The sequence below is a fragment of the Melozone crissalis genome, unplaced genomic scaffold (genome assembly GCF_028551555.1).
Source record: "Melozone crissalis strain CALT ecotype California unplaced genomic scaffold, PUWL_Pcris_2 ptg000045l_1, whole genome shotgun sequence".
NCBI classification, from domain to species: domain Eukaryota; kingdom Metazoa; phylum Chordata; class Aves; order Passeriformes; family Passerellidae; genus Melozone; species Melozone crissalis.
Window position 1 is genome coordinate 26,998,688 of NW_026535823.1, and position 288,358 is coordinate 27,287,045.

Consider the following 288,358-nt stretch of genomic DNA (forward strand, 5'->3'; position numbering starts at 1 on the left):
CTGCTGCTAACAATGAGGAAGATGATGTCATTCCCTGGATGTGACAAAGGACTAATATCATATGCAGTAAAAACAATGAGTCAACAGTTTCTATTCCCTTGAGGTCAAACCATTCAGCAGTTTTGAAAGTAGACTGTTCTTTTTTGTGCACAGAGCTTGTTGTCTATTAACACAAAATGTGTAAAATCAAGATATAATTTGAAAAAAAAAATTTGTCCTTTCAGGGGGAATTTTTCAAACCAAAAGGCAAATTGAAATATCTTACAACATAAACATACAGATTTTTTTTTCCCCCACATACACCAATCATAATATTGCAAAAGTCTTTTCTTTTTTAGGTCAAAGATACATTATCCATGTTAAGTAATTATTTGTATGATCCTGAGAGGCACTTTGCAGCTCCCAGTAACAGGAGTATGAACTGTGAGTATTAATGCATAACTAACTAAAATGAAATTTTCTTGAGATATTTTGTAATGGTCTGAAGATAAGAAAGACCTTTAACATGAAAATGTGTTTTGATAGACAACTGAAAGTAAGGAATCTAACAATGAATATTTCCCAGATTTTCTGGAATAGATGAGGAATTCACCAAATCCTGGCCACCTCTAACCACAGCTGCACCTAGCTCAGGCTGGTGCAAGAAATGTTGTGTTCACACAGATCCTTCCTTCAGCAACTCTCAAATCTTTGTGGAGGATTATTATCCTGCTCATACAGACTGTGAAACTGCAGCACAGAGAAGTGACAGCTCAAGGTCATTTAAAAGTCAGGAGAGTTTGGAAGAGAATTCAGATTTCTCAATCCCTGCCCAGCTATCTGCCCACTGGGTTCCAATGCCTGATAAAACTCCTCTTCCCAACTGGACAGAATTTAACAATTTTGAGCAGTTTCAATTCATAATGTTGTTGATTTTAATAATTTTATTTGGTGGGAAAAGAGACTTGCCTAATTATATGAGGTTCAAGTGCCAGGGAATCCTAGGCCAGCTGCAGTCTCCATTCCTGGGATCCTTGCAGACCAAATCTGGAGACAGGAGAGCAAACAGGATTACATCTAGATGGGCTTTTATGTAGGAAGAAATACCATTTTGCCTGCATTGACACTATCTGACCATGTTTTAGATTAAAATGAGCCTTAGAGTGGAATAAATAATATTCATCATTCTGACAATTAATTGAAATGAAATCTTAGACTCTGAATCCCAAGGAATTTCCTCTGGCATGCTGTCAAAGTGCTGGATAAAGTCTTTTGAGCTTATGCTGACCACTTTAGCATGTCACCTAAAATAACTGCAAAAGGCTTCAGGCATAGCCTGTCCAGTAGATCCCAGGCCCAAGTGATTACTTACCCAAAATGTGGAGGAGTACATCTGGCAGCCCAGCTGGTCAGTGTCCTGACAGATTTATTGGAGAAGTAAATGCAGGAGGCATGGCTCAGTCTGATCTCCAAAATCTCTGTCTTCTGATGCTTAAGGAACTCTTACCTTTCCAAGTATTTATTAGAATATTTAAACCAAATATTTTAGAGCTAAAGAAATCTCAGTTGTTTCGGGTGCTCTGTTACACTGCTCAAGTGAGACCAGAAAGCTTGTTAGAGCACTTCAATGGAAACACAGACATTTCCACTAACAATTGCTCTTATAAACTCCACAAAAATCAGACAGATTTCAGAAAAGGCAAAATAAAGAGATTAAAGCAACTTACAGAATTTCCTCTGGATGTATCAAGCTAATTGCAAATCCCGTGGCCTGGTATTTTCATTTCCATAGTCACGATTAAAGGCACAGTGATTTTGATGTCATGTAAAGAGGGATTAAATAAATTTCCCATATGAAATTAGAGTCTTCTTTTCAAGTGGTGTGATATTTTTGCAGGCAACATGTCTTACTGCCTAATGAAAGCCAAAACCTGAATGTACTACAGGAAGAGTTACGCATGCTGCAGAAATGGAGATGTGCTGTTTGACTCCAATGACACACAAAAATATAAATATATTTAAGTTATTATTGTCTATTTAATAGACTTATGAACTACAAATAAAAATAGACTCTCATCCTAGTGCATTCCAAGAAAGGATCTTCACCTTATCTTTGTTTTTACAGGTCTCATCCCAGCAATCAGCTGTGAAAACTTGCATAAGTACTCTCAGTAGGATTAAAGCTGCTCCTTTGTTAAACAGTTAAACAAGTTCAAACTAGAGACAGAGATTCCTATTCAGGAAAATAGTGAAGAACTTAATTAAAATTAAACATATCTTAGCATTTCTTTGTGAATCAAATCTTGCTTAGGCAGATGACACTTCCAATAAAGACTGTAACGAGGCTACCCCAATGCAAAGGCATATTAATATCAGCAGGCATCTGCAGGATGATAATTTCAAAATTTTTTAGGTATGACATCTGGAAAAACTACTTCTGTTCAATGTTAGTTTGATTGCCTGCACAAAAATTTCAGACCAGTAGCATTTAAAATTTATAAAGGAAAATATATTCTTAATGTTAAGTAATAAAGACAAAATACAATAAAAAGGTTTTTCATGAAACAAATAATTAGGTTTTGGATTAGTTTCTGTATGTGCTTGTCACATCTTATTAGATGTTTTTACTAGATCTGTTTTATTATTAGATCTGTTAGTAGGTCAGGCCTTTATTATATGTTGCAGTGCCTGTTTAGAACCTCACCCATAACTGTCATTGCAACAAATCAATGTATACAATATAGCATCAGTGCAGCATTGTATTATTGATCTGCAACACTATCACAAATATGGGTATAGATTTAGCTATAGTCCATGGGTCAATATTTTTGATGTATTAATTTGTTTCACAGTTCTACTGTTAGTTTTCTCATCTATTAAGGCAGGCAAGAATGTTTCATAATATTAAAAAAAAATCAATTGAGCTGGAAGGCCTTTCTAGAGAAAATCTCTGTCTTATTTTCTCTCCCTTGGTAATTTTCTATTATTGGAAGAACAAGAAGGAAACTTAATACCAATTTTAATTTATTTTCCCTGGCAAAACAAAGTAAGAAATAGGCACAGCATGAACAATAAGTTACCTGTGTTCTGTCAGCTTGTGCTGTCTGTGGAGAATAGGCTGGCACACAAAATTTGAAATGGTGACTGCATTCCTCTTCTGAACAAATCCATATCCCCCTCCAGGAGGGAACTTGGGTGAGCCCTGGCTGGGTCAGTATTTTCCCTGGGTGCACAGAAAGTCTGAAGGCTACATTTTCCAAGAGAAATGGGGAGAGAGCCTCTGAGAGGGGCCTCAACACACACTGTCTGCAGCTGCAGAGCGGGGGGTCAACCCACATCCCACATCCTGGGAGCAGCAGCAGGAACAGATTCCTCATTCCACACCAAGGTTGGAGGCAATGTGTTCCTGAACAAGGCTGGTTTGGGCATGCAGCATGGAGAACAGACCTGTTCCTGAATCCTAAAGTTAGACAAAGATGCATAGAGCAGCTTCAGCTGAGTGGGTATGGTGGGTGGGCTTTCTTATTGAGCTGAAGAAATAGGGCAAGATTTTGCCAGGGATTATTTATTTTCCTGCAGAATACATAATCTGCCCTATCAGTTAGATGGAATTATTACCCACTCACAACAACCTTTACAGCTAGAATGGTATTACTCATTCTCCTTAACAGAAACCTAGCACTGTGGTTTTGGTGGCACACTGAAAACTTATTTTGATCTTCGTTGGGTTTCAGATGGCAATGCATTATCTCCTTCCTGATCTTGGATTACAGTCCATACTGAAAAAAATAAAATAAAATAAAGAGATTAAAAGTTTAATTGGATTTATTTGTAAATGCTGGTTGTGGCCTTCCCATAATGAGTCAGCTTTTTCCCTACAAGTCATGCTAAGTTAGCAAATTATCTATTTTCCCTTGCAAACGCTGCATTATATACAAGAATAAAATATTGCCTTTTAAACAGAACTGGATGTTATCACTTCAAATGTGCTTATATGTACTTCCTGTGCTGAGCCCCAGCCCAGCAATAACAATACCACAATGACCAGAATGTATAATCTATAATGTGGCCCTGTGTAAATCAAGCCCCCACTGAGCAGTCACACACATCCTGCAGGATACCACTGCCATCCTCGATTGCTTCCGCCGAGCCTTGCATCTGCAGCAGGATTTCTGAGCCAGCCTCAACTGGCTCCTAACTCACAACAATGCAAGGCACCTCCTCACAGGAAGGTTCACACATAAACCTGAAGCAGGTTTTGGTCATGATTGCTTCAATGGGAAACCAGAAAATCAGGCTTAGGGGAAAAACAGTTTTGATCTTTTGAAAATACTTATGGGATTTCCAATAAAAGCAGAAAATTGTTGCAAATAGTGCAAGGGAGAGTGTTTGGGATTTCAACTCAGTTGTAAATTGCTAAAATAATGCATACCTGGGGTTTCCACACTGTGGAGATTTAGATGTATGATCTTAGATATGTTATTCATTCCCTCCAGAATAGAGCATCATTTTTTCTCTCTGAAAAGTAAGCATTTTGGAAAGAATTATGCAAAGTCAAAGAAAAAGCAAAGTCCAAACCAAACCAGAAATATGTCAATTTAATTGCAAGGCACATTGCAGCCACACACTCAGAACAATCTTTCAGGAATACCCTGACAATGTCAGTGTCATGATTCAGTTAGTTCAAGCTAACTCAACAGACTGACTCAGAAACTAAATCTACTTGACCTGTTCATGACTTTATGTTTTTAGTTAGTTCTCAGGTTAGATACTGACTTTTTCTAACACATGTTGAAACCAATGCAAAGTTTCAAAATCCTGTAAACCACTTTTACATATAATTTATAGATATGATCCTTAAAAACAAAATAGGTGGCCATTGTGTTATTTGACAACTTTTAGAATTGGACTTAATAAGCTCCTAACTCTCATTCTACTTTGTAACTGGGGGACAAACCATCTTTCCTGGGTATACATAATTTCCACTGAGTCCCTTACTAGCCAGAAGAATTTTAATATGTGTTAAAAGAATAATGTAGCAATTTAGAGGAAATATGATGCAAATCTTGTTTTTTTTTTTCCTTTCTGATACAGGCCTAGCAAAGAGAGATTCTAGCTGGAGGCAGGTCCATGCTTGTCTGAACAGTATTTTAAGGTATCCCTTTTTCTTGCTGCTTTGGGTACAAAAATATGTAATGACTAAATGATTCAAACTTCATTTGTCTACTGCAGAAGCTGACAGGGAGTATTTCTGTTGCTAGCACAAACACCTGGATTGCAGAGGCCACTGAGGGGAGCAGGGCAGAGGTGCAAGAAGCACCATGTGGCCAAGGGTAGCTGAAGAACTGACCCACACCTTCTGAGGGCAAATCCTGCTGCACTTCTGGGACATCAAAATCAGTGCAGTCATCCAGACCCCTGCAAACAACTTTTCCCTGGAAGTTTTATTGTCTTTTCTGTACTGGACACATGACATTTTACATTCTCTGTTACTGCCTTCTACCTTCTCTAGTCTGATCTTTTTTAGAAAGATGCTCAGAAACTTGAGCATCTGTGCAGGTCCCTCTGTAAGCACTTCATACCCTTTGGAATTAATAATCAGCTGTAGATTAGCATAGGACAGGGAGCCTGGCTATCCATGGCTCTAGAAAAAACTCAGGAAATTCGGGTCTGATGTGCCATAGCCTGTCCAAGGTAAGTAGAAGCTGTCTTGGGTGAAGTTGTGGATGAACTATTCTGCTTGTCAGGATTCAGGCTGATTCCTGCTGAAATGACCAGATGAAGACATGAGACACATGCCAGTGTTGGCACAGGTAACCCTGCTAGGAAATACACAGCTCTTCATCAGCCTGTCTGCTAAACCCTGAGCTGCCTGTTCATTTCTGGGCAGGATTTGGGACAGTCTCAGGTGTGTGGATGCTGCTCTTGCTCAGCAGACAGACCCACCTTAGTTCTCACAAAAAAAGAGCTGCAAACCTGTGATATTTGGCTTATGAAACGATTATTAATTCTTTCACGATGCAGATACTTTAGTCAGTTACAAAAAGCAGACAGAATTATCAAATCACTTTTGTCTTATTTGTTGCAAACTTCTTAGCTGTGGCACCACCTTGTGGACATTGCTATGTGGAGTGAGAACTCCACTGGGGGCAACAAAAGCAAGCAAACCAGGCATTTTGGAAAAACAGCTGTGGTCACACATGCTTTGCTAAAGGACAGTAAAATAACTGCATTTTAAAAACTATTCCTCAAAATCCACCAACGAAATAAAATATAAAATAAATATCATCATTAAGGTGCTCAGTTGTCTTTGCAGCTTTTACCAACTCTTCTGCCTGCCTGCCAAGAGGAGAGGCAGCCTCCAGAATTACTTTTGTTCCTTCTCAATTAACAAAGTAGCATCACCCACAGCCCAGTTCTGTTCTTGCTGCACATGCAGACATGAATTTTACACCTATCCCAAGCAACAAGACTTGCAAAGTCAAAATCGTAATACTGAATGCTTGGAGAAAACCTTGGGTCCCACTCCATAAATGTAAACTCAACAGTGAGATTGGTGTCCAAGCTAAGCCAAAAGAAAAACAATCTCTGACAAAGATAAACTGGGGGATCTTTTAAATGCTTGCTGGAACACGAGCAAAACAAAAATAAATTTAAATTCTGCTCTCTTGGCCACTAGATTCTCAGAACCATTTGCAGCTGAGGTAACAGGGGGTTCCTGTTATGAACTCTCTTATCAGCTATGGCAAAGCAGGAAAGCACAGGGGAGCCAGGATTTCTAACACAGATCTCCAAGCTGAGTGCAGCACACGTTCTCTCTGGGTGTGTCTGTCTGAGTAAACTTGGGCAGCATGAAATAAAACATTGAATTGCACTTTCTATTTCTCTCTCTTCAATAACTTACAACCTGGTGCTTGCAGTGGCATAAAGTGCAAGAGGAGATGAGGACCTGGAGCAATCTCAGACTTGCTAAAATGAAATACTGAGCACAGCAGCCAGGGAAGCCAACTCATGTCCAGTGGAGCTCACCCCTCACTCTAGAACAGACACCACTTTTGTTGCAGCTGGTGTCCTTCCTCTGCAAACAGCAGCATTGTACCTGTTTTATGAAAGAACAGAGAGTAAAATGTCATCATTTTTTTCTTTATTATAAAATTTAAAAATCCTCTAAAATATGACAATGACAGCACTACTTTTACAATTCAGATATTTAAAAAAATAGTTTTTTAGAAAGGAATTTTTATTTTCTCTGTTGTTCATCTCAAAAAGATGAAAGAGTTTATGCTGGTAATTTTTTTTTCCTTTGGCATATTCGTACAGTAGGCATTAAAGTTATTTTATTTTTTGTGCTTGGAAATTCCTCAGTATAAGTGCAGTGTTTTGAAAAAAATATAGGGCTTTCAAACTCATGGTGATTATTTTCAGAGATCAACTACTGTTTTCAATTCAACTTAAATATTTGTTTTGGAAAAAAAATCAGGCATTGGCTACCCCTTACTCACACTGAGTGCAGAGATTCTCCTTTTCCTTAGGCACCATTATTGTAATTTTGTTCCCTGTTGCAATTAGTTGCATAATGCATCCTCATTAATGTCTCTGGATGTATCTGCATGGAAGTTTTCATCCACAAAATTGCAGAAGCAGTTACTGTAAACACAGGGTGAGTGACACAGAAAAGACTGAACCGAGTTTATTCTTATACAGAACTCAGTTTTTAAAAAGATCATCTTTCTTTTTTTTTTTTTGAGCATGTGAAAATATCGTATTTGTGTCCATCACATTCAGCTTATTTGCTTTCAGAAAAGAAGCTAAGAAACTGTGAGGCAAAAATAGCCTTAAATCTCCAAAATGCCACTTTTTACACAGACTTGGAACTCACTTGAATATTTTAGTTATCTCTTTCCTAAAAGCCAACAAAATAGCATGGCACTAGATTAAAATAATTTTCTTTGCATTTCTGCTAGAACTGATTTCTTGCTGAATTAGCATATCAACTCCAAAACCAATTTCCACATCATCAGTGACCTTATGCCACTTTATGTATTACAGCAGCAAGAGAGAAATGGTTTCAGAGGGCTGTAACAGTTTAAAATTATTCAGTATAAATCCACTTATTGAACTGGTACATGCAGGAGACAAAGCCCTGAAATTATGTTGCTAACCTGTATGGCCTAAAGTCAGATTTCTGCATTTTTAAAGGCTGCAGCAACTGACACAGAGCTGTGGTGGGTATTATCAGAAAATGGGATGGAATAGGCAGGAATCTGTTCAGGCTGGAAAATCCTGGGGGAGAGAGAATGAATGAGGAAGCAGCAGCACCCCCAGGATGAGATCATGGGGGACACAACCCTCTGTGGGAACAAAGGGACAAGTGGAGAAAGGGACCCAAACTTACACATGAACATTTCAGGGGGTCCTTTAATAAGAGGAGAATTTTCCAGGTGAAATTCAGTAATCTGCAAAAAAGGATGGATAAACCCAGACTCTTCAAGCCCAAATGCAGAGCCAGCTTGGTCTGCACAAAAACTAAGTGCACAGCTCCCTAGCAATCAAAAGACAAGGTAATATTATTATGTTATTTAATACTTTTTACAGAGAATGAAGGTTGCATAAGCCTCTACGCTTATTAGACATTAGATTTAATTTCCTGTATTACTGAGAAATGGGTGACTTGGAGCTCAGCCAGTTTGGATAGATATAATAGGTTACACATTTATAAAAGGAAACCAGTACAAGTAGGAACTGCTGCTAGAGGTGTCAATTTAAAGTAATACTCTGCCCCCATCCCACACAGGACAGAGGAGACTGAATCAGAGATTTAATACTTTTACATTTTTTAATGTAAAAGCATTAAATCAGGGGAGAGTGGTGCAGAGACAGCAACCAATGACTAAGAACCTTTGACCTTCATGTGTTATTTTCTTCTAAAGTCTTAATTTTGTGGCTTCACAATGGTCTTATCCCTAGCAAAATCTGATGTCCTGTAATAATTATCACAGGTGTTATTTATACATTTATGCCTTGGTCTCTCAGACCCAATGTGACTTCATATATTGATAATAAAGAAACAGGTTATTTACTTATTGTTTCACTTGCTGAAGTGCAAAACCAAAATGAAGTAAAATGCTTTATGATCTATTTATTTCCTAATTACTTGTGCAATGTTGCTCAATTTCTTGTTTTCCAGTGTGCTTTCCTTTTTCCTTAAGAGGCAATATAAAAGACAAAGAATTTTCAAAAGAAGGAGGATCTGGAAATTCTCAGTACTGCAAGTTAGCTCCTTGGCATTTTCATAAAGAAAAACCACAGGTGAATCTTCCTACCACTATTCAGATAATTAAAATAAAATTATCTTTGCTTTTCAGCATAAGTCTTATTTAGACATAAGTATTTCTAAACTATGAAAGCCCTTTTTGAATTTCATCTTCCTTCTTATTCTGGAGATACTGTAAGAATAGTTACAAACTAAGTGTAACAGAATATGCAATGTAATTATATATTTTGATTTTACCTTGCTCAAATTAGGATATTTTAAACTCCTTGAGACATGGTATGTACATGGTACATACATACCATGAATTTATTCAGTTTGATATATCACTGAAGTAATATATCAAAATAAATTGTAATTTGTTAATATCAGTACTAGAAAGGAAAGAAAGTGTGAAACAAACAAGCAAATAAATTCTGCACTGTAAAGCACCAAGTATTAATTTCTAGAGTAAAATATATGTTAAGATTGTACAGAGCAAGATTAAACTAAAATAAACACATTCAGATAGGGAGAGGTTGTTAGCATCTGCAGTCCAGCTGAAGTGAGAGAATATTATGGGTATTCAGTGTCATTTAGACCCAAGTAATTTCTATTTTGTATTTTCAAGTGAAATATCACTCTGATGAGACATTCAGAGTACACAGCAGCTCCCATTATGCCTTTTCTGGGCCTCAGCCATCTGGATGAATTTCTGGGGTCACAGCCTTTGCTCTCCTTAGGATTCCTCCACAGTTGAGTTGCATCTAAAACACTGACAAGGCACAAGCAAACTGCCTCAAACATTCCCAAATATTCTGGAAGCATCTGCAGGGATCACTCAGCCCAAGCCCAGCCCCAAGCTGGATCACCCAGGGCAGGGTGCTCGGGACCTTGCTCAGCTGAGTTTGGAATTTCTTCAATGATGTCAACTTCAAACCTCCCTGGGAGCACAGGACAGATGCTCCTCTTGCCCACCCTCATGGCCCTTTCCTGCCCTTCTCCATCATGCCCAAGTCCTTCCTGCTGTGGGGAGCCCAGGGCTGGGCACAGCACTCCCACTGAAGCCTCACCAGGGCTGGGCACAGGGGATTGATCACCTCCTTTGACTTTCTAGCAATGCTCTTCCTCATGCAGCCCAGGGTGCTGCTGGGCCTCTCTGCCAATATAGATGTTTACAGATGTAACAGAATTTTAAGGACATGATGAGTTATGTATTTCCAGGGTCTGCTCTATATCAAGGAAATACAAACGATATTATTTTGCTAATACATGTTTTATGTCAGTATCAGGGATTGTATTTATGTTCTCATTACACGATTTCCTAAATAACTGGCCCATTAAAACCATTGTTTGGGATGATTGCACAGTGCTTTGTAAAAACATCTGTGCACAGATTTCTAAAGGTAACTCTGAAAATCTCTAAATGCAGACCAGGGTATGTCCACAGGAATGAAGGAATCTTGGAAACTGCAACTCTAGAAGACAGGAATTCTCAATTTCATTCTGTTGTTAGTGTTAAGATCTAAAGATAGCAGATTAATTAGTATTCTATTTAACTCACAGATAACCTTTTGTAGCAGTAACATCCAGCTTATAAACTTCCACAGTTTCCAAAAGCACTCCACACTGTTTCAGAAGCCAAAAATCCAGTTCTCCCTAATGTATTCCTGAGAACCTTCCACTTCCTCTGCAGCTGCCACAGTGTAACTGTGGACAATACACTTATGTATTGACAACACACAAATTTTCTGTGGAAAAAGGTCCATAGACTTTCCAGTGGGTCCTCAGGCAGCCTAAAGCAATGAGATGGTCTATCAGATTTGTTTGTCTTGGCAAGGAAGACAGCAACCTTGTTCTTGAAAAATCTACATTTAGTTCCCCATCTATAAACAATTTTCATCAGTTCTTCCATCTGCAGTATAAGTCTTTGTTTGGCAAACAATTTGCAATGTTTCTTGTTATACATGTCAAATTGTTTCTGTTCTGCATGAGCTATAATGACTTAAAGGACCAAAGTTCCATGTGGTGGAAGGAGTTTGCTCCCTCTGAATCCAGGGGTACCTTTACTGCCCTGGCTGGTCCATGATTTCTTTGCATTTCTTACAGTCTGTGGCTGCAGAAAACAGGAATAAAATTCCTTCTCATTAGTGACATAGCAGTGCATGAGCCAACACACAGTCTAGCTAATGTCCTTTTACCTTCTGGAATAGTTTAAAGCAGGATGCAAAATATTCTTGCAAAAATATACAAAGTCCTTTCCATCCACTTTCCTGTAAAGCTATGCCAAAAGCCCTGGGAAAGCCTTTTGACTCCAGCCTACATGCTCAAAAGAAATCTGGGAGACTGGCAAAAACCCACAATATAATTAGGACAATGCTGGGACCCAGATTAACATTATGGAAAGCAAACACCTTTCATACCACTCCCAGCTCTCACATTTCCATGCTTAAGGGAGATTAAAATTCAGATGCTCATGAGCAGAGTAACTCTTCCCAAAACAACACTAGATTGGCCCAGGTGGCCACAACCTGCACAATTTTTCATGGACTGACTTTCAAACTGCCTCATGGCAGCCTCAGTCTCAGAGATGTTGAATATCTTTCTCAGCTTTTTCCAATGCAGACCAGATGTTCCATTGTGATAATTCTCTCATGGGCCTTTTCCATTTTGACTCTCCATCAGCTAGGGATCCAAAGAGACATTACTTGAAAAACAGGAACCATAAAAGAGCCAGGAACTTATAAATTAAAACATAAACATTAATTTGTTTTCCAAAATACAGATGTCTTTTGTCAGTTCAAGCCTTGATCTCTCCACCAGTTAAAGGCAGCAGTTGTTCTGTGGAGGCATGCACTGGAAATTAGCCAACGGGCATTAACTTTTGGTTCTGATTGAACTGAGGAAAATTTGAAACAGAAACACAGAATTAAAAGTTGTGATAGCAATTATTGCCTGATAACATTTTAAAAATGCTCATGACAATACCAGAAGAAGTGTCCTGCCATAAGGAACTGTAAATTACAGAACCTTTTGGGATGAGGGTCAGGAGAGATTTGGGCTGTCCTTGGTGACAGCAGGGGTCTGTCCTTCTCCTCTCCTGGCTGACACAGCACAGGGACCAGGATCCACCCCTGGGGAAGAGAATCCTGTGGTGGTGACAGTGGGGTCACAGCAATCACAGCTCTGGACAAAGGACTGGGCTGGAAGAGGAAGGGACACAAGACAGAGACAGCTTTAAAGGAACAATTTTATACATCACAAACACAAGTGCTCAAGGTTCAACTGCTGGGATTTAGTTTTGTATTGGCATAACACATCAAGCCTTGTTTTCAAATGGCCCCACTTGATATATCAGTATTATTACATCTCTTAACATTTTCATCTCAATAAAATTTTGAGCATATTTAAAATAGCAGAAAGGCTACAGGCAACCAAAGAAAACATCTATAAAAATGTGCATAATAAAGAGATAAGGACAAAAAATTACTTTCTTTTTTTAACATGACCTACATGTGAACTAATTTTTTATCTTTAAAAAGTAGCAATTCACAAGTCACACCTCTTCATTCCCTTTGAAATCAATTTTATACACCTACACAATTCTCCTGACAGTGGATTACTGCAGGTTTACACTTAAACTTTGAGTTTCCAGTTCTGCTGTATTCTCTTGAAAAAAATCTATGAGAGATAAATACTACTCTGCAACTTTTAGCAAGGAACCCTCTGCAACTGAACATTTTATTGTAGCTAAGCAGGGAAGGTACAACAAATTTCTCTCCTTGATGAAATCCGTTCCCTTTCTACTCATATGGGCATAAACAAACACCTGTAATTTATAACACAATCCAATCCAAGAAGTATCACTGAATGATACCCTTTTCTTCTACTCCTTCAGACACTTTGCTTTTACCAATAATTACTTTTTCTAGAGCTTTCTGCTCAGAATAAGGCAATAGTCTGTCCTTTACACCAAGACTTGTCTTTCCTCTGTACTACAATGCACTCACCTGGTGGAGCAGGGATTGAGCAGCTCTTATTCCCTCCCTCAACACTGCTGGAATAAATCCTTGCTTTCCAACACCCTTTCATGACAAGCTTTGTATCTTCATTTTCTTTCCCTAGGCTGCAGCTCCTCTAGATTTCCCACCACACTAATATCTGTCTGTACTCCTCCTGCTGGACTGTTCTTGCTTTATTATTTAAGTGCAGGGAATTCTAAGTAGCTGTTCCCACTTCATCTGCTCTTCCCTTGAGGGGTCAACCAGCATCTGCTGTTCTCTGTCTGCCCTGGAAGAAACAACTTCCACAGAAAGGAGCTGCAGAGGTCCTTTCATGGCTTCACTTCACACTGAGAAAGATTTTGATTTTGATTGCACATGCTGGTTCCAGCAGAATTTGCTCTCAGGTAAAAATTGTAGTCCTGTATATTGCTAAAGTTTTAATATTCTCTCCTTTAAGGAGAAGACTTTGGAATATACTTTTTTCTCAAAGGTTTTGCACTGGTTCAGACAATTCATCAAACATGCCTTTCATCAAAAATGTAGAATTCTGTTCCAAAAGACTATGAGAAGCAAAAGGAGTCAGATATTTCTGTGAATTTTTTTAGTAATATACTGATAATGTGCATTTATAGTTGTACCTGTTAGCTTATTAAGGAAGGTGATTTTTTCAGGTTTATATATGTTATATATGAACCATTTATGAAATTCCCAGACTACAGAATGATTCAAATCTAATTATTTCAATATGAAAGAAACAGTTATTTTAAACTTAACTGTGAAATGGCAGATGTACACTCACGTCTAAGGATAATTTTAAATAGAAAAATGTATTGTAATTGGTATGTCTTAAAAGTGCAGATTCATCCAGACTGCTGTTGGTAAGGACTAAGAAATTTTTTCCTGGCTTTGCAATGACCAAATTCTGAACTTCTGCCTCTGTTAATCCCCTTACTCAGTCAGACACCCACGTGTAGGAACAGCAACCCCTGTCCTGCTGCCATCAAAGGGGCTGCAGTGACACCCTGTTCCCACGCCAGAATCTCCTTTACTCTCAGCATCCCTTCCAAATAAACCACTCCAACAGAACTTTCCCTGGATGCATCACCTTCACAGGAAAAGTGGCCACAGTTTCAGTGGGAGGTGTTTTAGTTGGAGGCACTTCTGCCAACCCTTCCCTAGATGTCGCCACAATTTCTGGCTCCTTCATTACAGCCTTAATTACTGCACAGAAAACTATCACGAAGGTTCCTACTTTCTGCATATGAAAGAAACAGAAACTATCATAGAGCAACCCAATTTCTTCAGAGCAACAAAAAGACATTGTAATTATATGTATTATTCTATTTAATAGAATATATCTAATATATCCTACCAAGGTCACACTGAAACCTGAAATTAGCTTTTATCACAGGCTTGTTTTCACACTCTTTTTACTTCCTCCTAAGTGTGTTGACTCACTGAGTCTGAAGCTGCTGACCTCATCCACTACTTTGTGCTGAAACAAACAATCTCCTTAAGGATATTTCCAAAGTTTCCAGATTCAGTTTTCATGCATACTTCGTTATTCTTTCTCTCTTAACAATTTTTTTTCAAAGGATGTCCTTCTGCCCTTATATGATTTTGCCACTTAAAGACTCATTTGTACTATCCAAGTGCTACAGGACTCTATTTGGGGAATTCAAGGCAGGGTTCAGATTTGTGTTTTAGCTGATTTGGACTTAAAACAGGGTTCTGAGGGCACCACCCTAGGTTCCACCCCAGTGTTGATACCTCTCTGCAATTCACAATTTCTTCCTATGGAAATAGTCTTTGGAAAGCACATGCTGATTTCTACACATGAATGAAGCTTCCATATTTTCCAGAAACATGAAGACTCTCCAATTTGTTGCAAAAACTACCAAAATATCTCCATATTTTCTAAGTATTCCAAATTTCAGTTGTGCTGAAGTAGTCATTGATTGGTTGTCCACAAGATGGGGCTTCTACAACAGAGATCTTTATATCCAAATTCAAGATCCTGATGTAAAACCCATGAATGGCACCACAGTTGACAGGAACACACTTTGAAATTTTGGCACAGGAATGGTCCTCACTGCATTCCTCATTTCTCACATAAAAACAACATTTCCTCAGGAAATCAAAACAGCAGCAAGTGATTTTATCTTGTCCTTAACCCTTGCACGGTGCTGGTGTACAGCTTGTAAGCCAGAGGCAAAATGCAGCATTGCAATCACCCTGAGTCTTGCAGAGATTCTGTGCAGTCCCCATGTCCAAAGGAGTGTTTGTGGAACAACACACCAACCAAAACACCAAATGGTGGCTTTTGAGCCATTTTCTAAGTCAATATGCAGCCTCTAGAATTTCTGAAGCAGCCTGCAAGTCCACTGCTAAGATGACAATGCCTCCAAATAAAAGTTGAAGTAGCTCCCCAGAGTGTGCAATTTTTGTAAACTTAACTGAAAGAGGGAACAGTTTGCTGTCACAAAAACTTAACTGTAGGCACGCACTTCACAATAAATGAAAATAAAAATAATTTATTCTTAGACACAAAGATTTCTAAACATTATAAAAAATAAAAAAGGAATGGACTTACAGTACCATTAGCTGTCTTGTTTCACTGTGGTGTTTGTTTAAACAGAATGTTCTGCTAAAAAAAAAAAAAGGCCTTTTTCCTCTTTTGTCATGTAAGTAAACAAGCAAGATTTTCATGTTCTATAGGAATCTCCACACACCCAAAATCAGAACAGACTAAGGAATTGTACAATTACCTTCTGGTATTCCTTCTCATACTGTCAGATGTTTAATTTATGATAGCTTCTGTTTTCTGCATGATACAGTTGTTTTCTAGAATTTTTTTTCAGGAAGCACAGTAGTTTGAGCAGGCAAAAGCAAACACTGGTACAAATTTCCAGCTGTCCCTCCAAGAGGAGGCTGTACAAACACAGACTAATCAAAAAGCAAAACTAAAAGTTAAGAAGCAACATTTCTGGCCAGAGGATAAAGTGAATTTCCCAAGGGCAGTCATTCACAACCATCTGATACTTTTAGTACAAAATCTTCAATGGTTCCTTCTCACATTCCTTCTGTTCAGTCTCCAGTACCTTGTCTGCTGCAATCCAGCTAAGCTGTCACAGAGCAGAGCTTCAGCAGGAAATGCAGAATTGTACCCTTCAGAATAATCATCTGGAGAAGCATAAAATAAGAAAATGTGAGTAGGGAGGAATTACATGGAGAAGGACAGGGAGTGACAGGAGCTACAAACTGCAGGCAATGATGTGTTGGGAAAAGGAAGGACACTAAATTTCATCAATTTGTAAACACTAAATAATATTCCTTTATTAAACACTGAGGTTTTAATTGGATCACTCTGTGCAGCTTGGGGTGCCATGCTCACTGGAAAAGTGGACCAAAGAAGGAGGCTGCAAGACAGTGAAACATCTCAGAGCATTACAAATCATGATCCATATGGAAAAACTGCAACAAAGCACTGTAAGAGTTTCCAGATATCTAAAATTGCTTTAACAACACATACAGAATACATAATAAAGAGTTTGGCCTACAGCAATCTTAGGAAATTCTGTGAAGCAGCAAGGGATTAGAACACAGTACCTGTAGCCATCACTCAGTAGCCAGAAAGAGTTTAAACTGTTTTCAGTCAAGGAATGACAAAGACATAGGTCATCTTGGACTTGGGCAGAGTTGCCAACCAGAGTTGACAGGTCACACTCCCTAGGTTCTCATGAATCTCTGCAAGTGCCATTTTATCACTCTGATATTGCAGAAGACCTACAGTTACCTACAGGAAGAAACCAGAGATTTTAGGCTACAGGAAGAATGGTGAAAATGAGAAAAACAGGAAGAGTATGGAGAAGGTGAACAAGAGGTGTTTTAAATTTTGCAGCAGAATGCATATTTAACTAAAAAAATTAATACCTCAACTCAGTTTCAAAGAATTACAAGCACTTAGGATACTACCTTACTGTTGCAGAGAACTGGAGGAAAAAGAAGTCTGACAAACTGGCTTCTGGTTAACTGTGGATAGAGTTCACTCCTTGCAAATTCAGGAAATGCTCAAATACAGCAAAAGGGGAAGCTCCAATTCAAATTTAAAATTAAAATTTAAAACATTGATTTCTGGGTATTGACTAACCAGTCACTTTCAGCACTTGTTGAAAGCCAGCCCAACACTTGTGTCCCAAAGCCTGTCAGGAGGACAGCTGAATGTCACACATGCTGAATGTGACATGTCAGCATGTCCCACGCTGCTCAAGCACAGCAGCTTTCCTGCAGGAATTGTGATTTCTTAGTGCTCTGCTATTGGCAACGTCCCCACCCATCCTACTTACCCAATTTTTTACCTACTGATATCTTTTCTTCCTGGCATTTTCTGAGGATATAAGGAAGAGTGAGAATCAAAATAACACAGCAGTAAAGCATCTGCTGTAAATCACCTGAGAGAAACAAAACATCATAAACCAGCCAGGAACCTTTTGGGGTTATCTCCATCTAATCTACTGCAACTAAAACCATTCCTGAGACATGTGACCTAATCTGCCTTTCAAAGCCTTCAGCAAACGAGATTCCCAGATAATCATTTTCACTGTCAAACTACATTTTCAGTTTGAAATGATTTCCTAAGATCTACTTTAAATCTCCAAGTCCATCACCTTTTGGCCTAGACACACTGAACATAAAGAAAAACTGATTCCTTCTGTCTGCAGAGAAAAAATTTTATATATTTGAAAGATCATTACCATTTTTCCCAACACCTTCCTTTTCTTCAGACTAAACAACCCCAATTCTTTCAATCTTCCCCCTCAGATCATGTTTTATAGGTCTCTGATCATTCTTGAAGTTGAGACTATGGCAACATGTGGTACAGGGAGAAAAAGAAAAAATTTATTCCTGCACAAAATTCCCCAGGAAGCTGGGTGACAGAGGGTTTGTTTGAAGAGGATACTTTTGTGTGATGACTGTCTGCTTTGTTGCTTGGGTGTTTTAGTCCCAAAATACATGTTTTTTCTGTTCTTTGTGGCTCACAGCGCAGGTGCCCCAGTGCACAGAACAGGCAGGCATTCCACTCCTCAGTGAAAAAAACATTTTGGACCTGGGGAAAACTGTTATTATGGAAGGCAAGTTATTCTTGCCAGTCATGGAATACTTCTTACCAAGATGGTATCTGGGATAAATTGATATAAGTGGCATATTTGTGATACTAGGATAATTCAGGCAGAAGTTTAAGTAATTTTTAGAAACATGAGTAAAATCCTGCATCACAAAGTACATTTCAGGGAAATATATTAGTTCCATAATTGCTTTCTAGTGCTGCATTCACTCTGTCTCAGAAAGCAATATGCAGTTGTAACATACACTGAGAAACGTCTACAGTTCAGCTAAAATCAACAAAACTAAAAATAATCATGTGCATTTTAGAAGATGCCATGTCCTTTATAACCAGATAAATTAATTCCACCATCCTCAAAATCAGATTCACATACATAATGGAAGAATGTAATTTACTTCCATTCTCCAGAGGTATACAAAGCCTTTTTTTTTTTCTTCCTTCCAGAAAAAGGTTTTAAAATTGCATTGTGTTCTATTCACCAACATTACCCAAGCAAACAGAGTTATCTCTGAACCTCTGGGTACCATGGCATGGAAAGATTGCACTCAGAAGTCAACTGGGCTTCTGTGTATGAATTAGGAAAACAATCCTATCCAGAAGAAAGATAAGACCTAATGAGAGATGATAAGTGCTGGGAAAATAAGCTTGATGGAAGAAAAGGAAGTGAAAAAACTTTTCCATGCTGAGGACAGAAAAGGTCTTTCAAAAACTTTTGTTAAGCATGACATATTAAACATATCCAAAATGTCGTCCAACAATAACATGAACCTGGGTCACATAAAATGGTGTTATCAAAGGGTCTTTCATCTAAAAATTAGGCAATTTATGACGTTAATTTTGTAGAGGAACTCCTAACAAGAAGGACTTTTTATGTCCTCAGTGAATTTTAGATTTTTAACTCAAAAGGAAATGGAGCTTTCAGTAAAAGAGTTCATCACCTCTAGCTACCTCATATGAGCCTTAAGAATACATCAATATGCCACTTGCTTCCTCTCATATCAAAAGCCTGTAAAATAAAACATAAACTTTGTCTGCATAGTTTAAAACTCTTTTTCTTGAATTTCCATTCTGCTTTGAAAGAGAGATTTCACTCAGAGGATGCTAGCTGCCAGAGGGTGGTGAGGACAGACCCACGTGTGACATTGTTGTATTGAGGTGTATCAGAACATGAATTCTGTACACTGGCAAACTTCAGAACATAAACATTTCCACTCTGACAACAGCCAACTGTTTAAATGTCTAGAGGTGAGAAAAGGTTTCATTGACTTGTGTTGCCAGTTCTGCATTGATATTAGTCTGACACAAATTTTTGTATTTGCATGATCTTTTCCATCTGTAGTATTTGTGCAGCCCTAAACCACTACATGAATTTTTCTTCCTCTATATGAGCATTTTAAGGCTTTAGAAAACCCATTCTGACTGTTACTTGTTCCCCAAACTAAGTAGAGGAAGTAAAAATCAGAGAGAACTGAAGTAAGCAGTTAAACTGCCCTATGATTGTGCTAAAACAAAGAAACCATACTCATAAATCCCATCCTCTGAGGACCCATCTCTCTGCTTCCTTGTTCCCAACCTGCAAAAAGTGTGGTGGCAAAAGGAGCAGGCTCACAGCTACACCTCAGCATATGCAGGGATATTAAAAGACATTTGTGAACACTAACATTTTTCCATTTTCCATCTCCTGGACCTTTGTACAACTTTGGAGCCAGTGGTGCAAAGCCACTATTAATGACCTATCTGACATAACAGGAGTGAAGAGCCAGGAAAAGCAGTGCCTTCAACCACTTCTACTTCAAAGAACCCAAGCATGACTGGTAGCAGCTCTTCCCCTTCAGATCTCTCACAGGTGCAGTCTGTCTTGTTGCAAGGCCAAACGTGAACCTCTGCTTCCTCTTTGGTCTCTGGGAGTCCACCATGAAAAGCAGGTCTCTTCTGGCACCTGACAAGTCTGCATTTTTTAAAAACATGCCCAGATTTGGAGCATCCTGTACCTACTAAGAGGAAAGTTGTAAGTGGGATTAGCAGCTATTCCTTCTGGAGATTGGCCTCAAGGTAAATGAATGCAACATCTCCACCATGAGATGCAGAGGAAATCCCACCTATGTCCTGACTGCATGTCAGGATGAGACCAGTTTGCACTCTGGTTCCCAAAGAAAGGCTATTCTGGCACATCAGGGAGGCACCACAGGTTCCCATAGGACCTCCTCACTGTGGAGGATCAAACTGTGATCCCAGCCTCACACACAGCACAGTGTGACCTGTGGTTTTCACTGAACTACATCAATGACACGGGCCCGAGCCTCACAGAGAAAACAAAACAGGAGAGAACAGCTCACTCAGCCCATAATCTCCTTCCCAATGGTGCCACTGCACAACTGACAATACCAGTGACAACGCTGGAGTTTCATAACCAGGTTCTCTCAGCAGACAGATCTGACATTGCCTTAACCTTGAAATCACGGCTGGGTGAGGCAGTGGTACACTGGATCCCCTCCAACAATTGCTTGCCTAATTCTATTAAACCAAGCCAACAGACTCAGAGGATAAACACCCAAATGAGCAAGCCACGTACAACAGTCATTATTTACAATGCACCACTGCAAAGCCTCTCTATCTTGAGCAACACTCACAATCCTGCCCCATTTTCAGTTTCAGTTTCCTTGAAAAGCCTGAAACCGTGTTAGAACACCATAAATGGCAGCGATCATAGGCTTTTCACCAGGGCTGTTTAACTTACCCATTGATAAGCAGCAAAACAAACCACACTAAACAGTAATAAAATGAAACCTACGAGAATGAGCTCATAAGAATAATCAGCAAAAACTCTGATCCCAGACTGAGGTCCACCAGCAAAAGTTGTGGAGACAAATATGTCACTGTGAAAACAGGTCTGGAGATACTGTGACCCAAGAGGTGCAAAGCAGGCCCGAGCTGTATCAGCAGAGAACTCGCTGATAAGCAGCAGCCACGCTGTACTGCTTTACAGACTGGACTTTGCAGCTGCTCTCAAATGCACCACATTTGCTTCACCTTAAAAAATACTTCACTTTAAAAATTTCCTTTCAAAGTATTTTCCATGGTGTGAATCTGAAGGCCAAGGACGCATTTTGAGGAACCAAAGGACCATTGTATATTCCACTCCGTCTGGGTCAGTGTGGGCACGCTAACACAGGGACACAGGGGCATTCACTGTCCTCAAATTTGCATTTATCAGTACTTAGCTATACTTACAGCCAAGTATGGATATATTATTGTGAAGGGGAAAAAAAGGAGCTAAATATATGGCTTATTGGAGTATCTGCCCATTGCATAAAAAACCTTTAGAAACGCAAAAGCCAAGTGCCTGCTGCTGGTTTTGCTCCACTCTGGTGTTCACTGCCCTGTGCCTACACTGACCGTGCCCCTCGGGTCACGCCAGCGACCAGCATGGGGAACACTTTCCCTGCCTGGGGAACCCTTTCCCTGCCTGGGGAGCCCCTTCCCTGCCTGGGGAACCCTTTCCCTGCCTGGGGAACCCTTTCCCTGCCTGGGGAGCCGCCCGCGGGGGAGCCCCTGGGAAGGTCCCTGGCCCCACACAAGTCCCTCCGCCGGGCTGGGCCGGGCGCTGCGGGGTCGCCGCTGCCATCCCGCCCCGCCGGGCCCGAGCGGCCGCCGGCTCCGCCATGCCCGGAACACAAACAAACACCGCGCTCGGGGGCGGAGCGAAGCGGCTCCCACCATTTTGGGGCCGGGGGAGCCCGGCAGGCGGCTGGGTCCCCCAGCCCGTCCCATCCCGCCTCGTTCCGTCGGGGGCGGGCAGGGCTGTCCCCGCGGCTGGGCCGGGGGGCGCGGAGCCCGGCGAGGCCCCGCGGCTGCTCCCCGGGCCCGGCGGGGAGGGGTGAGAGGAGGAGCCAGGGCGGCCCGTGCGACAAAGCCCAGTGCGCAGGGAGCTGGTGACCGGGAAGCAGAACCGCGCCGGGCAGCCGCGGGGCGGGCGGACCCACCGGAGCCCGCTGCCCCACGGGGGGTGGGAGGCCCGTCCTGCCGCCCCCCCGGCTCGGGGGTCGGGGCGGCTGCGGAGCGGAGCGGGAGGCGGCCGGGCTGCAGCTGCTAAGCCGCTTAGGGCCGGGGCTGGCATGAGCCTCCCCGGCGGGGCGGCTGCGGGCTGCGCGCTGCGGCGGGGAGGCTGAGGGCGCGGATCCGGAGCGGGAGGAGGCGGAGGGGGGGCCGCGCTCCCCCCGGAAAGATGGGGAACTGCCTCAAGTCCCCCACCTCGGATGACATCTCGCTGCTCCACGAGTCCCAGTCGGACAGAGCTAGCTACGGAGACGGGGCTGAGCCGGATCAGGAGCCGCCGCCGCCATATCAGGTAGGGGAGGGGGCGGCAGCGGGGCCGGGGGCAGCGGGGCCGCGCCGCGGCTGGCGGGGGTCGCGGGGCCGCTCGCTGGGGGCCGGCCCGCACCGCCCCGGGGGCCGCCGCCTCCCCGCCGCCGCCGCTCCGGCGCTGGGCGGCCCGAACCTCTCCCTTTCCGCCCGCACGTAGCGCGGGGGAAGCCGCTTTGTCTCGGCCGGTGCCGGCGCTCCGGGCGGGCGGGAGGCGCGGTGCCGCCGGCGGGGCGGGGGGCGGAGGGCAGGGGCCGCCCGGCCGGTGCCGCGTCCTTTGTTGCCGCCGGCGGTGACATCACCGTCTGGCGCGGGGACGCTCCGGGACGGGGACCGCGGGCCCTGCCCGGGCTCTGCCCGGGCCCGCTCGCTCCGCTCCCGTATTTTTAGCAGCATCTGATCCCCGCTCAGTAACTCCCCCGGCGCAGGGGATCCTGTTTCCCTCCGTCCTATGGGGCACCGGCGGGGAACTGTTTCCCATTGTTCAGTGGGTTTCTTGGGATTTTTTTTCCCTGTCTCTGAGAGAATCTGTTAATTTACATCTTGATGACGAATCAAGGGGGAAAGAAGGAAAAGGCCCGGTATTTGCTTTGGTGGCTTTGCTGACAGCGGAGGATAGCGCCGATGTGGAGGGCGGATAGAGACGGTGTGAATGCCTGAGCTTGGCCGCCTCTGGAAGGGATGGACACGGAAAGGGAACCTGGACTTGGGGTTGCACTTGTCTGCCCCCGGAGATCTCCACCCCCACCCGCAGAAATGTGTACTGACCTAAACAAACGGTCTGCAGCACTCAAAGATGAAAAGGAAAACCATCCAGTGGTAGAGCTGCACATTCTATTCAAGTTTTGAAAGTAGTTTCCTGTCTGGGTTAATAGCATACATACATACCAGAGGCATCTGCAGAAACGGCAGTAGACACACATTCTAGGGGGGTGACTTGAGAGCTGTATGTTTTCTAAGATGGGAGTCATTCCCTAATTGCAGACCCTGATGTATAATTAACAAAATTGCAGGAAGTATTTAACCGGACAGGCGTGTAATCTACAAATGCTTTAGCGAGTTCAAGAATTCCACCCTGGTAGGAGCCCCGAGAGTGCTGAAGAGAAGCCCTGCACGTAGCAGCCCTTGCTGGTGCCCTGAAGCTGCACTGATGTTTCTTGGCAGCGTGTGCCTGATTGTTTTGTTTGGGTGCAAAAGCTGAATGCCAGAATAAATTCCATGATGTGAGGAATTTTTGTGTTCTGATTTCTGAACTATGTCTGCTGAAGTCCAGTCAACAGAAGGTGCCTGGTGGCAGATCAAGCTTTTTAAAGGTTGTGTTGTTCTAATTTAAGCCTGAACGGTCCATGAGGTTTAGAAGTTCATTGTATTTTTGTCAAATCAGCATAAAAAGTTTGACTGTTTGTGCAATTATTGCATTTATATCTGTGACTCTAGGAAGACTTGTAAGGTTTTTGTTTTCTTGTTCTTCCCTTTGAAAGCAACCTGTTAGCTCTTGCAAGAGTCACCAGTCAGGTTTATGCCTTATGCAGGCCTTCTAGTGTGGATGTTGGCATAGATAAGGACTCTTCCTCTGTGGTCAGAGGTTTCTAAAATTTTTTTCTTGATGAAAAAAAAAACTTGTCTGTAAGTGTGGATGGTTGACTGAGAACCCGACAGACAGTGAAATAAATGAACCCACAGGTGTCTATTATGGAGTAAGTGTATTCATAGCAAACCTTCCTGGGCAGCATCAGGTGATGTGCCCACAGGCACTTGGCTGTGTCAGACATCACTGTCTGTCCTGAAAACTCCTCCACTGATCCTGGCAGCTCCTAAAGCTTCACCTTAGGGTAGCCTTTAGCGTCTCATAGTCAAAATCAAAGCTGCTCTTTCCACAGGTTTTGAACCACAATGGATTGTGACTTAAAAAAAAGATAGGCCTTAGCTACAGTATTATGCAGCATTTTGTGCACTTAAGAGGTTGAAGGGATTTATAATTTTAAATTAGTTAATGTTTACAAGCTACACAAAACTCTTAAGTACGAACAATTGCTGGTGCTCCAGTATTACTTTTGTGCTAGAAGTAAGTCACCCATTTTAACTTTCAAGTGGCTGCTCAGAGCCAGAGTTACAAATGGGAAAGTTCTACCCTTGTTCCTGGTAATTACTTCTTTCAGTGTCTTAACCAGAGTTTGTGTATAATGTGTAGACATTAGGAATGAAAGCAAGGAAGGGGATAAAACAAGTTTGAAAACTTGTGGCAACTAGCCTTGAGAAACTGGAAGGTGAACAGTTTTGAAGCTGACTGGTGAAGTTTCAGCTGCATATTTTGGAAGAGAGTTAAATCTGATGTGTCTGTTGCTCTTTGGTTTGCAGCAACAGTGTGTCAACTTCCTGAACAGCTCTTGCAAGGTATGCAAACTAAGGGAAGGAGGTTTGCTGGGGGAAGAGAGACTTCTGGTTATTGCAGAAGATGACTTCTGTGTTATTTTGACATTTAAAGTACTTTTTTGTGTTCTGACATGATTGTGCCGGGGTGTTCATGTGGGACTCTTGTTATGCCTTAGTGTTTATTTACCTATTGAGTTCCCCAGTAAAAACTGCAGTAGAGCATGTCAAATTCCTTTGATCAGTGAGTGCTATTAAACTGGCTGTGTAAAATTCCTACTTCCAAAAATCAGGTTGAGGACTGGATTGAACAGTATGGACACAGAGAATAATGGGGAATAACTTTCATTGAGAGGCTCTATAAATACTTGTCTCTTGGTTCCTGTGGCAGTAGCTGTTACCAGCTGCTGCAGAAAGGCCTCAGAGAGGAAGCATCTTTTTAAACAGGTGTCTGAATTAATAAGAAAGTGGCCCATTAAAGCATCAGATATTTTCCAGTGCATTGAGCTTAACCACTAACACGAGAAAAAAATGAAAACACACAAAAAAAAAGAGTGTGTTTTCATAGCAGGGAGGAAGGAAGTGATTTCAAGAGTGGACCAACATTTTCATAGACAGATGCTAATTTTGAATGCCTCCATTTTAGAACTCAGAAATTACAACTGCTTCCCTAAGTGTTAAGAACATGCAGCTCCATTTTTAACCAGGGAATCTGTGATTAGGAAGGAGTTAGCTTTGGTTTTGGTTTTTTTTCCTCAAGTGCTCAAAATTGAGTATGCTTTCAACTTTGTTTTCCTTTTTGGTGTATGACTTCTTCACCATCTGTTGGCAATATGCCTTCTGCTGTTTTTCCATACAAGTTCACTGGGTTTTTTTCAGTTTCTCTTATTCTTGTAGTTCTCCTCAAAGACTTTTTTTTGCAGAACAGATGTGTCCCTTTTCTTAAGTCTCATATTTCTGTTCCCTAATAGCTGTAGGAAGTAATTTGCCATTTTATTCAATTTTGGAATTTTTACCTGGTAAAGTACAAAATGCTTTGCACCTTTTCTCCCCAAGTTTCTAAAGAGTATTACTGTGGACAAAATACACTGCAGTCTTCTAAAAAAGGTGTTTGCTAAACTACTTAGCTAAAAGCATGAGAAATAAGCACAAGATCTTGGTGTTGATAGTAGCCTCATACAAGCTCGTTTGATATGTTGATGTGGCAGATGGACTGATAAAATATTTTACCTGCAGAGCTCCAGAGCACCCTCTGGTACTTTGTACCACCATGTGTTGTCTTACAGGCCAACATAAAATGTTTCAGTAGATCTACTGGATTTTTTTATTTTTTTATTTGGAGGGATTAATTTAAAACCTTTTGGCCTGGATACTCATTTGATTTGGCTGTAGGCACAAAATGAGACGAGAGATCACAAACAGGAGCTTAACCCAGTGCTGTGCTCCCATAATCCTCCAAAAGCTGTTGGGGACAGCAGGTTTTGAAAGTGTAATTTAGGATGTCTGATGGCTTCTCCTGAGGCTGAGGTTGCTGCAAGAGCCTCCTTGGGCCTGCTCAAGAGAGGAACCAAGCCTTTGTACTCTCTCCTCATGACTTAACTTATATGTTACATTGGTGTTCTGATGCTGTCTTTTCAAAGGCATGGTAATTAATACAATTAAAAATTGCTAGCCAGATGAATTCTGATCTAGGAGTTGCACCTGTTTATAGAAAGAGCTGAACAAAAAATTCCCTTGGGCCCTGATGGGAATGATTTCTCATCTGTGACTGCTGGTGTTGTACAAGAAAGGAGACTGGTAGTGTAACAGGTTATAATCTACCATGGAGTGGCTGTAAAAAATCTGGAACTCTTGATCTGTGTTGGAACAGCATAAAAGGGGGAAAGATGCAATGGGAAAATGTTGCATACAGAAAGCTCTCAGTGAAAAAAAGCAAACCAGCTAATAGGGCTACTTTCATATAAGAGAAAGCAGTATATTTAAAAGTTGCCTATGCATGTCTTGCCCTTTTTTCTGCTTGCCCTCCACATCTTGGTGATGATGTGTATGAATTACAGTTGTACTTGTGGTGTGAGCTGAAATATCACTCCAGTCCACAATTCCTGAGTCTGCTGGAAACTTCAAAGGGCTTCAAACTCTTTGTTTTTGTTGCTGGTTGGTCCCTTCTGGCAGCAGTGCCCGAGGTGAAATTCAGCTGCAATGAGGAGGGAAAGTGACGGAGGAGCTGAAGTTGAGAGTTTGCTGTGTGGATAAGAAGTGGTAGAGTAGCCAGTGATGTTTGGTGCTTCTTCTCAAGGATGAGATTGAATTACATAAGGTCTCTCAAGCAATGTCAGAAATGAAGTGTTGTAATAGTTTTCTGGAATAACATTTTATCTGTGAAAGACTGAGCATTAAGTGATAAAGTCACTCCTGATAAATAGTTATGATGTAATTTAGACCTGCATGCAGAAAAGCTGTAAGTGTTACATGTTTTATGCAGCAGTTCTGGTAAATTATTTGTATGTGCAATGCAATAAACCTTTTTTTAATATCAGTATAGGGCTACACAGTTCACTTTCCATACAGTAATGAAATATATGTATTATTAATGTCATTATAGTAGCATTCAAGATTATTTGGTTAGTGAACAATAGCCATGACACTTCTTATTCTTCCACAGCTGAAGAATTTAGCAAGTTGTCTTGAGAATTGTATTGCTGATAATCAGTTTTAGGTGATAAGTTTCTTGAGGGTGCTAAGTCTAAACTTCCTTTCTAGACAACAGTTAGAGAAAGCCTGCACCTGTATTTCCTGCCTCAGTCTATATTTGTTTCAGCATAGCCTGCCACACTGGCTGATGGAGACCCAATTTTTTTATATTTCATATTTTCATATTTCATTTTGCTAGTGAAAAAAGCTGGTGGGGCAGAGGGAGAAGAGAGGAAGGAAAACAAACCTGAAAGTAAAGGGTACCAGGTGGTATGATGGTATCACAGAGTTAGGTAACTTCAGTGTAGAAAATACCCATTCATAAACAGTTTAAATGAATATTTTAATTAATATTGGTTGAATATTGTAATGCTTTATCTGCTTAAAACAGATTTTAAACTACAGTTGGTTAAAAATGTGTTAGGCATGGCTGGAGGAAGTGGGAAGAGTATGCTGATGTTTGAGTTCTCTGTGTTACCATCTTTGTTATTAAATTAGAGCTGGTTTCCAGATTCACTGTTGTTGAGTTGGCACTTGGTAAGGATCTGTTCCTAACCACTCTGTCCAGAAGATCTTCCAAGGGACATTATGAAAAGAAGATAACATATACATAATCATATTTAACAGAGTATTGCTTTCTGCTTCACGTGGATTTCTGCAAGAAGTGTTTTAAGTTGGCTCAAGGTGGTCATCCTGTGTCCTTGTTCATCACTTCAACAAAGGAAGGAAGCTCAGCTTAAGGAGCACTTCTGCAGACCCTGTTAATGGCTGTAGTCAAACTGGTTGCAGAATGTAAGGCAAAGAAACTAAAAATAACACCTCTTGCTTGTGGCAGACTTGTGTCTTCCAGTCCTTGTGCTTGTCCTTGTTTCTGCCTCCCCATATGCACAGAGAAACATTTGTATTTTGGAGAAGTAATGGTCTGTGGAGGAGACTAAAGCAAATCAGCCATGACTCTTCTATGAGCTACTGAAGCAGCTCCTCAGAGACCAAAGAATTACAAAATAAGCAGATTTTTAGGGATGTCATGGTTGAGTAAGAACGAAACATTTTTGGGGGAAAAAGCTGAAGAGTCACTATTCTCTTGACTCTGAAAGGCAAAGCAAGTTTCAGTCTCAGCTTAGACCACAAGAAAAATTGGCCCTGACATTATGAAGGTCTCAGAAGCAAAGATGTGTCTTGCTCCCCCCTGAAGGTAGGATGTGTTTTTGAAGAAGATGCTGTCATGTTCTGCCTGCCTCTTGGGGAACAGCCATAGCAGTGACCTGTCCCAGCACAGCTAGAGTTGTGTAACTTCTTGCTGGGTAAAACTGCACTTCTACCAAAAAACCTCCCAGCCCCAAGACTAAGCAAAACAAAATCCACCAAAAACCCCACTCTAGCAGCCCTAGGGTAAGCCATCATCATCCTGATTTAATGTCTTCTGTTCTGTTTGTAACTTCAGCAGACCACTTAACTGCTCTGTGCTTTAGTTTCTTCACTGTAAAATGAGGAGTGAAGGAGTAATAAAGTTTATCTTTAGTGCAGGCATGCTTAGTAATTTAATTCAAGTTTGTAAAGTGTTCAATGCTAATTTGATTTTAATAAAATAATGTTCCTCTATTACAAAAGGAACCTCTGTGGAAATTTATGACAAACCTGATGCTGGAGAGAGAGAGAGCTTTATCAGAAGATCTGTTTAAGGCAGTAGATAAGTCTCCTAAAATCTGTTTTGGAATCTGATAGTTCAGCATTTATTTGGCAGCCTGCGTTCCAGATGCTTGATTAGTAGGATGAAGAGTCTGTGGAGATGGTAATAAGAAATCTTGCCTAATCAGGGTGATGAATCTTTGCTGTGCTGGAAGATCATGCATTCTTTTGGACAAGCCAACCCAAACATGCGCTACCACCCTCCCTAAAATCTAAGACCACCATGCCTTGGGAAGCTCTTCCCGTCTGTTTCCCGTATGTACCTTGGGTTCAGTGCTGTGATCAGCTGTTGCTGGCTGTACATCTGCAGTCAGTTTCTGACCCACGGAAAATAAACCACTTTTGTGTTTTGAAGAGATAATGATCTGTAGAATGGACTAAAGCAGATCAGCCGTGACTTTCCTCTGAACTAATGAAACAATCTCCAAAAGAGACCAAACAGTTACAGAGAGCCATTATTTTATTTACCAGCCCCTCCATAGGAATCTGCCTACCACTCTGTTTGTTTCCCATCAGTGAAGGAGAAGGTCAGAATGCTGGTGGCATAAAGGCTGCTGGGCCAGGATCCACACACGGTGACATGGACAAAGAGCAGATGCGTGCGGCGACGGGAGCAGGAGATAAAAGCGCCATCCCTTAACCACGCTTGCGTCAGCCAAATCACAACCAGCTGGGTTACTGGGCTGGGCATTTCTGCTGAGCACCACAACGCTCACACGTGCTCTGTGCACCTTTGCACACCTCTGTCAAAGGCCAGGCTGGTTTTTGAGCCTTCTCCTCCTCCCTCTGTTTTTAGCCATTGGTTTAGTTGAGGGATGGTGTAGAGCTGAGGTGCCCAGGGGAGGACTGAAACTGTTGGAAGGATGAGAGAAACTGTGACTCAGGAAATTCAGTTCCTCCCTTAGTCCCACCATGCAGTGATGAATGTGCAGACTATTATCCTTGCAATACTGAAACCAGTTTCCCTTGGTTGTATTTTTGGACACTGGAGTGGCCTCTGTGTCCTCTCATCTGCTCTTTACTCAGAGGGAGCAATCTGTATTTCTAGAGGCAAGGTTCAGGAGCAGTCCTTGCATGTACCTGGACTCCAAGGCCAAAAGCTCATGCAGGGAACATCTTCATCCTCACTTAAAAACAAGTCTCAGCTGGCTGACGGGGCTGAGTTTCCCAGAGTTTGGGATTGTCGCTAACCCACATGCCAGTGGAGTTTGGACTGCTAAGAGAGGTCCTAGAAGCATCGAGGAAACGCCTGGTTTATGACTAATAAAATTTAATGAAGCTGCTTGACTATCCAGTTGTAAGCAAAAAATGAGTCAGTCTGTGCTGGTTTGGACAAAAGCAGGGAATTGACCATCTTGCAACCATGATTAAAACCATTGCATCTACCACATGCTGCCGGTTTCTAATCTGTGTCATGGCAAAACTGCATTAGAAGAGAAAATCAGACTAGAATATATCCCACAAATATATTATAACATAACTGCTGACCAAGTATAAATAGCTCTGTGGAGACTGTAAAGTGTCCCTGTAGTCCTCACCACTTTCACTCTGTGTGGCTCTCTGGATGATTTGTGTACAATCTCCAGCCAGAAGGAAATGGAGCAATATTTCTCTGTATTTATTCCCATAAGAGGGATCTTGGTAGTGGGGGTACAAGTCTCTTATGACTCAGTGTGTGAACATTGCAGAGTTGGATGAGGTTGGGTGCTCTTGCCCTTTCTGTTTCAGAGCTGTGGGAGGCTTATCTAAGAGATCAAAGTGCATCAGATTCCATTATTTTGGTATCTATGGGACAGTATAATGCATGAATATTCTGGGCCAATGCCTGTGTCTGACTTGTATTCATCACTGTAATTAAAGCCAGATCCAGAGCTTGTTCTGTGCACTGAACGTTAATCACAGTGTTTTATTAACACAGTTGTTGAAATCTTTAATTCAGACATCGTGTAATTTTGCAACATAGATTAAGACTAGTATTTATTTTTCCTGAATGCATTAATTTTTATTTTAAGTTCAGAAAGAGAAGAGATTGCTCTCAGGTTTTGAACAAATGAGTGCAAGCATTGCTTGACTGCAGACATACCAAACTGCTAAACTGGTTTGGTCTGCACTGTTGCTTAACAAAAAGCAGTGAACTGCTGTATTCAGTGGAAAATACATAAAAGGCTCAGCAAACTAATGCTCTAAATTCAGATTTAGTTAAGACACTGAAATTAATATTTTAACATCTGTAGACTTTATTTTATGCTCTGTAGTAGTACTTGCTTAATTGCCATTGCCAGTTTCTGATGTTTTGGGATTTCCCTTGGTTGTTTTCTGTTTAAATATTATGATTTGGATTGCAGTTGCATCCATTTATCTTCAGTTTAGCTTATGAAATATGACTAAGACATTGCTTTAGTTTCTGCTTCACAGAGTTCTTTAATGTTGCATCTATATATTTGGAGACCTTGAGGCAGTGGTGGATTGTCCCATGGAGAATGGTGTCCTTGAAAGTATATAACTCTTCTTGGAAGGGAAGAGAATCGGTTTTAAAATTCAAGCAAATACTTAAGGTTAAATTAACTGTTAATTTTTTTTCTTGGTTAGTGCCTTTTCACCTCTCAGTTCCTGGCTCTCCAAGTGTCTGGGCTATTTTGATTGTGCTCACAAGAGCTAATGAAGTCCCCTCTGTAGTCACTAAACTGAAATACAGGCCCACACCTCTACTTGACACTTTTTAGGGATCTGCTGATGGGAAGCAGGCAAGGAGCACTGCATAGCTGGTGCTGCACTGAGGTCTGTTCTGAACTGAGGAAACTCTTCCTGTCCTGCTCACCTCTTCAGGTAATGGCACCTTCCTGGCTGAGCTGGCCGGGTACCCCAGGGGCTGGGCTGAGTTAATGGTGGCCCTTGGCCCAAACCTGAGTGAGATCCTTAGTTATTCTCCCACCTGCCCTCAGCTGGAAGTGGGAATGTGGTATTTCATCCATCAGATTCATACCAAAGCTAGCCTGGGTTATGTGTAAACATTCCAGCCTCCTGTAGGAGTCACAGATGAGGTGCAGGGAGGGATTTTACATTATGTCTGAATATAGACAAAGTCCCTGAAATTTCTGAGACCTGAAGTTGTGTTTGCTTTACTCTGTGGCTAAACTGCTGAAAGTAAGTTTACTGAAGAATGCCTATTCTTTCTGTAAATGTAGTGAGTTTCTCAGTTTAAAGTGGATGGAGTCAGATATTCAAACAGATAGTGTTTCATGGCGAGTTTTGTTTTTAAAAGTCCTTTAGGAAACAAAAAGATACTATCCACACAAGATTTCATGCTCCAAGTAATCTTTTATTTCTTTTATAAACTGTATTCTTGTTCAATGAGTAACCTGGTTTTTTCTGCCTCCCAGAAGACGCAAGATGACCTAGATCTAGAGGTTCCTGGGGAAAAGTTCACTTCACCCTATATATAGCAGCTCCTGAAGTGTCTTTATGTAGCTGTCATTTACTCTGAGCTGATGAACTGAAAGACAAAAGAGCTGAAGTTTTAGGCTGAGGTAGGAAAGGAGGGTGTTTTATCCCTGCTTTTTGGGGGGAGTCTGTCTTATGCACATATCACTGAATCACTGACTGGATTACAGCCAGGTGAAGGCAGGACTGCCCAACTTCCAGCTGTAACACTGAATTCAGGTCTCTGTGTCTCCTCAATGTGCTGCAGCTGAGAAAAGACCAGCTACCTCTGTTAAAGGAGTGAATTGGATCCTGCCTCTGTGCCAGGAGGAGTTTCTGCCCAGGACTCAGAACGTGATATCCTGGGGTCACGGTGTTCTTTATCTGGTCAGATCACACAGATGGAGACTCCTGCAAACAGCACTGCTGGCACAGTGGTGTTTTTATTGGAAAGCAAAACCTGGGAAAATGGTAGTAGCAACTGCATAACAGATGCTACCAAACAGGCTGTTGGTGTTGAGGGATCAGGCAAGTGTTTCCACCTCAGGGTGGTGAGTCAATGGTGAAGTGTACTGCAGGCTGAGGGAAATCTGCCCGTCCTGTTGTCAGCAGAAGGCTTTTTTTGGTACAGGAGAGTTTATCTGAGTGCATCAGCAACTTGAGCAGTTTGGACCTCTGCAGCCTTTCTGGGGAGAGAAGGGTACTTTCCAAATCCCTACAGAAAGTGCCCGTGCCTAAGGACACCACACATTCCTCTCCTGGGGCCTTCCCACACCAGGGCCAGCGCTGGTGGAACCCTCTGGTGTTCCTGTGGTGGGCTGTGTGCACCTCTGGCACGTGGAGAAAGCAGCATCTGTGTTTGTTTAACTTGATGGCAGGATCCTGCTCCAGCACTTAAAAATAATGACTTCAGCAGGCCCAGCTCAGGAATAAGCACAGCCAAGGCCTGAGGAGGGGCTCAGAGGCTGTCTCAGCGTTCAGCAGACCATTGGCTGAGACCAGGCAAAAATGAGGTGTGCCTTGTGCTCAGTGGTGTGTGTGTAGATGTTTCTGGGACAAGAATCATCCACTGCTGCCAAAAAGGGATTGTTTAGCTTTTCCCTCCTGTTTTCCACGTGGAGCCATGTTCTGTGCAGTCACTCCAACATGGCTCTGCTGCTTGGTGGGTCAGCTCATACCCTTCAAGTGTCTGAAATGGGTTGTCTTCTTCTTCTGGTCAGATTAGTGAAGTGACCTGACTTACTGGTGGATGTTTGATTTATCCCCACTCTTTGCCACCTATAGATTGCATTTTACTTAGTGACATCTGTGGAAAGATCTGGAGGTGTCAGGTATTAGATGTGTGCTATTGCTACCAAGTATTAGAGAAGTTTCGGCTTTTCTGTGTTGAAATTAAAGCTATACTGGAATTCAGCTGTGTACCAGAGCCTGCACAAGATAAGTATCTGATACTGGTTTGGGCAGTGAGTGCATTTGGGAATGGTCTGTGCATGAAATGCAGTAAAGTTGACATTTTTAACTTCGGCAGGGTGGTGATTCCAGTTGAAGGGATTTTACTGCTTCAGGACGAATGTCTGATGTGGACAAAGCCTTAATTCTTTATTTCTTAAATGCGATCTTTCTGCTCAAAAAACCCTCCAAAATCATTAAAAAATAAAAGAAAGAACCTAAGTTTGTCCACCACAACCACCTTTAAAGATTCTTGAGTTGTTGTCCTTGCTATTTTTCGTGTTAAAGAAGTTTCATGAGTGTTACCTAAGAGTTCATGAGTAGACTTGGTCGGTTTGAAGGCTTGGGCAGCCTGTTCACACTGTGCAGCAGCCTGTGCTGTCCCTTGGGACACAGCTGACCACAGTAACATCACTGATCTGCATCGTGGCTCTGCTCTGCCTCCCTCCTCCCACAAACCTTCCAGTTACGATTCCATGGATGCTTTCCAAAGTCTGAATGTTGCTTGGCAAGCTTTGTCACTGCTGTTAGGAGTTTGATTACCTTTGTGCATATGTATGTGAGGACTGCCACTGTCTGTGGCTTTTAATAAAACAATCTTCTTGTAGTGAAAAATGTTTAGAATTAAGGAATTATATAATTGTGCAAGAGCAGGCTGGCTGCCTGAGTTTGACTGTCCTGTTTATATGTTGTGTCTCCTTGTTCTAGTTTGGCATCACTCAGAGGAGGCCACTGGCTTCCTGTTGAAGCCAGTCTGACTTAAGGCAAATAAAGGGACAAAACCCTGTTTCAGAAAATAAATTTGAGACACAAATCTTGCTGATTCTTCATTCATCCACTCATGCAGCAATCCCAGTTCTCCTTGCTGTGCTCTTACATGGCTCAATCCCCCTTGCTCAGACCTTTCTGTTCATCTTTCTGAATTCAGAACCAGGAACACTATACACAAGCAGTAAATACCATCTTTACAGGTTTTTTTGCATCTCATTAACTGTGTTGGGTCAGGCTTAGTTTTTGGCTTGGAGACCTACCAAAAAAAACCACAAAGCCACAGGAGATGGGGCTGCTGGGGCAGAGAGGACACCCTTCCTTGTCAGTCATATTCCACATTGCCAGGGCTGTGGGGCACTGCAAAGCTGCAGAAATTGTTTTCTGAATGAGACCACTGAGGTTCCTTGGATTATTTCACAGAGTATGCTGGCCAGGTTTCAGTTTGAATACAGTTATGCATTTCAGCTCGGCAGAATATAACTACTTAAATTAGAGCAGTAGCTAGTGCCCTTTCTGCCTTAAAATGACTTAAGTAATACAGCAAACTAAAGTAAGACAAATACTATTTTAAATCCTAATTGCAGAGTGGTTACCAGCAGTAAAGTGCCTGCAGATTGACACAGGCTGCAGTAATGCCAGCTACACTTGTTCACTGATGGCCTTACATTTTGCTTGCCATGGGCCAAATCCTCACTAGTGGTGCAGCTGCCTGGTGCTACTCAAGCAACATAAGTGGAACTTCCAGCTAGCATATGTTCAGCAGAAAAAAACTTTATAAATGTCTTTTGTTCATCCCTGCCTTCATTCCTGCTGCTGCCTGTAGATTGTGCTGCAGGAGAAAGGGTTTGGCCAGGAACATTTGTGTTCCACTGTGGGTATCTTCCACCAGTGGACTGTCAAAACCCTCCCTGAGATCAAACCAGAATTCCTAATGGAAAATTATTTTGCCAAAAAATTTATTTTCTCACATGTAAAGCTTTTGTTTTGTTAGTGTCTCAAACTTCCAAGTGGGCATGACAGTGTTTGCTGACTTGGCTTCAACAAAATGAGGCTTGGATTTAATGAGCATTATCTTTTGTATTTTATTTAAATTAACTTTGGGTTAAACATGACAAACATTATTGCTAGTTTTTACACTGCATCAGAGACTATATTAATTTGGATAACTGTTTTCAGTAGAGTCTTGAAAATTGCATATTAACAAGTCTGTAAATTGGACTGGTTTCTGGTGCCTAGACAAGAGGATATATGGATAATTTTGCACACACTCAATGAAATTACTTTCTGCAGACCCTGGATGATTTTGAAAGACGCTGGTCAAGCTTTGCCCTATTGTCCTACAAGGAACCTCTTTGATCAACCAAGAGCTAAGGCTCAAGAACCTTATTTCACAATTCTAGATTATTAATGTAAACTTGCACCTGTTATTCTTCCACCAGATAGGTCTTTAGTTGTTTCTCTGATGTTTACACTCCTGATTTATTTAGAGATCCTATATCCCTTTCAGCCTTTGTTTTTCTGGGCTAACGCTTCTATTTTTATTTTGTTTATTAGCAGATATGATATTCAAACAGCTTGGTTTTCCTGAGAAACAAAATGTCTCATCTATAGTCAGTAAAACCAAGCAAAAACAACAGTGAAAAAAAGAAAATATTAAAATAGGGCATGTGTTAAGTGATGGAGGGAGCTTTGACTGACCACTCAGCATCTTGCAGTGAATTTGTCATGGGAACTCATGGTAGAAGTGAGAGACAATACTGAACTCCAGATCTGCAGAAAGTCAGCTCCAAGGGCTGAGCACCTTTGCATGTGCTGCTGGATGTTCCCCTCTCTCACTGGGGTAAACCATTCCATAACATGAATGAACACCACACCAGGAGTGCAGGTCTACATGGAATAATACAAAAAATTAGAACCAGACCTGTAAGTTGTTTCAAGGCTAATTTCAGTATAAAGCTTGAGCAGAGCAAACACATTTTCTTTAACCTGATTTCTAGTCTGAAATTATTCTGCAGAGTACTTTCTTATGGTGCTCAGCAGACTTCATTTGGTGAACACTGGACTCCTTTTTGCCAAAGTTCATGGAGAAGGCCATGCCAATCATTTTCTGCCCCCAAGGAAGAACACAGAGCTGCCCTTCTCCCAGAAGGATCAGTTTATTTCTGTTTCTACTGTGCGATTAAAAACAAGTGACAGAACAAAAAATGTTTGCTGCAGTAACTTCTACTCATGTCTTTACTGCACTGGAGATTGACCCATAAGAAAGGTGGTGTCCCATTTAAAGACAGGAATTCAGGTTCATCTTGTGACTGCCTGTTTGGTTCAGCAAATCTCCTGGAGTTCCCAGGGAATTACTTAATTCCCTGACTTCACTTAGCTGCAGCTGACCATGAGGAGACAGAGTGAGTGTAGTGCTGTAGCCTTGCAGGAGTGGCACTGAAGGCAATCTGCTTCCCAAGCTGCACCCTCTGCCTCTTGGAGAGATCTGCATTCAGGGATCAAAGGGTGAGCCAGAAAGGCTAGAAAGTTAAATAAAATGTTTCATAGTCATTGAGTCATGATATTTCTGCTTATGAAGTTTGAACAGTAAGCTGCTTTTTCTCTTGGGGCTTATCTAGGTATTACAGTTACCTCTGTAGTTACACCCTAGTAACTCCCAAGGTAACAACACTGGATGTCCAGACTAAATGTCGTAAATTAAACGTAAAGAACTCACAGGTTTTCTTGGTAGCTGTTTTGCTGGGGCTATGTGTATTTTTCTTTTTTTACCTCCCAAAAAAGCTCAGTGTTACTCCATTCTGGCATTTTGTCATGACTGCAGTTTGTCTGTGTGAGTATAAACTGACAAAACTTATTTTAGTGAGCGTGTAGGTTGCAGCAGGACATGGTTATTCCACCCTAAACATTAATGCAGGAGCATACAGTGAGTACTGGTGTTTCTTTATATTTTCATAAAGCCTGAGAGTATTGGTAGCATGATATTAAGTGACATTGGGCTCTCATTTCTGGCTCTGGGGGACAACAAAAGTAGCATGAACCTCGCCCAGAGTGGTGGAGCAATGCTTCAGCACAGGACCTGAGCTGTATCTTTGTATCTGTGTGTAAATGTTCTTGGTAAATTAGAGCTTTTAAATTTGCACAGACAAATTTTGTATTTCCATGAGACTTTCTCAACTCCAGCTGTAAAAGTGCCTCCTGTGTATCGCTGTGTTTAGTGTGCAGGGTTTCTGATGTTCCTCACACAACGTGAACGATGGGTTGTTGTGTATGGATGAGCTGGGGCTGAAATCTCCAGGCTTTGCAGCTGCCCTCGTGTGGGTGTGTCAGGGTGAAATGGGGCTTTGTCTTCCAACCAGTCAGTCCATATTCGGAAAAATGACCTCTCTGTTCTCATGTCCCTCCTCTCAAACAGTTTTCTGTTCTTCTGAGATTTTGTGGCAGCTGAGCCATAATTCAGGCAAGTACTTAAGTAGGTGCTCAAGTGCCATGTCCCTGGTAGTATTTGGAATCCTTACTAAGTGTGCTACTGGGACTTTAGTGGGGACATTGGTAGATTTTATTGATCCATGCAGACAGCAGGATGAATCCATTGTGGAAACTCCAAGTTTTCCTTCAGAAAGGCAGCTGCATGTAAACAAAGCCCTGTCCTCCATGACAGTGGGTGTAAGCAGGGGAATGGTCTGACAAAACAGAGGTTTTTCTTCATCCCATTGCAGCTGAACAAGATGAAGTGAGAGCTGCAGAGGCTGGGTTGGGCTCTGTGCTCCCCTTCTCCCCCCTCACCTTTGCAAAACCTTGGAGCTGCTTCAGTTCCTCCTTCAAACCACCTACTCTGAAAGCACCTGTGCTGAAACGGACATGGGTATTTTTGGTGTGAAACCAGCCCAGGCAAGATCCAAAGATGAGGGTAAAAATCCCCACTATGCCATAGATTGAAAAGGCTGATTAGCCAGGTGTTTGCCTGTACAGTTAGTGGTGAAGGTTGTACCTTATTTATCTGTGAAGCTGAACATTTACAATGTGTCCTGCTTGCACCAGCAACTGGCTGTTTCACACATAGCAGTGAAATGAATCCATGTTTTCTGGTGACACATTAAAGGGATGACCAGGTGCCCATTGAACTGTCTCTGTGCAATTAAAACTTCAGAATAGTAGGAAAAATGTGTTCTGGAAATATTTCAGTTGTATAACCAACTCCTGAGAGAGCTATTTATGATTTCTCTACCTGTTCTTGGCACAGGCTTTTTTTCTGTTAGGAGAGGTTTGACAGTTGCATGAGATCACACTTGGATTTGTGCCCTGCGAGCTGAAAACGCAGAGTCATTGCTTGCGAGGACAAGACTTAGCCGGAAAAAATAGAAACACTGCCCTTGTGTTCACTGCTAATACTGCATGGAGAAGTGGAGCTCTGTCAGGCTTTAGTGTGCCTTGATTTTCATGCAGTCATTATTTGCTTATAAATAGAGAACTGCTTTAAAACAAAACCCAACAAACCAAGAGATTTAGAAATATTCATTTCATGCCTGGGACGTTCCTTTAAGATTAATAAATGATTGGATGGGATGAGCTGATGGGCTGACTCGGTGCCTCTGGCTTTGTACAGCTGCTGCTTATTAACTCAGAGATGAAATAATTAATGTCATTATCAAATGATGCTAAACAAATAGATCACATTTTTAGTGTGTGCTCATTCTCCCTGAAGTGGGAGATGACAGCGAGTGGGTGCCCAGGGGAAGTGTCAATGTCCAGACTGTGGAGTGCCCTGATCTGTGCCTCTTGTGCACAGCCCAGCAGTTCAGGGTGCTGCTGGCACCAATTCAAACCCCAGTTCCAGCCTCAAGATGTGGCTGAAATCACAGAAAACCCCAGCCAGTTTCCCAGGATCTGGTGGAAGAGAGGAGCTCTTGGCTGGATGGATGGTAAGGACAACTTCCCCAAGGCCCCTTGCTGCTGGCAGCACACAGAGACTCAGGCTGTGCTTGAGGTGCCCCAGTGCATGGCAGGTGTAAGTGAGGCTTTCCTGCAGGCTGAGGCAGAAACATGCTTAAGAAAAACCCAAAAAAGCTGTGGTTGTGTTGTTGCAAAATGCAGCGTTGATGTATCCTTCAACTGGCCTCAGGAACCCTCCTGGCTGCCTGTGTACAGTCCCCTGCTGCACTGAGGCTTCTCACACACCTTGATCTCGGGGATATCCACTGCCCATTAGAAATTCAGATGCCAATTAGAAAGTAAAAGGCTGGGAGCTGAGTGTACCATCAAACTGCCAAGGTGTGGCAGCTTTCTGCTTGAGCAAGCATTTGTAATTGAATTGGCTTTGTTAAAAAGGCAATTAAAATATTTCAAATTGAGTACAAAGTTATGATGCAGTGCAGTATAGCACAGATATCTGGGTTTTGGAACAAACCCTGCTGCCATGGGCTGTCTCACAGCAGGTGCCCCACACCAGCAGTCTCTGATGCAGGCTTTCCTGCTCTGTGGTTACACAGACCCAGCTCATCACCAGCCCCATCTGCTTTTTGAAGCTCTTCTGCAATAGTGTGTGGACTGCTGCCCCTTTTCTCCCCCAAGTTGTTTATCCTTAGTAGAGCAATCTGTTTTCTCTCCTTTCCTTATGCTATGGCAGAGCTTTTTACTGCAGGAGATTCCCACTCTCCTGAGTCCCTGTTTGCTGTGAGTCCTGATGGAAAATTCTTCTGTCAGGTGTGGCAGAGGTTTGCAGTGTGTGAGAATCCTGCACTGCGGAGTCCCTGTTTGCTGCCTGTCCTGATGGAAAAATGTTCCTCAGGTTTCTGCTTGGTTTCCCTTGCTGGGGGAGCCATCGCTTTCCCACCTTGCCAGGCTCTGGCACAGCTTGGCCTCATCAGCTGGGCCCCAGCAAGGGGAAGGTCCCTGTCAAGGTTTGCAGCAGCCCTCTCCTGTGTTGCCTCTTCTGTGTATTTTGGTGAGGTTACAGACTATAAAAAGAACAGCTGTGTTCTCTCTCAGACCTCTCTTTGGTGCTTGCTTCCAGCTGGGTGGCTACAAAAAGGCATTTTGTGTCATGGCCTAGGACAGTGCATGAATGAGGGGCAGATGGTCTGAGGGAGCTGCTGTGCTGTGCCTGTTTGTGTTACCTGTGTTACCTCTCAGCTCAAGCTGAACTGACACCTCACAGGGACCTCACATAAGGGTGATGTTCTCAGTCTGGCTGGGGCTGTTGTGTCTGCTCAAGTCCTGTTTTGGGAACCTGATGTAGGATGACCTACACTCCTTGACAGGATGCTTTGGATGTGTGTGGAAAGGAGCTTTAGGCAAGGCTGTTAAACTGTATTCTGGAGAGTCCTCTTTGCCCAAGGAGGGCACTTGTCATGTGTTGAGCAGTAACGCTCAGCCTAGAGATGAGATAATTTGTCACTTGATTTCTCCGATCCTTTGATATCCTACTCAATCTTTTTCTAAAATCCTTTCCTAGTTCTGCATAATATTTCTCTGCTATGTGCTGTGATGTTCTCATTAGTTCAGACTAGCACCCTTAAATACACACATATACATGTCTGTTTACACACTGAAGTACAGCCTGTATTTATGTCTCCCCTCATGGATTGACTGCTCGTGCCTTCAGCTTATGTGCATTTTCATGTTTAATCTCTGGCTTGGCCCCTTGTCCCCAGTCTGTCCTCTTGGCTAATTAGAACCAATTTCCATAACTTTGCTATCTTGTTCCTGAAGTCCTCAGAAGGGCTGTTTTGTTCTTAGAATTGCCATCAAGCTGACCTAATTCTTCCCAGAAGATATATTTTAACACTCCTGCCATTTTTTAAGTGTTTGGAGTCAGGTTTTCACAATTGGCTTGAGTCCCAACAGGGGCACTCCTCCCATTTTCCTCTTGTGTGCCTGTTCCCAGCTTTCCCAGCAGCTGCAGAGATCGCAGTGGCAGTGGCTTGTTTGCTTTCTGTCAGGGGAAGTCAGAGCAGTGTCCTTGGAGCCATGGCAAGGGACGTGGCAGGACCCGCAGTCCTGAGGCAGTGCTGTTCTAGAGCAGCTGCACTCAGCTGTGCCCTGATCCCCAAATTCCCTGAAATGGCACCCTGAGCAGAGGCTGCATGTGCTTACCCAGCTGCACGGAGTCTGTGGGTTCAGGAGCAGTTCAGGGCACAGTGAGCACTGCTGTTCACTCTTGGTGCCTTACATTCCCCACCTGAAGTCCCTTATATCCCTGCACTCCTCCCTGGGAGTGCCTGTGCAGTGATCCGTACCCAGGATGTGCACACACTTGTCAGAGTGATGCAATGCTGGGGAGCTTTGGGCCAGCCCTGTCTTGGTGGCAGGAGCACGAGTGAGCTTTGTGTGCCCGGGGTGAGTCACAGCCTGGGGGTGGCTTGGGGTGTCCAGGACAGATCCCACGTGTCCCACATCAGGGAGCAGGGCAGGCTGTGGGCAAAGCCTGAGTGCTGCTGCACCCAGGGCCTGACTCAGCCAGTCCCAGGATGATCAATACTGCCATTTTTTAGCTGTTACCCCTTCGATTTATACTGTAAACAAGTTGCACTGACTGATATTTACCCTTTGCAGGAAGCAAACATCTCTAAAGGAAGTGTGAACGATTCCCCGATGTCTGTGTGGACTGCTCGATGTCTGTGTGGACTGCTCGTGTTCTGTCAGCTTTTCCATCATAGCTTCCCCCATCTCTTGTGCTTGAATGCAGCCTCCAAAAAACTTGTTAACTCCATTCCTTTGTTGGGGTGTTCTTTTTCATTTTTGCTCCCTGCTACCCAGCAGTTCCACAGCAGGAAGGGGTGGCACATGGTAGGTTCACTTCACCTTTCAGCAGAGGAGACAGTCTGAGGTATTTGTTTTCAGCCTTTTCCACCTCAGAACTGTTTTCTTTCCCAAAAAACTTCAGACTTTTATTTTCTGCTAAGTCTACTGCTCAGTTTTCCAGCAGCCATCTCACTTGAAGTGCTGTGTTTAGTGCAGCCCTGTAATAACTGTCTGCTCTTGTCAGGCCTGAGGAGGGGTTTCTGCAAAGAACCACTTGGCATAAGTGGCAGAGAGCATGTACCAGTAACACGGATGTGGAGTTGCTTATGGGGCAGAATGATCCACATTCACGTGCTGGTTTTCCACCACCAGCTGCAGAATTGATTGCTGGCCCTTCCTGCTGGATTTTCTCCCTGCCCAGCTGCTTTGCTTTGTAGTCCCTGGGGTTTGCCAGTCTCAGGAGGCTGCATTTTGTGCCTGAGTGTCTTTAATTTAATGTTTAGGTACAACTGTTCTTTCCTGGCTTTTCTCACTGCAGCAGCCTGACAGAAAAGTGTGAATTTTTATAAATTGTTTATTAATCTTTTCCTTCTCAATAGAAAAAGAAGCCTATTAAAATAAACATGCAGGGAGCTGTAATAAGAGGGCTTTGTTGTCTCTCAGAAGTTGTGGCCTGATGCTGTAAGTTGAGATGTCAGTGAGGTTGTCTGGAGGGAAAGAATCAATTCTCTGGTGAGCAATTTACTGGTCTGGGACATGTTGGTGTATAAGTTACTGACTTTCCTGAAAAAATTCACACTCTGATGTTTGATGGGATCTCTGGAGAAAGGAACAAGGACACCTAAAACTGACACAAAGCTGGTGAGCAAGAAATCAGCAAGTGGAATCATCAGTACCCAGTGTTGACGCCCTTGAATCAGAGAAACCTGCTGTGCAGCCTGGAAATGTAAAAACTGGCTGTGTCAGGAGATTGTGCTTCCAGGGAGTAATTACTGCTTTTTAATTACTGCTTTTGCCCTACAACTCTTTCTTGCTAGTCTTTTGTATTTAGGTTTGCCTTGATGGTTAATCAAATTTCAGAGCAGGTGACTCTGCAGAGCTGCAGGTTATTTCCATCTGCCAGGTGAGGCTGGGTTTGCTCTGGCCAGGCTGCACGGGCACTGCCAACTGTTTGTCTTGGCTGTAGTTGATAGCCTTTTTGGGTTTGTGTGACAGCACAGGCATGAAACTTGAAAGTCCTTTTCTCACAGCCCTTGTCACTGTCTAGGAAAGCAGCAGGCAGGATACATCTACTTTGTACCTCCTCTCTCTGTCCCAGCCCTATTTTTGGTAGCAAAGCTGAGCTCAGGGGACAGGTGATATTTTAAGAGTCAGCAGTCAGGAGTCACTTTCTTTCATGGCTGCTACTCTTTTCCAACTCTTCAGATATATTTATTTCTCAGTCATTTCAGTGGAATAATTGTGAAGAATGCACAAGACAGTTTTAGAGTTTGGTTATAGTGTGAATGAGGCTGTGTCATCTCTGCAGAACCACCGTGGCTTTCACCAAAAAACACCTTTCTGAGTGTGATCCATGATTCAAAATGGGTGTTGCTTCTCAACTGGAGTCAACAGCTGGAGAAACACAGCACAGATCCTGCAGGTTCCTCTCCTGTGTGCAGAGTGGTTCCTCAGTCTGTTGTTATATTAATTACCAACCATATTTGCAGTGCCCGATTCCTACAACACCACAATTCTTACTAATCTTTCCTTAGGAGCACCATGGTGGGAAGTGTGTGTGCACATGTGTTTGATCTGTCTGTCCCAGATGTCCCCTCCAAAAGGGAGAGGGGACACAAGGGGATTTTTCTTTCGAAGAACTTTTCAGTGTTAAGTTGCAGTTATTCATACTGAGTGACTACTTGCAAGCAGAAATATAAAAAAAATGGGGTAACAATTTCATTACATGATGTTTTATAGCAACTGCTGTTCACCTTTATAAATTAACTGCTCTCTTCTGTATGGCAGAAAAAAGCTTTTATACTTGGCAGGCTGCTCATAATATTCTAAGGATTATTAAAGTAAGCTGTAGTTGTCGTATAATGCACATTATAATGGCACATGGTTTTACATTAATGTGTCTTGGGGGAGGATATGATTTCAGAATGTGTATTCACATATGGATGGAGTTGGAGTTTTTTCACCCTGATCAGAATGACATTCACAGAAAAGGTCCCTGGACCATCATCCCAGCGAGTTCTTTGTGAGTAATAAAGTGGTGAGAAGAGAAAATTTCATCGAATTCAGCAGGAATTTTTGAAACAGACCTCGAAGAGCACAATTTTTTTTTTTCTCACCTCCTGACTTTACATTTATAAACTGAGGCTGTTCATATTTAGGTGAATTATTTGGGCTCCCTGCTCTCCTTGGAGGTGAGAAAGCTGGGGAGCAGCCAGGCTGAGCTGTGCAGGGGTGGTGAGTGCTGCACCGGGGCTGCTGTGTGTGAAGCAGGGCAGCTGCCTTCACACATCCTGTTCCAGGCAGGACATTTGCAAGTCGAAGGGATTTCAGACCAGAGCTGTGGGAACAGCTGGGGAAATGCAAATGGAACTGTTGTATTTGCATTCATTAATTAGGCAGCGACCGCAAGGAGCGTAAGCGCTACAGCTGCTGGTTTAAAAAGTGTGAAAAGGATGGAGGATAACATAGTTGGGGAGGTGTTTGTCTCCTGTCTTGGACTGAATTAACAGATACACCGTTGATCTGGTGATAAAATGCAAATTAATATCCCAGGATGAGACACCAGAGAGCAGTGGATTAGGTGAGGAAGGGAATTTAGAGATGGAGACATGGCAAAGCAATCAGTAGAGGAAAGCAGAGGCTGTGCACAGGATCTCAGGGACAGCAGTGAGGCTTTAACCTTGAACTATTTGGTGTTAGGAATTATTCCTCTCACCTTTGACCATCCTGAAAGGATAATTTGGGCATGCTGGTGCAATTATAAAAACATCAAACAAAACAAAAGCCCTGATACTGCTGATATGTGGCGTAGAGGGATCTTAAAATAATCTTTATCCAGGGATTAAGAGTTTCTGATCTACCACTGACCTGTTTTCAGAGTATTACAAATTCATGGTACTTGTAGAAACAAGACAAAAAGGCTGTAAAACAAGAGAAAAGCAGATTTACAACAGCATAAGTTACTAAAGTGAGCATTGATGAGGAAGCTTCAAACTAAAAATCATGCTTGGTGAAACCTTGTTTTTCTAGTCAAGAATCCAAAGTATGCTTGGAAATCTTTTTGTAGAAAGTTTCTGGACCTTTTAGGCCATGTGTGAAAATGGTTTTTTTCATTAGGAGTGAGAAATGCAGACCTCCAGATGCCCTCTGATTTTTTTTTCCCCCCAAAGGAGGAGGAGCTGGGGTGAGATGGAGAGACAAACACTGGTGTAGTCCTTGAGTTCTGAATTAATGCTGTTATTTTTAAGGGTTGAATAAACATTGGGAGTGAATGATTTCTGTGTACAGAAAGCCAGGGAAACTTGTGCTGATACCACTGACTTTGTGAACAAAGAGAAAGTTGTGTATCTCCAGGATTATGGGCATCTGAGGTGTTTCATCATTACTAAATTCTTATGGGAAAAAATAATTGACTAAAGCAAATTAAGTGCCAGAAAGTGATTTTTATTTCATTGTCTGGCAGTAATATATGGATTTGATTATTTGTTTTGGCCTTTTCTAGGGGTTTTTGCACGAAGTAATAAAGTTAGCATGAAATTTCATCTTAGCTTGAAATGCCTTACATCTTTATCAAATGATAAATAACACAGACTTTGGCTAGAAGTTCAGTATTTTGTAATTTTGTCTGCAAAAACATTTTCCATGGTCAATAAGAGAAATGTGAGACACCAGAGCAATAAATTCATGCTTGTCTTTGGAGTAAAATAATAATTACTTGGGTAATACAATCTTTTTTATGTACACCCATGTCAGGGGACCCCTGGCTACAAATGTGAGCTGAGTGAAGTCTGGAGGAGCAGGACCTTGGTCAGTGAAAGCAGCTTTTATAAACTGTGAAGGATTTGGAGAGGGGTGATAAACCCACACAGGACCAGCAGCTTGGAGTTATTGTTGGGTGTTTTAACTCCCAAAATCGCTGCAGAGATTGGGATGGGGAGAAATGCAGGGCTGCAGCTGCCCTGTGGCTGTGAGCTGGGCCAGCTGGGCGTGTGCCCGAGGGGCTGCCAGGGGCAGGAGCCCAGCTCTGCTCAGGGGGGCAGGAGCCCAGCTCTGTTCAGGGGACAGGAGCACAGCTCTGTTCAGGGGGCAGGAGCCCAGCTCTGCTCAGGGGACAGGAGCCCAGCTCTGCTCAGGGGGGCAGGAGCCCAGCTCTGCTCAGGGGACAGGAGCCCAGCTCTGCTCAGGGGGGCAGGAGCCCAGCTCTGCTCAGGGGACAGGAGCACAGCTCTGTTCAGGGGGCAGGAGCCCAGCTCTGCTCAGGGGGGCAGGAGCCCAGCCCTGCTCAGGGGGCAGGAGCCCAGCTCTGCTCAGGGGACAGGAGCCCAGCTCTGCTCAGGGGACAGGAGCCCAGCCCTGCTCAGGGGGCAGGAGCACAGCTCTGCTCAGGGGACAGGAGCACAGCTGTGCTCAGGGGACAGGAGCACAGCTCTGCTCAGGGGACAGGAGCCCAGCTCTGCTCAGGGGACAGGAGCACAGCTCAGGGGGACAGGAGCACAGCTCTGCTCAGGTCAGGGTCTCCTGAGGGAGCTGGGGATGTCACTCTGCACTCAGAGAAACCCGGGCTCTCAGACTCTCATGAATAAGTAGTTCCAGATAGTTTTAGAATCGTACAGGTATGAACACACCTTTTCTTTTTAGCTGTTGGAGGGGCAAGGGCTGGTTTGAAAGGGTCTCTGCTGTTGTACCCTATAATGTGACACTGCAGCGTGTGTGGCTGTGCTCTTCATTTCCCTGGTACATTGGTGTGCAGGGCTCAGTTTGGGCAGGCCCTTAGCAGCAGTCGGGAGGGGACATCAAAGTGCCACCAGGCAGGGTGTTCAGTGCCCGGGTATCGAGTGCTCTCTGTGGGTTATTTACAGTAATTTGTTCTGCATTTTTCACAACAGCCACACCAACCCCAGCTCTCTGCAGTCACCAGTGTGAGGACACCGTGGTGAAAGACAGCACCATTTTCACCCAGTTACTCCTCTGACAAGAGGTTCTTGTCTAGAATGTGAAATTGTAGAAGCCCCCAGCTGGCGACTATAAATTCCTGCTTTAATGGGCTGTGTCAGACACGTCGGGGTGGCTGTGCCGGGAGGGAACCTGAGACTGGATGCCAAAGGGAGGAGTTTCCATCCAGCCCAGAGTCGGGAGAGCATTTGTGTGCTTGGGAGAGCATGGGGAGGGCATTGGTGTGCTCGGGGAGGGCATTTGTGTGTTGGGGAGGGCATTTGTGTGTTGGGGAGGGCATTTGTGTGCTTAGCGGCTGAGGGTGCCGCAGCCCCTGTGCAGGGAAGGTGACACCCAGGGGAGAGGGGCTCTGCAATAATGCACAAGTGGCTTCCCCAGCTGCACAGTCACAAGTGCCTGTAGAATATTAGAACAAGGGAATGAGGTGTTGTTGTGTCTGGCCTATCATAGCAGGTTTAAAAGTTGTGATTTCCTGTCCAAAACTTAACCAAAGCAGTTGTTGACTGGGCAGTGTGTGACTGTTGCTCACTTCAGAGTTGTCCAAATATGACTGTTCTAACTCACAGCAGATTCTTACGTTTAAGAAGTTTGTATAATTTTTTTTTTTTTTTTATAATTTGTATAATGTAGTTTGTATAATTTTTGCTGAGATCATCAGTTTGAGGATTTCTTGGATCTTTTGTCCTCCTGTTTTTGCCTTTCAGTGAATTTCTGCATTATCACTTGCAGCCATGGCTTCAGCCATGGGAGCTGTATTAAGTACAGTTCCCTCCCCTCCTCTGCCCACGTTGGGACCAGCCTGTGCTGTGCCTGTGGTTTGTTGTACTGCTCCTCCTCTTTTCCTAGATGGGAAGGAGGGTACATCCCCCTCCAGTGCTGATTGTTCTCTCCATCCGTGTAACAAGTGAAGGAGGTGGCAGTAATGTCCTGCTATTGCTTTATAACCTGTTCAAAGTACAGCAAAGCCCTGGGAAAAAAAAAGTTACTGATAGTTTGTGGTGTTAAGTTCTTGAAACATAAAACCAGGACCAGGCTGTGCTTCGAGCTGAAGTGTTCAGTGCAGAGGGTCTGCAGCATTTGTCAGGGAAAATGCTTTATTTTGGTGGCACCAAAGGTTGCACTCACTTTCTGAATACTGTTCTATCTGACAGGCCAGCCTTAGGTTCAGCTGGTGCTTTTCTCTGTCCAAATGATGATTAGAGAATACTTTAGGTAATTTAAAACACTAAAAGGCAGCTAATCCAAAAGAATTCTGTGATTCTGTGAAATATGGTTCAGAGTAGTCAGGAAATTAATCACTTGGAGAACCCCTGGCATTCTGTCTTTTGAACCTTCTCATAATTCCTCTGAGTCCTGCCAGGAAATGAGAGGGGGAGATCCTAGGCTTGCTAAATTAAGAGATGACTGTGAATTTTACCCCACAGCTGAATTGCCAGTGGCAGGCAGTGTTCAATGAAGAATTGCCAGGCAGACCTGTTATCTGTAATTAGCATTTCTCACCAGCAAGGGTTTCTGCTGCTGGGTGGCACCAGCAAGAGCTGCTCACTCCTGGGACAGCTTTCTCCCAGCCTTCCAGGAGTCCTGGCTGGCTGTGCACGTGCTGTGATTCCTGGCAGTGGAAGGAGAAGAGCTGTACTGGGTTTGGCAAATGCAGTGTTACATGTGGGAGGTGACCTGTGCTGCCTCAGCTGCACACACCTGCCCTGGGCTCGGCTTCCACCAGTGTCCTCTAAAACAGCAAATTTGGCATTTGCCAAAGAGATGATTCTGTGCATTGTGTGTCTGATGCAGCAGGTTTATTTTCAGACACATCTATAAGTTAAGATTGTTTCTGCTGTTTAAGAAGGACCATTGAAATGGGTCTCTTGCAAGAAATTGCCTCCCTGTTAATAGCAGATTTATGGCTACTGGCCAATACTGTCCTAATAGTGTATCCTGTTCAAAATTGGTATTTATGTACCCAAAAATGCTTTAAAAGCAAGTAAATTAAATACCATGTTAATAAAAATGTTAGTGAAAATATCTGATCTAAAGTTCATTAATATTCAAAAGAAGCTTCTCAGAATGTGGTTGAGGAAGGACTGCATAATGGCTAAATGTTTCCTGTATTTCTTTTGAAAATACATACCTCCAACATATCCATTGTTGAATCCAGCTTGGGAGAACTTGTAAAGTCATATTAGTGTATGAGAAGAAACACAAAAGTTGGGTTACTTACTTAAGCTGTTGTTTGTGCTGTCCAGGTAACATTCTTTTAGCACATGAAAATTAAATCTGCAGTTCAGATTTAAGCTTGTGTGGCCCAAAACAATTCACATACATTTTAGTTATTGCAGAGAAAGTAAAACCTTCCTCTAAAAATTTTGAGAGTAACCAGTATCTTCATCTTTCCAGAGAATTCCTTAATGTAAAAAGAAGATAAAATTTACAGACTCTGCTTTCAGATTTGCAGATGCTGGGGGCTCTCCCTAAGCCCTTATAGTGCTCGGTTCTCTACTTCAGCACTTCACCAGGTGCCTGTGAGGTTCATTTGCCTGCTGGCTTGTGGAGTTTCTTGTCCATGTGTCTCCAATTCCTGGAGATCAAAAGCTTTTGCAGAGAACAACCACGAGCAGCTCCTTGCTCCAATACTGCCCTCAATTCTCTATCCTGTTCCCATTACAATTACAGCCCCAAAACTTCCAAGCAGGAGTGGGAGTTCATACAAATATTTGTAGGGCTGTGAACTGCACTGTGCTGGGGAAGCTCTGGGTGGTTTCTCACGGCCGCATTGTGCCTCCAGGAGCAGGTGCCCGTCCCTGTGTATCACCCCACGCCCAGCCAGACGCGGCTGGCCACGCAGCTGACGGAGGAGGAGCAGATCCGCATCGCGCAGCGCATCGGCCTCATCCAGCACCTGCCCAAGGGCGTCTACGACCCCGGCAGGGACGGCTCCGAGAAGAAGATCCGAGAGTGAGTCCTGGCACGGAGGGAAGGGGTGTGGCTGTGCCCGTGGTTTGGGATGCTACCCTGGGAAACCTCACCTTGTCACCCTGGGTTTGCCTTCTTTACAGGGTCTGTGATTTAATGGAGCTTTTTTAAAAAGAAGGCTGACGTGGGGAGTGGCATCCCTGCTGAGGGCAGGGGGTTGGAACTCTGTGGGCTCCAAGATCCCTTTAACCCAAACCACTCCGTGCATCTGAGGCTCTTTCCTTTACCTTACACATCTACAAATACTAAACACATCCAGGAATAGATATTATACTGTTTTTCATTTCCAGGTTGGTAACAGCAAGCTTAATATTTTATTTTTCCCCCTCCAGATGTGTCATTTGTATGATGGACTTTGTTTATGGGGACCCTATCCGATTTCTGCCGTGCATGCACATTTACCACCTGGACTGTATAGATGACTGGTTGATGAGATCCTTTACCTGTCCATCCTGCATGGAGCCAGTGGATGCAGCACTGCTTTCATCATATGAGACTAACTGAGCCAGGGTTTCTCTACTGAACCTTCGAGGAGACCATCCACTTCAATGGGTTTGATCCTTTTGTCATTCAGCCCAAAGAGCCAGGAATTAGGAATTAAGATCATGCACAAAGTATACATTTCCTAATAAATAAAAAAAAATATTCCTGAATGGCTGCAAATATTGGAAAACATAGTATTTTAGAGACTATAGAAAAGTAGGTTGTTATTTTTAATGTAAAGCCTTGACCCACCATTGTCTTTTAATGTTTGTTCTTACACCCATATATAGGAATTGTGTAAAGTGTTACAGCAACTGTAAATGTTTAAACTGCGTGTATCCAATTTTATTAGCAGCAAGATAAGAGTATTTTTTTCCTAAATAAAGTAACCAGTTTTGTTCTGATTCTTTTCACAAGTCCTGGCATTTGGGTCAAGGCTTTATTGAAATCTACATTTTATAACACTGGCACAAAGAAATAGTTTTAAGCTTGTTTGCACAGTTCTTTTTCTTTTTCTTTTTCTTTTTCTTTTTTTTTTTCCATTGGAGATGGAATTCATTGCCTTAGGTCTTTTTAATAGTGTATTGTTATTGTTGGGCTGGCTCTATGCTTGAAAACCAGTTTATTTATAACCTGTTAAAAGTGCTATATTTTGTTTGCAGTTAGGAATATGCAGACTTCAAAGTGATCTCCTAGCTTATAAGCAAACTGAGATGCATTATCCCTTTTCTACAAGTGATGCAGATTATGAAGATATGACACAAATCCTGCAGTGAAACTCTGGTTTCATGGGGGTTTTTTTATAACTTCCTTCGGTTTTGATGAAATAACAGTCCTTAAACTTTAATATGTGACCTTTAACTGGATCAGATTAAGAGTGGGCCAGATGAACAATAAATAGTTAAGCTGCCATAACTGAAAAAAAAAAAATTGGAACTAATCTAGTGTTAGCATTGATCACTTATTCTATTTTTTTTTCTCCCTAAAATGGTTGTCTTGGATAATAGCAAATGGATACTGCATCTCTCGTTCTTGTAGTTCTTAGGTTATCAGAAGTTAAGAATAAACATACTGTATCTCAGTCTCCTGTATTAAATGTATCTGTTGAGCCCTGCTGGCTGGCACATCAGTCCACCAAACAGGAATGAATGCAGAGAGGAGAAAAATAGACTTTGTTCTGCACATAAATGCAAAGTTTATATAAACACAGAGTGTCAGGGTAGCAGTGGAGGGGCAAACAGTCCTGCTATAGCCAGAATGACACAATTCCCTGATTTCTGTAGCAAACAGAACCTGCTTGTCAAGAGAGGCTCCAGCAAAGACTGTAGCTGTAAAGACCTTTTTCCACTTAGCATGATTTTCTCCTTTTTTCTTCTCCCCCACTCCCTTGATGAACCTTCTGTGACTTCTGTGCATTCAGTGCCACCCTGACAGTGAGAAGCCCTGGTCTCATGAAATGAAACACAATCTCAAGTTAACCACAGCAAATTGGGGGATATTCTTTGATTGTGTTTCAGATGTAGTTTGAGTTCTTGATACAAGAAGTTGTGTTTCAAGACCCAGGTCCTTTGAGGACTTTTAGTGCGTTTGCAGTGGAGGAGAATTGTAATTCTGTGGGTTATGGATAACTGGTCAGCACAGTGGAGAGTCAACATTTGTTTGTGATTCCTGCAGCTGACAGCACCCTGCTCCCTTAGAGAAGAGCTCCAAGGAGCAGTCACAAGGAATTGAAAAACACCCGGCAGTTCTAGATTCACTCAAATGGCCACACATTTATCTGGACACAACGTTTTGCTGAATTCATACATAACGAATTACATGGATCCAAATCTGGGAAGAGAGACCTGAAGTTGTGCAATATCATTGTTCCTTTTCATCATTCCATGTGTGTTCCTTTGTGTCCTCCTTTTTGTCTGTTTCAGGGGTTGGGTTCTTTTTTTTTTTTTTTGGTAAAACAATGTCCACATTAAGTATTCATTTCTTTATCTTGTTAAAACTGGCAAATGAACAATTTGAAAAAAACAGTGTTGTCATGGTGGTATTAATCTTTATTTATTACAAGAATTGATTAAGAAAGATTTAAAAGAAGTAGGAAGTGATGGGTTACTGAGCTGAATGCTTTCCTAGGCAGCTGACACCTGAGCAGCTGAACTTTTAACACTGATACTGACTGGGCTAAGGGAAGAAATTACTTTTATTAAAATACTTGTTAAATAGCAAAAAGGTGGGGAAAAGTTAAAACTGGAGCTGATGACACAAAACTATTCCAAAAAAGTTCAAATTTTAGCTTAAAGACCAATGTGTAAATATAACAAATATATCAAATTATTTTTCAAGTTTTTAGATACAATACTGTTCTGGGTGATTTTGAATTTAAAGAAGAATTTATCTAAATTTAATGCAAAATAATGTATAACCTGAATTCTAGCTAATTGTGGAACCAGATCTGTGTTTTATTTCTGCCATCTATAAGATGAAGATATATTTACCTCCTGTCCTAGAGGTGTCTAACAATTACTTGCACTTCAGACACATGAAGGCAGTCCAGCACAGCACAGCTGTTCCCAGCTGGAGTCTCCTGCAGCTGGGTGAGGGGAAGGAGTTGGCTCTGACTCACCTGGACCTGTTCACCCAAAGTCCTTCTTATGGCAGGCTGGGCAGGCCCATAGAAAAATGTCTGCAGAGCAGTTTGAAGGAGAAAACAAACAAAAAATCCTCTTAGAGGCACTGTGGGCAGGTACCCGAGTGTGGAGGTGCTCGACAGCCTCAAGAGCTGTTCCTCTGAGACATTTTCATAGGGCCTGTGCAGTGGGATGGAAACACTGAGTGCAGTGATGGCATCTGTAATTTAGGGCTGCAGTGGCACAGCAGCCCTGGCACTGCCCCAGCTGGGCTGAGGGATCACCAGGCTCCATCCCAGCAGCACAGGGACAGGGGCTGTGAAACCCCCAGGCCCCAGGTCAGAGCCAGCACAGCACTGCTGTCCCCTGCACAGGAGCTGCAGGGAGCACCTGCACTGCAGGGATCTGCTGGGTTCCACTTGTAGGAAATGGATTTTGTCTCCTGCATGAGAGGGAAACTCCCACAAACCTGCAGCCAGAGATGTAATGACAAGTAAGGAATACTCAGTTTTGTACAGACCTTCATGCTTAAAAATTCTTGCATGCTATAGGAATTACCACTTTAATCATTTTACTTCTAAAGATGGCAATCCTTATTACTGTTGCCAGTTCATTTTGTGAATCTGGGGGAGAATAATACATAAACAAACAAACCCAACCCAGAGTGTTTCTTTCTCAGGAACATGAGCCACATAAGGGTTTAAAAGCTCTTATGGTGCTGCAGCTTCCCAGGGCTGAAAGCAGTTCCATGTTTGGAAGGCTGACAGGCTCCCTTTGCAGTGGCAGAAGGGTGCATTTCTGGGCTGAGGGATTATGAAATACCTGAATTTACTTCAGTTGCCACAGTTTCAGGACTTCGACACTTCCTGTCCTTGTGCAATTGTGGTAAAGATGAAAATTCTTCTGAATCAGACTGCCAGTGAAATAAATAACAAGATGGCTGAAACTAAACAACCAGGGTCTCTCAGCAGTTAAATCCTGGATTAAAAGGACTCAGCAAAAAATGTGGATGCTGCCTGATTACAAACACAGTTTGTTACAGATACCACATTTTTATTAAAAACACACATTCTAGTTGACAACCTATAAAAACACACGAATAAAATCTGTTCCGAAGAACCCTTCTTGACTTAATACCCAGAACAAAAATTAGCTTCAAGGATTAACTTTTCCTTTTATACATAGCATTTAACTTTGAAGAATATAATTTATGGTAACCATCCTTTGCAGATTATCTTGCATTTAAACCTGTTCTGGGCTTTGGAATTCTTGGTATGAAATGCAAAGTTAATGCTTTGTGATAAAGAGAACAGTCTAAATGCACTCTGCTAAAGCATCTTTTTGATTTAAGCAGAGGAAATAACTGTACTTTCACACTAGCAACTGATTCATTACAACATCCACTCTGCTCTGACACTTTGCTAAGTAAAAGCTGCAGAGAGGAGTTTATAATGAAGAAATCCTTTGTGCAGAGCATTTTCTGTGCTCCCACAGCACCGAGGTATTTGCTGGCTCAGCAAGAGGGGCCCAGCCACACGGAGCAGAGCGTGCACAGAGAGCCCCCAGCCCTCCTCTGTCCTCTGGAAAACAAGCAGCAGAAACTCAACAAGCCTGCTCTTTGCAGCACCAAGCCCTACAAAACATTTCTCTTTCTTTCCAAGAAGGCATTTCAAGAGCTCTGCACACAGCAGTAAATGCTGATTCCCCACACACACTGCCCAGGCCCTGGCTGCCCACAGAGCCCTTTCCCAGCCTCACTCTGCTCCCTGGCTGCTCTTTTGCCAGGGCTCTCACTGCACCAGGACAGACAAACTTCACCTTCTCAGCCTCTTTTGCCCACACTTCTGCCACGTTAGCAGGAGCTGCCTGTGTAATGCAGGATTCACGCTGGGGAAGCAGATTGAGGGAGGCAGACAAGGCAAGAATTCAAGGGGGAAAGGATGAATCACTCCAAATCTCTTTTCTGAGCAGGACAGAGCCATCCCAGGCACTGTCCCACTGAGGCAGAGCTCTGCTACTCCAGAGTGAAAAATGATGCCTTCAAACCTAGAGCATAAAACTGCATTTTTGTGAGGTTACTGCACTGAAGGGCTCTTGCTAGATTGCCAGTTTGCCTTGGGATTTCATCTTCTAGAAGGCTGCAAACTGCACAGTCCTGCAGTGTGATCTACTGCAAACCATTAGTAAAGGCCTTTAACCTCTGCATTTTCTTCAGCTATCACCAAAGCTTTCTTTTCTCTTTAAAGTATCTTGCCTTTTTAAAGTACCAAATTGAATAAATAGTTGAAGCAGTTAAATTTTTAAAAAGCTTTGGCTCCAGAACCCTGTTCCCTCTGTGTGTGAGTATACATACATACATAGATGTTTTATGTATATTTATATATGCTTTTCTTTATGTGTGTGTGTGTGACAGATCAGACAACAACAGAGCTGTAGCAAAGACACTGTGCATGGAATTCCTGCTGTTCCTTAGAAATACCAAATTTGTCTGCATCAGTGATCAGCCCAGCCAGTGTCGCAGAATGGAAACCACTCAGGTATTCACAAGCCATAGGAATGAAAGGCAAACCAAATTTTTCACAAAATTGCACCAGACATTGGAATAATCTCCCCAGGCAATGTTAGATCTCCCAGCACTGGATACTTCTAGGTTTCAGCTGGACAGGGTGCAGGGCCACCTTGCCCAGCCTCTGCCTTTGGCAAGAAAGGTTGGGCCACATGATCCTGGAGGTCCTTTCCAACCTGATATTGTATCTATGACTGAAATATCAAAACTGTAACTGGCCCTGATTGCATCTAAAAAGCCCTGCAGCTGCACAACCTTAGTGGTGGTGAGAGCAGTGCTGGGTACTGTACCCACACAAAGATGACCCTGAACATGAGCCATGTAATTCTAGGATCCTCTGGAGTTAACAGCCTTGCTTCACTCCCCAGAATGATTTACAGAACTGCACTGAGATACAGTTCCTGTGCCACATCTGCAGGGCACAGGCAGCTGCAGGCATCTCACAGCAGCACCTTCCCCAGAAGATCAGGGAAGCACCACATTGACAGAGCAGCAGCTCCTCCTGGGACTGCCCTGTGACACCAAGCATGGCCCTGGGGCTGCAGCACTGCAGACAAACATCCCACACAGCTCCAGCACCAAGGATGTTGTTCTTACCTTCACACCCTGTGCACTGCAGAATGAAAGGAACAGGAAGAGGAGAACTGTCCAGAGTATTGCAGCTTCTGCCTATCTTCTCTTTCCACCACATCACTACATTACTTTTAGGCCACAGGCCTGAAAGTGCTGTTCCTGTACTTTGCTAGCAGAAGGTAAACTTTTCTTTGCCTTTTTTAAAATCGAATCAGCCCATAAAAAGAGCATGCAGGGGGTTACAACTGCTCTGTTTTGTATTCTTCCTGTAAAATAGCCAAAGAGAGAGAAAGCAAGTAGATTTCCCTGCAATGCATAATTCTAAATAAACATTTTGCCTATGCTTAGCCAGCACTGAAAATAAGTAGGTCCTCAGGTTTAAAAAAACCACAGAAGATAATGGAGCACAGCCCAGTTCTACAGAGCCATGATTGAATTTGAGCAAACACTATGCAGAACTTTACCACAGTGCAATGCAGGTATTTATTAACCTTGTTGCTATTCATAAATCTTGGAGACAGGGATTGACTGGGCATGTCCTTAAAAAAAAGTACTTGGATATTTTTTTTTAAACACCTGAAGCAAACCTAGATAGCATCTTTAAAAAATATTCTATGATGACAAATCATTCAATTAAACACTTGCTGGTACACGCTTTGCACATCACCTGCCACCAAAATGGATTTGCAGAACATAATGAGAAAAGAAGCAAGTTCTTTTCTAGTCTGTTCAGGTTGCCCAGTCTCATTCATCAGTGATGTTGCCAACCATTACCCATTTTCCTGTAGAGCAGTAAACAACATGACTCACCTCTTTATCTTCTCCTCTTCCTCCCAGAGGGGAACGGTGTTGAATGCATTGTTTTGGCCATTTCATATACATTTGCTTTGCTGCTGTGTTTTTATGCTTGAGAAGACAAAGAAATACATCTTGCAGCTGGAACTGGAGGCTGAGTGTTGTATTTAAACTCCTGGGAGTGCTTTTTGCATTCTGGGACTGACCTGTAGGAAAGCTTTGTCTCACATGGGGAAGCATTACTTGGTGCCTTTGTTGGGCCACAGGCACACAAGCTGTCAGCCTGTGAGCTTTTAGTCTTGGACTCAGGCCACAGATAACTAAAAATACTAAAGCACTCAATACAGAATTTAATGCCAAAACCAGTGTGAAATGGGAGGAAATGTTTGATATGATCCTGTTCTACACTGCTGTATTTCATAAAATGCTGTTTCCTCAGCCAAGCTTTGTGGTGTAAACAGCCTGAGGCCAGGCACAGTCAGAAGGGGACAGTCCCTGCACCACCCATCCCTGGTGGCACCTGTGAGCTGTGCATGGCAATTGAACTGCAAGCAAAGCTCCTATGACACAGGTAGAATTGAGCAATATAAAATGTGTTTTTCCAGATCACAGTATCATGGTTGTGACTTCATCAAATTCTCCTCGAACCATCCAGAAAAATTCTCTTCTAACCATCCAGAAAAGCTGTGGCCAGGTCCAGCTCCAGCCCAACATCCTTCACCCAACAGTTTGTATCTCATCTCGTGTTACTCACAGGAGCTGGAAGCTGCAGTTGCACCTGACCAGGCCTGAGCAGGAGCTGCCTCTCCTCCCTCAGTTCCCTTGCACACAGGGATTCCACATCACAGAGTTGCTAAAAGGGATGCCCCTTCTACTGCCTTGCCCTTCCTGCCAGCATCACCCTCAGGTGACAGCACTGTCCTGTGGGCCACCATGGCTGCTGCTGCTGCAGACATCCAGGAAACTGAGGAGGAGTTTCTACCCCTCCCTGGTTACTGGCAGGAAAAACTTCCTAGTTTTAAAAAAGACATAGAAGAAGAAATAAAGCTTGTGGGTTTTATGATAAAAGTCCTACCAAGTGCAGAAAACTTTTCTGCTGTCTGAGTTAGTAATTTTTGTCTTTGGGTAACATCTCTGGCTCTGCTGAGGATGGGGAAGAGCTGATTGCAGCAGTTGTTGGCTAAAGCTGAAGCACAGAGTGGGTTTCTCAAGCATTGCTCAGACAGTTCAGTGTTTGAAGGCAGAAGGAACTGCTCCTTCTGCAGTTGAGGTGTGGACTATACCCATCTGCACTCATTCTTCCATTTCCTGAATCCTGGGCCGTGCTTCAGTCTCTGCTGTGCAATTCAGTGACAATATCTGCTATTTTCTGCTGAGTACCCTGAGGGGAGAACTCACAGCTTTGTGCTTCCCCTGGTTCACTGCATTTGGGACTCCAGACTGATGAAGCAATTTACTGTCCTGCAGAGCTGCTCCAGGCACCACACACAGCTGCTGGAGGAGCAGTGGAAAAACCAGCCCAGCACCAACCTTCCAGCCCAGACTGACCCCACAGAGTTTGGATCCCTGCCAGGTAGTAGCACCAAAATGAAGGCACTGATGAGCAGAGAGATGTTGGGCAATGGCAAATGCAACACATGAAAAAACTTACACAGTGACAATGTACCAGACCTTCCATTCATCTTCTCCTCAAGTGAATCCATATTATTACAGCCCATAAATCCTCATTGCATAGGGAAGGTGATTATTTGCTATGGCTTGGGAGCAAATTGGAAGCCAAGGAGTCAAACATCACAGTGAACTACAAAGCACTCAGCTGAAGCTGGAGATCAGGTCCACAGTGTGACTGGTGCTGGTGTTTCGAGATGACTGAAAATCCAAGGAAGGTTTTGAAAACCTTAGGAAAATCTTGGGATTTTCATTGCTGCAAAGCATCAGGGACACTGGCTGAGTATCACACAGTACATCCTTTTGTGATCTATCTAAGATCAGGCAAAACCAAGTTGTGGGTAAATTTCAAAGATGAGAAATGAATCTACACTCAGAAGGATTGTTCACTTTCTGCAAAGTACAATTTATGCTAATTTTCCCATGGCATTACTTGCTTAAAAGATGCTAAGGCTGCCAAAATATTTGAAAAGGACACAACTGGAAGAAGAGGCGTTATATGCATGAAGTAGAACAAGAAACTTTTTTTATTCTATACAAAGAATGACTGAATTTTTACACTGAAGTTTTGATGTGCAGCATGTAAATAGCATAATTGTTTATACTGAATTTTATCTGAATTGAGAAATTTATCAGAACTGAATTTATCTGAGAAAGTCACTTTAAAAAATGCATTCTTCATCTATGATTTTTAACTTGCAAAGACTTTTATAAAGGGCATCTATTTTTAAGACAATGCAAGTTCTCCACGTTGAGGAACTGGTGGTTCTGTCTCCTTGCATATTAAACTACAGTTATAAAACAATTTTATTTCCTTTGAGGAGGCAAAAGCAGAGCTATAAACTGTCAATTTTCTGCTGGGAACAATCACTTTAGAAAGGATATGCACTGTGAGGTACATAGATATGAATCTTCCTGACAAACATCTCCATTGGAGAGAAAGGGCTGTCAGAAGACCTCCCATCTCCACCCATCAGAATGGGTCATGGGGAAGAAGCTCTTTCAAAAGGGAGGTAGAAGTGTGCCCCAAAACCCCAGAGGCATACAGACATGGAGCTAGCCTGGAGGAAGCAAACACGAGGCAAAACTGTGGTAAAACTGACTTCAGCAGCAAAGCAGGAATTCCATGGCAGCATTGGAAAGCAGACCCAGCTCATTGCTCTATTCTCAAACCCATAACACAGAAAACCTCCCAAAAGATCAATAAAGAGCAGAAAGATTAAGATGTCCTGTGTGCTGAGGGAGCCTGCTCCAGCCCCAGCTTCCTCCCACAGGGAACATCAGCCTTGTGCAACAGGGACATCTCAGCTTGGGAATCCTGAGAGCAGCCCCTGCAGGAAGGGCTGCACTGGCACAGCAACTCCTGGGCTGCTCCAGCCACTGCAGTGTTGCCATCTCCTAAATGACCTTCAAGGACTTGTGCTTTCAATTTGACATAAGCTTCAGATCATGTTCACTCTGACAAAAGACATTTCCTAAAAACCTCTCATTGTCAAAGAAGAAGTGATGCAGTTTTATGCCATCACCACCTTTCCCCTTGCAATCCTCAGTAAATTAATTCAGCTGCTACAAGCAGCAGACTTGACAGGAAAACCAAACTCAAGAAAAAGTCAAGGTACTTGCATAAGGGAGATCATTCTTTTCACCAGCAGGGTTCTTACAGAAGCAAAAATGTGAATAGTTTCTCTTCTGGTAAAGAGAAGCTTCCTGTGCACAACTAGACATGCCCGGGATCCAGAATTCCTCCCTGCTGTGAGATTTTCTCCCACCATTCCAACTAAGCAGGTACTGGGAAAAAGCAATGCTTCCTTCTCAGCTGCCAGCAGTATGGATGCAAACAAACATTTAGAACTAACAGATTAAATCTGGAAATCTTAAAGTTTTGCTGTTTGGTTTTTTTTTTAAATGTTCCCCTTTCACTAAGCAAGCTACAACAGAATGTTGCAAATGCAAGAAAAAGGCACACAATTGAAAATGAATTACACAGATGGAGGTGTGTGCAAGTGTCAAAAAGCCACTGTTGGAAAAACAATATTTTTCAGGGTTATGGTTGGTTTGAGAGATTTTTTGCCATGTTGTTACACTAGATTAATGTTTTATGCATCACCTTTGAAATTTTAAGTTATTTGGTTTTTCACTGACTTGAAAGAAAAGGAAAAATAATTCTAAAGTGTCAGTAATTTTCTGCACCAAAGTTTTCAACAAACAGAACATCAAAGAAGAAAAAGTTACGACACCGCCGAGGCTCCACAGTGCATTCCATTTTCTGGGGCGGATTTGGCTTGGTGCAGGGCAGCTTGAATTCTGAAATGTGTCCTTGTTTCCATGGAGTAATTCTTGTAGTTTTGTCTGAAACAAAAGAAGATCCACTCCAATTAATATATATTTTAAAAACATTTCTAAGTTATCTTTGTATTACTGTTTTAAGCAAAACAACAGTAGACAGCAGAAAATTCTTTCTTCACAAGCTCCTTTGTTGCCTACTCTAAAATACAAGGCATGTGTTCCTGGCCAAACAATGCAGCTCTTTGTTCTTTATTTGTAGTTCCACTGTCTGGCAATTACCAGAAAAATATAGCTTAGTAAGAAATTGAATCTGGTCCACTCAATCAAAATATTGAGTCCACATTAATTATCTGTAACATTCACTTAGTTTACATTCACAAATTAGAACTTTTTTTCTCCCTCTCAAAGTGTAACTGACAGATTTGAATACAAATATTTTCAGCATTTAAAAAAAATAATTTTAATAAGGAGACTCATTTCAAGAAAGTAAAGAGGAGGGGAGGGGAAAAAAAGAGAAAAAAGAGAATGAGAGAAGGAAGGGAAGCTGTCCTGATCCAGAGGAGGGAAAAACTCCATCTCCATCCTATGGTTGCCAACAATGTGAATTCTGTGTGGAGGAAATGAAGGCAGACAATTTGCTGGAAAGAGAAAGCGGGCACACAGCAGATTCCATATCAGCTTTTGAGGAGCAATTCAGCATCCCAGGGAAAGACTGGCAGGATTTCCACCACACACATCTAGGGCCTGGCTCCACACTGTCATCTGCCTGTAGTTTCCTGTAGTTCTGCCCTGCTCTAAAGAGTTACTGGAAGATTCAAAGAACCTGTACTTTCATGGAAAAGCTTACATAAAAAAAAAGAAAAATTTGCCTCAGGACCACATAGAAATTACAGATTCTACTTAGCAGGAATTAACATGTCAGCTCCTACAGGATGGCTACAGAATCCAGATACAAAAGAGGATTAGACCATGCTAATTTTCTTGTAGAAGATATTTGTCATCTTTACAGAAACATAACATTAAGTATTAAACTCTGTGTATCTTAACAGCATTTCAGTTCTAAATTCATAATTCAAACCAAGCATGGCAGAGCGGTATCTGTCTGTGGCAGTGCCAGCCTCTTGGTGAAAACAAGGAATTCCATGCCCATGCTACACCAGCTTATAATTTTATGTATGCAACACCCAAGAGGCTGACTGAGAAAAGGAGGTGGCCAGGTTCTGCTGTGTGCTGATCTGAAACCCCTTGGAGTTTTCCCTTTAATGAAATGGATTTTGTCATGCCGAGCCTGTATTTCTCATGAGTACACTGATATTCTTGTTTGTAGTTTACAGTCATACAAATAGAAATATTTCCATGCATGACCAAGCCAAAACTGTTTATCATCTCGTCCCACTCTTTCTCCCAGAGCTGAGGATCCAAGCCAGCAGCAGGACATGGATTTAGGTCAGGCAAATCAAATGTCAGGCACCAGCCAAGCGCTCCTGCCAACTGCAAAGTGAATTCTGCAGCCCCAGCAAGGCTCTGCTCTCCCTCTCGTGGCTCCTGAGACATTCAGTGTTGGTAGCTGAAAGCTCAGAAACCCAGAGCATTTTAATGCCACAGGTGGAAATGTAAGAGCTGCACCTTTATTTGTGACTGACTGAAACAAGGGGGTTTGTAATGAGGGTAGGTTTGGGGGGTTTTTATTGGTTGCTTGTTTGGTTTTTTTGTTTGGTTTTTTTTTTTCCCCAAGTCATTACAGTTTTCAAGAGTTCTCTGAGCACAGCAAGTCTGATTAGCAGCTTTCATACACTGGGCACAGCACATTTTTTAGAGCTGCTGTCTGTTAAGCCAAACACCTTCTCCTGAGGGGACCTGAGACACTCAGAGCTACCAGGGAAAGATGCAATGGCCAAGCAGCAATGACAGAAGCTCCAGCTGGAATCAGCAGCTCCAAATCATTCATTTGTTAAGAGAGATCTCTTGTTAAGACTGATTTGAATGAGGAGAGGTGTGTTTTGAGGAACATGAAGCCAATTGAAACACTTTCCACTGCACTTTGCTAATGCAATTTTTGCTGCTCTTAATATCTTCCCTGAGTCTACAGAGAACCAGGCTCAGAAGCACAGGAGACTTAAGACTGTAATATTTTAATTTTTGTGCTGACAGGCTTTTGGCATAATCTTTGGTAGACTTGATTTGCTACTCTGACTTGCAGAGCTGCCTGAGTTGGACAAAAAGCAACATAAAAACTCCCTCTGACCTCTCTGAGCCAAGGGCAGGCATTGGTTTTGTAGCTGCTCACACCTGTGGCACTGACTCTGCACATCTGGCCTCATTCAGCACCCAGGCAGAGGGGAACTGCCCTGCTGCTGCTAGATGCTTGAAGAGGGGGAGAATTGTTTGGGTTGGATTTCCTCCCTCCCCATCACTGCCAAAATTTTGGCTCAGCAGAGAAATGAAGGTTCAAACAGTGGCGAAACCCATATTTTGTTAATTTTATAATAAAGAACACACATGATCAAGTCCAACTTCCCATAAACCTACTTTGCTAGAAAAATCAATCACACAAAACAGTAAAAGCAGGTGTTTTAGTTGCCTTGATGCAGATGAAACAATACAAAGATACCAAGTGTAACCTGAAGCATTATCTTAAATGTATTTCATCAAGGAAAGAAACAGGCACTGCTGGCCATCAATTTAAGTAATGCTATTTTAGCCACAGCACAGAGCTTTGATTAAATTTAATACATCTTTTATATGAACAAGCAAATATACTACAAAGATTATTACATTTTATTACACATGGATTATTTCTTATGGGGCCTTTGACATTCCTATTAAGATACTTAATTTTTTGGCACTTTTTCCAAGTCCAAGACTGAACAAATGCAACACTGGAAAGGTCCAAACCAAAACTAAGGCATGCATGCTCCCATTAGAAAAATGAAATGAGTTTCCATGATATTAATGAAATTTTTCTGCTTCCTGCTAACTAGTGAAACACCAAACTGATCCACCAGACACCAACACAGGCTTTTCACTTACTTTGCTTTTTCCAGAAGTTTTATTGCTTCTTCTCTTCTATCCTGGTCCAGATACAGTATTGCCAGCTCCAGCAAGGCATTTGGAATTAGGTAATGGTCATATTTTATCTTCTTCTCACTGCATTGGAAAAGAAATAGCCTAGAGACCTTTAAATGATATATTGTTTCCCTCATTTAACAGCTCCAAACACAAATAAATAGGAGATTAGGTAAGATCAGAAGGAGCAATCAATCTCTATTACAACACTTGTCATGTTCTCTATCTGAAGCTCCCTTCTGGGTTATTAAATGTGTATTTTGCATAAGCATCCTACACAGTATGTATAATCTCAGGATCAGAAAATAATGCCTTTATTATCAGGGAAATGTTAGAAAAGATGACAATATCATGAGCTCTACCCATGTGAGCTGACAAAAAGAGGTGCCATGCACCACATGATGTGCAGAAAGTCCCAGTGTAATCATGCTCCCACCAGTCTCTGCAGAGTTCATTTGTATTTTTGGGTACAGCTTCTTCAGGACTGGGAAGAGGAAGAGGGCAATAAAAGCTAAGTGGTAACTGAAAAATTTTGTGCACCTATAGTCCCTCAAAAAGGGGAAAACACCTCAATTAAAATTATTTTAAAATAAAATTAAAATTGAAGATCTGAAATTCTTCAACACATGGCTAATAACAGTAGAAATTAAAACTGAAATACCTTGGAGCAAACACTAAAGATACTGCAACCCTCTCCCTTCTATTCATATCATGGTTGCATCTCCTCTTACTTGAAACTCAAGAGCTCTCCTACATGCCAGGTATGAAAACTTACTTTAAATAGATGTAATTAAAGTGGTCTTCTGCTTCTGAGATCTTGCCCAAATGCTTGAAGCATAATCCCTTTAACAGCTTTATCACACACCGGTCATCTGCCAGCAGTTCTGTAGCTGCAGGAGGAAGGAAATGGCACATTTTAGAAAACTCTACAGCAGAGAAGATTTTCCTGCCTGTAGGGAAACTTTCCAAAGGTAAGTGTGAGTACATTCCATGTATGGAAATACAGGAAAGAACTAGCTGGTGAATTTAATTTAAGGCAGAGACAAACACCCATCAACCTTTTCATAAATTGGTCAAACTTTGGCCAAAAATTATTGGGCTGTTCTTTCCCTCCCTGCTCCCACTGAACAGCTATTCCACAATCTTACTGCTCTGACACCTAAGAACTAATTTAAGGTGTCCATTTTGTAAATACTAAAGTCCAGCTTACAATCTCTCAACCCTTTGCCTTTATTGCCCTGTACAGCTCTTTTGCTCCCTGACTTGTAGTCACATGGCCTACTCATGGGCAAGAATTCTGTCAATTCTCCACCTTCATTTGGCTAAATAAAAATATGTGAAACTTTGCTACCTGTACCTCACATCTTACCATACCTTCTTTGGAGTTTATACTTTTGAGAGCCCAGAGTCTTTCCAGCTTCCCCTAGTTCAAAATCTTTACTATCAACACTCTTTCTCCATCAGAAAATTTCTGCATAATGCATATCAAAGAAAACTGCAGGGTTTTTCATAGCCAATCCATATAAGCAGCTTACTCTTACAAGTTTATAGGCAAAACCTTCAGCTTGGTTGCTCATTTCCAATTCGTTAAATATGCCTGAAAACAGCAAGTCAATATTTTGAACAGGCAACACTTAAAAATGGTGGCATGTTTAAAATATATTCCACTTTTCAATTACATGTCCTCATAGTGTTCTACAAACATGAATCTGCTACAAATCCCTGCAAAATGAAGCCTTAGCCACAATTTACCAACTAAGAAAAAAAAAAGGAACAGGGAAATACTTCACTTACTTAAAATGATGAAACAAAATGGGTGACAAAGAAGGTGAATAGGCCAAAGTCCTTTTTCTAAGATATCACCTTCACTAAAAATATTTCCCCCATTCTCTTTTTCAATTAATTAAAAATAGATAGTTTTAGCCAGTGTTTCAGGCAACCCTTTCAAATCTTGTGTAACTCACTGCACAAAAGTCCAAGGCCCTAGAAAAGACTGCAATGCAGTGTTTTAGCCTATATTCCTTTGTCAACAGGGCCTTGATCCTTTTGCAGGAAGGCTGCATGTAATAGTAGTAAGATCAAATATTGGTCAAGGAAAAACTGACAAATGCTGTGCAGACTGCTTGCACTCCCACAGGAACTGGGAAACACTGACAAGAAATAAACACCAATTGAATTTTCTCATGGATTGCTAATTCAGAGACTGACAGAAAATGTGGTAGCAGAGGCTGTTTCAGTTCAATCCCATATTGTGCTCATTGACAGAAAGGCCATCCCTGGTGTCCTGGATTTCTGCAGCACACTGGTGACACCAGAACACTCAGCCCAAAGGTCACATCACAAACTGACAGCACTTCTAAAACACAAAACCAACTCCTCTCCTATTTACCCTTCAAAACTGAGGATAACAAAATCTGAGGGTAACAGAGCTTCAGGATCCAAGTAATGAAGTCAATGAATATCCTGATGTGATCTAACAAAATAAACAGACCTTTATCACATGTCATAAACCACTCCTAACACACATCTGTGGATGGAAAAATCACTTACTATTATTGTAAATAGTTGCTACCTTAAAAATAAAAAATATTCCTATCTGCATAAATAGTTAATGGTTTCATTAACTATGTTCCTCCTGTGACCCAATTAACTTTACTAATGAGTGTGTCTCTATTCACAGATAATATCTCTAGCTATTGCAGTGTAAAATAACTGCTTAAACCCTACCACTGGTTACCTGAACTTCTTGCCAATGCTTCTTCTGCTTCATTTAAAGTCTCTAACATGCCTTCTGTTAAGTTGGGACATTTTCCAATTACAGCATAGCCATTCCAGATATACATCATTTCCTGGGGTCAGGGAGAAATGACAGCACCATTAATTACAGCACTGGATAAATGTAGTTGTCAAATACTTCAGTTTATCTCTGCATAATGAAAAAGTTACAGGTTCCTTAAATAAAGTCAGTTTGTCAAAATGTATTTTCATTGCAACTGAAAACTTGTTACACTGTTTATCAGAACAAATTAGCCCTGGAAGACGCCTCAAGAGCCACTTACTGAAAACAATGCAAAGGAAATTGCTTGAACAGAATGCAAACACATTCTCACTTATGGCAGAAGGTAAGTACCAACAAAACAGACTAAAAAAATTCACAGCACATGGCTAATTGTCCCTTCATTAAGGTTTCCTCTTGTTTTTCAGTTCTATCCTAGCAAAGGCAGTAATATCCATAAATAACTGCAATGCACTGCTTCTACAGAAAAATTATGAAATCTCAGGACAGCAAAACAAACCAAAAAGAAAACCAAACACTCTAACCTTTAAGCCAAGTTTCAAACACACACACAGAATTTTAAATCTGAACTGTAAACTTCTTACATTCCTCAGGTTTGTTTGATGTTCCCAAAGAAAGCAACTTCTTTATTATTGAACTGTCCTTAGAGTAAGTTTTATTAAAAACTATTGGCTGAATTCCTATTTGCTATTGGGGTTCTTAGAGTATATCACCAAATGTGCCCATTGCTACTTCCAATCACAAAGTGAAAGATTAAAATATTGTACAGACTTAGAACTGGCCTTCATGACATTATTTAATCACAAAATCACAGAACATCCTGAGCTGGAAGGGACCCACCAGGATTGTTGAGTCCAGCCCAAGAGCACCCCAAGAACCCCATCCTGTGCCTGAGAGTGTTGTCTAAAATCTTCTTGAGCTCTGTCAGGCTGGTGCTGTGACCGTTCTTCCCTGGGGAGCCTGTTCAGTGCCCAATCACCCTCTGGGGTGTCTGAACCTTTACCTAATATCCAACCTAAACTTTCCCTGACACAGCTTCATGTCACTCCCTCAGGCCCTGTCACTGATCACCAGAGAGAAGAGATCAGTGTGTGATATATTTATTCTATTTATTTACATTACCTTCTCTGTGGGTGATAATTTAAAGCATTTGGATAAAATTTCTATATAGAACAAGTGAATTGTGGAATTGTGGCACAAAAAGCTGTCAGGCTAGAATAGCTGAAACAGCATGTTAACCTCAGTCACTGTTGCTTTCACCATCTGGTCTCTGTTGATTGGAAAACCTGTGCTGAGCTTCCTGGACCTAGTGCAGATTCATTAACGTGGTTTTCAAACAGGAATATTCAAACCACATTTATTCAAGCTAAATCTCTGAGCTAAGACTTGCTTGAGGACTCACTCTTTCCAGCAAGCCTCCTGATAATGAAAAGAAAACTCCTGGAGCTGAGGTTCTGTCCCCAGTTCCCCATCCATGAAATGCCTTTGTCTGTTCAGCTGCGGCATCTGCTGCCTCGGAAACGCAACTGCATGGCAGCCAAGGACGGGGGGAGCTCCTGCTACAGGAACCTGCTCTGCCAAAATCCCAGCAGCACAGCCCAGCCAAGCCCCAGTGTGCACTCCTTCCCCTCTGAAACCTGAAAGGCACATCAAAGTAACCTAATTATTTCTCTCACGTCAGTCTCACTAGTGGAACACAGCCCCTGGTGAATGCCCATGCTCTGCTGTAACAACTATTTCAGTGTCACCCACTCCTGGTGGGCTGGGGAGTGGTTTCCAAGAGGTTCTCCCTGTTCTGGCATTTTCTTAAAGAATATTTACTAATTATCCATCTCCTTCTTAAAAACACAACAGCTGAAAGCGCTGCAAGTGTTAACACCACTGCACTTGGCGAATCCCTAGACTCAAAATCCTTTTATGTTCTTTTTCACATGTTCTTTGCAGACAGATTTTTGTAAGTGCAATGGGTGCCTCATGCAAATGGCCACAGGGAACAGGCCAGCATTACAGGGGAAAAAAAAAAAATTAATTGCAGTGGTTTTCTGGGGTGGCCAAAGGAGTCAGTTGTTTCATCCCAGCAGCCATGAGCTGCTCTGCAGAGCACCAAACTGCAAACATTGAGGAGCACATTAAACAGCTCCTTACATGCAGTGCCCAAACCTTCCATTGTTTCCTTGACACCACCCCTCCTTGTACCTTATAGTGCTCTGTTAGTAAGTGACACGACAGAAGAGACCCAGGGCAAAGTTCCTCCAAAGGGGACCAAAAGAAAGCTGTTGGGAGCACGCTGCTCTATAGCTGGAATAATGAGTTACACATGCAACACATTTACGTGTCACAAACAGCTGGCTGAGTTCCCTGTGGCTGGTGCATGCCCCACTTTTACAGCATTCCTTGCATTCATCTGGCTTTGCTTTGGGAACATTCCAGTCTCCTGCAGAGGGTTTACCTTAGAAACACGGAAAGATACTATTCCAATTATCTCTGGTTTATTTCTCTAAATTGCAAAAATGTTGGAGAGGGGGTGTGTGTGGATATTTCTTACTTACCAAAGGTGGGACAGGCAAAGGAATGGGGTTTGAAGAAAGATACCGTCGTGCTTTCCGAATTGCAAACTTTTCTGTGGGCAGAGATTTCCCTGCAATTTTCAGTTTCAGGCTGGGAACAATCCTGAAAGTTTAAAGGAAAAACGTAAGGAAATTTTCCCCTGTGAACCTCTGAGATGAAGACATTCAAACTTCAAAACCAAAAAAAAAAAAAAACCCAATAAAAAAAGATCAAACCAAGGAGAATTTTAAAAAGCTGTTACACACTGGGCTATCGCTACCTCGGGGAAGCTGAGCAATACATACTCACAAAAGCTGTCTTTATGCAGGGCACGTTTATCTCTAGGCTTCCTCTTTAATCAAGCAGGAGGAGAGGGACTCTTCCCCACTGAAAGATTAAATTAGATGATGCACCTGACTTATAAAGGGCTCATCTCTCTTCACAGACTAAGAAAGAGGCAAACTAGCTTTTGTCTCCCCATTCTCCCAAAAACTAAAACTATTCACTTCATAATGGATTCCAAATTCAGTGAAATCTGTTGATAATGATTACAAAAGACATAGAAAACTTGAAAAGAGTAATGTAATCACATTTTAAAAAAATAGATTTAATATAAAAATTGTAAACCCTAAAGTAACCAAATTTTTGAGGTTATCTCACTGTGTTTATAATGCATAGATTCACCTGCACATTTAATTATTTCTTACTTCTCTGAGACTCAGAACCCAAGAATCAAGTTGTGCTGATGCTCCCACTAAGGAAGAACACATCTTGAAGCAAAATCCATTGAAGGCTTTCACAGCTGACATTCCATTTTTATTAAAGGAAGCAACTGAAAAAGAATGCATTACATGGAACAGCAGCAGCACTGTATGGCCAGGAAAAATCTGCTGTCTAAACTCAGGGTCCACTTTAGTCTAAGGGATGTTTAACTCTGCATTTTCTCACAAATCCAATGCTATTTGCACAATAATTTTGCCTCTGTTACCCCAGTTCTGTGACATGAAAAGATAGCAAATTGTTGTAACTGTGAGTTTGCAAATTTTACCTAAATAATTCAACTTCGCTGTCTCCAAAAGGACTGCAGTCATCTGGTCCAAACATACTGAGATAAGCAGCTTTCATGTAAATGTAAGTAGCCTGCAAATGCAATGAAGAATATCTATATAGAAAAATGAATTTACAGCATCACCTTTATTCATATAAAGCACAAAACAGCAACATAAAGGGAAGAAGTTGCTGCTTTTGCTCACAGTCTTACAAAACTTTAAGTAAGAGATAAGTATTTTAGAAAGTGAGTACAGAATATTGGTTTTAGATCATGTTTTTAGATACATGCTTAGTATGTATCAGTTTATAGTTTGTGTCCAAATTCCAAGAACAAATCTTATGCTTGAGTAAAGTTTTTAATACTCTTAGGAACACATGCTAGAAAACCTAAGATAAGGTCATGCTCAGAGAAAAAACCTAATAATATACAGTCTCTGTGTCCCATCACAACTTGGTAACATATCCCAAATGGTAACTTCTGGAAAACAGTCACTGCCTGGAGTTCAGGAGAGCAGGCCTTGGCCTCTTCAGGGATCTGTGTGGTAAAGCACCATGAGATAAAGCCCTGGAGGGAAGAGGGGCCCATGAAATCTGGTTAATACTCAAGGATCCCTTCCTCCAAGCCCAGGAGCAATGCATCCCAAAAAAAGAGGAAGTCAGGCAAAAACTCCTGGAGGCCCATGTGGGTGAAAAAGAATCTCCTGGACAAACTCAAGATGCAAAAAGGAAACATACAGAGGGTGAAGGGAAGGACAGGTAGCCTGGTAGGAATACAGAGAAATTGTCTGAATGGCCAGGGATCAGGTTAGGAAAACTTAAGCCCAATGCCTGGCCAGGGATGGAAAGAGCATCAAAGACTCTATAGGTACGCTGGTGATAAAAGGAAGACTAGAGAAAATGTGGGCCCTCTCTGGAAGAAAGCAGGACACAAGCTTACCCAGGATCTGGAGAAGACTGAGGAACTCTGACTTTTTTTCCTCAGGCTTCACCATCAAGTGTCCCAGCCTTCTTGTCCAAGTCACAGAAAGCAAAGGCAGAGAATGTGACATGAACTGTCCAGGGCAGGAGCAGTTTGGGTTCAAGACCATCTAATGAACCTGAAGGGGCAAAGCTCAGGGATCCCAAGGGAAGGGGTGAAAGACGTGGCTAAGCCCCTACCCAGCATATCTGTGAAGTCAAGCCAGCTCAGGAAAATTCCCACTAACTGGAATAGGGCAAATATTTTTCAAAAGGCAAAAAGGGAAGAGAGAGGGAAGAGAGCTACCAGGGTTCTGCATTGAAGAGCTCCTCCCTTCCAGATGCACAGGGACATGGGTGCCACTTCTAATTGCATTTATTACCCTGGAGGCACCACCGTGGCTCACCTCACTCACCAGCAGAAGAGCTTTTACCCACAGCATAATGAAAGAAATGGCAACTTGCACCATCAATTGCAACATCTGATGACACAACCAGTCAATATACAGCATCTTTAACAAGTTGCTCTTCACCTACCAGTTGGGCCCAAAAGATTTGTGCTTGCCCACCATCTGTTCAGATTTGGATGTTTGGGATTCACATCATTTTGCAGCAGTCACAGCAGGCCAGGTTTTACTTTACACTCTACACCTTCAAAGCCACAAAAAATCTACTCAATTTACTTGAAAGTTTGTAGATAGAGGCCTCCTGCCCTCCTGAACTTACCTTTGACCAAGTGTTTTCCTTGCTCAGCAGGTCTGCATAGAAAAAAGCCATTTTCCACTGGCGCTTGTAGGTGAAGCACCACATCAGCTCCCAGTAGCACATGTGATGAAACTGCTTCCAGTACTGCTGAGCTTCACAGCATTCCTCGTACCTATGGACTGCCTGCACACAGAGATTGCCAAACACTGCCTTAGCCAGGTGTAAATGCACAGACAGGGGAGCTGTAACACACACTGGGGCTCCAGGGTCTGCCTGCATGGCTCCTGCAGCTTCCAAATTATTGCCAGCCCAATATTTCCCAAAATCACATTGCTTCACCCAAGAGATTCTTGGCTCCACAGTCATCCTGGTGCTAGCAAGTTTACCCTGCCACAGAGCTCCCCATTCCTTAAAATTATGTTTCTAAGCATATTCAAAATGAATGTTTGTGTCTTGGGAAATTAGGAAACTAAAGGCAGAGGACAGATGCTCAGCTGACATTTATTGCTGCACTTCCATGGATTTCAAGGGAGCTACTGCCCTGCACACCAGCTGATACTCTGTCTCACAGTGTTTTGGGCATGCATTTTTCATCTTAATAATTTTTTCTAGTCTTTTATGACTCTGTTCACACTGAAGGCAAAGGATTACCACTGGGTCTCATTAAAGATACAATCTGCTGCAGGATGGGAAAGACAATGACAAAACTGTGTCATTAATCCTGGTGGACTACATTATCACCAGAAATTGAGAGGGGTTGCAAAATCAGGTGGAGAAACAAGACAGAATAGTGTACAAAATTCCTGTTTGTAATTCAATAAACTACGAATTACATATAGTCCAAAGCCACAGGAAGCATTAGCCAAAAAGGAAATAACATTCCTGGAGGAATTTTTCTAAAGCTTTTGAATTTTACTTTCTCAAGAGCAAAATGATTACTTACCGCATCAATATTACCCTTTAGTGTTTCTATCCTCCCTGCAAAAAACAGGAATATGGCTCCCTGTAATAAATAATAATAAAAACACAAGTATTCTATAACAGTTTTCAATCTGGCCATACAGTCTAAATCTTTGATTTTTGGCATGAAAACATTAAATGACTACAGCAAATAAATTATGATTCATTTTACCTTTGGATAGCGTGCCAAGTAAGGCTTAAGTAGCTTTTCTGCCTCCTCAACATTTCCTTTTCCTGTCCCTAGAATGTGTAAAAATGCAAGTGATAAAAATAGTTAGAAAACAAAGCAAAAAAAGAAAGCAGGAATGCAAGGTACTGATTTTCCATCCTCAATTGGCCAACATGTTGGTTCCCCTCTCCATTAAGTAAAGCATAAATACAGGTTGGTGCTGCACTAAGGCAGTAGCAGGAAGCCCTGAAAACATTGTGCTTCCTGACTTGAAAATTCAGGCACAGACAAACATTTTGTGGAATGATTTAGCAGGAGATAACACAGAAGTACACATTAGAGGGAAGCTGTCACCTCCCACAGAAAATCCAATGTCAACAAAGCAATTATCATTTACAGCCATTATTTTAACTTCCCCAACAATGCACCTGGCTAAAACAGATTTCAGTTCTCACAACTTTCTTGGCCATCCCCAGTATCTCCCTTCTCACCTGTTAAAAAAACCTCTATCTTGAAAACTTAAAACACACTCTTCACTTATGATTAGTGTAAAATGGCCCACAAATGACCCACATTTAATCTGGTTACAAACAAACTATTCACCAACAAACAGGTGATGGAATCATCTTTTTCCCCTTTGTGTCCCACAAGAACTAATCAAATCCAAGAGTTATTATAAACAATCTTACCTAACACAAAGGTCATGAAAGTATGATAGCAAAGCAACAGCATGGTACACAGCACCGACCTAAAGCTGTATGAAGATGCTCCCTCTTGAAGCTGCAGCAGACCATGTTCCTGTGAAACACAGGGAGGGGGACAAGGTGTTGGGAAAGAACCAGGGCTGTGCAGGGTTAGCTACAGATTGCTTACTAAATTCCCTAAAAGGCACTGAAAAATTCCTCAAAAGGCACTAATTGATTATACAGTAATTAAAGATAAAAATACACCTCTTCATTTATCTAATAGTTTTTCATTGAGTTACTGCTTAGTCTGGAAAACACCTGGTGACAGAGCAGCAACTTGGGATGTATTGCATGGTTAACATAAGAAAACGAGAGACAACTTATCACTGTGATCCAAGTGCTGCTAAACAGCATTCCAGAAACAAAACACAGGGTTTTGAAAACAAAAAAAGCAAAACAAAACCCACACATCACCATTGTACAGTGTATTCTTGTTTGCTGTGGTTCACTGCACAGAAGAGTTAAAGGTATCAAGAAAATAAAATCTGCAATGAACAGAGGAAAATATGTGAGGGCAAAAAGACATTTTAAAGTATGCCAAGAACAAAAGGAGCTTTGCAATGATGTTGGCCCACTACCACCAGCGGAAAAATATGATGAAAAGAAGAGAATTCCTGTTCCCTTTGGGAAGAACTAAAGCAATCAAGGATAACACTGTGTTCATAGCCAATGACAGCATGATGGATAACCACCTTCAGGGATTCAAGTTCCTGAGGCAAGAGCATTTATCAGCCCATTCTAGGACTAGTTCCATGGTATCAACAGCAAGAATATAAATATGCAAATGTATCAAACAAGAGATCTGCCTGCTTGTAAATATGCACAGTAAGGCATTCACTGTGTGCTGGGACAAAATCTGTTTCCAAGTTACTCCATCACTGCCCTGGAAGGTCGCTGGAACACGACGTGTGTGACTACAAGGACACCTTTCCAAACCAGCCACACTATAAACAGGAACCCTGAGGGATTTCTACCAGAGGCACCAGGAAAGGCATCAGGGAGAGCCCTCAGAGCACGATCCCAGCACAGATTTACATCTTTTGTGTCTCCTTGTTGACTGAGGGGTGTTACACCACCACGCCTTTACTGCTTACTGTGTAAACACTGAAGCCTGTAATCATATTCTCATTTTCCTCAGACATCTATTTTTGCACTTAACTAGTGCAGGTAATTGTTTTTCACATAAATATAGGGGAGGTTGTGATTTTGCTTCTCTTTGTTTTTATTTTGAGAGGTTGTGATTTTGCTTCTCTTTGTTGTCATTTTGAAAGCTCAATGTATTACATTAATTACTGCTACAAGGAAAAATATGACTCATATTTGCAGATCAATTATTAGAACATCTAGTTGGGACAAAAAAATGAAAATACTGACTTGCATGTCACTACAGAAGAAATTAAAAGATAGTAAAATCATTACAGAAAATCAGTGACTTAATGGAAATCAAGTACTTAGCAAAATGAAACCAGCTTCATTTTCTTCTGAGAGGAAAAGTTTGATGGACACAAATAAGTAACAAAATACGATATATTCAGCTTCTTCAAACAGCCCAGATGAAAACCATAAACATTTGTATTTTTAAAAAGTAGCACTTCAAGGTAGAAGTAAAATAAAACATTCTGTGGAATGAATTTTGGCAAAAAAAATTCCAAAGTATATTTCCAAAGCACATTTTTTTGCAATGAAAATCTTCAGGCTTGATATTTCACTGAGCCTTTACTGGCACTAAACTTTACAGCATTTGGTATCTGACATATTATATAAAAATAAATATCAAATGAATGTGAATAGCACCAAGAATGATTCAAACAGACTTTGTTTGTCATATAAAATAATGAAACCTTTGTCAAGTTGATCTCAATTATGTTTTAGTCTCAAAAGCATATTTGAGTGCAGCCAAACACAAAGTTATAACCTGTATGGACAAGGAATGAACCCACACCCATCTTACACAGGACTGCATCCTGGATTGCAGTAACTGGATTAAGAATATTGCCCATTCAACAGAAGAGGGCTTCAAATCTGACACCCTTAATTCTAAATTCTTGAACTGAGTAGTTACACAGGCATGAGGAGCTCACTGAGCAAGTTAGTTCACTCTGTGGAATGTCCATAAGCCTATCTAGTCCAGCAGAGGTATTAAAGGCTCTTTACTTTTCACTCTGCCACCTGAATATCCCAAACTTTCTGTATTAAAGTAATAACAACCAGTAGAAGACACAGCCTAAATAAAAGAAATCTAGAAGTAGTTGTTATTAGTATTTTAATTCTTGCTTGTAGAATACACTGCAGCAAAGCTGCTTCTCAAAAAAACCTCTTGCACACTGCATCTCTCACAATGGGATACCCAGAAAACAGGAATATGAAGGGTGTCACTGGGAGCCATGTTTTACATCCCACACTCCCTAGCTGGCCTCCTGAGGCTCCCTCTGAGCCTGGCTGGGGCAGGGGTGTTCCTCCAAGGGAGAGTTTGGCACAGCAGCCTGGGTCAGGCACATGAATCACCTTTTCAAGCACCACCCTTGCTCCATAGGGAGCCTACAGGGATTAGCCAACAATCCCCATCAGCCAAGGGACTGCCAGGAGCTGGGCAATGTAGGGCTCTCCGGGATCAGACTGAGGATCTGGGAACCAAATCACAAGCACTACTTGAGCCTGAGGAGTAACTCTGCAAACACACTGCACTCACTCAGGCACTGGCACCAGTGAGTACATTATAGTTAATTGCCAGGACACACCTTCTAACCATAAATGACCCATAACTACCTCCACACCTATGCCACAACTGATAGAAGCAATCCCAAAACACCAGGAATGAGTCTCCAAACAAAGTCCATTACAGGGCACTTGATGACAATATAAAGCAGATGTCAAGGCAGTGAGTGTTCATAATTTTTCCAGAAAGACATTTTTGTAATTTCCCTAATTGACACTAACAAATTTCAGGTTTTTCTTCACACAAAACATAAACTACTCTGAAGGATATAAGGGAGAACACAGAGCGGACATGATGCAGTGTGGTAACTCAGCATTCTGTGCAAGTTCCTCATGACATCCCACAATCTAATTCCCTAGACTGTCACTACATCATATTATATCAGTATCTCATTGATTCAATTCTTGTCCCAAGACACCCAATGCTTCATTCAGAACTCCCCATGTGAGCACTGGGAATTCTGACAGCAACTGCAGGATGAACAAGGACAACGCTCAAAATCATTATCAGACAACACTGAGACTGGTTCATATTTATTTCAGCTGTTACTGACTAAAACCCATCGACTTTCCTGAAACAAAAGTTCTTGGATGTTATTTTTAAATAAATATTTTGATTAGGGATCTTGACAATTAAAGCAAAGCAGGGTCATTGTTCACGTCCCATGGCCTGATCACATTGCTGCAGGTTTAGCAAGGAGGATGGATACATTAACAGCTTTTCAAAGAACTGACTGATTAAGCTGATAGGGCATTTGAATGTATCCCATTAAACAATATTATATTTAAGCTTCATTTAAAATTTGAAGAGACTAAAATGCAATTCAAAAGAGATGCTTAGTGAGAAACTGGAATTCAATTTATTAGAAATTGACACATCAAGAATATTCTTCAGCTTTGGGAAAAACGTCCTCCCACATTAAAAAAAAAAAAAAAGTATAATTTGAAAGAAATTGGTTCTATCTGACAGTTTTCCTGCCTGCTCATGAGATCATGCTGTCATCCGACCCCCTGACAAATTGCACCTAACATATGGTAGGCTCACGTCAAACTGCTCTACAGTTTAGCAGCACAGCATTTGTGATCACCTATAAAATAAGCCCAGGAGTAAATATTAGCCTGAGAGCTGGCAGAGGAGGCAGTGGGGAGGGTTCAGGCTTCCAGGCAGACAGTGCAGGGAGTGTCCTGCTGTCACATCACAGGTGAGTCACGTCAAACACCGAGCGCAGATGGGACACACGCTCCACCTGCTGCCCAGCACAGGGGCCTGACCCACCTCTGCCCACGAGGCTCCTCTCTCAAAACTGGGCAAAACTGCACCCAACCTCACTGCCCAAATGTGGGGCCTGTGCTACCAAACACAAATTAGCCCATGATTTCAGTAATGATGCAAGGGAAAGGAGCTTGAACAGTGCAAAGGGCATAGCTGGCACATCTGGGACTGGAAGGGAACAAACACGGCCTCAGGCTACTTTTTATATTTTCTTGATCTTATCCCACCTACTATTTTGAGACTCCAGACTGCTGTTAAGTTGATCATGATGTCCACAGTGCCTGCAAATGGCTTAGGAAGTGCTGGAGCTTTGGGCATGTCCTCATTTGCTGTTCCCCATGACATGACTCAGAGATAAAGGAGAGTCCCCAGGGGTAAATGTGCTGGCTTTGAGGTAGGTTGGTATCATGGAGGATCACACAATACAAATTTATATCCAGTTTTAACAAACACATCACCCACACCAAAATCCAGCTGTCCTGCAGTGCACTACAGTTCTCCCAGGTAATCTGCAAACAGCTCAAGGTACTAACCATGACTCTGCTGCACAATCTCAGAGTAAGTATGTAAAGGAAAAGACTGTAGCACCAAACACAGGTGTATGAAAATCTCCTGGACAAGTGGAGCACAGATGAACAAACTTTCCTCTCCTCTGTCACTGCTTCTTTCACCCTCTAGACTGCCTACTGTTTTATTGGAAACTCTGGAAACCCACCACTGGAAAGGACTGCACATGTAATTGCAATTTTGCTTTTGGCTTTAGGCACTTGACTCACAAATGTTAAATGCAGAAAGACTTTTTTAGGGTGTTAAAATAAAATTTTCAACAGATAAATCCATTGTTGATCAATGAACTTTGATCAACGTGTTTAAAATGCTCCTTTGTATGGTGTGCAAACAACAGAGGTTTTGCTCAAATTTATGGTAATCTATGTCATGCTTCAGTGAGTTATTAGGAACTGTAACAGGAGCTGACTCATCAACACAAATATCAGCCCACTCACAGCCATGCAAGAAATCCCAGGGCCAAATGAAAACTCAACTGCAGGGACTATTTCCATCTGCAGGAGTAAAATGAGCATTCACCAAAGTATTCTCAGAACTCTGCTGGTATGTGAATTGCCTTCACATTTCTGAGAGAATATTTGCTTTAAATGCTCTGTTGTTGAAACTGACAGGTAGAACTATTTGATTTTTGCCTTTACTGATGTGAAATAGCTCCTGGTCAGCTCCTGGAAATTTCTAAATTGTAATCCACACTCTGCTCCTTGTTTTTAAATAAGACATTTTATTTTCAGATAATAAGATCCTTCCTGTAAACCAATAAAATGGTGATGACAGTAATCCACCTGCCATGTAAGGCTTCAGTTCTGATTTTAAAATTATACTTTTCTCCTTAAAACTTGTCTTGTAAATAGTAAGTATTATAAAAGAGTGAGTTTTCTGGTGCTCCATTACTGAACTTCCTTCCTTAAACATCTTGCTCAACAACCTAAGCCAGACTGGTTACTCTACAGGCAAAAAAGCCCTTACTCCCTTAGGCAGGAGAATTTAGGTGTCACACTCAAATTTCCAGTTGCTACTAAAGCAGAAATAAAATAGATTTTTGCTTTCCCCTGCCATGCAAGAACCTGTCAGGAACATTCAGACCCCATAATGACAGTAGTAACTACCAAGGAAGCTGTATAAATATATTAAAGGCTAGGAATACACTTTTGCCTACAGATTTCTTAGGACAAGCCTACATCAAAAGACCAGTAACTAAAAACGTAAATATGTTGACATCCCTGTATTAGCCATTGCTTTTACCACATTTCACAACTGTTTCAACACTGAACAATGGTATTACAACCTTTGAAGTGCAATAATTCAGAAAAAAAAAATCAAGTAAAACTGAGCTGCATGAAAACAACAGTGCCACAGTGCACATGTGTGATACCAGAGGGTTGCAGCTCATGTGAGGGAAAGAGAGAAACTCCTGCCTCTATTTTTTAATTTAAGATGAGGGGAACCAATAATATTTAATTCACATTTACCTTATTCCCAGAAAATCCAACAAACTCCAGTAATCTCAGAATCCGTGCAGGAAACATGGACAATGTCTACAGAGAAAAATGAAAGAGTTATGCAGCAACAGACTTTCTGCCTTTCAGCTACCAATGGCTTCCTACAATTCTTCCAAGCACAAGAAATAATTAATAAAATTACTAAAATCATCTCTATATGACATTTTTCAGGATACACCTGCTGTATTTTACATATAATTTAAACAGAAATACGTTTACACAGCACATGCTTAGTAACTCCAGTACTTGGATGTTTCAGAAATGCTGGGTTCATACCACACAGTCCATATTTGTCCTTTGTGCACTAAATCTGATATTTGGGAATGTGCCAGACTCATGCAAAGCAATGCAAGCAAAAGGAAGCTCCAGGCACTTTGTGCAGCCCATCACCCCTCACATCTCTGGGTCAGTCTCCTCCCAGGAACCATCCTGCACTATTTTCTCATCTGTTTTTTGGCCAGAACACAAGCAACAACAGCCAAGAGTGGCTGGAGCAGCACCTCAAACTTTATTCATGTACCCCACCCCTGCCAACTGCCCTGCTAACAGCCTAGATCCTGCTAGTTTTCCAAGTGTCAATAAAGAATAAGTGGAATTCAACAGGCAGAGGCAACTCTGCTCTGCTCAAGGCTTCTTTGGGCCCTCACACCACGTTGTGGGCAGCAATCTCTTTATTTCTGAAGTGTTATTATCTGATGTGCTCAGACCAGACACTGGGATCCTGCACTGTCAGAGCACACACCTACATTTAACCACATGATCAGTATGATGCCAGTGGAACTTCTCAGGAATTGAAGTTAGGGTCATTTTCAGGAGGTAGCAGGGCAGCAGCTCAGGATGAGAGTGTTGGTACATACCAGGTTAAATGCTCCAACTCCAAGTTTTACACCTCCCTCAAAATGAAGATGGTTCTCTCCTTTGACATAATGCGGGGACTGTATGAGACTGTCCAACTCCCTGGAAATGCACAAGATTCTGTTACAGAGTGAGTAAATAACACGATTAATTATAATTCAGTAACAAAGTAACCCCATTACCCTGAAGTACAGAGCAGTTTAAAAAAGGCCAAATTGTCCTCTCACTCAAGTGCACAACACCTACATTTTGTTGGATTTATCAACAAATAATTCCTGCCACATTAAATTTAAAATGTCAATTAAAAACCATGGAATCCTGGAGAGGAATTCCTGTCAAACAGGAATTCAATAGTCAGTATTCAACCACTTTTCAGCCTGAAAATGTTTCAAGGATGGCTGTTGGGAGCATCACCAAACTTTGCCACTGCAAAAAGAGATGATGGAGCAGTGCATGAGACTCAAATTTAAATTAGCAAGTTTGACTTGATTTCAGTAATCCCTAGATTAAGCGCATGTTCAAAAGAATATTTTGTTTTATATGGGAAAAGACAGCTGTAATAAATATTCTAAAATGAGCAGATGCATCAGAAATTACTTTCACTCATTTTTCTAACTCTTATAGGTCTCAGCTTTGTAGTGTCCCTTTATTTCCCATGTAATCCAGCTCAGCTTGAAATTAATTTGCCTCCAGGCTTTCTATAGCTACGTGGTTTCTACACTACTATTTTAGTTTATTTTGTTAATTATTAGGAGAGGAAAAACATTGGAAAAAATGGAAGAATGTATTTGTGTTCAGGCTGTCACATGCTTTTGACTGGTTGTTGCCAACAGACTCAGCACTATTCCCTGTAAGTGTAATCTTCTGGGTCTGCATTTAGAGCCACCTTCAACCCACACAAACATGGACATTGTCATCTCTCTCCCTTCCAGTGGCCTTCTGGAGAGCCTGGTCTTGATGCTGTTTTGTGTCTGCTGGACGCAAGACATTTTGTACCCACTCTGGATCAAAATTTATAATTCTAAAATAAATAAAATATGATGCATATTTAGCCTTCACTTTTTACTGTGCTTCAACTACTGGTATTAAATGCTCCAAAAAGCTGCAGCTGGTACTATAAAGAAATGCCATTTCATTATGCCTAAAGCCTACAAGACCTGCAAATTCTGCTATGCAGACACAGTGAACAGTACATCATTTAGAACAGTTATTTTTTGGACAGAATTTCAAGGATATAGTACTTGAAGTAGAAAAACCTTGGGAGTTAACAGAGGTCCACTGTCTCCACAATCCAAATAACCATAATGCTCATGTCCTTTGTTATGCAAAGGAAGAACCTGTAGATGTGAGGCCCATAATAAAGACTCAGTAAACACAACAGTAATGAATTTGTGAATTGGATGATTTCACCAGCAGCACTTTTTACTGCTAGAGTGCACTTAATGAGATCATCCCTCTGACTCACCTGTAGGTTTGGTAACTGTTTCGGACTTTGATGCCTCCTTTTATGAAGCTGACCATATTCTCATCCTGTTGGAATGGAAACACAGCAGCAATATGAATTTGTAAGCATTATAAAGGGCTTTTGTCTTCTGAAGATTAATACACACCTGGTACATAACCAGCATGACACAGACAATACAAGCCTCTAAGATATAATTCATGCATTTAGGATTTCCTTTCTATATTAAAATACTTTTTATTCTGTTTAGACACAGGCATTTTATTTTAATGTTTTCTGTGATCAGTTTAGCCCTTTTCACCTTTGAACCATCTGAATTTGCATTAATGAACACAGGGACTCAGCTAATAGATGTCACTTAAGGTACATTTGTGGATCTCTCAAAAAAACAGCTTTCTCTCATTTGTACTTGAGTGTAGTTAGGATGTATCTGGAGCTGAGCCAGGAAATCTTCACCAGTACACTGCCTGTCCTCAAGAGTCTGCAGAACACAGGTTCATGTCTTAAGACTGAAGCAGGTCAGTAAAATCATGCAGGATATGCTCTTTCTGCTTTGAATATTCATACATATACATGAGATCCATACTAGGAAGATAACATGTTACATGATAAGCTATAACAAACTGAGAAATTACACCAAAGTATCTGGGGGGCCATTAGAGGGTCTTTATTTCATAACTTTTTGGAGGCACTTTCTTGCCTCACTTACATAATCAGTCACTCTGGTTTGTTTTGATGTCTGCTGTTACTTTAACTCAGAGAGTCTACATGTGTGTTTTAACAGAAGATATCACAGAAAAATCATAAGAGGGCACTGTGGAGAAAATAGCATGGATTAGATGAATTAATGAGATGTACTAAGGACAGCATATTGGGGGGTGCAGCACACCCAGCCATAAAGGTTCAGTTATATTTTCCTTTAAGTGGAAAATGGAACAAGGAAGGAATATGGCTTTAAAATGCTTACACTCAGAATGATACCAACAACAGGGATAGCCAATGTGAGAATTTTTCAGCCCTTGAAAAATGTTGAGACTACATTTCATGTGTTTTCACATGGTTTTGGTCATTTTTACTGAGCATCAAAACTAACCCACTTCAGTAGCTGAACCAAGTGCCTCTATTTAATTTTTCAAACTGGTTCATGTGTTCATGAAAAATTAAACACAGAAGAGAACAGGAAGCAAAGAGAGCTTTGCAAAAGAGGACAAGAAATTGGTTTTGTACTCTTAATTCTCATGTCTCTGTAAACATTTTCATAAACAGGTATCTGGGAAAAAAAGTGCTTAAAACCAAGAGACACTGCTTTAAAATGCTCCTTTTCTATAGACATAACAGAGAAGTTCTCCTTAACAGTGGAACTCTGGAAGTTCCTTCCATAGTTTTAGATCTCACTCAAAATGGCTACTACTCATCCCAAAGGAAAATGGAAACAGCTACACCTTGGTCATTTCAAAGTCCATCATCAGCACTCCAGAAACTGCTAGAAGCTCCCCTGATTATGGGTGTTGCTGTGAAGCAATAGTTTCTAGCAGAGGGCCTTAGCAGATGGCTGAAAAAGGTTACATGGTTCATAAACTGTAAGCAACATAAATCAGAGCCCACCTGGCAACTCCCAAACACTATAAAAGCACCACCTGCATTCCATTTCCTATCAGCACCCTTGAGCCAAGAAGCAGCAGCCTTTTTCTGACTGTAGCTTTTATTATCCCCTTGGTAGATGAAGAGGCCTACTTTCATACAGCAAGTACAGCCAAATCAAGAAAAAAAAAAATCAGTATTTCAACTGTGACTAACAATTAAAACTGCATGCTGGAGCCCTAGCAAGTACTGCTAATGTTGCTCCATCAAACAAATCAAGCTTCATTAGGACAGACAGATAAAACCCAAAGAAGAGGGAGAGCTCCCCTTTGTTAAAGAGTTAAAGACAGACAGCACTGTTAAGGAGAAAGCATGTGCGCAGCCTAATAGCTATGCAGAACATAATTGCTGCTCAAGAACAAACCAGTGAGAAAGCAGTCTTGGGGAAGGAAACACCAGCCAGACTCAAACAAAAGTCTTGCTTGTATTCCAGCACAACTTCAATGACCATCTCACCTTTTACTTTTTTTTAAATCTGATATCCCAACACGTGATTTAAAAATTGGTGCTTGCTGCAGTTACATTTCACACATCCAAAAGGGAGTGGGGAAAGGTGTCATAGGGCACTCAGCACTATATGTCTTGAGATAAGTATTTTTTAGTAATCATGAGGGAAAACTAAAAATTCTAATAGCCACCAGATAGCCCAGATAAAATCCAGACTTGATCTAGCTGAAAGATCCATTAGGTCAAACTATAGTCTTCTATCAGGCCATTTAAGAAAATAAACCTGTATGATATTTTTCCCCCCAAAAGCCATTCAGGAATCCATACCTGGAGGAATGTGAGTGCTGCTCTCTGAAGTAAACATTCAGCATAACAAATTTCTGCATGGATTTCCTCTAACATCACACAGAGAGAAGAAAACCAATCAATCAGTCAGAAAGTAATTAAAAACCACTTAGCCCATTAATGTAGGAATAAGATCACAGAGCTCAAACTGAGAAAAATATTTTCCACATTTGCTGTAGTGTTTCAGTTCTAGACTACTGATGTAACTCCAAACAGAAATGACATGCAGCTACAGAAACTTGGCAGAAATTTTTCTGGTGCTTTCCATAAATTCCTGGATCTAGAACCTTTACAGGCATTTCAATACTTCTTTCTAGATATTTCCTTACCCAGCAATTTTTGGGAGTGCTGAGTCAGAAAGCAACAAGACCAGTGATTTTGTATTGGTTACACAGCAATGGCCAAAACACTGACATTTGGTCTAGCAAATCCAGATCAGTGATTTTGTCAGTGAATTCACAATTTGCAAGCACATACTGAGTGAACAATTCTACAGGATTCAAGCTGCATAAATAAAAAAGGAAAACATTACCCATGTGAAATATGTTACCTTCAGTGAAGTGTTCAAGGCTTTGCCTATGCACAAGGTTGTTGATAGAATCAGCTACAGTAGATTTCTTCCTAAATCTGCAAAAAGTCAGTTTGGACATTCTGAAGAAGGAGCATCAAGAACACAGAACCATATCTTTCAGCCAGCCACCCCCACAGTCTCTAATGTGCCTCCAGTGCTCACCAGCCCTGTTATCTCACCACACACACAAACTTCAGCACAGTCCACAGAGAACTTAACTTAGCCAACGTGGTCCTCTGGGATCTGTCTCTTCCCCTTTATGCACAGAAATCTGTCTTGATGAAGGAGAGGGATAAGGGGGTGTTTTGATTTATTTTTTGTGTCTATAGGTGAATGTGGGTGCAAAAGTGGGAGCACAGTTGACTCAGACAGACAACTGCAGTACAAGCATCACCCATGGGAACATTCTGCAGTGTTTGAACATTGTAAACAACTTCCAGACACTGCAGAACCAGGACTACAGGTAAGACAAATCCTAACTGACAAGAAAAATCAGATATTGTGGTAAACTGAAGTTTTCAAGACTGGACTGCTGAACACCTTCATTTATGAGCTGTGATCCTCCTCTGAGCAGGAGGCTGGACTAGATGACCTCCTGATGCCCTTCCAACCTCAGTTTTCCTGTGATTTCTGTAAGGTTACATTTCCTTTTGTATCCAGTAGTCTTTCAAAACTTTCCCAAGAAGGAAGTATTTACTGATAGAATTGCTCCAGTCTTACCTTTGACAGGTGGCTTGAGCTTCCTTCATTGTGTTCCCTGCATTCAGTATGTCCTGAGGATCAAATGTCATCATAGCCTGCATCTCCAGTATGGTGGCATAGGTCAGGGCATGATACATGCTGTCTTTAGTTCTGCAAGAAAACACAAGGTGCAAAGCACAGCTGATTTGATTGTATTATTGCTTTTAAAAAGCAAATACAAACCCAATTCTAGAAATGCATCAGCCTCATGGGAACAAGGTCTAAATGAATTAGAAATCAAACACAAAGAACATGCAAAATAATCAAGAAACAGTAATAGATTGAGATTTGTACAAGAAATCGTGTCTACAGTTCTCCATACTCTGCTAAAATGTATCAATTCTGAGCTGAGGATAGGTATTTAACAAACATAAAGCACAGGAATTAACCACATGGCTCATCATTCAGAAACAATAGAATCATGGGGGGGTTGATTTTGGTGGGGTTTTTTTATTATCTAATGAATGCTACAACATATGACACAAATCCAGCTGATATTCTCATAAATTTGGGACAGTTACTCACTACAGGCTCAAGGAGATAAGTAACACAATACTACAACCATGGCCAAAATAGAATCTCCTTGAAACAGATCTTTTCACCAGAAGCATTAAATTCTGTATCAAAAAGTACAGCTTTTTTTTCCCTCTCCCCTTCTGCCAAACCTCCACCTCAATCTGTTCAACTCTAGGGTTTCAGACAGTGCCACGTTGGCAGAAAGGAAAAAACTTTAGCACCAGTGCAAGGAAAACAATTAATTCCTATGTGCAGCCATTGCTGGCACCTTTCCTCTGACAGGAAAGAGGGTTTATATATTGCACACATTTAGAGCATTCACCTGTGTCTGGTGTAATTCTCTGCAAGTGAATCAAAATATCTTCAGGCACAAAGGTCTAATAAGGACGACTTGAGAAATACGTTGAAGGGCGAGCTCAGATAAATTCCTGACACAGAAACTCTCTGCAGACCTTGCTAATCCACCCTGACAAATAGCACAACTTAAGACAAATATTGTTAAGGAGCAAGAATTGCTATTTCCATTGTTTACACTCTGGAACAGATCAGATAGCTCTGTGTGGCAGGGAATATTCAAAAATACTTGCAGTCAAACAAGGATATCCTTTCAAAATCTCCACCCTCAGCACACCTGCTCTCAATGTGTTTACTTCAGGTGCTTCTTCATTTTCTTTTTCTTTCAAGCAGAAAGGTGTGTGCCAACAATGTGCTCTTGACAAAGACAGGGCTGCATGAAGAGGAGTGCTTCTGCCAGCAGGATGAGAGAGGAGCTCCTTCCCTCTGCACAACACTGGTGAGGCCCCACCTGGAGTGCAGCTCTGGGCTCCTCAGGGCATGCACACACTCAGGAGCGGGGTGGGGAAGGTGGTTAAGGGACTGGAACATCTCTCCTGTGAGGAAAAGCCAGGAGAGCTGGGACTGTTCTGGAGAAGAGAAAGCTCAGGGGGCTCCTGTAATATCTAGAAATACCTGAGGGGAGGAAGCAGAGAGGACAGAGCCAGGCCCTTTTCACTGGTGCCCAGGAGCAGGATCAGAGGCAATGGGCACAACATGAAGCACAGGAGCCTCTGGCTGAACATCAGGAAACACCTTTTCACACCATCCAGAAAAGTTGTAAAGTCTGTATCCTTGGAGACATTCAAAATGGCCCTGCTTGAGTACATGACTTTTTGAGGTGCCTTCCAACCTCATCTCCTCTTATTCTGTCGGGTTTTTTAAGGAGAAAAGCCAGACTTTAAAGACACCTCAATTGATGTAATTTCTCACCCCAGAAATACACTTGCCTCCCTAAGTTTTGGTATCTGGACTGGACTGAAAGAAAATTTAATGGGTAATTTCAGATAATCCTACATTAATCAATAATCTAATAATTCACTGTGGTGACTTGGGCCTAGTGCTTCCCAACCCTCACAGTGATGACAAAGGGCTGATTTTTCCAACACACAGGGCACAGAGCAGGCTGCCTGCACTGAAGGAATTTGCAGTGCACATCTTTAAACTTCACTGCAGCCTGTGCTCTGTGGCTGTCCTCAATTCCTACTTGCCCTCACCATCTAAACCAATCTAGCAGAAAAGCTGTTTTGGGTAATATCCTGGTGCCATAAGTGCTATGAGACCCAGACTGTGCCACCATCCATCTCATTTGCAAGCTAAGAAGAATAGATAGATAATGGAGAAATTACTTTAAAATCCGATGGAGTTAAGACAGCTCTTTCTTGGCCTTGTAAATCATGATTCTTTCAGCAGACTGATAATGTAAAGTAGAAAAAAATGAACACACTAAAATGTCAGCCTGATGAAGTGTTTCTGTTCATTAGATTATTCATCAGCCTCACTGGGCACAGAAAAACACACTTCATCTTGTACTTACTAAACCAAAACCCTTCCAGAGGCTCAAATTCAAAGCACAGGGAAGTGAGTGAAATACCACCCTTTCAAAATTACAGAAATTTGCTTTCTAAAGCAAAGCAGATAAACATTAAATTCACTGCACTAAAAGGAAAATTGGTACTTTTCATGTACATGTGGTGAAGAGGGATTTCCCTCTCCAGTAATTTGTTTCTGAAACAAAACCACCCCTTCCCTAATCAATGGTTTCATCTATTTTACTTCTAATATTTAAAGGAGATAATAATTAATGTCTATCATTAGCAAACTGGTATTTAGCAACATTCAAATTTGTTCTTTTATTTCAGGGGTGGGGATGCTGGCAGAAATGCAATTTATCTATGCTATTTCTATTAACCATTCAATTAAAGTTGCCAGCTACATCCTGGAGTATTCCCAGGAGTTTTAAGGCCTGGGTTTCATATGGATGGTTACAGAATGAAACTTGTTATCTTTTTACTTTTCTTCTTTTGATTCCTCAGCAGCAATTTCCTCAGGACTTTGTTGGAGTTAACAAGCCTGTATGACATGAATGCAACTAATATTGTGATTAATGACTTATCCCAGTAGTTGTTATCACATGACTGAATAAGAGGATTATAAGTAATATCTTTAGGCAGTAATGGAGTTCTGCCACATGCCTCTTCTCCAGCTATGGTGCAATCATTGTCATCTTGCAGCACTGCCCTTTCTTGGAGCTGCTGGAGAACACTTTTATTCCTGCTTAAGTGAGAACAGTCACAGCTTTCCAGCTGAAGTATGAAAATCAAACATCTTGCCTTGGTTTGACCTCAGAATTAACCCAGGGCTATTAATCTTTTGTGAAAAACAGCACTCAAAATCTTTTCTGCAGATCCTTTAAAGTAATTCAGCAGACAGGACATGCATTCCTAAGTTACAGAAACCTCAGATTCAAATCCATATTTTGATTTAGTATCAAGGTGCTTCCAACACTTAAAACAAATCCAACAGGACAGAGTGAGACAGACTCTGCACAGACCAGTCAAGAGTCTGCTCATCCAGGAGGGCTCAAGAGTGAGAGATCAATGCCCAAATCAAACCTGCATCAGGAGAATGTGGTCACAAGGGCCCAAAGGCTTTCCTCATCTTTGATTCCAGGTTCCACCAATGTCTGAACATCCCACCAGACCATGGCACAGGCTTTCACAGAAATGCTCACATTGATGAACCAACATTTCTGGTTAAAACCCTTTTCCTGCAGGACTCTTCAGTAGCAATAAGTTAACAACCAGCAAGGACCTCTCCAGTCAGCCACCACCACAGCTCCTTCGTTAGCACAAACCACCAGGATGGGCCAAGACAAAAAGCTGTGCTTCAGCAAGAGAATCCCTGAGCCTTTTTAATCAAAGTTCATAAGCTGCTAAGTTCTTCCAGCAAAGAGAAGAAACCAACAATATAGTTAGGTTTTGCTTGCAATTAATTTACTTACAAAGACTATAAAAGTTGTTCTTCCAGATCTCAAGTATAAAATAATAAACTCCCTAGAAATAACAACCTTGTTCTTGTTCATGACATTCCTTACAATAAATAGCTAACCCAAGCTTTGAGCAACATAATTATCCATTCACTGCCTAGAGCTTCACTCTGCCTGGGTGTGCTTCCCCCTGTTCTTTCACCACTCTCCACATGACAACCACACCTGATCTTTGGGAGATCAGCTCCCAGGGAAAGCTTTCAAAGCACAGTCATTCTAGAATTAATATTCCACCAAACAACACCAAGTGCTTTTTGGAGTCTATTTTCAGAATAAAGTCAACTGCCTGGAACGAATCACGGTCTTATTATTACTTTAGTATTGCAAGCAGCAACACATGTGGTGTGCCTCATCCAATGGTCCAGATAATTCTGTCACAAATTTATCTTATTTACCACTCTCCCAATGGATCTGCTATCACCAAACCATCAGGTGATTATGCAATGTTTTCCTTCAGGATAATTATCAAAATATTAAGCATTTGTCTTGGGAAGGGAAGGAGACATCTCACCAGAATCAACCCTTAATTTATTATTGTCTGTTTGCAATTACATGAGGGCTAAAATCCAATCAGCATTTAATGGATTTACTGCATGGCTCAGGGCTGAGAAGGAATATGAGATCCTTTCCCCCTGCTCCAGTGATTGGACAGTTTCAGTGTTATGCATGTTAACACATTACATATTGAAAATCACTGCTGTGCTTGGTGACTGAACTTTGGGAACTTCTTAAGAGTTTTTGGATGCAGTGTGAGTACCCCATATAAAAGAGAAATTTAATTAAACTTCCTGCAGAAAGCACGACATAATCAGAACCCACTATTGTACAATGGTTGTTAATAATAATGAAAACTGACTCTAAAAGCTAAAAGGTAGTTCAGGAAACAAGAAAAGTTACATAACATGAGGCAAAAACACCAGATGTATTTTTTCTATGAAATGAGATCTCTTCTTTATAATGGATTTGTTTTTCTTTGTGATGGATTTGCTTTTCTAACAGGAAAAAAAGAGCTTTACCTCAACACAAGTCTAGACACCATCCTCAGATATTTATTTTTAAGCTGCTAGGAAAGCTCTTCTGATTTTAAGCCTCTCACATTGTGCCAAATCTGTTGTCAGTTTCACATGGTACAAATTAGTTGAAAATACACTTATTGTGGAAGTCAAATGTGAGTAATTTAGTGAATCTGCATTAACATAATACAGAGCAGAGTATCTCCTACACCAGAAGCATTAGAGCCACAAAAATCTAAGATACTAAATTTTCCACAAGCATGTAAAAACTGAGAAGCATTTCTCTAAGCACTGATAGTATGTTTATGGACTTTGAAAACTAATTTCAAATCTCAGCACACCAAAAGGGAACAGTGAGGAACTGGTGGCTCAGAAAGAAAATACTCAGGACTACCCCATGTGCCCACTCTACAACTCTTCTCATTCCTAAAGAGATGGAGTGTGTCCATAATGGATTTCATCTGTGGGGAAATTCACCATCCTGTTTCTTCACTGCACTCACAAAGATCATAAGTCTCTATTTCCCTCAGTGCCAAAGGCAACAGGAATAAGGGCCTCCTCATAACAACAGGCTGAAATGAAAAATTAGTTTCAAAATGGTTTTGCAGTGAGGAACAGAGTCAGGTACAAAAAGAGAATCAGCTCATGAAATATGTTCTGCAGAGCCCAACAAAAGCTGAATGAAAACCATATGCAACAGAAGAAAAATGGATTTACAGAAAAAAGCAATCCATAGCCTCACTAGCTTTTGCAGTGTTTTGGAAACCTGCTGCAATAAAATATTCCCTTATTTTATGCTAAGCACTGAGTGAGCCTTCCCAGATGGGCACAGGGGCTTTACTGTCAGGATTTAATGAAAATACAGTTATTCTTCTTACCATTTTTATTATATCTTCTGATGATATATATAAACGCTAAACGACTTTGCTGTGAATAAACCCAGCATTACTTAAACAGCTGATGCTACAATTTATCATTAATCTCTTTCCCAGAGTGTACTTACATGGCTAAACTACAGATTCTGGCATCAAATCTGAGGCTGATACCTCAGCAAAGGAGATATGCAGCATTCATTGTAGATACCCCTGGTGTATATCAAATTCACACTATGAATTTTACTTCTTTCATATTCCAGTGTCCTGAAAGAAGGCATGATGCAATTTGCTGGTGGCTCAAAAATAAATGGAGCAAATTGGGTGGGTGGGGGAGAAATTTAAATTAACCACAGACTTCAGCAAGCCAAGAACACAGGTAACTTCAGGACAGGGTATGACAGATCACAGACATTGTAAAGACACAACAATTTTTAGGAACTATTTCATGACCTCATTGCTTGCAGCTGGGCCACTCATTACAAGTTGGGCTGCAACATAATTAGGAAACAGAGTGCATGACCACAACACTGAATTGCAAAATAAGCTGTGAGAAAGTTTCTGCAAATGGTTACAACAACAAAGAAAGAGTTCATACCTAATGTTTCTCAAACCTTCAAGTGATGGTCAGTTGCTCATTTAGAGACATAACTATAATTATTCAGATTCTCACAGTGTGCAGAAACATATGGGAAAGAAGACAAAAATAAAATGTGACAGAAGATGGATTTTACTCTTCCAGGAGAAAGAATCTCACATACTGCATTACAGCTGAGGACATCAATTTTAGAAGACAAATAAGTGCTTTACACTTGTGTGAGTAAATAACAATATTTTATTTACTCACATGAGTGTAGAGCACTTATCAGTCTTCCCCAAAACTTAACACATTAACTTACCCCTCCCTTCTGAACCAAAACCCTAAAGACTTATCAACTATTAACAGAGGGCTAAACAGAACCAGCTGTCTGGTCAAAATCTCCTGAGAGATGGTGAAGAAAAGAAAAATAAACAGAGAAAAAGGAGGAAGTCTTATCAACTTACTTTGCTTGTAGAGAAGCCAAAGCTTCTGAGAACTTGTTGTTAAGAAATAAATCCAGAGCTGCCATACATTCACGCAGTGCCACGTTGAGGTCTGACGTGGATGACCTGCCAGAAGAGACAACAAGCTCAGCACAGCTGTTCTCCTACCAGTGCATTACTGCTGCACTTGAACCCCCCTTCCTCAAACCCAGATTTATTCCCTTGCATAACCTGCTATTTTATCTTTAGTGATTGCAAAAAGTGAAAGTGACTCCTATTATGTTTGTGGATTTGGGGTTTTGGAGGTTTTTTTTAACTATGCTTTCACCAAGTAACATGTGAAAGAGACTGAAGTTTTTTTCAGAAAAAAACCCAAAACAAACTGCACATACTTTATGGTAAGAACCTGGACATGCTGAATTTGCCATGTGGGAGCTCAGCAATTTGATGAGCTCAGGTAGCAGGAACACAGAAGCACTGGGTGACAATGCACATCTCACTGTAAGGCTGCAAGACTCCAGCTGGTGACATCATGATCATGTTATCACTTTAGGGATGAGACATTGTCAATCTGAATCAGAATATTACTCCAACTGCTGCTGGAACATCTGCCTTCATTCAGCTCATGCTGAGTGGTGCCTGAGCAACAAACCACTACAAACTCACAGGTGGGTTAACACTTCCCATTGTGGATCTTTGTGGGAACATCACTGTTTCTGAGAAGTGCCACTGCACTCAGAATAAACTACTGTGGTATCTCAAAGTTAGAAGACTCTCAGTGACTTACTCTGGCTGTATTTTTCTCCTTTACAACATTCAGATGTCAGCCTGACCTGTCACAAGGCTTCTCAGCTGGTCTTTAAATTATTGGCAAGAGGATAATACAGACCAGCTGAGTTAGTTTGGCCCAAGTTCATCACCACCAGAACTGCTGGACAAAAAAAAAATCCACAAAAGAAACAATAAAGCCTTGCACTAATGAAGTTAAGGTCACCTAGGCAGTGTTAGGACACTGAAACATCTGCATCTAATGATCAAAGAGCTCCACTGCACTAATATATTGTATACAAGCATGTACAAAACATCCTCCAACAAAATACAAACAAATCCTCACCATGTTCCTGATTCTGAACAGCTCTAACTAATGTGATCTATCTTGTGACTTAGAAACTGTGTTAGTTCCTTAAAAAGTAGCACAACACAGAATGCTGAAAGGAAAACCAGAAAGCAAAGTCCTGATAAGATCTTAAGGAGAAGGCAGGGGAGCACAGCACGAGCAGATAGCATCAGTAATAACCACCCACTGCAGCAGTGGTTTGATTTTGGTTTCACAAATAATGATTGCAAAGAAATAAAGAGTTTAATTATATATACAAAAAGCAGGACGTTAAATTTGAGAGAAACACTATGTGACGCTGTTCCTAGTGGCTTTGTCATCTCAACTTCAGCTCCACTGCAAATCCTTTTGCACCCAAGACACTCTGTGAGTGCTTTGCAAGCATTGATTAACCAAGTTTTGGCATCCGCCTCATACAAAATGCAATATCATGTCTGCCTCCTCTGAGCTATTCTGAGTCCTGCTTAATTATTAAAACTTGGTCAATTATTGCTTATTGTATTAAAACTCCTACCTTCCTGGTTTTAAATCTGTGTCCCTGAACCCAGTAATATATTTAACAATAAAGCATATCTTCACCTGTTTTAAAATATTTAGACTACTAGCATTTTACCTGGGTTTTTTGGTTTTTTTGTTTCTTGTCATGCAGCAGAATTACCCCATTCAATACAAATAAACCTTTTCAAAATGCTCCTTTGAAACAGAAAGATGACAAAGAATAAAACCACTGCTGAAGCTCAAAGCAGAAACAAGATACTATAATTATTGGCATCCTTTTTGGAATAACAATGCACACTGCTACCCACAGCAGCAGCAACACAAGCAGCACGTTTCCCTCATGCTCCAAGGAAACCTGCACAGGGTGCAGCTCCCAAGTCAAGGGCTTAAGACCTGGGTAAAATACACACCTCACATAAATGCTACGAACCATCACTTGTCCCTGCTAACAATAGGGCAGAAATGCTTTAAACTCGAGGGTGCTCAGCATTTTAGCAAACTGATTAGTCATGCTTCAGGGGGATGCAGATCCCTCCTGCTTCCAACAGCAGGACAGAACTGCCTCAAAGCCAAACGCAAAACGCAGCGTGCTGCTACTCACCTCTCTGCTGAGTGTCCTGCGTGTTCTGACATAGTCATTGCAAGCCCGCTCAGCTTTCGGGCTCCAGCACCGGCAGCGCTCGGTGCTCCTGAGCCGGCTGCGAGCGACAGCCCCGGGGGGAGCGCAGGGCAGCGCCTGCTGCGGCACCGCTCTGCGATTGGGCACTGCGGGCAACGGGAGCATCGCTAATCCACCGGCCACATCCTACAAACCTGCATAATCCACCGGCCACATCCTACAAACCCGGCCGTGCCACAGCCGGCTCATGAGCCACGGCATCCAAATGCAGCTGGATACCTCCAGTGTAGGAGGGGCTGGCGGCTGCCAGCCTATCTCTGATCTACAGACCTGTCTGGAACGAGCAGCAGCAGCATTGGCTACCTTTCCTCCTGTCCAGAGCAGGCAGAAGCCAAATCCCCTTGTAATTACAGCGCTGAAACAACGAGAATTACTGCATGTGGCAGTGGCCCACATCAGAAAGCTGCGAACCAGAACGGAGAGCCAAGCGAGAGCAGCTGACAGGCGGCACTCGGGCAGTAATTGCTGCGAATGTGAGAACCACGCAGGCGAGAGACACAAGCAAGCGCTTCTTCCCAGCAAGGATTCTCCACAAAACAGGCTCCGATCCAGCAGCCAAACTGCTGCTTCTCGTTAGTTCCTGTACCTTTGGGAGGAAGTGGGACTTTACACGCTCTTTGTAACAATCTCTCTTTAATGCCATGGAAAATGATGCGAGTTGGCACTAACAATTTAATCAGTGGAGTGAGTGCATCTGGCTGATTTTGCCCAAAATGCACCAGTGAATTCTCCTGAAATGCTTTGCTGGCACATCAGCTGTACCAGCCCCAGTGGAGTGAGTGCATCTGGCTGATTTTGCCCAAAATGCACCAGTGAATTCCCCTGAAGTGCTTTGCTGGCACATCAGCAGTACCAGCCCTGCACACAACTACAAGCAGCATTACCAGTCCTTCCACTCATTATGAGAGCTGGACTGTGGAAGTTGATCAGCCATGATCTACTTACATAAATTAGTTTCTCCAAGAGCATCTAATGGCAGAAATTATCTGTTTGCTAGATTACCCAAAGCAGTACCAATAATGAAGACATACCCTGCAGAAGGAAGACCCAAAAATGATAAACTAGCAAAGGACAATTCCAGGAAGACTCTCTGAATCCATTAACATACATGATTAAATCTCTTGCTGGTTTTATGGCATCCTGTACAGAAAAGCCTGTGCTGCATTTGGTACAAAAATTACTGTAATAGATCCACAGGCTGTCCCAATAATGACTCGATTACATGTTCCTAACAGCATTGTGTACCTGGGCCACAGCAGGAGATAAAAGATATTTACTGTTTTTTTTGCCCTAGTTGGCAATAACTACTGGTTGCAACCTAAAATTAACTGGCTGGTTCCGTGGCAGGATCATGGGCTACTCTGAAAAGGTTTTTCATCATTCTCATTAGCTGTTTGTACAATTTCTAATTAATACTGTATTCTCCAAATAGTCCTTAAAGCCCTGTATGGTGAAGGGTCTCGCTATATCTGCCAAGTTCTTCAAGACTTGATTTGGCAGGTTTTTATTTGAATACCACTGCTCAAGAAACAACTGTATGCTCAGACAACCTTCAGTATGCAACCTTCACCCTCCCCCATATACGTATGCTTTTTTTTTAAGAAAACAACTGTAAAACACCTCAGATCTGAAATATTTCCACATTTAGGCCATTTCCTGGCTGGTTTTACAAGGTTCTTTCCTTTCTCGCTTTTGGGCAGCAGGTTTTGCAAGGACAGTCATATGGTTCTTCTTGCGGTTTTGTTATTCATGAAATCGTTGTTCTCTACCCCAGGGAGCACGAGTGGGGTTGTTTCACAAATCACAACCACAGCATATCCTGGGAGTTGCAGCAAGAGCTGCTCTCCTTACTCTGCTGCATCCCCACTGTCTCTAGCTGGAAACAGTTCCTTGGAATATCCCAGGCAATGCCCCTTTTAATTAAGCACCAGATCCCTTCTATGTCAACAGCAGTACCAAACAAAATGAATAAGCAAAAATAAGCAAAACTAAAATCTGGAATACTAATGAACAGTAAAGCATCTTCCAAAAAAAAAAAAATGTTTTCCATTGCCACAAGGAAAGAGACACGCGATTTTTGAGCATGGGAGTTACCATATTTATGCATAATTTTATTTCACTGTCTGCATGATGTTGGCTGGTTTCTTACTATGAGTTTGCAGTGCATAAGCTTTGTGATTTGTCACTGGGTTTACAGACTTCTTCAATAAAAAAAGCATCTTGAACCTTTTACTGTGCAAAATTCTAAAATACTCAGCCTCAGTAATTATCAGAACTTTACAAAGAAAGGTAAGTCTGAGGTTTGTGCCTTTGTAGTAATGCTTTTAATAGTAATTCAAGAGCTCCTTCAGTACTGTGAAACATTAAAAGCAAGTTAAATCAGTCATATCCTAAAATATGGATGCATTTCTCCGCCAAATCTACCTTATCTGCATAAGTCAGCTGCGGTTGCGTGCATGGGTAACTTCATTTGGAGGAGGAGAATAAAACACAAAGAATCAAACACCATTTAAGCTTCACCAGGGCTAACACTTCAATCAGTCACAGATGTGGGAGCCTCCCAAAGCACATTTCAAAGGCCTCAGTTTCAGTGTTAATGAAACTTCCCTGTCTGAGCATCCAGGAGCCACTGGCAGTCACAGTGAGCTCCTGGATGGGGCCAAAGCCCCTTCACAGCTGCACATCCCACACTCACAGTGAGACAGGCTCCACCTCAAATTTGCTATAACAGAGTCTCAGATGTCCCAGTCCTTAAATTTATTTCATCTTGGTGCAATAACAAAATAACAGCTTGAGCTGGTGCCTCCAAGGAGGGACTCTGAACAAAGGAACCCCCAGGCTTTTATCCCCTCACAGTCTAAACAGGGAAAAGGCTGGGGGTCTTCATTCCCTGCTGTGTCCCCAAGAGTTCCTCCCTGTGCCCTTTTCGTGCAAAGGCTCAGCAGTTCACATCCCATGGCACCACCACTGACACCAGGATGTCCTTCCCACTGCCTCTTTTCAAAAGATACAGAAACATGGAAATTCTTCTTGCCATGACACCATTTTCTGTTCTCCTAGTGCTGGATAATCACAGGGACATCGGGAGATACCTGGGGTTACTTCCTTTAGCCTTTTCCACATAATTCCTAAATCTACTATTACTTTTCTAAATAGTTGACTTCTTTGAGCAACACTGCACTACAAGTTGTCAGCCTGAAAAAAACCTCAACATTCAAAGAGAACAAAAAGCACAACACTTGGGAAGAATTCTTTTCTTCTGCAAGCATTTCCAAACCCGCATGAGATCAGAAATAATCTTGCATGAAAAGACCAAATAAGCAGTTCTCACCATAATTTGTTACTATTCAGTTTTCGGACAATACAGAAATATCTTCATAATTCAAAAGCAAATAAGTTAATGCAAGAAAATTAATTCTCCCATATCCCTTCCTGTTCTATGTGCCAAACTGTTAATACCTCAGCATTTATCTTTCTGTGTTCCTGAACACTTTTCTGGCCCATGTCTAAGACTCCTCAGTGCTGCAGAAATGCCATTACTTCAACAACAAAGCAACTGGAAAGGTTTCAATATTCATGTTCTCCAAATATTCTGCATAGAGACGCAACAGTGATACAACCCTGGAATTCATAGTATTTCAAGTTGTACATGGAGTATGACACCGTTTATTTTTGAAGTTAATTCAGCTCTCAAATCACTGAGTTATTGATGCCTCAGGAATGTCAAAGGTCTTTTAAAAAGCTCTTCCATCCCAGCAAAAGCTCACAAATCAAAGGGTTGTGACAAAGCAGTGCAGTGAGCAGCACAAAGACCAGGGAATTGGCAGAGAATCGTGTTCTGCCCTTGGTCCCACCATGTTTAACTTGGACCAAGCAGGATCTAGTTTGCATTAGGCTCACAGTTCTCATCCTGTATTTGAATGGGCAAACAATGCAATAAATTCATTAAGATAGGTTTGTTCAGACAAATAAAATGTAGTGGTGTCATTTCTGTGTTCCCTTTCCTTGTTGTGCTGCCATGACTGCTCAGAGGGTGAAATGCACCACTGTGGGTGAGCACTCCCAGGCAGCAGAACTGCCTGCATCAGACAGAATGAAAATATATAAAAAGACACAATCCAGTCTGGAATATTACAAAAATAAGCCCAAAGTCCTTCAACAGCACTGATCTATTGAAATGTACAAAGAAAAAGTTACCTCACACAGGATCAACATTGAAATAAAACAAATATATTCAGCATTACAGAAATTAACAGGATTGCTGCAATTAGGAGTAAATTTTCATCATAAATCACACCACAGCAATGTTTAGCAAACTTTAATAGTTCTTCTTTTTAAATTCAGATGATCTACAATCTTTGTCACTTTGAAGGTCACGTGTGATTGATATCATTCCTTTTGGGGTTTTTAAGAGTCTTTAGACAACCTTATAAAACCCACTTGCTCTTTTTTCCAAGTCCTCTGACTTTTCAGTTTTCCTGCCTCTGGTCCACCTACACTTCTGACATAGTTATTCTCAATTTTTAAAGGTCTAATTCTCATCTCACTAAAATTAATGAGAAAAAAAATTCAGCAAGAGCTGCACTAGACCACTACCATGCAATGGTATTGAGCACATTTAGGTACCCAGCAAACTAACAAATAAAGCATGAAGCAAAATGCAAACTCACTCTGCTGTGTCTGGTTTGTACTTGTTTATGCTGATTTACACTTCCCTTCTTTCAGACTTCAGTGTGGTGACCAGCACAGAAGGGATGAAATACACATTCTGGCCCAAAAAGCATTTTCCTGCAGTACTTCATGTGAGTTGAAATGCTTCTTTGTTTGGTTTTATTTCATTTGATTGTGTTTGTTTCTTTGTTTTTTATTAAATCTAAGCAAAGTCTTTTCAAAATAAATTACTCTGTAACATGTTCTGCTGCAACTTAAAAAAAAAAAAATCATGCTTTTGAAAATCATTCCACTGCTGAACAGTATCTCAGCTCCCATAGAAATAATATATAGGAATGACACAAAATACCTCAACAAACAGGGATTGCTGCTTTGCTTTTAATCATTGCTTTATGTGACATGACAGATTATGTTTCCCTGAGAGCTTCCAACAGCCTGAGTTTATTCTTCAGAAGTCACCTGCAAAGCATACTTCACAGCACCTTGATCACTAACAATGCCACCTTCTCTTCAATTAAGTAAAAATTCAAGCATGGCACTTCAATACACCTTTACAGTTCTTTGAGCCTGCCCACTGAATCAATACTCAAGAAGAGAAAAAGAAGTCTCAGTAGAAAGTTGCCTTGGCACTCAGCATTGCCAAGGCCTTTTTGAAGAGTTATTCTTTGGCACAGTGGTTTCAAGAAGAAAATAGTTATTATTCTCTCCATTTCAGAGTGCAAAAACAACTAAGCAAACTACCTGAGCAGAAAAAACAAAGAAAACCAAAATAAGTGAGGCTGATGTTGAACTCAGATTCAGTTAGTTTGGGATCTTTCTGTCAATTTTTCCTTTTCTGACAGGAAACAAGGATTGGTAAAAAATAAGTTTTAATGCAGATGCAGTGAGAAGATTTAATCAGTTCAGGATGGCAATTTTAGTTAGAAAGAAATGTAAAATGACATCCAAATTCAGTACTGCATTCTGTTTGATATACAGCTGAGGCTCCAGCCATTGAGTCAAGTGTATCTGAATGACCATCCTTAGATGGAGACTTTCTTCTGACAATTGCTTTTTCACAACACATGACTGAAAGTTTTATTATCAAGTTGAAGACAACAGCTGAAAATCTCTAAAATGGGAGGTCATTTTTCATCCCCCCTGCTCAAATATGTGTTTACTTTTCAGTTCCAATCATTCCACTAGATCATTTTTCCTCCAACGATGATGTGATAATCTCAATCTATGTCCAAAACACACATGATACCTAAAGAAACCACAAATTCAGATCTGTGGAAGCACTGTCTGGGAGCTTCATTGGGATTTTAAAGGACTGATTTAAGTAAAATGTGGGCTACAATAAGGAAATAGTAATCTTTTCCCACAAACTAGGCAAAATCCTGAGAGATCTTTTCAACACTTTGTAGCACAGTACTGCAAACACCTGAATCCCTTCAGATCCCAGTGCAGTGTCACCCTGGAATGGGAGAGCTGGTTCCAGCAGATGGAGCTCCAGAAAGGCAGTGAGGAGCCAGCACCGAGAGCTCCAGCAGCTTCAGTAACACCGACTTTGGGGACAACCTGCCCCGCCTGGAAAATTCACCAAGCTCCCTCCTGCTTCTAAATGTTTCTGCACACGTTGTTCCCCACGCTCAGAACTTCCTGAAGCACAATGCAACTGCAGTCCCTCAGCCTGTTTGTCAGTGCAAACACAGCACCTGGAGGTCATTTAATGGTATCATTTAACATCATTATTGCCAACACACAGCCCACCTCTCCAGCCTGGAGTTAAAAAATAATTTTAAAATTGCTGGGCCATCTGTTAAAGAATTATCAAGACAGAGCACAGCAAAAAAATTATATAAAGCTCTTAAAAACTACAGAATCATAGAATTCACAGGGCTGGAAAGGACTTTGAACATTATCTCATTCCATACCTGTGCTGTGGGCAGGCACACCTTCCACTACACAAAGTTGCTCAGAGCCCCATCCAACCAGACCCTGAGCACTTCCAGGTAGGGGTTATATATATAAATACTAATAGGTCATTTTCGATCATTAGCAAGTGTAGCACTCTAGATTTTTAAATCCCACAGGACTTTGCTGCTTTAAATGCCACTAGACCACCTCCTTTGATCTCTGTAATAACTCTAATATCAATGCCACCAAAAAAGAACACTATTGTACAGCTTCTATAATGTAAAGTTCACAAAATGGTTTTTCCCATCTGGTTTCTTCAGCAGAAATAAAGCCTCAGGTAAATGTTTGATGTTTTCAACTTTAAGATAAAGGGAAAGTGTGCAGCCAGAGAGAGAGCACACCACTGCTCCAAACACCTGATGAAGAGCCATGAACAGAGCCATCACTACTCTTCTAAGGAGCAGTTTGCTGACTTCCCCAACAACTGCACTCTTAAAAGCTTCTACTCCTGCACAGATGATTAGAAATGTCTTATGTCAAATACAGAATCCACAAGCCGACCTTTAACGCAGCCATGTCTACAATTTAACACCCGTCATCATGGGGGAAGAATGTTATTTGCAGAATGATTCAGCTTTGAAGAAACAACTCTCACACGCACACAATGGAAGTTTATGTATTTTAGGGGCATTGGGAGTGCACACCTGGAATGGAGAAAGTTATCCACCTGCAGTTCCCTCTTGAGGTATTGAGTTACAGGGTAAAGAACAGCCCTTCGCTGTCAAGGTGTGTTGCAAGCTGCACAAACAGGAGCTCAAGCAAAAGGACCTGGTCTTCCACAGACGTGACACGCTCTTCAGGAACCCTTTGAAGCCTAAAGGCAATTTGCGTATAACTACTGAAGGGCTGCTGCGCAGGTATGTAATTAGCTCAAGCTAATGCTCTCGTCTAAGAAAAAAAGAAAACCCCCTCAAAGTGCAAGAGCCAGTTTGTGCCTGCACAGCCGGCACAGGTGGGCACAGCGGGGTCAGCCCGGTGGCCGGAGCGGTCGGTGGGGTGGCCCGCTCGGTCCCGGCCCGCTCGGTCCCGGCCTGGGCAGCCCTTGCCCACGGGCCGCAGGCGGCTCCGGCTCCGGCCCCAGCCCCGAGCAGGGACCCGGGGGCCCGACCTGCCCTCAGGGGCTGCAGCGCCCAGAACCCCACCGCCCTCACACCCCTCACACCGTCCCGCGGCCGGACCCTCCGCTCCGGCCGCTCCTCCCGCCCGGGCCGGAGCATCCCCAGAGCCCGGTGAGGCGGCGCTGCCCCCGGAGACCCCCGGCCCGGCTCCCCGGCCCGCCCCAGCCGCGTACCGAGCACCGGCGCTGCCGGCCGGCTGGGCGTCCATGGAGGCGTCGCGACGGGCAGCGGCTGAGGGCAAGGCGGGAGGGCGGCGAGCTCGGCTGGTGCTGCTGCTGCTGCTCCCCGGCGGCCGCCGCAGCCCGCTCGCATGGTGTGTGTGGAGCGGCGGCAGCCGGAGCCTCGGCGCATGTTCGGGCAGGGCCGGGCCGGGCCGGGCGGAGGGGCCGCCCCCGCAGGTGAGCGGCTGCGGCAGCGCCCGCCCTCCGCCGGCGGCGGGGATGGGATGGGATGGGGTGGTAACGGGGATGGGAGGGCACCAGGGGAATGCACTGCTGCCCCGGGGTTACGGTCCCACCGCAGCGCTCGGGCGGGACCCGGGCGTGTCGCTCCGCAACGGGAACGGCCCAGAGGAACGCGGGCATCGCTTGTGTGTGCTGGAATTAAGAGTTATTAATTCCTCTCGAGAAAAAGCATGAGGAAAACATAATTCATATTTCGCCAGGTTTTCAATTAGCTGCACTCTGCAGCTGCTGCCAAGGCAGGGTTTGCCAGGGTGCAGCCCCCAGCACAGGAGTCAGCGAGTTGTATCACAGGAGGAACACCCCACAGGGCTTAGACATCAGAGGGACCAAGTTATGACCAAAACACATAAATAAATAATTAGATCTAACTAATTAAATTCTTTCATTTGTTAATTAACATAAAATTAATAAACAAAATAAATATTTACAATTTTAACTTGCCTCTTCCATGAAAGAAAACCAAACCCACTGAAATTGCAAATAGAATATGCAATACCGAAAAAAAATTGCATTACTTTGGCGATTATTTAAGTTATAGTCGTCTCAATCATGCAGCTTCAGGGTTACGGGGATAACAGTTCAGAGGAGATTAACAAAAGAAAGGAGCCTGTGCAAGGAAATGAACAAGGCAAAGGAAGGCAAAGGTATACACGGCCGAGGGAGTGGCAGGACAAACAGAAGGACTGGGTTGACATAAAGAAACAATGGGCACATTAACGGGAACAGTGGGTGTATAAGGTTAAAAAAAGAAGGGATTTATTAGCTGCACACCGACAATGCGGCTCGTGACGTGAGGAACAAGGGGTGGGTGGCAGGACGGGCTCACGCTCCAGCGCTCGGGGTGCAGCTGCTCCCAGGGCAGAGCCAGACATCCAGGGACTGAGGATGATTCCCTCTTCTGACACCAGCCAACAAGTCATGATTGTCTCCACTAAATCAAGCGTTTTAGCTCAGTGAGGGATAGCAAAAAGAGTTGTGACAAGCACCTTCCCGTGCTTTCTTTGCCAAAAGAGCTGTTTTGGTACAAATGCAAGCCCACGTTTTCCAGCATAAAACACCTGTTTACATACATTCCATTTTCTGGACTGTGAGGCTCATACATTCCAGCTCCCAGCGTTCACAATGAAGCCAGACCTCCTGTGCAGTTCTGCACTTCAGCCCATTGTCAGTAGCCAGTCACAGCTAACTTAAAGAACATTTTTATTAATAAAAACACCAAAATATACTCTAAATTGCTTTTTACAACTTTTAGAATTATATGTTGTAAGAACAAAGTTTAAAAAGTTAAAACAGAAGGACAAATTTGCTCCCCTGAGCATAGTATTGTAAACTTGAGAAGAGCTCTGCTTTTAATATCTGACAGTAAAATAAAATAAATATTTCAAGTTAAATGGATAGCATATTAAAGAAAATTAGAGAATTTAAATATATGAGTTTAACATTCAACAAGTACTTTACCTTTTTCAGGATTCAGGGTCAGTGATTTGAACCTCAACTGAGTTAGTTATTCAGTAAAAATTATTACTGAATGTGGGCCCAAAATGAGATTCACACTCCAAAATCCTCAGAAATGTTTGGAACTCAAGGACCCTAATTTTAAAAATAAGGAGGTTAAGTAAGTATTTAAAAAATTCTACAAGGATTTTACGTAAAAACCCACTGAGTCTTTTAAAATTACTTTTTTCTTTGTAAGTGACCACACCTGTTCATGTAGCATCTCAGGAGAGACTGCATTCTATGGAAAACCATCCTAAAGATCTTCTGGCTTTGAATACAAACATTTCAGTGCTACATAGTCTCAAGAGAATAAACAGTAATTCTGGCCACACAGGAAAATGAGTCTGTGTGGATCAGAGAGAGCTGGCACATGCAAACCTGAGAGAGCTGACAATTTGCATTGTTAACAGGATCTCTTGCCAGGACAGACCTCTGAAGTCAAAAGCAAGAATTTCTCCCTGTATTACCAGCAAAATAAACCCTCAAACATCTTGTATAAAACAGCACTTCTGTTAAATTTTTTATTTATTTCTAGTTATTTGTATAGTCCTGTATAGGACTGCTTACACCAACAGAGAAAACACCTCATAACTTTGATCCTATCTACAGGATACAAAAGTAAAATGGGACAAAATTCCTTTTACTCTGCACAAGGTTGTGTTTCCAGATTAGAGCAGTTATGTAATAACTGTGAGACCTGTTATCACTTACAGAACAGGAAATGGCTTTGCATTAAGTGGTTTGTCCATATTCACTTATTAAATCAGCAAGAGATAACCAGAAACAACATCCTGACCTCCTGAACACACATCCAAAAAATGCAGCATTTTCCCCCTCTATCACCTGCTGTAAAAACTAATGCTCTTTGTTTTCAGTTAAAATCTAAAGTCCAGGCAGCTCCAGATGTCTCCATTTTGGCACCACAGGAATTCTGAAGTATTCTGAGCAAGGAATGGGAATGCAGCTGCTGTTATTGATGTATGTTTTGCTACTCCTCGTTTCTTTAAAGAGCTTGTGGATAAAAATGACCTCTGTTTCAGGATATTACTGACTGATGGCTTGTCAGCTGAGGAATTACAAGTTCCTTCCCACCTTTTCTGAGATAACATTATGCTGTCTTCCCTCCCTTCCTCTTTACTTCTGTGCCTTTTCTAATTTAAGTCTCGGAGGTCCCTGCAAACACAATTCTGCAGAGAATTCAAGAGTTCAATAACATTAACATGGGCAACTAAACTCCACTCTGCCTACCACAAAAAAACAAAAAAGATCTTTCATTAGGCAAAATCACTGTTCTCTTCCTTCTTGCAAGAAAAAATGGATGCATCTGAAAGCCAGTCTTCATGTTCACTCTGGTCAACAACAGAATTAAATTCAAGAGTATTCAATGACACGATATAGAATTCCATAAGAAGAAAACAGGACTTTGGTTGCCAATATTTTGAACAAATATATTACTTTCCCAACCTTACCCTCTGTTATCTAAATCTGGTTTAATCTAAATTACCATTCTGTCAGTATTGTAAACACAAAACCATGAGTTTGCACATCCCTGCACACAATGACTTAGAAGATTCAGGCTAAAGCACAATTAAAACACTCCAATACTGAAGTCATAAATTTACTAAATATTCAAATTCTGAAACAGACAATTAAAACTTAGGTAGGCAAATGAAAGTGTTGAGAAGTTACTGGGGAAATAACACAAGACAACACAATTCTGCCACTGGATCCTGTTCCTGTGAAGGTGACCCATGGCAGGTGTGAAAGGTGGCAAAGGCCACAGACACCAGGCTGCAGTCAGGACACCTCACACTGCATTACATTCACACAATGCTTCACATCTCACAGCACCCTCTGGAAAAAACAGGCAAACAGTTCACATTTATGTACTTAAACTTTATTTCTTCATAATTACAGGCTATTGTTAGAATTTTTAAACAAAAGGGAAGTCTATAAATAGAGGCTAATCCCACCTGAACAAGTTGTTTAAAAAAAAAAACCAACAAAACAAACAGTTAAAACTTCATAAAGTAATGCCATTTAGCTCACAGCAGTGGTTTGTTGGTAGTCTGAGTAAAAGTCCTATAGTCAGAGTCAGTAACATGAAATGTAACATCAAATGACTCAAAACTTTAAATCCCATAAAGGAAAGCAGGAATATATATATAATATATACATATAATATTGTGTTGGTCCACTGAGTATACATTTTTAACAAAAGATAAGAAACTATGTAATCCAGTTAAGCATATGATTTGCAAGATTAGTGTACACTCATTACAAAGATGTATAAGATAAGTTATAACTATTTAATACTTGCAAAATTTTAAGTTACTTTTTTTTTTTTGAGCAGGTGTTTAAATGCTCATCTCCCAGTGCAAAAGAAAAACCATCCCAGTCAGGTTACTCATTTTTTCTTGAAAAATTGAAAACCCCCTCAAAGTCGTGCAACAGCAGCATTGACAGGTAATGGGAAGAGCTTAAATATACTGAAGTTCTCCCCCTTTGCCCCAGTGCTTCGTGATGAAACACTTCAATTTCCTCAAAAGAAATACCACAGGTTAAAAGTGCAAGAAAAAAAAAACCCTTCTAGATGTTTATGCTGCTGCCATCCATTTTTCTTAGATAGGGCACAAGATTCTTGTTTTTTGGAATTATTTTAATGAAACTGATTTTCCAAATAGAATTCATTCAAAATGAACAATAAGTTATTTTCATTAAGTTATTTTCATTAACATTCTATCAATCCTACTCTGACTCAGTGACCATTCAGAAATCATTCAGTTTAAGGTGCAACTATCAGTTGGCATTCAATAAATTACATATACAGAAAACAACTGTGGTTAAAAAAAATAGAAATCAGACTACCTGTTTTTTCTTTCTATTTTCAATCCTATCTCAAATGGAACTCATTAAGTTGCCAGTTCAGCTGCATATTTCACAGGCAAATGTGGCTCAAATAGCAGTGGGGTCTCACAATTTGACAGTCACCTTAGCCAACAGCAAATGCACATGAATTTTCAGTTTAATTGCTTTATAAAACAAAATAACAGGTCTGTCTTAAAACTTATGATCATGCAGGAAAAGCAAAAAAGGTTTCAGAAAGACATACTCTTTCTGATGGAGATTTCATGAAGATTATGTTAAACCCAACATAAAATCTTCAATGAGGACAAAAAGAATCTATATGCATACATATAAAATAAAGCACTCTCCAACTCTGGCATTACTAAAACCCGTTCAGAAGAAGAAAAGGTTTCCAGTGACTAACTGCTTGATGGGAGACAGTCAGCCATGACAGAATAATTGCTGTGTTCACTTTATGCTCAATTACCAACTGCTGATAGATTACAGTCAAACCCCAATCTCTCTAACTGCATTTTAAACTGATTTGCTTTCAGCTGGGAAAAGTACTTTGCTCTCCTGAAAACTTGAGAGAAATTGAATGCTAAACTTAACAATTATTCAAACAATAACCAAAAGGATTAAATTTAGCAGAAACATTCACATCACTTTCAGAAATTTAAAACCTTTCATAGTTTCTTGTATATATGCATTTTCTGATTAACATTTAAATAGGTTAGGTACTCAGGAAAAGGGACAAAACAGTTTACATCAGATAAATCTTATTCTAGACTTCATGCTTCTGATATTTCAGATTTACTGAGTGCAATAGCCAGTTCCAAGTCTTCTTGCTCTTGCTGTTTTAGTCTTGCCAATCTTTCTTTTTCTTCTCTCTCACTTTCTCGCTTAGCCCATTCAATCATGTCTTCCTCAGTAGAATACTGCAAGTTTAAAAGACAAAATAATACAGATTAATAATACAGTGAAAATTATTACTGTCCAAACAGTCAGTTTAAGGGAAAATTAGTTTCTCAATAATTGTACATATTCTAGTCTTCAAATATTACTTGTTTTGTAGTTGTAATAGACTAAATGGGATTAGTCTAAGGTTTAACTACTAAGAAGTGCACTGAAGCCATCAAAAGGATGTATTTTAATGAAATATGCCATGTTTCAAATTTCAGTATTAAGTTTCTAAAACATTACTGAGCAGAAAGTGCTATAATTTAAATACAGTTTTATTTGGTTAAATACCAGTCCATACAAGAAAACCTTTGAATAAATCAGGAGAACATTTTGCAAAGCACACTCCTATTCACACTGTAGGCTGTCCTGATTTATCCTGCTTTCATTAGGAATGACTTTTCCAGGAGAAAATGACTGCAAAAATTTAGCTGTAGACTGACTGTTTCTGAATGTGCAGATGACAAATATTGCTGCCAAGAAGCAGTAAAATGATAAGGGTAACTGTGGAGTTAGAAAGCTGGCAGTAATACAGAGAAAGGTCAGCATGATATTAGAAGGAAAAAAAGAACAGATTATTTCCATGTATATTGATGAGAACTGATTGTGAACAAAACACCTCTGGTACAATGGTTATAAATCAGAGAGAGCTAAGGGTATTATCTTATATAAAACACAAAAGATTATGCTAAAGTTTCTTCCTAGCAAACATGCAGAAAAATGAAGAGGTAGGTGAAGCCCCTGTCCTCACAGATGTCCCAGCATTAACTGAAAGGGTTAGAGGTTAGAGACTCCAGCTCTCTGCCCTGAGCTGCTTCTTGGGGAAATAAAAGCAGAAACACCTCAGTTTTCTCCATGGTGCACTCAGTATCTTCAGTAACTGCAGCTGGAAAATAACACTATTTCCTTCACAAAGACAATAAACATTTTTGCCACTCCTCTCAAAGTGGCTTCTCAGTCTCCCTAACTGCTGCCACGGATGGATAACCACATTTCAGAAGTTACCATGCTCCAAGACACACCAACCAGTGCAAGTCTACTCTGAGAGCCTGACAATCCTTAGTTTACTTCAATCAAGCTTGTAGCTTATTAGGCCTGAACAGAGAGAGCAGTATGGTCAAGATACTGTAAATGCAAATTGCATTTAATAGGATTGAAAGTGAGATGATGCCTTTCAAAACTTCTACTTGCAAAAGCTCAAAAGAAAAAAAAATAATATATAGGCATGCACAAACCTTTAGATTTGCTTCTACTGCTTGGACACCACGACTTCTATGAAATGAATTCTGGTTATAAAGAGACACTTACTATTTTACTTCATTGTGCATAAGTCTGGAATTTACTAGCCATTCAAAACTCATCATATTATATTTCATTAACATACACTGTTATGAGGCTGTTTATCAGTATTTCAGTACATTAAAATTATGACCAAACAGTTCAGTGGCAGTTAAATTAAAATCACATTTTGGTTTATTTTTAATTGGGTAGTTAACAGTGTGCTTGTTATAGATTTGTAATTTAAATCTGCTGCACACATTGATAAAATGGATAATTCCTAGAACATAGATATTTTTGAAATCCTCTCCTCTAAAATCTAGAAAGTCTCTATGAAAAAAAGGCATAAAACCAATGTGATTTAAACATTAACTACAACATTTTGCAGCATTTTGTTTTAGGACAGCCTCAGCTGTAAACTAAATGTAAACACTATTTTAACTAGAAGCAATATCCCTTGTGTACATGGGATATGTTTTAATAATTTAAATTAGACTGAAGACTTCAGCGTGAACATTTCAAAGCTGCTGTTATACTGAAACAAATGTAAAAAGTGTTTACTCACAGTACTGAAGTTTGCAAAATTGTTGGGGTCAGCCTCTTTACTGATGCTGGTGGGAGCAAATGGATCACAGAATAGATCTGCTTCTTGTTCTTTGGGAATGTCTGGGGTGGGGAAAGGCTGAAATGGGTCGCTCGACTTAAAGGAATCTGAAGAGTCTATTTGATTGATAGGTCTTTTCCCTTAGATTAAAATGAATTTAAAATGAATTTCAGATAGCAGGTAATAACATGCCACAAATAGTAAAAAAAACCCCATTCAAAAGCTACTTAGAATGCAACCTCTTCCCACAAACTAGTGGAGCTGTAGTTTCAGGGGAAGGGTTCCAATTTAAAAAATGAGGGTACAGCCCACACTTTCTGAAAGGGTAATCAGGTAAAAAGGACCACATGTATGTTAATGAGTCAGGAACACAGTTATATATAAATTAACTGTTTTGGAAAGAGAATTTCTAACAGTTTTGAGCACCTATTCTGTCAGCACAGTATTGTTTTCTGGCTATCAGCTGTCTTTGATCATTCCAGCAAGGCTCTTTTATTATTTCTCAAGGCTCTTTTATTATTTCTTTGGATCAAGTTAGCACAATTTTATTCAGAGAGCAGAAATACATTACATTTATAAGTTTTCAAAAAGTTTTCTCCCTATGCTAAGACCAGGAATTTCTTCAGTTTAAAACAAGGAGTATGATAACAAGCAATCACAGGCTGAGCTGCTTTGTTAATTCTTGCCTAAGATGCTGCAAAAAAACAGAATCAGGGACAAACCCCCACTTATTCTGTTGGGGTTTTTTCAGCTTAACCCCAGTCAAATTTCAACACCATTGAGGACATTAACCCAATGACTTCCAAGAAGAGCTGAGCTGAATTTCACCCCACCACCCTCTGTAGGTTACTGTTTACACAAGAGGTTTCAGTGCAGTTTCCTGGATTCTGCTACCAGTGGTTCCACACTTGCAGTGGCTGTATTTTAGAACTTGCTTCTGTTTCCATTTCAGATTAAAACTACAGAATTGAACAAAGGTGCTTATTATTTCACATAAAATTTTTGAAAATTAACCTAAAATTACTTCATAAGAGGAAAAGAGATTCTCATCTGGCAATGATTTAGAGATTTGGAGAACATCCCCAGGGAAACATATGATTTACTTAGACACTTCCCAGCTAACCCTGCCATCTCTCTCACTGATGATGTTCTATCCATGTATCACTGATGCTACTGTGCTGCCCCATCCCTGGAAGTGTTCAAAGCCAGCCTGGATGGGACTTTGAGCCACCTGCTGTGGAGAAAGGTGTCCCTGCCTGTGGCAGGGGCTTGGAACTGAATGATCTTTAAGGTCCGTTCTAACCCAAACCACTCTGTGATTTTAAAGTTCTGTTATTCACAAATAATGCCTGCCTATTTCTTGAAAAATGTGGGACAAGCATCTCCAAATAACAACCAGGAAATTCTGTTTCTGCATGGGAAGTGTGAATAATTGTAAGGAAATAAAATACACAATCACCAAATCTTCTCCAAAATCAAAAAATGGGAATGTTTATCAGTATCTAGAGAAGCAACAGAATTCAGAGGCAACAGCCCTTCTACACACTTTCCAGCAGAGAGAAGAACTACAAGAAATATTTTCGGTGTTTCATTGAAAAAGCATTCCATTGGTTCAAATTGAACCCAGGAAGTAATTAGAAATAATTACATTTAAGTAAACAGATTTTATTTCCATTAGGAAAATAATTAATTGGGAATGGTTATCAAGATAATCACATTTTTAGTGTGCATATCAAAACCACCTATTTTTTTCCCAATTATCTGTTGCTGAGGAAGCTGCTGCTCCACCCCTAGAAGCTTGCTTTCCAAAAGTGCACCATGTCACAGCCACTCCCATAGAATCAAGTCAGAAATCCTTTTTATGTTTAAATAAGGACCAACATCAAACATTCAAATTATCACCACTTGCCATGTCAGCTGTTTTAATATTATTTACAATGAAAATGATGACTTGCAAGGCATTAGCATGAACCAGATCTCACACCAACATTAAAAATCAAACAGCTGAGTTTGAGCTCCAGTATGAGCACTCCTGTATCTACTGTGCTCCCTTTCTTTTGAGGAAAAGATGAATACACGTTTAACTTTCATGCCAGTTTCTCCAAACACCTTAAAACTCATCCCCTTAGTGTAACAGTGAAACAAATGATGCAGTAGAATTTTTAAAGACAATGAAACAGAGGACAGAAATTTTTAAAGGAATATTAGATTCTACTATGTTTGCAAAACCACATTGAGAGCCTGTTGTAATATGGCCTTGCTGCAAGCACAAGAAGGTGCTGTTATGCATGATAATCATGACCTTTTCTGGAAAGCAGAGTGGTTTGTGCCATGGAACATCCCAGAAACTCCTCTATCACTGAGGAGAAAACAGCCCAGGGAACTTGGCTTTATTACTGTTACTGCTACAGACCTCTGGCAAGGCCACCTAGAAAAAGTTAACCTGAAAATCTAAGCCAGTTCTTTAACCCTATTTAATTCATTTTCCCTTAAACCCATCTGTTTGCAATGTATAAAGCACACCAAATCTCACTTTAAGCATAATTTAATTCAAGATTCACAGTGTAGCACATTAGCAACCATTTAACTCGCAGCTATGCTGTGTTCTTGCTGACACTTGTAACAAGTCTTTCTTCCTGTTTTCTAAATCCTTTGTGTCTTCAAACTCCAATCCCAAACACCATGCAAAACTTTGAGGAAACAATCAGGAATGGACTTGTTTCACATCTTGCTCATTTATTTTAAATTGAGACCCTTTACCCTCCCCTCATGATTGCTGTCCCTCTGCCAACGTGAAGCAGCTGATTGTGAGCACATCTCAGTGTCAGCTCTTACCAGGTGGTGGAGGACAGGGTCTGGTGGGAGTTCCTGTCTTAGGGGGCAGTGCAGGAGGAACATCCTCATTTTTAGCTGGTGCTTCCTCAAACAAGTTTTTAGTTATGGTGACACTGCTGACAGAGCCTAATGTGGAAGAGCTAAAGGGATCCTCATTGTTGGCCTTCAAAAAACAAAATAGCAACACACATATTTTCAGTGCAGTGCTACCAGATATTCTCTTCAATAATACAGTATTAAATCAGAACTGAAAGTTTGGACTAAGGCTAAAGAAAATACTTTTGTTTGTTTTTACAAATATCCACATACTCCAGAAGATTGAACAGAAAGAAAAATCAGGAACGCTTACTGTGTATAACACTATAAAGTTGAAAGCAGTTAAACATGCAAAAGTAATACTTTTGCTGCTAAAATCAGCAAATTCACAAATAAATAAATAAATTATAGCATCACTGGAAATAGAGAGAAAACACTTATCAAGCCAAAAAGATTACATTGCATTCTTCACAGAATTTCAGAACAATTTGCTATCAAAACCTCTTTTTCAAGCAAATCAGCCATTATAAATGTTTAGTAGTGGCAAAACTGTAATGAAACTGAGTAAGCTTTGCCTTGTCACTGCAGTTTCATGCATTTTCTGTGAGCAGCAGCAGCTCCACATTACCTTGGACAGCGTGCTGAAGTCAGCAAAGCCACCTTCAAAGGATTCACTTCCAAACAGGGAGGCAAAGGGGTCTGTAGCTAAATACACAAATCAAGCCAAGAATAAAATTAAAACTTAAATAAAACAGACAGAAAAGAAAAATTCCCACTACTATTATTACTAAATAGCAACTATTACATATTTTGCAACTTAAAGTAATTCAAGTGAGGTATTTCATGTGGTGAGTGATTCAATTTGTTAAGTAACTTTTTCAAAAACTCTAAGTGTCAACTTCCAATTAGGAACAACAAATGTCCTGAACAAGAAATAATTCGAAAGAAATACTGGTAAGTTTTCCTACATAAAAAAATATTAAATTCCACTGAAAGTATCAAATAAGCACACTACTGGAAATGTTCTACTGAGATACATGTATGTATACACACAGAGGTGTTTTGTGTGTGCATACACCCATACATATACAGACATATATATATAAAAATTTATGTGTGTATATATATAAAAACATGAACCAGAGCTCTTTTCTGACTGCAGACCCCCTTGTGGAATCAAGTACCTAAACCTCATATCATCCCAGTCTAATTCAACAGTACCTTTTCATTCTCATGTGCCTAAAATATGTGAAGCTGCTACTGTACAGTAGAGCAGGAAGTGCCATACTCACTTCTGCATCTCTAAAAAACACCATTTTTTCCCTACAACTAAAATGAACAGGTTTACAATACAAAATCACATATAGATTCCTTTTTTGGATTATGACTTGTCAGTGCAGTTTAGGAAAACAGGAGTTGAGAGCCTTCCCTAAAACATCTTTAGCCCTCAGATGAGAGAGGGTCACAGAAGGAGCAAACTTGAGCAGTAAAAAATTTCAGTGGAGGAGTTACTGTATTCCACACCTACTCTTGTGGTGCAGAGCTATCCTGATGTCACACAGTAACATGAAATCCCTGAAAAGAACCCTAATGGGAAGCAGTACAGACCATGCAAACAGCCCAAACACTTAGATCAGGAACTGCTGCAGTTTTAATAAAGCAGAGGAACAGTTTTTGTGGAATCAGTGTTCAGTGACACACACTACAGATAGAGTCAATTTTGAGTTATAAACATCCCCCCTGAAAACCTTATGTCATACTTTTTGGGAAAATTCAGAACACATGGGAAATCCCTATAATGCTCTGTTGTAAATTCAGTTAAAAGACTAGAAACAAAAGCAAGCAAAAGCACAAATAAAACCCAAGCTTGATATGTACAATCTACTTTTACCTAGATCATTTGATGTAGTGACAGTGGTTCCACCAGGAGCAAAAGGGTCATTCTTCTTTGATATCTCTGTCTAAAATAAAAAATTCCTTTGGAGGGAAATTTGTTTTCAGCTTAAAAGATTCTTCAATCTAAGAATACAGTCACCATTTATTTTAGTTTAGAAGTTGTAAGATAACACATTCTGGAAATAGCTTTTATCAGCACCAGTAAACAAGCCTATTAACAGAAACTCTTCCTCTCTGTTTTGATTAATACTTTGAAAGGATACAAAAAAGGTACAATATGTGCAACATAACTGGTAACAGCTAATCCAACAGTCAACAATATCTACTGCTCATTTTGGTCTCAGATTTCTACAACCAGAGCCATCTTCAAGGAGATCTAAGATTTCAACACTCCAGAGAGGTGTGGTAAAGCATTTAGGATGAATGCATAACTTCAGCTCTGAAGTACAGATCTCAAGAATACATGGCTAATCCCACACCACAGCTCTGACCTCCCTGGTTTTTTGTTCCTTAGGACTGTAATAAGACCAAGAATTGTTTAGAATATGAAGACTTTGAAAAGGATAGTGTGCTGAGTACAACAAACTGTAGAAATCTAATTTTTTTGAAGGCTGTGGTGTGTAACAGGACCTTGAGATCTGCACAATGTGCACACCGTGGGCAAGGGCAGCACCACCACTGCCAGGTGCATTGATTTCTCACTCTTGGCTGCTGTGGGTCTTCCCCAGGCACACTCTACAGCCACTTAACTTGCTTCTTAATCCACATGTATCTGAGTTTTATATAGGTCTATGCATGTTTAATGTTTTACACAAAGCTGGAAGTGAGGCATGAACAGAAACAGCACTGAAAGGAAAGGAGATGGCAAAAGAATGGAGACAAAGCTAATGCATGAAGAATTTCAGCTGCTTAAATTGTTTGTCTATCAGCTTTAAATATTACATATCCAACAAGTTCTAGTCTATACCAGAGAGAGTTTTATGTCCAACTCTACCTTATTAAAGGCTCAAGAGTATTCAGTCACTGCTCATTTATAATGTGAGCTAAAAGTTAGACTGAAGGACTTCTGAAAGAGGTACATTCAGTAGGCATCTCCACATTACAAGCGACCTTTGGTGATTCTTATTTAAAAAAACCAAATCACACCAAAACCTAAACATACAGCTATAGAAAAATCTGACCTTTCTGAGGGGAAACCCCATATGCCACATCAGATTTCAGATAAAATACAGCACATAGTTCTTGATCTTATAGTGTATGGAGGCAAAAATCAAGTGTCTGAGCATAACCTGGTGAGGCTGATCCTGACTTTCTTTCCATTTATTATGTCCCACCAACTAATAGAGTTGTTGTAAAGCTCAAAAGCTTAACAGAGGTTAAGTCATTGTTAAATAATGACACAGCTTAAGTCATTACTGTCAAATGCTCTTAGCTGTGGAGCAATGAAGATCCACAATTAAATATTTTAAAAATGTTTTTATTTTTACTTCTATTTCATCTGTGACCATTTCTAGAAAACAGGACACAAAAAGACAAGACAGAGCCAGGGGATCAGAGGTAACCTTCATATGATTCCTGAATACCAATTTTTTAGAGCATGTCTAAATGTGCAAAACAGGTAATTTTGTCCAAATCACACAGAGAAAGCAGTAAAAGGTGTGACACCAAACTTACTGTGGTATTATTACTGTTGTCTGCAGAACTAAATGGATCAGTGCCAGCAGTCACAAAGGGGTCGGTGGAGGATTGTTTGAAGAAAGAATCAGCTGCAAAAGGGTCTGAGCCTTTGAAGGGATCACCACCAAAGGGATCTGAAAAGCAAACATCTCCCTAATATTTCTGCTTGCTTTACTTGGCTGATATCTTAAAAACTAAACAATGTATCACCTTTTTACATACTGCTGCAAAGTGACACATTTAAGCCCGAGGAGCTTTGAAGTAGGAAATTCGCCTGTGAATAATTTGTATTCTGTGATTCAAAATATCAGACAAGGCAATGTTTTCTGCACATCATAGAAACAGCAGTTCCAGAATCATCTCAGCAAATAGGTTCTAAAACCAAGCCCCTAAAAATGAAGCATTTAACAAAGCCTAATGCTCCTAAGAACTCTCCTGCCCTCCTCTCCTGCACTTCCCAAGCCCAACTGATGTTTCTTATTTGACACTTGGTGCTCAACTCTATTTTACTATTGCTTTCCCACTGGTTATTTGGCTTTTTTGCCACCAGTAACTTCACTCAGGACCAAGAAAAAAATCCAATGACATTGCCTATACAGCTGATCTAAACAGAGACTTCCCACCTGTTCAATACTTGACTCTAAAGGAAGTTGGTATGTTAAGAGCCTTTAAAAGAGCACAATCCTACTACTTTGCAAATAAAACAGGCAGCAAGTCTTTGGGGCCTTCTGTTCATCACCTTCACATACTTAAATCCCAGCTAAGGAAGCTCCAAGAAGAGCCAAATTCACTGGCAATGGACTTCTCTGAAAAGCATTTACACAAATGGCTTTTACACAGGTGCTAATGTCACATATATTCTATCACAACCTTTTGTGGCATTTCCACCTACTTCTTTTCTCTGAAAGTGGTGACAATTTTCCCCACTAGCAAGAACCATTTAGAAAAACAAACACATTATGAGTTATAAAGTTACTTACCAATTTTTCCAAAAGGGTCATCTTTGAAGGGATCACCTGTTCGAAATAAAAGCAAATATTCATTAAAGAGCTTATTACCATCATGAAACACACAGAGAATCAGCCATCTCCAAGCTGCACTTCCGTTGGCTGTTGTCCACAAACACCCACATTCTGCAGTATTACCACTGCAGTAATCCAGGCCAGCTACTGAGAGGAGTCCCAGGTTTGTTTAATTGTCACACACACTGTGGATGGCAGCTCCTAATTGTTCACTTCAGTACTGGATGCATGATCCCAACTCATTTCTACTTTCTCATGTTCATCTGAGAGACAGATATCCTGTCTCTTAGCTGTGAGTATCTACTCCTGAATATACTGAGTGCTCAAAGCCTAAAAGTTTGGTTCTTAACAGACAGACCTTTTCTCTCCTGAAAGAAAGGCCTTGTCATGTGCTGTAAGACCACTTCAATATAAATAAAAATCAAGCAGTATCTACACAGAAACATTCAAGCTGCTTTAAATTAGTTTAATTTATTCATAAAATATTTAATCTGCACTGACATTCTTTCAGAAGCCAAGTGATCTGAAACAAATTTAGCTTATTTTCCTTTCAAAGCAATGCAAGCTAAATAGATCAGACTGTGTTGATCTGAAAGGGTGTAAAATCATATTAATGTGGCTGAAAACATCTGCTTCAGCAGTTAATTCAAAATAACTCTCCTTTCCCAATTGGTTCCATATAGGCAGATCATTCCTTCCATAAAAAATAAGAGCAGAGCAATATCATTCGTCAATGGCAAGTTCTTAAAATAAAGCCCAGCACTTCCACAAGATGAACAGATGGTGCAGCTCTACATTACCTTGTTCTGAGAGCCAAACTCCCCAGAAGTAGGCCACAGCCATTCATTGTGAACCACCCACACCCTCCCCAGAGCAGAGCCCAGAGAACCCTCTGCTGACCTCTTTGTGCACTGGGGCTGTCAGTCAGATCAGTGACACCACACACACCACAAGCCTGCCCACACCTTTACAGCCAAAATGCCACCAGGGCAGAGACAGGGAGGGGATGGGGAAGAGAAGTCCTCAGGAGGAGCAATGAGGGAAAGGAGACATTTTCAGAGCTCATTAGGAAGTCCAGCTGAAGGAAGGAGAAACACCCCAGAACTCTCATTTCTATCACTTCTATTTCTGTAATGCTATTGGCTTCAGGCTCCTGTCACCCACACATCCTCAGATTTATTCCATAAAGAGCAGTCTCAAGGTGAAGATGAGTCTGATGCATTCACACAAGATCTGTTTCTGCAAATCTGCACTTGGAGAGAAATATTTACTTACTGCCAACAAAAGGGTCAGACTGGAAGAACTCTAAGCTGGCTTCAGAAACTAGATCAGGCAAGGAATGAGACTCAGCATCAAATGGATCTTCCTGGGCAATGCAGACAGAGAGAAACATATTAAATTTTAAAGACTTGCAAGGATGGAAAACACTTATGTCACCTCCTGTTACCATTCAGTGGTTTCTTAAAGCTTAAGGCAAAGAGACAGCCAGAATTCTATATAATTCATCAATGGAGATCCAAAATATTGTTCAACAACCTTCCTGCTACACAAGATGAAATGTTTTCAAGACATCACACTAAATAAAACCAGTAGGAAGTGACAATTATTTCTCTACTGTTGTATGACCATCATGCAAGCCCGAAGCAGTTTAACCAGGATTTTTTTGAGCCTACTTTTTCCTTCCCCAAACCTGAATAAACTCACTTTTTTGGTAACAGTTGCAGCTGGGGTCTCTTTCTCTTCTCCTACAGAGACTGCTGTTTCAGGACTATTCCTTATCTGTAAGGGTAAAAGCAATTCACCATAAATAAGTAAATGTAAGACTGCACAATGAAATTTGAAGTTTTAAATAAAATCACAGAATATACAAAAGCATACTTCAAGAGGTTCATACTTATTATAGCACATACTTTAGTGTTTCATAAACACTGTAAAAGTTTAAAAAAAATAAATCACGAATCTACTGAGACATAAGGAGGAACATTTAAAGCAAGACAGTTTTAGATTTTCTATACTTTTCCTTATTCTGCTCTCATTGCACCAAATGGAGACAGCTGCTCTCCTTTAATGTTAAGTCTGCTATTCAATTTATGATATTTTACTTTGGAAATAAATACAGGAAAAAAATGTTACTGCTACTTTGCAGGCAAACTAAAATTACCTCCTTTTCTGCTTATGAACTTTCAGAGATGTGGAAACACAGTACCTCAGAAAAACACTCTGAAATTTCAGTTGCGCAAATGTTTAAAAACATAATCAGTCTTGGTACATTCTTAACTTATTCCAACTTCACAGCTGCAATGCATCGTGATCAAGCAGGCAAAACACTACTCACTGGAGACACACAGTTTGTTTGTTCCTCTTCTGCTACACTTTCCCTCTCAGCATTCTCATTAAGGTTTGCAGTTTCACTGCTGCTGTTGCTAAGACTAGAATGATCCACAGTTCCATTAACAAGTGTACTATGGGGCTGAGAGTGCCAGCTAAATTGGTTATTTTCCAGTTCTTTCAGCTCAAGAAGCTTTGTCTGCACCTGTAAACAGAAATAAATGTATTAGCATCAGTATGGCAGCACATGGAAGCCAGTAAATGTCATATTTCCTAAATGCATATTTCCTAAATATAAGGTGGGTGATATATGTCTGAAAATCTTATTTTTAAAAGCAAATATAATAAAAACCCATTCTGTCAATAAAGAGTGAAATTTGAGAGATAATCAGAAAACTTATTTAGCAGAAGTGCAGACTGGTTGAAGGACACACCTTTTGCCAAGGAAGAAGAGTCTGTGCCACTGGCAACACCAAGACTTGTTGCTATTCAAACTCATCAGCAAAGCTGCAAAGGTTTCAGGGTTTTTTTGTTTGTTTAGTTTTGCTGGGGAGTTTTGGTTTCTTTTTTTTTTCTTATTTTTATTTTGGACTGGGGTTTGTGTGTGGGGGGGGGGGGGGGGGGTTTGGGTTTTTTTCCTAGACCATGTACTTGCAATTTCCTTAAACTCAAAATTAAAGAGGTTTTATCAGAACTCTCATCTTCCAAGAAGGAACATTATGATTTCATTATCATCTCCCACATGACTTCTGAAGTCTACGAAAGCCAAGTATATCTTCCTAAGCAGACCCTTAAATTCATCTGTTATTATTTCAGCAATATGCTTAATGCACTGCCTTACAGCAAACATTTACTACCAACCTGCCAGCTATGAAGGAATTACTGGATCTGGCAGGTTATGTAAAAGAATAAACCTAGTCCAGATATTTGGGTGCCCAAATCCCATTGAACCCTGCTAGGTCAGTGACCTAATAGAGTTATTGGGGTGTCAGCAAAGACATCACCAGGTGCCTTTCAAGTTATCTGACCTCAGACCAGGCATTAGATAATCTTGCCTAAAGCACCAAAGCACCTACTGTTCCTTATTTAGGAGTCAAGAGCAATAAAGTTAGAAGTACTGTTATAAAATCCAGTAAAAAAAATGTCTCTTGTACAGTCAAGCATAACCACTTATATTATCAGTCTCAAATATGTTGATGGCAAGCACCTCTTGCCATATAAAAACACTATAGTGGTATAACCTTCTCTCAACCTGTGATGGAATGATGAAAAAATCCATTTGTTTACTTCTCAGTTTCTAAACTAAAAGCCATATTTTAAAATTATGGATGTTGTAAGACTTGTTAGCAAGTTACAGATGTGAATTGTGTGAAATGACCAACCCTGAGGTCAGCCATTTCTGGGGTTCAAAGGGAGGCTTTGCCTTTTGTTTTCAACCTGGTACCAGTGTGAGTGGCTAATACATAACACAGCTGGCAACAGGGAAGGGGAACCATGAGGAAAGGGTGTGCAAGCTCAGGCATCACCAAAGTTATAACAAATCCCTGATTACAGAGAGGAACTGGAAGTGTTGGTGCAACAGCAGCCACTTCAAAGCACAGGGATCTCTCCCTCTCAGGGTCTCATCTCAACCCAATTTCTTGTTCCATCCACCTCACTTTCCCTCCTCAACAATGCACTAAGTAAATGCTATCAGTTAATTTTATACTGACATCACATCAATTAAAGAGTAGTGAGAGCATGCCCCAGACTGTGGAGGATGAAAACTTCAATAACTACTGGACACAGAGAATTTAAGTCTGCATCATCCATTTTTCATTCACTACATTATGACAAATTATTTATGGACTATAATAAATTAATCCCTTTGATTAATAAAAGACCACGAAGTATTTTGAGTGACTTAAGTCAGCCTCTAAAAATCCTAACAATTACTAGCACAGAACACATGTGTAAGTAACTAAAGACAAGAGCAAACAGTGAAGAAAAAAGGAAACAACGCCTTCCCCTTAAGGCAAACCACACTAAAGATTTCCAGCTCAAAATATTTTTGGGGGGTGGGTCTTTCACACTGCCTTACTGAATTGATTTCCTGTTGTGAATCCTGCAGATGTTGCTGAAGAGGTCCCAGCTGTGCTTTCCCAGACTCTATGCAATGCTCAAGCTCTGCAGTTTCTTGCTGCAGGCGACTCAGCTCCTCTTGGGCTTTGGTCAGTTCATCTTCATAGGCTGAAATCTTTGATTCCTGGCTTGTTATTTCAGCCTTCAGCATGGCAATCTAAAGCATGAACGGTATTTCAAGTCAAAAAAAAACAACCCCAAAACCCACAACCAAAAACCCACACATCCAAATACTATTATTTTTGACCAGAAAAAGTAAAAAAATCTCATAGCTATTGCAGAGGTTTTAGATAATACCTGAATAAACAGTTAATTTTCTATTGGTCTCAATAAGAACAGAGCATTTTAGCTGTTCTTCTGACCAACACAGATATTTCTGCTTTAAACCTTATTTGTGTGCAAGTAGATCTCAATATGTTTGTTGACACACTGACACTAAATTAGGAACACTGAAGCAAGTGATGTATTTCCTATGCTCTGTTGGTCACAAAACCTTGACACTCAGGCTATTTATTCATTAATGCTTTTCTTCCTGCCCCAACAACTGGAACTCTGCAAGGCTGAGTTCTTCAAGACAAGGCATTTATGGTTCCCCAGGGCACTGGCCACCAGACCTTACCAAATGGGCCTCCTCTGCACACTTCTGCCTGATATCATTAAGTTGTTCCTCCAACTTGGCCTTCTGCTCATCAAGATCATTAAGGGTTTCCTGTGCTTCCTGTTTCTGAGCTTGCAGCTTCTGCAGATTACTGCTCTCCCTCTTTACTTCATCCTGGAGATCCTGAAATAAAACACACAGCTTGACATTTGTTCCCTCTCTCCCCTTAACCACTGAATTCCACAGTACAAACTGCAGTGCTAACCCAGATTTCAAAGCACCAACAAATTACCTTCCAGAAGCCTGCATGGATACCAGACAAGCAAGTACTCTCAGATTCTAATTCAACGACATAAAAATAATCAGCTTGTTTGTCTTTGCTTTTCTTCAGTAAAACAAATCTCACTGAAGTGTTGAGATCATACACCAACACACATATGAACTGTATCCCTCACACAGAGGTCAGGTTTTCATTGTGAATTTCATAGTTGTCTTTATTCAGACTGCTACAGTGTCTCTGCCCTGTGCTTTGGCACTGTGTTTTGACTTTTATGTTTGAGTTTCTTATTAAGAACATGGACCTGCTGAAGGGAGCCCAGAGGGTTCCCATGAAGATGGTCAGAGGGCAGGAGCACCTCTGCTATCGAGACAGGCTGAGAGAGTTGGGGTTGCTCATCCTGGAGAAGTGAAGGCTCCAGGGAGACCTTAAAGCCCTTCCAGGAATGAATGAAAAGGAGCTCGCAAGAAAGTTGGAAATGGACTTTTTATCAGGACATGGAGTCACAGGACACTGGGAATGGCTTCACACAGGTTTAGATGGGACATCAGTAAGCAATCCTTTGGTGTGAGGATGGGCAGGCCCTGGCACAGGCTGCCCACAGAAGCTGTGCCTGCTCCATCTCTGGAAGTGTCCAAGGCCAGGTTGGATGAGGCTTGGAGCAACCTGGGACAGTGGAAAGAGACCCTGCCCATGGCAGGGGGCTGGAATAAGATGGGCTTTGAGGCTCCTTCCAACCCAAAACATTCTGGGAATTTGTCATTATAGAAATCCTTTATTCTGCTCCTTCCCCCTTCAAAAATACATGGCCAAAAATAGGAACTGTTTTTTGGAGCATGGTGCAAGACCATTAACCCAAATGCACTGCCTCCTAGGGCATTCCTGCTCACAATTTTGCAAGGATCAGCCAAAAACTTATTTTCTGTGCACCACTATAGGTAAAAAATTCAGATTTCATACACAACAATACGGAATCTTTTGATTTATGAAAGAGCAGCAAGAATGTGTCTTATGTTTTAAGTACATTAAGAAGCATCATAAAATAATTACTTAATTTCTGAGCAACGGGAATGGTTATACCTCAACAAGCTGCACAGACAACACTGACAAACATGTCAAGGAAAGAATTTAGGAAGAAGAAAGAATCGTCAAAGTCAGGAGGAAGAGATAATACAGGGAGATCAAAAAGGATTAATCCAAAAGGAAAAGTATTAGATGAAAAGAGAAGATTGCAGCCTTTCTGAGAAAATACAGCAATTTCAGGAAGAATCATCAGCAACAGTAAAAAATGAACAGAGAGGAAAAAATATTAGGGAGGATAAGAAAGCAAGCAGACATGAAATTTTGATTAGATCATTTGTGTGCTGCTCTAAGCTACAATCCTGCTCTCCTTTTCTAGGGGTGTTTTGTTTGGGTTCTTTTTGGGAGGGAGACAGTTTATCCATGTGTTGTGTGCTAACACCTCCACATAAGGAGGACAAAAAGCCAGATAGGAATAGAACGGCATATGATGCAGCAGTCAGATGCTGGGGAATTAGGTAACCTCAAGACAACTGGAGGGCTACCCAAAGACATATCACAGATGGTTTTAGCTCAAAAATCAACCACAAAACCATGCAAAAAACCTCCCAAACCAAACCACAAAAAGCCCCCCACAAAACTCCTCCAAATCAAATCTGAATTTCAGTGAAGAGTATGTCAGTATACAGCAGTCAGACTAGGAAAAATACTGGTTATTTCTAACCCAGGAGAGAAAAACCAGTGTGCACACAAAAAGCTCTCAGAGCAGCTACTGACTTGGATAATTGGGACACTCTTGATCCATTCATTTTCACACGGCTTTGAAAAGCAAGGATCAGCTGACAGTTAACAGAAGCAGTGGAGGAAAAAAGTAACAGCTTAAAGAGACTTCAGCCTCCTTTCTCCTAGAGGAAGCAAGAATTCACATCCACACAAGCTAAATATAGATCATCTCCACTTTTGTCTGTCCTAGGCACAGCAGTAGAGAAGCACTGAAGAGACCTAACTAAGCTTGATGGCTGCCAGAAGAGAAAAGAAGGAAAAAAACCCAACCAAACCCAAAACCTGTGGTGGTTTTTGTTCACACGTGCACCTAACCTCTCCAGAATTAAAGGCTGCAGTAGATACAACACACAAAACTGGCTAACATACTCAAAGATGCCTCTTCATTAATTAAACCAGGCTCCAATTAAGCTTCAATTTCAAAGAACACCCTTCAGCATGGAAGCAGCATCTTAATGGTCAAGCACTGAATGAGATTTTAAATGAAAACCCCTAAGATACTTGAGGTGTTACAAAGTGCCATTTTAATGGTAACAATAATCCTTGTATTAGATTTCTGATCATTGTAACTCTTCATGTCAATAAAGTGTAGGATAAGGAAAGTTTAGGAATCCATATTTCCATGGACAATGGATTTAATAGTTTGCCAGTCTGTCCTTCCCAAGACAATTCATGTGCTAGAAAATATCAAGCCTGCAAGAGGACAGAAAAGTAGAACTTCACTGACTTTCTAATGGCATTGGTGCACTGCAATAGAGAAAAAGAAAATCCAATTCTGAGGGATACTCAGTGCATGTGACTTTGAGGAAAAGACCCTTTAGTCTCCGCTACTGAAGAGCTGATATTTTAACAAGCACATTAAACCCCATCTATATGCTACATCTTCCTTACAACTCTTTTTCTGCCTTTGCTTTTTAGTACCTATTTACACAGTTTAGAAGACAAAACTGTCATTCTTTCCCTTCAGCTATACAAATCAGCTTGACTGATCACTGACCATGGCTATATTTGAGATTACAAACAGATCTGTGGAAGGAATTCTGGTATCAGAATCCCTGAAGTGTCATGCCACAGAACCAGCTTGAAACAAGGAGGCAGGTTAGAGCAAACTGGTTTTTTGGTAGACCATCTTTAGAAATATCCTCACTAGAATAAAACCAGGAGAAAAATGCATGAGGCAAAGATATCCTTAATCTCTTCTATTATTCTCTGAAGTTCTAGAAAGTTTGTTGAAACATGCAGGTCCTCCACCAGCCAGGAATAAGAAAAGATGAAGGGCCAGCAGATTAAATAAATGCTGCAGCCATTTCCTGTTTGATCCTGGAGGTTTCTCCTTTTTCTGACAAGCCCATAATAGATTGTTCCTTCTGTGCAGACTGACAGAACTCTGTAACCATATTTAGAAATAGCTTGTGTGACCACTAACAGGTTAAAGACCTGAGACAGCTGCTCCCAGCAGCACTGCTCAGGATGCAGAGACTCAGGGGATTCTGTGATGCTGCTGCCTGTCAAACACACATGGATGACACCAGAACATTCAAGGTAAGGTTTTTATCAAGCTTACAAACCTTTTGTGCAAAGGCACCAGAGAAATCAACCCTCACATGAGCCAACAGAGATCCCACAAGACACCAACAAAATAATCCTGTGTGCACAGCCAGGAATAGCCCTGAGAATGGTGTGAACAGTGGGAAAGGGAAAGGGAAATCTGCAGGGTGGGGAGGGGAATGACCGTGGAGCTCAGGCATGGGCAACTTCCACACGCATTCCTGCAGCTGCTGGAGCTGCTGCCAGCACGACCAACAGGCCAGCATCTCATCATCTCCTCAAAGGTCACACTGGTAATTATCATCCCCACTCCAAGGATATTAAATAACCCTGCACAAAATTCACAACTCTTCTAACGCATTAGCTCCTTTTCAGCCCCACCAAAACTGAAATGCTGAAATCACACATTATTTGCTCTTAAGTAAAGATTATGGAAAATGATAGAATCTTAAAATAATTTTAGAAATAAATATAAATGGTCAGATATCACATTGAAGATTTTGTTTTTAAACAGCAACTGAGAATTTAACAGAAATATTGCTTTGCAATATTTAATTCAGAGCTTGGCTAGTCTGTCAGCACTCTAAACACTGATGCTGACTGCATAATTTTAACATCTGCAAAACACTTGCAAATTTAGATTTTCAGATATTCAAGAAATTCAATATCATCCTTTCAAATAAAAATCAACAGATCCTTTAGAAAATTAACTTATATTAGGCAAAATTAATTTGAGGCAACATTTCTCCCTAGCTGGTAATTACTGTGCCTCTTAAGAAGCAGCCTGATACACAAGCCCTTTTAATTCAGCCACTTAAGTTTATTAATTAATTTACACTGCTACAGTGTCCTCTTTAGTTTTAATTACACAGTAGATAATCTTGCTTAAAAAAAAAGAAAGAAAAATCTAGTATTTTGTAATATTTTTCATTTAAAACTCCATGCATGCTATATATCCTATAGGAGCTAGCACATTTACATAAATATACACACCCACACAAACCCAAAATTATATAGAAAATACACTTCAAAGTACATTATTTTTCTTAGCTACCAATTTTTTTTCTTTTTACTGGATAAGTGACATGATCTAAAGACTCAGTAATCTCACTGTCATTAAAACAGCACATGGTGCAATATCAGATGTCTGAACAAAAATTTGGTGGTTTATTTACCTGGACCTCACTTGTCCTCTGCTTGATGGCATCTTCTTTCTCCTTCAGATCTTGCTCTACATTATTCTTTTCCCTGGAAGACCAGCAAACAATGCAAGAATACTTAAGAACATCAGCTACAGCAGGCACCGTTATCCAGCCCCCTAAGCCTGTATCTCTCTTTAAATACATAGTGAAACATGAAACAAAAAAGATGTGAGGGATTTCTGCTTTCCAAATTATTTACAAGACAGAAGCCCACAGAAGTGTTCTGCATAAACCCCCCTGTCTTTCCACCAACTGCACTCCAGTGATAAGAATGGCTCAAAAATGGAAGGGGGCGGGCGGCAGAAATCAATGAAATACTGTCTCCAGTGATCTCACTGTTGCTATGGAGCACTTGTCTAATGAAAACTGCTAGGAAAAGTGGGAGGGATTGCATCAGATTCCATCTATTAACCCCTGCAAACACAGCCATGCCCGTGCTCCCAGCAGCCAGGGAACACTGCCACAGGCCAGCAGAGCCCATGGATGCCCTTGGCCTGTCAGATTTTGGATCTGTTTGTTGGGAGGCTCAGGCAGGAGCAGGGAGGTTGGCTTGGTTTGCTGGAATCACGATCTGCTCAGACACTCCACACAGAGTGATTTGCTGTGTCATATCAAGGCTGCCTCTACAGACATTATTCAAGTTTAAGTGACTGCTGATGACAGGGGAATTATCATCAATAAATTCTCATCAGTCAGACACAACAATAGCTTTAAGGAAGGGAACAAACCCATATAACTGAGAGGTGTTACTGTTATTAAAAAATCATGAGTGTTTCTCTCTAGACAGCATATGGAATCTTTTCTCCTTCCATAGATGCAGGAAAACATTAAGCATTACAGTTTTTACACAATCTTCTGTAGATATTTGCTTTCATAAAGACTCTGTTAATAAACCAACACACACACTGAAGTTAGAATTTGAACAATAAACCTAACATTTCTAAATGAAATACCACAGTGAAAAGCTATTAGATTGTATTACTGGTAAAAACTGACATTACAAAACTTCATATTTTAATTGCAGCAGATTGTTAATCAATCTAAAACTATTTATTAGTTTACTCTAATTTAATACAGAAGAAAGCATTTCTGTCTTGAAGTAAAGCAGGTCTACTCTAAGCTCTTTACTCAAGCTGAGAAAGTTTTACTTTACTGCTAAACCACACACAGTGGAAAATACAAAGAACCCAGATATTGGATCTTAAATGAGTATTTGCTCTGACAAATAATTACTATACATTATACTCTGCTATTATTTTTCTCATTATCTGATTAAAGAGGAACTTCCTGATTATGCCCAAAGGGGAAATTTAAATGGAAGGAAAAGGAAAGACGTGGAAAGAAGAACTTTGAATCTCAAGGCTATTTATTCTGTTAAGTGTGATCCTTCAAAATAAAGGATCATACTTTCATAAAATTCATAAAATAAATTTCATAAATTTCATCACTTTCCATTAATCAGAAAATGGAAATTCTAAAAAAAAATCTTTACCTTTTCAATCAAAGCTACAGCACACTCCTCTAGCTCAATAATATCTGTAGCATAGTTGTACTTAGATATTTAAAGCATTGCAACACAGGCTTGAAACAAGCTCTGTTGCTTTGGCTTCCATAACTTCCCATGAACAAAGGTCTCAATAAAGCACTTCTACAGATCCATGTACAAATCAGGCTGAAAAATACCTTCAAGCCCTCAAACACCCATCAAACACAGCCAACATTCATATATATTCTTCCTGATTGATGATAAAAAAGAGTAGAAAAATAAATACTTGTTATTTTTCCTGCTGGGGTGGGAAAAATGAGCAAGAAATAGAACTGCAAGCAGGTGTGTTTGGTTAATATACAGCATTTCTACATTACTGACACAGATGTGCCTGAGACTGTCAGAGATGCAGATCACTTCCTTTGTATTTCAACACAAGCCAGGTACCTAAATCCTTGCAATCTGGACTAAGCAACAGGATACAACACCCACCCACTGGCACTTCCATGAGCCAAATCAGAGCACAAACAATGAATTGGAAAGAATCAAGTGAAAGAAGTATTGTCAGGCAGAACAAGAAAAGCTTAGGCAGCAGTCTCAGGCAAAGGAAAACAATCTGAGTGCATATAGTCTGCACATAACACATCCCATCCTCCCCCCAGAAATGCCTCTTTGTTTCAAAGAAAAGACAACACAGAACTACTTAATTCATTAATTCTTCTGAATACCTTCATTTCTTTTACAAGCTAACTGCTATGCCCCTTTAGGAATGTTCAGCAACTGAAAGAACCAAAAACAAGGAACAAAATTGATTTGTCGGATATGACAGATTTCCTGGATCACCAAGTCTCTCACTACATCCAAAAAGCAACTCCAAAAGAACTGTGGTCTTGCCAACAAAGGACACTTGTAACCAATTCAAGCCAATTTCTGAAAGCAATACAATTTCCCTATGCATTTTAATAGCAGTCAGCTTGGGAGAACCTCATATCAAATAAATTAAAAGCAATGAGTAATTGATGGTTTCTCCCATCCAGATGCTTCATGATTTACCAAAACCCTAAATTTAATACTAATTTGTGAATGGAGTCATTTATAAATAGGAGCCAGCACATTGCAAATATCTGTCATAGCTGAGAATGCAAAGTCCCTGTGTCAGCAGAGGTGTCCAAGCCAAACATTCAACCCTGGCCAGGCTGAATCACCTTAGATACAAAAGCAAAGAAATCATAGTTCTTTCCCATAATAAGATGATGACTACTCACAGAGCTGGTAGTATTATCTACACTCATAGTTGCCCAATATTTCTTATTTTCACATATATCTGTAGCTGTGGGAATTCCTAATGTAGAAATACTTCAGTTTGGCAATGCTGGAAAAAATGCCAAGGGTTTGCCTTGTTTCTTCTAACACTTGTTACTCACAACCTCTTCTGCTGCAACAGCTCAGTTTCTTCCAAACTAGAGGCTGAGAAGAAATTATCTATCCTACATTAAAGTTTTTTAGCTAAGGTGATGTAGATCTCTGAAATTTGAAACAAAAGTTTGATGCAAGTGTATGGCAGGCAGAGATTGTCCTGTTTTTCTGGAGGACGTTTTGCTTTTTCATTGCTATTGAGAGATCAACTCACCAGCTTTATGGTGCTTTTAACCTGATTTATACTACAAGAAAATTTAAATGGTGCTATTCAGCATATGTGAAGACAAAATCTCTGGTGAGATATCCCAAGTAAAGCTCAACCACTTCTCTGCTTAGAGAGGAATGGAGTGTCAGTAAAGCTTGAAGAAATTCCATGAATTTGTGGGCCATCACTAACTTTGAAAGCAAGAAAGCAAAGCTGGGTTTGTTGGGGAAGAAAAAGGTTTTATGGCTTGAAAAAGAATGGTCCAACCTCTCACCATGTTGATCAAGAAAAGCTTCGAGTAGCTTTCTAAAGATACAGTGCAACTGAAACAGAATTTAGAGACAGCAGTGCTAACAGGCTCAAAATGCTGCAGGTTCCACAATGTCCAGAGGCAAATAATTCCCCAACCAGAGGGTATTGTCCTCCCTAAGAAGTGTTCTGCACTTTATTCTTCATCTGACCCTCAACCTCCACCTTCCTGACACTGTATTTATCAAATTGACATTAACAAAGCTATTGGCCACCAGATCTTTTTCCCACACAAACTGCTAAGCCACAAAGACATCACCTCTGCATTCCTTGCTCAGTCTCTCCAAAAGCTGTTCTGCACACATTGTCATTTGTTTGGCCATTTCCTCTCCTGTCTTTTTTTTCTTTTTTGTGGTTTGTTTTTGAAGTGCACTTCAAAAACAGATTAAAATTCTATTACTGGGTCTCAAAAATGCAGCTCTTGGACACTTCTTAATGGAATCAGAGACTGGATTTCTTATATATTGAGTCCAACAGCTGAACAATCTTTCTGCTTAATAATGAACAAAAAGAACTTCAGTTTGAATTACATTTTTATATGACAACTATCAAGTCTGACAGTGTACTTCACCAGTTGTAATAGAAATGTGAATTCACCAAAGATTGAAGCACATTGTTAATCCCATTTTGTTCTGAACCTCTGAATCATATCAAAGTAAATTTCCCCCTTCTAAAAACAAATACACACGAAGAGTTGCCTCTACCCTATCTTCAACAATCAAGTATCATTAAATTTAAAATAATTGTCAATGTATATTTGCCCCTCAAGGAATGGAAGTAGTGACTTTTTCAGGTTCCTTCATACCTCAGAGTAAGGAAAGAAAACCAGACACAGTCTGGCTTGCATGTTAGGCTGCAAGCCCACCTACTGAAAACCAACTTCATCTAAAAATCTGTGTCAGCCAACAATTTATTTCCTTCTAAAATACCAACAGTAAATATACACAGTTGCAAATCCTATTTCAGGTTAATAAATGTGAGTGTCCAAAAATGGAATTAATATAACCTGAAGAACAGTGGAGGCAGGGAAGAGACAAGCATGGAGGCAGTGGAAGTAATAAGAGAGAATAAGCAAGTGAAATGAAAAAAATATTTATGCATTTAGGAAACAGATTGTGCTCTGACACACTGCCAAGTTAAATCATTCCCACAAGTGACATGAATTAGAGAGGCAGATTTCATCATGACAAAGCACCCGCACTTAAAAATTAGGAAAATTTACTGTTCTTAATAGAATTTTCAGTGGATTTATGATAGTAACAAGAAAAACACTGAAGAAAAATACTTGCTGCCTCAAGAGCATTACCAAGACTATAGAAAATATATGAATTTAATTTTCTTAGTCACTTGAAGTCATCTTAATTACCTTAGAAATAATTAATGGAATCCAAGAGTCTGCAGACATCAAAACAATTTTTCTCAGTCCAGCAGTTTATTTTATTACACAAGAGCAGCATCCCCATCTGTACCCCCCATCAAAACCCTAGCAGAGGTCCATGCACAGTCATCTTCCCACTCCCTATCCTGCATTCTTACTGATCTTTTCCATCTCACTTCCTTACTGCCACCAAAAACAAGTCCTTGGAATGCCCTCTACAAATAAAAGAACATTTATACATGGTTCCAGCGTCCTAAAGATTTGCTCCACTCACATCTGCCAATAAAGATGAACAATGGAGAATATTGCCATGTCAGGTTGCTGACCCACAGCTCTGTGAAACACAACCTGAGGGCACAAGGGAGAGACCCTTCCCAGTCCTGCTGTCACTGAGTGCACTCATGTGAGTGAACAGAGAGCAGCAGTGTCACACAGAACTACAGACATGCTGACCCTTTACTCAGCACAGCACTACCACCTGCTTTTCTCTTCTGCACTCAATTGTTCTTTAAAAAACAGTAAATAGCACAGCTGAATCCAAGGCAACTCTGGCTATTCCTCCCTTACATACCTCTGCAGGTCCACAATTTCATTGTTTAATGTATCAAGTTCCTTAATTGCAGAAAAATCTGCTACAGAATTCGGTCCTTGAGTACTCTGAAAGATAAAAAATAAACACTGTTAGTCTGGAGCTTATGCCATTCAACTACTACACACATTTTACTTTTTGTGGCAACATGAGCTGTCCTCTTGTAACAACTGCTGGTAGCATTGCATTTCAAACCTTCAATCTTAGAAACCCCAAAAGAGTACAGATGCTGTATGAGCAGAACACAACACACAGCCAAAGCATGGAGACAGCTCAATTCAAAGAGAGTTTGTCTCCTTGAAGACACCTCCCACAAAAGCACAGGACTAACCTAATCATACAAAAAAACATAGAATCCTCTTCTAAAATAAGTCTCATGTTACAAATATTTAGGTGGTTTTCCTGCATTCATTCTTACTACTTTTCTATTTCTTCACGTTGGTGATCCTCAGGTTGCAGAGTAGACACTGACTTGCAAGGATTTAAGGGATACTGAGCTTGTTTGACAGGAACCTCCAGAGTACTCAATGAAACTTTGATAATACAAAGTCACAGTGTAACTCACACCCATGAGTTCCCATTTACTTAATGTCTTTGTAAGACAATGACTGTAATACAAATTATTTGTTTCAAAAGAAGTACACATAAATGGATAGAGAACAAATGCTGAAGACAGAAATTACAAATGCTGTAATTATTCTTCTGTGCCTTGTCACAACATGAACATGCTTACAAAGCAACAGCCACTGTAGCTACCTCCTATAAATACATCCATTCCTTCAGGTCTTGAATAAAGTCATCCAGGACAAACACAACACTCTGAGGACAAGCACATACATATAATTTTAAAAGGCAAGTGATACCCCCAAAATCAAAAGTTCTTCAATGCTTAAGTTTCTCTACAGATAAAGCAAGATACTATGTTAACTATGCACTTGCTCAAACTGATACTCTGGGGAAGAAAAAAACCAAGAGCTATGAACACCTAACCTGGGAGCACACTGGCTGAGAGTGTTATTCAGCAGAGCTACAGAATACTCATGCACATTTTACTAGCACAAATGGTATGAACTGGGAATTAAAAAAAAAAAAAACCAAAACCACAAAAAAAACAACCAAAGAACCAACTACACAGCTGTTCTTAAACTGGTCAGTGTACAGCTTCTCAAATAGGCAAACTAGCAATGATGCTGAATCCTGCTCTACAGGAATTACTCAGGAGTTTTGCAGAGTTGATCATGGAATTCCAATGGGGGTTTTTACTTCTCCTATGACAAGGATAGAAAGAACACATGGAAATATTAGCTGCAACAAAATTTTTTTCCAGACCTCCTTCTTTCACCAGTTAAAGAAATTCTGCACACTAATGCCAGCAGCAAACTTGAGGAAAAAGTAGTTCAATCTTATTTTCAATTGTTCAGGAGAACTGGTGGGGGGCAGGAACATAAAAGCCAACATTTTTTAGCTTCAATACACATGTTGACAAGGACAAGTTAGAACCACAGGCTGCCATTACTACATTGCAACATGCATGCAAAACAGCACCTCCAGTTTTTAACTCAAAGTTGCAGTAAAAGGAAATTCCCATCAAAATTCTTTGAGAGGACCTTACAAAAAAGTTTCATTTTTATGGCTTGTCATGCAAGTGGTGACTACAAATAGTTCTGGGTCAGGAAACACAGCAACAGGTTTTAAACCACAATGAAATACCATTTTACTTACTGATATTTCTGCTATCACCTTTGTATGGGTCAGCTCAGAAAATGAAGCCTAATATGGAGTTTGGGGTATTTTTTTACCATGTACACCACATCAAGAAAACCTATCTCAGCAAAAAGCCTGTCTGTTACTACTGACTCAAGCCTCTGAGAACAAATATTGAACAATAATCTTGGACAAAAAAAAGTTCTTTCATATCAACAAGGCAACACCTCTTTTGAAAAGGCTCAAAATGAGCTGAAGGTTCAGCTCAATTTAGTAAAAAACCCTCTTGTTCAGGATTTATAGAGCTAATTGAAAGCTAACTTACCTTCTTACACAATATTCTCACTCATCACTTAAGTCAGTAATGAAATAAAAATCACACTGATGTCTTTGAGAGTTTTACAAAATCAATTTACATGCACAGAACAGCAGCAACCAACATCTAATGCTTTCTAATCGCTCAATTTTCTGTGCTATCTTCAGTGAATCTGTGGGTATTAATCCTGTCACCACTTTCCCTGCAATTTCACCAGGAAAACACAGGATTTTCTGTTTTCAGTTTAAGCAGCCCCAGAGGTCTGGGCTCAAGGGAGAACCCTGGGGTTACTCTGGATGAACAACTCTGGAAATCGGCAGAACCTGAGCAGAACTTGACACCTGAGAGAAGTGCTGAGCTCATTCATGACTGTGTGAGAGCCTTAGAAGGATGCTCATTATTAAACCAACAGACAGTAAATATTAGAAAAGCAAAGTTTCTCTAACCTTGAGAAAGCAGAGTTAACAAACTGACAGAATAATAAGGATGAAAAGCAGAGTGGTGCAGAATGGAAAAAACAGTCCAAACTAGAAAAGAGACATAGAAAGGAAAGCAAACATACAAAAAAGATTAGTAGAGTTGCAAATAAAGCAATTACTTTTTAAAAACAGAATGTAAAAACAAATTAGGTACCAGTTACAGAAACTCAAAAAGCAGTGCCAAATTTTGAGTTTCATTTTTCCAGGTGTGAATTTTTCATTCTGTTTAAGAAAGTTGCAGAATTAGGTCAATGTATTGCACAACCAAGAAAAGATAACTCACATCAGACTTCATGATGTGTAAAACATGTAAAATCTGTTATGACCTCTACCATTCTGATAGCTACAAATTGAACTGCTGGGGTACAGCTAGCTGCTGGATTAAGACAGATGGCAACCAACAGTCTATGGAGATATCTAAGCTATCTGTGAGGTATAAAGTGGGGTACCATTTACTTTTAAAATTTTAAATAACTCTAAATTTTAGTTCACATTGTTTCCAAACTTTTTATTAAAAAGATTGATGTAAAAAAGGTAACTGAACATATTAGGAGAAAAGCAGTGAACTTGTGCATATCACTTTAGATGGAAACTCAAATTTCTTGTAAATAGCAGCAGAAGGATTATTCTTTCAAAAGAGAAAATGATGCTTTTCCAACATAAGATCTCTCTGCTTGGTTGGCATGTGTAATAAATGGCAGCTTCATTTTGAAATATGGATGGAAGTTTTTTGTCAATTCTTTGCACCTAAGATTTGTTTACTTCCTGATACTATGATAAATTTAAGGTATGCCAGCACTGAGGTTGCTTCTTGCGTAGCCCTTGAAATTAACATTATTTGTTTGGGATGTACACCAAAAATGCCAAACCCATCCTTACCTTCTGTAAACTGACACCCCTGTCTGAAGGTGGAATCATCTCTGGAGTCAGAGCCTGAGGAGGATCAACGCCCTTTGTTAACTTCTGATTAATTAAATGGAAAGCCAAAGCAAACTGTTCCTTTGAAAGCTTCCCGCAGTCCTTGGTGTCACAGAGAGCCCTGCACAGAGATGCACATGAAATTTTAAAAATCCCCATTTCTCCAAGTACAGCCTCATGTAGTGTAGTTGCTGTCATTTACAAATGTGAAAATTGCTAGGGTGTATAGGGTGTATCTCTTCTAAAGCAAAACTAGAGACAGAGGAAATGTCACTCAAACACACACAGCCACTTTCACTTTGCATGTTGGGGCCCACAGCTGTGCTCTGGTGAAAAGCACAATCAGGGCTGTAGGTCACTAGCAACACCTTCAGAACCAATACAAGTTTATTTCTATTTTCCTGATTTTCCTAATTTAGCAGTTGTGTTAACCATAACTTGGGGGAAAAAAAAGTTGCTCCTATCAGTATGCCTGGCAACAGCTCATAGCACAGAAAGAATTAAAAAGCACTGAGTGTAATGAAGGCATTTCTGTAATGAATAATGCCAAATAAATGCATAGCTGTAAGGAAAGACATTGTAGAATGAGATGGGACATAAATCTTGCATGCTAACAATTTTATAGAAACATTTTCCTTTCCCAGTACATGAGTAGAATCAGTGATCAGATACCTGTGATGATGTGATGTCTTAAATACACAGGGATAGCTGAAGTGAAGCATTTGTAACAATCTGTGCTCAGACATAAACCTGATTTCCACCCATTTCTGTCCCAGAGCAGAAGCAAGTAAGTTATCACTGGTTATACAAAGGCCATGCTATTATATCCAGAAATGTCACTTTCAGAAATGCCAGCATAGCAAGAAGTGAGAACTATGCCATCATCTACACAGCTGTCACAGGGAAAAAACCTACCAGATATGTGCAAGGAGAGCAGAAGGCAGTCCTGTTTTCAGGAACAGTTCTCTGGCTTCCACACCTGACACAAATCCATCCATGTCCTTGTCAGTTTTCACAAAGATCTCATCGTACTTAATTTTGTCTGCAGGCGACACAACCCACTGAAGGGGGGTGAGGATGGAAGGGAAAAAACCAAAAACCACAACACTAAGATACAGACAAGTTCTGTTTTCAGTTCAGACTTACATAATTCAAGGACTACAGCACAGATTTTTAAAAAGTGATACAGGTGCCTAGTTCATGAACCAGTTTTATCCTCCTAAACAGACATGCAGAGATCCTCAAGCAACTGAAAAGTAGAAGCTTTTCCCTCAGGAAAGCAGCCAGGCTGCTTGGTGCTGCTCTGCCCCCCAACCAAGGCATTCCTTGGAGGCTGAATCTCCTCCCTCATCCCTGTGCTCAGTCACAGCCCTGCTGACTGTCTGGCTCTATCAATTTTATTCCCCTTTACAATGCTGAGAAGCTTTAGCTGGAGGGACTGGAGAGCTGCTCAAGCCCAGGTTGTCAATAGCTGAGCACATTCTAAACTGAAAAATTCACATCTGAACAAGGTAAAGATGGGAATTAGAGCCACTTCTGTTACTTGAGCAATCTTTCACAACATTCAGCTAATATAAAGATGTCTGGTAAGAGTGAGAACAGCTTCAAGTGCATGTATGGATGCTAATTAATTTCACACAGACAATTAACAGATGCCTCCCAAATGGTGCTGTACACAAACTCACCCAGAATGGCACTGCTTTGTAATACATACAGCAAGACTTACCCTCCAGGCAAGGAAATTACCAGGTTAAAGCCTTGTCACCTACAAACTTTAGATGCCAGTTTCTTACTGATTACTCAAATAAGGGCACCCAAATGTCCAAGCTGCACCTGATGCATTAAGTACCACAGTTCTTACCTTAAATACCCTTATCAATGCTTTTTCTTATTTTGAATATAACAAGTTATATATAAGCTACTTGGAAAGACATTTCCCAACTTCTAGACTCTAAAATGATGAGGAGTAAATAAGATATCTGGGGAGGGTAAGAGGCATCAAGTTGCCTAATAATCACATTCAGAACAAAAATCAAATTTCCTGCATATAGGTGGCTGTGCTGCATCTTTTGTTTTCTTTTCCCATTGCTTGCATTTATCTATTCCATTTTAATTCATGTCTTCTCCAAATGGCACACATGCACACACATACATGACTGACACAATCTGTTTTAAGAATGTGTCCACATTCCTATCAGTCCTCATCCAGAAAACTTGTGCTCTGCAGATGTGTACCTAGGCCACTTTTTTTTTTTGAGCTTCAAACGATTTGTTCTAAAAATATCTTCAAAATCTGTACTAAACAATATTTTTTATCCAATTGTTTATATCTGAAGACATATAGGAAAAGTAAAACAGGGTAAATTTTACACCTCTCCATCTGCTCTTCCCATCAGCCTCCTAAAACCAACCAACAGGGCAAGAAGAAAACTAAAAACTTGTATCAAGTCTCTTCATACAGGCAGTCTCTGAAGCACAGAGCTAAGAGCAGAAACCTTCTAATCCCCAGTAACTTCAGAGCTGTACCTGTGTTAATGGTGTTTTGGCAGCTAAAATGCCCACAGGTGGCAAGGACTGATGAGACTCTTTGGTTGAAGATGGTATTAATGGCATTGCTCCTGGAACACTGAGAGGTTTTCTCTTGGATGGTGGCACCAAAGCTGCAGGCAAGGACATTGGCACTGGTTCTTTCTCCAAAGCACAGTATACCAAAAACATGGCCTGAACAAGGAAAAAAAAGGTGTGTGGATGTAAATATATTAGAAATATATATACATATATAAAGAGACTAAAGAATTAATTAAAAAATAGCTTTGTAGCATTTTTTCATTATGTTTCCCCTTCACAAGCCTCTCAATTGATGCAGCTCATTGCCTTCTAAATTGTGTTCTTCATTACCACTTTCTTTTGAGAATCAGTGCTTAGCAAGTGAAGTTCAGTATCTTTTAGAACATTAAAATAATCATCCAAGCTTGTGCCAGTACTTGTGGAATTTTATTTGAGAGAAGACTTCAAACACTTTAATTTATCTCCATTTTCCCAGAAATTGCTCCACTTAGCATTTAATTCTTTTCTTGTGGCCATCTCTAATTTAACACTTCTTACATTATTTCATCAGTCCTGGCTTTAATAGTGTTAAAATTCTAACTTACTACAAACTTTCCTCAAGGATACCTTGAGGCATTCAAGCTCTATAAATACTGAAGGTTAAGGTAAAACTCAGTGCAAACACTCAAGTGTCTCATGGGACAGCAGATCTCAGGTGTAAGTTTTTAATGGCTCATCTAACCCACAAAGAAAGTTATGCTGTGTACTGAGACACATTCAACAAACTGACAGAAACATTAAACAGCACTAAAATTTGGTTAAGGACTCTGAATAAAGAAAATACATGAACCACACAGTCAGAAATTAATACACAGGGCATCTATTTTAAACCCTGCAATCAGGCTTTAAAAATCCCAAGAGGCAGAAGATACTTACAACTGCAAACTCATCTCGATCCAACATTCCATCACGGTCAATATCACTCAATTCCCACACCTACCAAGAAAAAGCAGAATATAGGGATCTCTGACTCAACTGCAGCACTTTACTACTTAAAACCTCATTAAAAACAAACACGAGAACAGCCTCCCTCGACCATAGCTCCAGTTCTATTAACAGCGTTAGTTTGCAGTGAACAATGTAAATTCACATAAACCACACAAAAGCAGAGAGATTCTTAAGTTGGAGACACCCAGAGACTCTTAAGTTGAGGCACCCAGCCTGACCCAAGTGTTAAAGAGTACACAGAACTGATGAACTGCAGCTGGAGGTGATCTATCCAAATAGCAAAAGAAATTTTATTTTTCTGTTCAAAAGTCACACTCCATAAAATCTAATATAAAAGTTAGGCTCAGGACTACAACTCTTCCATTTGAAAAGCAGGTATTGCTGAGTGCAGCACAGGTATTAGCTGGGAACTGACAATTAAGAAGAAAGATATTCTTACTCGTCCTAAGATATCCACTGGCAGTTTTGAGTTGAGGAGCACAGGTTTCACCTTATCCCCTGACAACAGTCCATTCACTGGATTTAGGCTGTCAAAAATAGAATCATACTTGACCTTGTCTTCCAGCTGCAGGGGCAGAAGAAAAATATTACTTATACAAGCAGTCACATTCAGAGCATAAGAAGCAGAAGTTCCTTCAAAAGTGTTAACTTTTTTTAATAAAGACACATTGCACTTCCTGATGCTTATAAGAAAACATCAAAAAGATACTATTTTTAAGTCAGAGACTCATCAAAACCCTGTGAGATTTCTTCTTCAATTATTTTCATGACTTCATGTAACAATCTTTTTTTTCTTTATTTTAAATTTCTAAACATGAAGAGATTTCCCAAGAGTCAAGTGTTCTTATTAAATTAGGTCTATTAGCCCAATTATAAATTTGACAGGAATGGTAACTATCAAACTTTAGAAATGCAGCATTGGATTTTTCTAAGAAAGACAGGTTTTCCTGCAAACCAGATAACATTTCTAGGTAACAGCTAATATTTAGTTTACCTTTACAGCCCATGGCAGATCACTTGATGCTGTTCCACTGAGTAGCAAAGGACTACTAGTATCAGTCTAAGGAAAAACAAGATCAAAAAACAGCAGACACATTAAAAGAGATGTGATTCTGACTTTGCAAAACCACTCCCTTATTTGAGAAGCTGCTTCTCAAAGCCAGAACTGCATTTTAGTCATTCATACCAAAATTTAGAGCAAGAAATTTAAAATGTTTATTCCATTAAGGACAACACTAACAGAACAAATACCACATATCTTCAAATTATACACAATTTTATATTCAAATCCCCACTAGAACATGTAGCAGCCTATTCCATGCTCCTTGATTTTTTCCCTATTGTAGGGCCCCATTGCCCTACAACATCACCCTCTGAAGTGTTTGGTATTTACATCAAACCTTCCTAATTTTTCACTTTAAAGTAGTTCTTAATAATATGTTCAGTTAAAAATGAAATCTTACAAATCTTGGTGGAGGAACAGGCAAATTAAGACTACTCAGGGAAACATCCAATCCATTCTGTGCACAGGCTACAAGTCTCAGAGCCACAAAAAATTCCTACAGGGAAGAGAAAAGAAATTATGAAGAGTTTACAAAATGAAAATATACATTAAATATTAAAATATTTATTATATATTAAAATATAATTTTAAAGTGTAGTACAATTTCAGAATAATTAAGAGCTTTTCTAGTATTACTATATAGATGATAAATTGCACATGGCTTCAAAGGGGGACAGAAAGCAGCAGCCAGCAAATGCTGGAATCCTTCTGTAAGAAAAAGTTCGCAATTAATTTTCCAAGAATTTAGTAAATTTCTGGCCAGTGTAGTCAATTCTCAGCACTCAGTTCTTCTACAGAATAGTGAAAATCTGAAGTGTAATTGCAGCTGTTTGTGTTGGAGGAACTGAGCTGATCCCACAGATGGTTAAGGGAGCAGAAAAAAACCAGAAAAATGAACCAAAAGAAGCCCAAAAAACCCCAAAACTGTTTGGTAGATATTACAACCTCCTCCTCTTCCTACCATGGGAAGAAGCAGTTTCCTCTCCAGGGACTGTTATTTATATTTCAAACCAAACAGCAACACACATTAGAACTTGTGGTAGCACCAGTGAGATGTAAATTTTTTCCCCACACTGCTCATTGCCACAGCTTGGGAAGGACAACTCCAAACAGAATGTACCAATGTCAAATCCACCAAAATTAAAGTAATAAGAATTTTTAGGATTTTACAAGAATTTTAATTTCTGCATTGTTTCCTACAAGATTATGAGGAAAAAGTCACCTTCTTTGTAAATGCAGTACATTAAACCTGAAATTACTTCCCAGCAAATTTTTGCACAGCTCCACATCAGCCCATTTTACAACCTGGAGAAAAGCTGATGAGGCAGCTGAAGGCTGTTTAATTTATTGTAGCTTCCACTCAAATGGGAATTACACAGCCAGCCAAAATTAGAAAAAATCTGTTAGAAAAATCTGTTAGAAAAACTGCTTTCCTGAACCAAAAAATTTCAACTTTCATCTGGTTTCAAGGCTGGGTAATGGTTAGAGTCATGCATCACATAAATAATCATACCTGTTTGTTCAGGATACCTTTGCCATCTGTATCAGCTAGGTCCCAAATCTGAAACATAAAAATAATAAAGGGTTCACAGCACTTCAGAGGAAGCTGGCAAGTCCTCCCTCCATTTATAATGGACTCTTGGAGGAAATTTCAAGTCTTAACTTTCATGATAGCACTTAATTGTGGTGACAAATTTAAATATTGCAGTAATTTCTATGACTGGATAGAAACTATTGGAACTATTGGATAGAACAACTGAAAACACATTAGGGAAGATCATGTATCCTGCAGTACTACTAAGTATTTTAATTTAAACAGGATACTAATTGAATCAAGAAGACAGGATAATTAAATAAATTAAAGAATTGCCATTAAATACCTTTCCAAGTACCAAATCTGTCAATCCAGACTTTTTCAAGAAAACAGCTGCATCAGAAGCTAATACTCTTCCAGCATTAGCAGAATCAACCTGGGAGAGAAAAAAATCCTCACATGACAAACTGGCTTTTGAATTGATGCCATCTCTTTACACAGGCTCCTAAAAAGCTACAGGAGAAGAATGCTCAAGTTAACAGCCCCTCTGAGGACTATCTTCTGAACCTATCTAATTAGTCCCTCCTAATCACAGGCTTTTCTTCTTGATGCCATCAAAACGTGATTTTTAAGAACAGAGAATTCCAGGGTTTGATTACATTTCATTGTCCAGCTCTGCACTCATTACTGTTAGGGTCTGAAAAAGAAAGCTCTGCTTTGAAGGTACCTTTACCACCACAGCAGAGGGAAATACTCCCTAAAGTGAAATTTATTTACACAGTGAAGAAGTTGGTGATATTGGCAGCATACCAATCAGTGTGCATTTCTCCCTGGATCAATAGAGAATCATTAAAATAGAGAGTTATTCAAGTTCTCAAGTGGAGACAGTATCTAAACTAAACTTTTTCAAGTGGGAAAAGAAAAAGGAAAACTTACATCACCTACATGGTGATGGTAAGGGCAAGGGAAATAGAGGAAAAGCTGAGAGTCCTTGAGAGCCTAAAGAAAAGGATTCTAAAAAGGGCACAGTATGGAAAATAGGATTAAGTGCATCTTCAGTCAATTCAGACTGTCAGCCTTACTCCAGCCCACAGGTAGGGTGATGATGATGACAACTGCACCATTTCCAGTCCCACAGCTTTGTGTTTAAACAAAGGCCATATTCAATATTGTGTTTGGAACACAAGACCAGCTGCCCAAGCTCACAGCTGCAGCACACACAAGGTGCTCAAAGCTAACAGCTTCCCAAGATGGGATTAGAGCTGGCTCCTGAAAGACTGTGGGGAATTTATCATTTGGAAGGAATGCTGCACCAGTTGTCTGTAGATATTTCTGAAAGGGAACAAAACACTGAAATCCCCAAATTGTAATTTAATATGAAAGTGAAAACAACTATTGTTTTTAACATAACCAGTGTGATTTTAATTAGGCTTTTCCTGTAACTGAGGATGCCCTGGTCAGAGCAATAAGGTTGCAAACACTACAGTCCAGCAGTTGGGCTGAGTTATGGGAGAGCTGTTCATCTACAGGCACAAAGCTGCCAGGACAGAGCATCAAACCCCTTTTAAATAGTGGGGTTGACCTTGCATGTAACACAGCAATCTTGGCATCCACTCAGAAAACCTCCAGCCCAGCATTCCTTCAAACAAGTCAGAGAACACCACACTATCAGCTGTGTTTACTTTTTAGTTCCCCAAGTCCAAGCCAGAGGAAGGTGACTGTAAGGGATTTAAGCAGGATTCTTATTTAACCCAATACTGATCTGGTTCTTTTTGTACAATTAATTAGCAAAACCTTAGTAACTATTTTTTTAAAGAGCTGATTTCAATTTCTTTACAAATTACTGAGTCTTGAGCGCTGGGGTGGGGTTAGTTATGTTTGATTATTGCACTGGGATGATTGCTGGTGTTTGTCCACCAGCTTGGAAGAGCTTTTCCCCTGATGTGTAAGGAGCAGTTTCCATTGCATCAGCCAACAACCCCCTTGTTACAACCTGTCTTTTGTAGCACCAGAAATTACCAAAAGTTACAAACATACATCTGATGTGACTAGGGCAGAAGGTTACAGTGCTTCAGCTCAGGACTCACCAAGAACTCAGCACTGCTTCCCTGCTGCACTGCATCATGTGAATAAGTAATTTCCTAGTGCTTTATGACAGGTATTTAAGTTTATCCTTTAACCTCACCCTGCTTTGAGTCAGTCTATAAAAGGTTAAACAGAAAAATATTTATTTGAAAGAAAAGAGTGCCTACTGAAAGGCTGAGGTTCCAACCTCATTCTAAGTACAAAGGGCAGGATTTACACCCATTTCACAACACACCTTCTGCCAGATGAATTCCTTTAAGTTTGTGATAGAACTGGAAGTGTGCTCAGCATCAGAGCGGTTCCAGGTGATGAATTTATTCATATAAAAGCACACTCCACCAGCACCATAAGACAAAGTGGGAAATGTCTCTCTGAATTTCTGTTCTGAAATCTGACATCTCCTTATCTGAGGAATGGAAGGGAAAAGTTCCCTAGTGGAACTGAAAGTCTTCAGACACGTTTGAAAGCTCCTCTTTAGGAAAAATCCTTGCAGCAAAGAGTTCATCTGAGCAAGTCAGAAAAATAATCCTCTGGGAAACAAATCCATTGGCACCACTTCACTAACAGTAACATCATGTTTAAGGAATCCCTGTTCCTGTTCACTGCTGAAACCACTGGACAACAAATAGTGCTCTAATTTCACTAGGCTAGGTATTCCAACAAATGGAAGAACTGACTTAGCAACCAGTACCACATTTGTGCTTCAATTCAGTTCCTTTATCTGAGTTTTTGCTCCACAGTTCAGTGGTTGAGCAAATGCAGTCAGGAGGAAGAGACAGGCAGATGGCAAAGGTGGTACCTGACAGTCAGAGTCACGACTGAGCAGGCAACCACAATGTGCAGAACAATCAGTTCCCAGCCTTTTCTTATATCTTATTATAAGGGACTCTCCAAAGGTTTTTAATCCAATGCCTAGAGATAAACACACGGTGGATTTGTCCACCTGAAGGAAAACTTTCTGAGGGTGATAGTATCTCCTTCAGCCACAAGGAGCCACCTGAACTTTGATCAAGGTAAACTCTCTCTTCTTGTTTAGCAATTTCAAATCTGCTTGCACTCTCCTGCAGTGGAGGAAATCCCTTATTAAAGCACAATGGCAAGCCCAGACTTCAGGCATCACAGGCTGATGCATCTGAGCTGCTGGTTTTGCACTTGATAATGGGACTAATCTTCTAAGCACAATCTGAAAACAGGGCATGGATAGAAATCATGGCCTTGTCCCTTCCCCAGCACGTAAGTTTTCATTCTGATGTTGACACACAGAAGAAGCTCCTAAATAAGGAGGCCATATACACCATAACCTTAGAGGAACATTACCAGTTGCACAAAGGAAATAAAACTTGGTTGGTTTTTTTCATCAATTACTCAACAGGTGTATTAGAAAACAAAATTATTTCTAATTGTTTTATACAGCCAAGTAGTTTAACTTCCTCGAAAGTTTTTACAATACATTTGTACAATAAAGTACATTATGCACATGACAGAAAATACTGTTGTTGCAGAATAAGTGAAACAGCTTTTTTAAAAAAAAGTTGTATTTATAGGAATGAAGACATCTTGGTGTCAAAATACAGAAGACAAGTGATAAATAAAATTTATACTCTTAAATTTTATTTATATGTATTTTTTATTTTTGCATCATGAAGTCAAAAGATTTACATCTGTTGAGTGAAGCTGCAAGAACTACAGGCATTCTTTTTGCATTCAGGGGTCTTCTATCCAAATTTCACTCCTTACAACATCCTGTGATTAACTGTGGGGATATTCTGAGTGAGAATCAAGTCTTACATGAAGCTAACTGAGCTACAAATGCAATAAATTAATCTTCACTTGTAAAAAGTAACTAAGAACATATCAATACAGCATTTTAAAAGAATTTACTCCATCCCAAGACCTCACAGTCTGTTAGAACAGTCAACTGATGGATGTCATACACACCTGGCAGTTCCCTAGAAAATAAGGGTCATCTTACAACCAATATTAAATTTATACTGATAGAGCTCAGACCTACATGTTAGCTACTATAAAAATCCATTTTAAAGCACTATAATTTTTCTTGAACTTTTCTTGTTTCCACACTGTTGATCAGGCTGAGTCCATAGCAAAAGAATATCAATTCTTTAAAATCCAGAGGAGGTCTGTCCTCTCAGAATATACATACCTGTCGATAGAATTTCTCATACACAGGATTTGCACTCGATAGCTGCAAAAGAGACACAGAGGAAAAATGAGCCCTGGAGATCCATATTTCAATTTCCCTCTCCCTGGACACATAAAGATATAAAATACACTCCACTGGTCTGCAAAGAAGCATTAAGGATTTATTCTGTGCAATGACGAGGAACTAGGACAGCTCCTCATGCTGTAACTTTTACAGGACTGAGTTCTTGTTTTGCAGTCGGTGACACCACCCCGGATCAGATTTCCCTCAGCCAGGTCACCAGGTGAGGCTGTGTGAAACAGGAACTCTCAGGCAACACTGCCTGGGGGCAAAAGCAGAAACCTGAAACGACTCAGGCCAGGAACTGCTCTCTAATATTAGAGTACAAAGCAATATCATTTTATTTCACTGTCCTCAGTGTAATTCCTTAGAATTTAGTGTCATATGCAACCAGTCTGTAAAATTTTCAGTTACCCAAATTACTCCCTGGATTCCAAACTAAACCCACAGCAATAGTACTACATTAAAATAGAGTAATATTCTAACTTTGGGGTTTGTAACTTGAACCCTTGTTGGGGATAACTTCGGCCTTCATTCCACTGTCCTCTACCAGACTTTCAGGGCTCACCTAAATTTAAGTGGACAAGGATAAAACAGCTTCTTTGGAAAAGGCCCTTTCTTTATTTTAAAATTATTCTTAGAATCACAAAAAAAATCTAAGACCTGAAACAATGCAAAACCTAATCTCTTGGGCTTCACTAAATACTCTTGCCCAACAGACTGCCAAGAAATGAAGTGTTAGGGTTACCTCTCTTCCCCAGTATAGTAACAGGTACAAAATCAGATCCTGCTTTCATGAAGTGCATGTTGCCCAAACCAAAGGCATTTAGGCAGAGGATAACCCCAGAATTCAGTGTGTGTTGCCCTCACAAACCCTGTGGGAACAGCTGAGCATAATACAAGCTAATTACACAATACTTACTAAAAAAAGCCCAGAGCACATAACTTCAAATATCATCCAAAATCAGAGTTCTCCCCCTTAAGAGGAATATAATGTCAAACCCCAGGATTTGCAGACCTTTGCACAAACAGTATCCAACAAAGCAGCTTCTCTGGATTTAAAATTTAGATGTTCAAATGGAAATATGGAAACCAAGAGCATCATGGATGTTGCCAATCACATCTTTGTAAAAACCTTTACTACAGATTGTATTCATGGTTGACAAATAACACCACATCCATTTTCCTACAGCAACAGCTGCTCTTTTGGTTGAGTACTCCATGTTTACAGGTGCTGATTATCAGAAAATATTACTAAGAGAAGATGTTTGGTAGAAATTTACTTAGCATGATCTTGTGCAATTACAGAAAGTGTGCAGCATCACCAGAACATCCTAAATACAAATTATAGAGAACAGCTAGAAGTAACAGGAAGAGCTTCCATTCAGAGCTTGTTCAGCAAGCATACTGCCCCAGAGACTCAGCTTCTGATTTTCTAGCTGGTCTTTGGGTTTTGTGTTTAGTATTTTTTGGTTGGTTTTGTTGTTGCGGTTTGTTTTGGGTTTTTTGGTATTTGGTGAGAGGGGACAACAACAGAGACACACAGCTGGTAAGGTTTTATTTGATTACTAGGTGGTGGGTGGGAAATACCTCTCCCAGTGCCAGACATGAAAAATTACATATGCTGGGAAACCATCATTGGTATTCACTGCAATACCTCCATTTTTATAGCCTAACCTTGCTCTGACTTTGCTCTGGTACCCACAGACTTTTATTATTTCAGCCATCAACTAAACATGCAGTTACACATCCCTTAAAATAGCCTGACACAGTATTTTCAAGTTTTGCCAGCCCTCAGACTGCCACAACACCAATACAACAAACACCTTCCAATCATTTTCCAGCACTCCACAGCACACTTTATTTTCTTACCTAAACCTCACATGCTTTATTACCCAGATACACTTTGCACAGCAACTACAGGGGTAGTTCTCCCAAATACTCAAGTATTTGACTTACTAGATGTTACTTCATGAGAAAGTAAAAGTCTAGGCACAAAACTAAAGCTGTGAGCAGAGAAGCAGAGCAGAGCTGGCCAGTGCATCTGCTGGATTCCTGTGCATCATCTCTCTTGCCCAATGTCACCCTTTGTTCAGCCAAATGTCTCCTTATTACAGCCAAACTGATCACTGTCACTCCTGGATAGAAAACATCATGTTCAAGTCCTGCAATGGAAACACTAAGTGCAAATAATCTTTTCATTCAGTACTTAAGAGTGTGAGCCAATAATTCTTTACTGCATTAGTGCTTCCAATATTCATTTTGATATCAGTGTGGCTGCAGTAACTGGAATTTCCTGTGAATGGAAAAACAGTAGTAAAAAAGTTTCTCAGACTCTTTTACTAGTAATAAACTCGTTTTTCCTTCCAAGTTTACCCCACAATAAACAAACAAATGCAAATATAATCTAGGATATTCTTCTGGGATATGAAAAAAACTACAGTTCAACACCTTTCCAAGTGCTACCTTAGAATTTACCTGGCAAAATTCTTTTTATGGGATTTGGAACAACCATTTGCAGAGTAAATTCAGCTTGGTTTAGATGCAAAATGAGGGAGGGAGAAAAGGTCAGATTCCAGTGTATAAAAATAGAAAGACATTATTATGGCTCCATTTCAAAGTTGATCACTTCAGAAGGGTAATGTGTGTTGTAGTAATTACAACCTTTGATACAAACCTATGAACTTTAGAATGATAACCTAGGAAATAAAAAACACCTTCAGGGACACCAGTCTTTTTCATCTTCTGTTGTCAGTCAATCTCCATGTTTTCATGCCTCTGGCACATTCCCATTTAGGTGTAATAAGATACTATTACCAGTCTGCCCACCCCATCCAGCCACGACCTTCCTTCCAAAAGGGCTTAAAAACAAACAAACAAAAGCTATCCATTGAGAAAAACAAAAGTAATTTCCCCTTCCAACTCCAATGAGGTATCAGGGGAGAAACAAGCTATTCTGTCCTGATGAAAATCCAAAATACCACATTCTATCCCAACACAAAGCTCTAGGACTCATTTCAAGAGTTTCCAAAAGACACAATCTGGCCTTAAATGTTCCTCCTGTAGTTAGCCAGCCAAAAAGGAGGTAAGCCCAAGGCAAGCTGGTTTCCTTACAATGCCATTTCAAAATAATAATCAACTTCTCTCTTTTTCCTCTATTGCTTTATTGTCTTAGCTGAAGTGTTTCAGGGTGAAGCTTTCTACCACTTTCAATTATATAGCCAGGAATATCTCCTACAGCAATAGCAAATGTAAAGAAAATATTTACTATTAATTTCTACACAATTACTACCAAGTACTTAAAAATGGAGCACTTTCTTTCCCATTGAACAGCTGAAGCAGGCACAAGAGCTGCTGTCTCCTCTCTGCAGAGATGTCTGTCACTGCATAATTAGAAATGGTTCCATTTAATTTTCAAATTGCTACAGAAAATCTCTACCATCTTCTAATCAGTACTGAACAAAGCCTGTGCAAAATGAAAGGGTAGCTGCACTGCCTTTTAAGAGGCAGCTTCTCTCTGACATGGTGGATGCAATGCCAACCAAAGAAATTAGGTTTTATCTGCTTTAGGAGCAGTCAGTCCCCTCTGTGTGCAGGTTAAAATATACACATGCATACTCTGGATTCTTCATCTGCAGGACAGAAAGAGGAACAACAGGTTCCTCATTTCACTAAAAATTACAAACTCTGATCTTTATTTAACAATTTTGCTGATTTCTTTAAAAACAAAAACAAACACCACAAGTTTGCCAGAGACCTCAAAATCTCTGGCTCTAGATTATACATAATATGTTCATTAGTGTGAGGGCATCATTCATACTGCAAGTATTTGGATCCTGTGTATTCCAGTAACAAGACCTTAATCCTGGCAATGTGTGCACGGGACAGGAATCCATCCAGCTCAGCCTCAGTATAATATCCATGTTTCCCTTCAACAACACAGCACAGCATTCTCAACTCTGCAACACAAAGTCTAAAATGAGACTTGTAGCTAATTAGGATACAAATTGGTATTACATGATTTTGTCTCGTTTACCGAAGCAGCTCGTAACTACTTCAAGACAATTACCACATTTCTCACAAAAAGCATTTCATCAGGAAGACAAACACAAAGTTATCTTCCTTTTCCTCCTGAGTACTTTCCAGTGCTTCCCCTTCAATCACAGCCAGTTTTTCAGAATAAACCACAAGCTCTATTTTCAAGAGCAACTAGAAGATACTGAACGTCCACATTAACCCACCTTTCAAGAAATACCTCTGCCCTATTTTCCACATCTTTAGTTCTTTGTTCTTCCTCTCCTAAATTCCCCTTATGAAACTGAGCAACCATCCTTGGAAGGTCAAAACATACAACCCCTTATACTGGTTATAGCTTAATTTGACTTTTCCAGCAACAGATGACAATCTGTGAGATCGGTCAGTTCCTTCTCCTCGCTGTTGTTTGCTTGTTTCCAAACTAAAGGCAACCACAACAAAACACTCCCGTGGTAAAAGTTCCCTTAGAAGTTCCACATTAAATTCACAGTCATGCGTTGAGCAAACGCAAGTGGCAACAAGATGTTCCAGAATGGGTTCAAAATGGGGAGATTAAAAATACTTCAGATATTTACTATTAAAGGAAGAGAGGAGAGGGAGATTATCAGCTTCACTTCACAACCCTTGCTCAAGCATACTTGGTGTAATAAATTTAACTACAGCTACACAGTCCTGAAGTATTTTTACTAATCAGTGAAAAGAATACAATTAGCACAGAAAAGTTTCAAATTACTGAAATTACAGCTTTGATATTCAAATAAAGGACGTGCAGCCCTCTCAGACATTGCAGCTGCAAAGCCATCTGAAAATACCCTCATCTCAGCTGGAAATACCCAACGTCCCAGCCGTGCTAGAGCACTGTCAAACCAAGCACAGGGAGGGGAACAGAAAATCGGACGCAGCAGCGAGTTTGATGCAGGTTCATGTGCCTCCTGCTCTCTCTGTGTGACCTGGAGCAGATCATAGAGATCTGCACAACTTCACTGCTGCTGTCCGTAACCGATCTCGGTGCAGCCACCACTGCACTCCCCACCCCCGTGCCCTCATTTTCACTTCCTCAGGCTCCTCAACAGATTCTGGGCACTTCAACACTTGTGAGGACTTTTTATAACCCAAAAATTCCACATGTTAGAATCTACGTTGAAAAGAATTATCTTCAGGCTTGCTTGACTTCCTAAGATGATTCTTATGCAACACAAGAAGAAAAAACAAGTCAAAAAAAGAAATCCCCACACAAATGGTCAACACGCAGAAATATCTGCCTCAGTTTAACCACTGTTGTGAGCTGCAGCCACAATGGTTTTAAGGATACTGGCAATTTTTCTGCTTCTGTCAACATTATCACATTTGTATTTAGTCCCTCATCCATGTGACTAAAAAAGTAAAGAAATTCTACAATGAAAGGATTACACAGCCTGTAAGCAATAATGTCTTGCTGTAGAACACACCAGAGCGGACACCCCACTCCTCTCCCCAAATCAAGAGACAGAGCAGCTCTGTGAAAACTTTTTTCCCTTCAGTAAGCAGACATTTAAAGCTTTTTCATTTACTTGAAGACTATTAAGAGACTCAGACAATGCTAACTTAGCTATTTTAATATAAAGCAAGCTTTCACAGAAAGTACTCTAACTCTACTCATAACTCTATACCTTTAGACTCGTAAAGACACATTTGTTTTCTCCACATATTTCCTCACCTTTTCACTGAACTACCCCATCTTTCCTTGAAATGCTTGATATTCTCAAAAGCGAGCTGTGTAAGTAACTGCAAACTTGTGCAGCCTTGCTGCCAGCTTTTTAAGTTTACTTCCATGTGCCTGAGCAATTCATTGAGCTCATTTACCCACTTTGCTTTCTGTAAATGTCACAACTGGCTATCAGACTGAAGCATCCCAAGCCAGGAGGATGAACCAACAGGCCCACCTCAGCCTCAGATCAGGCAGGAATGGGAATTTCTCATCTCACTGCTAAGTGAAATTAAAAAGTATCCAAAAGTACCGTTCATTAGCTATCGCAGCTCTAGGGAATAAGACATGATCCTAACGGTATAGAATAACCTGTGTGAAGTGATTCCATCACCGCCAGAAAAAAATGCGAGCAACAAGGACTGAGGTGAGATGACACGAGCAGGGAACAGTGCCAGCAGAGTCTCCAAGTTTTGGGGCCATCACCTGCACAGCTCCTCACTCTAAGGCACCTGTATGGGCACTAGGTGACAACAGTGTCCCCACAGCACGGGGCCCACCAAAACCAAGGTATAACGATACTGCAAGCAGTATCTGCGGAGACAGGCTTCTGTTAAAACAAGGAATTCGTCTGTCCCTCACAGGGTCACCTGCCGACGGTCTCGCTGCCCCGGAGAACCCCTCGATGCCGGGTGTGCCCGCGGGGCTGGCACCGGGCACGGACACCTTAACCCGGCGCTATCGCCTTTCAGCCCCTCCGCGAACGCTCCCCGAGCCCGCCCGCCCTCGGCGTGCCCGGGACGGGGCTCGCTGGGCTCCAGCCCGGCGCCCCGATTCCTACGGAGACAAAAGACGGACCGCGACCGCCGCCGGCGCAGCCCCGCCCGCCCAGGGCCGCTCCCCGGCCGGGTCTCCCCAGCCCCGGGCAGAGGCACCTGCGGCCGGGCGGGACCCGTTCCCCGCCCGTGGCACCCCCGGGTCGCGGCGCGGGGCTGCCCGCCCGCCTCCCCTCGCCGCCGTTCTCCCTCCCTTCCTCCCTCCCGCAGCCACGGACACACCCCCGCCCCGCCGCCACCTGACAGCGGCGGGGCAGCGCTGCGGGGCGGCGGCGTCCGCACAAAGCGCGGGCCCCCGGGCAGCCCCGCGGCGCCCGGCCGTGCCCGCGGCGAGAGCGGGCGGCGGCGGCGGCCCCGCGGGCGGGCCGGGCGCGCAGCCCCTTACCTGTGCCAGGGAGAGGCGCGCGGCCATGCTGTTCCATGCCCCCGGCCGGGCCGCAGGAAGGACGCGCCGGGCCCCGCCACTCGCCGCACAACTTCGGCAACTTCCCCAGCCGGCCCCGGGCAAATCCCGGCACCGGATCCGCGCCCGCCCGCCGGACGGAGCCGGAGCCTCCCCCGCCGCCACACGGCAGCGCAGCCGCGCGCAAAACCGGGCGCGGAGTATCGGAGCCGGAGCCCGCTCGAGGCAGCTGCAGCGAAAACCCGGAGCCGGAGTCCTCGGCCTGACATCCCCCACTGCCCGCTCCTGGCCTCTCCCTCACCTTCCCTGTAGGCCCTGCTGCTGCCGGAGATGCTTCCAGCATGGTGAATGGTTGCAGGTCTCCAGTCCAGTCATGACACAGAGGGGAAGTCCCAAAACAGGAGGTGAACCAGGTCTGGGCTCAGTTGCAACAGAATTGGGCACAAGGCCCAGGAGGAAGCGGCGCGTGAGCCCAGCAGGATGTCCCGACCCGACGCATCCTCACAGCGATGAGGAGCAGCCCTGGGCTCGGCCTCCTGCTTCCCTCCACTCACAGGAAATGGGATGCCTGTCCAGCCAACTCATGGTTGTACACATCCTTCTGTCGCTCTGCCTGTACTCAGGGCAGCAGTGGCTCTTCTGGGGCGGGTAACCAGAAGAAAGGGATGAGCAACCCTTATGGCAGGAGAAACTATGAAACATCACAGGCAATAAGACACAAAGAAGCAAGCTGGAGTGCGGAGTAAACTGCACCACATTCTCCAAACCCACGGGAAACAATTGTGTACAGACTGGCTGAAAACAATACTTGTGCCACCACTCATTCTCCTGCTCCTCCTGTACCTGCTCACCTCCTCCCACTGGCTTATTTCCACTCCTACTCTGAGCTCTGCACTACCTCAGCACACATCAGTCACTGAGGGCTGAAAGAAAACGTTCCTATTTTTATACTTTAACCCAAGGTGGTTTAGGCATACATTTAAACTTGAAATGTGCAAGAGGAAATTAGCTGAAGTCATACTTGATTACTGGAAAGCTTTCCCTACATGCTTTGTTTTCTTTATCTGTTTGTAATCTCTAACCCTCTGCATTGTTTTTGTGCTCCTCAGCTCTGTGCTCGTCCCCCACCTCTGCATCCTGTCATTCCTCAGCTGGCAGTCATCCTCAGCTGCTAGTGCTCATCATCCGTCCTCAAACGTGGGATCCCTCCTTCCCACCTATTCCTTAATCAAGGTTTTATAGAAGCTCTGCTTTACCAACCTCTTTCTCAGCAAGAAAAAGAAGATATGGAGGGGAAGAATATAAAAAGCAAACAAAATAGATATAAAAATATTCACACCATTCACACACTCACTGTCATTTCTCTACTCCACCTCACACTTCTCCCATAAGCAAAATCCCTAGAAAACAGCACAGACTTTATATCTCTAGGTTGATTTTTTTCTTCTTTGATTCAAATTGGAATTCTCTCCCAGAATAATTAATACCTGGAAATTAAACCAGAAGATTGTAAGATTGTACAGCTGTGTCTCCTGGGAAGAGCAGTATTTTTGGGGGGGGGCCCCTTGGCAGGCATTTGGAGAGCCTGGGTTTCTCAGCTGCCATGGGCTCGTGTGGGTGCCCTTTGCTCTGTCAGTTGTTTCCTTCATCCCTCAGTCTTGCAGCTTGGCAGGGACTGGGGGCCTCTCAGGAGAGAGGTTACACCCAGGCTGATGTGTTCTCACTGCAAAGAGAAGGAAAATGCAAAACAGGGACCTGGGATCTGGCTCTGGAGTTGGAGGCTCGGTGCCGAACGCTGCTGTGAGCAGGATTTTGTGGGCAGGATATCTGGCTCAGCAGTGTCCTTGCTGCTGTTCCCTTTCTCTCCTGGGTGTTGCATCAAGTATTTCCCACCAGGCCCAGGTGGAGCTGCAGCAAGGCTCTGGAACAAGGGTGTTGAGCCAAGGGACTTGTGCAGGTCAGCCAGCAGAGCTGTGTCACCCCAGAGCACAATTAAAAGCCCCAAGTGCCCTCAGAGCAGAACACTTGTCCAGGAGGGAGGTCTGCTTCAGCCATCTGCTCCTGAGGGCCTGACCTTCCTGAACCTTTGTGTTACAAAATAAACACAACAGAGCCCCCATTTTACTCCCTCAAACTGTGGGGTGCACAGCAGTCTGCACCCAGAGAGCCTTTCCACAGTGCTCTCCCAAGCTGCTGCGGCTGACTCCAAGTTGCACCTGCAGCTCAGGAATGAGCAGGCAGTGCCAGGTACGTGGTTATGTACCTTCACCCTGGCTGTGCACACTCAGTCATCAGGCATGACCACTCTGTCCACAGTCAGAGGACAAGAATCACTGAAGGTAACCATTCTGGCGTCTACAAATTAAAATAATAATGAGTTTCATATAATTAACACTGAATTAATGTGGTCACATGGATCTGTTGTTGATCATTCTGTGCATCTCACAGACAAATTGTCCTGGATGCCTCCAACCACCTGAGTTACAACAACCAGCTCAGAGCCTCAGACATCTCTGTAACAATCACAACAGCACTTGTCAGCCTGCTGATGGTGAATGATTGTACTGCAGATTTTCACAAATCTAGAATGGCAGCTCCCAGAAGAAAAACAGCTCTCTGCTTCTCAGCTGGAATCGAGATGTCATCACCTGACACTGGATCACAAAACTGGACTTCATACTTACTTTCAGCCAAAAGAAAATCGCAGCTACTAAAATTTACTCAAAGCTGTTGGCAGGTTTGCAAAACAATGCCCTCCAATGACCTTCTTGGCTTAGCCATGAGCAGCTCACCAGGGTTTGGCTAGAGAGTCAGAGCTCCTGAAATCTGGAATGGAGGGATTTTCTAAATGTACCTCTCCTCTTATTTCCTCCTCAGTGGAAACCCCATTCTTCTGCCTCTCCCTTTGCTGACCTTTTGCAATATCTCCTGTGAATTGGGTAAGGAGTGGTGGGATTCTGTGCTGGTTTTTCAGGAAAGCTTGTTAAGAATATAAGAAAGTCAAAAGATCAATGAACTGCAAGAATTTTAACAGCTTCATTTTATATCTTTCTGCATTCAACATGAATTCTCCTGCAGGAAATGTTTATCTGTAACCAGCTCTGTAAGAATTGCTGTATGTTGATTTTTTGTTGCAAGATCCTTTACTACAGTGCACTTTATGCCCAAAGGACATGGAAAATAGTATTAGCATGCTTTTATTTGTAAGTGTAATAGGATTTTCTACGATTCTAAGTACTGGCATTTTGACAAATAGGTACCAGATCTCAATGTTCTTTATTGTTTCTTTAACAGTACAATGCACAAGGTTATGTCTGCACTGGACAAACAAGGGACTGCTAACAAATCTAAACTAGCCAAATGGCTGGTGAGGACTGGGCCTTGCAGCAGTGCAGCAAGCACGGCAGCAGCACAACCATTTTGGTGCAAATCCCCATGTGAAACACTGAGTAAGAGTATAAAGTGGCTTGTTCAAGTACAGCTGAATTTGAAAATGTGCAAGACAGCACAGAAAGGCTCTCCACCAGTCAGAGTCAAACACTAACAACCGCTGTTTTATGGATCTCCAAATATGATTGTTAGTAAAGCTGGTAACATTTGAATCATATCCACTGGTATCCCTGGAAATAACACCTTAAGTGTCCATCTCTTCCTTTCTTAGAGCTTTGCTCAGCCTATGGATCAGCACACAGGCAGCCCAAAAGCACGCAGGCATTCAGTGTGACTTACTCTGTTCGTTCTAGGAAAGGTGTTACTACAGCCCGTGAGCACTCCGGAGGCTGAGAGAGGAATGACTCAGCCCTGCCTCCTGCATTCCTGAGCATGAAATGAGGTACCCAGCTCTCTGGAATTCCAGTGCAAAGCAGAGCAGGAGCTGCAGCATTGCGTATACAGAACCAAGGATTTGAAAATAAGAAGGACAAGCCACTTTGAGTTTTACAGAATAAAAGGAAACATATGCATCAAAATACAAAATCCTGGCCAGAAAAAGGATCCCTGCTCGATGATCAAAGACTTTAATGCAAGGGAACCTGCCCACAGGCAAACAGACATTGCACAGGTTTCAGAGAGCCAAGCAACACCAGTGCTCCTGACACAGAACAGCATTTCCCACATCTAGGTTACTGAAAGATCCCTCCTGGGAAATAAGGAAGATCATCACACAAATTTTGACAACCTCTGGACTGAGGGGACCTTTTATCAGAAATCTCAGAGTACTTTTCAGGACTAGTGACACAAGCTGGTTTAGGAAGTCACCACTGCAGGTGTGCCTTTATCTAGAAATCCACCCCAGGATATGCTTTGTGTGCTCTTTCCATTTTGTGCAGCTGCAAGTTTTCTAGACAAAGGGTTACAGATAGGCTGCTATGCTTTAAGGCCACAAGAGAACACTACAGTCATCTAGCCAGACTCCAACAGACCTTCTGTAGAGATCTGTTAATTTCTGGGTTGCTTTTGCCTAAAACATGTAATCTGTGAGTCCTACAGTGCATCTTCTGGGAGGATATCTAGTTACCAGAGCTTGTGCATTGATCATTATGGAAACTGCATAGGAATTATCTGCTTATTCATCTTGTGCTGTGCTCTTGGCTTCTTAAGGTGGTTTGCACACTTTCAAAGTTATAGCAGCTTTGAAAGAATTTCAAAGTGGGTTGGGATGATCAAATGTATACAAAACTGTAGCAGTATTAAAGAAACACAAACTAGGGTATAAAGGTAACAGCATATTTCTTCATCTCTAAAGTGTTTTCTGTTCAGATGTTCAGAAGCATTTGAATATATCTGAATTTAACTCCTTCATCTGGCAGAAACAGAGTACAGTCTGAGATCATTGTACCTCTTTGTTTTGCAAAATGATGTCATCTATATTGCCAGTATTCAGAAATACAAAGGCTAAAATTGTTTTTGAACTGTAGTAATTAGAAAGAACAATATTGAATTTTTATTTCGAGAATGGTAAAATTGAAAATAACCTGAATAGGGCTTGACTGAGTCCCTTTAATCATATCTGATGGAAGAGTTGGCAAATCTGAAATGCAGCAGCACAGATCCATGCTAGTTTAAAACATACACAATTTATCTTTTCATTAAGACTGTAAGCATATTTTCTCAAACTAATTTATATTAGCCAGTTTCATGGGGCTACACCTCATGCTGTAAAAGAATAAGAGATAATGTAGATATATACAAGAGGTCAGCTTGACCTCTAGATAATTAGCTGGATGACTGACAGCACAATGACATTTTTCATTCAAGACCATATCTGAAACCCAGAAAAATCTTCAATAGGCATTAATTTGACAAGTCCAGCTAATGTAGCAGTTGGAGATTTCACTGTTCCTTGAACAGCTTAATACATGTTCTGAAATAGAACAAGGAATAGCTCTGCTGAAACAGCATCGGTCTTCATTATAAATTAAACACATCGATAGCGTAGTGTGTAGTGTATATTAAACCAAAATGAGGTTTGAAAACTAATATGTTTACAAAGTAGCAGGCAGAAAAGCTTTTACAACAGTTTCTTCTGTTCCCTGTTTCCTTAGGCATGTTGTCTATATCATAAATCCAGGGAACACATTGCTCACCTCTCTGAAACAATTAAAAGATTATTAAGTTTTAAGAAAACAGAAAATATTTAAAAATATAATCTACACACTGAATTCCCAGCCTTCCCCTAACCTAGAATTAGTTTACTCTGCCCTTCACAAAGATTATTAATTTCAGAATTATAAGATACATGAAGTAATTAGATAAAAGAGCATTTGGTATTTTTTCTTCTCATTAAATGATTTGTCTTTAAGACAAACTCATGACTGTTAATGGTAAAAGACCATTTTTATGGCATTACTGTAACTCCTGATACTAGCAAGTACTTCTTCGTGAGATTTCCTTACTTGTCCTCCTAATTATTTTCATCTTCTTATCTATTTTTATCTTCTCCACTTTCTTTCATTTTCATCTGGTCTTAATTACAACCATAACAATGTCAAAATGGTTCAGAAAGCATTACAACAAAATAACACCAATGCAGTAACACTGGCCATAAGACAAAAAACTTTCACAAATCACAGTAGCCTACCACAGCAACCCAGTCTTCAAGCTGAGAAATTCAGGTACCAACATTTAAATAATATTTTTTAATTCATCCTTATTCAGGACAACACAATATTCCTATTTAATTTTACACTGGTAGTTAAAATTTCTCCTAAATGTAAATCATGTTCTGCTTGCTCTCAGCAATGAAGTCTGTCATGTATGGGAGCTGCAGGGACAGAACAGAGATTTCAGCTGGGTTAAGGCAGTGAGTGCCAAAGGTTCAGTGAGATGAGTCAAAAGGCTCAACAATAGTGGAAAATCAATCAGATTTGAAAAGGTGTTAATGATTTAGCCCTCAGAGTAGACAAGGACAGAGATGATTCGACCATTTTAGTAAACCTTGATCAAATGACATTTAAAATGGTGGCTTTGCTGCTATGGAAAAGCTCAAAAATTATTGACAAATACAGTGAGAAGCAAGAGCAAAGCATTATTTCCTACATTTGTATCAGTGCTGAGAGCTGTAAAGGAGCCTGCAGGTTGCACTCTGTGAAAGCTATCAAATACCAAACTGCAGTGCTCTTTCTGCAGCATGAGGAATTTCCAGAGATGCTCTTTCAGCTGTATTTCCCCTTCTCAAAAGCACAGTCCTACTGTATGTCCATAAAAGAGAAACCACCATGTGGGATTTTTTTATTTACAGCCCTGTAGCAGGGAGTGGAATCTGTTCTGTTACTTGGCCAACTATTGCACAACATCAGCAGGCAAAATGTTCCTTTAAGTGAAACACATATAATCCCACTGGTGTCAACACATAAAACTAAGAAATGTTCCCTTAAAACCTCTCTTTGTTTTTTGGACTCCTCAATAACTGACATGAAATTATATTTTTTCATTCTTCCACATCAGGTTGGTACTATCAATAACAGAGTGTAACTTGACTGATGAGGTAGTACCAAAAATATTTGCCTTTATGAAAAATGTTTTAAATACATACAATAAATATCACTGCTAAGTATTAAAGACTGAATATGTAAAGTAAAAAATCACTAAATAGTTCACAATTCAAAATATGTTCTCATTTGATTGTACACACAATGCAATTAAAATATGAAATATCCTTAAATATGACCAAGTTATTTGCTTAATGACTGATTTGTTTACTGGTTTGTTTGGTTGGTTGATTTTGTTTGGGGTTTTTTTTTAAGATTAAGTTGCAGAAGTAATGCAGCAGTGATGCAGCCCCAATGGAATTGTTAAGGTGTGCATGTGACTGATGAGATGCCAAAGGGCATTGATGGACTCTGAACTCCATCAGCTGACAAGGAATTGCTTTCCTCTGTGCCACTTTATGTTCCTGTCCTGTTATCTTTAATAAAAGATATCTCACCTGTTGAACAGGTGAAGCTAATACAGCTATAAATAGGTACAGCTGTGCAACAAGTACAAAGTGAAAGTCTGGCGACCATTCATAATAAAATATTTCTTTAATTTACTATTAGCAGCATTTAAAGCAGCTATGGTAAATTCCAGTGTAATCATCACTATGACTTTAAAAAATACATCATGGATTTAGTAGCTTCACAACAGTTTTTCAATCAAGCTTCCTCTCTTTACAAATAAAATTCCATTTAAATATATTCTGATTTTAAAAATGCACTGCAGAATCTGAAAGACCCTGTCAAATCTCACTGTTATTGGTAATACTAATTTAAATGTGATCCACAAAATATGAGAAGCAATTGAAGAATGTTATTTATAAATACCTACCTCAGATTACCAAAATTATTGATGATGATGCACAAGCATCAAACCACCAAGATTTTTCAGATCCCCATATCAATTGAATTTGTTGAATCAGTTCAATGACAAACAAATTTGACCTTCTCTAGAAGGACAACCCCCCCCTCCCCAAAGTGCTCACAAGACAAATATATATCAGGTAGAAAACTGACACAAAGAACACTGAGGTCCAAAGGAGAAAAGTATCAAGGTTTTAGGTATGAAACAGAGGCAAAAGCCATATAAAGCAGGTAAAGTCAGATAGCTGGATGAGTTTTGCAGAAACAGATGTATCCTTCCTGAAAGAATCTCCATGGTTCAAAAGACATTCAAATTCCATCCAAAAACTGAAACATTCTTGATTGTCAGTCTCTTTATGTTTAGTGAAGGTTTGTTCCCATTGAAATCAAGTTTACTGTAATGTTTTTCCTTACAGAAATATCTGTACAAGATGATTTAATGAATTTCTCTCTCCTTTCCTTGTGACAGCATTAATGATGGTAAGTTACATATATACAGATGAGCATGAGAAAAAAAACACTCCAAAATCATCAGCAGAGCTATTTAGTTAATTGTAAAATGAATATATAGATGAGTTGCTCAATTTAGCTCAATTCCTTAATTCTTCTAAGTAGGGAATAAATCCCAGAATAAAAATTAGCTGTGGGTCTCCTCCAGAGGACTGCAGAACAGATCCATGTTGTGCTAGATGGCACAACTGCCAGCCCAGAAATACAAACCATGCAGGTACCTTGTAGAGATTGAGGTGAGGAAAGCCTGTATTGTTGTATTTCTAAATACAGGTATATAGTTACTAATTAAAAGAATGGAACAGAAGATCTTAGGTGGGAGTGTGTGGAGGTTTTATGTGTGTTTTAACTGTATTTATCATGTACATTGGATGACAAATTGAAGCAGATCCTACAGCCAGGACTTTTGCTGCCAGTGAAGCTTGAAAGGGGAAAAGTATCCAAAGATTGCTTCAGGACATAGATGAGGAAACTTCTGATCAAAGTCTCTGAAAGAAGCACAGAAGCTTGGATTGCTTCCTTGGGTTTCTAAATTCTTTCATGGATATTTTTCCAATCAGGCTACTAGAAATTTACTGTGTTTTTAATTTAATTTCTACTTCAGGAAGCATGGAAGGGGCAGGACAGGCAGCTTGGCATGTGGAACAACTGGCACAGATGAAAGCCAGCCAGATGGCATTAGGCTAAAAAAGTTCTCTTGCCCAAAATACAGCACCCACGTCCTTGGCAGATTCTAAAACCAGCACAGAATCTGTCTCTGTCTCTCTTTACCATTATCACACAGCTGACTTTTATATATATCTGCAGTTCTGATCCCTGCCCTTTCAGCTTTGCAATAACTTCACAAATTTCTCATAAGAGGAAAGCACTTAACAGGATTCAACAAGGAAAAAAAATTTTAATTAGACTTCTTTTTCTTTCAGGTAACTCAGTTTTTTAACATTGATGGAATAATGTTCATAAATTCCTGTAGCTCTTTGGGGATTACTAATTTTAAAAAGTAATAGAATTTAATCCTTGAATAAGTAATGTGAAGATCTATTTTTTAGCAGATGAGCAGATTAAATATATCACAAAAAGTAAAACGCCTCAAATTTTAGATGTTACACATTTAATTGCACATATGCAGTTATTTGATTAAATGAACTATGTGAGCTACTGGAACCAAGAAGAAATATTTCCAAGCTCAATCTAATCTCATTATTAAGACTCTTCATGTACATTGAATAAGATCTGCCCAAACAATACAATATATCTACATTTGGTCAATGTTCTGTTCACAATTTATTATAAACCACACTAAAGTCTGATCCTCATTACCAGAGGACTCAAACTTTGCTAATGATGCAATCTGGGAGTTTGCTTAATGTGAAAACCTATAAAAAAGAAATGTAATCATCTGGAAAGAGAACCTGTGACAAAACTGCATTTATCCCTCAAATCCCCTGGTTAGTTCTAGATTTACCATTCTTTCCATCACTGCTCTATGTGAGCCAAATTTTCTTCTCATACACAACTGCACAATTGCTATCCAAGTCCACAGGTTCACAGAACTTCATGAAGAGCAGATGGTCTTATGTCAGTCTCTAGTGCTTGCAAAGAAATCTCCTCCATCTCCAGCCAGCATGAGATTCAACAGCCAGAGAAGTTCTGCATAGAGCTCATGAGAGGGAAGTGGAGTGTTCCCCTGAAAACTGGACAAGGAAATGCCTAAAATTGCAAGCTGACTGAAAGAGTAAAAGGAATTGAGTCAGCATTCTGGGGAAAGGAAGGAAAAGGGAGGGGTGGAACAAGCAGTATATTCTCAAAAAAAAAAAAAAAAAAAAAAGTATGTTCAAAGCAGATACCATGAAAAAGATAAGTGCTACTAGTATGCCATAAATAATATAAGACTCACATAATGCACCATTAAAGTTTATGGATCAAATCCTCTTTCCTGGCCATGATGTACTTAGGCATTACAAAGACTCTCTCAGAGCTGGTTACAGCTTTCTGATTCACTACCCAGCCCAGTTCATCTCTGGCACTGAGATGGGACTGGAGATGATTCATTAATGGAGGGAGCCAAATTGCAATTTCTCTACCCTACAATCCCTTTAAGACACTGTTTAAAGGGGCTGTAAAACTGGCTAATATATTTCCTCTTAGTTAATTCTGAACTTTTCAGTCTAGAAGAGAAATTTCCTGTACCTTGGGTGCTTTCCTCTTGTTTTGCCTTGCCTGAGCACTGCCAGGGAGCCTAGGACAGTGAGCAAGGCTTTCCCCTTCTAAGCCCCCTCAGGTTTCTCCAGCTGTGTGAATGCTTCAATTTGTCCCAAATAAACAGAGTTTATTTAGATGTGTCATGCACATGTACTTGCACATCCATGCTCACTGATCACTAAACTGCAAAGCCAATTCAAATTTCTGGTGTTCAGGGGAGCTGTAAGCCTGGGTGCAATGTGCCCTCTGAGCATGCATAATCTGAAACAGATGGCTCAACAGATGAGCTGCCAAACACTCAAGGCCAATTCAAATGCCATCCAAAAGTAAAAGTTATGTGGGATAAAAGTTTTTCTTGTCCCACTTTAGATAAACAGGGCCTATCTGCTTGGAAGATGATTCTTTCTCATTTTCTGCTTGTCTACTTATTCTTTTCAAATATGGCATGCTCTAGAAAACAAATTCAGTTTTTACCAGCTGACAGCATTTTCCAATCTCTTGGTTGGGTTTTTTTTTAATAAAGATCCATACTCTGGAATGAAGAGATCACAGGGTTATTTGAGCATAAGTTAAAAAACAAAGCTGACAAGGAAAGAGCAAAATACAGGAATTTTCTGACCTTCAAGGCTGCAAAGAAGAGGTTGAAAATATGAAGTGTTCAGAAACCAAAATTCCTTTTCAACTCATGCTTTGCTTAGCAGCTCTTAAGCACAAATAAATAATTTAAATTGCATGGACTATGAAGTGTATTGATTTCCCGTTTAAACACTCTGATCCATGGTACTAGAGAGCTCTCCCCAGCTTGTGATACTTCCTACCTTTTCCACAGGACTCCCAGCCCACAGCTTGCCTAAGTGGAGCCATTGTTCCTGCAGGCATTATTATGGCAATGTCTTCACTGTAAAGTAAACCTGATTTGAAGCTACCATATGTCTTGATGTTCCAATAAATGCAGTTTTTTGACACTTGGAATTTTCCTGAGGGTGTGCACACACACACACACACACACACACAAACACATAGACAAACAAACACCCACCCACCAATATCTACGTGCATATATAAGTCTATTAATCTATCTCCCCAGACTCTGTACTCAGGTGTCTGAATTTCTTAACATCAGGAATCCTGACACAGGATAAATGAAATACATTCCTATTAAATAGATTCAAAAAACCCAGACAATGGCAGACTGCATACGGCAGAGTTCTGGTGTGCATGAAAAAAAATGAACATTTCCAAAAAGTAATTACACAGTCTGGGCACTCACAGTACAGAACATGCCTGTGTGGCTGCTGGGAACAGAAATGACAGCCATCACTTCAGTCAGCCAAGCCCCACTGAGATCAGTCACTCTGCAGAACATTACCTATGCTTCACACTGCACCAGCTGACACCGCACTGATTCTCCTCTGAAATGCTTAAAGCACTACAGCACTACAGTTAAGGATTTGTGGGTGTAGGAGACTCAAGCTAAAACACACAAAGAAATTGTAAATTAACTCCACAGTCAAGACAAAGGGGGTAAGATTGGTCCACTACCTACAAGAAAAAGAAAATTGCTGCCTCTGTGTTTTAGAAATTCTGTGCAATGAGTAAATGTAATGCAGGGACTGCAGCAATTAAATGTAAGATATCACTGCTGATATGTAATTCTCATTCAAAAGCATGAACCCAAACAGATGCAATATTTTATAGACAAATGGGCTAATGTTATCAGTACATAAGTGACAGCTGGATATGTGCAGGATTTTGTTTTGTCTAAAAATGACAGATATGCAAGCCAAAATCTGAAAGACAGGTAAGACAACAGCTCATTTGCTACTGGTTTTGCTGTATTAAGAAGAGCTGTATCTGTCCTCTATTTGTCAGACTAGAAACAAAAACTAGAGAGTGTAATGCTAATGATACACTCAGATCCTCCTTTTTTGCTTATGCATTATGAATAGCAGAGCTTAACAGGGTAGTTACATGCTTTAATCTCTTAAGTCAGTGTCATAAATTTTGTTCTTGATTATGTGCATGTAATTACCTCAACACCAAAGGAACAAAAAAGTGTGATATTTGGGGTGTTTGGCCTGGAGTGGAAACACCCAACTGAACTTGTGCTTTTCTTTGCTGGTAACTTATTTCCAAAGGCTCAAGGCTGCTAATCTCCAAACTATATTGCACATTTCACCAGTAAACTAGAACAAACTATTTATTGTGTATACCCCAAGTAAACACACCACTGGAAGAAACTACCATGCCCTAAACATTACCAGCTTCAGTTTATGCAAATTAAAGTTTAACTGTACACTGCAGACTTTTTTTATTGTTAGACTTCCTTGTAAGTACATTCCTTACAAGCTTATTTTCAAAAACTAATTCTCTTGGGCTATGGAAAGCAAATTATGTAACTCTCCATTTTGTCAGTTGTCCAGAGAATTTGGTTAACTCCAGTAGCACTTAGAGATTTTAATATTAATGTTATTGTAGGATTTTCTTAGAAGTCACATTGCAGATACTGCTGCAATAGTTTATTGGGGCACTGGGAAGTTCGCAGGCTGAACTTTTGAAACTTGGAAGCAAACAGATGCAACAAGGCCTGGATTTTTTTGGCTTACAAAGTGAGTAACAGAGCTGCCCTGTGTGTGCTGCTGCCCACAAACTGAGTAGGATTTCCTTTGTTTCAGTCCATGACATCTGGGTGTATTTCAACAGTTCCGAGCAACTTCAGCTTCAGCCATGCTCAGCAAAACTGTTCATGTTGGAGAAGTGGCAAAGTAAGATCTGACTACTAAAATGTAAAAATTAGGCTACAATATTATTAAAGATCCCACAGAAATACCACTTTTTTAGTGGAAAAAAAACCAACCCTGACAACCCAAAACTCCTTGAAATAATAGTTAAAGAGTCCCTGGATGAAAATAAGTTCCAAATGAAAATAAGGAAAAAATTAATATTAATAACAAAATAATATGTATATTAAAAAATAATATGTATATTAATAATAAAAATTAGCAGTAATGGCTCAGAAGAAAAGTCTAAACAGCTCAATGTCCTGTCTCCAGCAGTGTCAATAGCCAATGGCTATGGAAAATGGTAGGAGTGGAAAATGTAGTGAGGCTGCTCTGGTGGACTTCCCAAAGTTCCAATGATTTTCAGTTCAGAAGTCACCTGAGCTGGATTTAATTCTTGTGAGTGGTTGTTTTACTTTGGACAGCAGCTTGATGTATCCAATAATATATCCAAGGCTTTTGTCTTCACCCTGCCAAGACTGAAACCTCACCAGGGTGTGCCAGGGCTTTCCCTGATCCTTGAACCTGGGTTTTCTCCCAAGCTGATGGAGCTGCAGGAGGTGCTGCTCTGAACTGAAGCCTCACCTCATCTGGAGATCTGATGTAGCTGCATTCTGCACAAGTCTGAGAGTTCACACATAAATGGAACATTCTCCTGACAGCTCCTGAGAGCTGACACAGTGGCAAAGCACCCATCTGCTTTCTAAACTCTGGTCCAAGTGCACATCATGACTTTAGGGGAGCAATCTGAGTGTATTCTGCCAACTACTTCTTTTTCTTCTACTAAATTAGTTTTCCCTTTCTTTTTTCATTTCTCATAGAAGAGAGAATTGAGTAGGATGAAAAAAATCTGCATTTTTGCTTTCATCAGAACAAGGAGAAAGCAAATCCTTTAAGTAGGCATGAAAAAGGACTTTTTCATTCTCAGATAAGAAGAAAAAAGTCTCCAGTTTTTGGTAGGATAAACTTTGCTAGTTTTGTCTCTCATTCTTACACAAGAAACAGTAACCCTAAAGAAAAATCTTTTTGGCATCCCAAAATCAGGGCAGTATTAAATGAGGGCTTATACTGTTCATGGACTCCTCCTACACACAAATCCCTGGGAGTGATGCTAGACCTCAAGAAAAATTATTTTACCTTAAATTCCAGAATAAAATGTAGAGGAGACAGAAACTCATTCTACATTGACACAATGGAAACTTAGTTTTAACAGATACCCCTTTAATACCTCTAGTTATGGAAATGAAATGGGCAATAAAGGCACACATTGTACTTGTGTATTATGATGGATTGCTCAGCTCTAGGTCTCCTTGATTTTACTTTTATCCTTCCTTTCATCACTTATTTAATACCCTAAAAATTACCAGAGTCAGATGTCTGTTATTGACCTGGACAAAAAACCAAACTAAACCAAAACCCAAAAAACCAAAGCAAAGCAAAGCAAAGCAAAGCAAAGCAAACCAAACCAAACCAAACCCAACCCCACACAACAAACAAACAAACAAACACAAAAAAAAAAATAGGGGGAAAAAAGATAGGGAAAAAGATATTTTCCCTCCAGATTTTACCATGACTTTGTACCACTGAGTGTGGATACTGCTCATAACAGCCTAAAAATATGCATATATTTTGGAATCTACCTGTATGTATAAAATGTATAAACACCAGTTTTAAATACTACCTTTGATATTGCTGTATCTATTAATAATAAATAAATACAGTGTATAAAGAAAAACAAACAGTCCTTAATTGAAAATAAACACAGCATATAATCCTTATGAATAGTGACAATACTCTAAAATACTAATTGATTCTTAGCTTTTCCCTTGCTAAATTTGCTACACATCAAACTGTAAGTCTGAATTTTGTGAGAAGATGATGATGGATGTATTGCATTCTTGCTAAACCAACTACAAAGAGCAAATAACCTTACCTGAACATATTAATAGGGTAAACACCATGAAAAAAGGTGATGGTGAGAAAGCTTTGGGAAAAGAGATTATACTTATTTGCCTTTTTGTAGCAGTGGGCTGCATACCACAGCTGCAATGAAGGAAACATTCCAGTTGAGCAGCATTCCTCTGTATCTTTTCAAAGCCTCTGTGGAGGCTAAAGCAGCGATCACTTATTTGTGGTTGAGAAAATGGCAGGGACTTCTGCATTAAATTTTAAATACATTCTGCTCAGAGGATGATAAGATGTTTAAATCAAATGATGAGACATTACCCATCCCAGCAATGCATTAGGGGTATGAAATGGGATTCAGCACGCTGTGAATTCTAAACTCCTGTACTCAGCAAAGAATCACAGACTCACACAATACCACGTTGGAATTACAATATTATCCTCAAGGATACTATGCTCCATTCTTTCTTGGTGAAAGTACAGACTAGACAATATGGCCCAGCACCCTATCAAATCTGAATTTTAGAGGTGTCCATGGCCTGTTGATCTCAAGAGTAAATTATGATATTTTAAGTTTTATAATAAAATAATACAAAGGTGACAATGAATTGTTCACCAAAATTCATTCCAGCATTTTTTTACTTGCTAGATTGATTTTCAGATTACCAGAGCTCAGCCAACGTAGATATGGAAAATAGCCTGTATAACTATTTCTTCAGTAGAAAGGCTAGGTAATTAAAAAAATTATTTTGTATTAGATTTACACTATGTTTAAGTTACATAATCTGTTAGAAGGTGCTTTCCCCATTTAATTTTTACTGCTATTAATTCCTCTCAGAACACTGAAGATCACAAGTGTGATCAGGATATGTGGGAGGAATTCTTTGTCCTCTGAGTAAAGTGAGTGCAGAAGATAATCACATTTCTCAACAGCCAAGCCCCTCACCAAGCCCAGAAATGTACTTTTTGAAGAGATGTTGAGTCCTGAATTGTCAATCTACACTCCTGCAACTCACAGATAACGTTATGTCAAACTGTCATGCAAAACCTGAACGTACTCTTAAGAAACCACACCAAAATTTAAGTTGTGTTACTGTTTCTTAGCTACTCCAATTTATAATGTCCTTAAAATGTGTTTCTCTGTAGACCTTGCAACAGGATTTGGCCATTAGGTGAGTCACTGGAGTTGCTTAATTAAGCACCTCCACTCCCTGTTTTTAACACAGAGCAACAACATCTGACAAACTCCTCGCGGGGCTGCCAAGGGTCCGTGCCAGCGAGGTGAGTCAGCTGCGCCTTTGCTGCATCATCCCTCTGACAGACAGCACAGGGAGGATTAAATAACTGCACACAGAATAAATCTGACTTTCTGCATCATCTCTATCTTAAATGCAACAGAGAGTCTTCACCCCTGTCTTAAATGGTATTGCAGTTTGGCTGAACATATTCCATGGGTTTGGGGAACTGGCTCCAATATTCCAGTGCAGCTCTAAACACACCATGGAAGGATGAGATTCTGAGCTGCAGGAAGGCAGAGCTAATGTCCAAAAAGAAAAGCCCCTCCTCTTGTGAACTTCCACCAAACACAGCCATAAACAACATGCAAAAACAGAACAGGGATTCTGAGATGTGATGACTTGATTCCCATTCAACCTGCTATAATTTGATTTTTTTTCCAGAATATGCTAATATGGAGTCATTTAGAAGACTCAGAAAGGTCTGCATAGCCCTCAATGAAGTTCCTCATCCCTGACCAATTTAATGAATTTATGACAATTCATTAAATCAGAGAAAAACTAGATTAAAATGGACAGAATTGGGAAAATGTATTGCTAATGGCTTTTATTTCATAGCATCATAGAGGAATTGGCAAGAAAGGCCCAAGAGAATTGTTTGCCTCAGAAACCAGCTACTGTCCTCCTTCCACTGTCTTGGTGATTTTTTAAATAAACATTTGTATTAAAACCAGTGACAGTATAATAAATCTATTCAGAAAATCTACTTACAATGGCACTTACTGTCATGCTTGATTTAATTGTCCTCTTTGAAGAATGACTGCTTGTAGCGTGAAGGTGATTCTCTCCCATCTATCTTTCTCTCTGTAATCCCCTAAACCAAACATAATTCTGAAGAAATAAAATAAAAATGTTTATGCTCTGACAGTGCTCCTATTCTTAGTGTAGTTGGGATGTACATAGAGGGACTAGAAAATACCTGTAAAGGCCAGTAGCTGGAGACTGAGGATGACACAGAATGCTCCATCTTCTACTTGATTGTAGTTTATTACTGCATTTGTTACCCGTAAAAAATGAAATGGAAGGAACGTTTCCCTGAAGGTACAAATAAAAGACATTATTTGCTATCAACAAGTGAAAAAAGAATCATCCACTATCAGGCTAAAACATAAATTGTTAATTAGGATGATTACATTATCAGTAGTTGACACAGTGAACTTACAGGACAAGCAATACAAAATTAAAGTACCAGCACATTTCTGAAGTTGGAAAAGAAACTGAAACAGAATGTTATTTGTTCTCTTCTCAAATGCCTTCCTTATGTTCCTCAGAAGCCCAAGCAATTGCAGCTGTTGGGAGAACCAAAAGACACTTTCACTGCTGCCAGTCACACTGCCAGACACCCTGAAGGAAACCCACAAGCCACAGCTTCATCACTGAGGTTCTTCTGAGTTCAGCCGTAACTTCAGCAAAATCACAACAGAAAAGCATTTTCTTCAGAAAGAATCAGACTTCCAGTGTTCTCTTGCTCCCATTGTCTACCCTGGTCCTTCCCTGGTATTCACTCTGACCAGCAGTGTCTTCCTTTTGGCTAGAAACCATGAAGATTTAAACTGTAACGGGCAAAATTATAATTTACTGGACATGCTTGGACAAAGAAAAATAACATAGAGGAAATTTTTAAAAGTAGGGTGCAAACTGGGATGTCCTGGAAAACACAGGAAGGACTGGGCATATCTGAGGTTTCCCCTTACATTGCTGCTGGGACAGTCTGAGTACCCTGGAGGCCACTCCATGGTCAGGAAATGTGTGTGGGGCTGGGGCACTGTGGCAGGGTAACAGAACTGAGAGCTCTGGGAGGCAAGAGAATGGGGCTGGACAAGATTTTCAGCCTGTTTTCAACAAAGGCAGCACAAGGTAACAGCTGCTGCCTCCAGCCCAGGTCTGTTACCTCTGCAGTACATTGTTCTTTCAGGTGACAGTGAGTACTGAATGGTGCAGAGGGTGACACTCCAGTCTGAGTTAAGTTGTGTAAAATAATGGAGAACATCACAATAAAACTGTCTATAATCACAGAAAATAACAGCTCTTTGTAACCGATCCAGATGGAATTCAGACAGAACATGTTAAAGCAAACCAAATTCTTCTATTAAGAAATTACTCCCTAATTTCTATTTTAAGCCATTTTTAATTCAAAATCATTGATGCTAATGATTTAAAATAAAAAGTGTATAAAAAGACATTATGGCACATTCCTGATTTCAGTTTATTGATTTGTTTAAATGAACTAAAATGTTTGCATTGATCTTTCAAAATAAATTATTAGGCCTCAAGAATCTTTGTCAGAAGGATCTAAGTAGTTCATCCTAAACCCTTCAGGAGTGCCCTCATGATCCATGCTCAATAGAGGGGAGTTATCTGACAGGCACAGAACATCCTGGCATGAAAGTGCATAACCTGTATGATCTACCCTGGAGGCTCAAAGACTGTAATTTCAAATTTATTTATTTCACTTTGTGTGGGGCTTTCTGAAAAACAATGATTCTCTGATCTCTGCCAAATTACTTTAAGAGACTATCCACACTACATTTCTAAAAGAAACCTTGAGCTGAATTCCCCCTTTTATACCTGTTAACACCATTTTTCCTACTCTCAACTTTTAGCTAAAATGAGATGTCAAAAATACATGCTTTTTCTGGTGGATACAAGCCTTTGTCATGTTTCCCCCCAAAAAGAGTCAAAGAGAACAAAGAACTACTAAGATATGCAGTGTAAACTGAAGTTCAGGAAATTCACCCTCTGACAAACCAAGGTAAATAAAAAGCTCTTCTGTGGAGAATTTCCTATCGTGGATGCTCTGCCCACACACAGGTTTTTCAGGGTTAAGCCAAGAGAGGTTTTGTTCCATGAGTTCTTTGCATTGTTTCAGCTTCTGTTGCATAATAGAGCCAAAGGAGTGATGTGAGATAATAAAGCTCCAGTCCAGCTACAGCTTTAACTGGCAGCACTAGTAATGTTCTGGCACCATCTGATGTTTTTTGTTTTGCTTGCCTGGGTATAATCTCTAGGCAGCCCCGCTTTGTTTAGTCAGTGAAAATAAAGAACAAAAACCGACTACTAAGGTCATATGCAGCTTGGAAAAAAAAAAGTTATCTACATTAACAAGCCAGACTTCAAAATCAGATTGTGCATTAGGTACTCTAAATTGGTAACTCCACGCATAAATACACCACCAGGTGACTCCAAGGAGTCAATGCTCATTCCCATTGGTGACAAACTAGTGTACGATGTGACTTGTGATATGGGGAGACAATTAGAAATCTGGAATATTTCTTATTTCCTAAGATGGAACACACTGCCTTTGTGTGATTCTTTTTCACTAAACGGGTGATTTTCTATTAAATTTTGTTTAATTTAGTATAAAGTTGCAGTGTTGTGAGACACTAAACCTGTTTTAGGCCGACTATAAAGGCATTTAAATAGACAAAGAATAAAAAAGGGCTGTAAGGGGGAAAGGAAAAAATGTTACTAATGAACACGGTAGACTGCACGATAAACACAAACCTCATGGTAAAAACACTACTTCTGCTGCTTTATTGTTGTTCCCTAGAAGGAACATGAGTATCCCTATGGGTCCTTTGAAGTTTTCATGTTAAAGCACAGCTCAAGTTCTGTACTTATGTCAGAGGAGATCAGTGCCAAAACCATGCCTTGTGCTGAACAACAGATTTGCAACTGTCCGTAGCTCCTGGGGAATTCATTCCACATTCTTGGATCAGTCCGTAGGAAAGCTGTGTCACAACTTTTAAAGGTCATCTCGAGTCATGAATGGGTTTTAGACACTGTGGACGTGGAGCGCTTTGAAGAGAAGCCCCCTCGGACTCCATTGTTAAGCCCACTTTGGTTTAGAGTTAAGGCACTTAAAAAAGCCGAGAGGCAGAGGGACAAGTACACCAGCGAGAGATGCTCAAAGCTTCCAAGCGGTGCCAAGTGTTCTAGAGAGGAACTAAAAGATCCCAAAGTGCTTTAGGGGACAGGACGACGCCCTCCCGCCCTCACTCTCCGCAGGGCCAGCGCGCCGTGCCCTCACGGCACCGCCTCACAGCCCTGCCTCGCTCCTCGCCCTCTGCCTCCCGCGGGGCCGTGAGGAGAAGCCGCGGGGACGGAATCCCTCAGGCAGCGCCCTCAATGCCCGTACCCCGAACTCCCTCTCTCCGGACCCCGGGGCCGTGAGGAGAAGCCGCGGGAATGGAATCCCTCAGGCAGCGCCCTCAGTCACCGTACCCCGCGCTCCATGTCCCCGGTCCCCGGGACCGCCCCCGCCGCGCCCCGCTCCCCTCACGGCCCCTCCCCGCTGCGCGCGCAAACACCGCCCCCCGGGGCAGAGTGGCCCCGTGGCCCCTCCCCGTCGCTGCGTGCCCCGCCCCTCCCCGCCCGGCGGCCGCCGAGTCTCTCCCCCGCTCCCCTCACCGAACGCGCGGCGTGCGCGGCGGTGCCGGTCCGGTGCTAAGATGGCGTCTATCATGGAGGGCCCGCTGAGCAAATGGACCAATGTGATGAAGGGCTGGCAGTACCGCTGGTTCGTGCTGGACTACAACGCGGGGCTGCTCTCCTACTACACGGTGAGGGGCGGCGAGCGGGCCGGGCGGGCGAGGAGGCGCCGGGGACCGGCTCAGGCGCAGGGTGGGGGCGGGGAGGGGACTCGGGGCGTGCGGGCGCCCGGGCGGCCAATGGGGAAAGAGGAGGCGGTGGGAGCGACCAATGGGGAAGGAGGAGGCGGTGGGATCAGCCAATGGGGCGGCGCTGCGGGGAGATGGAGTGGCGGGGGCGAGGGGCGCTGTTGTTGTTGGCGGCGGGCGGCGCCGCTGGCGGGAGCGGCTGCGGGACCCGCCCGGGCTCTCCCGGCAGCTCCGGGGCCGCGCACCCTCCTCGGGCTGCTCCTGTCCCCCTGTCTCGGAGCCCTGCTCGGTGCTGGCCGAGCGCTGCTTCCCGCCCTGTCCAGCGGGAACTCGCTCTGGCCCCGGTGAGGGGGCTCAGCCCGGCCGGCGGGCGCGGGTGGTGCCGCCGTCCCGGGGCCGTGCGCGCCCCGCGCTTCGTTCCCGCGGCTCTCGGGGCGTTCCGGCCGCGCTTGGCGGGCTCGCTGCCGCCCGGCAGGTGCTTCCCGGAGCCGGGTCGACTTTCCCGTTTCCGTTCAGGACTTCCCACTTCCCAGCACGAACTTTTTAACAAACAGTGATGCTTTCCTTAACTTGTTTTTTTTTTCTTTAAAACCCCTGCCAGATCCTGCCTTACTGGCTTGTTCACCTTCCTTATTCATATTTTTACATAACTTACAAGTATTTTAATGGTAGGAATTAATTTTTTTCAAGGATGCAGCCTGAAATCTGAAGGCTCGCTGGGTGAGCTGCATCCATGCCCCAAAGTTTTCTTCTCATGGAGCAATTAGTGTATCAGCTGGATAAAACACATACAAATTAAACCTGTAGTAAGTTGGAATAGATTTACAGCAAATAACTTGACACACCACAATGTCTATGAAGCTTTGTTCGTACAGAAGCATTGCATATAAAACTTTTTTCTTTAAATCTGGATTTCCATTGTACTGGGAGAGGCAGTGGTAAGGCTTCTGCCACAGAACTGTCACATGCTCTCAGTTTTGTTCATGTGGGTTCAAAATCTCACACCTGGAATGTGGATGGAGAAATGGAAGTGCTTTTATAGTTGCTGTTTAGTGGCTCTTCAAATGTCAGCTGCTTGACAGAGATGAATTAGTCAGTGTGGTCTAAGTAGCAGTCCAAGGTGCAAAGTCATTTAATGCTCAGCTACAGAAATAGAAACATTTGCTGATGACTGCTGTGTATAATTATAATTCTGGATATTGCGCTGACTTTCATCCTATGGTCTTCAGCTGTTTAGTAGAATTATATTATTTAATTTTTTCCTATGACTGGGTACCTCTACATATATTTTACACTTTCATTTTGTATAATTTGTTATGTTCTCTGTCAGTATAACAACTTTTAGTTCAAAAATTTTAAAACTCTTTTTTAAACTAGCTATCTTAAAAAGTTCAAGTTGGGTTTAAGGAATAAAATCATGTTCTCTGCTTTATGTGCCTTTGCCAGTGAGAAGTGGCTGGAGTGAGCATTTCCTTCAGAATGCTCTTCCCATCCATGAGCTCTTTCATTCTCTTACCTAAGGCTGTAAGGCATAATGTAGTGCATATGCATTTACAAGGTGTTTTACAAAAGCCTTTTACCCAAATTGGGAAATTTCAATCCTACTGAAACCTGCCTGGCACAGGATCTGGTCCTTGGGCACGCCCTGCTCTCCCTGTGTGCTGGCAGGGCAGCAGGGTCAGCAGGAGCAGGTTTGAAGGATAACTCGGAGCTGGTCCCAGCTGATCACATCCCTCTCAAGAGCCAATCCTACCCTGAGAAGGTGATAGGGCACCGTTTGCTTCACCTTAGTGTTGGAGTAGTAACTCCTGACTGGTAGTTGATGAGGCTCGTAAATAAACAGCATTAATTTGAAGTGTTGGCAGGTTTGGGATTTTATTTAAATGGGGCAATGGCCTGTTGGGAAGGAACCTGTGATCAGGTGCACAGGACTCCCTCTGCACCAGTTTCAGTCTGGAGCCCTGGAGTTGCCTCACTGTGCCTGGGTGAGTGTGGCTGGGCTGCTGGATCTGGCCTCTCCCAGGAATGCAATGCAGGGCTGGGATGGATCCAGCCCTGCTGTCTGGACACACAGCCTGGAAGCAGTTCTGTTGGTACAGGGGATTACAGGTACTGATCAGCCTGTGCCTGCCCATTGTCTCTCCAGGCTCCTCAGCCTCAGTAAGTTCTGCAGACAGGAGACACTTTCTCCAGCAGATCCCACAGCCTGTTAACCTTTGGCTGGGCAGCTGTGGAAAACTGCAGGCAAATAACTCCTGATGCAGCTGAAGTTTCCATTAGAGCCTGAGCCACAAACTTCTTCATAGGCGTGCCCTTGCACTCCTGGACTCGGCCCTCCCTGGTAGTTACCTAAAATAGACTGCAGAAAAGCACCCTTAATGTGAAATAAACATTCAAACAGAATTAGTGTGAAATAGCACTGCACTCTGGGGGGAAAATAAAAGTCTATGCTTTGTCTTTTGGTGGAATGAATAGCTGTTAACCTAAGTATGTTTGGGATACATTCACCAGGAGCAAGTGAGTGCAATGAAATTCCATTTCTGGAATGATTTGAACTTTAAAGGAGCAAGTCAAAAGATTTTGCATCAAGTCAGAGTCAGAAAAAAAAAGAAAAAATGTAATGGTCACATTCATTTCTGTTTTCATTTGTGTGTTCCATTCTCTGTACTTGTATTGCAGTGAACAATAGTAGTGCTGCTTGCATGTGTCAATGTGAATCTTCTCATGTGTGTTGACAAAAAAGCCTTTTACCTAAATTGCCGAATTGTTGGCTTTTTTTTCCACTTCTGTAGTCCAGGAGATTTTTTCCTCGTTCAGAATTGAAATGTTCAACCTCAAATTTGCTTATCATTACTTTTGTGTAAAGTTGCTTACAAATTCTGTAATTTACAGAGTATGATCTGGACTCATCATCCAAATATTCTTTTCATGTGGTTTTGCTTAAATAAATGATTGCTGATATCAGTAAGTGGCCCCCTTTTTTTTTCCTTTTTTTTTTTTTTTTTTTAAGCAAAATATGAATTAAATTACACTGTGCCATTTTTGCCATTTTGGATCGGTTTGACCAATGGCTTGACAAATTATTTTTTTCCCCTCAGTATTCTTGCATTTGTGACTCTACTCATGCTTCAGTGCTTTCTCTTAAGGGAATAACTTATATATGTAAGTTACTGAAGCATTGTGGGTTTGTTGGCTTCACTGAAATATTTAGCAAACAAATCTTGAACTGGCTCATTCCTGCCTTCTGCTGGTGCAGGGGCTGTAAAGTTGTTCCATGAGCTGCATTCCAGATGAGAAATAGCTTTGTGCTGGTTTATTTTTTCAGCTGAATTTGTTCTGTTGTTTGTTTTGTTCATGTCAGTGTGGAAACGTGTGTGTTGACATTATGCTGGGAGGAGAACATGAAGACAAAGAAATGGTCAAGGAGGAAGGGGGAGTTGAATGCAATTTGCTTTTTGTTTGTGTTTTCTGGCAGAAGTGCTGTCTTAAATACACATCAGCTATAGCCTTGATAACCCTTGGGAATTCTGTAGAAATAATCCAGTGAACCACTCAAGTTTGAAAATCTGATTTAAATTCTAGCTTTAAGTGTACTCTTTAAATAAATATTTAAATTGTATAATAAATTGAAAGCAGAGCTGGCATAGCTGTGCAAACAGTGCTAAAAACAGTGCCAGAAGAAGGTCAGTTCCTTAAAGTATTTTAAAACTTCATGGATATTTGACATTTGGTGATATTGAAAGGAGAGCTATTCAAAATGTTGCAGGCTTAAAGGACTGCCTTGCACAGTGAATGAAGGCTGCCAGAAAAAATTGTTATGTATGACAGCTCCATATTGTGTGTTCCTGAAACCAGACTGGGGAGCCTCCCACTGGTGCAAAAATCCTAATGGTTTTTGCACCAGTGAATGCCTGAAGAATGGATTTTAGTGCTGTTCTTTTGTTCATCATTCCATCAGACCACTTTTAAAACATTTGCTGGTCGACTGATTTCAGGAGCAAGAGCTGTGTGAAATCAGTTGTTGAGAAAAGTAATTGTGGCAGTATGAAATCATCACTCCCCTCATGTTTTTCAAGATTACAACTAGTTAGCAACTTTAAAACTGGTTGTATTGAAGAGCTGCTTGTGGGTTGTACAACCCAGCTATTGAGGAGAGAGACTCAGATTTTGGAGCAGTTTTATGAATCTTTGGTGGTGAACTGAAAGCAAACCTTGTTGACTTGATTTCAAACCATGCCTCCAAAGCTGCAGCCATGGCTCAGTGGCCCCATGGCAGAGACTTTCAGTTAAATGCTTCTTTCAAATACAGTTTCTCAATCAGCAGCTGCGTGCAAAAGTCCCAAGAAAACAGGAAAAAAACCACATCTGCTTTTGCACAAAGGTTCCCTCCGAGGTCTCTGTTTTCCATTCTCAGATGAAATGACACTTTTTTCTTATAATAACTTGATCTTGTCACATGCCCTGAAAACAACTCAGTGAGTCTATTAAAAACAGACAAAACTATAAGTGAACTTGTCATAATAAAAATAATTCTGAATTTATGGTCACGGCATATAAAATATTGTTGGTTGTCATACATGGCTAAATTGAATTTTGTTGATTACATTTTGTATCACAGGTTTCCATGCACTGAATAAACTGTTAAAGGATTATTATTGAAGTAGTTGACTCCTCTTTAGTAGTTAAATTTCACCTACGGGCAGTTTAGTCTGTAGCTGTGCATTTTTGGGGAAGAGGCTGAATGGAGAGTTCCAGGATTGGGCTGTACCTTTTACCCCTTGGTGCAGTTAAAGCCTCACATGAATTAATTTCTCATAGGATTCTAAAGCAATGTAATGCTTTTCCATGCCAGGCCCTATAAAATATTGCCTTACCTATTTCATATAATCCTGGTATCTGTTTGGGATTAGATGAGCCCCAGTGGCACCTCAGCTATTGCTGCAGTGTTTTATCTCCTGTTTTATGATTGCACCCACAAAAGTCCCAGTGTTGGCTGCACAAACAGCAGAGCTGTGAGATGCTGTCCCTGAGCTCAGGGAGCTTCTCCTCTGAGACTGGGATGTGCCTTGGAAGGGAGGAATGGTGGGGCTGGGAACAGCCTGCAAAATCTTTAAATTGTTGAGGTCTGTTTCTGCTTAAAAAATGAGCGTTGCCTTAGGATTTGATGAGAAAAAAATGACTGTTATGGAAAGTGATCCAAATTTAAGCTTCTCTTGTAGATGTAGATAAATTGCAAAGATTACTGTTTATAGATACAGCTTGTTCCAGGTTCTTCATCCTTAACAGGAAATAAATGTCCCAAGCGGTTTTGCTCATCTGTGTGCTTGTGTTAGGGATTTCCATGACAGCACTGAGTGAGTCAGAAATGCACCTCTTCAAGTTCTGCCCTTCTGTGCAAGCAGAACTCGTGCCTGAGAACTTTGGGAGGCAAAGAGCAGCTGGGTTTTATTGGAAACCTTAAACTTTGCACGCCACAGCTACAACTCAAATGAAATAGTAGCACTTCTAAAGATGAAGGAGGGCTGGGGGTCTTTCAGGCTTGGGTTAGGATTCTAATTTTGTTTTGTTTTCTTTAAATAGGCCCAAACATTATTTTTATTTCTCTTCAGAAGTTGTAGGTTACCTGAAATGCCTTATGGTAAATCAGTTCTATATGTGATCAACTTTGCTGTGTGGATGTAAAAGAGGAACCAATAAAGGCCACATCTTTTTGGGAGATACCTAAATTCTCCCTGCAGTAATACTCTATAGGTTTATTCATTTTTACAAATTTTTATTTGAGTTTCAGCTGAAATTTATCTCATATTGGTGTCTGCTTATAACCTGTTCTTTATCATCACAATCAGTACACTGTGTATTGAAAGCTTACGGGAAATGTAATTTTGTCTGGTTATAAAACTGAGCGCTGAAAAAGATAGCTACATATTAAAATTTTAAATATAAAAGGAAAGTAAAATGTGGGGGTTTTTTATTAGCCATTTAGAGATGGCTTTCTGCTGTATGAGTTTTTATTCAGTGAAATGGAACCATTCCTCAAAGCAGTTATAGGATGGCTTTATTTTTAATAGGATATATTGGGTAACCTAATTTTAATCAAAGAAAAATAAAGGGAAGCTGAGAGTATTTGAATTGTATTTTTATAAAATTTTAGCTGGGGAGGAGGCAAAATCTAAAATGTCAGCTGAATTGTGTTTTAAAGTGCTGTCCTGCAGCAGCAGAGGAAGGTTTGCTGTGTGCCAGTGAGAGAATCCAGCAGTGTGAGTGATGGCAGCTGCCTGCTCTGGAGCTCAGGGAATTCAGATACTGGAATGATGGGTGTTTTATTGCACTTAGGCAGGATGAATTCTATTTAGTGCTTTCTTATAATTGATATTAACCAAGTAAAGCTCTGCCAGAAGATGGTGAAATTATGGGTATACAGGCCCACACTGTGACCTGTTGTTTATCTTGTGATTCTTTTTTCAAACTAAAAACATTATAAAGTTTAAACTTAATTTCCATCCCATTAAAAGAAAGACAAGAAAAAAGGAGGCTTTTACTCTATCTTTTGCAGCTGAGTTGGTGGTCAGTGGAAATGGGGGTTCTTGGGGTTCTGCTCTCCCTTGCACTGTGAGGAGCCCTCAAATTCCCTGCATGTCACTAAGGGTTTTAAACCCTTCCAAACCCAATCTGTTCTGCTGCCTTTGCTTTTTGTCTGCTCTGGTTCTGTGCAGGGAGCTGGGAGGGCTTTGCCTGGCTCATGGGATCCGGGTCAGAACTGGTCGGGTCCCTGCAGCCTCAGTCCAGATATTTTCTTTCCTGCTTAGATTATGCCAATATTTCTTCCAGAAACCACCAGAGGGAGTGATAAGCTCTCAGAAGCGTCCTCCCATTTTAGGAGAACTCTCAAGGCAGTGAATATAAAAAAGTAAAAGTGTACTCTAGTGAGCTGTGTTTCAAACATACACAATTTCTCATAGGAAATTGTTGGAGAAACTTTGTAAATAGATCCTCTCTTGGGTTTGAGGTTAAAAAAAAAGAGACCAAAACAAAACAATGTTCCAAAAAGTCTTCCCTATGTACTTGTTGTCTAAAAAGAAATTATACATCTGTAGAATACATTATGGAGACACTATGGGTCTTTACTTCCATTTCACTTTGACCAGCTAACATGTGCTGATGTAAAAACAAGTAGATTAATTCTGATGGCTTCTAACACTCAGAAGACAGCTCTGATAAATTGGAGCCTGAATTGAATGAGAGGTCAGCTGAAACATTATTTGAAGCCCCAAGTGCTGTACCTGCGCATTATCTTTAGTGAATAGGACTTGCAAGGACTGCTTCATTCTTTCCCCCTAGCTATATCCAAAACATGTTTCAGATAAAGAATAATTAGTGACTCTTAAGACTGATACTTCTTGTCCTGTCTTTTTTTTCCCATTAATGTCAGCAAGATTTTATTGTCTAATTGCTTCAGTGAAGATAAGTGTGGTGGTAATAACATCAATATATTGTCTTGATGGAATTATTGATACATTGCTGGAAGGAGTGGGTATTTCAGAAGATGACAGCAAGAGAATCTGATCATGAGACACCAGTGAGAATTGTTGTTTTCCTGACTTGAAAGAATGTGGTTTGAATATTGGAATGACAAGAGAGAAGGGGTTTTATTAGACAGGACTGCCTTTCAGATAAGGCTACAATAGCAAGGAATTTATCATTTAAAAAACAGGAAGCATGTGTGTGGGTAGTCAAAAACCAGCCCTTACCAGAAAACTGAGTATTCAGGATGATCTCACTATTTTCTTTTTCACCTTATATAGTTTGTTTGTGCTACTTGGGCTTGCCACAATTGCCCAATGGCAATGGTTACCGTCAGCTTTGCCTGTGACAGTGGTGGGAAGAGCTGAAAGCTCAAGGATCACTGTTTCAAGTTGAGTTGACTCTTTAGAGTTCCCTACTTGGGGGGGGGGAGGTTGAAGCTTTTATTCAGTGCTTCAAACAGGTATTAAAGAAGAGATTGAGTAAATTTGCAGGGTGGGTTAATGTGCAAGTTTGAGCGCTGGTTATGGACATGAAAATCCTGTTTTATGTTCTGGGCTCCAACAGTTTAAATGGCTGCAAAGGTTAACTTTTTGAACAGTAATAATGGCAGCAGGCTGTACTAGCTGGGAAGTGAATTTACAAACAAGTCTAAACATGAATTTTGTCTCTGCCTAAAAGTGTATAAATCAGGGGAAGTTTCTGACAGATGTACAATTTCATTTGTGCAATTCTGCCTGCACAGCTAGATTTTGTTTCATGGACACTTTCCTGAGAGTAGGAGAGAAAGGAGGAAGATGTGAATCAGCATACTGCTGATTTTTAATATTTCTCAACTCCTTTCTTCTTCCTTTTCTTTTACTTTCTGTGAAGGCATGGACTGCATTTCAGAAGTATTTGTTGAAGTTACTTAGGAAACTTCTTGAAGTGGGATCTTGTATTCTTTTGAAGGATTCATTTTCCATACCATGGTGGTTGGTGGGAACGAACCAATTTTGTAACAGAAATCGCATCTTATTTAGTCATTCACTAAAACATGGTGCAAAAATGTTTTATTCTTTCTCTGTTGGTTTGAATAACTTTCTTTTTACTGTATTTGTTAACCCACTGATCTTTTTTTTTTCTGTTTCAGTCAAAAGACAAAATGATGAGAGGCTCCCGCCGAGGGTGTGTTAGACTCAGGGTAAGTGTTGTTTTATTCAGTACTCAGTGACTTACTATGTGTAATATGTCCTAGTGGAGAGAACTGCAAGGAGACTTTTGAGGTTTGGGCTCTATTCCTGACTCTGCAAAATGCTGAAATGGTGAAAGTATTTAAAGAAAGAAAACGCTAGAGGTCAAATGACATGCTGGGCTAATTACATCCTATAATTTATATATGGTATAAAAATATTATACATATGATATATTAGAAGGTATTCTAATGTGGCAGAGTAAGATGGGTTAGTAGTAGGACACTATGAAAAATTTGCTGTTTGCAGTTCTCTTTTCTCTGTGTGTGGAGGTCAATGTGTATATACACAGAGATATATATATAGATAGATAGATAGATATATGTATATGTGTATATATATGTGTGTGTATATATATGTGTGTGTATAAATATATGTATATATATATATATATATATATATATATATTTATATATATATATATATATATGTGAGTGTGTGTTTGTATATGTTCTGTATCTACAGAAATCATTGTGAAACTGCTTCCTTCTGTCCTGGTTTGTTTTTCTTCTCTTACCATGTCCTCCGTCCTGCCAGTTTGGACACTCCTTGGGCCTAGGTTAGGCCTAGGCTTGAGCTTAGTGAAAGGAGAACTGGAAAGGGAAGGGAGAACACTGCTGGCAAAGTTTTTGAAATATGGTTGGAGTGGGGTGTGCAAATTGGAGAAGGAAGAGGTGCAGAGTGGGAAAGCTGAGCATTACCTGTGTGAGGCTCTCTGTGTGGGACATTTAGCCCTGACTGCTGCTCCTGCAGCTGGAAATGGAATTGCTAAAGGGAGGTGAGAGTGCTGTGATGTCTTTGCACATGCCCAGCTCCTACCTTGCTGTCATGCTTGTACCAAAGCTATTTCTTCTTGCACAAGTCCTATTCCTATATTTTTTCCCCATTTCTCATAGAATTTCTCTTTCTAGCATGCAGCAGTCTTGTGAAGAGCTAGAACAAGTGAAGAGTGAGAATGATGGGTATGAATGGGAGCATTTTGAAAATTGAAGTAAGAGAAGTCTAGAGAAGGGGATCTGTGGTCTTACAAACAATGTGATGACTGTTGAAGGAAAACTGAGCATTTTCCAGTTACTCCTTCCTTCTGTTGTTAGGCCTTTCTAGTCTTTCTCTGGGTACCTGTAGCCTTCTGAGACTCCACAGAGAATCCCCATTAACTTGGATTCCAGATGACTTCTCTGCACTTTGCCTTGCTTAATGTGTTGATATCTTAATTCAGAATTTCTTTAAGGGAAATGTACACTCAAACCACTGTGTAGAACAAGACATTCCCAAAGATTCATGAGAGAGGGTTTTTCATTTTGCAGAAAACTTCAGTCCAAAAAGCCATGCCTGCTTTAATGGTGCTGTGAGCCTGTCACTGTGGAGGTTGGCCTCAGCCTGCCAGTTTAGGAAATATCAAAAGTGAACAATCTGTTCAATATTGCCTGGTCCATCTTTATATGTATTTAACATAAAACAGCCACTTTCTCTTCTCCCATCTGTTACTTTTCCACCACAAATTGTTCTTTGAAGTTTTCTAAAAACTGATGGACTCCCCCAGCCTTTCTCTGGATATGTGTGATTTGCTTGTTTGGGGTTGGTGTGTTGTTTTTCTTTGTGAGGAAGGAAGGAATCTTCCTTTTTTCTGCTTTTGTAAAGCAGCTCCACTGGCAGATGACAGTGATACTGATAGCTGAACAGATGGGCTTTTGCAGTCTGAAATTCTATCAGAGAAGTTTTCTGTTTGGAGTAATTGTTGATTTGTAACTGTAGGTGTTAACATAAACAAACATGTAACTTGAGCTGAAATATTTCCTTTTCTCTTGAATGGATTATGAAAAGCTTGTTCCTCACCTTTTTGCTCCTAATGCACATTTCATAGGCCTGAAGGTTCATCTCCAAATTCCTTTGCTGATTGTCTTAGTGTAGTTAGGAAAGTGTAGTCATAAAGCATTCTGTGTTGGCTGCACAATGCTCATGTCCTGCTAAAGTTTTCTGGAATATCCATAAACTTTGCCACTCTTATTTCTAATTTTACTCATTCATGTGTATTATCTGCATGACAGAGGAAGCATTTTCTGTGCTTCTGGCTCAGCCCCTTTGCCCCAGTGTGGCAGTGACAGTTTGTGCACTGTGCACAGGTTTGTGCTGAGTTCACAGGCCCAGGAGAGCTCTCCCTGCTCCCACACTTGGGATGGGGCAGGACTCAGCTGTCTCAGTCTGTGTTTATGTGAATTTTATCTGTATCCTCTGGAGAGAATATCTTGGTTGTGGTGAGGTGAGGGTCAGTCTCTTCTCCCAGGTGACAGGATGAGAGGAAATGGCCTCAAGTTGCTCCAGGGGAGGTTTGGATTGGATATCAGGGGAAATTTCTTCACTGAAAGAAAGGTCAGCCATTGGAACAGGCTGCCCAGGGAAGTGGTGGAGTCACTGTCCCTGGAAGTGTTCAGAAGATGTGTGGATGTGGCATTTGGTGAGGTAATTCAGTGTTGGACATGGTGGCACTGGGTTGACAATTGGACTGGATAATCTTGGAGCTCCTTTCCAGCCACTCTGACTCTGATGCAGCTGCTGAGGAGAGCAATATTGTACAACTTGCAGTGACCTTCTGATTTACTGCATAGCAAAATATGCACTTCAAGTGCCAGATACTTATCTACTGGTATATTTCAAAGAAATCTGGTGGTTGTTGTGTCCTGGCACTAAAAATGTTCATATTTATACTGGCTTGGATATACTTTTTAGGTGCCTTTTTTATAGTGATCAGCCAGCTGTCCATGAAAAGGCTATAGGGAAGATACTCCTGGAGAAGTTAAGTGGCACATTTTATCAGTGGAGGGAAATAAAAAACCAGCTTGGAGCTATCCTTTCCTGCCACACTGCCTTGGATTACAGAGGGTTGGTGCTGTTCTTACATGGGACTGCTGTTGTGGGGCAGAAGGAGAAAAGAAACTGAGTCAATCCACTGCTGATTTTTGAGCTAAATATTACAATTTATTGGAGCTGGCAGAGACTTGGAATTGTCCTTTTTTTGTGTCTTCTCCTGGGTGAAACTGTTATTTATTATAAATGTTGGAGGAGGCAGGAATGAAAATGTGGATGGATTTGTAAATTGCTAAGCACAGATGGTCTTTAATTTATTTGCATTTTCTTGTAATAATTTATGAAGAATTAGGAGACAAAGCTAGTTGCTTCCCATATATCCTGATTACTTACTGTTAATATTTACTTAGGGACTGAAAATTAGATCATGCAGTGTACCAGTGACATGACATGATGGGCCAAATTCATTCTGCTGGAATGATTTATTTTTTATAGCAGGCTGGTAGATAAAATCAGGTCAAGAGCTTCTTTTTGTGGAGTACTTAAGAATTGTTATTTTTATACACAGAAAATACATATAAAATATCTAAGTTGGAATGTAGTAGGGAACTGCTGCAGCATAAAGCCACCTCCATTACAAAAATAAAAGATGCATATCATTATCCAGATAACAGCTTTACAAACATTCACTGGTTTTTTTTCTGCAATTAAAAATTGATTGTTTTAAGGAACTGACTGCATCCAGTGACTGAGCAGAGAATCTTTCTGCTCTTTGCGGTATTCAGTTTGCTTCTAATTTGTCAAAGCTTTTTAAATTCCAGTGGTGTAGTGATAGAGTGTGTGCTGCTGATGTCACTGCTTGCCTTATCAGGATTTTGTTCTTTGTTTCACAGGGAGCTGTGATTGGTATAGACGATGAGGACGACAGCACCTTCACAATAACTGTTGATCAGAAAACCTTCCATTTTCAGGGTGAGCTGAAAGAAGAGATTGTTTTTTTCTTGTAATAGATTCCACTTGTATTTGATGGATGATTTTAAATGTTTGGCAAGAGAACAGCATGAATGAGCACACTGAGAACATTCTGGATCCAGGGGTGCTGCAGGTTAGGCAGGGATTTACATCTGCAGTGAATACATATGTGCTAGAAAGAGACTGTAGCTCTGGCAGGATTTGGAGATGAATAATGTAAAGAATAAATCACTCAAGGGGAGAAAGTAATGTGCTTCTGATGATGGGTTTTGCTTGCAAAACGTTTCTGCTCTTCGTTCTCAAGATACAGTGATGCATTTCTTTATGAAGAGAATCAAGACTGGGCTGAAGGTTGCAGTTTTATCCAAATAGAACTTAATGCTCAATTATGAGGAGACTAGAGGCAACGTTGGGCTTAACGGTGGAGCTTTGCTTCAAGATTTACCAGCTTGCATTCATTTCATCTACATTTCTGTGTCTTGTCTGCCAGTCACCATTTCTCTGCTATTATCCTTTTATTCACATTTCCTAGCACCAATGCCATCTGCCACTGCTATGTTCCGTCATTGCATGCTATGGCTCACCGGTAGAAAGGGTAAGGCTCTATATCATTGCTATGTACTCCTTAAATGATTCTGTCTGCAGCAGTAGGGCAAAATACTGTGCTGATATTGAATAGAGGGCTTCCTTTTTCTGAATGTTAAAATCGCAGGGAAGTAGGATGAAAATATTTTGCAGTTAACATTTGTTAGTCTTTTTGCGTTTCCTCTAAAATGCAGTGACTAAATAATTGTTTTGTATAGAGCTGGAAAATGTAAATACCCAAGAGGCACACTTGCATTTATGCAGTCATTTTAATTTATGTAAACTGAAATAATTCTATAACTTACATTGTGCTGTACATATTCTTAAATCAGTGATTTGCAGCTGGGAATTATCATCACTGCTGTTGCTTTTGTGAGACTATTTCTAATGATAAATATTTACTGTACACCATATTGTCACTGGCTTCTGTATTCCTTGTGCTGTAGTTTTTCCTAAATGCTGCTTCTGTCTTCTGGCTTTTCACTACATTAAGCCTTATAAATATACCTTCACAATGCTGAGCTCACAGTAATGCTTAAATCTCCTGTTCCCAAGGATAATTGTTAAAATGCAAGCTAATTGCTAATGCAGTAATGGAATGCTGTACTAAGGCAGTCTCTCAGTACTATAAAGCTAAATATTGCTTTATAGTACTGCTGAATATTTGAGAACTTGATATAGGTAAATCTAGAAATCTCTGATCTTTAGTTGCTAAGATAGACCTTTTTTAATACATCTTGTTTTATATGCTGTATTCTCCTTTGGGTAGCCAGATGTCTTAAGAAAACTGATAGTATTTGACATAAATAATGTTCTGCTCTGAGTAATATTGGTAATTTTTGAACAGCAATGTTGTCACATCTCATGCTTTATAATTTCCCTTTCTCTGCATTTCATATTAGGCCTGGGTTTATGTATCCTCCTTTAGTGTACAGCTAAGATACTGTACACTATTTTCTGTATCATGCTTTTTCTATTAGCATCTTGTGAAGATAACATCCCTGATACCCAGGAAATGATAATGATACAAGCACAGTATTAATATACATGGATTTAATGCAAACACGTATAAAGACAGGTAAGATATGAGTCCTGTGATATTTCAGTGTCAAAAATGTTCTGTAGAACTAGATATGTAGTTCTTACAGACACTGTAAATGCATTCTCACCTCATGCAACCTCTGTCATATTTATGTCAAATTTTTGTACATTATATTAAATTAATTCAGTATTACACACGTTTTAACTTATGCAAAATGTGGGTCACTTTCAGTCATAAATGGTGAGGGGGTTAATAATGTAAATATTACAAAATGTGTGCTGAGACTACATAGGGTATGTAGGGCAGATTCTGGGAATAATCCAAGAAAACATACAAAATTCCCAACAATTTCTCTCTAACTTTTAATACCTGATTAAGAGAGAGCTTTTGTTCTGCAAGATAGTCATAACTAAAAATTCATTTACCCTTTATAAAAGAAGTCTTGGACAAGAGAAGACTGCAGGAATGGCAACTTGCAGTCCCTTCATTCTTGCTGCCTTCCTGCTTTCTCAAGGACAGGCAGGGATTCAAACAAGCTGGAGCCTCCTTGCTGGAAAATCCAGAACTTTAAAAATCCAAGCTTTCAGAGATCTCCTGGCTAAGCTGGCGTCCCATCTGCAGTGGAACAGTTTCTCTTGCAGGCTCCCCATTCACTCAGCCTTTAAGTACTGATTGGTGCCTCAGTGAAATTTTGCTGACAGTGGTAGAATTTGAATTCGTGAAAAATGAAATAAAAACTTCATTCTGGGTTAATTAATTATTTCTTAATGTCAGTTGCTCGGAATTGCACATCTGACTAACACTCTAGAGATGGAAGTAATGAGATGAAGGGCAAGTAAGTAATTTAAAACTGCCTGACCAATTTCTCACGTGGAAGTTGATTCCATATGTGTGTAACTGAATTTCTGAAGTGCCAAAGCTCCAGCATCTCCCACTAAGATTTGCCTGTCACTGGATTTTGGCAACTTCTGAGTCATTCTCAGAAGAAAATTTCATATTTTGTTTCTGTCTGTGACAATCTCCCTCTTTTCTGTTCTCAGCTGTGCTTCCTAGTGGCCATCCCTGTATTGAGCATCAGTGAAAGTTAAAAAGTTTTCATTACAAAGATATTGTAGGTTTTGAAAGGTGACTGGGTACATCCCAAATGGGATCCATATCCTCAGTACCTGGGTATAAAGGACAGAAGTTAATTGAATAAATATTGGCAGTAAAACAAACAGCATGTGTGGGTTTTGCTGTCAGCTTGACTTTAGCTCTGCCAGAGTGTCCAGCAGATTCTTTCCCTGTATTTTATTGTTATGAACAGGTATATTGATGCTTGTTCATATTGGAGGGGGAAGGGAGGTAGAATGACATCAGAAATTTCAAAATAGATGGAAAAGTAATGTATTTTACCTCCTGATTGGTCCTTGTTTGGTCATGCTGAATATCCAGTTTCATGGCTTGCTTGTAAGGCTTCTGAATTAGGTCGATCTTAAAGTATTCCCTCGTGGGTTTTTTCAGATTAGATGCAAAAATCCATTCAAGTTGCTGTGAGACATTTGGGATAATACTTTTAGTTTCATTTACCTTCCTGTCAGGAAGCTTTTTCTTGGTAATATATTTTTCCTTGCTGCATTACATGTCCCTGTTCTCAATGTTCCATAACTTTCAGACACTGTGGGGGTTGGGTTTGTTTTTCTTTTAACATCTTCATATCATCATTAAGCTTTAAGCTCCTTCCATTTGGAAATTCACTTCTTCAATCCTTCATATTACTTAGCTGTTCTTTCTCCTCACTGGGATGCTTGTGACTTAAATTCAGGAGTGGGAACATGATGTTCAAGAGACTCTGGCAAGGGTATTTTTGTATTTCTTCTTGATGTTTGATTTTCTGTCTAACCTGAAGCAATAATAGCTTCTATCTGGACTGAAATACGTCACTAAATGCATATTGTATGCATAAAAAAGAATCCATATTTTTAAAAAAAAATTAAACTCCTACCTGAAAATCCACCTTTTATTCTTACAGCCTGCAGTACAGTTCCTTGGAAGGCAAATCAGTTTTGTCTCCACTGTTTTGTGTAATAAAGGATGGAAGGATTGGAAGCAGTCCAGTGCATTGATCTGAGATGATTTTGCTTTAGCTTTTGTCTTTCCTTTCCTATTTCTGCCACAAAAGTATCTGAGAAATGAAGCGTGATTGTTGCTGTGCAACTTGTTCTCCTATTACATGAAAGCTGTCAGCTGGGAAAGGTAGATTTCTCCTTTTTTTTCCCATCCTTTCCCAGTTTTGTAGCTTGATTTGTGTCTGCCCACCATCTCAGCTGAGGAAAAAGGGAGACATGCCCAGCAAGAGGTTAACATAATGTCATAAAAGCAAGGATTTTTTATTAATGTGGGAGGCATTATTATTGAGGATATTCTGGACTCCACAAAGCCTTGGTGCTGAGCAGTATCAGAATGTGAGATTTTAAGTACTTGTATTACATATCAAAATTAATTATATTGGTTTTATACCTGTATTTCAACATTACTTGCAGAAATAGTCAATATTTATAGTCTAGAAATCTTTGACATTGTCCACCAAATAGGTGACAGGAAACTGACTGCTGTTGTGGTAGGAAGAGGCACTTAACTCTATTACATTCCCTGATTTAAATAACGATTCATAAATTGCAGCCTTTAAAAACAAAAACTTTAAGAGGTTTTTTTTTTTTTTAATTTAATATTGAAAAATGCCTAGAGAGAGATTTTGGTGTGAATTCTTGTTGGTTTCTTCAGTGATATCTGTAACTGCTGTTGACAATATTATTTGTCCTCAGTTAACATTTTTCTGGGTCTTTTGGGCTTCTGGTGATGCTGGAACAGTGAATTCCTCTATGCTCAACTGTGCTTTTATGTTGCAGAGGAGGATGAGCAGCTGTGATCAGAGTAAAGCTGAGATTCCTGTCATCCTCCCTTTACCTGACCAGGTCTGGGCTGCATCTCATCCTCCCCTGACTGGCATAACTGCAGAAATTCCTCTGTGAGCCAGAGCTAGGTTTAGCTTTGCAGTGATTTTTCTGTCCTCCCTCTGCTCCTTTTTGCTATTGATGTATTGCACTGGTATTTTGAGTGGTTGGAACATGTGACCAGAGTGCAGGGAATGGTGCAGGGTTGTGTTTTTCCTGTTTCATGCAGGTCCTTCTTGCACCAGCAGCATCCTGTGTTGTAATTGTTTTCCAATCACCCCATGGTTATGCCCATTTTTAATGGGATTTCCTGTACTCAATTGTTATGGTTATATATAAACACCTCCTTGTTTTCTGTTTTTAAGGTTGAAGCTGCTGATTTCAAAATATGTGTTAAGCTTGAGAGTAGGAAAGAAATAATACCATGAAACTGTATCTGTGTGATGTGTTGATTTGTTTTCTTTTTTCTTCCTCTGGAAGAAATTGTTACTTTTGGCATCAATGTAAATATCTTATCTCAACTGTGTATGTGATGCATAGCAAGTATTTTGGAAGAGGAGAAATGGCCGCAAAAGATCTCACTATAAGGAGGAGGAAGATACTGAGTAGTTCAGCACTCTTTTCCTTCTGTTTTAGCAAGAAATTCCAAATAGCAATAACCTTGAATTTGACCTGTTAAATTAACAGCTATTTTATTGGCTAAGAAAATGGTTATATTTTTATTCTTCTGGTTTGATTTTTTTTTTCAATTCAAGCCAAAATATGGTTTCTACCTTAAACTAGTAGTTTCAGAGCTTTGTGAGTGGGATCTGCAAGGGAAAAAATCCTTTACACCCTTTTATGTGAGGGTGCTGAGGCACAGGCTGCCCAGAGAAGCTGTGGCTGCCCCATTTGTGGAAGTGTTCAAGGTCAGGTTGGACTGGGCTGTGAGGAGCCTCGGATAGTGGAAGGTGTCCTTGCCCATGGAGTGAGATGATCTTTAGGGTCTCTTCCAAACCAAACCATTCTGTGATTCTATGATTAATTTTAAATGCAAACATACCCTAAAAGCCATTTCCACAGAATATTCCATATGAAGTATTGTTTAGTGCTGCTATTATTCATATTTAAGTATTATTTTCTAGTGAAAAACCACATACTTGCTGATTTGTCCCACACTCAGAAATGTTTAACTACAAAATTATATATGGATTATGTACACATTATATATGGATTTCCAGGGAGAACTAATAGCAACTTGATCACGTGTTTCCTTTGTCACACAAATTTCCACCCAAAGCTGTGTTTCTGGGCTGATTATAAAGCTTGCTAAAAAGGCTTTTGAGATTAGGTAACAATAAAAGAACAGTTGGTTTCTCAGGATCACAGATGAATCTTACAAACACATTGTGCTCAGGAGACCTTTTGATGCCTTTTGTTTGGGCATGACTTTGTGTCTTGTGACTGCACAGGAGCTTCCTGTAGGGACAGGCAGCTCAGGCTGGTCAGACACCTGACCAACAAAAGGAGGGTTGATTTATGTGTGTGGGTGGAGAATGGCAGAGAATAATGATTGGGACAACTCCAAAATTATGATATAGAATAAAAATGTTCAAGCTACTGCCAGATGTGGGAGCTGCATGAGTTAAAGGATTTTTGTAAGGATGTACAGTGTTGTTCATACAAGCTTGTATGAAACCCTGCTTCATCTTGCATGTTTTTCCATGGTTTGAAAGGCCTTCAGTGACTTTAAATAGCAATTTATTTGGCCATGGAACAGTCCTGTGATGCATGACTTTTCCACCTTATTGGGCACTGCTGATAAAATCTCTTTCCATTGAGACTGGTGGCAGAAATCCTATCGATCTCAGTGTAGCCAGGATTTCATGTCTATTATCTGGTGATTTGTGTGTAAAGGCACTACATTAGTTCTGCACTTGGCTGAGAAAAAACAGGAATTTTGCATACAAATCAGTGGAGGTTCTGTCAGAATAAAGGCTGCATAATTGACTCTATTGACTCTGTGGGTGTAATAGACTCTTCTTACTGAGTTCTGCCTGTAAGTAGGTCACAGTGAATGAAAATAAAATATGCATTTCTTCTTGTGACAGCATGGTGTTTTTGTAAGTAATGTAGTAATTTTTTTTCACTAATTCTTCAGGTTTTTCTTTCATCCTCATGGCCATGTGGATGCACACACACACACAAAAATAAGCACCAGTGTGCAGATTCTGAGGTGATGCATTTTGTGTGTTTTCTGTCTTCCAAGTACTGCTGTGCATGACCTAGAAATGCTGGTGGTAAATGCTGTATCGTGGAGCAGAGTTGTTAAACTTGTTTATATCTAATCTTTAGATGCTATCAAGCTTAGGCTGGAAAAAGTAATCTGTTTTATGCTGTACTTTAACATTTGGTATACGTTATATAAACACATATAATCTCTCCACAGCAAAGTAAATATTGTAGGAACTCTAAATTATAAAATTTATTCTCTATTTGGAAAATTAATAGAGGCTGAGAGCATCTAATGTAGTTGCATTTCATTTGACTTCTTATCCTCGCAGAACTTTTTAAAATCACTGATATATCTGATTTAGCAGTTTGGGAAGTTCAGAGATAAAGGGCAATTTCATAAAACAAAAGGGAATTTTAGGCCACAAGTTTTCAGAATTACAGAAATTCTTCAGTAGAAGCAGTAATTCTTGTACTTAGTACTTTTTTTTCATTCTATAATTTTCTCTTTGATCAAATAATTGCTTTTTTTCTTTGGGCCTCTTCTAGGAAAGAGTTCAGATTTTTTTTTTTAGTGTAAGATTAATGTGAAAATATCTTAGGAATAAGCCCAGCCAGACAGATCACAAAAAATACACATTTAAAAAATCATATTAAAACTCACTGTAATAAATGAGATACCATAAATAGGACTGTGATCATGTTAAGTACCCTGTGGTTGCCTTAGATATGCCTGAGATGTCACAGTAAATTATACAGGTGTCTTTCAAAGGATGCACCACAGACACAGAGGAGTGAGGGCTTAGGCATATGGGAACAAAGTGTAATCTAGCTCATAAATACTAATTCTAATAGAAAAAAAAAGTAAAAATAGCTTAACTGACATAATCGCAGTAAATTGCAATGTTTCAGCCATTAATGATTCCAGTCTCTTGCACACAGCAGTGATTATGCAGCTCTGTGTGGATTTACCTTCTTTCACGTGCAAATGCTCACTGTCAAACTGCTGTAAAAACTGATTTAAAATTCTAGGACTTAAAATAAGAGAAAAACACAGGCACTGTTAGTGCCCTCTCAACTGCAGACCTAGCATGGCTATTTTTGTGGGTAGTTACATGCTCTAACACAATTTTAATTTCAGCTGACCAGGTGACACTTGCATTAACCTCTCAGACTAAGAACCACCTTTGTGTTTTTAAGTGTCAGGTGTGTCTCATGTCCAGGTGTCCTTCAGTGTTTCTTGTTTGGTTTTTTTGTAATATTGTTATTCTAGAATCAGCCTGGGGAAAACCAGCTTGTTTATCTGTCTTGCCCTTCTTCCCTTTTTAGAAGTTTTGTGCCAGGAGGGACCAGATAATACTCCTGTATTTTTGTATAAGCACACCAGTGTAATTCCTTGGACTGGATAAGAATTGCCTTATCCCAAATGTTTTGTCAGAAACAAATTCTGGGGTAGCTTCCACGTAGGAATTGAGGAGGGGATTAACTTTAAAGTGGAGCCTGATCAAATAATGGAAAAGTTTGAGTGATTTCAGGGTACTTAGGCAAGGACTAATGAGCAGGGCATTCTTGTCCCTACCTGCTGAAGAAAGCACATACAGAGTGGATGTTTGGTGCTGTGCATCACAAACTTCTTAGGTGCAAAGGTATTAGAACTTTTTCTTTTACCAAAGTTGCTTTCTTTAAGTGAAAAACAGCTTGGATATTTAGCTTTACAGATAGGTAGATAATGATCTCTGACCATTGTGTGTAGATTTTTCCCATAAATTCTTTTTGAGTGTGTAGACTAATCTCTTTTTTGAATGTTCCCATTGATTTTTTTTTTTTTTTCATCAGTGATCTTTTGGCAGCTGTTCAGTTCTAAATTGCTTTTACCATTAGGGAGCTTTTACTTGCACCTAATCTCACAGCAGCCATTTTGATTAGATTTAATATAACTTTTCTTGCATCTTGCTTTACTAAAAACTGCATCCTGCTGGTTTTCTCCGTGGTTTTCTTAAGAGAGTATGGAGAAGAGCCAGGAGGATCTGCTGTTGATGATAGATGGTCTGAAATTAAACCAGTGTCCTGAACAGAGAGTGCTTAAAAGGTTTTGATGCTGTGTTTCCATGCAGTAAGCAGTCTTCTCATGGCAGTGTTCTGGATTTATCGTGCCTGAGACTTTCTCCAAGTAGCAGGATTGATGAGATTCATGTGTGCTCCCTAAGGATTGATCATGCTATGCCAGAAGAGTGCAATGTCTAATATATGAGGAAAAAATACAGATTTTTTTCCCCCTCTGCTGAGCCCTGGTAGAGAGAGCTGTAAAGGGGTCATTGGAGAAGCAGAAGTTTGAAAATTTTAGTTTATTAATGAGCACAGAAAAGTCAGTTTCATTTTGGAACTGTATAGATTGGTTGGTTTCCAGGTCTTCCCTGCTGCTGTAAGGCCTCTCTGTTCTGGTGGGGGTTCAGATACAAGTCAGAAAGTGATAACCTTTGTTAATGGGCTACTGTATATTAAGATCAGTATTTAACTAACACCACGACCTCTTTTTGCTGGCACTATGGAAGATCACAGGAATCCTGCTGCAATGCAAGGATTAATTCACTGGTCTGCAGCTTAATTGTTTCCTTTTTAGTTTAAATAATCGTGGGAAAAAGCCCTTCAACATAGGATATTTGTATCCCATTAATTACTTAATAGCTCCTCAGTGACTTGTACCCCAGTTCCCCAGTAAGATGTTTTTTGGGAATGGGAGACAGTGATTTAAAAAAACACCACAGAAAGACAGAAACTTTACAGACATTGAAATAATTCTAAGCACTGTTCTTTTGGACACACTTTTGAAAATTTAAAGCACTGAGACATTTCAAATACTGATAGATTAATGACATAGGTGACTATATATGTTTATTACTGACTGGAAGTATAATATATGAAGAGTAAACTATATTCTTCCCATAATAGTATAGGAAGAATAAACTTGATTGATATGTCTGGCAGGACTAGGCCAAGGAGCCTGATTTTGGTAAGCAGAACCAAAAAAACTAAGAAGCATTAAAATTGATTCTAGTTGACTAGTTCAGTAATTGAAACTAGTGTTAAGGTGTAATGCTGTGCAAAAAGAACAGCGTTTGTGTGTGCATGTGTGTACAAAATGTGAGAAGAAAATATGTAATTTGCATGTTGCAAAATGTATTTAGTGTAGTGCAGTCACTGGACAGAGTTCACAGGGCCTCTGTCCCTCCATCCTGTCTGCTTTCACTGAATTCTAAACTTGTCCTCAGTGCCTGCTTCAGCTTCTCAATTAAAATATGGATCATCAGTAAGTTAATATCCTGTAAGTTAAAAGTTCTTTCTAATGAGGCATATCCAGCTTTTTAACACTTGCTGCATTTCCTGAAGGAAAGTCATCTGCTTGTCTGAGTAACATTTAATTACTTGAACTTCTTCCTCTTTCTTTGTGCATCTGAAAGCACTTTGATAGCCACTTTTCCTTATGTCTGGTTTTAATTTGTTCAGGTTAATGGTATTGTGGCTGAAATACCTGTGGCAATTGATCATAATCTAGTTTTTAAATTTTAAAAGAACAGTGAGTAAGGATTGACTTGTAGTAGATTGTGTACTTGTAGGAAACATGTGTACTTGTAGGAAAAAAAGTAGATAGATTTCAATCTTTTACCTTGTGTGTAGTGAAAGTTTTGTCCCACTGTTTTGTGAGGCCACCTCATCAGTTAGGCTCTGAGCAAGCTTATGTATTAAAAATACATTCTTAATTATTTCTCACAAACACATATATTATCAGTTCTCTCCTGATGGTTTTGTTAACTTGACATAGTGTATATATGTTGAAGTAAACAGTGCAGTATGTTTATCTTTAAATTGCTAGGGTTGTCTTTGGGGAGTTTAGAAAAATCTACATATTCAGGAGACTTGGGGCATTTTTAAGTACTAATAAGTTTAAGCTGCAGAATTCCAAAAAAACAAAAGCAATGGAAACAAAAGGGTGAGGAAGGGAGCATTGAAACAAAGTATTTTGAGCTGGAGAGTACATTTCACTATAGCCTAAGGATATTTCCTCTGAACTCCTTAAAAATAAGTGAGATAGAAATCTCAGCTCGCTGATTCATAATAGGTGCTAGCTCACTTAAGCTTTCCTTGCTTCTAGCAGGCTTCCTGTTTCTTTTAATATCTTCCATTTGAGTGAGGACTTAGAAACAATTGTTAATAACTGTTCTCAATCCATTTACAGGCCAGTTTGTTTACAGTCTATTTAATGCCTCTGGAATTTTCCCTTCTTTCTTTACCTGAGGTCCACTGACTGCTCCTTTGTTTTTTAAGTACTCCTAGAGCACAGCAAGGAACTCTTTCAGACTAGTGAAGTAAAGGTGGCTGGTCTGTACTGGGGATAGGGGGGAAAAAAAGCAGTTTTAGAGTAGGTTTTTTTTTTTTCAATTTAATGTTTGTTGTACGTTTAAGATTATTCTTCAGGCTTCATTATTCACACCAGTGACCTGTTAGGGGTGTTTGTCCCCTATTATGAATCCATACCTGAAAGTTACTATGTCCACACTGAAGTAGAAGTACTAGGTAATTTATTACAGGTAATTTTCTTGTAAATAAGGAAATGTAAAAATTACTTAATGACTTGAGGAATATCTGTGCAAACTCTCTTTGCATGTGTTCCCTGAAGCTGGACAAGGAACAGAGCTGTAACACAGAAGAAGAAACAGGATATTAAGGCAACTCTGGAATTTTGTTCTTGGTGATTAACACAGTGTGATTAATTTCCATATTTAGTGTGGACATCAGATCTGTTTGCCTGTGCCTTCTAGTATATAAGACTGCATGTAAGTGAACAATATCTTTTGAATTCTTTTTCAGCTCGAGATGCAGATGAGAGGGAGAAGTGGATCCACGCTTTAGAGGACACCATCCTCCGCCATACCCTCCAACTCCAGGCAAGTTTCACTTTCAATTTTCACTTGTTTTACTTTTTTTTTTCAATCAATGAAATACAGTGGCACGACTGCTAATATCCAGCACATCCTGTATGAAATCTGGCTGTTCTATGGCCTATACAATTGGATATAGTAAAACATCTGTTTAGGTTTGAGTCTGTTACATTTTTCTTGTCCTACCATAATGAAAAGCCAGAATGACACTTTCCTTTATTAGCTCATATTTATAATATATATACTTATCATTAACTCATTTTTTTAATAATTTATTATAAATATATATTTTTGTATATTTATTTATTATATATAATAATACAAATATATAATATATATTTATTGTAAGGTTCTGGATTTATTGTTGTACGTTTAATTTGGTTTTGGTGGGGGGTTTTTGTTGTTTTTTGTTTAAAACTAGGAGTCTTTTTTGGATCAAGCCTCTTGTGTGCTTGTATGCCACCTAACTTGGAAATTAAAATGAGACAGCAGCATTGAACCTCTTTCTGGATGACAAAAATGATAAATAGCTTGTTTGAAGCAGGATATCACTGTGTAAGATGGGTATCAGTGGTTTTCTGGTTGTAAAAACAGATGGTTGGATTGAGGATGATTCTTAGCTTTAGTTACCTAGTTCCAGGAGCTGGACTCTGTCATCCTTGTGGGTCACTTCCAGCTCTGGAAACTCTGTAGTTCTATGATCTAAGATCAGTTTCTTATGATACTTTATAGCTGGACATGTCTGTAAGACTTGCTGAACATTTGTTTTTGTCCTGGAGTAATCCAAACTCATGAAAGGGATTTGGCTTGTACCATCTAGGTGTCTGGTGATGGTGTAGAAATCTTAAAGCAGGTGTTCATTATTTGTGTTAAATAAAGCTTTGGTTGTGCTTTTGTAGCATGGCATGAGAATTAGGTGTCTTAATATTTGATTCAGTGTGAAGAAAGATAGAGTAAAATCTCTTAATATCTCATAAAGAGAAGCTTGTGAAGACTGATTTAGATGACATTTGCCCAATCTAAAGGGTTAGAACAAGCCTGAATTTGACCCATTGAACTTTAGACCCTTGTACTATCTCTGTCAATTTACCTGTTAGACGTAAACAGTTTCAACCTTCTTTCATCTATTAAAGACCACTACAATTTTTTTAGAGGGTAGTAGATCCCTGGATAAAAATTCCCATTTGACAGTCAGCTATTTACCCCTCCTACTGTGCCATGAGTATGTTAGAAGTAATCTTCCCATCTGGACACTATAGCTGACCAAGGGCTGAAGAATCCCACTCTGCAGTGGCTGTGAGGAGACAGGGATTACCTAGGGAGCAATATGTGGATGTAGAAGGGCTGAGCTTGCTCCCAAGGGACGTCTCTTTCCCCATCCTCAGTTTAGAAAGTGAATAGGTTAATGTGAGTGGTCCTGTTTATGGTCTGAAATGAAGTTAAAGGAATCTGTGCTGTTTTCTCCACCTGGAAGACTTTTTATGACATGGAGATACAGAGTCAAGGAATGAAACACCAGAATATACATTGGTTTTATCAAAATGTACACTTCTATGCTCTCTAGAAATTGTGAGTGTAGTTATATTGGTGGGAATAGTTTTCATGGTAGCAGCTAATAATGGAACTATTTTCCATTGCATAACTCTTCACGTTCCTGGAGATTTTCAAAAGAGTAAGGTGTATATAGGAGGAAAAAAAAAAGCCCAAGTTAGTAATTTATCTAGTAATGTTTGAGGGAATAATTAAAAAACCTGAACTGAGTACTAAGAAACACATCCTGCATTATTGTAGATATGTTCACCATGGAATGTAATACTTTGTGGCCCACTGCTGTGTGCTCACCACTCATTTTCAAGACCCTTCTTCAGTGTACGGGTCATGCAACCTTTCAGCCTCTGGCCCTTATTTTGGGGTCGGTGGAGCAGTGTTCACTCACACCCCATTCGGGAACTGCCAAGGTTTGCCACGGGAGCTGCCGAGCCTATTTCAGAATGAAACGCGACTGCACTCCTTGCCAGAGCTTCGGAGTGTGCTGTTCCTCCTGCTCCCCCTCACCGGCGGGACGCGGGGGCGGCACGAACAGGGGCCGAAGTTTGAGGGGGTTCTCGCAGGGCCGCACCCGGGCAGGAGCATCCCGCGCCTCCATGGCCGGCCAGGCCCTGCTGCTCTCCCTTGCTCCCTCCCTCCCTCCCCCGGCCGCGGCTCCCGGGGCCGGCCCGCCCCGCTCCAATCTCCGTCCGCCGTGCTGGTGACGCGCTCGGCGGGGCCGCGGCCGGGGGTCCTGCCCTTCCCTTCCCGCCCCTTCCCGCCCCTTCCCGCCCCGCTGGAGGCGGCGCTGCCGGGGCCCGGCGGGCGGGCGGCCCCGCTGCTGGGAGCACCGCGGGATGGCCGGTGTGAGTACGGGGGGCCGCGGGTCGGGCTGCGGGGGTCCCTCGGGGCAGCGAGCCCCTGCCCTTGGCGGCCGAGCGGCGCTGGCGCTGCCCGGGCACGGCGGGGACGGAGCGGGAGCGGGCACGGAGCGCCCGGGTGGCTCCGGGGGCAGCGAGAGTCGCCCGGTGCCGTGTGCCCGCAGGGATGGTGCTGTCCGTGTGCCCGCAGGGATGCTCTGTCCGTGTGCCCCAGGGATGCTGCTGTCCCATGCATTGACACGCCTTGGCTTCTGGAGCCTTTGAACAAACGGCGCTTCGTGCGCTTGGTGTTATGTTGTTGTTTCGCTTTCCTTTTCCTTCGGACAGAACAGGCGAACGGGTTCTGTGGGGATTATTGGCTCAGCGGATGGCGGGGTCTGAGTGCCGCGGCAGAGATTATTTTCTCTAAAGGCATTTTCTTAGGCTCTTAGTTTCGCTAACTAAACATGTGGTTCACAGTCACTTAAAACCTTTAGGCAGCTGGTTTTGCCCAAAATGTTGTATCTTTTCAGAGTATTTTTTTCGTATTTCCATGCTGCTTTTGAGTCTGCCTGTGCTGGTTACAGGAGTGATCAAGTTTGAAAGTCAGACTTAAAGTTGACTTCACTGTACCAAAAACTCATCTGAGCTGTGAGGAACTGCACCAAACCCCAGGGGGTTCGTGTGCTGGGTGAACCAAATCAGGAAGGATTACGAGTTAATGCGAGGTGGAGAGGTGAAGTGGTGTCTTTGTGTTCTCCAGTCTGATTAATCTTGCTGGTTTTATTTTTGCCTAAGTGTTCTGCTGTGCTGTCCTTCACTATTTATAATGGAAATGTTTTTGAAACACAGAATGAAACACACTTCTTCTGCCGCCCTCCCCCCAAGCCTAAAATGAGCTACAGGCAAGGAACTGAGTCATAAATACATAGAATGTATAAAGGGGCCCAAACTGTCCAGAGGGCTGACAATTAGTAATGTTGTATGCAAAGGGAACAACAAGGGGGAGGAAACATTTCAGATACACTTGAAGCCTGATTTGTTTGAATTCTGAAACTGAAGTGTGCTGTGTTTTCGTATGCACTTGTATTAAAGCTATTGCTAAAAATACACATAGTAGTTCTAGTATTAGCTTTGGCTGTGTAAAAGTCATTGAACAGATGGTGTGATACTACTGGAAATGCCATTCTGAACCCTGCAGAGTTTTCCCCCTTATCCCCCCAAATTGTTACTATTGTGGCATTAGCAGGCCTGTGGCTTTGCAGTGGCAGCACAGCACTGGCCTCATACCCACAGGATCTAAGGGGGAGGATGTGCTTGGGGTGAAGGCATGTTGCGGCTAAAGTTTCATGTTTGTGTGGGGAGAGAAGTTATCTCACATTTTCTTCTGTTCCCCAGCAGCATCTGATGTCAACAGCAGTCCCATTCAGACAGGACATGCTTCTCATTGTCCTGCTTTCCTTGCTGTCTGTCAGGTACACCCTGGCAGCACCCTAGAGCTGCTACAAGTGCTTTTGGGCAGTGGAATTTGGCTCTGGAATTGTCTCATGAGTTATAATGGATAGCTCATGTCTTTTAGTAACACAGTAACTTCCTTATTTGATCTACACTAATTTACTTCAGCCTCTAAGTGGCCTCTGTAGAGACAAGTGAACTGAAATCATGGAGGTGAGCAATTTCTAACCACCATTAAAGTGAAAGGAATTAAGTGAAAATTAATTGCTTTGTAGGTTGATAATTCCATAATTTAAACAAGATGTTTACTTCCTAAGTAGCAAATGATAAGAAAACTTGATGCTAGTAAGTGGGTCTGTGCTGGCTGTTGTGAAGAGTAGTTTCAGTAGTTTAAACACTGACTGACACCGTGGCTTCACCAAAATGTAGGAGTTGGTTTTGCTTCTGGAAGCAGTCCTGTCTCACTTCTCCAAGCAAAAGGGAAGAGGCAGTGTGGCAAGAAGGGTGGAATTTGGAACTTAAAATTGCTTTTCTTGCTGCTCTCTCTGCGTTTATTTTTAACCCTGATTAGTTTCCACATTGAGTTGTTTATGTGACAAGGTAAATGTTTATGCTGACTCAAAATAAAGGGCAGAGTGAAGGCTAAAGTGAACAGCAGGGGAGCTGACTTGTTTCCCCTTCATTTATGCTGGTGCAAAGTGTTTATGAGATGTTGATAGTAGCAGTTCACTTAGTACCACATTAACCAGGATTGTTTCTGACCTTTCTAAAGCTGCGAGCAAGAACACAAGGTAGAGTAAAACTTCCTTGTGTGTTAAGTATATTACACTCTAAATATATTGCATTGTTGTTAACTGGCTTTTCAGTGCTGCTCCTTTTGTGAGTCAAGAATTCTTGCACAAAACTAAAACCAGGCTCTTTTAGATTAAGAGTATATCCAGTGTAGATGTTTTACAAGTGCTAGTGGGAGGGCATAGGGTTGGCAGCCATGCTGCCCTTTTCACATTTTGCTAATGAAATAATCAGATAGTGCCTGAATACCCTAGAACATGTGCATTATCTGCACTGATTATAGATTATAAAGGCAAAGGAATGGGACTTTAAGATATACTTAGTATTTGTGAGGTTTCAGAATTGTAACCTGTGCTTTGCAGACAGAATTTTACATCAGTGTGTAAATGTTTCTGTCTTCTGAACTTTCTGTTCTCCTAGAAGATCTGATAGTATCTACAGGTACACACTCTTTGCCAAGCATTTTGTGTTTTGCAAAGTAGCACCTTTTTTTTCCCTAAGAATTACAGTAATCTGTTTGGAAGGGTCACGTGCTTTCCACAACTTATATATTTGTTTTCAAACACTTACATTCTAAGCTTCAAATATTGCATAAAAATCTAGCAGAGGAAAAAAACAGAGCTATTTTTGCCTCAAAAGTGCCCTTGTTTAATGGCTTACAAGTTCATTTCTTGTTTTTCTTCAATTTTTTATCAGTGGTCCTTACAGGCAATGTCCAGCTCATCAAAATCAAGCATGTAGGCAGGGGATATGTTTCTGATGAGATATTGTGGATGAAAGGAAAACATTTTTATTCACTCCTTCAAACTAACTTCCACAGGAATTTTTTGTTGGATTTGGAATCCTAATTAGAGGAAGAATGTAGAAGTGTCTTCAAAAAGATAAGAAATTCCACTCTGTACAGCTTTCTGCCTTCCTCCCCCAGGAAAGCTATTATTGTAATGCTTTTATTTGAGAAATATAGTTGAATTTTTCTGGTATGCTTCTTCTAAGGAGGATGTAATCTTTTCATCCCATCTGAGTTTGAAAGAACTGGTTTAAATTAGGCTGAATTACTTCTCAGCATGCACAAGTTTTGAATACAAATGCAGTAGAGATATGTGTGACTTCTAATTTGGAGGACAAGGAAACAACACGAAATTCCCTTGGTGCTGGTGGTTCTGTAGTGAAAATAAGGCTCATAATATGGATGAGGGAAAGGATGCTATGGTACCCTTTTCTCTTTTATCAGTATGGTTTGAGTATCAGGATATTTGTTCCCTCTTGGTGGGGAGCAGTCAGACATCAAATTACTTGTTTTGACACCAAACTTGTTGGTTTGGAAGATTCTGGTCAGACTAAAATTTTTAAATGACTCCCTTCTGCAGCTGTTTAATCTGTTAATTCTTTTAAACTTACATGAACGCAGGGTCTTTATTTGAGGTTAATAAAGTGTATTTACAAATAGATGTAGTTACTCAATGGAAAAACAAGTTATACTACTTCACATAGGTACTGACAGGAAGGAAGAGTTCAGTGTATTTTCTGAAGATCAAAAATAGTCTGGATTCCTGTTCTTTTCCATAATTTGAAGATACTTATTTTAGAATCACAGAATGACTTCAACTGGAGAAGACCTCTGGAAATCACCTGTTCAAGCACCTTCTCACTGAAGGTAAATTTGTACTTTTGATCAGGTTGTCAAAGGTCAAACCCAGTTGAGTTTGGAGCTCTGCCCTCCAAGGGTGGAGGTTCAGCAATAACTGCAGGCAGCCTGTTTTGTCAGCCTGTGAATAGGTGAGCAGTGGATTTTACAAGTTCCTCATAAAAATTTGATTGCTCATTGAGATGTGCAGATTCCTAAATCCAAGTTCACCAAGCTGTTAAATGCCATTCTAGTGACTCTGCTCACCTGTTCCTTTTGAGGCCTCATTTCCTTCAGGGCAGGGAAGGAGAGAAAGGGTCCCCATTTTACCTTTACTGGCTTTGAAAGACCGGAAGATCAAGAAATAAGCATTTGTTATGCAGACGTGCACTTTGTGTATCTCCTCTTTCTAAATTACTGCTGGGTTTGAAATACTGATTGATTTTGTTTGCTATTCATCCAGACTGGGGTTTTTTCTATGGTATTGCTCTTTTCAACTTTTCCAAATATCTTTTCGTTTTCAATTCTAAAACTATCTGAGCACTTAAATTATTAACCTAATCTCATATATGACAGACTAATGAATTTGCTGAGAAGATTATAAAATTTCATCTTAACTATCCAAGAGCAAACTAGTGAGGTGCTGCAGCTTTAAGTACCTGTGCTTTGCAAAATTATTCTCATGTTTCATCTCTGTTATGTTCAGCTTGACCCTTTACCTGGTTTTATGGCTTTCTCTTTACAGTTTGAAGTTTTAATTTTCTAATACAACTTCTTAGGTTACAGTTTTCACTCTGTGTTTTGTGTGGGTGTCTGCTCAGTTGTAACACTGAATGTTTTGATCAGCTTTTCCCTTAGTTCTAAAAGCCTGAAATTTAAGAATGACATTTTATCTTTAAGCCACCACTAAAAATATCAGATAGTTACATGTTCATAGTCATGGAGTGAGGACTGAAACAAAAATCAGCATTTTGATGTAGCATACAGATAGCATGCACAGTAAACCATATTTCTGTGTACAGTATCTTCAGCAGAAATTTCCTGTATGTGGTTTGGTATATGAAACCTGACCTCCAGAATTTTTAACTGAGCTTGCAGGACCATTTGCTGAACTAAAGGGTTTTGCTGGTAGCTGTACAGACAATTCCATTTTCAACAAGGAAATTGAATACCAATTTCACATCATTTCAGATGTAGTTTCAGTGCAATTTAAACTAGTTTGAGGGAGAGTCAGAAGTTGCTGGGTTGAGAGCACTCTCCCTTCTGCCTATTAGTTGTTTTAATAACTTGTTGCACTCAGTGCTTTTTGAATTTATGTTTTGTCACAGTCAAAATATTTTGGGTTTTTTCCTCATCTCCTCCTCCCTCCTCCTTGTTTCACATTATTTCTAAAATTGGCTGGTGTTGGCTGTCTAATACAGGTGAAGTATCTTCTTTTGATTACAAACCCAGCTGTATGGATAGATGTACTCCTGTAGAGCTGTTGTCAAGATCTGCATGCATATTTGTAGCAAATGAATAAAGAATAATGTTTTCTACAGTCACTAACTGGGTTTTGTTTTAGGCTGTGTGTGATACTGTGCAAGTCATTCCACTGCTGCACAAAAATGCTCACACCTCTAAAGAGCCATCAACAAAACTCTTGATATGATGGCCCAAAAATCATACAAAAATAAGAGAAATTGTGTGTTCTGACAGAGCCAACAATGCCAAAGAAAATGTGGGATTTTACAAATCCCGTAAATTTGTACCGTAATGTGGGATTTTACAAATACAGATTGCCCATCTTCCTCCATGTGGAATGTATTTCCCCACTGGTTGATCTTTCCATGCTCAGACTCTTGAGGTGCTCAGCAGTTCAAACAGCAATTGATGTTTTCAGCAGAGTTTGAAGTTGTCCTGTTTGAGATCAGTGTGAAAATATTGAGGCTGATAGCAAAGTTGTCACTGCTGTGATGCTCTCAGGATTATGTTCTCTTACAACTGATGTTTGCTTCTTTATCCTTCATGGGTTTTTCTCCTGTATATGTTTATCCTACAGTGTACAATTTTTTCCAACTTCAGTATTTGTTTCTCAGTTCTATTTGCATTAAAGGTATTGTATAAATAAACCTTTAATGTGTTTACATAGCATATGGGCATCAAGGTAGGAGTAATCAAGAATCTTCTATTTTCTTTCCTCTAATTAAAGATGTTTCCCAGTGGGAATTTGTTTGTTTAAATCAGTGGTGTATCTGTTTAGAGATAGGGATTGTGTTATATACGGAAGTGTGTTCTGAGTGGTATATTATTAGGAGAAACAAGTTTCCAAGCAAGAAAATATAAAACTAATCATTCTCATTACACTGATACATTGTCCTTGGTGCTGTGTGTGCAACTAAGTGTCAGAATTCAGATACAGTGACAAAGATGCAAATCATTATGGCTGTACAGGAACTAGGGCAACTAGGACTAATGATTTTGAACTTTTCAGATCAAAGGTATTTAAGAAAAGATTTAGCAGTTCTTAGCTAGGGAGCTGTGAGTTGAGCAATGCTGTGTGAAGTGTGAAAAGTGCAGTTAATCCCACTGGGTGTGATTTGGGCTTCCCTAGCTGAAGTGTAAGGGTATGGAATCACAAGACAGTCCTCAGAAAAATGTGAATTCTCCTTTATATTTTATAAAGAAACTTTAATCAGTGTAATTTAAGAGGATTTGTTCAATCATAAGTAATGAAATACTCTGGTGTGTGATGATTATACCCCCTGTGAAAATGTGGAGCAATTTACTGCTGCTGATTTAGCTGCAGATAGAAGCCAAATGTGTTCAGCTGTGTGCCAGTGTCTGCACGTGGCAGGCAAGGCAGCATTTTCTCAGTCAGATGGCAGGCAAAACCATATTGCTGTTGTACTTTTTTCTCCTCTGAGGGGCTAATTAAATATTTTAATTTTGTTTGTTTATTTATTTCTAGGGTGTGGATTCAGGATTTGTTCCCAGCGTTCATGATTTTGACAAGAAACTTACTGAGGCTGATGCTTACTTACAGATCTTGATAGACCAGCTGAAGGTATGGTAACTAAATGCTGCATTTATTGTGGTGGAGATCTGTTTGTCAGGCTGGATTTCAAGGCCAGCTTGAAAGGAAACTCAACAGAGATAGCCATCAAAATGAAAATGCCTTTTTCTCAGGATTGTTAAAAATTAGAATATTTATATATAAATATAGAATATGTATATAGAAGCAGATTTAAATAAAATGGTTTACAGTGACTGAAAGATTCTGTTTTCTATAAAACCTGTATGGAAATTGCAAGGTTAAATGTGTTAAGTTTCATTTTGAAACATAATTAAATCATTGTGTTGCTCATAGCATTTGTCTGTCTTGAGGAGATTTTGTCAAGTGATGTGTAGCTACAGTTGCAGATAGTTTCAGACTTTGTTGCAGGGGTGGTGGTGGATAATCTTTGCTTTGTCCTTGAGTGAAAGCATTCTGTAGGAGTGTTGTACAATAGAGCTCTTTTAAACTTTGTATTTTAAGAATAGATGGGACTGCAAGGAACAATGAGGTCGTATCTCTCAGTCCTCACCTTATTGAGAAAAACACTTTTTGCTGCTGCTTAGGACACCTTTTTTCCCATGACTCAGCTGCTTAAAATTGCTGTTAAATTGCTTCAGTTCTGCTGGGTTGGATTTTTTCCCTGATATAATGTGCAAGTATTGCATGTGGGATATTCAGCAAAAATTCAGTTGGAGGGTGGAGAGGGGGATGAGCACAGCAACAAAAATGAAGGTAGGCAGAAGAGATGCAAAGAAAATTCAGAGCTGCCCTGCAAAGACTTGGTCAGGAGCTGTCTTTTCTGGCACTCTGGAGCCTTCACTTCACTGACAGAAGGTATTTAAATCTTTACACCTTCTAATTGTTATTTCAGGCCAGCTGGGGGGAGGGGGATAGAAATTAATTAATAATGAAAGATGAGTCAGTTTGAGGATGGACAGAGACCAGGATCACAGCCTATTTTTAGAGCTAGAAATCAGCCCTCAGGGGAAAGGGAACACATGAGTAGGTTTGAGGCAGGCAGCTGAGTGCAGAGCTGCAGCTCACTTCCTAAAAATTACATCCTCTTCTCCAAGCTGCAGGGGTGGATGTGATGAACTTTCAGCAATACCCATAGTGTTTTCTTTTCCTTGAGCAGCTTCATGGTTGTGTGTGCTCCTTAGAGTGCCCTCAGAGGCCTCTGTTAACTCTTTCAGCCCAGCTTGTGTTAAATGCACATGCAGGCTTTGCAGTGAGGGCTTGTTTCACTTTGCTTTGTTGCATCTCATATCCCACTTTTAAGAAAATAAACATAAATTAATGCTAGGAAGTCATATCTTCCCCAAAAAATGTGCTTACATGATTTGGATCATGTACCTGAATCAAGGAACCTGGAAGGGTTGATGAGAGTTAAAGCTCTTCTGGTTAAAGGTTTTTGCTGAAATAGAAGAAAGACAGCTGGAGGTGTTCTGATTAATTCAGTGATGTTTCTTAACTTCACCTTTTTCTTCAAATCATGGTAGAATTGTGAGGCTTAGCTGTGAGATCTCTTGCAGGATGGGATGATTGAGAAATTAGTAACAAATCTGCTATATCACAAATGCTGTAAAGAAATACCAGGCCAAAACTGCTTTGGATCCTAATACCAGGGTTGTATGACTTTATCTTTATTAAATGTTTTTGGTTTAAAATGTCAATGTTTCTGTCTGATTTTATGTGGAAAAATAAAAATTTCAATATTCTCACAAGTATCTCTTTCTTTCAGCTCTTTGATGAAAAACTCCAGAACTGCAAAGATGATGAACAGAGAAAAGCAAGTACATTTTGTCTTAAAAATTGTTTATCAGGTGGTGTTGTGCATCAGTTTGCTGTAGTAGAAATGCTAAGTACACATTTATTGGGTTGTCAAAATCACTTCAAGCAATTAGAACAACTTAGAACAGTTGTGTTGTGACTAAGTTTGCAAAAAAATTTTAGTAATAATGGGAGTCATAACATTATAAAAGGTTTCAGTCTGTCAGAAATAATTGCTCCTCTGCTGTCCCATGTGTTGAAATGCTTCCAACAGTGTTGAAAACATTTTAACTTAAATTTGCTATTTTTTAATCTTTAACAAGGATGAGTGTTTAATGTTGGTAGGAATTACAAAGCTATTCCGAAGGCAAAAAAATAAATACTCCTAATTATGTATTTCACATAATCAGTCTGCATCCTGTGTAGGTCTGTGACACATTGGAAGTCTGAGAATGCTTCATTCACTGAAGTGAGGGTGCCAGAAATGTAGCACAAATGTAGTAGAAATGGGGAGCACAGCTCTTTGAGCAAGGGTGTAATTCAATTAAAGGTTTGTGTTCTTTGCATCCCCTCCTGTTCCATGCCAAGGCCAGCTCTGTCAGTTCAAGCACTGTTTAAGAAAGGCTGGCACAAACCTTTGGTGGTGTGGGTTTGGCATTAAGTGTCATGCTGGTTTCATATATTAATTTGTGTGTGTGGAGGATGGGTTTAACAGTTCCTTATGAAGGATTTGTTACAGAGCAGTTGCTTCTCTCCAGCAAATGCAGTAATTTTGATATGATGAAGTAGTGGTGTATTTCATCCTTGTTCCCTCCCTCAATGTCTCTTGTGGAAAACAAGCTGTGTTCTCGTGGTGTTTGGTTCCTGTTTTGAAAACTCTTTGATGTTTTCTGTGTTTAGTTTTACTTCTTTATAATGGTTGTGACCTTTCAAGTGTTATTCATCTCACCTGATGTGTTAGGTGGTGTCTTGGGGAGCTCTTTCTCATGTACAGGCTTTTAAAAGAACTTTGAAGTGCCTCTCTGTCACTGTGTTCAATCTGTAGACAAGTGACCACAAGAGCCAGGTCCAAGGATTTTTGTATTTCTCCTTCAGTGTGTTTTACTGGGAAGAGTTGTCCTACAAGTCTGACCTCCCTCCAGATGCTGCTTTGCAGATCAGGCAGTACTTTCTTTTTTCCTGTGGCAGTGCTCCTAATCCCTAGAGGCTTTCCACATGTTGTGCTGACTCCTTTATTTGTCTGTGCAAGGTATCTGTGGCACAGATGGCTTCACTTTATAGAGAAAGGGGAGGCTCATTTTGAAGAGGTTGGCATCCTCTGGTTTTAAATCTTGATGAGGATTGCTATTACTGCAGATTCCATTTATTCTCTATTAAAAATGAAAAACACTTGACAAAGCATTCTTTTGTCTCTGCCTGCACTGAGAGGTTTTTGATACAGTATTTGGCATTTTCCCTGTTTGTTATGGAAGTATGGTTCAGCTGTCAGATGATGAGCTGAGTGTAATCTGCAGGGTGCTTCCATCAAACCCATAGTTCTTTCCTCCAAGGAAACAACTTTTGGATATTTGAGTTTTAAGTGCTTCCCAACCAGCTGAGTGCTGTTCTGCAACTGTTTATGGCCAGGGATTTCAAACCTGAGCTGTTGTTTTCGCAAGTTCACAGAGCATTGGATGAGCTGGCTTTTAGTTACAGAATATTTGGTCTTTTGGAGATGATGACACAGGTTATAGGTGTTCTGACATGCCTCAAGATCTCCTGGATCTCTTCTGAGATGTGCTAATCTCTTGAATTTGGATGAAGACAGTGCAGATGCAGGCCTGCTGAAAATGCAGGGATTTTCATGAATTCCCTGTGCTGCATTGTTGTTCTGGCAGGAGTGCAGGGTATGGGGGGATCATGCACAACCAGCAGTGCCCCAGTTCTTACAGTGTGACCAGGATTACTGGTGAGAGCTCCAGCACAGCTTTCCTGTTCACTTTGGTGGAGTTATCTTGACCACACATCAGGGAGAAGAAAACTGGAGCACTCAAAGGCACCAGAATAGCAAAGAGGTGCATGTGTGCAGGCTGGAACAAAGCTGACATTACTTAACAGGATTTGGGAGGAAAGTGCAGCCTGTTTAAGCTGTTTGGTTCAAAACAAGGGCTTTTTGTGAAGTAAATCCAAGGCTGAGCACACAGATTTGGGTTGCTCCTTACAGATTTCAACCATGAGTCAGCTCCCCCTCTGTGCCTCTGCTGCCTCTGTGCTGGGTGAGCTGATCCCTCTGTACTCCCATAATTGTTGAATGAGGCAAAAATCATGTTGGATGAGGAAAAATTAGCTTTCTCAGTGATTTCCTAAAAAATCAGGTGTCAAGGAGATGCAATGAGCAGCAAGTAGAGGGAGTAGTTTCAGCAGCAGCCTGCAGTTTGATTAGATTAAATATAGCAAATTGTGTTCTGCAATTGTAAATCTGCATTCTGCAGATGTGGATCTGCAGGAAATTGGTGTGTCAGATGAAAATATGTGTATTCATTACTGAAACCAGGGGAACTGTCTCTTACTAAAATTATATCTTCATCAGTTTTCGAAGACTAGGGATGATGAAAAGAGAAAACTGTGATAGATGTTAGTAGTAAATGTTTGGGGGGTTTTGGGGTTTTTTTATTGGTAATGTATTTTATCTTCAGCATACCTGCTTATGGTTTTCCTTGCAGTTCTGTCTAACTTATCAAAGTTCCATGTGCTGTGTTCTTGCAAGGTGGTCATGGAGCACAAATGTGAAAAATACTGGATCAATGCAAACTGTCACTGCTTAATTTGGCCAGCTCACAAAGGATTCATTTCCAAAGAGGAAAAAACTATGGTTTTATGATTTGCTGAAAGACCTTAGAAATCTGCTTGTCTTGAGGTTTTTTCCCTTTCAACCTTCCATGTGATCTTTGATAAAATTACCCTTTTGCCTGTACCTCTGTGTAAGAACAACAATGTCTCAGTGAACTCTTTGGAAAATTACAGATGGGTGGGGAGAAACCAACATCACTAAATTGCATCACATGGCCTGAGGTCACTTTCTTATTTTCAGCAACGGTGATGTCACTGAAGGGACTGAGATCTCAGTTTATTTGGTGTGTAAATACTCTGTAACAAATGGGGGGAAAAAATGAGTAAAGAATGATCAAAGCTGCTGATGGCTGCCTCCGGTTGGCTGTACAGCCTTGAGGCTGCATCATCTCCTTCAGCTGCATCATCTTTCATCCAACAAGATTTGTGTGCTTGGGTGCATTGCCTATTCTATTTTGGTGCTGAAAGGCTCAAGACTTCCATGCTGTCATGTTTAAAATGCTTTTTTAGATATGTGCTGATGAAGTTTAGACTGGAAGTCTCGTGGAGACGTGAAAAACAAACAAAAACAAAGCCAAGGAATTTTTAGCTCTTGGCATGTTTCTCTGCTAGCAGCAGGAGTAAATATAACATAACTTCATGGTATAAGATCCCTCATGTGATATACCCTAGATAAACATGATCGAGTTTTTAGTAGGAAGGGCTGAGTCTGGGTTCTGTTTTGCCAATTAATCCTGAAGAAAATGTACAGCATCCCTTGAGTAATATCTAGAGCATAAGAAATATATCTAGAGCATAACTGAGAATTTCCCCCCAGGAATTGCCTGAGAGGCTGTCACTGCATTTGTTTTGTTTTTAATCCACAAACTGGGACTGTTCATTTCTGTGGATTTAGAGCTGCCTGTCCTCCTCTTATGCTTTAGGCTTTTCCTTGCAATGCCTGGTGCAGGGAAAGGATCCTTTACACACTTGGATTATTCAACAGTCAAGAAGATTGTGACTCAAGTCACATGAGACACTCAAATTAATCAAAACAAAGAGCTCCTGTAATTGCATTAGTGGAGGTTCAGTGCTGAGCCCAGTTTAGTGATTTTGCCTCCTGCAGACAGAGCCAAGGACATCAACAGGAAGCATCTGCTGCTGCACCAGGTCATGCAGATCCTTTTGCATGCCTGAGATGCAGTTCCACACAGGAAACCCTTATGGACCAGTGTTTCTAGATAAAATTCAGTAGGCACATTTCCAGATGCACTTGGGAGGCATAGGAAGAGCAGGAACATGTGTGCACTGCTGTTTTCTGTGATTGGTTTCAAGCTGTGCTTAACTGCAAATGTTTATTGCACTTGAGTGATGGTCACTTGGTGTAATAGTGTTGAAATGTGCCACCATTCAGTGCACTTTATAAGGATACAAAATGAATTTAGAATCTTCCTGCTGCATTTCATTTTTGTTGATGTTATGCAAAAAGGAAGTATAGATTTTAATGGGTAAATATCACTGTTAAGAAATTCTTAACCTTGTCATCTTTAAGCTTAAATTATCAGTTTGGCTTCAGTCTTGTCTTGCAAATTGTCTGTATATGGAAATAGTGTTTAACATGTTGGTTTAGGGCATTTTTCCCTCCCCCAATTTAAAATTAAAATGTTGTGTTTGTACAGTATTTAGGTCAAACCAGATGCTGGAAATTCTGTCTTTAATCACACTGTTTTGATTTTTCTTTTACAGAAAATTGAAGGTCTCAAAGAAACAACCAGTGTAAGTTTCTTTAATTTTTGTAACTCTTATATATTGATTCTGAAATTCACCTTATTTTCTTTGGGAAGTTTTTAAAACCTTTTCACAGAAAAATGAGAATCCAGATTAGGTCCAACATTGTGATGGCAGAGATAACCTGGTTCTGGTGCTGTGTTCAGGTTTCTGTCCAGCACCTCGGGATCATGGAATAGTTGAGGTTGGAAGGGGCCCCTGCAGGTCTGTAGTCCAACCCTGTGCTCAGAGCACCATCAGCTGGAACAGGTGATGAGCAGCAGGACCAAATCTAGTTTGGGTTTTGAGTAACTCCAAGGCTGGAGGCTTTACAGCTGCCCTGGAAAATCTGTTCCAGTGTTTTGTCATCCATAAAAAAATAAAATGTGTTTTGTTCTGTTTAAGGTGGTTTTCCTGTATTTCTGTTTGTGGCCATTGCCCGTCCTGTCACTGGGCTCCACTGAGAAGAGTCTTGCCTGGCTTCCCATTCAGATATTGATCCCCCTTGAAAAGGTCTCCCTGAGCCTTTTCCTCTGCAGATTGAACAGACCCAGCTCTCTGAGCCTCCCTTCCCCTGATAATTCACCTGCCTGCAGCCCTCTGGGGGTTTGAGCTGACCTCCATTTCACCCTGGCAGCCAGCCTGGCTTTGTGCTCTGTGTGCCTTTGGGAACCTCAGTTTGCTGCTGCTGTGCTTTTGTCCCTGAAAAAAAAATGGGGAAGGGAAAGTAGGAATTCAACAGAACTGAGTGTCCATTTAGCTCACACCCAATATTGTATGTAACTAATAAATACAAAATATTAAGTGATAGTAACACAATCTTTTCTGATATTTTTTTTTCCTAGAGCATGGTAGAATCAATAAAACACTGCATTGTGTTGCTACAGATTGCTAAAGTAAGTACACTCTAAACTATTCTGAATTTTAATGATACAGCATTAATCTAATTGAAACCTAAAAGTGCCTTCTGTATGATCCAGGAACAAGAAAACAATTATAAGTTGATTTCTGCTTTTATTTTAATGGAGTTTCTGAAATACTGAGTTCCACAGCAGACAGCTCATGGTAACAGTCACGTTGGTTTGAGTTTTCTTTCAGATAAACTTTCTTTTGCAGAGTTTGCTACTAGACTAAAGAAGAACTTAGACAAATGTCAGGTTGACAGAACAGGAACTTAACAAAACTCTTCTTTCTGCTTCATTTAAGAGTGTGACTAACAAATAAAAAGGGGAGAAAGGTGTTGGAAATAGTGAAACTGGTTTGGCAAGGTCTGTCACAGGTCTGAGTTCATCATGATGTTGGAACTTCTTGAAGTTAGAATTGTTTCATTTGAGAATGCAGTGTGGGTAATGCACTTATGCTTTTCACCTGCATGTTTCATTGGATTTTAAAATTTGGGGAGTTTTGGATTTACTATTTGTCAGATTCTGCCCTTACAGGTTTAACATTCTATATTTAGGATATGTGAATTATGAACTGCTGATTTGTATCTTGTGACCAAAGTGGAGGGAGGTGATATTTTGCAAAGAAATAAAGGTATTTTCAGAATTTCAGGCTGCTCTACCCAGAACACATTCTGATTTATCCAGATATAGGTGTGGGTTCTTAGATTATTTTTTTTTTTCTGTAATTCTGGATCAACCATTTTTTGTGGCTTTGGCATGCAAAACTGCTGTTAGTCTTCATTTTAGATGCCAGATATGTTGTACAAAATTCTGAGTGTAATGAAAGTTGAAGTATTTAGACTCTTACAGGATCCTTTCATTTACTGAAAGGATCAGTGCATGTTTTGTGAAATTCAATTTTCATATCTATTACTTAAAAATTTGTGAAGAAAATGCTCGTTAATTAAGAGGTTTGTAAAAAACCAAAACTTTTTTACAAGCACTAGGGTTGAAACGCTGAAATAGTTTTGTGCCACATGAATTTGGAGCCAGTACAGTTTTTATTTAACATGCAGTGAGGCTACTTCAGTCCTTCACTGTAGTGCCAGCAAGAAAAGCCTTTCAGTATTTAATTTGCTTTTATTTAGTCCTGAATGTATTTAGAGGTGTTTTAGTACAGTGAAGTCAGTTGACAATGTCATTTTTAGGGATTTGATGGAGTCAATTGTAGCTAGGTTAGATGGTAATATGCTGATTTCCTTATCTAGATGTGATTTGCTGTATTGAGGAAGCTGTTGGACAAACTGCAAGGAATTATTAGCTTATTTTTTCTTAATTACTGTATAAATGTATTTAGTAGTTCTTATTTTCACAGGGGTTTAATTCCTATGAAATTTTGCTCCTTTTCAAAACCTCTGCTATGTAATTTTAGCAAGTGTGAAATTGCAGAGTTATAATCTGCTTTTCAGGCTGTTGATCAGAGCTGGTGACTGAGTTATCTTTCTTGTTTCTGTTGAATATCAAATCCTGTTTCTGCTCTGCGTGAATTCATTGGGAGTCACACAAATGTGACCACTTATGCTGATGCTAAAACATATTTTGGAGTTCTTTAGGTGGTTTGCAGATAATGGACAAAGCTGGGAGTGGCAGATGCAGCCCTTTAGGTCAGGTTCAGTCCTTTACTGCTCCAGCTGCCCTGTGAGTGTAAAGGCAGGTGGAATTTGAGTCCCCCAAAGTGCTAACACTTGCTTTTTGTTGCACTAAATCAGACCTTGAAGTGTTTCTTTCAGTACCACTAAATATTAACCAGAGTAAATAGGTGAGCTTATCCACTAAGCAGTGGGGGTTCATTGTTTTGGTGTTTTGCTAAACCACATCTGAAGCTCTTTTGGAGCTGTTGAAGACAAGGTGGGTTAAAGGGGTGCCTTATGCACAGCTAATTGCAAGATGCTGATTCACATATAGTGAAAATAAAATTCCCAGTACTTTAATAACCTCTTTTCTGCGTCATCTCTTCACCTTCTTTGTCTCTCAGGCAACTCTGCTTTTTAACCACAAGGGAATTCTGTCTTCCTTCACCTTTTCCATTAACTGTGTTAGTATCCTGATTTCCTACTGCTGTAGAAAATTTATAATACAGAGGGATTTGGGTTTTTTTCCTCCCCAGAGTTCTGCAAGTTGTTTGTGTATGATGCAATCTCTGTGTAAAATTGTGCTGTGCCTGGCTGTAGCTTTGTGCTCTCCAGTAGAAACCTTTCGAGATTCTGCAGGTTTTTTCCCCAGATCTGTAGAGCAGGTGTGGCTGCTGACTGACACTGCTGAAAAGAAATCATCTTAACACCACCCTGCACCCCATTTTTACTTCCTTTTACTCTGCTTTACTTTTACAGCGCCTTTCTCATTAGCAGATAGATTTGCCAATCTGTACCTTGATAGTGTTACCCCTTCTCTACATACTTAAAACTCTATTTCCAACACATGACCATTTATTATGTTGATTATTTGGAACATTGAGGCAAATCTGGACTTTTGTTTATTGGAGTTTCCTTTTGTTTCTTTTTTAAATTGTGTTCAGTTGCTCTGTTTCATGGATTTTTACCTGTGTTAATATTTGGACAGTTAAATTTTCATTAAACTTGCTGGTAAATAGTCTGTAATTACACCACTCATACTGAGGTGACTCACGACATTTCCAAAATAATGAACTAAATACCAGCTAAACAGGAATATGTCATGGCACATTCATTGCTTATCAAATAGCAGTCAAAATAAACAAAGTGGGAGCAAAATAATATACAAAATAAAAAAAAGGTGGAGCATTTGGCCTGTGTTGTCCCCTTTGTGTGTGTGGCAGCTGAAGATGTCCAGCCCTGCTGATGTGTGTGATGTAAAATCCATTGAATGTTCTGCCAGTGATGTGGTAAAACTCAGTCTTAGAAATGTATGTTATATATGTGTTATGAAGTACCTTTTATAATTTAGATATTTCGTTCTGCATCCTTCCCTTCTCTTTTCCTCTCCATTTCTGGCAGTCTTGCCTGCCCAGTTTTGGGGAATTTCTGCCTTCCTTACCTTAGTGATGCATTACTGAGGTGGGACAGCAAGCATCAGTGCTCATGCAGCATCTTTGTGGTTTTTTCTTAGGTCTTAAGTTTGTGGATACAACATGGAGGGGTTTTTTTTTGTGTTGGGGAAAAAAAAAATGTGTTTTGTAAATTTACAACCCAGTGGAACTTTTTGTTCTTTTGAATGCCAGACTTCAAAAATCTCAACCAGCAGAGATGAAATTTGGACAGCCTATTGCCAGCTGTATAAGCTAAGGAAGGATGTATTAAGTATCAAAACATAAATATGTGCCAATTTCCTTTATACTTCTTACAGTTTTTTTTCTTGTTCCTTTCAAATGTAACTGGAAATCCAGGGGAATACCCTGCAGGCAAGTTTTGAGGTTCACACTGGATAAAGTTAGGTATTGATGTACTGACTGATATGAACTTTGCAGCAGCAGCGAAGAGATTTGGTTTAGTGTTCAGTAAATTTATACTGGTGCTGCTCAGTGCTAAAACTGTGCTGGCTCAGATTGGCATTAAAGGTCTGCTGCTCGTGCCATTCCCCTGAGGACAGATGTTTTTACATTGCCTGCTCTTTCATTTATGCTTCTGGGCAAAAAACCCCAAAATCTGAGCTAGTGAATGATCTTAAAGCATTTTAAAATATAGTGGATGCCAAAAAGTCCCAGTTAAAATCTTTCAAATTAAACTTCTGCCTCTCTTGTGTGTTAATCTCAGAAACTGAGAACTTCATTTTTATAGGAGCTCCAGAGCATATTTTGAGGAGCTCCTGGGTATTGGGAGCACCCACATTATAAAGCAGAGCTGCACTCTGCAGTAGAGAAAGGATATTTTTTAAATTGTCTGCACTCATGTGGACAGGCCCTCAGAAAATGCTGATCCTCAGAGGTGCAGTGACTGGGTGTGGAATTGTCCTCCAAGTTTAGTTGCTGTGTCACAAGATGAGGAACATTTTATGGCTGAAAATGTGAACATTCCTGAGGGAAACTCGCTGTTCTCACTTAGCACAGAACTGATAAGTCATGCAAGATTGTTATGTTGATATTTTTAACATTTTTTCCTTAAGGACCAAAATAATGAGGAGAAGCACGCAAATGGACTTATAGTAAGTTTAAATCTAATCTTTATCTCCTTTTAATTCTGCAGAACATGTGAACAGAGACCTGAATTTCCACTCACTTTGCAACGTGCTTCTTCCTTTCTCTAATTTACTGCTTCCAGTGTCTTGTTAAAATTCCTGTTGAGTCCTTAGGTTGGCTAACCCTTGTCTTTAGAAGATAGAGTGGTCACTTTTGTGTGGAGTGTCTTGAGCAGCAGTGTTGTGACTGAACACTTAGATAAAAATCTGCCATGTGAACAGATGAAAGGGAAATTACTGGGATAGAAATAGTTCTGTGTTCTGTCTGAAGTGTCTTTGTGTAGGAAATAGATCTGCTCTCCGTGTGCTTCAAGTAGTTTGTCTTTCCTACAGTGCTGCTCCTTTGATGCAGAGTTGTGTAATGTCTGTCTAAGCAATGTTTCTTCTTCAATAGAACTGCTGCATTTTTAATGTAACTTCTGTCATTTTTGGTTTTGGTCACACATGGTTTCTCTTTCTTTGTTCTTTTTTTGTCACTTGAGTACATTTCAGATATTTTTAATAGGAGATTGGTTTCAGTAAAAATCTAAAAATCCTGATGTGTTTTCATTAGAGCTGTCAGTGATTCCCAGGCCTTTGTTGTTTGTCCACTACAAACAGATTTAGCAGTTGGATTTTCTGGTGTGAACATTGGACTGAAGATGCACATGCACATTTCAGTTTTGTGCTTATCACAAATAAGTGAATTATTATGTACCCTGCAGATGGAACATAATTCAGGTCTTAGTGTGAGGGAACAGCTTCTGTGATGTCCCTGGAAAAGAGAGGCTGTGCAGGAAGGCACTTCCACAGGCACAGTGACCTGCACATCTGGGCTGCAACTCAGAGATTTCATAGAGATATTGCAGCTTGATATAGTCTGAATTTGATTAGCCACTGATCTCATTATCTGTGGGCTGGCCTGTACTGGGGAGGAAAAAATATTTCTGTAAGAATATATTAACTGTGGGTCAGTGATTGTGAAGTCTGAAATTGCGATGCTGTGAAGGTCAACATCACCTTGGGCTGAAAGTCAGGATTTCACTTTAAACTTAGGCAGAAATAGAATCATTGTCTGCTGCCATGGTGGGATGAGTCTTGTTTCTGTGTAATTGTTATTCAATTGTTATTAAACTCAGAGCAGGAGACTTTCAGCTTTCAGGTCTGCCTTCAGCTGTTTATAGCCCATGAAGGCATCCCTCAAATATCCAACATGGAACTCCAGTTCTTGTTGCAGAATGGAGAATTGTTTAAGGATGAGGTTACAGCCCTGAATAGAAAACCAGAGTTACTTTGTTCTTTCTTTATCACACCAGTCTTCTGTACCACGTGGATTAATCATTTCCCTGAAAAATAAAGGAGATGTAGGTAGCAATAGCATCCTGTTATCACAGAACCATCTTGGGCTTTAAGTCTTAACTCTTAAGATGGGATCATCATTTTAAACTGTGAATTCTGTGGGACAGGAACCTTCCTGTGCTGAATACATAATTCCACAAGGAGGTGAAGTACTGGGTAAGGGACATTGCCTTTATGCTGGAATGCAGTGGAGAAATATTACCTGTACTGGATTATTTGTAGTAGTAAAACCAATGAAACTGTAGAAAGCTGATTTATGGATGTTTTTAATGGAGATTTTTTTTTAGTGATAAGCAGAGAATAATTGTTCTGTTTTTAGTTAAAGAAATCCTGTTCTATGAAAAAAAAAATAATAGAACTTTTCACTGATTTTTAGAGTCATACAGTGTCCTGAGTTGAAAGGGATCCCCAGGGATCATAGTGCTCCAGCTCCTGGCTCTGCACAGGACAGCCCCAGGAACCACTCCATGTGTCTGAGAGCATTGTCCAAACATCCAAATGTAGGAAAAAGTTCAGAATTTCAGGTAACTGGGAAAGAAGGCAGGAAAGGAATCTGCCTTTAGTAGGAAAATGGGAAGAAGGTTAAAATGAGCCTGTTTCCCTCAGTCTGAATGCAAATAGATATTAATGGAACAAAGGGAGAGGAGAACATTTGTAGACACTTCTTTTAATACTGGTGTAAAAAAAAGGATAGGGATGAGCATACTGACTGAAATCTGAGCAAAAACTTTCATAGTTCTGATAGATCAGGCATTTAAATTGCAAGGTGCTTAGAAAAAGGTTTTATGTGCCTTTTACTCAACTAACAACCAAGAAGTTCTGATGGTTGTGTGTAAACATAAATAACAAACAGTGCCTAGATGATATTTTGGGTTAAAAGACAAGGCAGTTCAGATTTCCAAGGGTCTAGATGCATAAAAACCAAGGACATTTTCTGAAGTCAGTGACTTTTGGGAGCACTTAATGGACCTGGTGCTTCATTTTCCAAGTGCCCACATTCAGAAGTAGGTTGAGATGTCCTCTCCTGAGCTGCACTGAACACTGTCAGCTTGCTTTGGGAAGAATTTTGCCAACAAAGCTGCTTCATGGCTCTAAGCATGCTGATGATTCTTGTTTTGATTTATGGGTTGATCTGCAAAATGAATTTTTGAGAAAGTAAAAATTTGAAAATACCGATAATCTATGCTAATTTTGGCCAGATAATTTGCATCTAACTTTCCACTCTTTGCATGCATTATTAATTAAGGGACATTGGGTGGCATACCAGAAGCAAGAACCTGAAATAAGAATTCTTTATAGGACGCTTCAAATCTGCATCAAATCCAATTTATTGTGCAGTCTGTGTAAAGAATCAAAATTTTCCCACCTCCAAAGTATTTCTCATGTCCTCAACTGTCAGTTTGTGTTTTACGTCCTCTCTCAGGAATTCTCTCTCTTGCATTTGGGCATTTCTCATGCTCACAATGTTCTTGCTATCTATGCTTTATTCTGTTTTAGTTTAGGAAAATAATGTGCTTTTCTTTTTCTTGCCTAGAGCACCATCAACCCCGTGGACGCTGTGTATCAGCCCAGCCCCTTGGAGCCATCAGGGATCAGCACCATGCCCTCCCAGGCTGTGACACTGCCAGGTAGGCTGGGGACAGCCCCCTCCCAGGCTGTGACACTGCCAGCTGGGCTAGGGACAATCCCCTGAGGTCCCAGGCTGTGACACTGCCTGGGAGGGGACAGCCACCCAGAGCAGTGACTGCACACTCAGCTCAGAGGGGCTGAGCAGGGGCAGGAGCACAGAGCATTCTCACCAGCCTGGTTCTGGGGATAGGCTGATGTGTTTTATTTGCTCTCAGTTACTGGCTTGCATTTCTAACACTCCTTTTTAAAATGAAACTGTGATTTTCAGAAAAGGCAAATGCTTTCTAGCTAAACAAATGCAGGTTTTTTTAGATGCCATCCTTGGTTAATAATAAAAGGACCTAGGTATGGCTTTTGTAGAAAATGATTTGATTTTTGGAGATGAGGTGAAATAATGTGGAATCTCCTGAATTTTGGGGTTAACATGTCCAAATCTCCCCTAGAACCTGCTCAGCTGTGCAAGTCAGAGCAGAGACCCTCCTCTTTGCCAGTGGGACCTGTGGTAGCATCACTTGGGAACCAGACTCCAACACCAAACAGTACAGGTACAGTTCTGGGTAACTTCTATTGAAACACAAGAAACCCTGTAATTAGTCATTAAAACAATATTATTGGCCTGCCTCTTGCTTTTGATCAACACCAATTTCAATGTTTTGTTAAAACCAGTAATGCTGCTCTTTCTCCCCGCCATATATACACAATATGTATGAGTTTTACCAGATTCCCTTTGTCTCCCCAGCATTGCAATCCTGCAGTAACTGAGAAAACATGTCCCTTAAACTTTACTGGGGTTCTGTGCTCTTCATTTTCCTTGTGACTTTCCTTTTGTCAACTATTAAACTCTTTATGAACCTGCCTAATTATTGCTTTTAATTTTGTACTTTCCTCTTCTGAGTTTATATCAGCCTTTATTGATTTGACCAATTCTTGTTTAAGTAGATTTCGAAAGAATTCATTTTTATTGTTTCTGTAATTTTTAATACTCCACAGGGAGTGGGCAGTCAGCACCTAGCAGCAGTCTCACCTCTCCAAGCCATGTCAACCTGTCTCCAAATACAGTCCCAGATTTTTCTTACTCGAGCAGTGAGGATGAGTTCTATGATGCTGATGAGTTCTACCAGAGCAGTTCTTCCCCAAAGAGATGCATGGAGTAAGTGGCTGGCAGTGTGCAGTGTGTGCAGTCTGTAGCTCCAAGGACATGCCTTGTCTGCTTGCAGAAATTGCTTTAAAAAGGTGGGGGAGGTCAAAAACCACTTTGTGTAAAGATTGAGATTCCCTGCCCTCAGCCACAGACAGCTAGAGGGAGGCAGTTCCTTCCTCTGCTCCTTCCCATTCCATCAGATCTGTGTTCACAAACTCTAACAAACCAAACTCTGGAAGCTCCCAGCTCAGAGCTGTAATCTGAGGCCGTGGTGCATTTCACAAGCATTTGCTGCAGCCTTTGCTGAGGGACCAATTGTATTGTTTGAAGTTGGCACCCTTTTCTCAAAATCTCTATTTACTCTTCATTTTTTATTAATTGAAAAATTAATTTTAAGAGATGCTACACATTCCAGAGAGGGATTAGTCAGCTGGTTTCTGCCTTCATGTGTTATCTGAGGCTGCAGGCTGTCCCATCCTTCAGCTGCAATCCATTCTGAGCTCTCTGTGAATTAGCATGCACCGTGTGTCTTAATGTCTGCCACTGCACAGTTATTGATGTCTATCACTAAATTCCCTGTCTGTGAATGACAATAATTTGGTCTGAATTACTTAATTTGAACTGTGAGAATTTATTAGTGTTCTGTAGTTCTTCAGGGTCTGCTGCAGTCCTGACTCGGAGCAGCACAGGGAGCAGCCTGAAACGTCCAGACACCACAGAGTCCCTCAATTCTTCCATGTCTAATGGCACAAATGATGCTGGTAAGTGGCCTGTGTCACCTTTCAGTAAGGAGTTATTGATTGTTCATCTCTGTGTAAACTGGGTCAATATATGCAGGATTTTATATATCTCTGTGTGTGTATGTATATGGCAAGGTACTTATGGGAAGTGCTTTAATTACTGTTTCTTTACTAATGGAAGATTGCTGAATTGTAGGATTTAAAACCTGTATTTTTGGACATATATGCTAATGAAATCCAGTCTGGTTTGAAGGTTTAGAGGAAAACAAAAGCCATTTCTTTGGTCTTTCAGATCTCTTTGATCCTCCCGACGATCGAGAAGATGATGGGGAGGGAGAGTCGGTGGAGGAGCACAAAAGTGTCATCATGCATCTCTTGTCACAAGTGAGATTAGGCATGGACCTCACCAAGGTAAACTTGCTGGGGTTCCTGGGGATGGGAGGGGCACTAAACCCAGAGTTCTGTGTAAGAAAATGTTCCATAATTTAACTGCATGTTTGTTCTAAGAGCTGGTGAAGCTGTAATCTCTTTAGCATGGTGCTTTTGAATTGGAGTTCTTACTGGAAGGGGAAGAGTAGCTGCAGAATAAGTATATCCAGATGCTAAAATCTGTTTGGGAAAATAGTTTGCTATGGAAAGTAGCTGTTTGTTCTCTTTGAACCCAATTCTTGGAGTGCTTGTGAAGCTGGCATAGGGACAATGCTGAATTGTTACTCCTGTCTTTGGCTTCCTAGAACAAAGAGATCCAAGATCCCAAGATAAGGTGGCATTCAATAAAACATTAAGTGAAAGGGAGAAGTAACCATATGGTAAAAAGCTTGGCTTGGTTGGGATCTTAATGAGGAAATAAGTTGCCTGTGTGTATTTTGAAGTGCTACACTTAGGTCTGGCAAGGAGAGGGTTGGGTTCTTCATGGATGAGATTCATGCTGGTGTCTGTCTGCAGGCACAATGAGCAGCATTCTGAGGGTGTTGGTCTTTCCAGGCAGCTTGGATAAATTTAAGCAAGTAATTCCAGAGTGGGAAAGGGCAGGAGAGATCAATCCTTATCCATAAGTGGATGAATTGAACTGTCCAGCCTGGAATGAACAGGAGATAATAAAAAGATAACACTTTTCTGGGGAAACAGGCAGCAACTCAAAAGCAAACAGCTCAGGGTTTCTGACAGTTCTGAACAGGAATTGATCCAAACTGTGTCTGTTCTGGGAATTCTTGGGGTAGCTGAAAATTACTGATCTCAAATTAGGCTGCCAGGAATCTTTATGAGATGTACCTTGTCAGCAGCAGTAATTGGGGGTGGATCACACTGAGCAGATCCACAATGGACCTTTGGGAGGCAGTAGGGAAGAGCTTAACCTTGATCTTGATGAGACATGCAGCAGGATGGGACTGCAAGGGAGTGTTTGTAACTGAGAATTGACAGTGTTCACAGAGATGGAATGAAATCAGCAGAGAAACTGGAATTCAGAACAGCTTTTGATGTGCTCTGAGTGGGACTAGAATCCATGTAGGATGAGACTGTTCCTGTTAAACCTTAGGGTTTGGAGAAGGTGCCAACTGACCTGCATCTGTCAGAACTCATTGGTGAGCTCAGGCTCACAGTCAGCTGAGAGCACACCATGCTGTGGCTGCTCTGTTTGCTATTTGCACTTGGCTTTTGTACAGGATATTGAAATGCCTTCAGCTGGATGAGTTGTTTTCCTTCACCCAGGTGGTTCTCCCAACGTTTATCCTGGAAAGGAGGTCGCTGTTGGAAATGTATGCTGACTTCTTTGCACACCCAGACTTGTTTGTCAGGTATGTGACTTTGGACTGGAGCATTCACTGCTTCTCATGCTGCCTTGTGGGCTGCCACAGGTTGGTAGTTTTGAAGAATATTGCTTGGATTTTGGTTGAAAAATGATTTGACTGTTCAAAAAACAGTCAAATCAGCCGAACTTGTAGTAGTAAAACAACCAAGCACCCATAAAACTTCCCTGTATCCAAGGTCCCTGCTTATATTTCACTCTGCCTGTCCTTTTTTTTCTCTCTCTCTGTAGCATCAGTGACCAGAAGGATCCCAAGGAGAGGATGGTCCAGGTGGTGAAGTGGTACCTCTCAGCTTTCCATGCAGGAAGGAAGGGCTCAGTTGCTAAGAAGCCTTACAACCCCATCCTGGGGGAGATCTTCCGCTGCCACTGGGTGTTGCCTGGCACTGAGGATGACATGGTGAGTTTCTTGTGGTGGTTTTTGGAGCCCACAATGCAGAGATGCCACCCAAAGCTTTGTTAAGTCACTGCCTGAAATGGATTATGCTGTGCTTAAGTAGCAAATCAACAAACTTGAGCAATTTCTTAACTAATTCTCCCCATCCTTCCTTGTTTTCTTTTGACAGAAGTATAAATCTTGCATAACAAATTTTACTGTTTTTTAAAGAATGACTTGATGTGTTGAAAGTGTCCTTTTTCCCTGAACTGTTTCATAGCACGAATTATGAATTTGTTTATTCTCAAAGTTCTGATTTTTTGCTTTTATTTTTTGAACCAGTGCAGCCCAGAGGGATTTTTTGTTGTTTTTCTTTTTTGGTACCTCATTTGGGCCTCTTGCCTGAGGAAGTTGCCAGTGGTGGTGTGGGAAGTGCTGCTGTGAGGTGCTTCATGCAGCCCCAGTGTAACATATCCAAGTCAATGTGATTATTTGGGTATAAGCCATGCATTTTTCCCATTTCCTTCCCACTGATCTGTTTGCTGAAATCTTGTTTCTGAGGTGAATATTTGCACTCCAATTTGCTGGCATAAAGGCAGTGTTGTATTTGGGCTTCCACTGCTTCCAACCACGAATTAACTACACTTTGCATTCTTTGCCACAGGAAATAAATATTAGTTTATGGTTTTGTGGTACATGGAATCTGATCATTATTAATGTGCAGATCAGACTTTTTCAGAAGCAAAAGCAAAAACTGTTTCTGCCACTTAAATATTATTTATTTTGTAATTGGGTTTCTACATGAGTCTTTCAATTTAACTGTTTTTTCTGGAGACAATTAAAACAAAGACATTTATACTTAAAAATAAGAGAGTGGATCCTTTAGAAAGGATCATAGTTCCAGGGTAAGGAGTCCTGCAGTACATTTTAGAAGCCTTTAGAGATGGAGGCAGCTTCTCAGGGAAGCCTCCAGTGTTGGCAGGCACTGAGTGATGGGATGCTCTGCCCTGCCCACAGGAGCCAGTCTCTGAAGGACCAGTCCCCTGGGTCAGCAAAAGCAACGTCACCTTTGTGGCAGAGCAGGTCTCTCACCATCCTCCAAGTAAGTTGTGACAACACCTTTGCCTTGAGAGGGGGTTCAGCAAAATCAGCTCTTGGCTTAAATCCTGGAGTTACACTTTCTCTCCAGATATAAAAGCTGAATATTTATAAAGGCTGAAAAATTATAAACTGCTTTTGTGAGAAATTGCAAACTCTGTTACACATTAAGTGTGAGGCACCTGGGGATATTTCCCAGTGGATGAATTTGGGAACAAGGGTATCAGTGTCTTGTGCTGCTGTTTTTAATACCTGCCTCTCTCTTCAGTTTCAGCATTTTATGCAGAGTGCTTTAGCAAGAGGATACAGTTCAATGCTCACATATGGACCAAGTCCAAATTCCTAGGAATGTCTATTGGGGTTCATAACATAGGGCAAGGTATGTGTGTGCAAACTGAGCAGCAGAGGAGAAATTCAATTCTGCAACTAGGATTTTTCATAGAATAATTAATGTAAATTATTCTAAGTCATGGTACTAAATGTAAGCAGTGGTTGAATTTATGTAACTGGAGCTTATGTATCTGAATTAGAGATTCCTTCCACACTCTCTGTGTGCTGAAAACACCTAGGGCCCAGTTTTTCCCAAAAATACTGCCATCCCTGCCTCCTCCAGAAGCTGGGCATTCTCAGCATCCATTAAAAATGAAGCTCCTCCACCTTTCCTTTTCATGGCACCTGTTTTTAATGGCATATTTCAGGAGATCATTCTGAAAAGTTCTGTAGAGGTTTTGCTTAATGTTTTTCAAATCTTATTTTTATTTTTCTTTAATAGGGTGTGTTACATGCCTAGATCATGATGAACACTATATTTTGACTTTTCCTAATGGCTATGGAAGGTAAGTAAATGTTCTAATTATTATTTTCATTTTGAATGCCTTGTAATGTTTCATGCTTAGTATTTATGGGTCAAGAGCTTATCATGGTGTGCATTTCTGTGTTTGTAATTGCAGGTCTATTCTCACTGTGCCATGGATAGAGCTTGGGGGGGAGTGCAGCATCAATTGCTCAAAGACAGGTTACAATGCTTCCATTGTCTTCCACACAAAACCATTTTATGGAGGAAAGAAGCACAGAATTACAGCTGAAATTTTGTAAGCAGCTTCCTTCATCTCACTTTTCCCTCCCTTAAGTGCCAACAGCTTTAACAAGACAGTCAAGAGTGTAAAATGCTGAAGCAGCAACACCCAGAAGAACTTAGCTCATCATTACCTGTCATAGAATTTTATTGCCAAGTTTGGGAGAAGAAGCTGCACAGGTCTGTGTCCTACTTTGTGCTGCTTGGAAACATCCTCAGCTGGTTCCCAAAGGAACTTTGCTGTCCTGAATTATCAAAAGTGCCTCCATCATTACCTTTCCTACAAATACAAATACTGCAGCAAGCCTGGGATACTGCCCATAGTGTGTCAGTTGCAAACTTCACATATTTCACCTGTGGTGTGGTGGATTTTGGTTAAACCCTGTGCACATACCCAGCACAGAGAATTCAGTGGAGATTCCCATTGTATTTGGAGATGTGCTGTGATGCCAGCAAGTGGATGCTGACAAAATGAGGTTTAACTTGCTTTTAAATCATTGACACATTGATAGATGCCATTTAAAAACTGGTGTCTTGTGTTTCCCTGGAAACCTTTTTAAGCTTAAACTCACCACCCTAAATCTGTGTGGAAGGCCTGTAACTGCTTTCCTAAACTCTAAATGCAGATCCAGCCCTGGGGCAAGGCCTGGTTTGCCCTGATCAGGGCTTCCTGTTAAGGTTTATGTAATTCACTCAGGCCAAACTGCCCCCTTGTGAACAGAACCCTCCTCTTCTGGGCTGGGCAGGGACTCTTAGATAGAGAGAGAGATTAGATAGAAAGATTAGATAGATAGATAGATAGATAGATAGATAGATAGATAGATAGATGGATGGATACCAGGCTTTACAGAAGACCAAGTTTTGATCCTTTAGGGTTTTTCAGTTGCTGTAATACAGCTGAGAAATGACTGTTTGTTTCTCTTTAGTTCTCCAAATGACAAGAAACCCTTCTGCTCCATTGAAGGAGAATGGAATGGGGTCATGTATGCAAAGTACTCCACAGGGGTAACACAGCTTGCTTTCTTTTTTCTCTTTTCATCAGAAATACAAGATTGTACTTAGAAAGGGGGTTTGGGGTGGTTTTGTAGGCTTGGGATTTTATTTTAAACAAACATTAATAGTTGGAACCTCCTATGAGGCTGTCCAAAAGAATGCTGAACTGGGGATAAAACTTGTTCATTTATTCTTAAGGAAGCTTGATTTCTATACAAGAAGAGAATCTGAAAAATTGCCATGTTTCATGTAGTTCCTGCTAAGCAGTGCACTAGAGTGTAGAACATTTGAAGTCTAGCTAAAGAACTGAGTAGGTTTATTTCTGTTTCATCTTCCACTCCAGGAGAATGCTGTCTTTATAGATACCAAGAAAATGCCTACAATAAAGAAGAAGGTAAGGAAATTGGAGGACCAAGACGACTTTGAGTCTCGCTGGTAAGAACTTCAGTTTACTGGGAACATTAAGGTTTTATTTTAGTTAGACTCCAGTTTGCAGTACAGGGACTAAAGCTGCACTGATCCAAGCACTGCATGCTCTGCTCTCCCTGAGCCCAGGTACAGGCAGGCTGGGGATTTAAGGGGCAAGAGGAGACCTGGAGTTCTCTGTCACATCCTAATTGGGATCAAATGTTCAGGAAGGTCTGGAGAGCTCCACCACAACCTCCTCCCTCCTGCCATAACAGCACAAATCTCAAATATCCTGAGGGCTTTTCTGTCCTTTCTCTAACCTGAGATCTACCTTTAGTCACTGCTATGTCTCAGACTGTAGCACTCTGCTCCCGTAAAAGTCTCCCTTGCCCTTTCTCTTTGAAGCCTATGGAAGGATGTCACCTACAACCTGAAGATCAGAGACATCGACGCAGCCACGGCGGCCAAGCACGCGCTTGAGGAGCGGCAGAGAGCCGAGGCCAGGGCCAGGAAGGAGAACGAGACCTCCTGGGAAACGAGGGTGAGCTTTATTGCAGCAGCTCAGCCTGTGGCCTTTGTTCCTTTCTGGAGTCACAAAAAGCTCACCCGTGGTTCTTCCTTTGCAGTTATTCCACGAGGACGGGGAGTGCTGGGTGTACGACGAGCCGCTGCTGAAGCGCCTCGCTGCCAGCAAGCACTGAGGGGTGAGCCTGGCCTGGCCTGGGCTGGCAGGGCTGGGCTGGCAGGGCTGGGAGCTGAGCCCACACCCACAGCGATGCCGATCACGTCCCCAGCCCAGCCCTGCCCTCCTGCAGCTGCAGCAGTTCCTTTCTCAGGGATTCTGGACTTACTGAGACAGACAAAGCAATTCACGAGAGGCTGAGCAGCTCCGGGCAGGGACTGGCTCTGGTGGCAGTGCCCAGCTCAGGCCTGGGGCACACACACTGTGTAACCACTGTGAAGGCCACGGCGCTGGGAGCAGTTGCATCATAATCCTGGGTCCTGCATATTTAAAAAGCAAGGAACAAAACGCAAGGTGTCATTTAAATCTCGCTGATGTTTGCAATGTGTAAATAGGAGGATTCCTCCGATGGGACAATTTGTTAGGAAATGCTACATCAATGTTATCTTCCACCTGTATGATAATCAAATCTTTTGGCATTTCAGTGTCTTGCCCAAAATAACTGTTATTTTGAGATTGAAATGTAACCATAGATAATTCTACCCAATGCATCTTAAAGCTTCATAAAATAGATTTTTCAAACTTCTCTTATGGACTTTTTATTTCTTTCATAATAAACCTTTGCAGGAAGACTGTTTTCCAGTTGAGTCATGATAAATTAATTATGTGAGATATATAAGAGGGATTCGTTTTTCCACTGGAATAATCCTTGCAGCTAGCTAAACCTACTTCTTAAAGTAGCTCATGAAGTAGCAACATGAGCATCTGCAGCATCCACAGGAGAAGTTTTCTGGACTCTGCAGCCAGGCTTTCCAGCACATCAGGAACCTCTGCATTGTGTGCTTTGCTGCAGTTAACAATGATTGAGTAAGTAGCTAGATGTAGCAATCAAACTACTTTTCTCTCCACAGTTAAGTCTAGCTTTTATTTGATTTCATCTTAATTTTGTCTATGTTGCACATACAGAAAAACTACAAAAGCAGTGTGAGTTGGAAGCCTTGGGCTGTTCTCCCCCTCCCACGCACCGTCCCTGCTCCAGGAGCGCTGCAGATCCTTCCTGAGGAGCTGTCACTGCTGCTGAGGAGCTGCTGCAGCTCTGCAGGGATGGTGCAGGCCAGGCTGGACACGAGGGCAGAGCCCACAGCTCCAGGCAGTCAGGGCTGTGCCTCTTCTTAATGAACTTGGGAAGGTGATGAGAGCTTGGCTGGAAACTTGAGGAAAGCTTCCTCAGTGTCTGAATGGGCTCTTCATCCCAGCTACCACTACAGCTCTGGTTTAATAAAAAGAGGTTTGTCATGTTGATGTTGCAGAAAGCACCTGTATTACACGGCAGGGCAGGGCAAGGTATCAGTTTTATTTCAGTATTTTATGGTAAGGGAGAACATTCAGAGTTGATGTGTAGGCTTTGATGTCCTTGATGGAAGTAAAGTCACGCATCAAAGAGGAGGGGGGCAGTAAAACAAGATGAGGTATTTCACCAGATGAAGAGTTCTGTCCTGAGACAGCTGTCACCTCTGAGTCCCCTTCGTGCTTTCCATATCCAATCACCTGGAAAAAGGGACCAGAAGAGAAATTGGGATCTCATTCAGTGTTTCTATGCCCTGACAATTAACTTGAGATACTGAAATGCAATTCTGACAAGAACACTACTTATAAATGAAGAAAATGTGGATAACCAGAGTGAAGTTTCATCACAGATCTCCTCTCCCACACTCTTACTGCACTCTGCTTCTTGAAGGTGGCAGCAGGAGCTGACAGACACTCACATGTACACTGAGCACTTTCCTCTGGTTGCTTCTGTGGTCTTGGAACCAGTTGACCAGGTCTGCTTGTGTAATAGACTTGAGAGCTTCAATCTGAAACCCACAGCAAGGAGGTTTTAGCAGCACAGTGGCAATTCAAGTAATTTTAAACATTAAAATATTTCCTCTGCGACCTCTACTCCACTGGATAAAAGAACCTTTTTAAAAGAACATGTAATTTTAGAGCCAGTGTGTCACTAGTAGCATAAATCCCATTTATGCTTTTGAAACTGCTGCAAAAAGCAGTGTGTTTTTTGTGTCCCAGGGCTGCAGGACACCCACCTCCCGTGCCAGCCTGTCAAACAGGTACTGCTGGGTCACCACTTCATTCCAGTTCCTGTCCACTTCTTCCCCAAGGTGGGAGTCTTCACATTCCTTCAGTTTTATCAAAGCTGTTACCTACATGGGGAAAAGAGAATTAGCTTTAATGGGTTTCAAACTACCTTCATTTAACATCAGTCACTGCAGTTGAGAGAAAAGCTGAATTACATCAGCGAAGTAGCTCCTTGCTTTTGGAGCTTAACTGCAAATGGCCAGAGAATGGATGTTTAGGGAACAACAGCAGAACAGAGCAAGAGGCAGAGTTTAAAAGGTGAGGCCTTTATCCAGAAAACCTCAGAGAATCACCAGATAGCTGGAACTGAATCATGCAGCTCAAAGAAGAGCTTTTCAAGATGATTTTTTACCTGGGTGTTAAATGCCTCTTCAGTTAAATCCTTGATTTTCTCTTCAAAGCAAGAAAGAAACTCCTCTATTTTCCTGTCAACCAATTCAGAACTAAAAGAGAAACAAATCATTTAATTAGGCAGGAAAAACCAACCAAATAAAAATCCACAAAATATTAAGGGGTAAAGTAGCAGCCCCCATATGATGAGCAAGGGAGAGGCTCACTGCTGTTATTCCCTGAAAACTCATCTGACAACACCTGGTGGTCAGTTTGTGCAGTGCTCTCATTTTCAGCTGTGCCCAGGCACCCCAGGAGCCTCTGCTGTGATGCTGCTGGGGCCCTGCTGTGCTGGGGTCCTGCTGTGCTGTCCCCAGCTGCAGCCCTCAGCCCTGCACAGTTAGGAGCTCTAGGATTGAAAGAAAATGTGATGTGCTGGATCCTGAGGCTTCTGACACATTAAAACCCTCACTGATGACAAACAACACCTCAGTAGTGGAAGTGTCCAAATGTAAAAATGAAAGGCAGCAGCACTGTGCTAATTAAGCTTTCACTGTTATTTTTCACAAGTGGCACATTTTCTAAAAAATCCTGCAACTCTGGCAGGTCAAATGCCTGTAGTTCAAAGGGCCAGGTTTGAACAAAACCATAACAGTGCTGTGCCTGCTGAACATGAGCCACAGGAACAGCTAGGCAGGATTTACAGGATTTGAACTGGCAGAATAGCTCCAAAAGGGCAGGGGATATTTTACTTAGTCTTGAGATTACTTTTCACTACTCAAGTCAGGACCACTGCAGTTTTAAGAAACCTGAGGCTACTGTTTTATTCAGGTGCTGGTTTTGAGTCAGGATGTTGTGACTGGCAGCAGTGTCCCTTCTGACATCCCCTTGAATTAAAAAATCCCTCTGTGGCCTGAAACAGGAGGGAAATCTCAGCTGGGAGCAGGTGCCTCCCACAGCCAGGGCTGGAAGTAGAGAAGAACTTTTCCCCACAGAGCACTTACTTGTATTTGGTTGCCTGGGTTGCCACTGTGACTGAGAAGCCAAGAATTCCAGAAGTGTTCCTGCAGGTGGGGTACACGTGGTAGCTTAAAAGAAAAAAAGACACAAGCACAATTAACTTTTCATTTACAGGACATGCTGCAAGTTAAAATAGTGTTGGTACTTTGGACAGAAAAATCTGAGATCTAAATTTGCAATAGTCTTATTTTCTTTGTTTTCTGCATTGCTGCTTTTCAGTGTTTTCTCAGCTTTAGGAAATCCTTTTAAATTGGGAGTGTTCATATTTGGGTTCCTGCAAACTCATCCAAGCAGAGTGAGAGACCCAGAGCTGTGAAAAGCCTGCTCCAGTTTCCTGGGGTAGCAGGGTGCCTCTGAGGGAGCTGCTCAGCACCACTGAGAGAGCTGCTGTGAAAACAGCCCTGGGGAAGGGGGCTGAGTGTGGAAGTGCAAGGAACAACTTTATGCTGAATAATTCTGAGTTAACACACTGATAATAGATGCAATTCTCACAGAAGTCAAAAGCAACTTGGCTTGCACTTTGTATTGATGGGTGCTTTTGTTTTTGAAATGTTGATGTTGCTGTTTCCATTACAGTAACTGAGGATCAGCCAGGAAGGACTCTCAGAGTAAAAGCACCAGAGACCAGTCAAAGCAGGAGGGTGGGAGCAGGTGCAGAATTCCTCCCAGTGAACTCACCCAAGGGTCTGCTTGGTCCTCAGGAAGTCAAAGCAAGGCTCCTCCATGTGCATCTGAAAGAGCACAAAGTACAGCAGAGGTGACACTGCCTGCAGCCCCTCGTGGGCTCCACACAGAGCAGGGGGACACTGAAGTGCCCCTGGCCAGCCACAACCACAGCATTAAGAGAGCTCAGTCCTGTGGGCTGGGAGCTACAGAACAGTCTCCTGTGGTGTCCATCACTGCAGCACCCAAACATTTCAGCCAGGGGAAGAAATAGGAACACACTGGGGACCAGCCTCGTGGCCTCAGCTCCAAGCAGTGCTCAGGGCAGACACAAACACAAACTTACCACAAGCAGCTCCATCAGGGTGTACTCCCTCAGGTTCCTGGCACCTGACTGGAAAGACAATGAAGAATTTAGGGTGGGTTTCATGGGATTGCTCAGGCCAAAGTGACTTGTGGCACACACGTCAGCCTGGACTGCAGCACTGAGGGACAATACACAGCAGGGACAGATGGGAAGTTCTGGTTTCCCCCGAGGGGACAGGCCCAGCCCAGCACCCAAGATCAGAGCTGGGGACACCAGGAAGCCACCACAGCACTAACCCAGCTCCCAGCAGCAGTACAGGAAGGGAAAGTGCTGGCTTCAGGGAACCCCCCCACTTGGATTTCAGGGAATCTCACTTGGGTTGAGCCTTGGGGCACGGGGCCTGTGCTCACATGAGGGGTGTGTGTGTCCCCTCTGTGACATCCCTGTGCAGAGCCTGCTCCCAGGGAGGGCTGGAGCCAGAGGAGCAGCCCAGCCCAGCACACAGTACCTGGTAATAGACCGTCACCTCGGAGTTGGCGTCGCCCTTGTTGAGAGTTTTCACCTTACACAGCAGGTGGGCGTTGGGCAGATCCACCACCCGGAACTGCACGGGGCAGGGATGGGCCAGGGGGGCAAAGTGGAGCTTTCTGGGGGGAGCACAAACAGCACAACTTAAACACCTGCTCACACCCTGGCCAAAACAGAGCAACACCCAGACATTTACACACTGCTCACACCCTGGCCAAAACAGAGCAACACCCAGACATTTACACACTGCTCACACCCTGGCCAAAACCAGAGCAACACCCAGACATTTACACACTGCTCACACCCTGGCCAAAATCAGAGCAACACCCAGACATTTACACACTTGGTCTGACATCATCTTCCCCTTCCCCAAACCAGAACTGTCTGCTTAAACTGCCACCATCAACAGCCACCTCCTGCAAACACCAGAGGGAAGAAGGGAATTTCTCAGCACTCCCACTCTAACTCCCTCCTCCAGAAAAGAATCTTATCTTGATTATAGTTTCCATATAATAAGCAATTAGAGAGTCAAGAGATACTCACTCAACAACATAATTCAGGAAATCCTTTGCTTCCTAGGGAAGAAAGCAAACATCAGCTTTAGTTAGAAGAGAATTATTACCCCAATTCACAACTACAGACCCCAGGGCAGCATTTGAAAGAGTGAACCCCAAGCAAAGAGCAGCTGAGCTGTCCTGCTCCCAACATCCCTGCTTCCTCACACTCCAACCTCCTCTGTGCCACCCTGCAGAGTCTCCACGCTGCTTTTTGCACTGCAATGTCTCCAGAAGGAGAAGGCATGAGCCAAAGAAATAGCCCCAGTTATCCTCACTCCATGTGTTTGGCACTCAGTAAGGTTTAACCAAACCATGCAGACAGTCAAATTCCCAGGACAAATGTGCTCTCAGGGAAGCCTCCTCCTGTGGCACCACTGCGGGAATTTCTCCGTATCAAATATATCAATACACCAAACAATATAAAAAATGGTGGCAACGGGAGAAATGGATCCAGTACCTTTTTCCCCATCAGTTTAAACAGACATCTAGTACACTTTTTCCCATCAGTTTAAATCCAAAATTCCTGGAAACTTGTGTTCAAACTGGCAACTACGGACTGCCATTGGCTTATCCCCAGGAGCACTCCTGAGGTGTTGGAGGCGACGAGACTGCAGACTGCCAGAGCAGAGGCAGATCAGAGCTCAGTGTGGTGAATCCCAGAGTGAGCACAGGCAGTGCCAGGGCTGCACTCACCCTGCTGGTGAAGTTGCCTTGCACGAGCCCCTCCACGAAGAGCTGTGATTTGAAGGCGGTGACGAAGGCGGAGAGGGCGTCGATGGAGAGCCCCTTCATCAGCGTCTGGTACTTGTCGATCATGGACCAGCGGCCGTGCTCCAGGATCAGCAGCCGCACGTCCCTGCGGGCCAGGGAACACAGCAGGGCTCAGCAGGGCTGTGCCATCCCCCAGCAGCCGCTGCTGGCTCCAGGTCACTGTGGGACAGTGGCTCCCTGGCCATGTGTCTGCCCCGCTGCTGCACGGCTGCTGTGTCACAGACACGCTGTCTGAAAAATCCTTTCCTTAGGGTTTTTCCTCCTGAGAAGCTGAGAGGCCTCAGGAACAAAATGTAAACAAAGATTATCTGCTGCTGTGGAATGCAACAGGTGCATCTGTGATTGGCCCATGTGGTTGTTTCTAATTAATGGCCAATCACACTCAGCTGGCTTGGACTCTCTGTCCGAGACACAAGCCTTTGTTATGATTCATTTCCTATTCTTAGCCAGCCTTCTGATGAAATCCTTTCTTCTATTCTTTTAGTATAATTTTAATAGAATATATATCATAAAATAATAAATCATCCTTCTGAAACATGGAGTCAGATCCTCATCTCTTCCCTCACCCTCAGACCCCTGTGAACACCATCACACTGCTGGGGCTGCCTAAGCTCCCTAAGCCTGCAACCAGCCCTGTGAGCACAGAGCAGGGATCCCTGAGCTCCTCAGCTCAGCCTCAGTCACTGCTGCCCTCCCCAGAACTCACTTGGCCAGAGTCTCAGGTTTAATGAGGATGTTGTAGTATGTTTTCTTCAGCTGCTCTGTTATCATTTCAAAAACCGCTGGAGTAAAGCTGAAGTCAGACAAGTAATCGATGATGAGCTGAAATAGAAGCTGTAAAGAGAACAGTTTCAGTTGGGGTTTTTGTTGGTTTAATTTAATGCTGTACAATAATATAAAATTATCACTAATAAAATTATCATTATTGAGACATGGAGCATTACTAAGCAAATTCCTCCATTCTGACAGATGGTCTTCACTAAACAATTCTATCCCAAATGACTGTTTCAGAAGGGCAGTGTTTTTACACAGTGAATAAGCTCAATATCCCAAATCAATAGGAGTTTCCACATTCTATTGAAACAAATCCAGCCTGGAACCCCCAACATTTCTGTATTCAATATTCCATTTTTTCCTTTTACAGCTGACCAGCACAATGACATCACAACAGAGATATCATTCAGGATTAAAAAAGAGAATATTCAGACCCTGCTGCTTGTGTATTTGGCTTTTTCTGTTAACACTTCTATTAATAAATCTGACAAGTGATTCATGGTCTTAGAGCTCCAGCAAAGCTCTTGCAAAGGAAGTTAATGGTTGTCTCCTCTTCACTGTGTCCTCTCTGTGCCTGCTATGTCTTACTGGAATTTAGGGAATGGGAACAGGGATCCCTTATCCTCTCAGCAAGCCAACACAGAAAACCTGCACCCAAAATGAGCATGTTCAGAAGCTGGATGTCCAAAGTCAAACTGAAACCAAAATCTCTTTTCAGACACCCTTCTCCAGACATCATGCAAACAGGCACAGCTTAGAGATGGAAAGGCTCCAATCCTCTTTATGGTCATGGGAGACACAAAGCTCTTTTTATAGGAAAAGCTGTTAAAAATTTAAAGGAGATACAGTTTTTACTTAAAAGGAAGATTTAAGTCAGCCTGAAGTCAGTAATTTGAGCTTGTGTAAGTTCACAAAACTCCATCTTTACACATGTAAGTACAAGAAAAAGCAGCACATTTGCTGCATTACCCTGCCAGAGACCAATTTTTCTATTTAAAACACCTCATCCAACCATTCACAGCTCCAGAAAATCACACACACTGCAAAGCTGCAGGCACAACAGCAGTGAGGAGAGGAGCAGAGCTTACAGGTAGTTTGTGATTGAATCCTTTCACTCTGATGATCAGGCCATACTCTCCAGCCACCAGCTTGTACTCCAGCTGAGCCACATCTGCTTCATAAGCTGGTTCCCCCAGGTTGTGGGAAAGGATGTTCACAAATGTATCAAACAAGACTATGCTGGAGGGAGAGAAGGGAGAGAAGAAAAAAAGGATGGACTAATTATGAAAGTTAAGCCTGATGAACTTGGTGGTACACGCAGTGAATTCCAACAGAGATGGAATTTTTGTAAAATGAGATTCGAAAAGAAATTTTCCCAAAAACCAGAAATAGAGAATGCAGATTTCCCCCTGTGCAAAAAGCACATGACACTACTTAAAAATGATCTGAACATCCAGCAATGTGTCAGGATGTCCTTGAAATGTGAAAAATTCCAGCTTCACAAGATTCAAGGTTTCTTCAAGGTAAGAATGCACATTTTAACAAGACAATGCTCAAAACATGGAAAAGTCACAGCAAATGAAATTATTTCACTTTGTGTAAAGGTGTGGGCAACAGATAGACTCAGTTATGCTCAATACTTGAGTAATGAGATGATTATTTATCTACCAAGGTGAAAAATAGTAATAAGCTAGATCAAAGCAGGCTACATAACCTGGAAATTGCAGTCCCTGCTTTCAGGTTTTTGTTATTGCCTGGATTCCAATTCAAAGATAAAACTAACACCTCATGAAAACAGATTTTAAAAGGCTTTCCCAAAACCTGACTTGTGCAGGTCTTGGCAGGCTTATGACACAGCACTGTGACAATGGGTACAAGTGGCAATGGCAGCCTGAGGAAAGCCAAGTGCAGCAGGCCCAGGACTGCCCCCAGAGCTCTGCCTGACCCCAGCTGGTTTCCCAAGGCTGCTGCTGCCTCTTGTCCTGCTCCTGCAGCTCCCAGGGTGCTGGGACATGCTCAGGACATGACTGTGGGCTGCTCTTTTCCAGCAGCTCCTTCTCTGTGCGCTGCTGCTGTCACATTGCTTTTCCCCAGCCTTGCCCTGGGGAATATCACACCATGAACTCCTTACACATTGTTTGCTACAGGCAGGACCTGCTGCAGAACCATCACCAAACTGCAGGTAAAACCACAAGGAAGGTGGAAGGATGTGAGAAAAGGACACCTTATTCTATTCCTGCTTAAAATGAAAGTCTCTTCCCAGTTTTTCACTAGGTATTGGTAGTTTAGTTACTCTGCAAGGTAAGCATAAATAACAGAATCCTCACTTCTCTGCAGACTGCTGTATCAATGGAGAGATCAGATGGAATCGAACATAACCTGGGGAGGAAAAGGACATTTCAGTGAGCAATTACACAGAAAGTGACAACTTCCTCAACTCAAATATTTTTCCATCAAGTTGCTCTTAGGTGACAATAAGTTTAATGAAAACGGTCATTAATCTATAACACTTTTTTTTCTTATTTTAAGTCATCATTAAATGTCTTCTCCTTATTCCAAAAATCTTCCCTTTGAAGTACCAAATATTAGAAATAAAATTGTGCTTTGCAGAGTGTTCCCATGGCATGACCACTATAAATAGAAAAAGAAAACTTCACAGAACATCTGTTTAAGAGACACTAAAAACTCTGACATTCTGCTTGAAAGCAGCAATATATTTTACACCCTTGTCTCTGATCCAGGCTGTATTTTTCTCTTCCTGTAGAAGACACTATGTCCCTTGTAATTAATGTGCTCCTTCCTTCTGAAGCCCCTGTCTCAGCAGCATTTTCTGTCTGCCCAATCCTGTCAGCCCCCACAGACTGTTCAGAAGTCAGTAAATTTGAGTGATTCCACTTTTCAACCTGAGCAATCAGCAGGGTGTCTTTGTTGCCTTAGCTCACCTGCTTCTCCTTTATTGTAGCTAATAAACATATCAAAAGGACCATGGAAGAGCTGACAGCAAGCACTTCAGTTTAAATGGTGAACACTACCACGGATTATTTGCCTTCAAATAAATTCCAGCTGGTAAAAACAGGGTCTTGCTATTCAGAAAGCCCTCAGGCATTTACCTTTTGGGATTTTGAATTTATCATCCTTCCTGTACCAGAGACAGCCTTGCTCTGTGCTGAGCGTTTTGACTGGATATTCTGTCTCAGGGCAGTCAGAAACTTTCAAAGCAAAGTCAGTGGCTAACAAAGAGAAAAAGCACACCAAAACCACATGTTAGTGTGTTTCACAGACACAATCAGGCTAATTTCATCCAAGTCTTCCAAAGTATCAAAAAATACATTTTCCCCCTCCAGTTTTCTAAATTATTTGTGACAGCACTTTCCTGGACCCAAAGAATATCTCTTTTTCACTTCCACACCACAACAGTGGCTGAAGCAGAGCAGAAGTGGTGGCATCACATTCCATCCAGGACACAAGTCCTGGTTTTCATTTCTTTTGCTTTTGGCAACAAAGCCAGATGGTATTTAGATGCTTTCAGAAACAGGAGGATTAAGCAAATAAAATTCTCTTCTAAGGTGTCTGGAGGTCTGCATTAACTCTCACTGACTGTGAGGCCTGCTCTGTTATGGATATATCATCTGTAATTTTATATACCTTAAAATAACTCCGTTCTTAAGCTTATAAATAAAAGAAGAGTAGATAAAATCCAGCTGAACAGAGTGCTCATGTTTTTTTAATTTGCAAAAACCGGTTGATACCAGTTTAGGTTGTTTCTAAACACAGCAAATTCTCAAATAAATCACTGGGGAAGATTTCACTCATGCCCAGGTGCCTTACCTATGTATTTGTTCTCCTCTGGAAGGTGTAAATCTGGATTTAACTCAAAGTCACTGTCCCATAAATCACTCCAGTAGCTGTCAATATCTGTTACAAACCATGAAATGCATTAGTTCAACAGGAAGGGAAGGCCATCCTATTTCCAGACATCTTCTCCCAATCTCCAGAAAGATCTGCAGTATCACAGCAGTTTCTTAACATCACCCCATTCCTCAGGACTCTTTCTGAATCCCTTCCTATAAAATCTTCTGGAGCAGCACTGAAGCAGCCCTATTAAAAAGCAAATCAAGTCTGCCTCAGTAACCCAGCTCCCCCCACACCCTGTGCTCCACTGCTGTTCTTTCCCTGAATGGCAGCAAGGGCAGCTCACTGGGACCTCTGCCTGCCAAAGGAGCTGCAGGAGGGGGAATCCACTGGCAGCCAACAAAGAGCAGGTTTGGGTGGCTCAGAGACTGATGGTGAGCTCAATAAAGCACTGAGGATTCATTTCCCCACTTGTATTTTGTGTTGCCACCCTTTCACCTCCTCTAATGCAGGAATCAGACATTCTAAGCTCTGCTGCTGTTTTACCTTCCATGCTGTACTGAGTCCCAAACCACTTCTCCTTGAGGTGACATTGGCCTTCGTTGGCAGCAGACAGCAAAACCAGGTTGGCTCTCTGAGGGCTGAGCTGGTTCAGGGCATCAGCAATGATCTGCAAGTTCCAGACAATATTTCAGCCTCAAATGCAGCTCTGATTGCCTGAGCCAGCAAAGACTTCTCAGTTGGAATGTAGGAAGAACAAGAAAAAACAAGCTTACAAACCAGATTTGCTTTCTGAATACAACAAGTGTTTCAATTAATACAAAACCTGTGCCTGCATTATGTTTAATTACAAATGCCTGTATTACACAGCATGTGCATGTTTTCCTTACATCAAAACATATAATCAGAGTTCAAAGAACATTTACCTCAGGCTTGTATTCAAACAAGAGCTGGTCTCCTGTCAGAAAATCTTCCTTCTGAAACAACTGCATGTTCTCACAAAGGTTTTCCACATAGTCAACTGGATCTGTCTGCAAGCAAAGAAATAAAGCTATTTGTCACATAATTAGAAACCCAAGATACCCATTTTCTGTTCTGAGAAGAGCTTGACTAGTCAGATATGTTCAGCATGTGTTGGATGCTGTGTGTTGGAGAATTTTGCTCAGAAATGGCTTATAGAATTTTGTTCAGACATGCCATAATCATATACAGCTGATGGAAAAGTAAAAGGCAGCTGTGAGGAGCAAATTCTCAAAGCCTGTTTCTGTAAACTACAAGGTCCTCAGGCACATTTATGTAAATAGCAGAAGTTCTCAGGTTGTTTTTAATAACAAGTAAATATCTTGTCCTTGGCTGTTTTGGGAAAGTAAAAGTAACAGACATGGAGGTTTTGAGAACCATTCATATCAGGGTGAGAACACAAATCTTGGTTTCAATAACAACCCACAGGTATTGAAAACAAAAGGAGGGGTTGATGTTTAATCTGTAACCAATGATGAGCTCGGGTTTTGCAATATGTATGAGCTTAATTAACACTGTTATAAAATGTGCCTGGTGGATCAATAAATCTGAGTTTGATGCTGATCAGAGGATGGGTCGTCTCCCTTGGCTTCTACAGCTGTGCTTGTTACAGCATTTTGCTTCAGTTATTAAATTAAATATGTTTCATAACCATATCTAATGTTCAGTCTCCTCTGAGAATCCTGACATTTCAGACACATCATCTTTGTGGAAAAAACCTTGATTATGCAGTTTACAGGCATGGAATCTACTAAGTTAAATACCCAGCAGAATGCACTCCTTGCCTCCAGGGGACACAAGCAGACCCCTGAAGCAATTCAAGATTTGAAGTGACCTGGAAAGCTCAAGGCAAGGAACTGCAGCTGCTGCACCACCTCTGGCTCTACTCCTTTCCCCAGCCATGATGTGCAGGGTGAGGAGGGGGAGATTCTCCTGTTTGAACATGAAACACATGCTGCTTTTAGCAGGGTAAGGCTGCCTGGAGGACCAGGCTGCTCAGCTGCTTGCCAAGTGCTTTTGGGGTGTTTGCACCAGGCAGCACAGGGCTGTACAGATCCTGGGGCAGACAGAGAGCACAGGACACCTGGAAAGAGCTGAGTCTTGGAAATGTAGTGGGAAACATGCCCAAGGATTTCCTAAGACACCAAACACCTGAGGAAACATTAAACCTTCCCTAGGCACCCCCTAACCATTTATACCAAGCCCATCATTCCTTAGCACAGCTCCATCTACCAGGCAGAAAACTGGGGTGCCATGACTAAGTCATTCTTCTGCCTCCGGGATTCATTCACAACCCTGTCACAACAGCACACACAAATCTATGTTGCTGCTGTATGGAGTATTTGTATGGATGGATTTGTTTTCCCAAAAGGAAATTTCAGTGCCATTCAAAGAAAAAAAACAAGTTACTAGTAAGAAACAGAACATGACTAAATGTAGTAGGAGTAAGAAAGTCTAAACTGAAAGAGCCTACCTAGTAGGTAAAGAATGAAAAATTAACATTAAATGCTGTTAGAGAAAAATCCCAATATTTCTCTGCCTAGAATACATCTCCTTTCAGCAAAATACAGCCTTATTAAGTGCACAATGTATTTCTTCTCAAATAGAACTTTGAAAATGTATTTCAAAATGAAAAAGTAATTACTTTTCATGGTTTACCTATGTCAGAACAGAGGATAAATACCTGTTCCTGGTAGTGAAATTCATTAGCTTCAATCTTTTGTATTTCTTCCCATATTCTGCAAAGGAGGAAGAAGATAATAAAAGTGGATTTTCTCCATTATTCCACAACATTTACCAAGAATCTTTAAAAGGAGCCTTCTAGGAAAGGCATCAATGGTGGGATCGATGATTCATTCAGGTACAAGACACAGAAGCCAATATTAAATGCACTTCCCAAAATGGCATTTCTTAGAACTGGCAGAAAGCTCTTCCATTTTCCAAAGAGAGAATTAACAAAGAAGAGTCAAAATCTGATACCAAATTAACACAAAGGCTAACACAAGAACACCCAGTCCTGACTCCCACAGACCTGGCTCAACAAATTCCTTTAAAATGAACACAAAACTGCACCTGACCTCTACACTTATTCAGCCTCCTAAACTGAAGGAATCACATCACAATAAGTGAAACTGAAAACCACCAAGAAATAAGCATAAACATTTAGAAAATTTCTTTTTAAACTTTTTTAAACTGACATGTTTTCCACACAGACACGTTTCACTAGTGACTCCCTGTTTATGCTCCAGGAACTCCACAAAAAGGGCAAATACTACAAATAACAGGATCATGGAGAAGGACACCAGCACAAATACCTGCTGGAGTGGCAAACACTTGCCTTTGATCTGGCCCCCTTCTCTGCAGCATCTTCACATACTGAAACACAACGTGGGCCACCTGCAGATAGAAAGGAACACATTAATCTGTCCAGCCATTAGGGGAACAGCAGGAAAACCAAGCTGCAGGACACCATACCTCATAGAAGTGCTTGTAACCTTCATCAGTCAAAGTCACAGAAATGCTGAAGATGGAGTAAGTGGAGTTCTGTTCAAACCCTGTCTCTCCATTTCCTCCATACAATGCAAGGGCCCAAAACCTATGGAAGAGTGAAAGGTATTTATTAATTAATCCTTTCAACTTTGTTTGAGCTTAGCTAGAAGCAGTATATCACAAGGTATTTTTATTTCAGAGGCTTTCAATCCATTTATAGCTTACAAAAAGCTTTTCCAGTTTAAGGATGTGACCTCAGGACACAGAATTCAAGAAAAACAGTGAAAAAGCTAAGTAACCTTCTGGAGATCTCAAAGATCAGTCAGAGATACTCCTGATCCATGACTCACAGACAAAAATCCCATTTATTTCTTACTTGGGTTTATCATCACCTCACAGAATATCACTACAAAACACCGATAAAAAAAGGCAGGCTTGGCCTGCTTTTACATCTATAGAAAATATAAATAGACAAAATAGAGTTTATCTATATTTGAATGAGATCAAAGCATTTAATAACCATGCTTAAAAACCACATACTTTTTCCTAAGGAAAGAAAGAACACTGCCTTTGCCTTCATGTCCCACCAGCCAGGAAATATAATGGAGAGGCTTCACCCTAAGAGAAAGTTTGGAAGAGATTAGATGCCAGGAGGTAACACATTTCACAGAAAGAATTCAAATCACTGGGCTAATGACTAAAATATGCACTGTCTCTTTTTTCAGGGCAAGTTTTGCATTTTCAGGCAGAATTAAGATAATAAGCTGAAGTGTGGGAGTTCAGAACATAATGACTGATCTGAGTCAGTGAGGAAAGGGAACTGTATTTGCAGCAGTTGAATTCATTTTTAAATGAATTCAGCTAGGGGGCTAGCTGAACCAAAGTAATCAGTTAGACAAGTAAATGAGATTCTTTGGTTTGTTGTGAAAGTCAATAAATTATTCACAGCATAAACAAGGTAGAAGCAAAATGCAGCACAGTGTACCTGTAATACTGTTCTTGTGGGGGAAGTGCCCAAGTGATGGTCAATGAATGAACTTTCCTGATTGGAACAACTGGACACAAATAAGTTGATTAATTATAAATATACGTGATGAGACAGAGATAAGAAATTTTACATAATGCAGAAAGAATAGTTAAAAGCTATTGAAAACCACACAGAATTACTCTACAAAATATCTGGATCACCCAAAGAAAATTTCTTTCAGCATGCAGGTATTCAAAACATTTAAATCCATTTCACTTACCTCTGTAAAGCTTGTGAAACTCTGGTGTGTCAAAAGGCTGAGTCAGATGGCCAAAGCTGGGCTTGGGTAAACCACTAAAAAGCAAAATGGAAGTGTGATGTTACTGGCAGGGGTTCAGGGCTACACTGAGATATTCAAAGGCATCAGAGAGGACAGCAGAGAGCCTGGACAGGGCCCATTTCCCTTTTTTAAGGGTGCAGCCCAGCACCCCCCAGGCCCAGGGAGGTTCCCTGCTCACAGTTATAACTGAGCAATTAACCCAGATGTGGATACCGCCCCAACACCTCCCCTTCCTTCTGTACAAGAGCACAAAACCTGATTCTGTACAGCCAAGAACTGCAAACAACATCCTGAGTTCACCCTGCTCCCAAGGAATCCTGATGGATTGGCCTGTGGGGCAGGAGGGATGAGGAGGGAGTGGTCAGGACAGACAAATGTGTCTCTGAATGGCATCAGGCTCTCACAAGAGCATTGCCAAAAACCACAGAAACAAATCTCTTGCAAAAGGGAAAAAAATGCTTCTCAAGTTAGCAAAGCTTTTGCAGAACCCCCTTTTTAGAGGGCATGTTGGATCAACATTTAAAAAAAAGATTTATTTCTAATCCACTGCCACCCTATGGATGACACTTAAATTTCAGATATGATGTTAATAAATTTTGCTTCTAATTATTTTTGACACAAAGCAAAGATAAGCAATGTGAAATGATAATCTAAGTTTGAAGGACTTATCATAAAGTCAAGGCATCAGCACATATTAAGCAAACACTGCTTCAAGTTAGCACCACACAGCTCACAGCCTAAATAATTAAGAAGAAACAAAGTCTTCCTGGAACAATTAAAAGTGGTCTTTAATTTAAAAAATTGCCTTTTTTTCCCCCAGATAAGAATGTTAATTAACGAATGGTAATTTCCTTTGTTTCTCCAGTAAGGGATTTTTAAAAATGTCATTTTAAGAAGAGATAATTTTATCATCTGCAATGTCTTTATGCATCAAGTGAATCTTACTTATTTGGGATCTCGGAGAAGATTTCTGTCACCCACTTTTCCAATGTATCCAGTGTTTCTAAAAAAGAGAGAAGAAAGACAGAAATGCAATTTCCTAAAGATCTAAGACAAGTTACCTTATCTCACCAGTTCAGTTATTTCAAAGAGGCTGCAAGTCAGTGTATTTGAGAACTGCAAAGTTCTAAATTATAAATTTCAAAGCTGTTGGTTTGAACCAATTCTTAACATCTGCTGAGCTGCATCTGGGGCCACAGCTCTGGGTTTGTGTAGAGGGCTCAAATCCCAGGCTGACACAACTGGGATTTAAAGTTCAGCAGTGTCTGGAGTGACTGGGAGAAGAAATTACTGTCTTAGGAATCTACAAAATCACCAGGACTTGCAACTCTTTCCATGACTCTCCCGATTACACACAGGAATTTTCCCCCTCAAACTCAGTCCTGCAGTTCTAAGGATTCCTTCTCCCCATCCTCTTTTCTGAGGGAAATAAGTCACAAACCAGAAAGGTTTTTTAAAATAAAAACTTTTCTTGTTTAAGCAACCATTCTGAACTCCAGAAGTGATGTTTTATATGTAAACTACAGCAGGAAAAAAGTCTGGATGGGGTAGGAGAAGGATTTGCTGCTGGGTTTGTTTTAACAGAGAAGAAAATACAAAACTGACCTGGCTGGTTATCAGGTACCACCATTTTCTTCTCAAACACACAGAAAATATTACAATCCATCACTGGCTAAATGACTATTCAAGAGGCATTCAGCACCCTAAGTAGTTTACTGTATAGACCAAAATTAAAAGCAAAGGAGAAGAAAAGAAAGAATGTCTCTATTATTACCATCTCCATTTTAGAGATGGGAATTGTAATCAGTTTTAGCATTCAACAAAACTCCTCCCTAAACACAAACCTAACTCGAATAACTTCTGAGAAATGTGTTTCTTCTATTCTCAGCAGAAACAACACATAGGTCTGCAGTTCTCCACTGAAATAAAATTCTAATCCATTTTTACAGAATTTTTCAAGCTATGGGACAAAAAATAGAACTTCTACTCCTCCTGGACAAACAAGGGAATTGGGAGATTCAGTCTCAGTGTCCCCATCAACTACTGAGGAGTTCCACTGCTGATGGCAGAGAAATCAGCAGCATTAATTCATTTAAGTGGTTTGACTCTTCATTGCTACAAGATTATTTCTGAAATGTCATCTTTGAGATTTTCCCTTCTGTGTTAACATGGAACCCATTGAAAAGGTTTCTCAAGAAGCAGCAGGATAACAATTACACAGCACAATTGCTCAGGTCCTGTTTCATTTGGAAACCAGGCTAAAATCTACATATAAATACCCTCTGCAGGACTGGACAAACCACCAGACTGGCTTGGGCTGCAGCTGGACTGGCTCCAAAAGCACCAAAGGCAGCAATGAGGCAGCTTTTAAGGAGAACTGATGTTACCTTTAGACTGGACAACCAGGGTCATGTAGTGAGCAGAGTAATGGCGCTGCCAGAATTCCCTCAGCCTGGTGTAGGTGTCGATGTTGTTCAGTTTGGGCTCGTGCTTGAGGGTATCTGCATTACCTGCAAACATCACAGGGGAGGCAGGTCAGTCATCCACACAGCAAGAACACACCTAGTGAGAGTTCACTTCCCTCCCTAGCTCTAATCATGGTAAAGCACATTAAAAATACCAAACAGAAAACTGGAGTGAAAGGAGTGTTAAGTGGAACTGGCTGTTTTCTGATTTGTGGTTCTTATCCAAAGCACAGCTGATATTTTTATATCAGGAAGGCCAGAGTCCTCCTGCATTATCACATCTCCCACAGGTCCAGCTCACTGTGTATTGCCAGCTATTCCCTCACCAATGGAACTTCCACAACAGCAGAGGGAAAAAGAGGAGGAAATATGAAATTCAGTGTATGTCACCAGAGAAATTTATAAAAACAAGCTACACTTCAAAGCTGGTAACCCTAACACCCATCAATCACACTGCTATTTACACACTCAGCAGCACCACAGGGTGTGGGAGAGAGGACTGGACTGTCCAAGGACAAATTTCTATCTTGCTTCCTTCACATGGCTGTGAAGGTCTGACTCCCAGAAGTTCCACAGTGAATTATTCACTTTGAAAAGCCTCCCTTGACAGATAACCAGAAATAATTTATTTTTCCAGGAAATTCTAACAGCAAAAAATACCAAGCTTAAGCAAGATGGAGCTGACTCAGAGAGCACCAACTTTGTTTTAAAAGAAAGTTCCATAATTATACACCTTGGGCACCCAGTTATAACAAAGGAAAAAGCAGAAAGAAAAGTATCTCAAAAAGGAGACAGCTGCTTTTATTCCCAACCATTTTCCTGTAAAATGGATAATTGCTTGAACTCTTCTGAACAAGTTTAATGGTTGCTGTGATATGACAGTTCATGTTAGTGCATCTAACCACTCAAACTTCTAAGTGGTTACAAGTTTAAGTATCATTACTATTTTGTAACAGAAATACAGGACTTACCCCAAAAGAATTTCTTCATAGGATGTCCAGGCCTGGCAAGACTCCCAAATAACATTTCTTTTCTGTTTGCATCAGAGGGCCTTGCAAGCTGATACTCTGTTAATTATAAGAATTTGCAGTGGCATGCATCAAAGTTTGACATCATGTTCCCACAAAACAAAGCACAAATTCCAGCCAAATTGAAAATGAGACATACCACATAGATGAAGTCTGAAATTTCTTTTAATATATCAATGCAGTAGTGAAATAAGAAAGTAGTACTGAATACAAGAGGAAAAATGTAGCTGTGACGTAAACAAGGTGTTAGAAGTAAAGGAAGTGTCAAGAAGGAAAGGCATGTAAAGCACCAACTTGTCCTGCCTGAATGCTCTGATTATGTTAAGTTCAATGGGGACAAAATTAATCAATATTATACAGGACCAGGCCCTGCAGTAAGAGCCAGAGAACAATTACAAACCTGTTTCTACCATATGTCACACAGAACAACCCCTAGCCTAATAATGACATAAGAAATTGTAAGGTGAACAAGATAAGTTTCTAAAAATGCAGTTTTACAACCACTTTACACTAATCTAAATATGGGGCTCTGCCAAAATCAATTCACCCTCCTGAACTGCATTTTCCCATTCCTGTTTTGCTGGCAATAACAACCATGTAGAGCAGAGCTGTAAACCAATTCCTGTGGCTGGGCTCTCCTGCAGCCAGCTCAGCAAGCTGACACCATTTCCTGGGCAGCACATCACCATGGTGTCCCTGCAAGGCAAGGACTGGCTCTGCACCACCAAGGTGTAAAATGGCTGCAGCTGCTGAAGAACCACACCTTAACTCAAAGGCAGCTCCTTGTTTACACTGACTTTTATCTAAATTCAAAGATCAAATCACCCACTTCTCCCTGCCAGAAGACAGATAAAGAAAATTACTTGGAATAAATATTTGACCTAGTTGGGATATCTGCTGGTTTTTTCCTAAAACAGTGACATTTTAGAGGCAGTCTGGGAGTATCCATCACATATAAGAAAATCAACACTCCACTCGCTTCTGTGCCTGGTTTAATGTCCTTCTGGGAAGTGACTTTTTAATTATTCAGGTGTTAGAATAAGGAGACAAGCAAAATCACCTCAACTTATTGTATTAACTCTGCACAGGACTGGAGAGAGCTCTAGGGCTGTGCTGGAGCTAAAATAATTTTGTTCACTGCAGGGCATCCACATGCTCATGTGCCCTGCCAGTTTCTGCCAAACCACTTCAGATTATTAATTTCCAATTAGTGAAAATGTGAGGGCAAACTCTCACAGTGCTGGCACCACATCCAGTCCTTCTTCCTCTAAAAGCCACTGATATCCAACAGCCACAAAACTTCAATTCAAGAGTTTAATCTCTCTGGTAAATTATGTGAAGTTGACTGAAGTGCTTAGAAGGGGAGTTCAACACAGAAACCAATAAACAATAATACAAAGTAGGTTTTGTTTTAAGAAGATGAGCTAAACACACAGGAAAAGATTCTCTTACTTACCACTGTCTACAGCCTCCACTTCTCGATCTATGGCATCCCTGATCATTAATGGGTGAATAAAGAATTGTGCCCACCTATGGAACAGAAAAATTCATATACTTTCCTTCAGTGTCTACTAAACTAGGCCAAAATGTTAGTAATTAAATCCAACATCTAATATTTTGTTTTACAAAGCTGCTTGACTTACTAGGAGCTATGTCATTCTTGACTATGATGTATTAAAGAAAGACAAAAGCCACCAGAAAGCAAAGGGCAGAACTTCCCAGCTCCAGAGTGGGACTGAAGTGGTTGGATGCAGTAGGATATGGCATTAATGGATGCAGGACTATCTGCACTAATCCTGAGAATGATCACACAAGTGATCCATCCACCTAGTCTGGAATCAGGAGTTGATAGGGACCAGTATCAGATGCTGCAGAGAAAATCCCAGTTGTTCCTCAGGAACAACATGACCACAGGGGAAGTTTCTTCCTAACTCCAGGAAACAAACTGTCATGAAACACAAGTTTCTGTACCCATTGCAATTTTATTATCTACCATAAAAGTCAGTGTTGTCATCCAACTCAATTTCTTCTGTGTCCTCAGAGAGCAGAGCACTGGAAAGGGAGAGATCTGCAGTGCATGGAGACTCTGCAGAAGGCTGCCAGAGCATCTAATGGTTCTGGTTTATTTGCTGAGGTTTTTTTATGAAAGACTGAGCTAGCTGAAGCAAAAGGTTAGGAGCAATAAAAGGTTAAAAGTAATATATCTGTGATGGAGTTCTAAGGCAAGAAAACCCATTACACTGAAGACAACTGAAAGGTGATGTCTTTCCATTTCTTCAGATCCACAAGTGCTTGAATGAGCAGAATTAATCCTCAGCACTCATTTATCTCCTTTGTATGAGAAGTTGTCCTACAGAACTCCTAATTTCTGTTTCCCTCTGCACTAAGCAAGCTGTTGTGACAGATTGCAATTATATTTTTTTGATTCTTTTGCACTTCCAAACATCTTAAAAAGCTGAATTAATCTGCAAATGGAAGCTGAAATTGGCCTAGTAAAGTAAAATTTAGGTTATACTTGGAAAAATGTGCAAACACTGGCTCTTGTGTCAAAGTAAATTTGCAGTGGAGCCTACTCTCCTCCTGAGATATTTTATGGCATCAAGAATATTCAGCTACACCCCTATGAATGAGAAATTCCTCTCACTAAAGGAAACCATGCCAAGCAGTGGAGCTCTGTTGTTCCCAAAGCACAAAAGAGCAAGTTAAGCACTTTCTGGCAAAAGAGACATTCAGCAGTGAATAACCTGCACGGGGTTAAATGCCTCCCTCTGAGACACACTTTGTACCACAACTTTGAAGGCTGCCTGAAACAAACTAACAATTTAGAAGAAACAGTAACTCTACCAGAACAGACATTTCAAAGGATGAGTCCCTGGGATTCTGGGAGCACTTCCCCTCTGATCAGTTGTCACGTTGCATAACATTTCTCCTGTCATCAATGCTACCACTTTAAGAGTGCCAAAACAATCAAAGAGCTGCATGTGTTAAGATTTAAACATGGGTCCTACATAATCCCACAGCAAAAAAACCAGCAACATATCCAAAGGGAAACAGCACTTTCCTAATTCAGTATCACTGCTGTAATGCAGGCAGCTATGGAAGTTCAGCAACAGCTTTGATCATCCCAAAATGAAAAACTGGACAAATACACCCAAGCTCCTGAGGCACATACAGACATAATTAACACCTAGTCACCATTCATACAAAGTTACCTATCCAGGGCCTCTTTGAAGTACTTCCTCTGCACATCAAACTGGAACACCGTCCTCTCACAGTCCGTCGAGGCGTTGTCACCACCCCCGTGCTTCTTCAGGAACGCATCGAAGCCATTCTCATCCGGGTACTTCAAACTGCCCATAAAAACCACTGCAACAAAAAATCACCCACAGGGCCAAAATGGCATCAATCTGGTAATCCTGGCTGCAGCTAGAGCAACCCCTCTGTGACTGACCCACAGCCCACAGGCAGAGGAAACTGAGGAAATTACTGAATACCAACAGCCTGGCTGATGCACCCAGTCCCTGCTGTAGTTTGCCTCTGACAGTGCCCTCCCAGCCAGGCAAGAACAGCATTTTGAAACACACCTGGTCAAAAACTTCACGTGGTTTCTGTGTCCACACTATTAATTCATCACCCTTCACCAGGAGACAAAGGTCCATAGCTCCAACCTGGTCTACAGAGCCACAGGTAAAATAATTCCCCTCTATTTAATGGGTAACAAATAAAGTTGATACAAACTAATGCACAGCTTGGCAAATAACATGAGACACCTTCTGCCATATTAAGAACTCCTTACTAAGTCAGTATTTAGATAAAATCACAAACTCATGAAAATAAATTCTCAAACAGCCAAATTAGGAATTGAGACTAAATACTCCAGAAATGCAGAGCTACATAGCACCCATTTTGCACTGAAGCTGGAGGAGATGAAACAGGAGCAGATACATACTGTGTTCCAGGAAGTGTGCTAATCCAGGCAGATCTTCAGGATCAGAGAAGCTGCCAACAGCAACACAGAGGGCTGCTGCAGACTAGAGAAAATACAACATTCTCAGTAAAAGCTGCTTCAGGAAAATGACAGAAGTACAAGATGAATCAATTGGGACAGGCACAATAAAAAGAACACCTAATCACACAGTTTCAGACCTCAAGAAAGTTCACTAGATATTTTTGCACCCTACAGCTTTAAGTACATACCTGCTTTTCTGAACAACCTCTCTTTCTTGTCTCTTCCTTTTCAGCCAGCTCTTCTAATTCACTGTCCTCAGAATCATTGAAATCCTCATTATCTCCATCACTGTCCTCACTCTCATCCTCCTCATCACACTCATCATCATCTTCTCTGCCATCTTCAATCTCAGCTCCAGAGTCATCATATTCATCACTGCCCTCTTCAGAATCATCATAATAATCATCATTATCCTCCTCCTCCTCTTCTGAAGATGTTGGGGCACCATCCAAGTAATTCAAATCCGAAATCAAAAGTGCACATAAGCCATTCTGCAGTTTGATATACCTGCAAGAATAATTTTGTGCAATGAATGTGTTCATTTCCTAAGTCTGAATTATTAGAATTGTAAAAATTTCATTATTTCATGTAATACTTAGAGAGTGATTTCCTAATGAAAATCTGAATGGTAGCCAAGACTGAGCAGTTTTATAGCAGGAAAGTAAAACATTCTTCTGCTATTCAACAGCTCTAGGAATAAGAAGCAGTTCAGGGCAGTAGCAGAAGCCATAAGGTCAAGCTCACTGATTTTGGCTTTTATTCTTCTCTTTGTGAAACATTTAAGCTATAAGCACTCACTTCATGCACTCAGGACAGGCAAACCTGAACTTCAATCCTCTTTTAGGCCTGTCAGGCTCTTGGGAACAGGTATGATGTGACAGAATGAAGATCTTAGCCTTTGCTTCTAGGTAGGCCCCGGAGCATTTGATTTGGTTTGTTTTTACCAATGGTTTCTAATAACTGGGGTCTGCAGATGTAGCAGGCAAGTGTTGGAAAGGAGAGAGCTCCTCTGCAGGCTCCACAGAACCAGGCACAGGGAACTGGCTGGGTGTCACAGACATTTTTTCATAAAAATCCTCTCTTTGGGATTTTTCCTCTTCTGGGAAGCTGAGGCCTCAGAAAGAGAATGTAAACAATAATTATCTGCTGATGTGAAATGCAATAGGTGCACCTGTGATTGGCTCACGTTCCATGTTTACAATTAAGGGCCAATCACAGGACCAAGCTCGGGGACAGATTCACAGAGAGCTCTCTTGTTTTTAGATTCCTATGCTATTCTTAGCTTAGCAGCTTCTGAACTTTTCTCTCTATTCCTTTTAACATAGTAATAATGTAATATATATCATAAATCAATAAATCCAGCCTTCTGATCATGAAGCAAGACTCTTGTCCATCTCTCTCACCCTGAGGAAGCCTCACAAGCCATGTAACAGCTGGGCTCCTATCAAGAAGCAATGAACAGTTTATACACACACAGAAGTTTTTAAACATGTGTGTATACATATAAATAAAACCCCACAAGCCCTCTGTGCAGCACCCTTCTCAACTTTTCACTGAGGACTGCAAGCACCAATGCTCTGCACTACAAGAGCCCTCATCAGTATTCATTTACCATCAAATCTGGAACAGAATCACAATTTAGCAATTTAGCCAGAGCATCCCTGCCAGGAGCTTGCACCAGCAGCACAAAGGAAGGAATGCTGGTCCAGAAAATACTTCATGCACCCTGTGAACCAGTGTGATAGCGACCTGTGGTACCTGATGTAGCAGAAACACACACAAAAAAAAGCAAGCTAGAATAAAATAATCCCATGGTCACATCCCACGCTCCCAGAAAGATCTGAGTCGCAGAGCACAGAATCACAGAAGAGTCTTTGTTGGGAGGGGCCTTTAGAGGTCATCTGCTCCAGCTCCCCAGTTTGTACCAGGTCAGAGCCTTGCCATGTGGACACAGCTCCTGGACTACCAAGTCTATGAAAAAAGCTAATGAACAAAGTCTGATGGTTGTGTTAAGGTTATGACTCATGACCCAAGAGGAGGTGACAGCTCACTCTGGGCCAGGGTTCTGTGATCCTGCACACACCCAGTTTCCCTGCTGCAAGACTGCTGAGCAGGACAAATCTGCTCTACCCAAAAGCAAAGTGCCTTTTGACTCATTCAAACTACAGCACACACTGTGCAACTTGCAGGGATGCTCTGATGAACTGCAGGAGGCACAGAGAACAAAGTGAATCCTCCTGCATTCTGAAAGCACATTTGAGAACCATTCCCACCAGATACAAGTCCCACTGCACAGCTGCAGCTCTCCTGAATGTCCCAAAACACAAACTGCACACGTGGGCAGCTGAGAGCCAAAGCCCTGACAGCCCCTCCAGCTCCTCACACAAGCTCTGCCCTGCAGGTCTGCACAGCTCCTGGAGCACCCCAGCCCTGCTGGGGGCAGAGAACAGAACAGGGCTGCTTTTCCCATAGAACAATGTGCCATAAAGCTGCTCAGCCAGGTGTACCCAGCAGCTCCTGCTGATCCTCTGCACAGAGCCCCATTAGGCTGATGGAGCAGATTATACTAATTTTACATTGCTCATCTGGAGGCTGGTGGGTGCTGCACCCAGGACAAGGCTGGTGCTGCTGGAGGCTCTCAGATTTCACTCCAGCAGGACTCAAACAGCTTGGGTTATCCAGAGCACAGGCACCACTGACACAGGTGTTCTTTACTTTTTCCATGTTTCAGTCCAATGGAAAAGGACAAATGTAACTAATATCCACTAGCATGCAAAATACAGTACCAAAAATGCAATGGCATAAGGCAGAACAGAAACAATTGCTTTTTTGAAGGACTATACAGCATTGATGCAAGTGAGGCCAAATTATAAAATGCTTAAAAATACTGCTTACATCTCCTGAATAAGTTTAAACAGGATTGTTCTCACACAAAGTTTTTCTTTGACAATTGTTTAGAAGTCAATATTGAAATACAGTGCATGGTAAACACTGAGAGAAATGCTATAATTTCACAAATGATGATATACAGGACCATGAAATTCCATATATGGATAAATGTAAATACAACATACATTTTTGGTAAATATAACCACACAGTTACAGCTCTAATGAGCAAACTTTTATCAGGACAAATATTTTGTCCCAACAAATCCCCTTCTGAAAATACATCCTGATATCTACATCAGAGCCCCTTTGGTGTTGTGAATGTTATTTGAGAAAGCAAAATAAGACATTTTCCATGAAGTTAAGACTGATGTCAGCAGACACAGACAGTGAGCCCACATCACTGAAGCATGAAGGGGGGAAAATGTGTCAGCACCATCACATCACCTGCCAGGACACTCCCTCAGAGGTTTGGGACATCACACCTGGCCACAGGCTCAGTGTGGCTTTCCTTCCAGACACACTGAGCTGCTCTTCCATAAGGACAATGTCTGTGCTCTGTCAGACACATGGAAATCAGTCTGAAAGGATGCAACTCTGTGCTTCCAACTGCAAAATTCTGTTAAGAATGGACAGTGGGATTTCTGCAAGATTTTGGTACTAATTTATGCTATAAGCAAACACTAACTCTCACATGCACAGGATGTTCCTGAGCCTCAAATTAGACAGTGACAGCCTTCGATGGATTTCCAAAGCTTCATCCACCAGAGTGCTGCTTCAGGCAGCAAAGGCAGGAGTTTCTCAACATCAGCACTGCAAGCTTTGCATGAAGACAAGCCTGCCACAAAGTAGCATGACTAAGAATGGCATCAGGAGAGGCAGGCAGAGATCCAGAGGAAGCAGCAGGGAAGTAGGGCAAGAAGGGAGGGAGCAAGTTTCTCCCTGAGCCAATGGGCACAGCCCTCCTCAGGCAGCCAGCAGGGAATCTCGCTGCCAGCCAGCGTCACTGCAAATCCAAACTTCAGCCCCAGGCTCAGGCAGCACATTCTCCACTGGCTGCACAGATTAGACATCATGAAAAGTAAAGATAAAATTTTTAAAGCAGCTCGAACAAGGGCTGGATAATCTCCTGTGTTACAGGAAGAAGTTACAACAGTGTCCTTTCAAGAACAGACTGTCTTACAGCATCCAACAAGCTCAACCTCTGCTGGAGTTCTCATCCGAGTCTCTCGCTGGGTCTGGGCCACAGATGTTGTGTGGGCTGTGCTCAGGGAAGTTTATCTTTTTCATCACTTTTTGGATATTACTCAGAAATAGTGAAATAAAGACACAAACAAAATGGCAGCCTAAAAACACTTTGCCTCAACTCACAGATACATTTGCGTTAAAACTTAGAAGCTCATCTAAAACACCAAGAGTAACAGTTCTTAAGTTGGGATCTGCTCTGAAATACTTAATATACTTAAACGCACTTCGCACTGAAGGCTTTGGGAGAGGAGCTGCCGGGCCGAGGGCTGCGAACTGAACCGGGCATTGCTCTGCCTGGAGAACGCCCAGCAGCGAGCAGCCTGGCACAAGGGCCGATCCCACCCTCGGGACGAACCCACCCTCGGGACCGCCGGCCTCCTTTCCCCACAGACAGCCCCAGTGCCACGGGACCAGCCCGGCTCCCATCCCTCGGGTCCCCGGCCCACCCCAGCCCGGCTGGGCTGCCCCGGCGGCAGCTCGTCCTGCCCTCACCGGTACTGCTTGGGGTCGCTGGGGGACTTGACGATGTCGGGGTCACCGAGGTTGTGTTCGGGACCGGCCCCCCCGCGCTCTTCTTCCTCGTCCCCGTGAGGCGAGCGGCCCCCGGCGTCGCGGCCCCCCTCCGCGGCCTGCTGCCCCACCGCGAGCTCCGGGCTGCCGTAGCCGCACGTCGCCTTGTTCCTGCCGGGCATGGCAGCGGTGCCGTCGCTCCACAGCGGCCGGACAACGGCCCGTCCCCGCCGCCAGCCCCCGGCCACGGCCCGCCCGCGGGGACCCCCGGCCGCCGCCGCCCGCCCGCTCCGAGCGAGGGCGGCCGCGAGAATGCGCATGCGCATAGCTGCGCGGCGCTCCCATTGGCGGAGACAAGGCTGCCGGCGTGAGCGGGTGGGGGAAACGATGGGTGGGAGAGTGAAGGGCTGGGTCTGGCTGCTTTCAAGAATCGGGCGGAGCGGGCAGAGAAATCAGAGGGGTGAGAAAAAGACGGAGAAGCGGACACAGATTTCGGGGACTGCTCTATGCGCCGCCACGTTTCAATGAGTATGCCCGCCCGCCACCTGAGTTGTGCTCCCCTACTCTCGCCTTGGAATACTCCAACAGCCAGCTGGCGGAAGTCAGCCTTCTGCCCTCAGCTCCTTCACCGATTGGTCGGGTTGGCTGTCGCTCAAGCCTGCAGGGACCAATCAGCTCTCGGGCCGGCTGCCGGCAGCATGGCGGGTTATGTGGGCCGCCGTTCCCGGGAAGGCGGGACGCGGCTTGTCCTGAGCAGCGCAGAGGCTGCACCCACGGCTGCCCGACAGAGACCGCTCCTTGATCTGTGCCTGCCCCTCCGGCAGCTCCCTGCGCTCTGCGGTCCCTGGGCATCCTTTCCCCCTTCCCGCTGCAGTGCCGATGGGGCGGCAGCGGGAGCGCTGCTCTGCCTCTCGGCTCTGGCGCTTCCCGCCGGCGCCGCCGGGACCCTGCGCTTATCGCAGCCTCTGCACCGCTCCCGTCCCGCTCCGCTCCCGCAGGGCCCGGCAAGCGGCGGCCTTGGCTGCGGAGGAGGAGCTGAAAGCGAGAGGCCGAGCCTGAGGTTCAGGGCAGATCGTTCAGCCTGGGTTAACTCAGCCTGGGCGCTCACCTGACGCTCCAGCGCTTTCGTTCTCCACCAGATGGGAGCCAAGACCGCCTCCCATCCCAGGGTTTCCCTGTGGCTTTTACTGAGCACAGCACGCTCTGGTTTGTACAACCAGAGAGAGCCGCTCGTGAGGAGCTGTCACCTCTTTCCTTTCACACCGTTTTTACTTTGTATCCAGGCTGCTTTATTAACACAACTCTCCTGCCAGGCAAACACAAGGCTCTCTTCAACCCCACATCACAAATTTCGAGTTTGCCTTCAGTGCAAACAGGTTTATTTCCCGTGCCCTGACAAATCAGTGTCTCACATTCTGCCATTCCCCTTACAAGTTAATACAAATAACAATTACTCCTGACTCACTGCTGGTGCTGAAACCAGCTGCAGGCCACTCAGGCAAAAGCTTTCCCTGTATTCCTTCACAGCAAACAGAAGATTATGAGATACATCTCTGAATTAATATACATATTGTGTATCAGTCACCTGTGATGGTTTGATTCGTTATTTGAAATAAATTCTGCAAGATCTCTGCAAAAGTATGAGGCTTCTCCATGTATGCAATATCAGGCAAGGTAGAATTCCCAACTCTTTCCTTCAGACTGCCATGTAGCTACTTGCTGGTTTGTTCTGTGAAAAACAATTCTGCCCATCCCAGTTTGAAGGGTCTGGAATGCACCTGTATTCTTTAAAGAAGCCAATCTGACTTGACCAGAACAACAAAACACAGTTATATATTGGGTAGGAAAGGGAAAGGTCTTTTTTGCTAAGGGAAAAAGAGTAAGTGAAAGAAAATAATTGAAATTTCATTTCTGCTGAATCCATTTTCTTTTATCAGGGAGCTGCTGAGCTGACAAATCATTATTTGCACTGAAGTACTAAGTTATATCTGCACAGCTCAAAATCTGGTGTGAATTTTTTTTAAAATTTTATTGCTAGATATAAAAATTGCCCTAAAACCTGCTTCTTCTACAATCAGAACATAACACTATGCATTTATTGGCCAAATAATCCTTCTCCTCACTGTTCTAAACCTGCATAGTGATTTCAGATTGCTGGGTTCAAAGACCATCACCTGTCAAAGATCAATGTAGTTTGATGGATTTTTAAAGCATTAAAAAGATTTCTCCACACACGTGGAGGATTCCTAACACAAGAAATGCAGCTGACACAAGCTCTCTGGCCACACCCAGTGAGTACATTTCTCTTTATTTTGCAGTTTCAGGAGTTTAGATACAACAAGCACAGTCCCAGCACTGCACAAATCACACTCTCAGCACGACATCACACACACCCCCAACACGTCACAGTAGAGATTCCCAAAAGCAACAGACAGAGGGATCAAGCCTTTAGCACAATGAGCTCAAACCACTCCAAAAAAGTTGCACTTTTGTCCAGAAATTTGTGCTTTTCTTCTTAGAGCTATTACACTTTGAGACACAGCAGAAGGAAATTACAAAAGCACTCAGTGGTGTCATGATCATTACAGGGCAGTGGGCAGGCACTCCACTCCTGCTCCTGGCATCAGCAAGTCCCCCCAGTCAGAGATCACAGACCTAAGGTAAAAACTTCCCAGAATTTTCACTCTTAAGACAACCAACTTCTCTCCATATCCACTCAGTTTAAAAATTCTGCTTCCGTTCAAAGCCACAAAAAGTTGACAGAATAACAGGATGTCTTTGCCACGTTTCCTTTGCAGTTGTGTTTTATTAGCCACTCTTACTTTTCTGAAATTATACTTTGTGCTTGAATCTGAACCCAGAAAATCTAGCCCCCCACACACCCATCTAGAACAAGATTAAAAAAATAAATCAACAACAAAATGCAGAAAGATAATCTAATAATATTGGCACAAATACCTGCCAACACTGACATTTTGGTTTGTGATATTTTTATCTCTCTCACACAGTGCTGTTCCATATCTTACATGTTTTTGCCTCCAACCAAGCATTCAGCAGCCAACTCTCCTTTTTCCTTCATCCTGCAAGCAGCTGATGAGAGGAGATCCAGACTGGAGAGGTAAAACTACACGATACAGGGACTGCAGGACAGAGATTCTGGGCAGAGGACTGGGGACAGGAATGTGCTGAACACAGCAACACCCCCAGCACTCTGCAAGCTGTGCTGAGAAGTTTGGAGGCAAGGGAAGCCCCTGGAAGGGCTCTTTCTCCTTCACTCAGCACCAGCCAAAGCAGAGGGAAGGCAGCACAGGGATGCTGCAGGGCCTCCTCCTCCTCCCCACCCTGGCAGCTTTGATTCCTCCCTGTGTTCTTCATCTCTTTACAGGCTTGACACAAAATCCAGCCTCTTCCTCTTCACTCTATGGGGGACATCACACTGTCAGACAGAAATGCTCTGCTTTCTTGCTCCATCCTACAAAAAAAACCTGAGGTCCATGTCTGGAGGACAGCAACAATTCTCAAAATGTCTGGGGATTTGTTTGTTTATGTTTTTAAAAAAGCATATTCTTGCTTTGTAAGAGATTTCCCCCTTTCTGCTCTTAGACCTGATCCCCTCTAATTGGTTTTTGTGCTTTCTGCTGTTCTTGACAAAAAAAAACACTCTTTCTGCAATAGAGGAATTTAGAATTTAAAAATGCAACATTCTCTGTAGAAATAATATTTGCATCACTACACAATTATTATTCTTCAGTGTAACTCACATTCACACAAGGTGCACTTACAATATTTTTTTTCAGATTATTAAATTATTGAATGAGGAAATATATAATATTAACACTCCAGCACATTAAACAAACATACCAGTTTCCTACAACAGACACTTCTGCCTCTGGACTACATGATAATGCACCACCACAAATGAAAAGATAAAATTTAATCAGGGGACAAGGACATTTCTGAGTGTGAAAGGTCACTAGCACGAGCAGTTCTGCTGTGAAGGGGGAGGGTTGTCTGTGAGCCTCATGCTCCTTCCAGAAGTGCCCCTGGAATTGTCTGATTCTATGCTCTCTGACATCTTCTCACAGATGATATCCACCAGACGCTCAAACACCTGCCTCACGTTGATGTTTTCTTTGGCACTGGCCTCAAAATAGTCAAAACCTGGGGAAAAAGGGAACAAAATTATCAACAGAGATGAATGATCGTGATGGGTTTTAAAATATTGGTTTTTTTGGGATTTACCTGAAGAAAACAAGGCATCAGATAATCCTCAAAGCCAGTTGATTCCCACAATCTCAGAACAGTGAGCAGAAATACTTTAAAAAGTTACCAAGCTTCTTTAAGAGTGAAAAGCATACATGGGTCCTTCCCATGACCCTGGTAAGCACATCTGCAGGCAAGGGTAAACCCTGGGTAAGGGAGTCAGTTCTGCCCCTTGCATCAGTGCAGGTCCCCTGGGCTGCAGCTGGTGACCAGCTAGGTGTGGGGACACCAGCAAGGTGTGGTGTTACATGACTTGTGAGGGTTCCTCAGGGTGAGAGAGATAGATGAGAATCTTGGCTTCGTGATCAGAAGGCTGGATTTATTATTTTATGATATAAAATACATTATGACTACAGTAATAGGAATAGAGAGACAAGTTCAGAAGCTGCTAAGCTAAGAATAGAATAGGAATCTAAAAACAAGAGAGCTCTCTGTGAATCTGTCCCAGAGAAAACTCAGTCCTGTGATTGGCCCTTAATTGTAAACATGGAACATGAGCCAATCACAGGTGCACCTGCTACATTCCACAGCAGCAGATAATAATTGTTTACATTCTTCTTCTGGGGCCCCAGCTTCCCAGAAGAAGAAAATTCCTAAAAGAAAGGATTTTTATGAAAGAATGTCAGTGACAGTGTGGGGAACCTCCCTGGGCTCCTCAGGCTCCCCCAAGCCCTGCTGCCCCCTGGCAAGAGCAGAGGTCAGAGAGGGAAAGAAGATGGGGGTTGCTTCCCTTCTGCTGACCAATTTCTGTCAAAATGCTGCTTGACCCTTTAAACACTGAGCTTTTCTGATTAAAACAAACCAGAGCAGCAAGGCTGGAGTTACAGCAAGGAGGGGATGGCACCAGCTCCTCCTGCTGCCACCAGGGGCTGGGGGAGAAGCAGCCTGTGACAGACAGCCCAGCCCTGCCTCAGCAGCAGGAATGCCCTGAACTGTGAAGCTTTTCCTTATCTCCCTCACCCCAGGGGCTTCGAGGGCCAACCAGGCTGTTGCTTCTCTTCTGTCAGGTTATTAAATTGCCAGCAGCAAGAGCTGGGGCCCCACGGAGAGTTTATTTTGCAATAAGCTCCGTTCTTGTCGTGCTTCATTCTGGGGATACTCAGCATTGCATCATTTCCCTTTGATTCTGCCACAAACAAAGAGAAAATTGGTCTTAACTGATTAGTGTGCCACTGCTGGCAGGCTGAGTCACCTCGATGTGGGGGATAAGTAGGTGTCCATGCCATTTGGAGCCTTTTTAAGGTTCATGGGACAAGGGGTGAAGTGATGGTGATGTTTGCTTTGTTAGCAAACAGGGAGAGCTGCCCTGCATCAGATGAGGGTTCTGTCTGCTCCACTTGCTGTTTTGATGATGAATAAAAATGTATATAAAAAGCACAGGGAATCAGAGAACTGCACTTAGATATCTGTTAGTCCAACATTGGCTTGGGTTCTGCTAAACCAATCTGTTTTGGTTCAGTTCACATTCAGGCTAACAACAATTTCTTAATCTGATTAGGGAATTATTTCAATGATGTTAATGTCACTATGCAAATTTAGATAAATATGCTGAGGGATAACCTTTATGTGAATCATTATGATGAATATTAGCACTTTAAGCAGTCAATTGCCAATTAGATTCCTCCCACGTAACTCACAAAATAATTTCATATAATGCTGTACACATTAGCACAGTTACTATAAGGAAAAACTGATCTGAGCAAATCAGATCTATTTTCCAGCAGTTTTAAAAAGGCTCTTTTGGAAGTTGGGAGGTTACAGAAGAGCAGAGCTGGGACAGCACTCCCCAAAGGCTGCTCTGCACTGGGCTGGTTCCTCCAGGGTGAGCTGGACAAGCACCAGGTCAGGGCAGCACTGGGGATTCTTCTGCAAAACAGGTTCCTATTGATGGAACCAGTTGCTATGGTAACCCTGTGTGTGTTTTGAAGTGTCCCACACGTAAAGGATTCAGATTCTAGATGCCAAGTTTGTATTGAAACAAGGAGATGAATTTTGGGAGGAGAAAAACACATTGGAAGTCCAAATTGGGTTGGGAGTTCAAATAAAACTCTCCATTTGGTCTGGACAACATTTCAATGACTAGCAGTGTAATTATTGCTGTGAGATGGGTGGACACACAAGCATCCACAACCTTCCTGAGAGTCTGCAAGCCAGGAACCAAGTTTATTCACATTCATATTTTCAAAACCAAATTGAATTCTGATGGGTAAAAAAGAGCCCATAACTGATTTTGAAAAGTAACCATCTTTGTTTGCTTTGCCAATCCTACATGTAAATATTTACTCTGACAATAATAACAATGGTCTAATTTGATATTTGCTTGTTATTTGTTTAGGATGGCAGTGCCTCAAGGCTCCAGCCATGAATGGGACCCCTTTGTGTGTGCCATATGTAGAATTTACACTTTCAAGGCCACACTTTAAACTACAGCAATGTATGCAGTGTGTCCTGGAACTCAGTATCTCCAGTTTAACAGTTTATTGGGCATCCTCCAATTACTGTTTAAAAAATGAAGACAACACAGGATTTTATAAATTGAGGATGATGGTGGTTCCTTTGGGTCTGGTAAGAATCTCTGCTCTTACAAGCCAAACATTTATGCCCACTCTAAGGGTCTCCACTGTTACCTGAATGAAATTTTAGCAGGATTTACTTGTTACTTTGAATTCTTTAACAGAAAGCAACAGTATAGTTAAATTCTAACACAAAGCCCTGATTTCATATTAAAAATATCTAAAAATAGGCTATAATAGATAATGAAAAGTGATAAATATCTTATAAAGTAGTATGAGTTTACTTGGCTCTTCATTATAAAATTTTCATTGCAATCCCAGCTTCCTCTCAATGGAACTGTTTTGCTTTTTCCCACATCAATAACATAATGTCATTTTCTTACCTGGATAGAGAAGCCTGGTACATTTTTAAAATATGTTTTACTCAATTCTTCAGTTCTGATGTATAAACCTCTTTCTTTTTCATTGTTTAGTTAAAAAAATGCTTCAACAAAAATCAATGTTTGCATTGATTCGCAATGAGCACATGGTACTTAGAGATCTGACTCTGGAGACAGAATTATGTTTATGAAAACTTTTTCTCTTTTTGTTCTGCTGAGCTAATAAAAGCTTTTTTATTCAGATAAACTTTATCTTCCTTCTGCCTCTAGACACCACCTTTATAAACACAGCAACATTACAAGTATTCTACCAGGTATTCTTGGCCTACTGAGCCAAAAACAAGTGAAATATGAACCTAGAATACACCACATTTCTTAGTTGTGGGACCATTACTGAAGTATTACTACTGTACAAACTGAAAGGAGCAGAGTATAAAGAAGCAGAGGAAGAAAGGTGGAAAGAAAAGCTTTGCATGTACCCAGCTGATCTGCCAGATGTTTCCCCTTCTCCACAGGAACAATCCTGTCATCCTCCATGTCACATTTGTTTCCAACCAGGATCACTTGTGCATTGTCCCAGGAGTAAGTCTTGATTTGTGTGGCCCTACAGGAGGTCAAAAGAGATTGTTACATTCCATCAGCTGTGCCAAAACACAATCCTGTATTAAATATGAAAACAAATATATTAATGACACCATCAACATCCCCAGGCTGTGCTTACACACAAAGCAAAGATGCAGCCTGTGTAATTCACAGCACTGCTCTGTTTTAGCACTCCTTAACTTTCTGTGACAACAAAGGTTCTTGTTAAGACTTTGCAAGGGTTTTCAAGATCACAAGATCCAGATAAAAAACTGAATCAAGTGATTTTTGAAGATTAGGGACAAAAAAGGCATTTTGTAAAGCTTATTCTCCTTTGGGTCTCATCTGTCAGAGTAACAACAATCAATTACAGATCTTAAGGATATTGTCCCATAAAGAAAGCCATACAGCAGATGCACACTTCATGCTGGATTTACAACTCCATATATAAGACAGAACAACAATAATTCTCTCATTTTCTGCAGCACATTTTGCTGTAGAGTTTTAGGAACACCATAAGAACAGCTGGAAGTATCAAGGTGTCTTTGCTCAAACAGGAAAACTTCATGGAGACTGAAAATCACATTGAAATAACTGCAAAGGAGAAAGAGAAATTCACCAAACTGAGAAGACACGAGATCAAAGCAAGGCTCTGTGAGCTAACAGAACCCAGCAGGACTAAAGGACACCTAAGGCTAGGAGGAGCAGCTGCAGTGCCAGACCAACACTAATTTCAGTGGCACAGGGGTGCAGAGCATGGGAGCTTGGCCAGGAGCACTCAGGTGAACTTGGAGCCTCTCAAGCTTTCTGTGGCTCATGTGCTGAAACTGGAGTGGAGCTCACTGTGGATCCCACGACTCTGACCTTACATTTGGCCTTTTTAGAGTTTTTCCATGACAAAAGAGAATATTCTTTGTGTGCATCCTGAGGGGCCAATCCCCTCCCACCATCCTTGGTGTCCCAGAGCCAGCAGCAGAACATTATTAGCTCGGTAGCATTCACTTTCATCCAACTTTTCAGACCCACACAAGCTATTTTATCTTCACCAAGTCAGCTCTGTCTTTGAAGGCTCCCTCATCCCCAAGGCTATGCCAGAAGCCATACATCCCTCTCCTCCATCCTCCTCCACTCCCTAACTCACCTTCCCACTCTTTGCCCCACCACCACTCCAGGCAGGACACTGCAGTTTCAGGAAAATCTGCCACTTCCCAGGAGAGCCAGGAATCCACTCAAACTTTACTTCTGTGTAAGTTTCCTTGAACTCCCTTAACAATAAAGCACTTGATTCCTTCTCTTTTGAATTAGCAGCAGCCTCCAGCTCTGATCTACTAATGACAATTTTTCATTAGTCTGAGTTGCTTACTTGCTTTTTTCCATGGAAAGCAGCTGGCTATGTTACTCACAGGTACCTGGGAAAAGGGGGCATTTCATTGTGCAGCTTGCCTTGAAGAGACTGCCTGCCTGGAGTGCCCTGGAGAACAGGAACGTCAGCCAAGCCCAGCCCCACAGTGCAACATGCAAAAATAAACAAAGACTGTGTGCAATGAAACTTCTTACTCTCCCCAGTCCTCCTGGAGAGGATCTCACTCCAATCCCAATTTTAGCTCCTCCAGTCTCACCCTTTTGAGTGTCTCCATGTAGACAAGTCTTGGGAGAGCTAATATGGATCTGTGATGAGTTTTTGTGGGACTCTGGGGTTTCTCAAGGCTCATCAGAGAAGGGGGTGACTGCAGAAATCAGCCAGAAACCCAGGGAGATGAAATCTCCCCAGTCTCCCTCCATAAGCAATAGAGAGAAATAAAGTCACCTCAAGTTGAACTTCAAACAGCTAAAAGCAGGCTTCTCTTCTGACTCACAGTTCAGCCTCTGGATTCATTTCAGCCCCTGGCATCCTATGGGGACACCCTGCCAAATCTTAACTATTTACACAGAATTACTTAAAAAATGAAAAAGAAACAAACAGGATGAATGATCTCCCAGAGAACTGCATCATTCTCCTTGTTTTGTACAAATCAGTGGAAAACCTCTTACAGAACACCAATCTTTATTCTTCTAAGGAATAAAAAACAACCAAAAAAGTTATGAAGAACAAATAAAAGAAACCCTGATGCCCATATAAAATGAAAGGCAGAAAATTTCCAGATGCTTTTGGAAAGATAAATGAACAATAACAAGGCTTGTGTGATGGAGCTGTTTCAACAACCATCAGGGCAGCCTAATATACACACTGGGAGAAACACATTTCTGTGACACAATAAAATGCTGTGCCTTGTTTGTGCTGAATTCCCCACATTAACAATAAAGCACAAACATTGTGCTTCGTTCTTAGAAGAAAAATAATCTCAGGTTCAAAGTTACATGGAGGTATCAACAACTCAGTTTGGGTTAAAGATAAATAATGCTGATGATTTGTGAACCCAGATGTCACTTGTATCTAAGTTAAATTTTACCAATTTTTATTTCCCTTCTATGAAATTGTCTAGATTGTCCAAAGCACAGCTTCCATAATATTTTGTATTTACTTTACAGTTTCAAGTACTGAGTATATTTTAGCTCCATTGCAGTTTCAAACAAGGTATAAACAGCTGATTTATCCACACACCAAACTATCAACCCAACATCAAATAACAGCTACCGAAGAAGGCTACAAAAAAAAATTCTAGATACTGAGCTGAAAGCTATGAAAGTTCATTTAACCCTTTCATTCACCCTACAGGAAAGACATACTCAAAGGAAATTATTCCTTATTTTCCAATATCAATTAAAACCAATCTTTGTGTTTGACTATTTATATTTTTTCTTGTAAAATAACCTGACTGAACTCTTGCCACACTGCTGTAAGGAAAATCACTCAGGCTTTATATTTTAAGGTTTCTCATACAATGTGTTGTACATTTTCCAGTGAACAAGAGAACAAGTCATGTTCCAGGTATTCCCAAATGCATTTAAATAGTGTCTCTTTCTCAGTGGTTTTAAGATCATCATCACTAATTGGGGTGATTCACGTGAATGAAGGAAAGACTCTGCTTTGCATTCATATTCTACTTGGAGAGTTTGTCTAAATACTGATATACAGCCATGATGCTCTCACTCAGAAGAGAAATTGCCTTTACTTGGTTTAGGAGAGGTGTGAGTGACACAAAGCAAACCAGGATTCTCTTCAGGACATCCCCCATAGGAAGAGTGAAGGCAGTAAAAGGTCTCCCAGGGAAGAAGAAATCATTTGGCAGACTGGGAGGAATATTCTCATTTCCCTTGTGGATAGGTGAGGCCCAATCAGAAGGCTGCTAAAACAGTCATGTGCCAATGATCCAGAGATGGAGATAAAGGAGCTCATATAGTAGACACCTTAATTTTCTATGTAGAGTACAGTTCCTGACTGAAGATATATCCAGTGGAATAAGTTTTCATAATCATAACTGTAGAATGGTGGGGAAAAAAAATCCTACTTGCTATGCTGGAAAATGGCCAATAGAGCAGCACCAGCAGCAGCCAAAAGCTTTTTTCTCCATTTCTTGTGCCTTTGGAAGTTTTGGAAGCAATTTTGCAGACTGGAGGAGAACCATCTCCTGGCTGCAATAGCCACTAGAGGACTCTGCTGGCCCAGAGATGCTGGCTTGGCTGCAGTCCTCATCTCTCCATTGCACAGGCTTCAGGAAGGAAGGAAATGGTCCTTTTTATCCATCCCACTACCTCATTTGGGACCAGAACCTTAAAGCTGGTTGGAAAGATTGCTGACATACAGAGCAAAAACACCCTGATGGTTCACCTCTGTCCTTTGGCTGACAAGGTGCTCTTAGCAAAGATTCTCCTGCAGCTCCTGTGGCACAGGAAGACATGAAGTCAGACAGACAGAGCTGACCTTTCCCAATTCTTATTCTCACACCAGTGCCTTTGGAACAGACCTCAGACTACTTTTAATATAAAGTTTCAGGTTAAACTTCACCTGTGCAAACTTTAAAATAGTAGCAGCTCAGAGATGGAGATTTGGTAAATTTTGGCTAACTTAAGACTGGTAAGTAAAACTTACTAGAGCAGAACCAACAGACAGACAGGAAGATGAACTGTGTGGTCACATGGGTCTTGTTTCACCAGGGAAACAAGCTGGAAATATTTAAAGTTTAGTGAACAGCTCACATGCCTGCACTCCTATGGAAAACATCCCTGTGCAGACACTTGCAGAAAAAGCTTCATTGAGCTTGGTGAGCAAAACTTGATGATGAAACTAGTTTTGGCAAAACCTTTGGGTTTGTGTTTCTAACAAAAAAAAAAATAATGTATTCCTCAACTACAAGCTGCTGCTCAGGATGGGGCTGCAGATCACTGGGTGTTGAGGTACTGGGGATGGGGGGTGAAGGTGGAGACTGCATCTTGGATGTGACCTTCATGAAATAACAAAAACTGGGCAGCTTTGGAGGAAACACAAATCACCTGAAACAACAAACCAGCTTTTGAGTCACAGCCTGGCTTAGGGGATACAGAAGAGGTGTTCAGAAAGCCAGGCTGAGCCAGATGCTAGGAGCCAGTGGCACAGCCAGGATGTCACATGCTCCAGAGGGTCACTGAGATCACTGCAAATCAATCTGCCTCAGGAGATCACATTAACCACTGCACTGCCCTTCTCTGCACCAGGACCACTGCTATCTGCAGTAATGAGCACCAGGAAAGCAGCTGCAATGATTGCAAGACATTTCAGTGGAGTCACAGGGCACTGCTGAGGAGAAACACAGGCTTTCCCCAACTCCTGAGATGTGAATTGAACAACCACTGTTAATTTAATCTCTATTTTTAGCAGCGTAGCCAGAAATCTTATAAACCCAAAAAAAGCATTAAAGGATTAATTTCTTCACAATAAATTGAAACTTTTAAAAGTAACAAATACTACAGTATGCAACAATATGTGATTTACAACCTTTTCATTAAAATGAAACTGCAGAATTTTTTCTAAGGAATGTTTATAAATCAAATTATTTAGGTGAAGAAGAAAGAACATGGAGGTGATGGTGATGCAGGGTGGGATGTCTCATGTTCTCAACAAACAATTGCGAGGAGAGAATTGGCCAAAACCCAAACAGACCAAACATTAACTATAGTATTTCAGTATTTCCTACCAGTCCTGCACAGCATTGAAGGAGTCCTCACTGGTGATATCATACATGAGCACAAAGCCCATGGCCCCTCGGTAGTAGGCTGTGGTGATGGTCCTGTATCTTTCTTGTCCAGCTGTATCCTACAACAGAAAGGAACATTTAGGCTTTAAGATTACAGTTCTCAGAAGCAAAACTGTAATTAGGTTCTATATCTAAAATAAGACAACCACTCTTTGTTATTTTACATTTTAAAATTCTCAGTTGCTCCCAACTGAAATGAACTCTACTTACATTTTAGCATTAATTAATCTTTAGCATCAACCATGATTTGTTAAATGCATTTTGACACATGTTCTATTAAAAAAATACCAAAGATGTCAACCCTTTAATTGCTCTTCTCTGCCTCAGCTGCAATGCAATAATAAAATGGTAGCAGAGTTCACTGAAAACTGACACTTCAAAGCAGAGGCAAAATAACCAGCCCAGGACTGTTCCAGGCAGAAAACATTCACATGTTGCAATTCAGTGTCACGGTCAGGGAAACGTCCTTGAGGAAGATGCTGGGGGTGACTCCCTTTCTTGCCTCAGGTTAGACACAAAAATTAAAGATTTGATGCAATCAACATTATTCTAGAAAGTGAAATTAATGTGGAATATCCTAATCACAGAGTCTGAGGTGCACATACTAATATGAGACCTATTAATCCTGTTCTGTTGGTTCATCTTAATTCTGTTTGCCCCCAGAGTTCCTGCAGAGTTCCTCCACCTGCAGTTGTCATTTCTGTGTTCAGCCGGGCAGCACAAAGGTGAACTCTGGCATATGCAACAGAAGAATTCTGAAAGACTTGTGACAGCTAGAAAACATGTCAACTACCATCTGTTGGATGCCAGTAGCACTTTTCCTTTACATTTTGCAAGCTTATTTTTAAACTGAGGAATATTTCTACACCAGAACTGCAGTCCCACAGCCCAATCCATTCCCTCCAGACCTGCCTTCTGAACCAAGGAGAGAAGTCATGTGCTGATTGTGTCTCTCACTCTGAAGGTGTCGATCTTTTGAACACATTTCATCCTTCTTTGGGCAAATGGCAGCTCTGTGAAACAGCTGCAGGGAGCCAAAAGGCTTTGCCTTCAAATTGTGTGCTCAGTATGAGGTGTCAACTTACAGTTACTGTGATGGGTTAGTTCTAAAATGAACCATCCTTCAGTCCCCCAAAACCCACAACGAAGAAAGCATTGCTGCCACTGGTTTAAAATGGGATTAAAGCTCTAAAGAAAAAGACCCAAAAGGACTTTACAACCATGTAACTAGTTGGAAGAGTAAAATAAATCCACATAGAGCACTCTTGCAGGAGTAGAGATCAGACACAGCACCTCACCACAGCGCCAGGAGACAGTGGGGGGAAACTCAGCTTTAAAATCATCCTGCCCATCATAGCCATCCATGCAGCTTTGTTTTTGCTGCATGCAGGAGACAGTGCTGGCCCTTGCAGAACACTCAGCAGCCAGTCTGGGGCTGCCTGTTGTTCTGCACCAGAACATCACAGAGCCTCTCTGCAGGACAGCACTTGTAAATAAGCTCCCTACAGCTTGCTTAAAAGGCTCTGCTACTGCACTACTGTGAGACCATCCACAGCTGTAACATACTGTGAACTTCCCAGTGGAGAGGCTGTGCAGCAGGAATCTTGCTCTTTCTCCACCAGATATCTGGGAAAAGATGTGATTTTTTCCCTTAAACTTGTGCATTTATTTCAGTACAGGGCAGTCCATTGGCTGATCACGATGAGCCACTGCACAGTGGCTGAGGAATTGTTCTGTTCCCTCCTGGCAACAGGTCAGAGATAGGAATATCAGAATGAGGTGGGCTCCACCCTGCAGCCTGAGTGACCATTTCTTTTCCTGCCAGTGATAAATCCATCACAGAACACTCCCATGTTCACTGACAGCACATCCCCCTTAGTGCTGAACAGCTAAACCAGCCATGACAACTAGATCCTAACTATATTTCTTCAAGCAAGGAAGGTCTCAGCAGTAATAGTACTGTTCTTTTGTTCAGAGAGATGATAGTTTATTTCAGCCTGATTTCCTAAAGACGTGAAGTTTATTAAAACATCAGTCTCCACATAGGCACACTTGATCAAATTTGCCTGAAGGAAAACGTGTTTAAATGTTTTCATATTTGTCACAAAAAGTAGTTGGTGAGGTGAAGAGAGACCTTAAGCATACCTTAGCTGTGAAAAAAGCTGAAGTGCAATGATTATCTTTCCCAAGGATTCACAATAGAGAGGCTTTCTTTCTGCCTCATTAGAAGGCCCTAAATCAGTATCAGCAATTTCAGAGATCCTGCAACCAACAAAACCAAACAAATCCATAGGAAGTCAGGTTTCGCCACATCTCATGCTCACAGTGTTATTGTTTGATACCTGCACTCACAGGCTCATCTGCCTTTCACATCTCATCTGCTATTTTCTCCTCTGTGTTTAAGCAGTGCCCACTCTGGCTCAGGGCATGAGGCTGTGACTAGGCAAAAAGTGACTGCAAGACACATTGTCAAGTTACATGCAGAATAATTTGGAAAGAAATTAAATTTGACAATGGCTCAGAGCAAGGACTCAGCTCTGGGGACACATCCAGGCTGTCCTGGGGAGCAGCCTCAAGGGACACACAGGGTGACTCCCAAAATCTGTCCTGATACCCCCTCAGTGCCTCAGCTCAGGGAGGAATTGGACTGAAAAAGCCAAATTGTGCTACTGCCTGAAAGCTCTGGAATTTGGGACATCTAATTTGCTGATTTCAGAATTCTGTCTGTGATCCCCCTGTGAGTGCGGATGGGCCCAAATTTATACATTAGTGAGAGATGGGGCTGCAGGAGGTACAGAACCCCAAGGGATGCGTTTGCTCAGTCATAACCTGTCCTATGTGAGCAGTGCACTTAAATCATTAGAAAGACAAGTTGCATATTCACTAGGATATACTTGTGTGCCTGCCTTCCCAGATTATCAGAGAGTGTGTGTGTGTGAGGGAAATGCATCCTGTATCCCATGGTATATAAAGATTGTTCATACCCTTGCCCTGGTAGCCATGTGCTACAATGCAGAGATGTGATTCATCTCCTCCTGAGTCACTGATGGTTCCTCATTCTCTTTTACTGTACAGGTACAGAGCATGTCATCTCCCCTCACAGCTTTATGGTGGCATCTCTCCAACTGCACCTGAATTTTAGTAGGATCACCCTGAAATTACTTTTTTCCTCAGGTTACATTAGCTTCTTAGACAGCAATAAACTGGCTTAATTTTCTTGACTCACCCCATGAGAGCTCAGGTGCACAACCCTCCCCAAACACACAGATGCCTCAGCATAAATAAAATAAAACAAACTGCAAAATCTGAGCTCACTTTCTGCAGCAATTACAACAGTTGTCCTTCTCTCCGTTTAAAACTGAGAGGTAATTAGTCATTTCAGGTTTTTAAGTTCAAGTTGTTTATCTAATGAAGGAAAAAACAACTGACAGAAATTGCTCCCCACCCTGCCAAGTTGTTTCCAAGATTTCCAGGTAGACCACAAACTCATTAGGAGACAAGTACACGAGGCACAGGCAGGGATCAGCAGAAAGGTGATGCAGCACTAATTAACAGTCTAGCCAAATGCCTGGGTGGAAGAGCCTGAGCCCCCAGCATCCAGAAAGCTGCTGGGCTGTCCCTGAGGAGGAACCAGAGAGCCTGGCTGTGAGCAGGCACAGGAGGGTCTCTGGGAGGTGTATTTACACCAGGGTGCTCCCAGCTCTGCTCTTCTGCAGCTTACATGTGTGCCTGTGCTTTAGGCAAACAATTAAAAACACCCACAGGACCATTAGTGGGTAGCTTGAAACAAAAATGTGAAGGTTTTGCATTAATGAGCAATCAAAATTCAGTATTTATCAGAGAATAAAAAGACCTAAATGCATTTGCATTGTGTGCAGATGCCCTCTAGTCTCAAGATCCATCACACAAACATTCACAATAGGAGTACAATCAGCTTTTCTTAAATTTACTTGGCTGTCTCAGCAGAAACAAGGTACTAACACAGAAAACATATTTGAGTTTTTAAATAATGACAGATGCTCTTTGCTGCAGGTCTGAAAACCCACAATCCCTGATTCTGAACCATCCTTCTTCTAGTCAAGATTTCCAGCCACAAATTCTTAGTTCCAAATAAAATGCCACTGAAACATCTAATCTGTACTGAATTTAATCCCCTTAGCACTGTGACTTTTCTAGCAGTGTATGTGACAAATAGCCTCTAAGGAAATAAACATTTCCATTTTTTAAAAGGATTATTGTGTGATTTCCATGGGTTTTTTGTTTTTTTATCAGAGAAGAATGAGAGTTCATTCATGCAAGAATTCATGCCAGGATGAGAGTTGCTTATTGTCCAGCTATTGGCAACATCTACAGTCTGCATGTACTTGGCATGATCCTTCCTTAGGCTGCTCAGAGTCAGAACAGAGGCTACATCCTCCCCAATAAGCAGCACCCACCACCATCTGGGGCTCAACCACACCTGGTGAAGGAAAGACTTCTTCCCTGCTGTTAAACGTCACATTGTAACACACTATGGCATTTTGCACCTTGTTTGGGGTTTGGTCAGCCTTGGAGACAGGATAATCCACGTCCCAGCCCCGTGGTTATAGGGGGATGTTACACCCAGACACACATCTCCAGTGCAAAAGTAGACTTTGGGGTGGAAGGCACCAAGAATCAGATAAACAAAAGTCACCTTGGGAAAGGGGGAAAAAACCACCCACCCACCACATACCACAAGAGAGAAGGACCTTGGGCAGGCTAGACTTAATGTGTCATTAATAAGAGAATGTTAACATTAAGCTTAGCATTTCCTGCTGGCAGCCAGAAATAGGAACAAACAGGCAAGCAGGATGAGTCACTGGTTAAGACATGGAAAAGATGTGATGTCATGAAAAACCTGTGAAGATTCAATTGCTGCCAGGAGCAAAATAACACCTGGTTCCTTCAGAACTCAGCTCTCATCAAAATGCTCCAGTTCAACAGATCATATTAGGCTTTTTTTTCCTCTCTTGTTATTGAGTGCTCCCACTGCCCAAGAGCCACTGGAATCTACTCAGACCCATTCAGCTGCCTTGAGAGACATTTCATTTCAGCAACATGCAGAAAAACATTTCTGATGTGAATAAGACCCAACACAAAACCCCTGCCTTTTTTGAAAAAATTCTCTACCTTTGCTAAGTGCTTTTCAAACATTTCCCCATTATGGCTATCTTCACTTCTACTCTTTAGAAGCAGTAAAACCAGCAGTCTTGTATCATTTCAGTACTTACCAGTCGTAGGAACTTCCCTTTTCCTATCCTATTTTACTCACCCTGTACAGAAAGTTCTACCACCCTGTTCTCTCTAACATTCCCACACTAACTGCTCACAATGGAGAGGAGGAAAATTTTTGGAAAGAGACTTTTAGTACATGCAGAATCTTCAAGAGCTCACCAGTCATCAAGGCCTTGGTCATGCTCAACACACAGGCTTTTGAAATTGTTCCCTGTGACTCTGTGGCTGAGTATCTCTTCAGGTGAGGCACTGCACTTACTTTTCAAAGTACTTTTGTAAAATAAGCTTAGGGACAAGCAGGAAAAGCTACTGTAGATCGACCTAATCCACCATTTAAATATTTCTGACAGTAGGGAAGTCCCTGCTCTTTTAACTTTTCTCAGCAACTCCACACCATATAATACAAAAAGTCAATCACTGAAAATGCAACAGGATGCATTTGCTCAGCAGAATGTAATTCCCACACTGGAACTGGCCAAGATACTGTGAGTGACACTGCTGCTCGTGACCTGCTAAGATGTCAAAAATGTTATTTCCATTTTCCCAGGTGCCTTGAGATTGTAGTGAAGATAGCATCAGCTGGTCTGTCAGAGGGTGAGGAGGACTGGAACAGGACTGACTTGCCTAAGAACCTTATCTGCTCTTCTCATCATTTTGCAGGCTGAGTTTTTCTGTTAAAGTGTTTAAAAGACAGCAGCTGCAAAAGTGAAATCACATAAAGAGATCTACACAAAGCTTAAGTTCATTGGGCACATTTCTTAAATCTCATAGAATTTAAAAGTCTTTATTTTTTATTACTAGGAACTAACATGAAGATCAGTCTCATATTGTTGATTCTTTCCGATCCAGCTACCTTGATAGAAAAATAAAGAAATGGCAGTGATAAAAATCTGTAGCATCCACACCACTTGCCTACTTCAAATCCCATTTCTTTAGCTCCAAATAAACAGCAAAGTTCAAGAGGCATATGATACATCTGAAAGCCCCATCCACTGTGGACAAGTGATAAAACCATCGCTGATATTTAAAAAAAAAACAAACCAAAAACATCGAAGAGGCTGAGATCCCAGAGTAAGTGGATGCATTATTATTATGGAATATGCTGCCAGTTTTGCTAGATCTTTTTAGTTTTCCCACATACATCCCTTAATTCTGTTAAGAACAGCTGTACAGCACACAGCTGTCTGAGCAGGGTTAGCCACCATAAGCATTATTAATTAGCTGCTGTTGAGAAGCTGCTAAATTAATCACAGCTGGAGCACTTCAGAAGCAGCACTCACTCCCGAGCAGGAGCCAGGCTGGACATCCCAACAGGTCCTGCAGGGCAGGGATTGATGTGCTGCAGCCCCGGGCCCGGCGGGTGGGCACAGCTCCGCGCTAAGGGAGAACTGGCTGCCAAAAGCACAAGTGCACAGCCTGTGAGGAGGCAGCCATGTGCCGCACAAACCCGCCTGGATCCATCTCCTGGCTCTCTGATCTCGGGAGGAACAAGGAGCTGTGAAGGGAATGAGCACCGCAGTGCTGTGGGGCTGCCTCCCCTCCAGAGCACGCAGGCGAACGGAGCAAATCCCTGTTCAGAGCAGCTGAAGGAGCCCCAGGCAGAGCGCCCGGAGCCCGTTCCTGCTGGATGCAGTGCCATGGAAACCAGCACGGCAGGGGCAGTGCCGGGGCTCTGCGGAGCCACCTGGCCGCGGGGATGGACAGTGCTGTGGTACCCAGGGATGGACATGGCCACGGTACCCAGGGATGGACAGTGCCACGATACCCAGGGATGGACATGGCCATGGTACCCGGGGATGGACAGTGCCACGATACCCAGGGATGGACATGGCCATGGTACCCGGGGATGGACAGTGCCACGATACCCAGGGATGGACATGGCCATGGTACCCAGGGATGGACAGTGCCACTATACCCAGGGATGGACATGGCCATGGTACCCAGGGATAGACAGTGCCGTGATACCCAGGGATGGACATCACCACAGTACCCAGGGATGGACATGGTCATGGTACCCAGGGATAGACAGTGCCGTGATACCCAGGGATGGACATCACCACAGTGCCCAGGGATGGACATGGCCATGGTACCCGGGGATGGACAGTGCCACGATACCCAGGGATGGACATGGCCATGGTACCCAGGGATAGACAGTGCCGTGATACCCAGGGATGGACATCACCACAGTACCCAGGGATGGACAGCGCCGCAGTACCCAGGGATGGACATTGCTGTGGTATCCTGGGATGGACAGTGCCACGGTACCCAGGGATGGACATGGCCACGGTACCCGGGCATGGACAGTGCTGTGGTACCCAGGGATGGACATCACCACAGTACCTGGGGATGGACATGGCGACAGTACCCGGGCATGGACAGTGCCACGGTACCCAGGGATGGACATCACCACGGTACTCAGGCATGGACAGCGCCACAGTACCCAGCCATGGACATCCCTGCGGTGGTACCTGGGGATGGATGTGACGGTGGTCACAAGGGTTTCAGGATGAGAGAGAGACAAGAATGTTGAATCTATGTTCAGAAGGCTTGATTTATTATTTTATGATATATATATATAACATTATGACTATACAAAAAAGAAATAGAGAGAAAAGTTCTCAGAAGGCTAGCTAAGCTAAGAATAGAAAAGAATGAATAACAAAGATCCGCATCCTGGTAGAGAGGGAGACCCAGCTCTTCCATGAGTGGTCAGCAAATCCAAACATCCACAGGAGACCAATCACAGATCCACCTGTTGCATTCCACAGCAGCAGATAACCATTGTTTACATTTTTGCTGAAACTTCTCAACTTCAGCAGGAAAAAATCCTAAGAAAGGATTTTAATGAAAAGATGTCTGTGACAGATGGACATTGCAGCAGCACCCAGGGATGGACATTGCTGTGGTACCCGAGGATGGACAGTGCCACGGTGCCCACAGATGGACATCACAGCGGTACCCACAGCTGTGCCCAGCCTTGGGCAAGCCCTGCCTTTACTCATTTACAAAGCAATTTGTCACAGACATATTTTATGAAAAATCCTTTCATTAGGATCTTTTCTCCTGAGAAGATGAGAAGCTTCAGCTTCTCAGGAGAAAAGGCCTCCAGGTTCACCTGTCCCCAGCCATGCACACCAGCTTCAGCTTCTCCATGTTTTGCTGCTTTGGAATGGGATTTGGAGAATTGTCTATCCAGCATGTGAAATTGTTTTTACTTGATGACCAATGACAGCCACCTGTGTCGAGGCTGTGAGCAGTCACAAGATTTTATGATCATTCCTTTCCTTTCCTTGCTAGTCTTCTGATGAAATCCTTTCTATTCTTTTAGTAGAAAGGATATAATATATATCCTTTTTAATATATCATTTTGTTTTTATATAATATATATCATAAAATAATAAATCAGCCTTCTGAATCATGGGGTCAAGATTCTCATCTCTTCCCTTGTCCTGGGACTCCTGTGAACATCACCACAGCAATTATTTAGGGAAATCAAGGTCTTTGTGCTGAAATACCTGTTGCAAGTCCAAACTTAAAAAAACTGGTACTCTGCTAGGAGCATCCCTCTGAGGGCTGGTTCTTCTTATCCAGGGAACATTTCATCTTATTTAGGAGTGGATTAAGGCTAAATCCAAGCCCCAGACTTCACAAGAACCCCCCAGAGATATTATGTCAAGAGGATCAATTCTAAGATAAAGTGCTCAGAAATTCTGGGAAGCTGTCCATGATATTTTTGAGATTAAAATACCAAACTGAATTACAACCATGAGTCAAGAATGTGTGCTTTAATTTGAAGGGCAGCAGCAAGGCAAAAATAAAATAATCAAGCTTAATTTATATTAACAACAACATGCCAATAAAAAGAAAATATAATATTCTTTTAAGGTCTTTAAAATCCTAGTATGTAATTTTTCATTATTTGGTGGAAATTTAGAGTAGATTAGGCAATTTTTCAATTATTACCTCCTAGATGAGGAAAAAAGACCCATTGCTGTATTCAGGTGAGCATTAAACAAAAATATAAAGAAAGTTCTAGCACTCAAGAAGGTAGAATGAAAGCTTAAAGACAACAAAACCCAAGAGCAATCTGAACCACATAAACCAGAAGGTAAATAAAAAGGAAAATAAAAAAGTGCATATCTTACTTCAATGGAGTTTGAAATACATTTTCTAAATGATAGAACTAACAAAAACATAGATTCCTCTCTCTCATGTGTTTTTGTTTGACAGAAATGTGCACATACTTTGAAAAGCAATGTAATAAATAGATTTGATATATTGGTGACATGTTTAAATTCACAATAAATGTAAAAAAAAAATCAAATGGAATTTGAAACTCTCCAAGTAAACCCACATCTCTGCTAAGAATATAAAGGAAGACTTTCAGCTAAACAACAGCTATTTTGGAGTAGTCCTAAGCATCTTAAAATAGAAGCTTAGAATTGAAGTGCTTTGTCAGTCACAACAGTACACGTGTGATGATGCTCAGTAATAGCACAAGACAAAGAAAATAATCTTCTACCATTTACCGTGATGCTTTCTGTTATAACCACACAGATAAGATGTTGAAAGAGAATTTTGTTGTGCAGCAGCTGCAGGTGGCTCCCAAGGCAGCCAGGAAGCACCTCGGGGCAGAAGTGGTTACAGCTGATGCATTTCTAGGTGTGAGGTTCTTCTGAGCACTGTTTTAAAGTTCACCCACCCTTGTGATGCTCCTTTCTCTTTCCCATTTGGAAAGAGAGCCATGAGCAAATATTCCTCAACACACACGTGATGTTTTGCTGGTTTTACTGTTTTATTTTTACTGACCAGTTCATCACCACCTCCCTGCTCTTGCTAAGCCCCAAACTGCCTTTGGCCAGTGGACACATCAAGGGCCTGAGGGGCTCAAACCTTCCTGATGCAAGCACATCTTCATGTTCACCTTTTCAGAAAGACAGAGGAAAATGACAGCAGATTTCCCAGCTGAAGAAAACGTGGTGCTGGCATTATAAAAATGCAATATGCTGCTCCATGCCTTCAGGTTCACCTGTCCCCAGCCAGGCACACCACGGGGCTTTGGTCAGGCTCCCAAGCACAGGCTGCTGCTTTTACTTAACAGGACCACTCAGCTCAGCCCAAATTTGGGGATTGATATAAAATAAGTCCTGTAGAATTGCAAAGTCCTGTCTGCATCCAGCGACCTCATCCAGCAAAGAATCCTGCATATGCAGGGGTCCTGATTCCCCTCAAATGAGATAAAATGTCTACATAAGAGCAACACAAGACACAGCTTTTTCCATGTGATCTGTTTCTCAAAACACAAACCTCAACCCAAGGAAAGGAGTCTGTCAAAAAGCTGTTAATGACAACTCCAAATTGTCTTATTTAAAGCTAATAAAAAGTCTATAAGCAACAGAGACAGCATGAGATCATATTTGTACAGAACACTAAATGTGTACAATGCTTTACAGATCAACAAAAACATGGGGGCATCAGTCTTCATTATATTCTAGCAATTTTGTATTAATACAGCTTGATAAAACAGGGAAACTGCATAGCATTACCCCAAGCAAGCAAAGGTCTATCAACCAATCTGTAATTGAAGCAATCACAGTATCAGGCACAATACAAGCACAAGTTCATGCATTATGCTGCTTCCTAAATCACCCAGGCCCTCTGCCAGCAGAAAATTGAAATCAGACTCTCTGGACCCCTGGCTCAGCTCAGCAAAGGGAGCTGATCTACACTCCATTACCTCGCACTTCTGGAAACACTTCCCAGCTTAGGAGTGAATTAGTAGTGTTACACTGGGAAAAACACACACTGAAATATTTATCAAATGAAAGCAGCCTCCCTAGCAAGCAGTAACCTCTGGGCAGACTGTGCTCTGCTTTCATGTGCAGCTGAGTGATGTGTCTGGAGAAGGTGCAACAAGTCGATGTTTGGAGCAGCACACGTTATTTACTGTGACTGAGATAAAGAAAGGGCTCTCAGGACTTTGTTTTTGTCCCACCCCTGCCCAAATCACTTCTCTGGAATGAAAGTGCAAAAGCAAACTTCGGAGCAAAGCATAAGTGAGCAGAATTAGATCTGCCAGTGAGCTAAAGACATTTTCACTAAAGGGGACACGACTTCAGCAACAGCATAACTGCTTCAAAACGTTATGAAACTACAATTGAATTAAATGCGCTTTCTGCCTGCTGCTATTTTGCCTTATTCTGACATCAAAGAATTATAACTCAACACCATTTTGGAGGCTTCAGAGCAGCAGGGGAAGCTTTGGTGTTGGCTGTCTGGAGCTTACCCTGATGCTTTATCCCAAGATTCAGGCAGTGACAGTCTCTGCCCGTTCTGCAGAGGAGAATGATTCCTGCTCCTTCAGGGAGCAGTTGCTGTTTCATTGCTATGCTCATATCACAGACACCACTGTCACAAGAACAGAGTGCAGAGAACAAAATGTATCCCCATTGAAAGTACTAATAAAATTAATACAAAGAACTGAAAGGAAAAAACAAGTCTCTCTTCACATGGCACCAAGGTCTACTTTCTCCATCTATTTTTCCCAATGGAAGTAATTTCCCTTGACCACAGCTTTTCTTTACATCTTCCAAGTCAGTTGAAAAAGCCACAATAATATCCAAAACTGTTTAGATGTGTTCTTTTGCTAGTTCTTCATGCCTGGAGGGGAAGCAGAAGATTTCATCCCTGTCCTACCAGGACAAACTGAGAGCCCCCATAACTCTCAACCTCAGCCAGGCCTTTTTAGCAAACTGTGTGATAACATCAGAGCACATTTCCAACCTCTCCAGCCAAAGGGAATCCTAAAATCTAACCCTCAACATGGGGTTTTTGCAACTTTTAATCAGTTCTTTCTGCCAGTCTTCCTGATGCTTAGTGACTAAAAATTTCCTGGATTCTAGTTGTCTTCATTAAGTAACACAAAAGTAAATATGCAGCAAAGTTTCATCCATGTTATGTACTCTTCCTGGAGTCAAACAGGCAATAAGTATCAGATGATAAAGAATAAACACTCTGTTCTAATCTCATAGTGTCCTTCCACATCACTAATGATACATCAAATCACCCTGCATTCACTAGGGCAGTTACATCAACAGGCAGCAAATGTTATATAAAAATTCTTAGATAAGAACAGGCAACATGTTTACCTCCTTTTAATTAGTGAGCAGGGGAGCTGCAGTCTATCTCCTGAAATGAGATGCAAACATAACCAACCTCCACACAGGCCCCCTCTTTCAAAACATCTTATTGACATGAGCTGCAGGAACCACCTCACATCCACGCTGGCTTCAGTGCCACATCCATGCTCTGCTCTTCAGAAAGGGAAGAGGTGGCATTTTAGTGTGGCAAGAAGAAAAATAGCAGATATTCAAAGTGCACCTGGCAAACAGAGAGGTTGATCTCTGTGCCCATGAAAGAAAATGAGAAGGATGAAACTAGAAATAGTCTGGGACTTTTCTGGAGGGAATGGATCTGTCACTTCAGGGAAGGAGACACCTTGTAACATGTCATGGTTGAGGAACAAGGGACAAGATGAAGTGAGCCAAAAGAAGAGCAAAATAAGATGATGGGAAGGCTGGCTGATCATAAACCGTTGGAAAGATGAGCTGTATTTGGTTAAGCACAACAATCATCCCAGGATGTTACAAGGCTTGTTTCAGAAAAGGCAAAACAAGCAGCTTCCCTGGGCAGGGGACAGGTCTGCTCATCTGCGACAGAGAGCAGCAGGTCTTCAGGCAGTCCCTCCTTCAAGCCTGAATGACTCTCTAAATCTGCAATTCCCAAGGTACTCAGACTCTGCAGATGATAAAGTGATATTATCCTTGTCACACAGTGAGACCAAAGAACTCTGGCTGATCTCACTAGGTCTAGGACTTGTACCCATTTCACTAATCAAGTTTTTAAAAGAGGAAAACACCTCAATTAGTTATTTTGGTAATCACAGACCTCTCCATCTGCTGGTGGGTTGGGGTTTTTTTTTGGTTGTTGGGGTTTTTGCTTGATTGGTTTTTACATCATTGTGCAGTCACTTCTGTCACTTCCAGAGGTTTGGCCAAACTCAGCGGCCACAAATTAATGACAAAATATGATAAAGCTTAAGACATTCAAAGACAAAGATGCATTTGGTTCATGCAGGCAAGACACTCAGGTCAGGATTTGTTGCTGTGTGACAGAGGTTTCTAGCAGGCAGCAGCATCCTCCTCTTGGAGCTTCTCTATTTGGCAGCTTGTGCCATAATCTGAATGTTGGACAATTGCACAGCATGGTAATGCAGATTTTAGTGCACAGGCTGCACTGAGAACTGTATCCACACTCTGGAAAAGCAGAATTGTCATCACCTCTATATCCACATGGTCACTGAAAAGCCACTTTGCAAACATACTCAGATTCCAGGAGGAACTGATGAAAATATAATTAATGAAATATTCTAATGAGGAGAGAAACACAATCACAGGCTTCACATTGTGTCCCAATTAGACTGTGCTTAGGTCAGAATTCTCAAGTGTTAATAGGATTGTTAAGACAAAGAAAACTAATAACTGAAGGAAAAAATCAACTAGGTACAATAGTAAAAATACTTTTAATTAGCATCTTTGCTTTACTGAATGGGATCGCAGGGTTTCAAATAGCAGTTTATAACATCAGAGAGTTTGCAAACACATTGTTGTAATAAAAGGGAAAACAAGAAATTCAGAAAGAATGTGCTATATTAACTTGATACTGCCAGGGTAAACAGTTTTACAATCTTGTAAGGAAGATTAGGATCACAAGTTACCAGGATACTATTGTTCCTTCCAGCTTTGTGTTTTCAACACAAAATTGAATACTTTAACACAGACCTGTACCTTCCCTGCTGCAAACTCATTCATCCTCTTGTGTGGGAAGCTGCAATAAACCAGCACAGGACTTTTCAGAATTTCTTTGTTCACAGGAGTCACCAACTTGCTATTCATAATTCATTATAGTTCCCACAATCTGAAAATGAAATAATTTCTGGGCACAGTTTTCCAATGTAACTTCAGAGAGAGCATCTGGTCCAGATTTTGCTCCCAGGTACACTGCTGAAGGAGCTGAGGTTTTTTGGGTTTGTCTGAGCTCAGCTGAGATTAGCAGCTGCTCTTCCATTTCCTCACTTGCTCAGCAGTGACAAACCCTGCCAATCACAGGGCAGGCTCCTGTCACTCCAGATGGACAGTGCTGGATGGGCAGCTCAGAAAATGAGGAGAGAAAGCTCAGCACAGGGTGCTGAAGCAGGGGAGACAAGGGCACATGGCAAGGCCTTTTAGGAGTCCCACTGAGTCTTTGTGAGAACATTTCTCTCTTCACTGACTTTGGCCAGCAAGGATTTTCCTCCCAGTTACATAAATACCTTCCCACTCCATGGATTACTTCTAACCACTTCCAGTGCCAAGGATCTTCTTCTATCCCAACTGTCCTTGCAGAGAAGAGGTGAAGTTTGGGGGCATGTAAGAGACAGAAATCTATAGACACAGTATGACAAAGCCATTCCAGGACTAGCTAGTGTTCTTATTAAGGAACGAAGAGTTAATATATAAGAGAAAAAGGAAAAAAAGCAAAAAGAAAAGAAACACCAGCCTGGAGGTAGCTATTCATTCATACTGAAATACAGATTGGAGGTAATATTATTATTACATTGAAATACAGATTGTTTTGGCCACAAAGAATTAGGTTTGCCAGGTTCACATATAGAGTATAGTTCATTTGCC

General features: G+C 41.3%; 7 protein-coding genes across 11 annotated transcripts in view; 2 read left to right on the plus strand and 5 right to left on the minus strand.

Moving 5' to 3' along the window:
• Window positions 1–15,904: 15,904 nt before the first annotated feature.
• Window positions 15,905–22,682, minus strand: LOC128942955 (collagen alpha-1(III) chain-like). Its single transcript, XM_054285692.1, has 3 exons — window positions 22,076–22,682; window positions 16,843–17,029; window positions 15,905–16,416 (listed from the first exon to the last, which is right to left on the minus strand). The coding sequence occupies exons 1-2, from the start codon at window positions 22,473–22,475 to the stop codon at window positions 16,998–17,000; spliced, it is 432 nt and encodes a 143-aa protein (XP_054141667.1). The 5' UTR covers window positions 22,476–22,682; the 3' UTR covers window positions 15,905–16,416; window positions 16,843–16,997.
• RNF11 (ring finger protein 11) lies at window positions 22,494–52,556 on the plus strand. The gene is made up of 3 exons (XM_054285691.1): window positions 22,494–22,706; window positions 50,805–50,974; window positions 51,325–52,556. The coding sequence occupies exons 1-3, from the start codon at window positions 22,584–22,586 to the stop codon at window positions 51,494–51,496; spliced, it is 465 nt and encodes a 154-aa protein (XP_054141666.1). The 5' UTR covers window positions 22,494–22,583; the 3' UTR covers window positions 51,497–52,556.
• A 6,419-nt stretch (window positions 52,557–58,975) lies between these two features.
• On the minus strand, window positions 58,976–104,185 carry TTC39A (tetratricopeptide repeat domain 39A). The gene is made up of 18 exons (XM_054285869.1): window positions 104,119–104,185; window positions 93,925–94,029; window positions 87,077–87,208; window positions 86,336–86,412; window positions 85,768–85,835; window positions 83,356–83,420; window positions 81,893–81,992; window positions 81,006–81,071; window positions 74,925–75,033; window positions 74,239–74,306; window positions 74,050–74,109; window positions 73,128–73,289; window positions 71,443–71,534; window positions 70,397–70,517; window positions 67,788–67,899; window positions 65,826–65,940; window positions 65,015–65,131; window positions 58,976–62,047 (listed from the first exon to the last, which is right to left on the minus strand). The coding sequence occupies exons 1-18, from the start codon at window positions 104,151–104,153 to the stop codon at window positions 61,927–61,929; spliced, it is 1,725 nt and encodes a 574-aa protein (XP_054141844.1). The 5' UTR covers window positions 104,154–104,185; the 3' UTR covers window positions 58,976–61,926.
• Window positions 104,186–108,405: 4,220 nt separating this feature from the next.
• EPS15 (epidermal growth factor receptor pathway substrate 15) lies at window positions 108,406–155,426 on the minus strand. The gene is given in 27 exon segments (XM_054286191.1): window positions 108,406–109,691; window positions 111,557–111,735; window positions 114,431–114,593; window positions 115,095–115,171; window positions 116,358–116,427; window positions 118,037–118,173; window positions 119,020–119,055; window positions 120,337–120,427; window positions 120,766–120,840; window positions 121,397–121,594; window positions 123,470–123,667; window positions 124,130–124,291; window positions 128,912–128,984; window positions 134,307–134,392; window positions 137,703–137,862; window positions 138,657–138,802; window positions 140,268–140,462; window positions 141,225–141,284; window positions 141,736–141,861; window positions 142,291–142,356; window positions 142,760–142,855; window positions 143,873–143,920; window positions 144,240–144,329; window positions 148,140–148,181; window positions 155,140–155,220; window positions 155,222–155,314; window positions 155,316–155,426. Coding segments are annotated over 27 exon segments (3,006 nt in total). The 3' UTR covers window positions 108,406–109,544.
• Window positions 155,427–176,074: 20,648 nt separating this feature from the next.
• On the plus strand, window positions 176,075–232,620 carry OSBPL9 (oxysterol binding protein like 9). Of its 4 annotated transcripts, none has more exons than XM_054286195.1 (25): window positions 176,075–176,249; window positions 184,960–185,010; window positions 188,758–188,836; window positions 200,474–200,576; window positions 204,049–204,071; window positions 204,454–204,473; window positions 209,753–209,848; window positions 211,581–211,628; window positions 216,164–216,193; window positions 217,030–217,080; window positions 224,150–224,243; window positions 224,688–224,789; window positions 225,235–225,394; window positions 226,034–226,146; window positions 226,418–226,536; window positions 227,836–227,921; window positions 228,164–228,332; window positions 229,326–229,410; window positions 229,675–229,785; window positions 230,179–230,242; window positions 230,357–230,497; window positions 231,408–231,486; window positions 231,818–231,909; window positions 232,288–232,423; window positions 232,509–232,620. In XM_054286195.1, the coding sequence occupies exons 1-25, from the start codon at window positions 176,139–176,141 to the stop codon at window positions 232,581–232,583; spliced, it is 2,238 nt and encodes a 745-aa protein (XP_054142170.1). In that variant the 5' UTR covers window positions 176,075–176,138; the 3' UTR covers window positions 232,584–232,620. The 4 variants fall into 4 exon arrangements, with proteins under 4 accessions (XP_054142170.1, XP_054142169.1, XP_054142167.1 ...); XM_054286194.1 differs by lacking the exons at window positions 204,049–204,071; window positions 204,454–204,473 and adding exons at window positions 201,395–201,397; window positions 221,206–221,244 and having other exon boundaries at window positions 200,474–200,550; XM_054286192.1 differs by lacking the exons at window positions 176,075–176,249; window positions 184,960–185,010; window positions 188,758–188,836; ... (1 more) ...; window positions 204,049–204,071; window positions 204,454–204,473 and adding exons at window positions 202,919–202,937; window positions 221,206–221,244.
• A 1,278-nt stretch (window positions 232,621–233,898) lies between these two features.
• Window positions 233,899–260,791, minus strand: NRDC (nardilysin convertase). The gene is made up of 31 exons (XM_054286190.1): window positions 260,448–260,791; window positions 256,010–256,328; window positions 255,762–255,843; window positions 255,025–255,178; window positions 253,269–253,342; window positions 251,756–251,851; window positions 250,707–250,829; window positions 249,265–249,322; window positions 248,260–248,333; window positions 247,998–248,067; window positions 247,553–247,630; window positions 246,998–247,118; window positions 246,861–246,919; window positions 246,207–246,261; window positions 244,429–244,533; window positions 244,049–244,172; window positions 243,479–243,565; window positions 242,761–242,880; window positions 241,978–242,029; window positions 240,739–240,889; window positions 239,583–239,710; window positions 238,799–238,961; window positions 238,092–238,123; window positions 237,529–237,667; window positions 237,060–237,107; window positions 236,729–236,781; window positions 236,035–236,118; window positions 235,053–235,143; window positions 234,649–234,765; window positions 234,331–234,420; window positions 233,899–234,112 (listed from the first exon to the last, which is right to left on the minus strand). The coding sequence occupies exons 1-31, from the start codon at window positions 260,789–260,791 to the stop codon at window positions 233,918–233,920; spliced, it is 3,486 nt and encodes a 1,161-aa protein (XP_054142165.1). The 3' UTR covers window positions 233,899–233,917.
• A 2,983-nt stretch (window positions 260,792–263,774) lies between these two features.
• The window catches only part of RAB3B (RAB3B, member RAS oncogene family), a 51,488-nt gene continuing 26,904 nt past the window's right edge, over window positions 263,775–288,358 (minus strand). For both annotated transcript variants that reach the window (XM_054285682.1, XM_054285681.1), the window contains 3 exons: window positions 273,315–273,433; window positions 268,101–268,225; window positions 263,775–264,626 (listed from right to left, as the gene is read on the minus strand). In XM_054285682.1, coding sequence (XP_054141657.1) covers window positions 264,439–264,626; window positions 268,101–268,225; window positions 273,315–273,433 — 432 coding nt within the window. In that variant the 3' untranslated portion in view covers window positions 263,775–264,438. The remainder of the gene's footprint in view (window positions 264,627–268,100; window positions 268,226–273,314; window positions 273,434–288,358) is intronic.

Bases quoted from the DNA above. Each gene is read 5' to 3' on its own strand.
- NRDC (XM_054286190.1), bottom strand. From the start codon at position 260,791: ATGCGCATGCGCATTCTCGCGGCCGCCCTCGCTCGGAGCGGGCGGGCG. The intron at 250,830-251,755 runs GTAAGTCCTGTA...TGATGTTTGCAG, and splicing joins TATGAAGAAATTCTTTTGGG to GTAATGCAGATACCCTCAAG. The intron at 234,421-234,648 runs GTGGGTGTCCTG...TGTGGGTTTCAG, and splicing joins TTGACAGGCTGGCACGGGAG to ATTGAAGCTCTCAAGTCTAT.
- LOC128942955 (XM_054285692.1), bottom strand. From the start codon at position 22,475: ATGCCAGCCCCGGCCCTAAGCGGCTTAGCAGCTGCAGCCCGGCCGCCT. The intron at 17,030-22,075 runs GTGGGAGCCGCT...TTCTTCCTGTAG, and splicing joins GCTCCCCCGGCCCCAAAATG to GTAACTGTAGGTCTTCTGCA.
- OSBPL9 (XM_054286195.1), top strand. From the start codon at position 176,139: ATGGCGTCTATCATGGAGGGCCCGCTGAGCAAATGGACCAATGTGATG. The intron at 224,790-225,234 runs GTACAGTTCTGG...AATACTCCACAG, and splicing joins TCCAACACCAAACAGTACAG to GGAGTGGGCAGTCAGCACCT. The intron at 228,333-229,325 runs GTGAGTTTCTTG...CCCTGCCCACAG, and splicing joins CTGGCACTGAGGATGACATG to GAGCCAGTCTCTGAAGGACC.
- TTC39A (XM_054285869.1), bottom strand. From the start codon at position 104,153: ATGGACGCCCAGCCGGCCGGCAGCGCCGGTGCTCG. The intron at 94,030-104,118 runs GTACGCGGCTGG...CTCTTCTGGCAG, and splicing joins GCCGGCAGCGCCGGTGCTCG to GTCATCCACGTCAGACCTCA. The intron at 85,836-86,335 runs GTAACATATTTC...GTGTGATGTTAG, and splicing joins CCTTGAACACTTCACTGAAG to AGGAAATCCATGCAGAAATT.
- RNF11 (XM_054285691.1), top strand. From the start codon at position 22,584: ATGGGGAACTGCCTCAAGTCCCCCACCTCGGATGACATCTCGCTGCTC. The intron at 22,707-50,804 runs GTAGGGGAGGGG...TTGTGCCTCCAG, and splicing joins AGCCGCCGCCGCCATATCAG to GAGCAGGTGCCCGTCCCTGT. The intron at 50,975-51,324 runs GTGAGTCCTGGC...TTCCCCCTCCAG, and splicing joins TCCGAGAAGAAGATCCGAGA to ATGTGTCATTTGTATGATGG.